The sequence below is a fragment of the Ambystoma mexicanum genome, chromosome 6q, assembly GCF_040938575.1.
Source record: "Ambystoma mexicanum isolate Mex_15411 chromosome 6q, UKY_AmexF1_1, whole genome shotgun sequence".
NCBI classification, from domain to species: Eukaryota; Metazoa; Chordata; class Amphibia; order Caudata; family Ambystomatidae; genus Ambystoma; species Ambystoma mexicanum.
In genome coordinates this window covers 1,219,905,246-1,220,193,603 of record NC_090937.1, presented here as the reverse complement: position 1 = coordinate 1,220,193,603, position 288,358 = coordinate 1,219,905,246, and positions in this window count along the sequence as shown.

Here is a 288,358-nt window from a genome sequence, read left to right as displayed (position 1 = left end):
TTGTCAAGATATGGCTAGGGTTAACAGTCCACATGTTGTTGTCCTGCACTGTGGTACTTTGCATTTGGGCTATGTCAGTGCCCCTACTTTGTTGGAAGATCTGGAAAACGTGGTTCTTTCTTAAGCATGCGTTTACCCATAAAGTCTCATCTGTTTTCTTATGAGGATGAGCTCTCCATCCTGCTTGTCAACTGCAGGGGCGCCTTTGATGGACAGAGTTGCTTCACTGCTACGTGTGAGTGGCAGCTCAGACTGGCTGTGGCTGAACCACTTTGAAGGTAAGTGTTCTTAACAATGATCAATGTCCGTATCCTTTTGCAATCTCTTTTTTCTGTGATTATTGTCTGTAACCCTTGTAATGTCTTTCCTCTCCCCAATAGGTGTGAAGAAGGCCAAGTGGAGTCGCTGTGTTTAAATATAGTGTAATACATCCTGGTAACATAATTTTTTGTGACTTCGTCTGGCCATGCAAGGAGTTCAAGATGCTTATATTTTTTCCCATTGTCTTAATGGTCTTTGTCTACTCCGGCTCTATACATACTTAGAGTCGAGTTCATACAGTATGGCTCGAATCTAGTCACGTAATGTAAACGTCAGATGTAAACATCTGACGTCATCACGCTTATTTTTCCACAAACGTCATTCTTTCATTTAAAAAAAGCATGATACATCCGGAGTACATTCTGCTGTTCCAGTCTCTTCATTACACTCTATCTGACGTGACCATTGAGTGAATGACGGTAAGATATTGGAACCTGTTGTTCCATCCTACTACTTTTCTCCCCGTAATGACGACGAGATGCTAGACCTTGTGTTAACCCATAATAGAGTGTGAACTAGATACATAGGGGATACTGAGGCCACCTATTGAGAAGATATGCACTCCCCTCCGGGAGGTAAGCGGACAGACTTTGTCTTTGTATTACATCTTGAAATTTATATTATCAATACCTGTCACTGAGTTTCTTGTTTATTTTTGTATCTTTCAGTCTAAAGTCAGTATATCAAGTTCCCCCGATGCAGGATGTATATATTATTGCTCCTTATCAGTAGGAACAATTGAAAAATGTGGAAAAGCGAGACATATAGAAACCTATTCCTCTAAGAGAGTTATGTCTTTTTAACTCTCTGGGTACTCCGCTGATCACTTAAATCTTGAAATGAGAGATTTATACAAGTCTGAGATATTTTACAGGTAATTTTCCTCTTTAGAATAGATGATCGAGACTTTCAAGCACCACAGTGGGGCACACATGCCAGGTATAGTTATTTTCAGCATAACTCTTTTTTACTAAGAATCACGCAAATGTACCAATTCAAGACATGCAAACTAAGAGATTATTGTTTATTTCAGAAACTGCAAACATCAGAATTATGGACCGAAGATTGTTATGAATAGCTCTTCAAATTATCACTCCTGATGAAGGAAATTTCATTTTCCAAAACGCGTTGAGTTCTTTTACCCTGAATACATGTTACCAATATGAAATGAATATTGTAACTTTGTAGCTTGAGCTGGATTATTGTTGTTTGCTTTAATTCAATGAATTACATTAAACAAATGAGTTAAAACCTTAACGTATGTGCAATTTAACTAACTTATAATAGTTTCCTTATAATAGAAGCTACTCCATAATTAATTTAATTTACCTACTATTATGACTACTACTGTCTTAAAGTATGGACTGAGAATAAATTTGTATTATTTCACACTTCTAAATATTCCTAGACAAACGTTATTTAACTATTGCTTGTCATTGACAATCTCCCGAGTGTGCAGGGGACGCGAGTGTTCCACAGCCCATGGACACTTTCCTTTCTTTTGTGTTTGGAGCAAGTCCCAAGGGGTGCCACAGGGGTTTACGAGGTTCTCAAATAGAAGTTAATTTGGGGTTTCAAGGTCAAACTTCTGTGTCCTTTTCTCTTGCAGGGATGGCCTGGCAGAGTCAGATGGGAGGTGGCTATCCAAAGACCTGCTAGCGGTTACTGGATGGATGGATCCGTGAGGATGCTGGGCGAGAAGAAGAGCTCCTGCCTAGATATATGCCCGGAAAAGGTGAGGATGCGCCTCGACTCCAATGACAATAGGAATCTGGTAAGATGCAATGTGATGCGCTGCAGAATATGGGATTGCAGGAGTCAGGTAAGATGCGCTTCCTGCAATGGCGTTGCTGGAGTCAGGTAAGCTGCGCTTTGAGCAATAGTATTGCTGGAAGCAGGTAAGGTACGCACTGAAAATGAGGCACCGGATTCAGGTAAGCTGCGCTTCAAGCAATGGTGTGGCTGGAGTCAGGTCAGGCGCGCACTGAGGATGATGTACTGGAATCAGGTGAGATGCGTGCTGAAGATGATGAACTAGAATCAGGTAAGTGCACTACAGGTGGCAGTAAGCGTTGCGCTGCAAGAAGCAGCCTAACATGAAGCGCTTGAATGCGGGTGGGGCAGGCTTAAATAGCCTGGTCCCAGCCACGCCCCTTTGGCTCCGCCTTGTGTCCCACCTTCCAACTCCCAGAGACTGCTGCACATGCACCCTAATGTTTCCCAATGGCCACGCTTGGCCTGGATGCACATGGGGATCCTGCTGGGGAGGGAGTAACACGTGCCCCAGACACAAAGTATGCAGAGCACATTTTCTTATGAGCCTGGTGAACCAGGACAGGGTCCATTTGGACGCTTTAGATGATAAAGATAGTGGTCTTTTCCCTGTGACCATGACAGGAAGGGATTGAAGTCTCATGATAACGTTTTTCTTGCTGGGGAGTTTTTGGGGATGGTTGGCTGGGACATTGAGAAGGGGTGCAGGTACATGTGGGACAGTGATATTTAATTTGTTCTTTTATATGGTCCTCCACAAAGTTTTTAAAAAAAATGAAATTTGACATTGATTTTTCGCTCCATTCGCTGTAGATGATTTTCTAAGTTCTCTGTTTCTGTATTATGTTTAATGTCTGCATGGTCTGTTAAAAAAACAAAACTTGTTAAGTACACATAATTAATAGTTATTAATTGGTTTATATAGGGAAGTGTGGTGTTTACCATTAGTATCACTGTTTTCAATGATTTCATCCTGAGGAAAATGTTCTTCCAGCCATTCCAAAGTACTGGACATTTCTGTGTAAAAAAACATATACATATTAATTTTAATGTACGTAATACAGAAAGTTTATAAATATATGAAATAAATGTAGTGTACTTACTAGTTTCTTGCTAAGCTTTGTTGTTACTGCTGCAGGTGTGCTGTTGATTTTTGCTGTGCAGGTTCTGTGAAGTAATTCTGTTGGAGACATATTTATTTTGTTGTGGTAGATTCCATTATGTTGCATATGCTATGTAATTGGACGGTTGGTATCTTACATATACAGCTTCCACTTCTTATTTATTATTGAATGTAATGTATTTATGTGCTGCCTTTTGAACATGTTCAGTGTTTTTATTGCATGATACTACAATGTAAGATACCCCTTGAGTTTTTGGACAGTGTTGATGTTGACCGAGTCTGTCCGCAGACAAGCGCACAGTCCGCGGACATCAAAATCACTAGCGCGGGTAAGGGGTAAATGTATATAAACTAAGGGAATCCTAGTAAACATTTATCAAATTTATATTATCTATATCTACATTCAGTGAAAAAACGGTGTTAAAGTGGTGTTATGGATAGGTTGAGCTACTAAAAACCTATGAAATTCAGTAAAAAAAACATTGTTAAAGGCACAATATGGTTATGGTTAAGTTGCACTACTAAAAACCAATGGATTTTAATGAAAAAAAAACTTTGTTAAAGAGATGTTATGGTTCCAAGTAAAACCAAAAAAAACCTGAAATTCGCCAGTTATGGTAAGCTAAACAACCATAACTCGTGCCACTACGGTGCACTGCTAAGACTAACACCCAGGACATCAAAGATGACATCACAAATGTCATTGATGACATCACTGATTACATCACATGTCTGGCTCCCTCTTTTTTCCTTTACTGACATATCTAGGCCAGTAACAGTCAGGAACTAAACATTCAAAAAGTACTATATTTGTAGACTTATACTTCAAATATGTTCTTACAGTAATTCACTTGAGGTTCACTCACAGTATATGAAACATATACATAGGGGAAACACAGACTTGGAAAACAGCAATGAATACAGGTACCATTAACATCTAACTGATACATAATACCAAAGGCACTCATGGGACAGTACAGATCCTGGAATCAACAATAACACAACCACACACTACTAACTACTAGCCACCCTTGTACCATGCTCCTCTCCCATATACCTCCCATGTTCCACACATGCCAATATGGGCTAGCCTTACGACACACAAAACACAAAAGCCACACATCCACCACAAGAACAAACTGCCTCAAGTAAAAAACAACCCAGATGCTGTACATTGCCCCTCAGAGCACAATATCCACAATGCACACAATAAAAAGGCACCAATGCCAGTTTCTCCTGGTTCTGCAAGCACCAACAGAAGAGCAAAACCTCTATCCTATCCATCATCATTCACTAGCTTACCCCACCCACTTTCTTACAAAGCCACTTGAGCACTTGGACACCATGCAGATGATAGCGGCACATTGTATAACTCAACATAATTCCACATGACATACCATAACATAAATCAGGTGAACACCATAGGGAACTCCATCATTTGTGCAGGCCTGAAAATGCATTGTGGTGCAGATGCTGAAGCATTTGTATGGCAGAGAGGAAGGAGGTGGCAGAAAGGCAAGTTGCATTCCGTCCTCCTCTCTCATGCAAATGATTGAAGATCAGCCATAATGTAAATGAATGACATAAAAGCTGTATGCAAGGCTTTTACGTGAATCATTTTGGGTATGTGCTCATAGAACATGAGATCCATTGTTTCAAAGCATGTTTCAATCAAAACAAAATAGCTAAAAATGCTGACCGCACATTTGAAGAAATAGTTAGAACCTGCTCAAAATTGAAATGGATTTTCTTTGTTTTTGTGACTTTCCAGATAGCATTGTATTTTAAAAAAGCACATGTCAATACCATATACTTATATTCCAGTATTGAGCTTCGGGCAAGCTACTTGGAAACCAGTATTGATCCCAGCAGATATCTACAACGTCGCTATCAAGCCAACTAAATTGTTAGATAAGCTAGTGGTAGACATTCTAGTTGGTCCACCATTAAATACTGGCTAGAACTTCATGACTTCTAGTGCAGTATCTGGATATTCATTTTCTTACTAGGATTTTTCTGAAAGATGTCTCCAACTCTCCAACATGATTGTTGCAAGTCAGTTCCTTCGGGAAAAAATGCCTCTGAACAGACATGTATTTCAACAGGGGCACTACACATGTATGGCACCATTAACATAGAGCACATGTTCAAATCCTAGGTAGCAGTCAGTGGGTGTTGGGAAGGTCTAATCCTTACTTTAGCCCAAATAAAACAGATGATTGCTCTGCATTCAGCATGACATTTTTCACACCTCCTTCCCTTTGTCTAAGTAATGCCTTGCCCTTTATTTCCACAAGATCAGCTCATCAAATACCCCCTCTAGAATTAAGATTTCCCCTGTATCCGAGACTGCAAATTGTTCTACAATTTCTTGCACTGCTGTAATTGTAGGCCAATATTAGCTGTTTTCAAAACATTTGGATAAAAACTACCCACCCATATTAAAACCCTGCATAGTCCGATGCTTTATCTCCAAAGAAAAATACAAGTAAAACATGTGCTATGCTTCTAAATAAAATACAAAAAGACATATTATAGGTTAAAAAAGAAAACAACTGGATATCCAACATGTAATTACAAACTATCAAAATTGTATATTGCTCTTCTTGGTTGTCTGTCACTACAATGCCATTACTTGGTATACACATGCCTCCCCTTTAAAAAAAAAATGCAATGCATTTTTTTTGGGACAAACTGTTGTGACTGATAAATGTTTGTTTCTGCCAAATGTATGACCTCCTCTAATCTTCAATTGTTTAATGATAATTAGCCACATTCAAAGATTACACATAATATAACAGAGGCTAATTAACTATCATTAAGAAATGACATTTTGAAATGCTTATTGTATTAATGATGAAAATGACCACATTGTTTTACCACCTTCCTCTGACGAAACAAAAAAAATGAATACGATTGGAGACTATTGGGACTTTTGGCCTACTTACGACATTCCCGCTGGGCAGCCCTTCTGCCCGTGCATTCCTTCGGCTGAGGGTCTAGATGCAATGGACAGCTCCTGTTATAGCAGTTCCAGATTGTGTTTACCTGTTTTCGCCGGTGGAGCCTGCAGCACAGCCATCAACCAGCAGGGACTGACAGGGGAAACAGCCAGTATTGCTCACTATTAAACTGTCCCACCTCTCTTATTGCTCCTAATAGCAAATAGTTTGTAATCTGCTGCATATCGCCCACATTTGTATGTTATCCATCTGTTGTATTTAGGACATTGTCTTAGCCATTCCAGGCAGGCAGTTAGGCCTCTATCTAGGATTCCCTCATCTATTAATTTTTTGTTGCATTTGCTGTTGTGTTTTGAAATGTAGTCGTTTTTGCCCCTATCTATAAAACTAGAATCAAGGTGTTTTGCATTCGCTGCTGTGTTTTGAAACTTGGGCCTTTTCCCTCTATCTAGGAAACTGAAATCTAGGTGTTTTGCATTTGCTGCTGTGTTTGAAGTGTGGGCGTTACGCGGTCTATCCACAAATCTAGACACCCTTCCCTCCATCCAGCTCTGTGCTCCCATCTCTAGGTGCTCCTCTGCCACTACTGGGTGCAGCATGAGCTTCACTCTAGAGTTAGATATGTGATCTGAGGTAAACAACTACAGAACTTAGTTCCCCTTAATAGGTCTCCTGCTGCTGTTTTAAAATATAGGCCTTTGTCCCTCTATCTAGGTAACTAGAATCTAGGTGTTTTGCATTTGCTGCTGTGTTTTAAAACCTAGGCCTTTTCCCTCTATCCAGGAAATTCAAATCTTGGTGTTTTGCATTTGCTGCTGTGTTTGAAGTGTGGGTGTCCCTCCCTCTATCCAGAAATCTAGACACCCTCCCCTCCATCCAGTACTGTGCTCCCAGCTCAAGGTGTTCCTCCGCATCTACAGGGTCCAGCCTGAGCTGCACTATAGAGTTACAGCTGTGCTCTGAGAGAAACAACTGCAGAAATTAGTCTCCACTTAGTTGTTCTCCTGCAGCTGGCAAAGTCATGACGGCAAGGGATCAATTCTCTTGGCCTCTACGCCTAGCGTGCCTTCTTCCTGCCAGAGGACTCTCTTCACAGGTCTTGCCTTTCTTTCTCATGTTCTTGATTCCTCTATGCCTGGCTTGCTGCTAGGCTGCTTGGTTAGTTCATTGTATATTAAGCTGTCTCTCCTTTCCTCTCTTTCTCCCCCTCCATCTCTCTGCTCACTCCCTTGATGGTGCTTTCCATCTCCCCTAGCTTCTCTAACTTCTACTCTATCACCTATCATATCTCTCTTCCCAAGCATGGAAGGAAAAAGTTCAAGAAAGATCTCCTGGTCTCCAATCCAGGCCTGCCCATCGCTGACACCTATGCTAACACTTCTTCCAGGGAGACTGTCACCAACATCCTCTTTGCCATTCCTTCTCTGTACCTTTGGATTCCCCATACAATCTCAGTGCTCTCCCCTTTCTCTTCTTCATCCATTTATGGAGAAACCCGATGGGAAGATCTTTAAATATTTCCCATCCTCTTGGGGCATCATTAATGTCTACCAGAATGGCACTGTTATGGTCCAGGGCTCTCAACCCAACCTCCTCCTTCTTGATAGATGTCTTTCATCTCTCATCAGCTTCCTCCCTTCTCCTCCAACTCCTCTTTCTGCCAACCTTCTGACCCTCTCGCCATCACAGATGGTGAGAGCACATTCCTGTACCTCTCTTCAGAAGATATTCAATGGTAGCAACTAGCTCCACTTAGTTACCCTCAACTCTCACTCTGCCGTTAAACACTCCTCTGACATCTATCACCTCCTTGAAGACTTTGACCTTGACGTCCTCGCTATCATCAAGACGTGGTTCATGGCCTGCTATGTCACTACTTTTGACGTACTCCTCCTGGAGGGCAACAAGATCCTCTCTAAGCCCAGGCTTAACTGTTCTAGTGGTGGAGCGGCCCTGATCTTCCCTGAATGGGTCCCTGCCACTATCATACACACTCAGTCATATGCTGCCTTTGAATGCCTCGTTTCCAGGCTTGGTATCTCTCCAATCATCTCTTTGACTCTTGCCACCATCTACAGGATGCCTAGTCCTGTCTCCCTCTTCCTCTCGGTGGTCTGACCTCACCTCCTCTCTTCTGGCCTCCACCTACAGCGTTTTCTTGCTCTGGGACTTCAATATTCATCTTGACTCCCCTGATGTGGGCTCTGCACTCTTCTGCAGCCTCTGAGACTCTCTTTCCCTCACCATTCTTCCCTCTGGCACGATGCACTCAGCTTGACACACCTTGGATGCTCTCATCTCAGAAGACATCCCCATCTCCAACCCTCTCATTACACCTCTCCTCTAGTCTGATCTCCTCTTTCTCACCCATAGCACCAAATTAGGTCTCTAGACAAGTCCTCTCTATGAAAGGCTCTTCCAAACAGGTGCTCACCTGCTCCTCCAGAACTATGAAGAACAATATTGCCTCCGTGCTCCAGCCTTGGCTGATTTCTGAATCACTCCTTTGCCACTTGCTTCTTCCCAACACTCCACAAGCACTCCCTTAAGCACCCTCTCCTCAAAAAAAAACCAAGGCCCCCTCCAGCTGGCTAACTACCGCCCCATCACCATTACACCCTGCCTGGGCTCTCACTCTTGGAGAAGCTGGTCATCTCCCAGCTGATCCACCACACTGATTCTGTTGGCTGTCTCCACAACAACCAGTCTGGCTTCAGAGCAGCCAGAGGCACGAAAACTGTACTCCTGAACACCTGTGTGGACTTGCTCTCAAATCTCGATTCCAATTCTCCTTCTGTTCTCATCCTTGTTGACCTTTCCTCTGCCTTTGATACAGTCAGTCATGCCACCATTATAAACTGCCTCTGTGATACCCTTGACATCACAAACCTGGCACTGGACTGGTTGACCTCCTTTCTATCTGACTGATGTTCCCAGGTTCAACTGGATCTTTCCTCTCCTCCACCACACTCTCCACCTGCTGCATACATCAGGGCTCTATCCTCTTGCCGTGGCTCCACCATCTACCTTGCATTCTAGCCCATTTGATCTCTGACTTCTCTCCTCACTTCTAGTGTGATGGGGATGACAAACAGCTCTCCTTCACGCTTCCCTCAACTTCCTCCTCTTTTTCCTCTCTCATTCCTGACTGTCTGACTGCTTGTGAGGCATGGTGTTCTGCTAACAATATCTGTCTTAATGCCAGTAATACTGAGATACTTCTCAATGGGAACTATGCTCCCTCCTTCCCTTCTACTTCTACTATCTGGCTTCCCTGCATGGATCCCCTTCCCTCACCCTCTTGTGAGGTTAGAAACCTTAGTGTCATCTTCGACTCCTCTCTCTCATTCTCTTCTCACATCACAGACCTTGCCACGAAGGCCCTCTTTGAGCTCTCTCCATAGCTCGGGTCCTCTCTAAGTTTAACTACTGCAACAGCCTCTTTCTCAATCTGCCTTTATCCTCCCTTCAAATAATCCAGAATAGGACAGCAAGACTTACCCATGTCCTCAAGCCCTGGGACCACATCTCTCCAGCCCTAAGATCTCTCCACTGGCTCCTGGTGGCTGACCCACTGTATCATCCATAAGACTTTTTGGGGACCCGCTACACCCAACTCTCTGCCCCTAAATACCCCATTTCTAGACTCCTTTGGTATTATAGCTCTATCTCTCTGCAGATCAGATGCTTTTACAAGCAGATAGTGGGGGTAGATCTCTCTCTTCAGCAGGATCCTCCATCTGGAATGGCCTCCCTGTCCCTCTCAGATCGTCTTAAGATCTTCTTAAATTCCAGATGCTTCTCAATGCCCTCCTTTTCTCTTCTTCATTCCCTCTACCCCTCCCATTCTAATGCCCCCCTCTTTGACTGGCTGCCTGGTCCCTTCTGAGTCCTACGGGTCACCAGGCCCTCTTTGCCCAGTCTACCCTAGCGCTGTGGTCTCCCTGACCCCCCTAACCTACACTTGCCCTTCCAGGCCCCCTTCTCCTGATTAGTCTGGATAGGTGTTCCTCACTACCGAGCCTGGTCCCTTCCTCACACTTTGCATGTGGACCCCTGCATCCCCTTGCATCCCCTTGCCCACCTGGTCACCACTTAGCACTTGCCTAGCCCCAGGGGCCCTCTTCTTCCTCTCCTCCTCCTCCCCGCTGAACTTGTATGCATCGAATATGGTCCTAAACTAGCATTATCCCTTTCCCACTCCCCTCCCACTGCACCTCTTGTTACTGCACTTGCAAGATCTGAATTACACAAGACCTAGTATGACCATTATTGTTATTTTTTTCCCTGCCCCTCCTTTCTGTCTTGTGGCACCTTGAAACTCCATTTGTTGTATAAGCACTTTATTAATACTAAAAAAACAAACAAATAAACAAATAAATAAATAAATAAATAAATAAATAAATAAATAAATACATAGAAGAGAGTGGCACATCTCTGTAATCTGTAACAATGCTCTGTATGTTCCTTGCAACTAAGCCGCCACTTTCTGTAACAGCGCTGCATGTGCACTTTATAAATGTAAAAATAAATAAATACATCCAGTAAATTTAACTGCAAAATCAAATAGTTTGCATGAGGATTATGCTATACATGTTTTAAATTCACGAAAAAGATGGGTCTTAACTTTTAATTGGATCAGATGAGAAAAGCTAAATATCCTTCATTCAGCATATAGGAAAACACCTGGGAGGATCAATGGTAATTTCAGTTTCCAAAATTGCAGTTTTCTCTTAAGAATATTGTTGTACAGATATGTATTCAGTGGCCCCCGCTTCCAGACAAACATTGAATATGATTTTCCACTTACTGTATGCAAGGGAATGTTCAACTCTTTGGTATTCAGAAGCCCACATGCTTAGAACAAGCACACACTTGTAAAATGTTGCTGCCAGTGTGATAGTGGAGAAAGTAAAAGATAAGGATATTGTTTTAGAACCAACATCCTATCCAGCCTTTGTGGAACTAAGGGGTACTGGTACAAACAACATTCAGACGTCAACTTAGTTGAATTTAAGTTGCACAGAATATTGCCCAGTAAGGTGCAGATGCTTGAAGTGCAAGAAATGTTTAATCTAAAAAGCAATGGTAGCATGATCTCCATGTCCAATAAACTCTATGGAAAACAAAGAAAAGTTTGCTAAAAGTTTTTCGAACCTGTAACGCAGTCAATCCAAGAGGAAGTAAGAACCCTTTCCATGTTAGTATTTAAAGTACGTCGGATTTTAACGGAGGCAAAACCAGTCACATTTGCCAGGTGACCATGAACTGTAACCAAGACACCACTCCTCTTGCCTTATTATTATAGTCCAGAGCAGAGGGAATCATTGACAATAATTCATTAAAATCCATTGAGTAATTGACACACATAGAATTAAAGTCACAGGCAATCACCATATTGTTTTGATGGCCAACCCCAGCCATCTGTCTAAAATTTCATTGCTATATCAGTTATGCTTTTCTGGCAGGGTGAACATAATATTTTTAAATAGCATTTCATGATAGTAGGAATTATTCTATAGGACTAAACTAACGGCTAGGAAAACATTATTGAACATTATTGAGTGAGGCCATTAGTAAGGCTTGTAGATTAAGTTTTAAGTCGTTGCTATAGCATTGATTAACTTTATATTCTTGAAGACTATTATTTTAACATTGAAAACTGTCCTAAACGGTAAATGGGCAAGATTTCTCCCCATATTAGTTACATTGGTATTTTCTTGAGTGCAGACAAAGACCAGGTATTCCTCCTCAGTACAAATAACCACTGATAAAAGGGAGATGTCATCAGGAGCCTGATAGCTGGCTTCTATGACTACTACCAGTTGTTGATATCTGGTCACTGTGTAGAATAAATGTGCCTTTTTTTATCTTGGGTAACGGTTTTGTCAATTTTTTTCCCTTTTTTCCCTTTTAACTTCCTTTTTCTTTTTTTTACTTTTATTTATTGGCAGTGGTTACAGCATACACACCTCAATAAGCAACATATTACACAGATCGCATATGCAGATTCCACATTCGTATAGAGTACAAGATATATTACATTGTGAATTTGGTGTTGTTATTTACATTGCTGGAGGGTCCGTGGATACACTCTCAGCCAATGAAGGTGACCATGGGTCATTGTCGGCCGGATTAAGGAGGTACATTTGGAATTCAGACCATATACTTTTCGGGTGAGTGTGTGCAGATAGGGAGGCAATATAGCCACATTGCAAAGGTTGGGGGCGACTGGCGTTCCCAGCACTGGAGAATGTATTTATTTGCCACCATACAGCTTACATTCAGAAAACCAGTTAATTTCTTACCACTGACTGTACCCCATATCCCAAACAGCGCACCGGCGGGTCTGGGCCTATTGTAGCTATCACAATCTCAGAGAGTGTTTTCAGAAGATCCCACCCCAGTATTCATAGGGTTTGCTGCATGTTCAGAACATATGTGTATGGTCAGGCGCCTCGGAGTGGCACCTGGGGCCGGTGTGTATCGTGCGCTGCTCCAACTTGTTGAGTCTGTAGGGGGTGTAGTACAACCTATTCAGAAGTTTATACTGCATGCAGTGAAACGTGAAATTAAGAGATACTTTGCGTGTATGGGAGCACATCTTTCCCCACAAGACATCTGAAATGTCAAGGTCTAATTTGGTCACCCACGCATCTCGTGCCTTTTCGGGGTTGGTCCGGGGATTTCACTAGTAACATTTTGTATAATGATGAGACCCCGGCAGAATTGACGATGTAGTGTAATTCAGGTGCGTCTGGGGGTTCATCTGGGTAGCATGACCACATAGCTCGCACAGAGGTGCGGAGTCTGTAATAATGTAACATTTCCAATGCCGAACCGAAGTGACCGGCTCGCCATGCTTGCGGGATAACACACTTTTAACTTGCCTTCTGGGAAGAGATTGTTCATCACTAGATATCCTATAGCCTGCCAGTGTTGGGACAGCGTTGTATCATGTGTGCGTTTGAGCCCGGGATACCCCCAGATAGGAAGCCATTTATAATAAGGGCTTGAGTCTGCCAGTGGCCATAGTATCCGTCCCCACGCTAGTAGTGTGGCAGCGGGGTGGGGGGGGTACAATGGCAAATCATCCTTGTAGGTTCAGTACATTATAAGTGGCTTAAGGTCGATCTTGCCCGTCGCCAGCCTCTCAATATTAATGTGAGGGGAGCCAGCAGGGTTTGAATACCAGTACAAAACATATTGGGCCTGGGCTGCCATCCAGCAGAGTATTCGCTTGGGGGCAGTGAACCCACCTTTATCATAGGGCAGAGTCATGTGTGTTCACTTTTTGTGAACCGTCCGGCATGCCAGAGGAACTGAGGGCACGTAGTTTGTAATTGATCAAAATATTGTTTTCCTGGCCATATTGGGACGCTAGCAAAAATATACAGGGGCTTTGAAACAAGGATAATTTTCACTAGGGATAGCTTCCCTGCAAGTATTGTCGGGAGGGAGGACCATCTGGCCATTTTGGCCTCTGTGCTTTGCTGCACAGCAGTATAATTATCTTTGAGTAGTGTTTACTCAGATCAGGATACTTGTACCCCAAGGTACCTGATCCCATCCGGTGACCAACGGAGAGGACATTCACATGAGGGTCGTTGGGTTGCCACAGTGAGCGGAAATATCTCAGAATTTCGGTAGTTGATTGGGAACCCAGAAAAAGTGCCTATTTGGATCACGTCCCTCGATATTGGATCTAAATTTGTAGATGGGTTCCTAACATATAACAACACGTTGTCTGCATATAGTGAGATTATCTCAGGGCTATCGAGCAGCCGTTTTCCCTGACAGGCATGTTGTGCTCTAATGTAATCTGCCATTGGCTCAATGATTAGTGCGCAAAAAAGGGGGACAACGGAAAACTCCACCGATTACCCCTACTAAGTGCAAAGGGTGCTGAGGTCTGTGAGTTAACCAGTACATTCACTGTAGGGCAACTTAGAATCTAGGGTGTATAACTAAATATGGTAACATGCAGTGGACGGTGGAAATTAGCATGTGCCACTATCATTTCATGGTCAGAAGAATTGTAGGGACCTCTTAACAAAAACATTTCAGAAAGGGTCTTCCGACCCACTCAGTCATTTTCCCTGATGTCCACCTCAGGGTTGTTCAGTGGTATTTGTGCCTCAATACATTTTACTGCTTCATCCGGGACAGTAAATAAATAGAGTTTACCCCTAAAAGTAAATTTAATGCACACTGGGAATAGGATGGCATATTGGATGTTACGTTCCCTAAGCATATTCTTCACTCCAAAGAATTGACGCCTCTCCTGCTGCACTCCAGTAGAGAAGTACCGGAACATTCTGATAGTCTGGGAGCCCAACCTGAGTTCCTTTTTTTTTCCCGTGCCAGGCGAAGTATGTGATCCCTGTCCCGGTAGCGTAAGATCTTTGCGATTATATCCCTTGGGAAGTCACTGGGCTTGGGGCGAGGGGCCAGCGCATTGTGAGCTTGTTCAACAGTCAAAAATTGAGATGAATCGGGGTTGCCCAGGAGGTCTTTAAGCAGGTTTTCCGTGGCCAGCTCCATCTTTCCATTGAGTGTGTCCTCGGGCATTGCGATTATTCGGATGTTATTTCTGCGTGACCGCGATTTGAGCTTGTCACACTTGTTTTTGACAAATTTCATGTCTCGGGGGCGGGAAGTCACTGTATCTTGAAAGGCATTTGGGCCGTCCTCGTTGACACCGATCCTGGTCTCAGCCTCGGTTATTCTAGTGCCTTTGTGAGCGAGTTGTGTTTTAAGTGATGAAATGTTAGCATTGATGTCGTCCAGCTTTTCATGAAAGCATGTGACATTTTTTGCCATAGACTCCATCATGCTGGTGAGGTCTGGGGCTGGTGCAGATCTAGGTGCAGAAGTCTTATCTTGGCTTGAAGAGGATTGTCCCTGTTCATTGCTAGGTGTAGCTTTTGTGTATTTATCCATGGTGCTGGCTTTTTTTTAGCTCCCTGTGCCCCTCTGGTCATTTTAGGGAAGAGGTTAACCCCATTGGCCCCCAACATAGGATCCAATCCTTATTGCCTTGATTGGGTATGAAGGTCAGTGACATTCAGTTAGCCCAGTGGATGAATCAAGGCCAACACCGTGGGGGCTACCAGGCATGATGGAGGACAGTCATCAACATGTTTAGAGTAATCTTAGTATGTGCCAGAGATCCCTCTAATGTGCCACAGATGTGTTCTGGTCCAATAAATTCTCCAGGGGACCTCAGTTGAGTGGAGGGATAGGTGGTAGTGTTTAGCTCCAAGGTCCAAGGGAAGCAGAAGCTGTTAACGCGGCAGTGCAACCCCACAGCTGGGGTTCACCACACCCTGTATTTGTTAGTGAACAACCCCGCTGAGGTGGTCAGGGCAGTGAGCAAGTACGTCCAAAACCTGCCTGTTTCTGGGTGCCACGGGCTAGGCGGTGAAGTCTAAGGCACCAGCTTACTTGTGTCATACAACAGTACCAGTTTTGTTGCAGGATGAAGGAGATCACTTTCACCAATTGAATAAAGTGTTTGACACCCGCAGATGGGCCACAGCAGCACCGATCACGCCTTTAGTTGCCAAGTCAAACCCAGGAGCACTACAAGGCGATGCTTCCCCCCCGGCACACTTACTTGGCAAAGGTGTATATCACCGTCAGTGTAGTTTCCACTGTGTATCTGTCATGAAATTGTGAGCTACACTCTAAAGCCCACATCAGCGAAATGATACCCACTGCAAGTTCCCTTATGCATGTGGCGAAGACGCGGCGGAGGTGACCATGTGCACAGGCCATGTCACTCAAAGCATGGAGTGGATCAAGGGTCAGCACCCTGTCATGCCCCACCTGGACCCAGGGAGACTGAAGTTGCACAGTTGGGTAGGAGTCACAGACGGGCTGCAGGTGTCCACTGTGTTCGGGTGCTCGGGCCGCACCTTCAGTGGCAAGCATCTGTTGCCTCCAGTCGAGATGGAATGCTCACATTCCCCTCAGTGGTTGCGGGAGCTCTGGGCAGCACCCGCGTGCAGAGTCAGAGGAGTTGGGAGGTTGCGGCTAATTCCACACGCCGTCAGTCATGCATATCGGCTGCCAAGGCTCCGTGGGATTCTGCAGCTCTTCCACCTGTGGCACCGACGGAGATCAGGGCAGATGGTTAGAAGCTGCACCTCCCAGCTCGGCAGGCAGAATGCAGGGACAGCTCTTGCACCGCAACAGTGCCCCGTCCGCCCGGAAGTTTCCCTTATCGGATCGTCATTGATAGCAGTCCCCACTCCAGGCACTCCAACATGAGAGGGGCAACTGCCAAATGTTTCTTATGCCGACGGTCCGATGTCAGCCAGAGCGGGCGGCTGAGCGCAGGCAACAGCCACGCTCCGAGTGCTAGAAAGTTCTCACAAGCAGTCGTGAATCACAGCCTGCAGCCCACAGGCCGAGCGTAAAGAGCGCTCCGATCCTTTGACTTGATTGTTTATTTATACAGCACCTATACACAATGTGTTTCAAAGCACTTCAAAGAAGGAGAAAATACAGTTACATTCTTACAAGTCCTTGAAACAGTTCCGAATGTGAAAAATCACTATCCTAATCAGCCTGGCGACATTTCCAAGTTCAAGGAACAATTAAGGCGACGAGGGGGAGGGAAAAAATTAGACAAAACAAGCAGTAACATTACTATGCCTGATGACGATTGATGTAGTGCATGAGTATACAAGAAGATGGGGAAGGGGGAGGTAGGTGTGGAGGGAGGGAGAAGGAGAGGAACAAAACATGTGACTATCATAATAGGTCAAAGACAAATTTGAAAAGTACTGGGGGAAGTGGGAGGAGAAGACAAGGAGGGAAGGGGGAGACAGAGAAGCTGCTATCAAAGGTCAAGGGACCAATGATAAGAGTAAGTGCTAAAGTACATAATAAGATGGGGTGGGGTAGTACGGGAGGGCAAATTGGTTGCAAAAGACAGGCGGCTATAATTACAATGCCTGACAGCAATTGGGGTGGTGCCAACGTAGGAAACGAAGGAAGTCAGTTCTTAACCCGAAGTGTACAATCCCCTCAGGATTTGGACCAGAGGTGCTCCCCAACGTTGTTGTTACATGGCCTTATTTGTCGATTCAGAGGTTTAGTAATACCGCCATCTTAATCAGATTGTTGTTGGCATATCACAGAGCTGATCGGCTAGGCAGCCATTTCCAAGGCTGCTCAACAGCACCCCCTCTTCTTTTTTCTTGTTTTAAAATTTAGTTCCATTCTTTGATCGTGCAGATGAACACACATCTCCAATCTTTATAATAGCTTGAGACAATGGGGGTCATTACAACCCTGGCGGTAGGGGGTTAACGGGGCCAGTAAAGCTGCGGCCCCATTAACCCCCTACCACTTCATTACGAGGTCCGCTCGCGGGACCCACTAAGGACACCTGGTAAAACCAGGCATCCTTAGCGGATCCAGCCAGCGGTCCAGCATGCTAATAACGGGCCCATCATTAACAGACCTGTTTTTAGCATGCTCTCCATTCCCATTGAGCCCTATAAGGGCTCGAATGGGGATGGGTTCCTGGAATGGGGAAATACTGGGCCCTCCAAGGTTGGAATGGGCCGGTATTTCCCCATTCCAGGAACCTGGACCCTGTACCCGGAATAGGGGTAGCCATGCTGCAAATAGCGGCATGGCTACCTCCAGGGTCGTAATAACCCCCAATGAGTTTAATTCCAAGACCTCAGCTTCCAGTGGCAAGGACTTAAGAAACTTTCTTGACAATCTATTTTTTTGAGATTACTATTCGGTAGGTTCTTGAATTTTCTTGTTCACTTTTGTTTGGACGCTTTTGCCTACTTATTTTTGGCTCAGGGCAATATAGGGGAGTCACACATTATACAAGAGCCTTTAGAGCCAGAACAAGGAACCTAAGGATTAACAAAGCACCCTACCTGGAGAATTAAAGAGTTTGGAAGATACACTCAATCTCTTATGCATGTCACCATGCGATTGACAAGACATGGGAGCAATATGCAGATTGTCTGGAATCCTACAACGCTCCAACTCCTCCAGATTGAATTTGTTTAAAATGGAACAACAACCATAAATCTTTTGAGAAAATAAATTCTCATTATTTAGCTTGTTTGAGTTCAAGGCTAGTTGGGAACAATTAGGCTGCACCATATCGTTGATGTTATCGTACAACCTAACAAGTGAATGCAATACAAGGTGAAAGGCTGATATCAAAGATTGGCCAAATGTATAAAGAGGTTGAAATTCAATGCAACTTGGCTCTTGACTTGAATTGACTGGGTTTTTAACAGATCTTCTTGATTTAGTTCCAATGCAGGCAGTGGCTCTAAAGTGTTAGACATCCTACTGGCATCATTTGTAGCTGAAGTGCAGGAATCATCATAGAGAACATGGCACCCCTTAAAAATGACTTGTCAAATAATACAGAGTCCGGTGAAAAAGTGTGCACTCGATTCAGAGGAGTAGCTTGAATAGCTTGATAGAAATTCAGTAATGTTTCTGATTGTGTTTGAGAATGCAATAATAAAAAACCATTTCTCATCTCACATTCCGTTCACCATTGATTTTCTTGCTATGATGAATTTTATAAATAGGAATGAATATGTTCCTTTGGCTACAGTTGAACACTTTTTCTGGAGATATTAGTAGCACAGGCTTGGAGGACTCTACATTCATATGTTTTTGTTGTTTAAAGATATTCCACAGTTTGGAAACATATGTGACAGTGCTATTCCTACTGAAGTTAGTAATGCAGACTTGCCAAAGTGCTAAGAATCCACATGCATAAGTGTGATAAATACTGCAGACCAGCATATAATAGTAATGTTATATATTATACAAAGTACAAGTTTTGGTTTTCAAGGGCCCATATGTATGGCTGGTTAGGCAAACAGTGTTTTGTCATCTGCCTGTAACAATGGCACTTGCAAAAAATCACAAAATGACACATCATCTCAAAAGATATGTGTCTTATTTTATAGATTACCATAATCCTGTTGTTGCTAAGCTTTGTAATGCAAATATGGATTTCCTATATGCATAAGATAATACAGAAGTGGTTGCTCATGTTGCAGCTTACTTGTCCATAGTAGAAAAGAGTAATCCAAATTAGGTATGGCCTGATGTATCAGCAAGCACACCTTTCAGTCAAAACCTCTAAGATTTGGCATTTACATATTCACTCATAGAGAATGTGGTGCATATGAAGCATCAGATTGTCTTATTAGCTTACCTCTGTATGGACAAAGCATAAATATCATGTGGCTGTGCCTTGGTCTTGCCATTAGTAGGGCATGAGTGCTAAAACATACAACTGTAATTGAAGAGTTAGCAGAAAGAGTGACTCACAGTACATAGATTCTCAAAGAAAATGTGGTTGAGAAGTATTATCCAAATAGGTCTAGTCACTTAGAAAACTGTTCCTTGTATGAAGTAGTACAGCACCACAAATACCACAATGTGGTAGCAAAGTGAAAAGTGGATATTTCAAGGTACATAAAGCCTTTGTAGCTTGGTAAGACAGTCTTGCCAAACTCCAGACAAAATGGAATCAGTTTTCTTCTGCTTTTTGCAGTTGTTCTTATCTTGCCATATGAGGCAGACCTGTTTCAAAGTTGTGAAAACTTTCAAACCGTATTTGAGAAAAAGAAAGCAAACATTGTTTGTTTATTTATTTATTTATTAATAATACGCTCACAGCCGGTAAGGCTTTGCATATATATACATCATCTTACATCACATAATAAAACATTATTAATAATAATGTAAAATATTACCTAGTATAAAACATATCTATTTAAAAACCAATATTCCAAAAGATAGTTATTTTAAAATCGATAAAACCACCACATAAAATGTCATCATAAAAAAATTAAATTTGTATCATTGCCCTCTAACAGTCTTTCCTAGATTTTACAATTATTCATAGGCTAGAAGGTATTTAAGCCGTCAAAATGATAAACGTTCACATTCATATATAATATGTTTGGGAGATTCAATTATGTTAATGCCACATAGTCTGCAACATCTAACCTATTTTTGGATGACTACTTTTGCACCCAATATTTCTAAAACATTGCACACATTAAATTTAAACAGTAAATACTATCGAATGGTTGTACAATCTGGAAAAGCCGACTGATTTGACGTATTACGCACTCTATTACACCAATATTCCAAATACATGCCACTATTTACTTTCGATGCGAAATTAACCATCTTTTGGTCTCTATCGACGTCATATATCAGTTGTTTCAACTTCCATTTGATCTTAATAATAGAGTAAATAGAATATTGTAACCATCATGAGGCATCAGAATTAATCCATTAAAGATATTCTCTAGGTCAATAGGGCATGTTTATTATTCAACTGTACATATTGTTCAATTATCTTAACTATAAAAGTGCTGTTATTTAATCTTGACAATTTCACATACAATATAGCCATCATTTATTGTACTCTACTATTTACACTATTTAAATTACATTCTAACAGTATGTATTCATAGGGGAGATGATTAGGCATTCACAATAATATCTTCAATATTTTAGCTTCCATTTTTTCCAATTCTCTAGAGAGGTAACTCCTCCAGATTTCTGCTCCATATAGCAAGCAGGATATTATCTTTGCGGAATACAAATGCAAGATGGTACTTAAGGAAAAATTGCCTTGGCATCCTATAAAATTACTTAGTGCCAAGGAGGCTATCATGCATTTTCTCTTAGTGTCGTTCCAGTGAGGTTTCCAGATATGTTTATTGTCTATGATAACTCCCACATATTTATATTTAATTACAATTTCAATCTGTTGGTTGTCTATTGACCATTTTGCACTTTTTGTGTTACTGATATGTGTTTTGCTCTGAAACTTCATTATTTTAGTTTTAACTATGTTAATAATGAGATTATTTGTGGAGGCAAATCTTTTGAGTGCATCTAGCTTAGTTTGGAGTCCTTTGGGTGTGTAATCTAGCAGAAGAAGATCCTCGGCATACCCTAGCCACCCTAGCCTGGAGTGCCGATCTTTAGGTTGTTTATAAGGTGTTCAGCTTCATCTCGTAGGAAGTCAGCAAGGTATAAATGAAATAGTGTTGTTGCTAATATGCAGCCCTGCTTCACTCCACGCAGGGTGGGTATAGCTTCTGACAAACTTCCTTAAGCGTCAAGGCGGACTCTTACTGATGTTTCTTTGTATAGAAGTTGAATCATATAAAGTAGACCAGGCGGAATTCCCCAATGTTTTAGTTCATCCCAAAGTTTACTCCACGCTATTGTATCGAAGGCAGCTGTAAAGTCTATCTAGGCTACATATACTGGCAGCCCTCGACCCTTCCAAGAGTACTCTACTGCACTAACTAGGAGTGCTATATTATGAGGTGTCACTGACCCTACAAAGAATCCTGATTGATATAGTGGAAGGATCTGATGAGATGATATCCACTGATTTTGTTCAATTAGTAGGATCTTGGAGAATATTTTTGCAGGAATGTCCAGCATTGCCAACATCCCATAATTAACTCTATCGTTTTGCTCGCTTTTCTTATATATTGGAAGAATTAAGTCTGGAAGCCAACTGTCTACGCTTCGTAAACTTGTGAAGACCCATATCTTCAACTGAAACCCCTCTTTAAATCAGTAAGGTATCTGTTGTTGTTTGTTGAGTCCTGTCTATTACCTTTTGTAACTGTCATTTATGTTCATGTTTCTGCGCCCTGAGACTTGCGAGTTACAGACGCAATACAAATAAAATAAATAAATAAATAAGTAAAATAAATTATACTCCTCCACCAGGAATCAGGGATCTGCCCATTAGTTCCAATCCACTGAAATAAAATATGTAATGCCCAAGACCATTTTTCTGGGGATTGGCGCAGCAGAGCATTGCAGGTGCCACCTGGGCTGGCATCTCTTGAGTCGGGAAGATTCTTTATTAATTTGGTAAGTGTATCTATGGTATAGGTGCCTTGCCAGGCTGTTGCTTTACTCTGGCTATTTATCTCATCGGTCGCCACAGTACTTAATGTTTTCTTAACATGGGCTATCCTATTGCGCATAGAGACACTGTTAATTGGCTACTTTGTCTTTTTTATACTGTTTATAATTGCCCACATAGCTTGACTATTTTTATTTTTTAACTGATAAGCCAAATTAAGTCAAATTTCTTCTCTTTTGTTTTTGAGGTGGTGTCTGAGGCATGATTTATATTGCAATTTAGCTTGTTGAATAATACCAGCTGCTTCTATACTTTTACCATTTATACATTTTTGAATTGTATGTCTAAGTTTTTTTTTTCAGTATAGATTTCTTTGTCAAGTATTTTGGCCTTCCCGTGTTCTAAATTCCATCTTTCGTTATTCAACCTATATTTCCGTTTTATCATTATGGCAGCTTTTTTATTTTCAGCCAGTTGTTCAAACTGAATAGTAATCGTACTTGCCAAATTTATTGGAGTGGTTTCAAAAGCTTCAATACATTTTCCCAGTGTCTGCTCTGCTATGATTTTCCCCTTATCCAATTTAATTGGGTTCCATGTTATTCTGTTTCCTGCTATGCTGACTCCTATATCACCGTTCATTTGACATTCAATATAAGTAATCTCTGTATTCGAAGACAGCAAAAGATAAAGGGACAGATGATTGCTTTCTTCTCTGCACCCTATTTCCATATCTTGTACCAGTGAATAAGCACTTCTATTAACTATCATATAGTCTAGGGTACTTAAACCTTGGTCACTTACACGGGTGGCACTGCTGTCACAATGCCCAGCTGTGTTTCCAGTTAAAACCGTTCATTGGTATTCATTGAACAAGGTGATCCATGCTTTCCTCACTTTATTAGAGTGGCCATTAATGATTGATTCTGAATTTAAATCATCTAATTTCTACTCAAAGGCAAAGATTATTTTTGCATTTAAGTCACCTACTATAATTATAATAACATTATTGCGGGTATCGGCTAGGATTTTCGATATCGTTGATATATTTTCTTTGTTATGGCTGCCATTCGGTGGATTGTATACATTCACAAATACAAGGGAATCTGTGGTTGGTAATTTACATGTTACAGTAACTGCCAAAACCATACTAGTGGACTGCTTTATTATTTTCCCACTCCATGGATGTTTAATAGTTGTCAGTAAGCCACCTTTTGAACGCCCTCTGGGTCCTTGTGTTGCTTTACTTTACATTGTCCATCAATTTTGCATTCATTAGTTCTCCAAGTTTCTTGTAGGGCAACTAAGCAGAACTTGTTAATGTTAGTAAGTAGTCCATCTTTACCTGTCTAGTGCGAATTACCCCGTGTGTTCCAGGATAAAATGATAACTCTGTCATCAGGGTCTCTTTTCAAAGTGGGACTTAAAAGCTGCGGGCAACCACTGTCAATAGCCATCAGAGATCGCCATACCTAATGGTCTTTCTGTTGTATTGGTATTTTGTGTTTTAGCAAATCGATTAAGCTTTTTTTCTTTATTGTATGCTTTCTTTTTCTGTGTGTCTACTTGGGGGACAGGTCTGATTCCGTTCTTTACTTTCAACATAGTAGTTTCTTTACAATGATACCCACATTTCTCAAATAGATTCCTATGACTTAGTATGTATTCATGAATTGTTATTGCTGTGCACCATATACAATTCTACTAGAACTCGCCATCTTATCCACAATTTTAGGATCATCAGTTGTAATCATGCGTAGAGGTTCTATTGATGCACATATTTGTAGCATTTGCTGCCTATTTTAAATTATCAATTTAGAGGAGTCTATTTTTTCAATTTGTAAAGCACGCACTTGGTCTCTCTGTTCTTCAGCATTTTGAGTAGGATGTTATTTAACTCTTCCCATAGGCTTTTCTAAAAATCACACTTTTTTATGGATGTTATCGCCACTATCAGGTATCTTATTACTCTCTACTATTTTTGCTTCTGATTCAAGTCGAGGGCAGTGGGAAGTCTCAAATAGTGTATGCATGTCTGCCAATATTACATCAGCTATCTCAGTATCTTTTATGATTTTCTTTCTCCTTTTTGCTATTTTCTTATGCAGGCCTTGCCATACTTCTCTGGATTTCGAGGTCGTGTTTTGGGTAGAGTTAGTTAAAAACTCTCTAATATCTGCTCCCTTGGCCATTTTTTGTCTTTTTACTTTACTCTGAGAACTAACTTGTGCATGAGGATCATGTACCATGACAATGTGGTCACCTACATAGTTGGGTTCGTTATAGATAGATTTTATTTTGGGATGAGTTATGTTTCCTTTTGTAGTTGTTTCTGGTAAAGATAGTTCAATCTCATTAATGCTCGAAGTTCGCTTTACATCGACAATACAGCCATTGGTTGTACCACATGATTTATAGGTACTGTACATGACTGCTTGACTGCTTTTTTTCCTACTAAATGCTTTTAGTTTGGCTTTTATTTTAGTCTTAACTTTCTCAATTGTTTCTTTGGTTGTGTTTACATACTTCTTTAGTGGTGGATGTTCAGAGATTGTATATTCATTGTTCCTTTCATAAGGCTCACACTGTGTTGTAGGAGCCTTATCATTGTTGTATACAAGCATACTTCCAACTTCTGATTCTGCTAGAGTATTAGTGGTGGTATCTTTGTACCTTTTCTTTCCTTTTTTACTAATCTCACGTAGTAACAGAGTATGAATGGCTAGTTTGTTCTCTATTCAATCACATTTTTCAGTTAGGGTGCCTAGCACATTGAAAAAGCTCTTCTGTGTTCAAACTCACAAAACTAACATTATCAGAAATGTCTAATTCATCCAAGGGAGTACTACTGTCAGGAGATACCTTCACTATTCTATCAGGCAGGTTGTTATATATCATTATCTCAGTTGTCTAATTACAATTTTTCCGGTTATCAGTTCTATTTCAAATCTTTCACGTGGCTTCAACGGCCCCTTCTTCTTTGTTCCAATATTGTCTATCATACGTTTAGCTTGTGACTTCGGTGATAGACTTTTTGTCACTTTTTTACTCAATGGTAGTACAATAATTAGTTCTTCACTAGGGATGTTATCTATCATGTCAGCACTCTTTACCATTGTAACTCACCCACCTTATTAGTCTGGCTTTCATTCTGACTGTTTGTCTCGTTGTCATCACAATTCAATCAAGGACTCGATAGTACTTGAGAGAACAGTTTGCTTCCTATACATGGAAAAGCTGAAGATTTCTAATGAGCTGATTTCAGCCTCATGACAAGTCATCTTTTGTACTCCAGCTCCACTAGCTTGTATGATGGGATGTTCAATTTTATTTTAAAAAGTTGTCATTTTTGCCAGCTTACACTCTGTGAGTAACCCAGGTTGGGTAATTATCTTTCGTTTACATGCACGATTGTTCCTAGCATGAAGATCTATGCTAGGATTCTTCATATCTGGGGTGATTGAGTATAACTTCTTGGGTAAAATACTATTTGATTGGTGGTGTCTATTTGAGCGCAGCTCCATACACTCCACAATCTTCTTGCTGTACAATAGGTCTTAACATGTATCATGTAAGCATGAAGCACATACACTTTTACAATGTTTATTGCTTTTGACCATGGGCTATTTCATTGTAAGGAAGTTAAAATTCTAAAACATTACACATATATTGGAAATGTAATAAAACGCTACCTTAATAAGCTAATATCAGCAAAATGTGTCCCCACTTAACAGGCAGTATCAGCGTACTTCGCTATTACGATTAAACGTTAATTATTTCATTACTGCAGGCGGCGCGGGGCACACAGCAAACAACTAACAGTAAGTACACTTACGTGCACTTTCAGGTAGATGCGCGGGTGCGATGCACCCTGGGTATTTCTAGGTTAACCATGGAAAGGGGGGGCGGAGCATCAGCATCACACGCCACACTGAGAAAAATAACAAAGAAAGAAGCAGGCGTCAAATATTGGGAAATAATATTCAGCCCCAGCTTAGAGTCTCAGCAGAGGGGCTAACATATAAGTCTTAAGCAGAAGATGTCTATAATTACTTTCTGTGCTTGTTGCAGTTTCACTCCATGTTATGGGCAGCAGCTTCCTCTTGCCGACTTGAGAGTAACATGGCATGAGGCAGCTAAAATCCAAAAAGCACGTAGTCAATCCAATCCAGCATAGGACTCTCCCAGCAAAGAGTACACTTACGTGCACATTCAGGTGCGCTGCCCCTGGGTATTTCTAGGTAACAGATGGAAAGGAGGGACGGAGCATCAGTGTCACATGCTGTGTTTCTGTGCTAGTAGCAGTTTCACTCCGTGTTATGGGCAGCAACGTCCACTTGAGGACTCGATAGTAACATGGCCGGAGGCGGATAAAATCCGAAAAAGCACATAGTCATTCCAATCCTGCATAGGTCTCTCCCAGCAAACAGCACACTTATGTGCACTTTCAGGTTTGATTGTTTACAAATGTTTGATCATTACCTACAGATGGTAGAAGAATACATATGTCAAGAGTAACCGGTGGCAGCATTAGTTGCAAAGTATATTCCAAAGGGGAGTCAGGATTCTTCACAATTCTCTAGTAAATCCCCTAATCCAAACTGATATGATATAATAGTTTATTTTTATAGCGCCTATACACAATGTGTTTCAAAGCGGTTCAAGGAAAGGGAGGGTACAAGGGAAAATACAATGACATTGTTACAGGCCATGAACAGTAAGGATGTGAAATTAACAATCGTAGTCGGCCTGACGACATTTCAGATAGTGCAAGAGCTAAGACATAGATAAGGAAGGGAGGGAGTGGCAAGGAAATGGAAACAGACGGGCAACTACCATACTAGGCTTGTTGACATTTCTGGTAGAGCCAGTGAAAACAAATGGTGAGGGAGAGGGGTTCAGAAAGGGAGGGGAGGAACAAAACAAGCAATATTTTTACTAGGCTTGACGATTTTTCATATAGTGCTGGAGAGGGGGGAACAAGGGAATAAGTAAGGGGAGGCGGGAGCAGACAGACAAGGTTGCTATCATTCTAGGTCCAGGGACAATTCTGATAGAGTAAGTGCATAGAAGAAAGTAAGGGGAGGAGGGAAGGAGATAGGAAAAGGGAGAAAGGGAGAGGAGGAGAGAACAGAGAGTAAGCAGTCAAAAGGAGTGGTGAAGCAAAGGGGGTGAGCGAATACAATTAGAGCAGTCAGTTAAAAAACATAATGTTGCAAGCCTGGATACAAGATGAAGATGGGAACAGCATGATTCAAGGCCACCATTAGAAAGGGTGACCAACCGTGAATCAATGAAGTCCATAAAAGTCAAATCCAGCATTAGCCACAAGGCGGTGATGGTGAAACCGGAATGTATTGCGACATACTCCTGCAGGGAGGGGGAAGAGGGAGCAGGGTAGAAGAATCAAGGAAAACAGGCAACACCTGTGTGTGAGAGGGGGGGCACAAAGGAACATCATGGGGGGACCAGAGCGGTGGGGGTGGCCTGTGGGGACAGAGGGAGTAAAAACATGTTGGTATATGCTTAGAAGTGATGGTTCACTTGCCATGGGGAATGTTGAACATGCAAGGAAACAAGCAGTGAATGTACATATTGAGTTTGATCCATTAGTATGTAATTTGAACACAGTGCCCAGACATACCTATGAGGAGAATGAAGACAAACCAATCCATGCACTGATTGAAGCATGACAACTATGAGTGTTGTGTACAAAAGAGTCCTTTGTTGCTGAATATTAGTGGATAGATGGGCACAGGAAAAAACTGTGACTATTGCCATAGGAGATGTAACTCTGCATTGCTTGTTGATGCTATTAGCAACGCATGACACTAATTTTGAATTTAGTAAACCTTCTGCTCAGGTAGCCCAAGAACCTTGATACATACTTCGTAAAGTGAAAGTTTGATTGTGTACAAAGTTGGCATGGTCTCTATTTTAATTTGAGCTCTTGTTCATTTGAGAATGCAAAGCATTCTGAATGCTTATTATTTTGTTCTGTTTGAAGGAAAACATGTCCTTCATTTTGTAAACCTCTCCAGTTAGCAACTGCAAAAGGACCACCAGTCATACCGTTCAAAAGAGAATCAGAAAGCTACAGGATGTATTGGAAATTTTATTCTGTAGAATTGTGTCCACTGTATAGAACTTTTTTATCAATATGCAGCAAACCGCAGATTTGAAATATGCAGAAATGCTTAGAAAAGTTTGCAATGAACAACTTGAAAATTGTGTAAAAACAGCTCAAAAGAATAGACGTACAATAAAAATACATTGCAACATATGTTTGTTTGATGTCTATGTTTGACAAATGTGATGCACTTCATTCAGAGATGAAGAGCTTCGAGAAAGAAACAATGGGGGTCATTACGAATTGGGCAGTAAAGGATACCGGGCACCGTTAAGGAGACCGGTGCTGGTAATCCCTTAACGCCCAATTCCGAGGTCCCTTAGCGGGAACCGTAAAGGACGTGTGGTCTGACCACACGTCCTTTATGGGTTTCCGCTAAGGGACCAGGGCGCTAATAATGGGCCTGCTATTCACGGGCCTGTTATCAGCACCTTCCCCATTCCAATTGAGCCCTATAGGGGCTCAAATGGGAACGGGAATGGTTGGTTGAATGGGGACTTACCAGGTCCTCCAGGGTCGAATGACCCGGTAAGTCCCCATTCACCCAGACCAGACTCGGACCCGGACCCGGTTTGGGAGGCAGCCATGGTGCTGATAGCACCATGGCTACCACCCAACTCGGAATGACCCCCAATTATATAATTAAAATCTGTTGATATCTCAAATGGACCTGCTATGCTCCTAGAATTAAATAAGGATTAGACATGCTTAAATCAGATCTAAAACTGCTAGTCTTCAATCTGTTTTCAGAAACCCAGTGATGAGTTAACTTAAAGAGAAACATGAATGTGGAAAGTGGCTTGGTGAATGGAACAATGCGAAGATTGCTTGTTTCAATCACATAACTACATAAGTCAGTGAAAAAACTTTGTAAAAGGGAAGTTATTGTTAAGTTGCACTAATAAAAACCTATCAAATTCAGTGAAACAACTTGGTTAAAGGGACGTTATGGTTACAAGTAAAATCGAAAAACCCCAGAAATTCCCCAGTTATGGTAAGGTAAAGCAACCATAACTTGTGCGCACCAGTTTGAACTGTTGTGGGGGCTTTTGTTTTCTGTTTTTTCCTACAACTACTTTTCACATACAATCAACTTCATTTTTTCAGGAACTTCCTGTATGACTTTTGAAAGTTTCAAAGTTTTGGAGAAAGATTTGATTTCCAAAATCAGTAAAAGTCATGCCATCACTAAAAACATTGTGTGCACCATCCGGCACAATGTTCTCATTTGGAAAAGATGTCATACCAACACCATTCATAAATGAACATACCCCTTTGTTTACAAGGCACCTTCCTGCTTCTTGTTGGGGTCAAAAAACATTGGTGCATCTCCATACTACCCTAGGATGTATGTGTAACAATATCATCTTTCCAGATGGAAATAGTTCCATTCTGTCACTTTTAATACCACTTCTCCCACTAACACAGTTACACTAAAACTCTCAGAATCCAAAGTGAAAACGAACACTGCATGTATGTTGCCAAAGCATGGCATCTACATGGATTGAAAAATGGCAAAATGTAATGCACTTAAAAATATTAATTCCAGCACCATTTCAAGTACAACTAATAAATACATGTATACATGTACAACAGTACTGTGTGTAATTTCTAAAAAATAAGTGAAAAAAAATTGAAACAATTTGTGCAACATTTTGAAATAACACTCATCGTATGCAATTGTATTAAATTTGACCCAAATGTATACTTGCTAACATTCCCCTTTCTAATCTGTATGTGCTTTTTGGCTCCTAGATTTTTGTCTGCATTCTACATTCTGGGACTTGTAATGCACTTTTTCTAATGCAAAAAGTGCACCCACAACTCCCACATTACAAGCAAAAGATCCCTTTTTTAATAAGCAGTTACACATTGGAATGCATCACAATGGCAAGTATGCATGCACTAACAACATAGGACATTTTGTTATCTTTAGATACTGAGCTGGTAGCCCACTTTTAAAGTAGTGTACTTCAAATTTGATCTATCAAAGACTGATAGTCACACAATGTAAGTGAGGTGCAGACCCATGAGGACGTGTATGCGTACTGGAGTTAAAGAAGCTGAACAAAAAGACATAGCCTCATTAGCCTTTGGTGTGGGTTGCACACCTTAACGACCACTATGTGGTTACATTTGTCATTCATAGACACTTTTGGATACCTGTTGTGCTTTGTTTGTTTTGTCAAATAAAGTGTATGAGGAAACCAAACAGTTTTTATCTTTTTAATTATTTAAAATGTAGTGCAGTTTCTTGGTCAGACCAATGCATTTCGGACCAAACTGGTCCTTCTTCAGGGTCTATGTTTCTCATCTGTTAACAGTCAAACAATTATGTACATAACTAGGTGCACGGTAGAACATAAAAATACATTTATAGCAATAATTTGTAACATCATACCGGTTGGCCACATAACAAACAAACATAGAACACAACATGAAAGAAAACATAAGAAATAACAGAGACATATCAACAAGATAAATGAGTACAGTTAGCGTAACCTCGTGCAATACACAGCATCATGGCATGGTTACTTTCACACATATTTCCTCATTGCTATAATTGCTTCAATATCCTGTTTTGCATTTTGGTGCTTAAACAAAAAACTGCTTCCATTGCCATGAATTATACTGCTTTTTCTTCAATGTGGTTGAGGGAAATTGTGCTCACGTGAGATTAATTTGTAAAACTTCTAATATACGCTATCTGTAACACCCATGCATAGTGATGACTTGATGTGGTGCGGTCTGGTGGACCAGATAAGATAACTCACCTGCAAATCTGAAGCGCAGTTCATGTGTAGTAAAATAACCCGCTAACTCGTAATCTGTATAATACGATTACCAAACTTCAATATCAAAACAGTAAAGGGGCACGTGTGACTGCAAAACATTCTGTGCAGATCATTATTTAGATGCTACTTACCCAATCGTCTAAAACAAATTAGTAAAGGTATCCGCGATCATCAGCTGCTGTTGGCAGGAACAGAGCTTGCGATGTTGCCATCTGTATGGACATTCTGGATCCCATGGTAAGAGCAAAAAAGAGTGCGTGCCGTGGCTCTATGTTATAGAAAAGCGGGCGGCCATCTTAAGCATGTTTCTTGTCGTGCTCTGCAGTGTATTCCAAGTGAAGGAGTCTGTTGAAGTAAGATTCCACTTATCCCATATAACGCAACCCCATACCATCTACAATATATAAATTCACTCAGAAAGAATTATTCGACAAAAAATAGATTAATCATAACAATAAGGAAAAATAGAGATATTCATTCTAATAATGCTCAAATACTAAAGTAACACACAATAATAATATAAAAATAGTGATAGATATATCATTTTGTGATGCTACACACTATTGTATGTAGACCCGTGAATCTATGTACAAAGCAGAACTCCTATTACGGCAAATGTCTAAAGTGGTACCTTTCCCAAATATTGGCAAATTTGTTGTGCCCTACACGGGCTGAACAGTAGTAGGTAACAGCCTGTCATGTACCTCATCAGGCATTGAGTTTCCTGATTATCCTCTGAGTTCTGAACTCTTAATCAACTGTCAAGCTGACATGTTATTGTCATTTTGAGAAACCTAAAGGGGTAGTGAATGTATGCAGAACATGTGACATATCCGACATCCAGTGTATTGGTATTTAAGGGTGCATGTTTAATAACACAGAAGAAGCTGGATTTGTAGAGTTCAAACCAAAAAGTACTTCTGTAGCACCCATCAATGTACCCACGATAGAGATATTTTAAAAAATCTTATTATCCAACCTCAAAAATCTTCACTGTGGCAAACCAAAGTTTAACAACTTGAACAGAGGAGAATTATCACTCATCAGAACTCTATACACAGATGAAACCATTGTAATAAGACCTGCAGATAAAGCCTGAGCATTAGTACTGCAGAATACAGAATATTATAGAAGCAAATGTGCACATCAATTATCAGATGAATCCATCTATGCTAAGTTAGCTAATGACCCCATACATGGCTTTGCCAAAGAACTAGAGAGCATTCTGAACAAATCAGAAGAAATGTAATGGATTTCTAGGAAAACTAATACATTCCTCATACCCTCATTTCTACTTAATACCCGGAATTCATAAGAGAATGATCCATCCACCAGGATGTCCAATTGTGGCAGCCTCAGGGTGCATTTGTCAGACGTTCTTGCTGCAGGCCCGTTAGGCATACTTATCATGAGACCAACAGCCCCATAAGCAACACAGCCAGTGCTCCCACTTCCCCATTCCCGTAGAGTCCTATGAGACTCCACGGCGGTATGAACTTATATTTTCCGGCATCTGACTCTCCAGCCCAACAGGACTTGTAATGTCCTACTGGCACCGGGAAGCTAAGTGCCAGAAAATGATAAAGAATCTGGTGGCAACCCATCTGCAGTACCAGCAGGGTTACCATCATACTTGTAATTAGGCACGATTTTATGAACTCGACTTTCAAAAAACTCCTGCTACATTCATAAATAATGTCTTCCTGTACTAAAATTACTTCACCATTACCATATGTAGCCATTCATTTTCTTCTTTCTCAATAACAGGGAACAACAACCTCCAGAAAGGACACCGCCCAAGAAAACTACTCTTCACATCCTACAAAGTGAGTGCATTACTCTACTAATATTCTTTCTGTTACTCATACAGCATAGTTTAGCCACATGAAGGCCTACAAAATGACTTTCAAATCAACAACATTTATGACTGTTGCTCACTATACCTCAAAATGTACACTATTTCCCTTCTCACCTGAACACCATAATTATACACCCACTATTATCCTAAAAACATATTCACTTATTCATTCATACTGCCACTCTCTTACTCACTAGCCCAAGCCCCTCACACATCTACACACACAGCTACTCTTACAACCTACAACTACCAACCCATTACACAATCAGACAGCCCTCTATTTATGTCCGCCATTATATTCACACACTCATTCACAATACATGCATACATGTTCCACAACTTCCAAACCCACCCTTTCCTTTTCTTTGCAACAGACAGAACAGAACGCCTACTAAAAAGCAACTCTGAAGAAAACATAGAGCAGATAAAAATAAAAGCATGCCAAATACTCATCAACCTCTGGCAGAATGTTTAGCAAATATTCAAACAAAACTGCTAATACAATCAGTTAACAAAACTAAAGCAGCAACCACAAAAAATGTAGGGCCCCTCTTCGAAAAAATAAAACTAAAAAATGTATAAACATTTTCGAACTTCTGTGAAGGTGTATGGATATTCACAGAAGCAGCATAGAACCACATGTCAATGAAGAGGCTTATAAACAAAAACAGAAAAACCCAATTGCCATACTTATTAATGGCTGACAGTATAAGATACTAGAAAATACCATTATGGCACAAGAAACCCTCATCGAAAACACATCCCCAACAAGCTTTCAATCATCTGTTCCATTCACCCAACCAATCCGTCCAGTCTACAAATGGCCATGCAGCTTAATCCAACCAATCTTTACGACAATTCCTCAATCTCTATGTGAAAGTAAAAGACAACATTAGAATAATACCTTTACAAACCATGGAACCCTGTAGATATGCCTTACACAATATAGGACAATGGCCCTCACTATAAGGTTGGCGGAATGGGTTTACCGGCACCGGTAAAGGTGCCGGTGCCGGTATACCCGTTCCGCCCTATTACAAGGTCTCCTCGCGGGACCCGCAATGGGCGCCTGGAAAAACCAGGCGTCCTTACCGGGTCCCGCAACGGAACCAGAGAGCTAACAACGGGCCCGTCATTAACGGGCCCGTTGTTAGCTCCATCCCCATTCCCATTGAGCCCTATGGGGCTCGAATGTGAATGGGGATGGACCAGGTCTGGGTTCCTCGGTCCGCGAAGGTTGCGATGGCCCAGTAATTCCTCATTCGAGAAACCCGGGCCCGGATTGCGGTATGGAGGCAACCATGCCGCTAAAAGAGGAATGGTTACCTCCAACCTTCTAATGAGGCCCAATGAGTAATCCCAGTGGTTCCAATTAGCTTTATATCTTATAACAGAAAATAAATACAAAATAAGTGTCCCCTCAATACTTTGCACATACTGCAATTCAACGCTTGATAATAGCCAAATGCCATCACATGCTGTCACTGATAACTTGGAAATATTCCCACTTCCAAAAGCTCTCCAACAGCTTAATTTGTGTGAGATCATTATAATCAAAACAGTACACCCATTTCAAGCTATAATACGCCTTAAACCCAAAACAGCCAAATTGCCACCTTCTGAATTATTAAAAGGCATTCATGGCAAAGTAGTATATTTTCCATTAGATCTTAATGAAAATGTAGAAAATCTAGCAGTGCAACGGCCAATAGATCAAACTTTGATAATCCAAGTTAATGGTATACCAGCAAAAGACAAAAACATTCAGCAACAACTAGTAGGCTTAAACAAAGTTAGAAAAGCCCTACATTATCTAAAACCAAACAATGGGCCTCATTACGGATCTTGCAGGAAGGTGTGCCACCGGACCCATGAATATTTACTGGTGCCTAACTTCTCTGAGCCACCAGGAGTTTTCAACCGTGGCGGTCGAGAAAGTCAGGCACTGGTAAATTGTAAGTCCCCATTCGTATAAAGTCCCATAGGACTCTATTGGAGTGGGGACACGGAAGCCCCGGCACCATTGCAAACAGTGCTGTTGCTTCCGTGACCTGTCAGCCTACCATGGCCACTTGCCCGGCAGGGTCAGACCTGTTAGGCACGGCAGCTTCGGCAGGCAGACCCTTGTTTCCAGACTGGCAGGGTGAAAATGAGGCCCAATGAGAACTACAAAGATATAAACATTGAAAAGAACTTAAGAGAAACCACCCAAATAATTCAGAATTCATCACCAAATGGCCAATTTGAATGTGTAGATCCTATTACTGCAGCCACTATTTTCGATCAGTATACAATTCACCCACTGCACTCCAAAGACACCATAGATGAGCCTGTAGAATCTCGACGATCTGGGTGTCACGTAAAATAATTATGCAAATGACACTCAAATACTCATACCAATCTGTGGCTCCCACGACATTGACTCTGAATCGCTAAAGACAATCTACCAAACCATCCAGGCCTGTATGGCCCAACATGGCTTATGCCTGAATGATGAAAAAACAGAACTTCTTTTCAATGGTTCTAAACACCATCTTAACAAACTCTCTGACTCTTTCAAAGCCTTCAATATAGACAGCAACGCTATCAAAATTTTGAAGGAAGTAAAAACCGTGGGTTTCGACCTGGTCTCAACCTTCACCTTGACTAGACAAGTCAATGTCACTGTATCATTTCGCAGCCTACACATCCAAGCTCATTAATTCCTGTAGGCCATTTCTTTCACCTGACAGTTGCATCTCCTTAGCCAGAGTTCTCATCTTGTCTACACTTGATTATTGCAATGCTCCCTATGTTGGCATGAACAACTATAATATCAAAAAACTGCAGATGATTCAAAACAATGCCTTGATAGCAGCGTTTAAAATCCCTAAAAAGACACACATCACTTTGATTAGATGGGACACCCACTGGCTTCCCATCCAGGAGTAAATCCTGTTCAAAACACTCACTATGTCCCACACATGTCTACACAAATCAGCACCTAAATACCTGGGAGATAAATTCACTACTAACCAGTCCAACAGGCATACATGCTCAGCCTCTGCACACTTTCTCTCCACCCCCTGCTTTAAGCTTCAGAAAACGGGATGCAGCAGCTTCCCCGTGGTAGCAGCCACACATTGGAATACTCTACCTGCCACACTAAGAAGGTAGATATGATGAAAGTTCCATACAAACAAAAGCATCAGAATATCACTCGTTACGAATATACGCTGAAGACCCCAGATTCAGACAAAATGTAGAATACATATTCCACCTCCTGTTCGTAAATGAACTAGCAATTCTATGTTATGGAGTTGCACACACATTAAAAACAGGTTCCACTTTTTCAAACATGTATGGTACCCAACTTCTTCAAAAGGTGAAAGACAAAGATGAAGTTTTGCAATCAAGTATCACAAATCTCTTTCAAACATGCGTGGTACAAAATAATTCTGGATCCGACGTCATGCTGATGTACGTTGTATGCTAAGGAACCTCTGCCAACCCACATGGTTGTGGAGAATATGCATGGGATGACTTACGACTTCTTACGCATAGCAAACCAAAATAAAGAAGGAATAGACATTAAAACCCCAAGAGAACTCTGTTCTCTTGACCCTGTAATGTATCAAGATACTTTCACCACCGCTTTATTGTCATGCTGCACTACATCTGCAATAAAAGTACCGCTCCCGTCGGAGAAGTGGAATAATTCTTTTGGAGAAAAGAATATCAATCCAGAGGAGCACCACGCATACAATGCTTTTGTAGATACAAGATGCTCCTAAATTTGGTATTGACAGTGATGCCACTGTTTTGCAGTTTATTCACAAATACATCTCCTGCGACATCCCTTCAGAAACCATATACTAAGCTACGTACACAAATGTGATGCTTCTAAAAACATAAGTATGGCAAACACTGCCATTGCAGATATTAAAACAAAGGAAAATACTCCACCAAATGGCGATTTGGTTTCCCTAGACCAGTTTCAGCATAAGGTAAAGTAAACAGCTTGATGTCTTCTGTTAGACACAGTGTGAAAGGCAAATGACTTAATAACACATACAGCATTAAAAGAAACAAATCTTCAAAGTGCATCAATGCTTACAATGCAATCATTGCCGTCTTGTGAAATGCAAACATATAATATATTGCAGACAATTCCATTGCTGTTGCAAAATATGCCACAGCATGTCTCACAAAATCTTGGACAACACAGCTAAAAGACCTCTGGGATGACATATCATCTGACAAAACATGGTCACAAAAATTGTACAGCTTTGGCATACAAATGCTGTCCCATATAGGATGTGGATGCTACAAAGCTGCAGACCATTTAACAGGCACAGCCTTATATGGCAAATCTGAACACATAGGGGTCGATTCATGGAACAAATGTTGCGCCGAAAATCTTGGGCAAACAGGCGCAAGCATGAAAAAGCAGCGCACGTGCACACCTGCAATTCATGGAAGGGCCTGTGCGTGTTTACTGCGGGATGTGCGCCAAATACAAGCGTGGCGCGCACAGGCGCACATGTCACAGCAACATCCCGAACACAGTGCGCGACGCACACAGCGAAAGCGGACAACGTCGGCGCACACACCAAAAAGGGGGCATAACATGCGGAATTGGGCACAACGCGTGAAAAAGAAGGCGTAACTGGGGAAGTATTGCAGGCAAATACATGGAACGCCTACATGCACGAGAACAACACGTATTCATGGAATCGAATATGGGAAACCCATGCACGCTAAAAGATGCGCACAGGCCTCAACACGTGCACCACACAAAGGCAGGTGGAAGTGTTCCCGCACGCATTATAAAATTGCACGCAAACAACAAACACATATATACAGCTACGATGAATGCCCCATTTGTCGCAGCACTGAGCGTGGGACACCGCAGGAGGAGGAGAATAGCTAGGCCCCACATTCTTTTGCCCCGGACTAGCCTTTTGGGATGCCTGACGACCAGGTCTATAGCAGGTATAGGTTTCCAAGATGACCTTACATCCCCCACCCTGTGCTCCCAAGCATTTAGACCCTTGGAGAAGGTGCTCAATGTCCTGCATTTTTTGGCCACTGGGTCATTTCAGCGGACAACTGCCATAGTGTAGGGGTCTCACAGGCCACGCAGTCACACTGCCTACACCAAGTGTTGGCGAATCATGACTGCGCGCCCCTCAGTCCGCAGGCACATATACATGCCCAGAACACCCGCAGAAAGGCAGGCCATGGTCCAGGTCTTTTACAGGGTGGCACACTTTCCCAAAGTGCTTGGTGCCATAGATTGCACCCATGTGGCCCTACATCCACCTAGGGCCACTGAGCACATCTATCGAAACTGCAAGCACAGGCATTCCATCAACGTGCAGGTTGTATGCAATGCCAAGGGAATCATCACCTCTGTCTACCCTGGCTCAACCCATGTCAGTTTCATATACAGAATGTCCGCCCTGAGCCGGGCCCTGGAAGCTGGGAAGCATGGTGACACATGGCTCCTAGGTGAGTACAAATGCCTGTGCACATGCTTGCATGTCACACACAGACAAATACACAAACCCAACTAATCACATCTATTATCACCTCCTCAGGGGACAGTGCCTACCCTCTGAGCAACCACATGATGATGCCAATCCCAAACCCCACCACACCACCCCAGGTAAGATACAACGCTGCCCATATTGCAACCAGGGCCATAGTGGAGCGCACATTTGGAGTGCTCAAATCATGCTTCCGCTCCCTTGACCGCTCTGGCAACCAGCTACTATATGCACTCCCAGTAGTGTGCAGGATCATTGTGGCATCATGTGTCCTGCACAATGTTCCAACACGGCGGGATGTACCGGTGGACATGGTGGTGCCCCAACATCCCCAACCACATGCACAGGCGCTGCCCATGGGAGGGGAAAGGGCACGTGGCGAGGCAGCCCGGACCCTGCTTGTGGCCGCATTTTTCACCTAAACTCTCACCCCTGCGGAGTGCACACAGGCCTAGCACATACCAGGTGACAATCGATGATGACAAAGAGACAGTCAACTGTCACAACCTTACCACCCTGAGAATGTTGCAATGGAAGTGCTACATTGTGTGCATCCCTAGCTACTTAAACATAACCAATCCTGTGTGACCAAAAGGAACACATGCAAGGTGTGCATCACACCACCCCCTGCAAAACAGGCCATGACAATCACTGGTATGTCCACCAAACCCTCCCAACCCACATCATCCTTATCTGCCACACCATGAAGTGGCATGCAACTGCAAAAGCCCAATACATTACCAACAAGATACAAAGTGACATGTGATAAATGGAAAGTGGCCAGAGACAATGACACCTTACATGGCATCAGATGAAATGACTGACCAACAACCTCACACACATACCAAGTCATACACAAATGCTTTCCACCAGTGTGGTAACATGAACAAAAGACTAAATGCAAATTCACATGCACATTGGGCAAGCCAAAATGGCTACTCCCTAACCCGTGTGCTGTGTGTGTCTCCTGCAACACATTGCTCAACACACAGCACAGTGAGCAGCCATTGTGTTGGGGATACACCTTGAGCATCACATCAAAAGGACAAACAAAATAAACAACTATTGACGCATGTACACAATCCCAAATGGCAATTGATCATGCGCTGCAGGGACACAGCGTGCCCGAGAAGGCAATCTGTGTGCACCTTTTGGCATGGAAGGGTGGTTGTACGTGTGGTGGAGCATTGTGTAACTGTGTGTGTCAGTAGGGACATGCACTCAATATATGCATGTGAAATCAAGTGACCCTCAGTGTCCTGTACACATCACATGCAAACATTGCCCATGTGTACACCCCAGCATGTCAAAACACAAAAATCCCCTGACACCTGAAAAGTAAATACAACACAGGAACAGCCATTGACCAGCAGAACACATCATGTACATAGTACCCCACAATGACATTGTCAGAGAGTGCCCAAACACTGTAGCCCAGGCTTACTGTCCAACAACCAAAGGCCCTCCCTCATTTACACATCACCATGACCTTCTGAACAACTGTGTCTGGGGTGTGTAGCCTTCTTCCTTCTAGTCTACCTGGCTACAGGATCCCCCTACCCCTTGGTCTTCAAGTTCCACCTTGCATGTAAATAGGGTCCAGCGCCCTCAGAGGACACCTTGACTGGTAAAAATACCAAATCGCAGAGAACTCCAACGAACCAAACCCTCACACCAGGGAAAAAGCCTCTAGGCACAAAGAAACCCTGGAAGAGTCTCCAGTAGATGACTCGAAGTAGAAAAAAAATGTTCAAGCACATGTACAAGCAGAATGATAGAACAACCAAGGTAGCACAGTTCAACAATGGTTCAACAGGATGGGTCGCTTTTCAGGACACAATATAGACTGAGGATGCAACAACTTATGTGTAGTGTCACAGGTCAGGTCTCCAGGCGCAGGAGTGGAACGAACCAACCACCCCCTCTGTGGTCTGGGTGCCTGCAAGCTAAAACTTACACAGGCCTCCGAGACCCCGGCGGGGAAAGAGGGTCAGGTATCCATTGTTTGGACAGGCATTCGTATTCAGGATAACCGGAAAGAGGGGCAGGAGAAGGGAGTTGGATTGGCAAGGGAAAGTAGGCAAAATACAAAATACAACTATTGACAATAACACATACTCAATCAGAGAAACCATGTTCTACATACACATTGTACTAAATGAGTCAAATGCAAGACAAAGAGAGACTTATCTCTGGGGTGAGTGCTGGCCTCCTGTCTGTGCACTCTCATGTCTGGTAACAGGATCAGTTCAATGCTGCAAAGAGAGCATGAGTTACTAATCTGTGTGTGTTTACAACACAAACACAACACCATTAATGCCCCAAAGTAAGTGACTTCTCCACAAACAAACACTCATGTCTGCTGCTTTGTACGTATACGGTAGTTTGCCCCAGTGATGGTTCATACACTGTCAATGCAGTAAGGCAGGCGCACGTAGGCGCGCAGTAAATGGAAGACCAATGTCTCAAGAATCACACATAAAAGAATGATTCCTGGGTGAGCTGCTAGACGCGGATAGCAAGGTGCGACTTCAGTACAAGTCGTGTTCTGGCAGCCGCGGATTTCAATAGGTAGTGCACATGCAAATGATATGCACTGCACTCGAGTCTGTGCCTTGCTGGGTGCCCCTGTGCGCTATATTAGTTTCTGGCTAGGAACGCTACTGTGCTAATAACTCAGCTTCTATGGAGCAGGGGGGAGTCAAGGATATGTGCGACGGCCCCTGCGTGTCCCCCTGACAACCTGTAAAGCTACTTGGCATTTGTTCTTCAATGCATTTTAGCTGTACCCTGTGCTTCTACAACAATGCCTGGCCAAGCTCCCCAGCACCGGCGCTACTTAGCATGCATGTGCAAGTGGCCTGGTGGAAGGTTGGCTGCGGTGTGGCCCCTTGTGCTGTTCACCTTGCTTGGAGCTCCTGGAAACACGTCTGCTTCTGTCGGACGTCTGAGCACAAGCCCTGTGCTTCTGCTTGCGCATACATGCACACATCTGCACCACCAATCATGGCCAGGTTTCAGTAGTACTTGGCCCTGTGTCTGCTGGGAAAGGTAATCTGAAGGCTCATTTCCTGCACAAAGGTCATAAAAGAAATTAATAAGGCTGGAAATGTCCCTGTGTGTGTGTCTTCATGCTGGTTGTCACTGGACCATGTTTGAGACTTACAACTGAACTCCTCCCAGTGCAGGCTACTGTCTACAGCATGAAGTGCATCAAGCACATATACAGGCAGGAAAAGAACATACATCACAATCCACATCAATTAATGGAGATATCAATCATGAACTCACCCAAATTGATTACAGACTTGCCGTGGATAAAACCCATTTAATCGCCACTAGGGTGTCAACACAAGTAGTACAGCAGCAGACAGGCCACAGATATGACGAAAGTCCAAAGCCCTTGTGTAAATGGTTGTTACACCGAACCATCCTTGCGAGCCCATGGATAAGGGAAGCAGGAGTGGCCTATGTGAGTCAGGACCCCAAGCTGCAAACACATACATGAGACAAGCTTGAAGGGCCCAGCTGGAACAGACAGTGGATGCTTTCAAAAGCCACAAAGCACCACACCGTCACATGAATGCACAATAGACAAGCAATTTAAACTATATTAACTAATTAAACTAACTATAAAAAAACCTATACTATCTAATTAAACTAACTATTAAAAACCATATTAACTAACTAAACCAACAAGAAAAATCAAAAATTGTCACATACCACCCGAGGGGGGGAAGGCAACCAGGAGTGGGGAGGTACAGGGTGCACTTCAATACCCACATGCGATGATGTTGAGACAAAAGAAAAACCTCCATGGTCTCAACGCCTTCACAGCCCGACCTGTGTGGTAGATAACTTGTCATCCTCATCACCCTCTGGCTGAAAAGGTTGACGTAGCACAGTACCCTGACCATGCCTAAGTGCAGCTTGTCCTTCATAGGCAGCAAGTCTGCGGGACAGGTGAGCCTGGTTCTGTGCGGCGATGACACGTGGGTCAGCATGTAGAACATTGCGTGATACTCGTGCTTCCTCTTGCAAGGTAACAAGTGTAACACAGAGTTCTTCCTGCATGGCCTGGCTGGACAACTGGTGCACCTCCCGGCAAGCATGTAGCTCAGCCAAGATGGTACTCTCTAGCTGCTCCAACCTCTCCTATAACCGCTTCCTCTGGGACATCAAGAGCACACCAAGAGTAGTTCTGAGGGATTCATAGTCAACCCTCATGGTCTACATGTGTGCCTCTGCATGAGCAGCAATTGCTTGATGCAAAGATACAATTTAAGCCTGATGGGCCCTGTCTGAAGCCACCATGCCCAGCCTGAGAGAGCGGGCCGTCGACTGTGCCGCCCGCTGCTGGAGTTCCAATGCCTAGCAGGGGGTAGCACAGATTGGGCCACACGTTCCATGCTCTCAGCGATGTTATCAATTTCTGCCCCCTGGTGTTCGGAATTGGCCACCATGGCTTGCTCCCACTTAGTATACCCCAGTGGTGCGTGGCCTTGCTGGGCTTGACACCTGTGGGGCCCAAGGAACCGACGTCCTTGTTGGGTTGGCACCGCCCACGGCTGCAGGACTACATGCCTCCATTGACGTGATGCCCAGGCACATCAGCAACTGGTGAGGAGGGTGACCCTGCATCCCGATCCACCACAGGCGGAGGTCCCACCACCGTCTGGCCCCTCAGTGCAGGTGTCGCGGACATAGGAGCGTGCGCATCAGAATCACTGCCCCTGATGAATGGACCCGATGCACATCCAACTCGACATTGTCTTCAGCGTGATCATCCGGTGCTAGACTCATTGCCAGCCCTAGACATGATGGTCTGGAACACAAGTGGGTTCTCGTGGTCTACCACCCCACGACCCCCACTTGTGCTGGGTTGCTGGTGTGATAGCAACCCTGTGGCTGGCATGACAACACCATCCTCTGGCTCCATTGCGTCATCATCTGAAAAGTGGAGAAAAATAAACATTAGTACACATGTCAAAAGCACACAACACACACACACATAGACATCACATTGACAGCCAACACATGAAGCACACATGTCACACACAAATGAGAACCTGGCCTGCATCCAGTGGCCTTGATATGCAAACACATCCCAAAAGCAGAAATGGATGTGCCTAAATAGCAAAGCCTACACTAGTACAAAATGTAATATATGAACTCCATCAGACACCACCTCTGTCAGGCACATGTCACAGGCAGAAAAGACAGATGGCAACTAAGAGATGCAACACACCATAAGCATTTCTGAAACCAAACACACAATGACACAGTTAACATGCATGTAGACATGCATCACTAAAGCAGCATCAGCAAAATAGCTCTGTCCATCTGCAGCTCGGCCCGTACCGGGTGGCATGGGCCATTTAGATATAGTGAATGTCACAAGCAAAGCAAAGACCTGCAACCAGGCACGAGGGACCACAATGCCCAGTACTCCCAAAGCTGCAGGACATGAGGCCTCAACAACACACCTTAGGGCCTGATAGAGCACATTGGCCCATGAATGTGCCATATTCCATCATTCCTTGTGTAAAATCTCCATGCCTAGGACCTACCAAATTAGCTAAGTGGGCCTGGCCATACACATACTGCACAACAGTGAACCTTCTGGATCATGCCAGTTCGACATAATGTGTGCAATGCAGAAATCTCACCAGCATAAACGTCAATCAACTACATATTAGTCAGTCAAGAAAAAAAGCTGCGGAAGACACATGTGTAAATGAACACTTTCACAAACACATACGTGAGTATGCATGTTGCACTACACAACGTTGAAGCTGCTTGCATATGTACATGTGAAAGTGTTCAAAAACACCCATTTCCCCAAACACCTGTATTGTGAACATGACCAGCATCCAATAGACCAAAGTAAGCAGCTACAACGCTGCTTGCTTTGATGTATGTAGAAGTGCACACATACACACGTGAAGGAAGCTCCACAGTCATTACAACCCGATTGGCAGGCCACATTCAATCAGCGCCCTGTGCCAGTTGGTATAGGCCGCAGATTGACCAATCAACTCATCTAAACAACCACTAGGGAGTTCCAATACTGAGTACATGTGTCACAGGATGCACCTGTGCCTGTTGCATTCATGACAGAAAAGGGATGAAACACTGACCATACATGCCAGGTCACTTTGACATTGTATCAGTGAGTAGGCACATAGGAAGGTGTAACACAGCTCAGAAGTGGGTTGATGCAGTGCAAAACATGTGTACGTTACCCACTATCTACATGAACAAGTACATTATGATGTCTATCAATAAACGTGAAGGCAGTGCAAGGGCAAGTTCAGGCATCACGTGCAATGTGAAAATGAAAGGAGGCATTGCATGGCAGCGAAAGAGTGACCAGAGACCTGTGCATTGGCAGACAGTGTTGACTAGCGTCAAATGCATCCTCTGAGTCAACTGACAACACAGCAGATGATAATGGGACAGTAAGCAGGCCACATGATGAGCCCTCAGTATTATACCCATGTGTGCAGAAGCCACTACACCAGTTGAACAGAGTCAGTGGGCCTGAAACAGGGGGATGCCTGTGCCCCAAACAGGCTGTGACACCCTAAACCTGTGTGTGATGCTGGACTGAGCCAGAGTGGGCATGTAATGGATGATCAAATGCCATGAAATGTAGGTCATCCTGGACAAGTACTACAATGATCATCCAGTCAAGGACACATAGGGCATGCATGGAATGCACATGGAGCATGAATGGGCACTCATGTCCATGTGGAGCATCTGCCATCTGCACAGCCCATGTGAGACACCCTGCATGAAGGACAGAGGATGTACCCCACTGTATGAGTCTGGCAGGTTGGCTGGTGGAAGTTTGCATGTACACAGGAGCCTTAAACAGGCCATAGCGGTACGCCAACATGATGCACATCAGTACCATGGTGAAATTGGGGCTACAGGGGGGGGTGGAGGGCAAGGGAGCATGCCCACATGGAGTACCCACATGCAGGCAGAAGACACATGCACATCAGTCATGCAATGACATAGTCCCAGTGCTGAGAGGAAAGACACCCCAGGCTACATGTAGAAGGGCCAGTGAGCTGGAACATGGACCGGAGGGGCAGCCGGGTGAGTAGCATGTGAGAAGGGTGCAAGTGTGGCGATGAGGACAGTCCCCGTCTGCCCAGCATCATGCACAGCAGGCATGCATCAGTGAAGCATTGCATGACTTGCACATGAGAACCATGTACACAAGACATATAGTGGCAGTCAAGCACAACACATCCCACAAGCAAACCACACATGGGCTCGACAAACACACAACAACACTCACTGGACGGGGCATCAAAGTCCAGCATCTCTCCCACTCCTTCGACCATTCCTGCCGGTATGAACCCCGCAATGACTGACTCGTGCAGAGTGAGGTCTTCCTACTCAGGTGGTGAACCACTGCCAGTCACCAGAGTCATGTTGTAATTAGAGGCATGCTTTGCCTTAGTACTGCGTTTGAGGTCATCCCAATGCTTTTTGCACTCTTGAGCTGTACGCACCTCAATGCCGAATGCACTCACACAATCTGCAAATTGCTTCCAGTGGGTCATACGATGGGCAGCCGTAGTTTGACAATTCGGCCCCCCTAGCAGATCACGGTTGTGGTCCCGCACGTAAACCACATGGAAGTCCAGTTCCTGCACGCAGAAAGGCTTCTTCCTCGACGTGCCGGAGGCCGGAGCTGTGTCTGGGGTCCCAACCTCTACTGCAGGTGCAACCTTCCTCCTCTTGGACAGTGGTCCGGACCCTGGCTGGCAAATGACGCCCCGATCAGTATGGGCTGTGGCACTGGTGGATTGAACTGAAGGAGTGGCAGGTGGAACAAGGACGGAAGCCCTGACTTGCATCACTGGCTGCTGGGTGCCCTGGTATGGACCCTGCACAGCAACACCTGCTGTGCCAGGGTCATTGACCGAGACTGTCCTGGATGGTAGACTCACAACCGGGGTGGTGTCGGCATGCACTTGCCAACACCCAGCTGGTCGGGGCAGCAGATGACATTACTGCCCCAGGGACACGTGCCTTGGCCAGGGCATCCCTGCGTGCACTTACGGTGTGCCTCCTGACCTCCTGGAAATCTTCCAGGGACTCCTCAGGTGCCAACACAGCCTGCGCTGTCAGACCCTGAGCCTGGGTGGTGGTGTCCACAGCTGCACCAGCAGCTACCACTACCCTTGGGCCCGTGGCAGTCGATGAAACGGACTGCCGGGTCACATGGGCGTCAGTGGCAGACGCAAGAACTGCATCTCCCAGCGCCACAGGGGGTGGGGAATGATTGCACCAACACGTGGCACAACATTGTGCCAAAGTGGCGCACCCCTGCCTCTCACCCCTCTACAGCCACCCTGGACACCATGGAGTCCCCCTACTCCCTGGTCACCCCGGCCACATCCCTGACCACGCCCACCACATGGAGTACACCCAGCTGAGGCGCCCCTCACCTTTCGTGGCCTCCCAGCCATGGCACAGATGTAGTAATGCCGGCACAGATGTAGTAGTGCCAATGGGAGGTGTACACAACAATTGTCCTGGGCAATTGGGGTGAAGTGGGTGGGATACAAGATGTTAACAGCACCCCTGCACCTGCAAGGCTGTATGTGACGGCGGTGATATAGTGACGGGTCATGCTACGCTCAGGCACCCCAAAACTGCAGTAAAACCGTGCACGCAACCCCCGGTAGTCCACGTGTGTGGAATTAAGCTCCCGCAGTACGTAGTGGCACCCAGGGACATGAAAAAGATGTACGCGTGGGACACGCAGGCTACTATGACCTTGAAAACGGGTACGCGATACACACGGGCACCCACAGTGGGAAAAATAGCATGTGCGACTCACTGTCAGACTAGCGTGATAATGAAAAACACGCATAGTCAATACCCCTCCCAAAAGAAGAGATACGTCCTTGATCCGCTGTGAAGTTGTGATGGCCCGCGAAACAACACGAAGTAGCAACACACACGTCGGTCTCCACGAAAGGCACATACAGCGAACTGCTGGCCCCGCTCACCTTTAACCCGTGCTGAGGGAAACGCCCATGCGCGTCACTTCTCTTACGCGCTTAGGCCCTTTCCTCGGATTACACGCATTAACACGCATACATGATTTTTTTGCACGGGTTGATGCACCTGTGCTGAGGGAAACACCTGCGCATATCACGTCACATACTCGTTTACACGCTAAGGGCCTTTCCTCAAATTACACACTGACGTGCAGTTTTTTCACGTGCCAAATCACGCCGTATCAAGCTGGCCATGCGACAACACACAGAAGACCATGCTCCTGCCCAGAAGGCCATTTTCTTGCCCCACAGTGCCCCGAGCACACTCCCACCTGCCATCTGCTGCTGCCTGCCTTCTGGCCACGTGCCCTGCTATTTGGGGCCTGCACTTCAGCCATCTGCAGGGGTCCAGTTGCTGTGACCACCCCTGCTGGAACAGAAGACTCCCGACTGGTAATAATAATGCCCCAGGACCCAGTTGCCCACCCACACCTGCCTCGGGGGTGGCCATGTCCGACACAACACCATCTGGCACCAGTGGCAACCCCCCAGCAGAGAGACAGAGGGCTGCCAGCTTCAGTGCCAATGAAGTTGGCATCCTGGTGGAGCAAGTCCTAGGGCATTATGATGCCCTCTTTGGAAGTTCACACGCCGACAATGAAGGACGGAAGAGGATCTGGAAGGACATCGTGGCTGCTACATTGCGCTGGGAGGACTTCAGATCCAGGATCCTCAGCAAGGCCCGGTGCCTCTTGAAGGCAGCAGATGCTGAGGGGTGCCGGGTCCGCCTTACAAACATCCAGATGAGGGTCCTGGAACGCATAGACCGAGCGTTCCACCTCCAGATCCTTCAGAGGCAGACCCGTCCGGAGTCGAGCAGTAAGTGTACATGCATACTGATTGGACGCTGTGCATGTTGAGGTGTGCCAGGAGTGTGCAAGTTGGACATATGCCTTGAAAGGCCCATATATGGAGGTGTATGTACAGGGAAATGAGCCTGCCGCATGTGAGTCCAGTCATGTGTGAGGCACATCAATGATGCATTTGTTCAAATGCATGGTGCCCAAATGCATGTGTGGGTGCACACATGTTTAGATTTCTGTGTATGTACTGTGGAATGGTTGTGGTGTGACAGATGGATGCTGATTCCACCTTCATGTATGTGCACAAAGTACATGTGCGTGTGTGTGTATTTGACATGTGTGCCACTGTGATACACCATGGACATTCGTGTGAATTTGTGCATGTGTGTGGGTGTTGGGGAGTGTGATGCCATGTGTGAAGTTTGAGACTGCCACTCATGTGCAACTGTCATGTGTGTATCAACCATTGTACAGTGCCCTGATGCATGTGTTCTGTCTCTCCATGTCTGCAGCATCAACTGATGAAGAGGGCAGAGACGGTGCTGTGGAGCACAGCGGCAGGGATCCCACCGCCAGCCGGAGAAGCAAGGCCCAGCTCCCCTCCCATGTTGTCATCTCGTCGGGGAGTGAGGAGTCTGGTGCTGCGTCCGTGGCCAAGGGCAGGTCCAAGAGGCAGAGGTCGGAGGTGGACTCCTCGGCAGCAGAAGGGGCAGCTGAGACCCCACAGGGGCCTATGGAGGAAGATGGCAAACGAGTCATCCAGGTTGGTAGAGGGTTTGGTTGAGGAGGAGGCCATGGAAGGGCCACACACAGGGTATGGAGGGGGGATTCCACTGGTGCTAGTGGTGCAGTCCAGGGGCAGGGACAGGAGGCAGCAATGGCGGCTGCGGAGGTGCCTGTGTGTAATCCTATCCCCGATACTGTGACTGCATCATCCCGCACCAGCAGGGATGCCTTCGTCCAGACCCGTTTTCAGCGAGGGGATCCGCTAACAACAACTGGCCTTCCTCTCCCTGCAGACATGGCAATCCGGGACCGTGTTGAGCCTGTTCTGGCTGGGGTGGCATTGCATCAACTTGGCAGGGTTGACGTGCAGGATTCTCGTGTGAACGGTGCATGTTATTTCAGATGCCTCGTTGACTGTGTCGACCTACTAGGACAGGTCACCGGTGCTGGGTTCCTCCATGTGTTGGACCTTCTACCAACCCCCTCCTCAACTGAACCCCCTATGCGCCAGTCATCCTCCGTGCCATCTTCCTGCCCAACTATCACCTGGGCACCCTGTGGAGCTACCTCTGATCCGGCGGCCAGGCTGGTGGAGGACACATCCCTGCCACAGTCAGGAGTCGGAGGTCCAGCAGGGGTGGCCACCCCAACAACTGGACCCCAGCAGGAAGAGGAGGTGCAGACATCAACAGGCAGGGCACATGCACGGCAACAGCAGGCTCAAGGTGGGAGTGATGATGGCTCGGGGCCATCAACATCAGAGGGGCAGGCATCGGCCGGAGGGAAGGAGGACCCTGGATTGGGAGTATCTTCTGTGTGGCAGTGGTTCGGCCGGCAAATAGATACGGAGCAGCAGCTGGCGGAAGAGGTACGGCTCACTATGGTCAGGGCAAAGAACTCCATGCACAGGGCATTGAGGCGGGCTGAGTGCCTTGAGGAAATTTGCAGGGAGTTGGAGGTGGACATGGCTTTATCCCTGCAAGACCTCGGGGCCAGGGAAGATGCGCGCCTAAAGGATGTTGAAGAGGAGTTTGATGATGCGGGGCCTGCTGGCAGGTGCCTGTCACTGGGGGTGGGGTTGGGGGACATGAGTCGGTGCCTGCTGACAGGTGCCCTTCACTGAGGGTGGGTGGAGGGGTGGTGGATATGAATCGGGGCCTGCTGGCAGGTGCGCGTCACTAGGGGTGGGGTGGGGGGACATGTGTCGGGGCCTGCTGGCAGGTGCCCATCACTGGGGGTAGGTGGATGGGCAGGGGACATGAGTCAGGGGCTGCGGGCAGGTGCCCATCAACGCTCGGTGGGTGGGGGACATGAGGCGGGGCTCACAAGTGTTCTCACAAGTGCATGGTGCCATGTGGGCTGCTTGCAGGGCATGGTGAGGGGTGAAGGGTAGTCCCCTGTGGTGTGGGCTGCCAGCAGGGCATGGGGAGGGGGGAACCGCACACCTGGGAGGGCCCACGATGCCATATCGCGTGTGAAACTCCCCGTTTATACCCCAAATACACGTACCCCGCTCTCGCCTGGAATATCGTGTGTGAAACTTCCCACGCACCCCCAAAATACACGTACCCCGCTCGCACTGGTCCTATCGCGTGTGAAACTCCCCGCGTACACAACAAAAACACGTATCCTGTTCACACACGGCCTATCACGTGTGAAACTCCCTGTGTACCCCACAAAAACATGTACCCCGCTCGCACAGGGCCTATCGCGTGTGAAACTCCCTGCGTACACCCCAAATACACGTACCCCACTCACACAGGGCCTATCGCGTGTGAGACTCCCTGCGTTCCCCCCAAATACACGTACCCCACTCGCACAAGGCCTATCTCGTGTGAAAGTCCCCGCACACCCCACAGAATACACGTACCCCGCTCGCACAGGGCCTATCGTGTGTGAAACTCCCCACGTACCCCCCAAATACATGTACCCCTCTCGCACAGGGCCTATCGCGTGTGAAACTCCCTGCGTACCCCCCAAATACACATACGCCACTGTCGCCTGGATTATCGCGTGTGAAATTTCCTGCATACCCCCCAAATACACGTACCCTGCTCTCGCCTGGAGTATCGCATGTGAAACTTCCCACGCACCCCTGAAATACACACAGGCTGACAATCCACCCTCCCCATGCCCCACAGACAGCCCATTCACCCTCCCTATGCCCTGCAGGCAGCCCATCCACCCTGGCCATGCCCACAGGCAGCCCACACCACAGGGAGGTCTTTTTCCACTCAATTTACCTGGCGCGAGCGGGGTACGTGTATTCTGAGCGGTGCGCGGGGAGTTTCACATGACTTAGGCCTGGCGCGAGCGGGGTACGTTTATTCTGAGGGGTGCGCAGGGACTTTTACACATGATGGGCCTGGCGCGAGTGGGGTACGTGTATTCTGGGGTGTGCGGAGGGAGTTTTACATGCGTTTCCATGTTTGGGGGGCTTTATGCTGGTCCACTGTCCTATGAACCATGTACTGGATTTGTGCAATGTTTTTAGTGCACGGGCGGGGTTAGGGGTGTGACTGGCGCTGCTGCAGGGTCTCTGCACCACTCTGCGCCACAGCTGCTTATGGATGTATTAATCCATGAATATGCTGTGCGCCTAAATGGGTTTTGGCACACGCGGCTGGCGCAGACTGCCGCACGTGCACTCTGTGCGCCAGCCACGTGCGCCATTTGCATTGTGTGCATTGTGGTGTGGTGTGGTATTGAATGGCTTTGTGGTGTGGCACATATGTGCGAGAAAGGAAGATAGAAAAGGGTGGTGGTGGATTTGCTATTTTGTTACAAGCTAGTGGCAGCATTTCTGGCATATTAGTGGAACTTTGTAGGGTTAGTAACAGATAGATATTACTAGTATGTGGGGTGAAACACCAATAGAACATGTGTATAGGGCCGTGCCACTGTATCGAGACATGGTGGAAAAATATCATAAGGAGTGGAATGTGGAGACTGGAGAAGGGAGGATGCCCAGGGCAGGGCTCACACAACATGAGCATCATGGAACACATGTCCACATTTTTAGTAGCAAAATATAAGGGGGAGCAGCATCAGAAGAGAAAATAAATTCTAGAACTCTGGCATATGTATGAAGATGCAGACGATAAAGGGAACGTAGTAGAGGCACAAAGACAGACCGATGGGAAGTGCAGACAGGGAGCAGGAGAGGGCGGGGTGCCAGTGGAGTGTGGGGGGAATATATCCCATGACAACATATCCCACAGAAGGGTGAACCAATCCAAGCAATGTACCTGATACAATAGGGACCCCTTCTGCAAGGGTAGGATCCCTGCAGCACCAGTAACACTACAGCTCCCCCACCTCCGTATACCCACCCGCCTGAAGTGCTTTCATCAGCGGGTTACAGGTCAGGGGTATTTAAGGATAGGTTGACAGGATTACTAAAAGAACTGAGAAGGATACAGACTTCTCCAAGACCAGAAAGGGATATAAGGGCATCAAGTAAAGGGTCAGCAAAATGGAAATCAGGGGAAATGCTGCTTAGGATGTATACTAAAGGAATAAGATGTATAGGTGTTGAGAAAGAAAGATGCCCGGGTGAGTCGATTAACCTGGGAGAGGAGAATACAGTATTTCTAGAGATGGAGCAAGAGGACGTTGATATGTTTGCTGAGGGTCAGAGTGAAGGAGAAGGAAGGGGTGAAGAGGCAACTGAGAATACAATCCGAGTAGAAGATCTGTGGGCAGGGGGCAGGTTGAGGAATAGGGCCAGAGAGATGGCGCCAGTAAAGAAAAGAGGAGCCACAAAGAAGAGTGTGGGAAGTAAGGGGAAGATGCAGATGCTTCTCATATATGAGTGGCAAATTGATAAGAATAATGTAATTAAGGCACTCCCACAGCTCGCAGCAGGGGCAAACAAGTGTGTATATGATTTTGAAAAGGAAACAGCAGGGGTGCTCCTGGCAATAGGGGATGTGTGGGTTAAGGCTAGATACTCAGGATTAACCATGGGGATGATGCACATGATGGAGCATCATTTAATGGAGATAGAGCAATGGTATGGGATGCACTATGGAGGGTCTTCCCAGATACCCCTCATTTACAGTCCTTGATGTGGTATACTATGGGTGATGATGAGGACCCAGCTAGATTTATTCATAAAATGCAAGAGATTTGGAGAGCTGAAATGGGAGGGCCATGGGATCAGTTGATACTATGTTTCTATTGTATTGTAAACAGGGGCTTGCTGAAGGAAGTACAGATGGCGATGGATAACATTGTGAGTTTTGAGTGAAGGGGTGGCTGGAAATACAGAGTACAATAGTGAATCATTGTAAAAGGATTAAGGAGCTGGAGAGGGAACACTACAAAGGCGTCAGGGAGAAGAAGCAAAATTGGTGGAGAAAAAATCGGCAAAGGTTGCGGTCTAGAACCCTGTATCGATGCCAATACAGTTGGAAGGAAAAGTACCCAACAAGTTGTGAGTGCCACTATTGTGGCGTTCTGTGCTGAAGGAGGACAAGGACGTTGGGGCGGGGGGCAACACTACCCCAGCCCACAGTATCAACAAGGAGGGCTGTAGCGAGGAAGAGGGGGATTTCAAGGAGCAAGAGGAGGTGGGTTTGGGCCCAGGAGGGCGGGACCTTATCAATGTTGGAATTGTTTAAGGTGGATGCATTTTCAAAGTGAATGCAGGAGCAAGTCTGCAGTGGGGTATAATTATTGACCACAGCAGCAGGGCCAAGGGCCCCAAGGACCCCAAGGACTAGGTTAACCACAAGAGGGTCCAGGGTATCAGAATCAAGAGTATTCACAGGGGCAACACCAAACCTATAATCAGCAGTCCAAGCACCGGACACAAGTGCGGCACCCCCCACAGCAACAGCAAGGCCGTGCTGCCCCAGTAGACAGGGTACCAAGTGGGGCTGTCACTCCCTTTGAGGGAGCAACAGTGGTAGGAGTTATCCCCTTGTCTTTCCCTGGACGGAAAACATACCCTGATTAGGACAGCCCACAGAGAGCACTTGCATGTCCTGTTTTGTCGACGACCATCCACCCTGAAGAGGAACCTTTGGTTGGGGCGGACATAGGATATAAGCAGTTCATATTCATGGTGGACTCTGGTGCGACTAAATCATGTACCATGGAAGGAAACTTTACACTATCAGGAAAATGGCTTGATGCACAGGGATTCTCTGGGGCTTTTTTAAAGGTTCCGTACACTGAGGATTTGGATGTAAAGGTGGGAAGAAAGGTAGTACTGGTAGTACTTGCTCAGCAAGTTAAACATGACTATATCATGGTGTATTCTGTTCAATGCTTGGGATGTGGGCTGTAAGGGTGATGTTGATAATACACACAATGGCATGGGAGGTGGTGCTCTGCAGGATTCCTGTGGACCTGGACTTTATTTATGCTATTACAGTGCTTGTGGAGGAGGTGCCCCAGATTGACAAACTGTGTTGGTGAGTGCCCACTGATTTTATCTTCCATCCAGCAGTGTCATCTGAGGTGGAGGTGGGAACAATATTGTTACTGGAAGTACAGGGCTTGTTGGTTTTGGACAAGAGGGTTGTCCTGTTGGGAATGGACAGGGACATATGTGAATGGCACACAGTGCTCTGTGTAGATCCAACAGACCAGCTAAAAGAAATGACGGATGACAAATTCTTTGAAGATAATGAGATAGAGGGGAAAATAATCTGAGATATCTGTATTCCTTATGACAAAATGATACACTAGTGAAGAGAGTAGTGTCCCTTGATGTTAATATTAACTCCACCTCCATTTTTGACGAGGCATTACAACATGTGCCTTCACAGTTGTGGACTACAAATCCACATGATGTAGGGTTACTGAAAGATGTGAACCCTGTGCGTATAACACTGAAGCCAGGTGCAGTGCTTTCCAGGATAAGACAATATCCATTATCGAGGGAGGCAAAAGAGGGTATTAGAAAGACAATACAGGCCCTACTGGACCAGTGGATCTTTATGCCATCTACGTCCGCATGTAAAACAGTGATATATGCTGTCACAAAATCAACAGATAACAATTGGAGAATGATTCAGGGCTTGTGCCCCCTAAATTATGTGGTTTAGAAAGAATTTCACATCGTTCAGAATCCGGCAACAATTTTATGTAGCATCCCCAAAGAAGAACCATATTTTACTGTAGTAGACTTAAACAAATGCATTCTTTGTGATTCCACTCAATCCTTAGTCCAGGTACCTCACAGCATAGATACATAGCCAGGTGTGGTTTGAACACACTAGGTTACCTCAGGGGTACTGTGAGAGTCAGAGCATATTTAACAGAATACTGCATGGCGATCTGGGGAATATTCAGGTGCCTAGTATGATTATTCAGTAGGTGGATGAACTGCTATTATGTAGTGACAGTTAACAACCCCACCGAAGAGACTCCATTGTACTCCTACAATTGCTGCCCTATAAGGTATACGAGGTTGACATAGCCAAACTGCAATATTGCCAACAGGAAGTGCTCTATTTGGGGCAGTTCATATCAGTCAATGGTAAAAGAATACTACCAGACAGGCCAGCATCAGTACGCGCCATTACCAGACCCACCTCAGTTAAGGAAATGCAGAAGTTCCTGGGCCTGTGTTACTACTGCAGGGCCTGGATTCTAGATTATGGGGCATACACAAGGCCACTTCTAAAGGTCCTTACGGAAGCACAAAAAACAAAGGATCACAAGTTACAGTGGATGGCAGACATGATCAAAAGGATTGATGACTTAAAATAAGTAATTAGTTTGGTACCCATACTGGCCACCCCAGAATATAGGCAGGAATTGTATGTGTTCTCACATTTTCATGTGCAGCTTATGACAGCAGTGTTGACTCAGAAAAGCACTACATGCCATAATCCATTCGTCTACTATAGCGATACTGTGGTACTCCCTCGCTGAAACTTGAGGAGAACATCTCTGGTTCTGGAAGCACCTCAAGCCCTTCCTTTTGGCGTCTGCTTTCTTTCTTCCTCTCCCCTGCTGAACTCTTGACTGGAACTTCACTGGTCACCTGGCTATCCTCTGATCTTGGGTCCAGGGCCCATCCCCCGCCAGCTGCACACCTGCACTGCCTCCCAGGCAGCCACTGCAGTATGGGCTTTTTCTGTATCCCTATAGTCCCCACCAGCTCTTGCCACTTGATGGCTGCACTTACTCCTGCACTTGTCACTAGCTTGTCTATTGTTTTATTTATTTTATTTATTCTTACTGTTGATCCTATGTATTGCACTGTCCACCGAACTTCCCCTCTCCCACTCCCCTGCACTTGCACCAACTCAATGTCACCTGGCCTAGTAAGATTGTTGTCTTCCCTCTGTTCCCCCTCCCTTGCCTAATTGTGACTTGAAACACTTGTGTATAGGTGCGTTATAAATGCCAAATCATATCATATCATATCATATCATGTCATATCATATCATATATCATATCATATCATATCATATCATTTATTTTCGAGTTTCTTTATTGGGGTTTATGTTATAAAACAGTTGCGTCACTGATCCAAACAATCACAGTGGTAGTAATTTGGAATACATCAAAATAGATCTTTTGTGAAGAAACAATTAAACAGAAATAACAAAACAATAACAACATTAACGAGTCTCCATAATGTCAATGATGTAAGCAACAAAAAGGGGGGGGTCTGGCCGCAGGAGAGCACAGGTTGGATACTGTGCCAGTGTTCCGTTTCAGGTATTGTGAGTCAACAGGGGGCTGATTGTTCAGGGGGGTTTATCGTCATTGGGGGGGTTAAGTAAGGCCCAGGTGAGTGTTTTCCAGGCAGCAAGTCCCAAGCTCGTGTCTTCGGGGGAAGTGGTAAGACCATTCTCCCAAGCTGAAGTTTCCGCCCCTATCCAGCGCTCAAGTTCGTTGTGCCATGCCTGGTATTGTGGGCCTCTGGGTCGCTTCCAAGCCATGGCAATGGTCCTTTTGACCAGAATGCATACCAGATCCATTAGTCTGACTGAGTGTTTGAACTTGGCCAGTCTGGGGTACGTTCCGAGGAGGCACTCTGACGGAGTCCATTCATATCTGGTCATGCCTGCCTCGCTGCAGAGGAGTTCAACTCTCGCCCAGAGTCTCCGGACCTGGACACATCCCCAGAACATGTGTAATAGATTGGCTTCATCTCTACCACACCATGGGCAGTTATGCTGGGGTAGGTTATATATTTTGGCTATTCTAAGCGGTGTCAAGTATGATCGATATAGCATGTTGAGTTGAATTAATTTAAATCTAGAGTTTCTGGATACCGCATTGGGGAACGCTAATGCTCTATTCCATTCAGCTTCGGACAGTTCGTGGCCCAAATCACTCTCCCACCTGGTTTTGAGGTCCTTGCTGCGGGGGTTAGGCCTGTCAATTAGGTGGCTATATATGCGGGACACAGGCCTCCACCCGTCTCCCAGGCTGTATAGGTGCGTTATGAAGGTGTCGGATTCGGGCTCCTCAGGCCACGTGTCCCATTTAGTTCTAGCCAAATTGCGGATCCTTGCGTACCAAAGGAATTGACCGGCTGGGACGCCATCATCGAGCTGCAAGGAGGAGAAGTCCCGGAAAGTGCCCTCACTGTATAGGTCCCCCCACGTGTATACTCCCAGCCTTTCCCAGTGTCGAATAGAGGCAAGGTCTACTGAGTTCTGGCATAGGTCAGCTAAGAGCGGTGTGTCTGGATTGTAACTGTGCTGTAGGCGGAGAAGACTTTTAACCCTTTGCCATACCTGACGACCCAGGGTAGCTAAGAAGGGTATCCCCCCCACAAGACGTTGAGGGGCCCAAATGAGTTCATTTAATCGGATTGGGGCCGTCGAGTGCTGTAAGAGCAGTGTTTCAGGGGTAACATCATCGGCTAGCCATTTAGCCACAAAGCTTAGTTGAGCAGCCAGATAGTAACGCTCCAGATCAGGGAGCCGGATGCCTCCCTGCTCGTAAGGGAGGGTCAGGGTGGATAATGCAAATTTGTGCCTACTAGTTCCCCACAGGAAGTCTGTAAGTATCTTCCCTAAGAGACGGAAGAAGGGAGCCCTAATGTAATACGAAATGTTTTGGAAGCCATAGAGAAATCTGGGGAGGACGATCATCTTAATGATGGAAGCCCTGCCCATCATGGATAGGGGGAGGCGAGCCCAAAACCCGATTGACTTGCGCAAGGGGGGAAGTGCCGCTACCGTGTTGTTGGCGTGCATGAGTTCAGGCGTGTGGTAAATATTAATGCCTAGATAGCGGAACGTAGTGGGGCACCATCCTATACCCAGTGAGGGGAGGTCATCAACATGTGTGTCCCTGAGGGCGCCCAGCGGAAACAGACAGGACTTGCGTTTGCTAAAGTGTATGCCTGACACCTTGGCAAAGTTGTCAAGGACCTCCAGCATAGTTGGGACATTCAGCTGCGGATCCCTCACGTAGAGGAGAACATCATCCGCGTACAGGGAAATTATATGGTCCACCCCATCAATCCTGATACCAGCATCAAAGAATTGTTTCCTGAAAAAAATGGCAATGGGTTCAAGCCCTATTATGTATAGCATGGGGGAGAGCGGACAGCCCTGCCGTGTGCCCCTTTGTATATCCCATGCCGTGGATATGAGTCGACCAGTCTTCACCCGTGCTCGCGGCTTGGTGTAGAGAATTATGATCCAGCGAATGAATCGTTCTCCGAAGCCAAACTCCCTGAGTACCGCAATCAGCCATTCCCAGAAAATTGAATCGAATGCCTTGATGGCGTCTAAAGAAAGTAATGTGTGGGCTTGCCCAGTGTGAGAGGGATGTGACAATATGTGTTGTAATCTGCGTAGGTTGGCAGTGGTGTTGCGGCCCGGCACAAAGCCACTCTGGTCGGGGTGCACCACTTCTCCGATCACCCTGGACAGCCGCTTGGCCAATATGGTTGTGAGAATTTTAACATCGTAATTGAGCATAGCGAGAGGGCGATAGGAGTCACAGTCATCCGCAGGCTTACCAGGCTTGAGGAGCGGAACCAATAAAGTCTCTCGCATGCTCTCGGGCAGGGTGCCCGACTCGTAGGCTTCTTGGAATACCTCGTGTAGCAGCGTGGACAGTTCCGGCTCATAGGCTTTGTAAAATTCAGCGGGCAGCCCGTCACTGCCCGGTGCCCTGCAGGTGGCCAGTGACTTAATGGCGTCTTTTATGTCCTCTATATCGATGTCAGCATCTAGAGCCTCCCTGTGTGGCAGGGGGAGAAGGGGCAAGCCAATTTCGTCCAGGGTGTTTGAGATGTCCTCGGGGGGTACCTCTTCAGCGTGGGAGTACAGCTGGGTGTAGAACAGCCTAAGGGTGTCGTTAATTCCCTGTTGGGACCTTTGTAGCGTGCCATCGGCATCTCTTAGGGCAGTGGTCGGGAACTTAGGGTGTTCTTTCTTACACAGCCAGGCGAGTAGTCTGCCAGGTTTGTCGGCATGGGCGTGCGTTCTGTTGGTTCTGGTGATATAATCAAATTTGGCCAATCTGTCCCAGGCTTCCTTGCAGGCGGCCCTAGAGCTGGCCAGCTTGACTTCCTGTGGTTGGAGGTCCAGGGTGTTGGATTCTAGCTGTTCTATTTCAGCTTCTAGTGATTCGAGTTCAGTTCTTAGGCGTTTCCTCATGCCTCCGGCCTTTGCTATGACCTCTCCCCTTACAACCACTTTGAGAGCATCCCAGACCGTGCTTAGGTGGGCTACACTGCCTTTATTCTCATTGATGTAGTTCTCTATGGTTTCTCTAAGGCTTTCCCTGAACTCGGGGTCTTTAAGTGCCTCAGTGGGCATCCTCCATGTGGGTATGGGGGATCTGGGTCCAGTGATGTTCCATTCAATTACAAGGGGAGAGTGGTCAGAGATGGTGCGGCCCAGGTAGTTGGAAGAGTCGATCTGGGGGAAGCTCTCTCTGCCAATGAAGAGGTAGTCGATTCTGGTGTAAAGATTATGCGGTGAGGAGTGGAAGGAATAGCCACGATCCTTGGGGTGCTGTTCCCGCCAGATGTCGACCAGGTCTAGGCGGTTCAGCATGGTGTTCAGGGCGGTGGTGGCAGTTGATGGGCCAGCCAAGGGGGGGGTCGACCTGTCGAGTGCAGGGTCACTGATGCAGTTAAAGTCGCCTCCCCAGATAAGGAATGCATCTCTATAGGGCGCAATCTTTGTGCTTAACTTGGTGAGGTGCGCAGGGATGTTGTTGTTGGGGAGGTATGAGTTGACTATGCAGATCTCTGTTTGTTCAATGTGGCCCAGAATTATGACATACCTTCCATCGGGATCCTGTTCGATTTTGGTGAGCTGGAAGGGGATGTGAGGGCTGATCCAGGTGAACACCCCTCTGGCGAATTTGGAGTATGTGGACCCAAACCCTTGTCCACCCCAGTATGATTGGAGTGCTGCCATGGCTTCCTTGGTTAGATGTGTTTCTTGTAATAGGACCAACCCTATCTTCTTTCTGTGTAGATAGGATTTTATTCTGTTCCGGCGTAAGTAGGTACCTAAGCCCCTCACATTCCAGGTGGCGATTTTAAGGCGTGTGGGCATGATGATGGCAATGTGGCCAGGGCGCTGGCTCCACCCTCCTTGAGCCAGCTCTGTGTGCCGAGTGGTCGCCCCCAGGGTCTATGCTCTGCTTTCTTCCTGTTGGCCTTGATTGTTGCGTTGACGTGTTAATCGGAGACTTATAAACGAATTTAACTTCCACTCGAACAGGTGGATTGAACAAAAAAGTTAACTGTGTGTTGCTCCCAGCAGCTGTTCTGGGAGGACAACGCTCGGGGGCATCCGCTACCCATCGGCCTGTCCAGGTCATGTGGTGCGGTTGTGGTGTTGGCCTTGGGCCAGCCATGCTTGGGGTGGGGTGGGTTGCGCCGATGTCTGTGGGGTGGTCCGCGGAACTCCCGTCCTTGAGAGAACTAATCAATCATTGTTGTATCGGATCTGTTTGGGTTTAGCCGTTGGGTGTCGAAACGTGGTCCTCTCCCTCGGCCAGGTTATTATGTTCCATCCACATAGTGGCTGCCGCCGGGGTCTCCATGTAGACGGCTTTACCTTTGTGTAGAATCTTGAGGCGCGAGGGGTACAGTAGCATGTATTTAAGGTCGAACTTCCGCAGTTGGGCTTTGATAGGTATGAACGAGTTCCTGGCTCGCTGGACTTGCGGGGTATAATCGGGATAGATTACAATCTTGGAGCCATCGCGTCTGATGTCACCTCCATCCCTCGAGAATTTGAGGATTGTTTCCCTGTCACGAAAGTTCAAGACCTTGGCAATCATTGGGCGAGGGTGTGATCCCGGAGGGGGCCGCTTTTGTAGGGCGCGGTGGGCTCTCTCGATGGAGAAGCCCTGTGTGAGTTTGCCAGCTCCGACTTCCTGCATTAGTAGGGACTCGATAAATTCTGTGGGGTCAGCGCCTTCCATCCCCTCCGGAACGCCCAGGACTCTGATGTTATTGCGGCGGGCTCTACCCTCTGCTTCTTCGGATCTCGCTTCAAGATGAGCCACTTGCCTCTCAAGTGTGATGACTTTCTGCTTTAAGTCCTTGGCAGTGTCCGTGGTGTCCCGGAGGTTTATTTCCACTTTGTTTATTCTTTCTGCCATGTTGCGGGCGTCTTGGCGGATTAGCTGCATGTCCACCTTGAGTTCGTCTATCCTGGTCTCCATGCACGTTTGGAGTGCTGCGATAGCTTGGAGCACTTGGGCGTTGCTGGGGTCGGTAGCAGTTGTTGGGGTTTCAGTCTGCGTGGGGATCTCATGTTGGTTGGGCTGTTTGGGTTTAGCCCCTGAGAATGAGTCCATGATTGTGGCACCCCTGTTCTTGTTGCGCGAAGTAGACATTTGTCCCACCTGGTAGTGTGGTAACAGGGATGAGCCCTCCGTCGGCCCCACAGGACGGCGTATTTCAGTGAAGAGCAGCGGTGTTCCTTGGCGACACGATGCAGGGTGTTCCCCCGGCAGTGCGACAGGGCACTCAGCGATTTCCCGACACTCCGGGCCGTGGCCTCGCTGGGCCCCGTCGTCTATGGTACAGGCGAGTTCCGGCTCCCAAGCGCTAGGATAGGGTCTGCAGGCTTACCGGTGCGTTGGTGGGTAAACTGTTCACTCCTCAGTCCTCGGGCCGTCCGTTCGGGGGGAGAGGAGGAGGGCCCCTGTTTAGGTCTCCGCCGCTCCTTCGCACAGAGCTCCTCGCGGTCAGCAGATCGCGTCAGTGGGCTATGCACATCTCGTGTCCCCTCCGCAGTGGTCCCGGGGCGATGGATGTGACTCCGTCCGCTCCCCTTGGCAGTGTGGTGGTCTCCTCATGTGCTCGGTGGCATCCAGCGGCAGGACGAGTCCCGAGGAGCAGGGAAAAGCGAGGGTGTCCGGTCTTTCGGACGATGACTTTGCTGGGGACTTTCCGCCACTTGCGTAGGGACAGGGGAGGCGAAGCCCGATGGAACCTCTTCCCTTCGCCTCGCAGCCCGCTCGGTCCGCCCCTCCGTCAGGCCTCGCTGTCGTCCGCCATCTTGTTTCGCTCGGGGGCGTCAGTTCCGAGGTTGCGTTTTCGGGGACGCTGGTTCCGATTCTTCTCGTTCCAGCGCCGAACGGGGTCAGAATCACTTCCCCCACTTGGGTATAAGTTTTGGCACACAATCGGGCCAGGAATAAGGGTCGAATAAAGGATCTAGGCCAGGATCAGGACGGGAGCTCCACACAGTCACGTCTTTACGCCATCAGCGTTGGCCACGCCCCTTATATCATATCATATCATATCATATTATACAGTGATGCAAGAGCAGTTTGCTGCAAACAAGCTTTAGCAGCTGCTGCCTTTGCAATAGAGAAGAGTTCTCCAATTGTAATGGTGTGTTCAGTCACGTTGTATGTGGGACATTCTTTGTTTGCCATTCTAGAAAGGTCAAAATCTACTCTTACTTTACAAAGGTCCTTGGCATATGAGATCATCATTTCTAAACCCCATATTCAGGTGGTTAGGTGCACAACAGTGAACCCCGCCACCTTTTTAACAGTCATGCCAACTAAAGAGGACTTAATGGTACACCTATGAAGGGGAGGAGGACGACATTCACAAAGCAAAATACTGTATATTGACAGTGGGTGAGGTCTTCTTTGTTGACAGGTTTTCCACAATTGACCAGGGTGTTGGACAAAGACGGACAGGGGCAGTGATGGTATGACTTGTGGGAGGAGAGTATAAGGCGGTGGTCATGAAAAGATTGTCCATACATTATTCTGCCGAGGCGGCGTAACTCACAGCACTCATTGATGACTTAAGTGTGTCTAAAGGGTGCTATGTTACAATATATTCATACTCAGTGTTCATAAAAACAACAGTACACAATGGTCTATCCCACTGGGAGAGGAGGGGGTTTTGGAGGGCAGATGGATCCCCAGTGCAGCATGCAGCACTGCTAGAAATACTGATAGAAGTTTTATTGCAGACATCTGTTGTGGTGATCGTTGAGTGTGCCGTCCACACTCATGGGAGGATGAAATATCAACACGGTATGCAGCCACCGGTGCCGCAGCCAACATAGTGGCATATCCGCCCAATTATTATATTTTTTTTTTATTTAAAAATGTTTCAGTTCAAATTTAAACTTTTCATTTTATCTTATCACAGTTGTTATGTTTTAGTAATTCATTTTAGTCAATTCACGTTTTCAATTCTTTCAATTATCTTCTTCCAAAAATGAAAGATTATATAAATCATTCGTTTCTCAGCCCCTGACAATATCCAGGCCCATCTTTGATCAGCGCTCATCATCTTTTGTGTAGACTCAAAATAAGATCTGCATATAGTTCTTTCTTTACTGAGGGCGGGGCATATCATCATAAGGTGATAAAAACTTTCTGTCTCGTCCTGATTGTTGCATATCCGACAAGACATTTCTTTATTCACTTGCTGTTTAGTTCTTACTAGTCTTTCTCTAGTGGGTAGTAAATTCAACCGGAATTTCATAAAAAACATTCTTATTTCTTTGTCCGGGAATATCACCAGGTACGGTGGGAGGTCGCTGATCGCTCTAATTTCTGCTTTACTTGCTATATTTTCTTTGTATCGAGTTATACATTCATTAGTGCTTATCCAATCTTGGTACATTAGTCGTTTCTTGGCAGGTTGGGGCCTCATTTGTAGCATTTCTTCTGTTATATCTTCATTTCCTAATGCTATTAGTATTTGTTGTTTCCATTTAGACAGGGCCCTAGCGTTTATCGCATTGGGATTTGATATGAAGATTTCTAACGCCGGGATTGTTTGGTCCCAAGTTATTTTCCGATACAGGTCAAATTTTTTCCAAAGTACCACCGATGCCAGTGATTGCACTGCGATTTCTGCTCGGATACGGGTTATCAGGAATGATTTGGGAAACCGCATTATTTTCTGCCAAAACGTTGCTTCCAAAATTGGCCATATCTTTTCCGGTAGTTTAATAAGTGTTTCAATTCCATATGTCAGGATAGGGATAACTTTACTCCTATAGAATGCAATGATCGGTTGGTATGAAAATTTGCCATATTTTTCGTGGAGTATATATCCTTGTCTCGCCAGAGCCATTACTTTTTTTTTATCTGTATCTCCCATTCTTTTTCTTCCATTGTTTGACTAATCAATATGCCCAGATATTTATACGATGTTACAATGTCAATAATGGAGGAGTTAATGTGTATCAATAGTTTCTTTTCGTTTGGTTTCGATTTCATAATAGTCATGATTTTGATTTTTGCTATATTTATTTTCAACTCATTTCTTTCCATATAGTCTACCAGCATTCGGAGACTCTCTTGTAGACCTTTCGGTGTTTTATCCAATAATATGATGTCCTCCGCGTACATAATTATCGGTATCTTTATTGAGTTAATTTTCGGTGGAAATATTCTGTCCGAGATCATTTCACATGGGAGATCTGATGTGAACAAATTGAAAAGTGTGGGTGCCAGTGGACACCCCTGTTTCAAACCATTCCAGGTTTCAATGTACGCGGTCATTTGCCCCTCCTCAGTTAGTCTTACTCGTATTTTTGTTGAAGAATAGAGCAGCTTTATTGGTTGTAATATGTGGGGGGGGCAGTTCCACTTTTCCAGTTTGTTCCATAGCAATTGGTGATTCACACAATCAAACGCAAGGTGTAAGTCTACTAATGCTATCCAGACCTGTTGCTTGGAACACATTGCTTCATGTTTTAAAAGGTTCAGCAGAAATAGGTTGATGTTGGTACCAACTGCGCAAACAAAGCCTGTTTGTCGAGTAGCAATACGTTTGTTTTCTGTGGCCCAAGCCGTTAGTGACCTTAGTAGGATAGTAGCGAAAATTGTGCCCAACGGGTCTAATAATGCAATGGGCCTATAGTTTATTGGGTTCTCTTTATCTCCTTGCTTAAAGATAGGGATCAGAACCGCTAGTTTCCAAGTTGCAGGAATTTGGTGTAGTTGGTTAATCAATTTTATGATTTGTAATAACATGTCCGCCCATATCTCTGGATCAGCTTTGATTAGAGCATTTGTAAGGCCGTCCGGGCCGGGAGCTCTTGACTTATTCAATTTCGTGATTATGTGTAGGATTTCATGTCTGGTAGTGGTAATTTCTCATTTATTCATTTTCTGTTGGATTTCGGATTCAGGGGCGTCCTTCTTCTTATATACAGCGTAAAGATGTTCTATCTAACGTGCTTTAGTCACATTTTGTATTCTTCGATGTTGGGCGCCTTGTGTGGGGTTTAACAGACTCCATAAATCACGCGTATTGCGATTGTTCAGGCATGCTAGCCTTTGCTCTGAATCTTGTTGCAACATTTGTCTTTTGTGGGATTTTAACCAATTCTGATATTTTTGTTTGGCATTATTAATTGTAGAATATGATTCTCTAGTTCTTTGTTTTTTTAGTTCTCTACATAGTTTTCGTAACTTTTTTTCATTGCAAGCATAGGATCGTATGTATGGATGTGAGGCAAATGTTGTTTTTTCCGCTCTTTTTGGGGTTGATAATATGGCTCAAATAGCCATTCATAATTTATTTTCTCTGCATCTTTTTTCCCTGTTTCCCTAAAATTCTGGTGTATTCCCAATACGTCAGTGGTTTTCAATGTCAGTCTTGTAGTTTTTGCATTCAGTTCCATCTCAGGCAGAATAAGTGTCATGATGCCTACCTCCAAGGAGCCAGGTCCGACCCAGCAACCGCAGAGGCAGGCATCATTCCCCCCAGGGAAGTGCCAGCGGGCCCAAGCTGGGGCCCTTTGGACACAGTCCTGGCGCCTTAGGCGCCAGGCTCATGTTGGACCCCTGTCCTGGCGCTTTAGGCGCCAGCCTCATAAAGCTAGACATGTGTTCAAGTGTTTTAATGTGCACTTACCTGATGCAGACCATGCTGCTACATCCAGGCCCTCTTGAGGCCTGAATGGCACTACTTTACCTGTGGGACTACTTTCCACCTGGGTGTGGTCGGGGAAGGATACATACCTGATCGGTGGAAGGAAACATGCATAGAACTTCTTCCAAAGCTATTTAAACCACGCCCGATCAGCAACTCACGCTTCGTGTTGTTCTGCTCCTCGCAGCTGGACGCTCACCGTGTCAGCTCCTGCATCTGGACTTCAGCCACGCCTGTCAGCATCCTGGGTCGCTTGCAAAGGGAGATAAGAGAGAATTGGGGAGAAAGAAGACCCTACCTGCTAAAGCTGCATCACAGGGACATCACACCGACGATCCTGAAAGGGAAGACATCATTTTAAAAGCATTTCGCTTCGATCGCTGCAGCGCTGCATTTCACTCACCTTTCCTGGGCGCCTCCATCTTCAGCAGCGATCATCCGGATCCGCACCCACTTCCCAGAGCCTAGAGAGAAAAGACAAGAAAACAAGGTGAGAGAAGGGAGGGAAATAGGAAAATCTCAGTTTCCTTCTAGGACTTACCTGTTGGGTCATTCCCATATCATTTCGGGTCCTGCCGCTTCCTGGCATTCCGGACCCCGGCCCCAATGGGGAAAAAAGACAAAGACATTGAATGAGCGAATTACCTGAACGCTCATCCAGAACTTACACTTCGGGTCGGCGCCATATCTCCGGCATTCCGAACCCTGGCCCCTAAGGGGAAAAAGACATAAGCATTAGCACTTGCTGCAATAAGACAATGAACATTATTATTAAGCTTGAACTTTTGAACTTGCAACAGAACTCTCACAGCGCCTCACCTGTATAGTCAAGCTTATTTTGAACTCCCATCAAACCTCAATCCAGTGAAGAAACTGGGTTTCAACGTGCCCCTGCAGCAGAAGCAGGATGGAGAACTCATCCTTCCAGACCCTAAGGTGAGACTTCACGGGGAATCGTGGAAGGGTATCGAGGAGGGTTGGAAGGGAGTGGGAGGCTTGAGCATTATTCTGTCAGTAGGTAATAATCCCTTTTCATGCACAGGGGAATATGCCTGCGAGCCAGAAAAGCCAGAGTAGAGGGGCCCTTCCTGTCCATCATCAGAGTCCTGCGCTTCACCATTGAAGAAGCATCAGCACTCGAAGCCAGACCTGCGCCTCCGTGGGAATCAGGTGAGCGTGACAGAACGCGAAGCCTACCCACAATTTCCCACCCGGGCGCTATGGAGACTTCCGAGACAGATCAGCTGGCCCAGCTTTTGGGGGAATTACGGGCAGAAGTGCACTCAGCCCACCAGGAGACTAACGCTCTCAAACGAGAACTGATCCTATCCAAGGAAAGAACTGATGACCTGGCCAAAAGGTTATTGCAAGCCCAGGCAGGGCACACTCCTTTACCTAATTCCGGAGGTACTTCCACATCAATGGGTTTGAATAACCCGGTACAAATCAATCTACCTGGACACATGCCTTTGGCCCCGCCTGAACGTTTTGCGGGGGAACCCAAGAAATATGCCGTCTTTATGAACCAATGTCGTTTACACTTTCTATGCAGACCCGGGGCTTTTCCTAACGACCAGACCAAGGTAGCCTTTATACTATCTTACCTCAGTGGCAGTGCTGCCGATTGGTCTTTTCCATTGGTAAATCAGGATGATCCCATTCTCCAGGATTTTCAGGGCTTCCAGGCCAGCATGGAAAGATTGTTTGCTCGACACTCTCAAGGACAGGCCCTTGATAACGAACTGCTATCCGTACGACAAGGTAATCAGGATCTCCTGCCCTACGTTGCCACCTTTAATAGACTGGTTGTGGAAACTGGATGGCCAGAAAACAAAAGGATCACATTGTTTCATCGAGGCCTGCGCGGAGAGCTTAAGGATGTTCTAGCTCAGATAGTAGATCCACCCCAGGTCTGCGCAGACTACATAGACTTGGTGGTTCAACTTGATCACAGACTTCAAAATAGAAAAGCAGATCGGTTCAAGTACGAAACCCGAGTACCGATCAAAACCTCCACGCTAACTCCAAGAGTACCGACGTATCCGAACCTATGCAAATCGGCGGTGTTAAAGGACCATTAACGCAGAAGGAACGAGAGAGAAGGCAGCAAATGCAACTTTGTCTGTATTGCGGGACTTCCGGTCACTTTCTTCGAAATTGTCCGGTTAAACCACCTGCCGCTTCCTGGCATTCCGGACCCCGGCCCCAATGGGGAAAAAAGACAAAGACATTGAATGAGCGAATGCAAAGACATTACCTGAACGCTCATCCAGAACTTACACTTCGGGTCGGCGCCATATCTCCGCATTCCGAACCCCGGCCCATAAGGGGAAAAAGACATAAGCATTAGCGCTTGCTGCAATAAGACAATGAACATTATTATTAAGCTTGAACTTTTGAACTTGCAACAGAACTCTTACAGCGCCTCACCTGAATAGTCAAGCTTATTTTGAACTCCCATCAAACCTCAATCCAGTGAAGTAACTGGGTTTCAACGCGCCCCTGCAGCAGAAGCAGGATGGAGAACTCATCCTTCCAGACCCTAAGGTGAGACTTCACAGGGAATCGTGGAAGGGTATCGAGGAGGGTTGGAAGGGAGTGGGAGGCTTGAGCATTATTCCGTCAGTAGGTAATACTCCCTTTTCACGCACAGGGATTCCTGCGAGCCAGAAAAGCCAGAGTAGAGGGGCCCTTCCTGTCCATCATCAGCGTCCTGCGCTTCACCATTGAAGAAGCATCAGCACTCGAAGCCAGACCTGCGCCTCTGTGGGAATCAGGTGAGCGTGACAATAAGTAGCTCTTTATCAAGGTTCTGCCTTTGCCATGTCATTGATATCATGCAATGATAACTGTTGTTATTCTCTATGATCTCTGTTTTCGTCACTGCGTTCGCAATATTCTCAGAGGTATATATATAGTCCAGAGCTGCTTCCGATGTACCTTGTGACCACATTGGAATAAGTTGTAGGTCCGCATTCTGATAGTTACCCATCAGGATCAGGTCCTTGTTTTCATTTCTTTCATCCACGCGTTAGCTCTCGAGGACAGAGCGTTCTTTTCTTTATAATTTCCAATTTTATCAAAAATATGTATGTTTAAGTCTCCACATATTATTATGTCAATTGATGGAAACTTTGTGACAAGTTTATCAAGAGCTCTTAAGAGTGCATCTAGATATACCGTTTCGTCAGTCGCTATGGGGTTTCCAGTATATATTAAATATAACCATCCAGCGTGACTGATTGTAAGCGGGTTTGTTTTGTTGTCGTACCACCACATATTGGATCCATGGGTTCAGATTTGTTGCTTCCACCGGAGTCCAAAAGGAGTTCATTTTTATCATCATAATCTGCCCTGACGACGGTCTTCCCTTTTGTTGTATAATGGCTGGATTAGTAAAAATATTATATCCTTTGCACGTGGGAGGATGCGACAACCATGTCTCTTGAAGACAGATTATGTGCGCTTGTTGTAGTTTAGCTTGGGTTTGGTGGAATAAATGGCCATGACCTCTGGTATTCCAAGAGGTCAGTAGGGTCTGTACTCTCTGTTTCTCCACTCGTTGTTATGAGGACACAGATAAGCTACTTTCATTTTCTTTTGATTGAAATGTGTATTCTCTTCTGATATATCTAGAAGTAGAAAGTCTTTGATTTGTTTGAATTTCGTCTTCCCCGCTATCTGACGTGATTGTTGATGATGCATCGTTGATTGTTGTTGAAGCAAGGTACATATCTGCTTTTTCATATTTTTGGCTAAATGGCATCAGATCATTTTTATTGTACTTCGTGGCATCAGACCTTGGTCTTTTGTTCGTCTCCTTCGCCTTGATACATTTGAAGCCAATATATTGTAGTTGGATGTCGGCTTGCAGGATTTCTTGCATAGTTGTTTGAGTCGTAAGCTGTATTTCAACTGTATCAAGTTTCTGATCATCAGTGAATTTGACCAGGTATATGTCTTTCATATTGATGTGCTTCAATTCTGGAATAGCCTGGATAACACGTAGAGTGTTAGTGTGGTTTAATATCACCGCAGGCTTTACTGGTCGTATATGTGTCATTGTAATTACGTATTTCTCTTGTCGTTTTAAGGGATCGACAAATATGGGTGTTTTTAACAATGGGTAAGCAAAACTCTTGTCATCATAAGTCGACTGACAATGGGTGTCTAGTATCGATTCATTTATTTGTTCTCTTATTGGTTTCTGGTAAGCGAGTCGACATTTTTTTTTTTCCCTTTGTTTTTGATTTTTCCATGGTATGGAAACTTTCAAATTCTTCATCCGATATATCAGTACAAGTAAGCTCTAATCGGCGATTAGCCGTCGAGTTGGAATTAGGGTATTGATCTAGAAGGATCATGTCTTTGTTGTTCTGTTCTTGGTTTATAGATGAGATATCTATGGATTTACCATCCGGGTAAGTGGATAGATCTAGTGGTCTTTTTCTTTGGGTATTAACCTGTATATTTTGGTTGCCTAATTTCTGCATGTGGGTTTGCGGTGCCAGTAGCCCTTCGAGAGGGGGCGGGGGTGTGGTCAGATTTCTTAAGAACGCACGGGATCCTGTTTGTTGTTTCTTGTTTTTCCCTTCGTTAGAGGCCTTTCCTTTTATATTTCTTCTGCCATCCGGCTTAAGGAACAGGTCGAAGGGTAAGGGATCTGATCTTTGAGAAGGTAATATCTCAGATTTGGAATGATTTATCTCTCGCCGAGGTGATATCTTGGCATTTGTATTCTCTGATTGTACTTCTTGTTGTATCTGGACATTTTGTTCTATTTTCATCTGTGGGCCACACAGTTCTGTTAATTTTGCCATTATCTTTGTCATCTCATTCATAAGTAACATGATAGCAGAGTTCCCTTGTATTCTTTCCATTCGATCTGCACTGGCAATTTCGGCCAGTCTGTTTTGCCACATATGGCTTGTTTCAGCTTCGGTGTTCAAACGTTGTTGTATTTGGCAGATGAAGTTCTCAATATGAATCTGCTTAGTATGCATCAGCGCGATCAGAGTGGCTTGATCTTTTATTGCATCGACATTTGACTCATGTAATTTCAGGAACGGAATCAGTGACTGTGATGTTGTTGTAATCAAAAGATTTTGTAGTTCCATCATTGTTGTTGGTAGACGGGCCACATTCAGGGTCTCTGTCTGTTGTTCTGCCATTCTATAATCAGTTGTACTGGGGTCTGTGAGAGGTTGCTGTTCTACCTTTAATGGCCGGTATCTGTCCTTTGTTACCTCGTGTGTCTTATCATGACATTCTAATGGATTGTCTTTCCAGGGAAAGAAAGAGTGTGCCTCTGTCTGTTTTTGCACCGGGGTTGATGTATGGCATGTTCTTTTCGTAGTTGAATTTTTGTAATTCAGATCTTGTTCAGCTGATAAGTCATGTAATGTCATTAGTGAATTTAATTCCATCATGTCCATTGACAGGCGCGCTGCTCTGAAAGATTTTTGTTGGTCAATTTCATGTGTATGGGAGGTTTTTCCCATGTTTTTCTCCTGTACTTGAACCCATAGTGCTCTTGCGTGGGTTGCCTTTGCTTTCCTTTGTGTTGAAATTTCATTCGAGGACAGCTGTGTTAGGTGTTTCTCAGTTTTGTCTTGGTTTCTCGTTCCATTGAGGGGTTCGAAGGGGACCTCTACTTCAAATTTCACTTTCTCATCTTGGGGGAGCGTCTGCAGTTCTTTATCCTGCTTTAGCACTGCAGCAGTAGTAAGCCACTCCTCATCGACAACACCAGGGGGCAGTGTCGGCAGAGCTTCCACGCTCAAGGGATCGTTCGATGCAAGAGTCTGAACTTCGCTGCTCGGGGAGAGCAACGCCACGGCACTAGGTCACAGCCAGTCCTCCATGTCCCTGTGGCCTCTCCCCTCTTCTTCCCCCCCGACAGGAAGCCCAGCGGCCAGGGCGGGTTGAGGGAACAGGGGCGCAGCCACCACCCCCCGGCCTCCACCGTGCTCCCTGCCGGACCCCCGCGGGGACCACACCCCACCCCCCGCCCCGGCAGCCAGGGCTGCGGCAGGTCCACCGAGCATCGCAGCCACGCGGGGAGACCCAAGACAGCGGCCAGGTACGGGAGCACTCAGAGGGGGGGTGGCTGTCTCTGCGCAGGGGAGGTGGGGCGGGGAGGGGGAGTGCAAGGTCATTTCCAGTCCGCTGTTGGCTGGGGGTTGTAAGATGCTTGTGTTTTCTGACTCCAAATGCCTACTGTGTGGAGGTGGGTCAAAAACTGCAATAGTAGCATTCAGGTTTCTTACCTTTTTTTCTTGCGCCGTAATGTCAACATTACTCTTAGTACGATGTATTTGTTGGATCGAGTTTTTTTCTTTTGCTGCTGTGGCAAAGGCTTGGGAGATAGATGATTGATTCTTACTGGATGGGATGACCGAGTGCATACTCAGTTCTGTTTTCCCTCTCAATCGTGTTCTGGGTCTGGGTACAGTAGGTGACAGGGGTGACTTCTTCAGTTCGCCACCATTTTTCTTCTGACTCATGATGTTGGGCAGGGAGCAAAGGTAGTACCTCTATCCAGTGAGCTGTCAGCGCTCAGGCACACGTGTATGCGCACTTCTGTCACAGGGCACGTTCAGGAAACAAGAGTGGTCTGGCAGGGTCGCAGGGTCGCCCCAAGAGCCCAAAGACCCTAAGACTCTGCGACCTGACTCTGCGGCCGCTCCGCGGATAATGGGAGCTTTTAACTTCCTCTCCCAAAAGATGTAGAAAGAGGACTGGAACAGCAGTAAAGTTCTTCTAAGTCTGTAATCCTAAGACTCTGCGACCTGACTCAATGAATTACCTGCTGAGTATGTTGTGACTGTCCCACCAGAAAGCCAGCATACCATACCTTACACAGCATTGCCCATCTCCCAGATTTTCGAACTACAAGGAAGGACACCTGAAAAGGAGAAAGAGTTGTGGTCATGGAGAGGTTGTAAGCAATCTCTTACAAATATATTATAAAGGCAGGAGAGCTCTGGGAAGACATTAATGCCCAGAAGCTGATAGCAGTAGCCTTCAAACAGTTATACTACCCATCACACAGTATGAAGCAGCACATAGCTAGAGATATACATCAGGACTGGTACATACCAAATATTCAGGACAGTATCACAGAAATGATTGTACATTGCACCACATGTCAAGGTTTCAGTACAGGGATTATACCACATACGTTATAAGCCATCTTGCTGCATTATACTTTGCTGTTCCGTAAATTACACATGATTACACTGATATGGGTGAATGTTTTAATGGAGATATGTACCTCAATGTAGTGGTATGTCATTTCTCAAGGTGGGTGGAACAGAGCCGTATGTGCATTCGGATGCCAAGTGTTCTGCTAGATTTTTAGTGCAGGAAGTGTTCCCGTGATGGGATGTATGCGAAGTTTAAGGTCAGAAAATAGCACACATTTCTTTAATGCATTCTTTCAGCATGTTACAGCACTACTTTACATTAAGCACCAGATGTGTATGATTTACCACCCACAGGCCAGTGGTGTTGTGGAAAGAATAAATGGGCTCCTTAAAAGTAAGTTATCCAAACTGTGTACCACTATGAAGAAAAACTGGGTGCTCTGTTTCCCCTGGCCCTCTTCAGTTTACACACACAGCCAATCAAAGACCACCATTTGTCACCTCATGAAGTGGTCACTGGCCGGTGTATACATACTCCCATATCCACTGTGAGGAGGGCTTCAGAAGTGCATAGGGCTGCAGCAGTGCTGGGCGATGAGTTCAAGGAGTATTTGACTACACTAACTATGGCCATTAAAGCTGTCTCCTGACAGATTGCAATGTTGTCCTTGATAGTTATGGAGGAGCAGGGGAGCTCCTATTTGGAGGCATTTATAGAGAGGACTTGTCTATAGGAAGTTCTGAGAGCTGGGGAGGCAGAACAGAGGGGAGTAGAGGAGATTGAGGACAGTAGGTCCTGGGTTTGGCTTAAAAGTGGGAGGCCAATGAAGTACCGAGGGTCAGGGAAGGCAGAGGCGACGTGGAGACTGTAGTAGGATTGTGGAGTTCCTTGCAGATTTTAAACAATTCACCTTTGTTGTTAGTGGCCTCAGAGATGCAGGCTTGGATATGGGCCCTCATCTTCGAGGAGATGGAGAGTCTGTATTGCCTTTGGAACATGTGACAGGCTAGTCTGTCAGAAGAAGAGTCTAATGGCTGAATCACAGGAGTCAAGGTAAATATTGAAGTCTCTGAGGCGGAGACGCTTGTAAGAGGAGGCAAGAAGAAAAGAGGCGAGGTCAGATTCCAGTAAGAGGAAGAGGGAGACCAGACTAGCTGTCTTGTAGATGGTGTCAAGAGTCAACAAGAGGGTTGGAGAGGCACCAAGCCTGTAGACGAGGCATTCAAAGAAAGAGTAGGTCTGAGTGGAAATGATAGTAGCAGGAACCCATTCAGGGAAGTAAAAGGCCATGCCACCTCCAGACCAGTTATGCCTGGGCTTAAAGAGGATCTTGTAGCCCTCAGTGAGGAGTGTGTCAAAAGCAGTTACAGAGTTGGCAGTGAACCACATCTCAACATATTCAGAAGGAGACAGATATCAGAGGAGTGTTTAACAGCGGAGCGAGAGTTGAGGCTAGCTAGGTGTATCTGGTTGCCACCTTTGAAGGACTTCCAAAGAGGGGTACAGCGATGTGGTACATCCGTCGGTGGTGGAGAAGGAGCATTAGGGGTGGAAGGCAAAGGAGTGGCTGGAGAAGGGAGAAAGTTGATTAGAGACAAGAAGAAGGAGGTGTGGCTGAGAGCCCTGGGCCATGACACTGCCAATCTGACACACACTAATGATGCACCTAGAAGATGAGAAGCAGGCCAAGAGTACTTCCCATCTGGTTCTACCATTTATGGGTGATGAAGAGAAAGGGGAGAGGACAGAGGCCATGCCAGGAGTGCATAGGTCCTGATAGGAATGACAAAGAGGGTCCGGAAGGTATTCACTTTCCCAATCGACCACTTCACCTTTAGTTTGGGTGCACCTGTGGGGAGTGGAGAGGAATTTCTTCAAAAAGGCACCTGTCGACCATATCAATTAACAGATGTGATTCTTCTGGATATGGGTTGTTTGACTGTGGAAGAATTGTTCATGGTGGAAGTGACTGTAGCCAATTTTACTGCAAATATAATTTTACAGTGGTCAAACTCACCAAATCTATAACCGACACCCCCAATACATCCCTCCAACCCCCACTTACCTTTTCTCCACCTGCTATCTCTCCTGACCTTGCAGCATTAGTTCCATCCCTCTAAAGCAGGTTGAATCTGACGCTGCATGGGCCCCCTTTCTTTTTTCTTTCCCCACTTCCAATCTTCAGGAAGTGGGGTATACCCCCGAAACCGCCCATGGTCAAAAATACCAAACATAGGTAAGGGACCCCATGTTTGGTATTTTTTAACCAACTTGATCGCATCAAATCCTGCGAATGGTACTGGCCGAATGTGTTGAAATGTACCATTCGATCAATAATATTTGATCAAATTGGGTAATACCAATTATTCCACTCTTCACAGGAAACTCTGCGATCTTCCGCATGATGGTGGAACACCGCTACCAAATGTGCAAAAGCACCTTGAGCGTTGCAAGTGCCGAATTGGATTAGCACAATAAATTATCTCGACAGACGAAATAATATGGTAAAATATGACTTTATTTTAATTTCAATAAAGTAGGGAAACCTGGTGAATGAACAGATTGCAGCTCAAACACTCTCAACGCATTTCTGTTACACAAAACGTTTTTATACCTCAACATGTGTCAGCTATGATGACATCCTACGTGGTTAACAGTAAACACGTCCTGGGTGGAAGATTGTTTAAGGAAAACACATACATATAGTTTCTATGAGTGTCAGTATCATCATTGGATGCCGCTTATGTGGTAGGCATGCCATGAACCACCTCTAACTATGTAAATTACAGCTAATAAAGTAATACCACCAGCAGATAGGTCTGTGCAACAATGTATGGTCCACCATTACATAGAGCACATGATTGGTTGGTACTCTCTTACCAACCTTAAACATTCGGCTTGCTAGCAGCACATAAGCAACGTAACCAAGGTACAAGGGAGCAATGTCAGACAACTGCCTGTGTAAGCTAATTAGCCTACCATTTCTCATCAGTTAGGCCCTAAGCCAAGGTTTTTTCTTTGTAGTTGAACTGACTGTTCTCTTTCTCAGAACGTTAAAGGGAGTGAAGGTACTTTGCTATCTTCGTCTGAAGCTTTACGTATATATCTTGTTTTCTAGTCCTAAATCACGTGTGAGGAGACCATGATTCCGTCCATTGTGCCCTTCACTTAAATGTTATTTGATTCAATTATATTGGGTGCTATTACTCTCGTTGGCCTCTGGGCCCTTGGTTGCTCCATTCTGCATGTGCTTTCTGCATCTTTAGGTGAAGAACACTTGACACTCACAATTGTTGACTCATTTACTTAATCTAAGGGAAATATGTCCTGTGTACATAGTTTGTCCTCTTTTACTCCTTATGGCCTACGTGATGAGCTATGGTGGGCTAATTAGCTAAGAAAGGCAGTTGTCTGACGTTGTTCCTTTGCACCTTGGTTTTGTTGCTTATGTGCTGCTAGAAAGCTAAATGTTTAAGGTTGGTAAGTAAGTGCCAACTAATCCTTCGGGTCTATCTAATGGTGGACACAACATTGTTGCATGTACCTATCCGCTACTGGTATTACTTTTTATCTGTAGTTTACATAGTTAGATATATATATATATATATATATATATATATATATATATATATATATATATATATATATATATATATATATATGTATATATATATATATATATATATATATATATATATATATATTGCAGAAATGTAACAGGATTGATTTAAGAAAAGATACCACAAATACCTATACTCAAGGCGATAGAAAGGAACGTATCACACTCCAAGATGGAGTATTAAGTAAGAGATTCATGAGGAAAGGCCAATATGAAGGATGCATATCACAGGCCAAAATTGGGTAAAATGGAGATGAGATACTAGATGAGATTCTTTTACTAGAGAACGTAAGAAAGATTATCAGATAATTTGTTGGGCACATTTGTTTGGGCTTATGAATATGTTAGTGTAAGAACTTGATTTGTTTGAAAAAAGATGTTTTATTAGTTGTGATATTTAGGTTTTAGACTGGAAATATAGAATGACAGTAATAATTTGACTTCTTACCAGACTCTAAAAACAAGCAATTGCTGCCAATCAGAGGATAGAGAGTATCGATAGAAATGTAACGAAGAAGGATAGTGAATATTATTGTGTAGGTTTGGACATGTTTTTGGAGAATATTTCTTGAGGAATGGGTGGCGATTGATGGTGCTTGCCCGAATAAATTGTTTTGGTATATATAATATTGTGAAAGAAGGAAAACATAATGTTGGTGTAATACTGATTGATTTAAGTAGTATCAGAACAAAACATCCGGTAAGTATTGTCAGTTAAAAATTACTTTATGGGGGACCCTTCCCTTCTACACGTGTGCAAAACATTACTGAGGTACACACAGAAGATTAGGAAATATCATGCTGAATGGGCAAAAGGCACTGTCATGGCCACGGGCCCCAGAACACAAAAACCACATCATCTAGTGACGGGGGCAATGGGTCACTTGACTCACTTATATCCCTTTGGGACTCATAAACACAGGGGCCCTGGCTGGAGTCAGTCCTGGCGCCTTTGACGCCAGGCTCATATAGAGATGTGAGCAGGAACACTTTATTTCAGTGCGGGAGTGCTTTTATTTTACTTCAGTGCACACTTTATTTCAGTGCAGGAGTGCTTTTATTTTACTTCTGTGCTGGAGTGCTTTTATTTTACAAGAACGTTGCAGGTGCTGAAAGCCTTTATTCCAGAGAGCATCCCGATTTGCCGACCCATCAGACGTGGCTCCCTAGGCCTGGTCTTCAGGTGCTGACTCATCGGGTGTGGCAGGGCGTGGCAGCAGGCAGGCCAGAGCTACTGGGCATGGCTGGGAACAAGACTATATAAACCCACCGATCCCTCAAGCAAATGCTTTGCGTTACTTTGCACCTCCGTGCAATGTGACGCTCACCGCCGCCTGGACCAGCTACTTACCTCGTGAACCTGCAACAAAAGCAACCTTACCTGGACCCTGGCTCGCATCTCACGGCAACGCTCTATCTTCTTGCAGATATCGAATTGACGCCACAGCACCTGTGCTCTCTGTCCCACAAAGCCGAAGTCCTGAAATTAGAAAAGAAGACAAGACAAGGTTAGAACTCCCGAAAACACCCAACCCAGGGTCACACCACATTTAAAACCAATGTGCACCCTAAGGCACCATTAAAGGCTACTTACCAGCTATCGGACCACCTCAGCTCCGTTCCTCCGTACCACCGGCTCTGCTTTTTCTACCGCAGCTACTGCCAGCACCGCTACACCACCTGCAAGGGGAGAGAGCAGAGAAAAGAGACATTACATACAAAGGACAGAGAACAAACTTTACAAATACGATTACAACAGTCGGAAGACAAGCATGCAAGTGGAAACAAGGGAAACACATACCTACAAGAGAAGTGGACTAGTCCCCGCTGGCCTGGACTTCCACGACAAGGGACCAGTGAAGGAATTTGGTTCCCTTCAACAAGCGCCCCTGCCAGAAGCAGCAGAACGGAGAGCTCATAATCATCATTCAGCAGGTGAGCTTCAAGAGTAGTGCAACCCCGGGCAAGCCACATCCAGCAGAAGTGGTCTGGAGAAGGGGTCAGGGACCACAGGCTGTATACTCATACGACCGCCTTTATTTTCATGCATGAACCGCACTGCTCATCACCGCAGTTCGCCACACAGATGCAGAGGGAGGAACAGACAAGAGGAGTTTCATCCCTAGGAGGGCTGCGACCGTGCCCCAATGCCTCCGCAGAGACCAGGTGAGAGTAACAGAACGCAAAGCCTCCTACAAATCTCTGCCTGGGCATTATGGAAACTTCAGAAATGTACCATTTGGCCCAGTTACTGGTAGAGTTAAAGGCTGAAGTTCATGCCTCAAGACAGGAAACCAATGCCTTAAGGAGGGACCTCATTGTGAATCGAGAACGCACGGACGATTTAGGCAGATGCTCCAAGCACAGGCTAGCCAAGCCCCAATACCGGGGCTGGCCCACCCTAATCCGCCACCACAGTCAATGCCAACGCCCATACAGGTTTTTCTTCCAGGGGCGGTTCCCTTAGTCCCGCCCAAACACTTCACTGGTGATTCAAATAAGTACGCTGTATTTATGAATCAATGCCACCTTAATTTCCTGTACAGACCTCGGGCCTTCCCCAACGATCAATCTAGGGTGGCATTTGTACTTTCATATTTGGGAGGAAGTGCGGCAAACTTGTCTATACCCTTGGTAACTCAAGATGACCCCTTGCTTCGGCAGACTTTGGGGGTTTTCAGTGCGAAATGGAGAAACTATTTGCATGGCATGCCCAAGGTCCGGCTCTGGACAACAAATTATTGTCACTCCGGCAGGGTAACCAAGATTTGTTGACCTACATCGCCTCCTTTAACCGTTTTATAGTCCAAACAAATTAGCCAGAGGGAAAAAGAACTACGCCCTTTCACTGTGGATTATGAGGGGAGCTTAAAGACGTTCTAGCCCAAGTAGTAAATCCCCCGGAGGGGTGTGCTGAATATATTGACCTAACAATTCAACTCGATCATAGATTGCAGAACCGGAGAAAGGATAGAGCCAGAGCTGAAGGGCGGTTGGTCTATGTACTACCCCGTGAGAATCAGACCAAGCCGCATGAACGGTCGGAACCAATGCAGATCGGGGGCTTGCAGAGCCCTCTCAACAAGGGGGAAAGAGTAAAAAGAAGACAGCAACAGCTCTGCTTGTATTGTGGCAATGCAGGACACTTTCTCCTAGAATGTCCGGTGAAACCACCCAGGAGAACAGTCGGATCAACTGACAAGAGTGAAGAAGAAGAACTGGACTCGGGAAACTACAACTACAATGCCCGCAAGCGTAGGGGTCTGCTTGTCGAGCGGAGAAAAGGAACCAATACATACCTCACACCTAGTCATCCCTGTGCTCTTGGTAGACCACAAACACCCATCAAAAATGCATGCTTTAGAAGCATATATTGACAGTGGAGTTGTGGGGAATTACATTGACCAAGATTTGACTATCCGGATAGGTCTTCCTCTCCAACAGAAGCAGAGATCAGAAAATGTTACAGTGGTTGATGGATCTCAGTTACCATCTGGCCCAGTGACGCATTATACTGAAAAAGTTATGCTTCTGTGTCAGGGAGGTCACCAAGAGTACATCACCTTCAATCTCATTGGTGCTCCTCAATTCCAAATTATATTAGGGATGCCTTGGCTTGAAACCCATAATCCCAAGATGGACTGGCGTAAAAGATTCTGACTTTTCCCCCAGACTGTGCTAACACCTATTTCAACAAAGAATGCTTAGTGAAAGATCACACTAAACCAAGTTCAAAGAAAGGAAAAGTCTGAAAAACGAAGTCCTGCAGGCCTTCTGCGTCCTTTGATGGTGCCCCGGCACCTTGGCATATGCTGTCCATGGATTCTAGGATTTTATTACTGATCTTGCCCCGTGCAACGGATACAATACCATCCTGCTCATCATGGATCTGTTCTCTTTCATTCCTCTAAATGGGGTCCCGATGGCTTCTACTCTGGCCACCGTCTTTTTGGAACAAATTGTCCGACTACACGGATTCCATCAATATTGATATCAGACCGCAAAACTCAGTTTATCTCAGCTTTCTGGAGGAGATGTTGCAGAATTGCCAAAATCAACCTTCGATTGTCCACAAGTCATCATCCCCAACCGATGGCCAGACTGAACAGACCAATCAAACTCTAAAGCAGTACTTAAGGTGCATGTTACAACAAACCGAAGATACCTGGAAGGACATACTCTGGTTGGCCGAATATGCATACAACAATTCCATCCACACCGGTACAGGACAAATGCCATTTTATACAGTATATGATCAACATCCACATACTTCTGTCTTTGATTTGCTTGAAGCACTGGAGATGCCAGCGGTAACAACCTTACTTGAAACCATCACTCAAGTCCTTAAGCAGACAGCAGAACATTTGACCAGAGACAAAGAAAATCAGAAACAGTTTGCTTGACCAACACTGAAAGGAAGCTCAAATTTATCAGGTCGGGGACAAGGTTTGGTTAGCTTCCAAAAACATTTCTCTTAAGAGGCCGCAAATCTTCTGTCCCAGGTACCTAGGACCCTATTCCATCAAAGCTATGATCAACCCTACGGCCATGAAATTAGAATTACCAACCCGCATGCGGATCTACCCAGTGCTTCATGTCTCTCTCCTAAAACCATTGAGACCAGGTACGCGGATCGATACTCCACCAGATCCTGAAATAGTTAAAGGAGAACCAGAATATGAAGTTAAAAGGATCACTAAAATGGTCCGGTCCAAGCTATACTACCTTATAGACTGGAAATGTTATGGACCTCAAGATTGGACCTGGGAGCCCAGTGAAAATGTCCACGCTCTACGATTGATCAGGCAGTTCCACCACAATAACCCAACTAATTCAGGGCCAGGTGGGAACCTGCCTTGAGAGGGGCCTTGAGGGGGAGTGCTGTCATGGCCACGGGCCCCAGAACACAAAAACCACACCATCTAGTGACGGGGACAATGGGTCCCTTGATTCACTTATGTCCCTTTGGGACTCATAAACACAAGGGCCCTCGCTGGACTCAGTCCAGGTGCTTTTGGCGCCAGGCTCATATTGAGATGTGAGCAGGAACACTTTATTTCAGTGCAGGAGTGCTTCTATTTTTCTTCAGTGCACACTTTATTTCAGTGCAGGAGTGCTTTACTTTTACTTCTGTGCTGGAATGCTTTATTTTACAAGAACTTTCCAGGTGCTGAAAGCCTTTATTCCAGAGAACATCCCCATGTGCTGACCCATCTGGCGTGGCTCCCTAGGCCTGGTCTTCAGGTGCTGACTCATTGGTTGTGGCATGTCATGGCAGCAGGCAGGCCAGAGCTACTGGTCGTGGTCGGGAACAAGACTATATAAACCCACTGATCCCTCAAGCAAACGCTTTGCATTACTTTGCACCTCTGTGCAAAGTGACGCTCACCGCCACCTGGACCAGCTACTTAACTCGTAATCCTGCAACAAAAGCATCCTTACCTGGACCATGGCTCGCATCTCACAGCAACACTCCATCTTCTTGGTAGATTCCGAATCGACGCCGATTTCTGTCCCATGAAGCCGAAGTCCTGAAACGAGAAAAGAATACAAGACAAGGTTAGAACTCCCAAAAATACCCAAACTAGGGTTGCGCCGCATTTAAAACTCAACGCACAACATGCAGCACCACTAAAGGCTACTTACCAGCTGTCGGACCACCTCAGCCCTGCTCCTCCGTACCGCCAGCTCCGCTTCTTTTACCACAGCTACCACCAGCACTGCTACACCATCTGCAAGGGGAGAGAGCAGAGAAAAGAGACATTACATACACAGGACAGAGAACAAACTTTACAAATGCAATTATAACAGTCAGAAGGCAAGTGGGCAAGTAGAAACAAGGGAAACACTTACCTACAAGAGAAGTGGACTAGTCGAAGCTGTTCTGGACTTCCATGACAAGGGATCAGTGAAGGAACTCAGTTCCCTTCAACAAGCGCCCCTGCCAGATGCAGCAGGACGGAGAGCTCATCATCATCATTCAACAGGTGAGCCTCAATAGTAGTGCAACCATGGGGAAGCAACATCCTGGGAGAAGAGGTCTGGAGAAGGGGTCAGGGATCACAGGCTGCATACTCATACAACTCTCCTTATATTCACGCAGGAACCGCATTGCTCATCATTGCAGTTACCTACACAGACACAGAGGGAGGAACAGGCAAGAGGAGTTTCATCCCTGAGAGGGCTGCAACCATGCCCCAATGCCTCCGCACAGACCAGGTGAGCGTAACAGGCACAGCTGACAAAATGTTCATGTTGTGTCTTCAAGAGGGTTTCGTATCCAGAACAGTATTGCAACACATGAAAACATACTTACATGCTGCATATACAGGGATACATTTTCAAAAAGAAATAGCTATATTAGAGCTATGGTAAATGTATCAGAGCGAGAAAGAAGACCCGCTTGAGAATGAGTGGATGCATGATGAGCATGAAGGGAAGGGCACAACACCCTCAACTCCTCTTTCTCCTCCTGAAGACAATAGTGCAACCACTGAGAAACAGGGATTTTATCCTCTAAACAAGTTAAAAGCAGAAAAGGGATATACTAAACCGATATATGCAACACCTACTTATAGTAGTGAAGATAGTACAGAAGAAAGAAAGATTGAAGAATGTGACCATATGTCCAAACATAGTAAATATGAAGAGAGCAATGACAGAAGGGATAGTTTGATAGAGGTAGAAGAAGAGACCAAGAGGCAAAAAAGAGTAAAAGATAAAGCCAGCAAAGTGACAATTGTACAGAATGAGTCGATGGGAGGACAAATATGACCCAAATTATATGTAAAGGGTATTGATGTTAAGGAAAGAAAAGAAAGAGATAAGCGGGAAAGGAAGGGAAAGGAAAGAGAAAGGGCATACAAAGTTGAGAAGGAAAAATAGAGTAGATGAAAGGAAGAACAAAGAAGGCATGAAGTGCAGGTAAAGGAGAGAGAGAATAGATGGGGAGAAGTAGAAACTGGAGGAAATAGATACACACAAATTGAAAGAAAATCGGTTACATAGAAGAAGGGAAGAGGAAGTGAAAAGGGAGATGAGAAGACGGGAAGAGGAAAAACAGAAAGAAATGAGAAGGAGTAAAGGACAAAGTGATGACGAAATAGAACACATTGTTAATAGATGTCTGATACCAGTCGAAGAATGAGAATGATTAGAGGAAGATAGAAGATAACAACAGCCCCGCAGGAAACTGCAAGAGATACCTAGAGTACCAACATGGGCTGATAAGCATGAGTCAAAAGGCATAGGATTTACACAGTCCCCATTATTATCTCATTCTCACAATACATACAGAGGCCACAAATGGATTACCCAGTTTGACTTCGGGAGCGGGTAAATGGATTTATGAGTTAGAAAGAATAACAGCCGGTAAAAACCATTAGCAGTGGGTGACATAAAAGGCCTACTAGCAGCTATTCTAGGGGAGGCAGCTGGTGATATTTTGAGACGAGCGGGATATGCAAGTTTGACAGCACAAACAATGACACATGATGGAGTGCCATTTAATAATTGTATAGAAGATGTATGGATGGCACTTAGAATACAATATCCTGATACACTAGACATTAGTGCGATTATGCCACAGAAAATTGGGGAGAACGAAGATCCTGTTGCTTATATTCAGGAGATTCAAGAACATTGTCATCTTGAGATGAGGGAACTGTGGTATAAAATCATAGCATTATTTTATCATATTTTGTGTTAGGGATTGCCGAGCCAATGCAAAGGCAGATGACAAAACTGGTAGGGATGGAAGCAAAGCCATGGCCAGAAATACAGCTGTCTATTGTACATCATTGTTGATTGTTACAGGAGAAGAAAAGGATGCTTGAAGAGGCAAAGTTAGTTCAGAAGAAGTTGTCAAAATTTGCTATAGAAGGAGCAGTACTGACGAGTGGCAAAGGAGTTGTCACACAAGAGTTACTGCCTACAAAGACAATCAATGTAGGGTACCCCATAAATCAGGGCGGGTAAAATTTTTGGCCAAATGGTAGAGGGAATGGATTTAGAGGATCAAGGGGGAGGATTTTTTTTCTGGAGGACAGTCGCAGCGGTGCTGGAATCGTGGGAGGACAGGGCATATTGCCTGAATGTGTAGAAGTAGAGGGGACATGCAGCAGAACTGGTAAGCTCCAAGAGGGGGGATGGGTTATTTCCCATCATATAATACAGAACCACCAGAAGGTTATGCTCAATATCACACTCAGTATCAGCAAAAGTGCAGCGACTAAAGCAAATGCATCAGATTCCACTACAACCACAGTCATCACAATGGCAACCACAGCAAGCACCTATACAAACACAACAATTACAGGCACAGAAGTACACTTCGATGAAACAGGCAATGATGCCACAATGGAAGGTGGATACAGGTTCCCCCCACACACCTACACCCAGGATAGGGAGTGTGACAGTATTAGGAGGGAAGTCTTTTATAGGTAAAAGGATGCATGTATACTCACAATAGGAAAGCAGACAGGGTGACCTGATGTGTTTAGTACTATTTAGGACACCAGACCACCAAGAGGAACCTGTGGCCAGGGTAATGATAGGAGGCAAGACATTTTCATTTCTTGTAGAGACAGGAGCGATTCACTCTTGTGTTTGAGATGGAAAGTAATCAATGTCTGGCATCATCATGAAGTCACAGAGATTCTCTGGGGCTATGAGCTTGGTTCAGTTTACTGACAAATCACCATTTTCAATAGGAGAACATGTTGTGACTATGCCATTATTATATTCTCAACAGACAACAGTTAACATATGAGGACGTGACTTGATGACAAAACTTAATATGATGATATATTTTACTGACAAAGGGATAATATGTTCCACTGCAGGGATACATCACATGAATGTAGCATTTACAGGCCAAAAGGCATTACAAGGTGTCTCTTTACATCCAGAAGTATGTTTGCATGGAGTAAATATTTTGTTCACATGGCTTCCTAGATTGGTATGGATGACATAGAGGTACAGGGTATTCCCATAGAACTGGAGGAAGTAATAGTGACAGAGGAAGAGGTGATTATTCATGGGAATGATGATGAAGGAAGAGCATGGAGAACAGTATTAGCTCTTGACAAAGGCTATAGATGAACCGACTTGACAGACAGGAGTTGTTTAGAGATAAGAATTCAGAAGTTTAATTAGTATTTTTCACAAGTCTCACCTATTTGATGAAAGCGGAGAATAAGGTAATACCACAGAGAATGGCACTGCTTAGAAAGAAACCATAATTTTTTTGGACAGATCTGGAAAGGTTGCCATGTTTTTTAAGGACCAACGGTCCATTTGATGTGGGTCTATTGAACAGAGCAGGAGCAGTTAAAATAAAGTTTAAGCCAGGAGCAATCTTACCATGAGAAAAACAGTAACCAATGTCCTGAGAAGCAGAAGAAGGTATATTTGTAACCATTTTCACTTTCAAACTGTAGGGAATATTGGTACCATCAGAATCCCCATGTAACACAGCTGTGTACCCAGTAAAGAAATCATTGGGGGGTGGGGGGTCATTACGTTTTATTCAGGATCTATGCCCCCTAAAATAATATTGCCCTGTGGTTCCAAACCCTGCCACGATATTATGTAATGTCATATTAGTGTGCAGTGTGAGAGAAGAAAATTGCAGCGAGGATTCAGTCCATTTAGTGACAGTATTGGGAGAAAAAGGATACAAAGTGGACAAGGAGAAACTATACTATTGTCAGGATGAGGCCCTGTATATAGGCCAGCTAATCCCTCAAGAAAGGAGAAAAGTGAAACTTGAGAGAGCAGAAGCAATCATGAAAACCCTAAGCCCTAAGACAGTGTGCGACATGCAGCAATTTCTAGGCCTATGCAGTTATTGTTTTTTTTTTATTTTTATTATTTATTTGTTTATGGTTTTACAAAGAAAACCTTTACAAAGTATAAAGGGGAAGAAAGAAGAAGCCGATCAGAGAAAAAGAGGTGGAAAAAGAGGTGGAAAAAGAGGTGGAAAAGGCCCCCCAAGGCAATGGGGTAACAATTAAGACTTCGATTAGACAAGCACACCCGTCGGCATTTTAGTCGCGTTTTGTTAGGATCAAGCAATTTTCCAGGACCCTGACGACAGCCGTAGTGAGCATGACTTCTTGACCAGAAATCAATCTGTCCCAGAAGGAGTCCTGTGTTAGGGTCTCCTCTCTAGAGACGAATCTTCCGAGCAAGTGCAATCTTGCCCTCCAGGTACCCTCGCATTCTAACAACAAATGTCTCAGCGATTGTGAGTTCGGTAGGGCACAAGACCTGCAGAGCTTTTTGGCCTTATCGCCCTGGTTTCTTTTAGCCAAAATTTCTCCAGTGTGAGCCAAATTCAATCTTAATCTAAGAAAATTATTTTGAATGTTCTGATCAGGAAATTTTTGAAGATAACGTGGTAATGTGCCTGCTTTTCTCTCAACTTTCAGAAAAAGGTTCGGTGGTTTCAAGAGTCTGACTCCCTCGATCGTGTGGATCCAGTCACATATTTCAAGTTGTTTTTTGATTTTCAGAGGATTAACGAGGAGTATTTCTGTTGTTGAGTTCAGCCTCAATAAAATATCGCCCACTTTTTTCTCCAGCCCAAGAAGTTGCTTCGATTTACCCTTTTTATGATGTTCATTTACGTCGAAGAAGAGGGTAGAAGGTCTGGCAGTGATAATGTCCCGATAAAGCGACAAGAGCTTCCAGTCCACACGACAACCCAGGGAGATCAGACCCAATTCAAATCTCAGACTGGTGAGGGGGGTGCAAGCGGGTAGATGTAATACCGCTTTCCACAGCCTACCCTCAATTTTGTTCCAATCAAAGTTCCAAAGCAAAGGTTTCGCTTCTAAACCGTAGAGGAGGACTGGTACCGCTTTACCAATATAGAATTTAACAAGTGGGGATAATGAGAATCTACAGAATTTCCCTTTTAAATTCTTCATCTGAGCCATGATTTTACAGATCTTTCCGAGAATGACTGGAAGCAACTTGCTCAAAGATGGAGATGCGAGAATTTCGTAGCCCAGGTAGATGAGCTCTTCAACTCTGGGAATTTCCATGTCATTTAGAGACCACTTCCTAGACTGGAGGTTTTTCCTCGGATGTTTAAATATCAAGATTTTAGATTTTGAGGGATTGATTAATAGGCCATTTAACTTGGCATAGTCGCCTAGTTTGAGGAGAAGCCGTTGCAACCCCAATGCCGAGCCATCTAATAAGACGATATCGTCTGCATAGGCCAGCCAGTGTATGCTTCTCCCATTGATCCTGGGTGAAATCATAGATGCCGAGGCCAAAAAGTTTCCGAGGTCTGCCAGGAAAAGATTGAAAAACAGGGGGGCACCTAGGCACCCTTGCCGGACTCCCTTGAGAACCTATATTTCCTCGGAGAGGTTGCCTACATCGTCCAGCCTTACCCTAATAGTGGTGTTCCTGTGTAGTTCCATGAGCATGGCCAGTAGGGGAGCTGGAATCCCCCAATTATGAAGCTTCTGCCAGAGGAGTGACCTGTCCACCAGGTCGAATGCTTTGGACAGGTCTACCCAGGCCCCAAAGAGTGGAGCGCCCTCCTTCTCGTTAGAGCCTTCACTGAGTAAATTCAGGATAAGGCCGTTTAAACTGGTGGCAAGACCCTTCCTGAAACCCGTTTGATGCCGGGAAAGAATATGGTTGGTGTCGACCCAGTGTGTAATTTCTTTCAGAAGGAGCCGCATGAAAAGCTTACTGTCAATGTCCAGGAGGGCGATAGGACGATAACTTGCAGGGTTAAGCCTGTCCCCCCCTTTGAAGAATGGAATAATTAATGCATTCTTCCATGATGGAGGGAAGATCCCATTCTCTAGGATTTCCTGAAAAAGGTGATACAGAAGCTTTGCCCACAGAGAGGGCTGATTTTTTAGAACCTGGTAAGTGAGTCCGTTAGGCCCTGCAGCCTTTGATGTAGAAGCAGAGAGGATAAGCTCTTTAATATCTTGTTGGTTGAATGACAGTGTCCAACTAGTTCAAGGTCCAATAAAATCTCTGGAACCTGGATGTTCAAAATTCTTGGACAGATAGTCAATTCAAGTTTGCTCTGAAACCAGGTTGCAGAGTGAACTATTACGACCTGTTTCCAACTGATTGAGAGCTGCCCAAAAGCTTCTGCAATTGTTTGTGTTAAGTAGGTGAAGCATCTTTTCCCCGTCTTCTTGTTTTAGTTGATGTTTGTGGTTGCGGGACCAATTTCTATAAGATTGTTTAACTTTCCTGATTTTTTGCAAATTTTCCTGTAGGTCTCCTCTTCCTTTTTTCTTTATGATGCGTATGGATTGACGAAGTAATCTCTTTTGCATGTGTATTTCTTCGTCAAAATGATGAATATGTGTTTGTTTCCCTATGGCTTTTATTTCATTTGGTGGACAAATTGACCACACAAATTTTCCAAATTTTTCTGGGTGGAATTCCTCGATCCACAATGGAGCAGGAACTGCTTCTAGCAGTTGGTTCAATTTTTTCCCTCCAAATTTATATTTGGACACTCAATTTTCCCTTGAATGCAGCTAGTTCCTCCAGGCGAGGTAGATTTGATCCTCTCTGTTGGACTGGAAACCGAAGTTCCAGACAGGCATGGTCACTACCTCCTTCCCAGTTGAGGGTGAGGGTCGGGCAGAGCAATGAAAGGCCTGGTGTCACAAAAATATAATCCAATGTGGATTGCCAGGAACCCTGGCGCCATGTATGGTTTCTTGTTTCCTTGCCCCCATTTTGCTCGAGAATCCTTTCAAAATCCCAGGAGGATAGGAAGTCCCGCCATATTTTGCCCTTTTGTAACGTAGCCAGCTTGCGATGTATGACCTGACTATTTCTTAAGGAAGTGAGGTCTTTGTTCAAGTCTCCTGCAATGAGGATGAGAGCTCTCTCGAATTCGGTCTTCACGACTGTTAATATATTATGTAGGATTTCTGTGAAGTCTTGAAGGTTTATGGTGGCTTGGTTCCAGTAGATGTTAATAACCACTAGAGTTATTATTGAGTTATGTAGGTCAAGCTCCACTTTGCAGGCCTGAATGCCTGCTGCATTATTGCATAACGGGACAATTTGTTTAATTCTTGAATTCTTAAGGACCATTAAAAGACCGCCCGCAGGTCTCCCTTTAGATTTTTGTGAGGCCCCGAGGTTTAGGACTGTAAAGCCCTCTATCTCTATGGGGTTAACAAGCCAAGTCTCCTGGAATAACAAGATATCAAAATTTTGTAACAGCTTGTTTTTTAGTAGTTTTTTTTTTAGAAAGCTAGAACCTCTTGTGTTCCAGGAGATTAGTCCCAGGCCATTTTGCCTAAAGACTATTTTGTTCCTCACCTAACTTCAGGAGAATTTGAGAAATGATCTCAGGAAGTTTTGTGATTAGATTTTCATTTAGTTTGAGACCGGGGGTCGGGATCCTTGAGTGTACTGTCCCTGGACCGGCTGGTCCTCCGAAGCTTGGGCTGACTTCTCTGTTTGTAAATACGCTGGAGTAATTTCTGGCTCTATCTTCCTCTTCCTGCTCAACCACCAAGCGGCCTGATCTGGCCAGGTCGATTTTGTTCCTGATAATTGCCTGATGGGCTCTTCTAGAAGCAAGGCCGACCTCCACAAGAAATCTGTCATTCGCCACTGGAAATTTGACATATTCGATGTCATCTGACGAAAAAAGGAACAGATTGTTGTTTTTTCTAATTTCCGTCAACAGTACTGATCTACAGAGTGATGTGTACCTGTTAGGACTTTCCAGTCTTAGCCAGATCCTGGGAATTGAGAAGTCAACTATTTCTGGCTCTGTAGCCCTCGCAGGTGTGGAGAGAAGAGGGCCCTCTAGTTCATCTTCCACTACTCTGATATGTGAGCGCAGCTCTAGGCTTGATGATTTTCCCAGACCGTTCCGACAGACCGCTTCATTAAGCATGGGCCTAGTTAGGGTATTGTCGAGGATAGGCCGAGACTGGAAGAAGGCGACCGTTGGTGTTTCAACTGCCGGATTCGCAATAGCGTTTAGGCAGGTAGGCGCCGGTCTGGTGTTGCTTGCACAGCTGATGATGTCTTTTTGGGTTTTATTTTTTAGGAAGATAGGTGCTAACTTAGTGTTCATCTGGGCCACTTTTGGGCTATGATGGTTGGAAATTCCGCTCACAGGGCTTATTGGCTCAGTTTGTATGGCCATGTTTGAGGTTTGTGCCTTAATGTTGATTTGAGCCTCCCCTGCTTTTACAGAGACCTCTTTTTTTCTGTTTTTGCCCTGTCCCCTTTTAGTGGGCCTAGAGGAACTTTGGTTTTCACTCTGAGATGGTCCAGCTACTGAGGGTATTTCAGTTTCTAGGTTGGAGGTCTTTTCCTCAGACAATGTGATTTTTTTCAGGAAGGCATTGGTTCCAGATTTTTTTTGGGTTCTGTTTTTCTGATTTTTTGATTTTTTTTGGGTTTTCTCCGACTGTAGGTGAGAGCAAGAGTCTTTTGCAGTAAGCTTTTTTTTTTGCTTGTTCCTTCTTCTTTTTCGAGAATAGCATGGGGTTGCAAGATCAGAGATCGTTTCGTTGTGTGGGGAGACTTGAATATTTGCTACAGTGATGTTTCTCGGGCTCTCCGGGATCTCTTCGATGCCTTCCAAGTCAACATTCGCTAATCTCCGAAATTCTTCTAGAACTGAGTTTGATAGTGGAGTGTCATCGAAGCAGTCTATGGGGTCCTCTTCTATCTGTAGTTGATTCTTAGACATACTTTCTTGAATGACCAATGGGAGGTTTTTTACGAGCTCTTGTGTTGTGAGGTTGTTCTTGGCCTCTTCCTTCAGTAGACAGTAGATTTGAGCGAGGTCCAGACCTTGTTTCACTCCCTCTGTTTGTGAGTCTTTTATGGTTGGAATCAAGATTGTATTCATGATGTTATTGAGAGCCGTTGTTGTTGATTCGTTCTTTGACACTTCATTGGCAAGTTCCAGTAAGACACCTGCTTGTGTTTGGACCTCTGTTTTTAGAAGTTCAAAAACGGACAGTAGGGAGTTCAGTACAAAGCTCAGTGCTGTCAACGTATTCTCACTGGCTGTCGAGGGTATCCCTTGTGAAAGAGAGGTACGTCTTTCTTGTGGGTCCCGTAGTCCGTTTTCTGGTGCTTTGAATGATGACAATTCCGAGGGGCGGGGGCAGTCCGTAGACGAGGATAGAGAGAAGATATTATCGCCCTCCTGGTTTATACAGGAGGACTAGCTGGAAGTAACAATTAAATCAGCTAAATCATTGGTACTCTTGTTTCTTTTTCTTACAAAGTGATCGTTGATTCTGCTTTGAATTTTTTTAGTTGTTAGAGTGTATTCCAGTCCTCTTTTCCAACCTTCCTGAATAAGGGGTGGGGGGACGTGGGATTCAGAAACCGGATGACTATCAACGTGAACAATGGCTTGGGTGACATGAGTGGGAGTCTGGGATGTTCCTGGTAAGGAGGGGGCTGATGCGTCAGGTGCAGCAGTACCCTCTCCCGCGAGATATGAGCCTTCCTGGTCTACCATATCTTCGAGGAGGGGTGTGCTCCGGAGTCTCATTATCAACTTCCTCTCTTCTTTTATAAATCAGTAAGTGGGAAAGATGAAAAACAACCCCAGAAGTAATATCAGGCTAGATGATGCAACTAGATTTGCAATTTTACGAAGTAATATGAGAAACAGTAAAATGTAAATGTACCTTATGCGCACCATCGCGCAACAGCCGCTTAACAGCCCAGGGCATTTACCCCTGTCGGGCTTAACGCTTAAGTCACGTGACTGCCAATAGGCTCCGCCCCCTCCTGGGAGCGAGCGCAAGGCTGCAGGAGACTCCGAGACTCAACACGGGCTGGGCTGAATGCTGGGCTGGATACAATTGACACAACGGTCGCGCCGCTCGGGCGGCTGTGTCCGGCTTTTGCAGCTGGGAAGAGTCACGTGACTGCCAATAGGCTCCGCCCCCTCCTGGGAGCGAGCGCAAGGCTGCAGGAGACTCCGAGACTCAACACGGGCTGGGCTGAATGCTGGGCTGGATACAATTGACACAACGGTTAGTTATTGAAGTGCCTGGGTCTTTGATTATAGTACATATATTAGAACACTTTTAAAAGGACTCAAAGAAGCACAGACAAGTAAAAGTGAGATAATATGGATGTCATGATCTCTGCTTCCAAAAGATCAGGACTTGCCCGACTCCCTTGGAAGCAGACCCATAACCCCGGTTCCGAGTGCCAGCCAGTCCCAATTGGGACCTTTTGGACCCTGTCCTGGCGCCAGTGGCACCAGGCTCATAAAGATGCCCAGTCCCAGCGCTGGAAGCGCCGGGCTCATAATGCTTGGGTGGACTTACCTGCAGCAGACCATGCTGCTTACTTACCTGCCAGTTGAACCCCTGATCCTCTTCTGTTTGGGACTACTTTTCCTGTTGGGTGGGGCAGGAGCCACTCCCTAGGTTCAGAACACTGGAACTCTTCTGGAAAGCAGGAACTCTTTTCTTACCTAGGCGTGGCTGTGGAAGGAGACACCTAAGCACTACAGGAGGCTATTTAAACCACACCCGATGGATGAATCTTGCTTTGCGTTATTCTGCATTCTCTGCAGCAGAACGCTCATCGTGTCTTCTGCTTCTGATCCTGGGCCTAAGGGAACAAAGGCTTACCATCCTGGAATCCAGTCTTCAGCAGCACCTGTAAAGACAAAGAAAGAACAGGTTAGCACTACGGTCTTCAGTGGCAGCGCATCTCTTACCTGGTCCATCGGCTGTCACCAACGCCTCGCGCTGCATTCCGGCATCTGAAGGACAAAGGCTTACCTACTCTTCGCATGCTCCGGAGGTCTTCGCACTGCATTCCGGCATCTGAAAGACAAAAGCTTACCAGCTCTTCGCACGCTCCGGAGGCCTTCGGCGCTGCATCCCGCATCTGAAAGACAAAAGAAAGTGCGTTTAAAGACATTGGGCAACTTTATTACTCACGTGCCATTACTCCTTCCCACGCCGAATCCAGTGGGTATTCCAGCACCCTTCAGCTTCTCTAAAGCTCCGAACTTGTACCTGCAAGATAAAAGGGACAGTTAGTGCGCATCGTGAAGCAGGCTACAAGCGCTTACTTACGTGCTTCCAGGCGCTTCTATTCCTCATGCGGGTTCGATCCTCAACTCTCATCAGCCCGCCATCCGCCATCGCCGGAACCCTGCAAAACAAGAGATATCATTACAAAAGACTTTTAAGACATTTGAAGTGCCCAGAACTTACCGTTCGTGCAGTTAACGACGGACAGCAGTCCTCTGAGGTCAAGAGGCCTGCACCCTTATCCAGTGAAGAAACTGGTTACGGCACCCTGCCCCGAGGCAGATGGAGAGCTCGGCGTTCACTTACCTAAGGTGAGGGCGTTAACCTTTGGGGTTCTACAGGAGAAGAGAAAGGGAAGAGGAGAGAGGCACCCAATAACCCCAGTTCATTAATCCCATATTTTCTATCTGCAGACACATCTTACTCTTCGAGTCAGACATACAGTGCACAGAGGTCCAGCCCAAAGAGCCAACCGTGTGTTATACATCACCTTTGAAGATACGGCATTCACCCAGTCAAGACCGGCGCCTCTGCGGGAATCAGGTGAGCGTTACAATGGACAGACAAAATGACAGAAGGATTTGAAGACTTAAAATGGGCGATTTGTACAGCCCCTGTATTAGGGATTCCGAGATAAAATGAGGAGTTTTATTTATTTTCACATTCAAATGGAGTGGTGATGACAGCAGTCCTCACACCGGAGACAACATTAGGACATGGACATAAAACATTTGATTATTACAGTTGGATTGTAGATCCAGTAATTAAAGGACATTACTCCTGCGAACAAGCATTAACTGCTGCTGTTTTCGCAATTGAAAATGCTGCATGTATTACAATGGGGTGTTCAATTATGTTATTCGTTGAGCATTCCTAATTCGCCATTTTGGAGAAACTTAAAAACATGTTGACTACACAAAGCATCAGGATATGAGGTGATAATTTCAAATCCAGCAGTCAAAATTGTTAGATGTAGAGTAGAATCAAACAACATTTATAGCAGAACCAGTAGAAAAGGAGGGTTATGTACATAATTGCACAATGTATACTGAGTTTTATGATGATATTCCCCATGTTAAAAAATAAACACTCTAAGAGGGGGGATTCTAATTATTGATGGTTCTTCAATAACTGATCAAATGACAGGAGAAAGACAAAAATGATCAGCAGTGTTGAAGTAAAAACAGAATGGTTAATTTGAAGTAGTGACACATGAAAGATTGCCTTCACATTTTTCAGCACAGGCTGCAGAATTAGTGACTCTTATCACTACACTCCAGAGATATGAGGATGAGGAAGTGACAGTGTACTCTTACTCCTCCTATGTGATGTCAATGATACATGTAGGATTGTCACGCTGGAAAAGGGGGGGCTTCCTTTGCGCAGACAGCCCACCAGTGCAACATGCAGCACTATTGGACACACTTATTAAGGTACTAAATCTCCCATCGGGTATTACTGTGGTGAAGTGCGAAGCCCATACTAAAAGGCCAGACATGATTTCATTGTAACAAAGCCACAGCCATTGTTACAAAAAGAGCAGCATATTTTTGCAACATTTCTAATTTTGAAGTAGAAAGTGTTAAGCAAATGTCATAATGCATTATGATGAAAGAAGGCTTTAATGTGCTATCCGTTGTACAGTGAATTGAGATGCAGGGTCGAGCTCCACAAGAATAACAAGATTCATGGAAAAAACAGTGGTGTTCTTTATCTTCTACGGAGGCTATATGGAGACTAGATAGTAATGGAAATCCAGCTACACCTCTAGCATTATTGATAGTTGTGCTGGATAAGCTTCACTATTCTGTGCATATATCCAGAGAGAGATTTGCGGCCATGTTCTCAAATCTATTAGAACACATTGCACTATTTATTTTGAACTCTATTGTCTGTCAGAAATTCACAGCCGGGCACACCATGCAAAAGTGAGAGGAGCAATACCTTGTTCAATGGTCCTTTTCTGCATCTGCATATCAATTATGTGGATATGTTGCAAAAATGCAATGAATACAGATATATCTTAGTGGTAATATGTCCCTTTTCCTGAAGAATTTTCCCCATGTGCTGCCATGTTTCTTGTGTTTGAGGTGTTTCCTAGATGGGGTGTATGTGAAGTCCTACGGTCTGATAATGGACCTCATTTTGAAAATGAGATGTTTGAACAAATAATTCTTCTATTAGGTAGAAAACATACATTTTCCTCTGCTTATCACCCACAGTGGAATGCTATTTGGGTACATTTAAACAGAGAGAGGATAGCAAAGATAAAGATGTCTTTGAAGAAGGGAAGGCTATATTGCCTACACCTAACCTTATTTGCAGTAAGAAACCAGCATGGCTCAGATCACCACCTGACTCCTCATGAGTTCAGTTCAGTTGCTCCTCCTATTTGAATACAAATGGATGCCCATAGTGTAGCAACAACATTAGGGGATGAGATGCATGACTATTTGACAAATATGACTGCTAGTGTTCTTTTTATAACCCAACAGATCACAAATCAGAGGGAAGGGTTGAAGAAGAATGAAGAAAATAACCAAACGATCAATCCTAATGAAGTTTTGAAACCACTTACTTTGTATCCTAAGAGACCAAGTGCTCATCAAAAGATTTGTCTGCACTTGGCATAAGCCCCGTTTTGAAGGACGGTACCAAGTAGAGGAGGTCATCCCCACTGCCTTGATGATTCAAGGAAGACGAGCATGGCTGTACTTGAATCACATAAAGATCTACAAAGGAGAGACCTCTACCCTCTGGCACATATTGACAGTGAAGCAAGAGAAGAATGTCCACATATGCAGACCAGATTGGCTACCAAGAGCCAACACGAGTCATCAAAATAAAAACAATTTGAACAACGTTTGATCATTCCCAAGTTTATCGGGAAACAAACAACTTTTCAGTGTTCACAGAACTATCCCTGTTAGGTGAAAGAGACAATGGTTTGAAGAAAAAAAGCACAAAACACTTTATGTTGCCTCTAACATTGCACACATTTTTGCATGCTGTTTTTATATATATATACATACTTTGATCTTATCCAGCTCTAGTCAGTGGAAACACTAATTTTGTTAGCTTTTTTGGATATCCCAAAGACAGCCCGCATTATTCTCAGGATCATTATTGTAATAATATTACAATTTCTGATATAAAAAAGTATGGTTATTATAAAGAGCAACATGAACTAAAGGTTGATAAAGGAGACTGTGAATCTTTTTTTTTGTTAGATACACCTTGCTAGCAAGGTGTCTCTTAAAGTGCAACATGAAATATGGCGCATTAATTCTTTTGCAATATTTCTTGTAACTGCGTTTGTACAATGTGTTGTCTTTATTTCCTTATTCTTATAGCATTTCCTCAAATTATGTTTTATAATATAGATGGACTGTCCAATAATGAGACATCTGGTTCTATTTCTATCAAATGTATAAGTGACACGTTCCCTGATATTACCAAACACATTTACTGGCTTAAGAGGGATGATGGAGAAGATTATCAGGAAATAAAAGCAAACTTGACAACTCAGGCCATTTAAAAAATAACCTTTGCTACCAGCACATGAGTAAATTGGGGAGAGTAAAGTCAGATTCGAGCTGCTATGTTTGTTCTCTCATCCGTTATGACATGAGCACAGCCATAACATTTATAGCAAGAGAAATGCCTGCACATGATGCAAAGTGCCTGAGCCATTTAACAGCACGCATGAGAAGAGGTCAATTTGAAGGAAAGTGGGCAACCCTATGATAGATGTCAAAGAGAACATTCCGATATGATGAAGATGCCTACATAAAAACACAGACGATTATAAAAGACCCGAATTCAAAGAGCAAACTGAACCAGTACATATTGAATGGTCCAAATGGAGGATAGGTGAATATTGTTGAACAAAAGAGACTGGATTGTACAGACACATGGGAACAACCAGGATTGCTAGGATGCTGAGAAACACCACAGTTATTGGTATATGGACAATTAGAAACCTTGTGGAAGTAGTTAGATAAGGTGCTAAAATAGTAAACATGGTTTATATACAAACATTTTTTTGGAATTTATTAGAAGTTCCATGAGGAACAATAGGCACTGTAGACCAGTCCTAAGTGTTTCATTGGCCTAATTAGAAGCCTGTTTTTGAGGCATCCTTACCCTGGTGGTGCACATGCTATTGTTTCTCCCTTTATCAGGCTGTGTCAAGGCATTGCATGGTACATTCAAGTTGTGTGGACAGGGGTAGCGTGGTGCATACATTACAGTTGTTTTGTCATCAATTAGTACTTTGTATGCAATCACTTATACAACCTTGCCATAGTACACCTTTGCTTAACATTTTGTTTTTGATTTGCTGCTTCTTGTCAGATATCATGTTAGTACAGTTATTACATCAGTTATGTAATGTTACAGGTTGCTGATTTTGTACATATCATTGTACTTGAACAGTGCATTCATGAAATCATTTATACTGGTTTAGTACATATCATTGCACTAAAAAGTGTGCCTTCATGAAATCATTTAACATTTGTTAAATATACAATGTCATCTGTGGATGTAAGGCGTAGAGAAGGCAGAAGGGAAGAAGAGGAGACACACCGGAGTGTTAGAGAAGGATAGGAATTGTCTGTCTATATAGTCTTGCTGATATTAAACAATTGTGCCCAGTGTCGTTGAGTCATGCAGTGTTCTATTGAAATTTGTCATTGTATGACTTTTCATTATTATTGGGGTCGCTTCTGTGAGTACTGTCCATTTTGTTAAACCTGGTGACGATGCTATGGTATGCATCAAGAGTGCGTGCCATTTAAGTGTGCCTAGTGTGCAGTAGAAATGTGTCATGATTATCATAATTTAGGTTGTCTAGGTGCTCTGGGTTTGATTAAGGTACGGAAAATCCTAATGTAGCATCACATGCCTGATATTTACCCACGGGTTGCTGGTTGGTGATCTAAAGGTTCAGGACACCTCTGCGGCTAAGTACCTCTACTAGATATTATCCAAAGAGGTTCTGAGTGAAGATAATCAAAATACATTCAGTGTCTTGTACTTCAGTGGCTTGTACTTAGAAAAGGTTTTTGCTTGTACAGATTTTGTAGGGTTCCACTCGTGGTAGTGGGCAAAGGATTAGAAAGATTGGATCCTATTTACCATGTGTCAGACAAGTTGGTGGTCCTCATCATAGTAGTGTGCTTGCAATCAAGCAGGTAGATTACATTCATCACTCTAAACAGTTTGTCATAGTTTTAGTGTGGTGACCTTTTCAGAGTCTGTTTCCCATTCTAAAATAGGTACAGGTGTCTAGCTAAGTTATTCTTACCTTAATAACTGGAATCAAAGAAACATTTCTCGTGGATGATGGTGCTCCACATTCGTCCTGGATCACTGCCATATTGGAAGCCATTTTTTATAGTTGGTGGACGTCCCACTTGGGAATCGCGATGGCGTCATCCGAATGATTGGCCGTGATGCTTGTCATCAGTGGGCGGAGCTAGTGGGCTAATTTGAAAGCGTTGAGAGCACTTGAATTAAGTTGGAGCCTATTAGTTGCACTGTATATATTAGCCGCAATGCTTGTCATCAGAGGGCGGAGTTAGTAAACTTATTTGAGCACTTGAAATAAACGGATGCCTATATGTTACTATGTACAGAATAGGAAGGTTCCTTTTGGGACGTGGTCTACACACTGGAATACAGGTGATGTGTGGTTCTAAGTAACCCTCAATGCCTGGAGGACTACATCCAGGTGCAAATATAGCAAAGTAATACACCTAAAGGCAAAGGGGTGGCACCTGTACTTGATGGTATAAGTGAAAATAGGTGTCTGCTTGTACTAACCTTCATATAAAAACGTCATTCAGAGTTGGAAGTTACCCATATTCTGCTAATCTGATGTGTCAGTGTCAAATTGAGCAAAGAGGGGTGTTTGCTCGGGAGCCTGATATATGACTATCTCTTATGATTCTTCCCACATAAAGTTTGTAACATATGTAGAACACCATATATATCACATATCTTGTTTTACAGTTTAAGAATTCCTTCACGTTGATCACTCGTCCATGTCTGGTAGTGTGTGATTGGACCTTACAGATGGCACGTTTGCACATGCTACAGCTAGAGCATGTGTATATACCCTGCACTGGGTTGCCTGCAGTAACACTGGTTTGCCTTTCTTGTGTTGTGTTGGTCACATGACTTAATTTCATGCCTATTGTGGAAGCCCTGGTATACAAATACTATGAGAAAGCCACTATGTAGAATTACTTAGACAACAGAAAAATACAACAAAGACTAACTTTCTCTAATTTTAACAATGCTAAGGACTGGGGGGCGTGGCTAAGTGGCCATGGAGTAGAACGCAATCCCTGCAAGCTCCTGCTGATCCTTCAATGATGCTTCGAAATAAAGACGCTTAAGCCCAGCTGCAGAATGTATGATTTTGCACACTGCTGCATGAAGGTGTGAGGCACAACAGAAACTGTATTTCCAGGAGAACAGTAACACGAGGCACGACCCGAGAGCAACAGAAGTTAACAGAAATTGGGCTGAAGAAGTAAACAAGATGGCGGCTGGAGCCCGATAAAGGAACTGACCATGGGACAAGATCCCGTGTTGATAAGTGGATCACTGGTTCGACAAGAATAGACCCCGATCAGCGTGCTGTCACAGATCGGACAACAAAAGGTTACGGCTACGGCAACATCGGAAGCGGACCAGCACTGGACTCACGGTAGCAAGGTACCTAGGCTACGAAGTATTGCGGCTCAGATGTGAGGCTTGGGAGATAAGAATAAGAATAAGACACCATTGATCGAACGCGGTATGCAACAAAGTAACACCACAGACGGGAAATGCAAGGACACTGGAACACCCGGCTGGGAAGCGAGAAGGGGTTACTGTGTAAAAGAACCCTCACAACACGACTATTCCAATAAGTGTGGTAACAGGCCCAGAACGGTCTCGCAAAGAGGCACCCAGCTGTGGCGACCGACGTCTGGATAAGGTACGCAGCGCCTGCAAACGATATATATAACGGATGATTGCAATACCGAGAGCCGCACAAGGCTTAACATTGGCGAACACAAAGAGATAGTGAATGGAACATCCCCATACAAGGCAGACACAAGCACTGGGTAGGCTGAAAACTCACAGTGAATAGATAAAAAACCAACTGCATATAATGGTGACAAAACATATTAAGATGACGCCTAAAGCGAGTTGGAAGGCACGGACGCCGGAGTACTAATGCAGGGCATCAGCTAAGAGCATTGAAGCGAAACCGAGGTGCGCAAAAGGAGTCCTTGAGGCATATAAAGGGCCAATGTAACCAAAGTGAAGACTGCAAGCAACCACAAGCCCCAAGGAATGGAGGTAAGAGACACGGCCCCACACTGCACATACAGTACCTAAGGTACCCAATGAGAAACAATCAGATACTGGTGCTGGATATTGAAAGGGGCCAAAATAAGAATGTTAGACACAGATGGCCCGAGGCAACACAGTCCTGTCAATAGCACTTTCGGACACTGTTGCCATAGGGCAGGCCCTAGAGGGTGAGTGGAGATGAGGGCATGACCGAATGTGACCAACCACCACCCAAAGCGGAAAGGCATGGCAAGGACCACAGCACATGCATGCAACCAGAGTGTGATGCGGTCAAGCCCTAGACCATAGTTAAAGGGAAAAGTGAGCCTAGAAATGTAAAGACCTTCGTGAGACAGAAACGGGGAGTCAAGGCCAAACAATACTGTAATAGGAGCCCAGCATGACAGTTAGAGCAAAGTTGTCCACAAAGATCACAATAATCGGGCGCCACAGCAGAGCTACTAACCCCGGCCCACACACAGATGCAATAGGCGGAGGCACAAGATCCAGCCCAACAGACAAAAGAGCGCAACCAGACATTCACCAGGCCGTGAGTAGACAGGCCACCTTGGGTTTGGAGGGGGAAGCCGTAACATAGCTGAAGCAGAGCACATGGCATCCAAAACAAGCAAACTCAAAGGGAAGCAGCCGCGGATGGACATATTTGCGAAATCTCTCCACGCAGGAGAGAGGCAAAACCTCTAGAGCGCAATAAGCCGGAGGAAATCACCTCTACGAGAAATGACCGACAGATCCTGGAAGTGATTGCGGATTTGAAAGTGACGCGGGAAACCAGGCTGGGATCTGCCATCACAGACATAAAGAGACATCTTCAGAAGGGAAAATAGATGCAGTCAGTGTGGATGTCAACCTCTTGAGGCAGGACGTAAGAGGCTTAGCTGAACGCACAGGCAAACTGGAGGCAGAAGTGAAAACGAACACCAGCAGATGCAACACTAGCGCCAAGGAGATTGGGATGCTCCAACAACAGGTGCATAACATGGAAAACAGGGCAGAAGAAGCAGAAGGGCGGGCACTTAGAAACTATGTCCGTTTTGTCGGTCTGCTGGAAGGAACAGAGATCCCGGACCCGATGAATTACATTAAGAACCTACTGCTGCAAGAGATCGCAGTGAGTTTGCTCACACAGGGGTTCATGGTAGAGAGAGCACACAGAGCCCAGACAAGGAAACCACCACCTGGAGCTGCCCCTAGACCGATCATTGCTAATATTCTAAACTATAAAGATAGAAAGAAAATCCTTGAATATTTCCGCAAGGGAGGAACTATCAGTGGACCGTCAGCCACCATAATGGCATATCCGGACTACACCTTCCAAGTACAGAGACAACAATTAAGCTACGTGGCGATCAAGAGACGGATATGTGAATCCAGCCTGAAATACATGCTAATGTACCCAGTAAGAATGAAAGTGTTGCACAAGGACAAGGCACTTTTCTTTGAGTCTCCAGAGGACGCAACAAATTGGAAGGACAAGAAGAACAGCCCAATGACCTACGTTTCGTTTACCGTAACTATGTTGGGGACAGAGCTCAATTTTATAAGAGTAAATGAGAGGGGTGGATGGAGTAAACTAGACACGCTCTTGTAAAAGGGCCGGATTTATTTTGTACTCAACTTTCTCAACATTTTTTCAGAGTCGTGTGGGTATAAGATCAGTCTGTGGTGTTTTAGCCAGTTGTTATAGGCCTTTATTTCCATTTTCCATCTTCCCCAATATTCTTTGGTGTTTGTTTTTTTTTTATATTCTCCTCAGTTTCCGCACCACTTTTCTTTTCTCGACCACCAGTTTGTCATATACATGTTTAGGTTGATCCACCTTATTTTTTGGTCCTGTCGCTGGTATTCTGTACGCTAGTAGTAGAGGAAGGTAGTTTGGTCTCCCTTCTGCATGATGGAATGCCTTTGTTCCTTCAATCAGCTCATATTTGGTGTTTATCTTCAGTATGTCTACCTCTGTCAGGGGGTGCTGTGTTTGCTGATTATTTGCTTCAACAGTCAAATTGTAGGTCTGTTTGGCTGGGCGCTTTCCTTGCCATGAACAGAGAAGCAGGTTGTGGTCACTATGAATGGTTCTTTGGACTTTGAAGAGATGAATAATCGGTAGGAGACCTTGGCTAACAAAGATGTAATCCAGTGTGGCTTTTGAATTTAAACGTTCCCAAGTAGGGATGGTATTTTGCTGTGAGAATAGGGAAGCAATGTTATATAGATTTCTTGATTTGGTGACTGTCCTCCAAGCCTTACCTCAGTCTACTGTTACTCCTTGTGACATCTGATCCTTATTATCGTCCGGTGTGCATTGCAGTTCGCATTGAAATCACCACACACGATGATGTCGATCTTGTCATATTCTGCGTAGATTTGATCTATTGTTTCTCCCATTTTTATGCAGAAAACTCTTGTTGTTGTGCGTAGGGGATTCCAATATGTATTTATTATCGCCAGCTGGGTGGCGTATTCTGGGTCTGGGTCAGAGGCTTGATGGATCCATGTTATCAGTATGACCAGCATCTCATAGGATTCCTTCAGTTTTATTGGTGCGGTTAATCCTGAATCTATTCTGATCGCTGTCAACAATCCTGAGGATGGCCGACCTAGTAGGCCCTTTGAGGCTGGAGATAATTCCACTGTGAATCCATCTAATGATGGCTTGCCAGCCAACCAGGTCTCTTGTAGACATAATATATCTTATAGGCCCAGATCGACATCTCCTATCGTTGTAAAATGAGAGTGACCTCTCTTGTTCCACGAACCCAAGGTATATGTTTCACTGAAAGCGAATTCCACAGATTATTCAATTCCTTTGGATGAGGATGCTGAGGTCGATGGTTGTTGCTATTTTTTGGTTTTCGGATTAAGGGCTGCTTTGAGCTATGACCACGGACCTTTTGATGTTGTCGACTCTCTTACCTTAGTTGGATTGCCGTCTCTGATTTTGTCGGTTTTATGCATTTGCCTTATTTGCGCGTGCCTAGGTGGGGACTGTGTTTGGTAATCCTCCAATCTGGTACTTGGTGTCTTTGGTCATTGACTGTTGTTATGTCATTTCTGATCTTCCTGTGGCCTATTTCTTTCGTCGTCATAGCTGGTCCTTTGTTGCCGGTCCCGTTGATTTTCGTGTCCTGTATGGTAGTTTGTCGAGTAATTGACATTTTTCTCTCATCCCTTTCCATATTCTATGATTTCGATAGAGCTCCTCCGTTTTTGATATGTAGCGATGGTTGTGAAATCCCACTCCTTTCATTTCTGATGCTTTGTCATCTCTTTTCCTCTGATTTTTAATTTCCGTCAATATGAAGCCAAGATGCTCCATTTATTTAAAGGCCGCTGAGCTCATTTGTTGAATGCCGGGGGACTTCACACGGAGGTAAGCTTTTGCTGTGTTCCCTCTGTGGTATGGTTCGACGAGTGTGATGTTTTCTGTTTTAATTTCTCTCAATGAGTCCATTTTGCTTGTTATTTTTAGGACCGTTTTTCTATTTAGTATCATGCAGCCTTCCATTTTTTTTTATTTTTCTAGTTTAAATATGCATGCATCTTCATCCGCTTTGATACTTTTGCTTTGATGGCTATCAGCTTTTTTCGATGACCATTATCGGTCTGGAGTTAAGCGGCTTCTAATTCTTTTCGTGTCTTTGTTATCATCGTTCTCACTTAAGTTGCAGTTCTTATTTTGGTGATTGGGAGAGTTATTATCTTGAGTCCCGGTGAAGTTGCTATGTTCCTTTAGTACTGGTCCTCTGCTAGTTGCTTGTTGGGGAGAATTAACATCTTTGGCAGAATGTGGATTCAGTGATTTCCTATCTGCCTTTATTGGGAAAGCCACCTGTCCAGCTTCTTTTGAATTACTTTCATGTTGGGAAAGATTCATCAGATCTGAGCTAGTCATAAATTCCTCAGCTGATCTTGGCGATCTTCTGTGGTCTACCGCCTTTTGGTACGGCCGCGAGCCTTCAGAGGTATCGTCTTCTTGATGAGGGGTTTTTGGCCCTGACTTCTTCAATTCTTTATTATTGTTGCTGTGTTTTCGTATCGTTGTGGCTGCCGCCTCTTGGGTTGCTAGCTTTAGAACCACCGGTTTTCTTTTGGTTGGTGTGTGAGTCACTCCATTTACTGGTGGTGGTATAGTACTCAATATCGTTTTTCACCGGTTTTTCCTTTTGCCTTCTGAAATTCTTCCGGATCATTTATTACTTCACAGGTCTGACCCAGACTCTGTTTGTTTTTAGCAATTTTGGTTTGTTTTCTGTTCTCCGCTTGCAGGGATTCTACCAGCTTTTCAAGAGCTTCCATTTTTTGTTCAGCTTTTTTGGTGGTTGATGTTTCTTTCCTCTACGGCTGTTATGTAAACTTCTACATAGGTCATTTTAGTGATCATGTTCGTGAGGACCGAGGTGTTATCTTGTACCCCCTCCTTTATCGACTCGTAGAGTTTACAGAATGGAGCCAAAGCGATGGTAATTGCAGACATAATCGTTAACATGTCTGATTTTTTATTAGGTGAGTCTTTTTGAGTCGTTATGGAGATTTCACTTAAACGTCTGTTCTTAGGTGGAGACTGGATAGTTGCCGATCTCCTAGGCATCTGTGGTGATTCAAACGTCGAATTGTCCACTGAAATGTTTGCTTCTTGTTCGGGCTCCGGAGTGATGACAGTCTCTTACTTCCTTGACCATCTTGATTCCTGGGGTTCTGCTCACCCTTATTGGAAATGGTTAGTGGTTTCTGCCCCATGTTCAGGTGGGCTTTAGTCCAAGCATGGCAGTGTTCTCTCGCTTGCTGTTCCTTAGTAAGATTCACCGGAATTGCAGGTGGAATTTCCTCTCTTGGGGTCTGGTCTGTTTGTTTTTTTGCATGCATGTTGATCGTCCCAGTCATCTTTGTAATGCCTTCCACCTGCAACGGCCAATCAGGTTGTTGCTTTGCGTGCTTTGTGTCTTTAGTCAGGGGACACCGTTGGTCCCTGTCCGCTTGCATAGAGGCCTGAATGGATGGTGAATTATTCCCACTTCGAGCTTGGTCAGCCCTTGTTGTTTTGTTTGGCAGTATAGCTGCGGGTCGTTTCTTTTTAGAGTGATTCTGGGTCGAACCCCAGTTCTGCCATCAGTTTTATGATGTTTATTAACTGGGGGGTGTCTTGGACAGCTTCTAGAATCTCTGCGTCCGATAGCTCCGTGTCTGTATCTAGTTTCTGTTTTTGGTGTTTAGTGAAAAATGCTTTTAGGGATCATGACATCAGAGGATTCGGTAGGAATTTAGAGGGAGCTACACTTCTTTTGTGTAGTTTTGAGTGTTTGTTTGTTGATGTTTTCCCCTTACTTGATTTGAGGTCAATGATCTCTTGTTATTTCCTGTTCATTTTAGTGTTGGCATTGGTTGCTTGATTTCTTAATGGTTGCTTGTTTTTTTATAATTTTTCATATTTTTCACTTTCAATAAAGACTGACTTGCCTCTGCCTCTGCGTCTGCATCTGAGTTTTCCTCCTCAGTGCCTCCTTCCGAGTCGCTTTCTGTGCCTTCATCACTGCCATCCTCGCTGTCTTGGATGGCTATAATAGATTCTGCACGACTGTCTTTGCTAATGTCTTTGCTATTTTCCTTCGAATTGGTTGTTTCTTGTCTTTGTTGAGGCACGCTTTGTTCCGGGTGCACTATGGCAGTTGTAGTTATTTTTTTATGAACACTTTCCAGTATCGCGTTCGATAAATCCGCTGTCATTTGAGGTGTTTTTTCACAGCCTCCACTCACATTTTCAGGTCCAGATTCGGTTATCGGCTCTGGGGCATACGTTTTACTTGAGCCCCTTGACTCCGCCCTCAACTCGGGCTCCGGCACCTTGGACTCCTCGGGCTCCTCGGGCTGCGTGACAGCTCCATCCATATATGCGAGCACCTGATGGGACCCGCCGTCTCTCTCCTCGTCGCTGCAGCACGGCCACGCAGGGTCTGGCAGAGGCCGCCCTACGACCGCCACTGCAAGAACCTCACTCGCCTCATTGGCGGTAGGCGAGATGCTGCTTGCTTTGAGAAGGGGTAAACGGCTGGTCTCCTGACAGTTCTCTCGTGATTCCTCACTCCCGGGATCTTCGTACGCTAACAGCTCCGGTTTCTCTGCAGCAGGTACAGGGTTCATATCTTTGGTTTGGGAGGGTGTCTGATCTGGTAGATTTTTGCTGCTTCTGAGGCAGCAGCAGCATTGATCAGAGTCAGCGTCCGTATCTGTAACTACAACTGCTCCTTCGTTCTGCTCCTTCCTGACCATCTTCCGCTCTGCTTGGGTCAGGGACCGCGCAGTCTTCAAAAAAGGCTCCATTGCTCCTCTGTTAACCTCGCCTACCGCGGACTACTGCAGACTACTCCAACTCGCCTCACAACTCCGCTCACCACTCCGCGGTGTGAGTTGAGCATATGGGTCCTCCCACACACACAGTATACACTGGAGAAAGTCTGGCGACTATTGCAGACTACTCCAACTCGCCTCACAACTCCGCACCAAATAATGACACTACGACATGTTTCAGGAACCTGTATGCCAAGATCATCCACATCCACAGATGGAGCATTTATAATGGGGGGGATTTCAACTGTACATTAGACCCCAGGCTCGACAGATTGGATAAGAAAGTAGCCAAGCTCAACCCGGTGGCATAGGCTCTGGGGGCGCTTGTGAATGATTTTGATATGGTTGATATGTGGAGGAGACTTCACCCACAACACAGAGAGTACTCACATTACTCAGCTCCACATAACCTACATACCAGGTTGGATTACATATTTGTGGATAGTACATTAATCGAACACCTGAGGAGTGCAGAGAGCATGCACCACTGATTATAACTTGGCAAATCTCTTCTTCCAGGTCGAGAATCCCAACGTGGAAGTTCAGAGCCGAAGCGCTGAGGGACACAATATTCAGAGAAGACCTAAGGAAGGTCATAAAGGAATATTTTGAACACAATACAGGGAGTGTAAGGTCAGCCGGCACGCTGTGGGAAGCATTCAAGGTGGTGGTGAGAGGGGAAACAATCTCAAAGTCAAAAGGATTACAAGGTGGTATAGTGCTAAGGCAACATGTCAACTACAAGAGAAATGCAGAGCCCAATGGGAAAGACTAAGTAACTTAAACTACAGGAAATATATAGACACGCAGCATGCAGAAGGTGATAAACCAGGCAGGCTGCTAGCCTGGTTGTGTAAGACTGAGGCCCCCAGACCGGCAATCAGGGCAAAACAGAGGGAGGATGGGTCGATGCAGGACACTCAAGAAGGAGTGAATGAATGCTTCCATAGATATTATCAAGAATTATACTCAAACAAGATTGAGGAACAGGAAATTGACATATTAGAGACACTGGCAGAGATCACTCTACCTAAGCTCGGAGAAACATATAGAGAGAAATTGGAGGCCCCACTCACAGTGGAAGAGCTAGAGCATGTGATCCATACAATACCTACTAATAAGGCTATGGGGCGGATGATCTCCCGAGTGAGTTCTACAAAACATATAGGGCTGACTTACTCCCACTGAGGTTAGCCATGCTGAATGAGGCGTTTGACAAGGGTAGGCTTCCAGAGACCCTCAGGGAAGCAATAATTATCCAGCTCCTCAAGCCAGATAAACTGAGCACGGACTGCGGATCTTATAGACCACCGTCGATGCTCAACCAGGATAGCAAGGTACTCACCACTGTGATGGCAAATAGAGTGAAGACAATGATAATTAAACATATACATCATGACCAGATGGGGCATGTCCCTCGGAAGTGTATATCCGACAATCTCAGGAGGCTTCACCACGTTATACGTTTCCGGCAGCCTGTGTTTTCAGCAGGACCCACTCCACCGTTCATGCTGGTAGCGACCAACGCAGCACAGGTACACAATGGGGGACAGACTGTTTTTATTTGGGTTCTGATCCTCGCATCATCAGTTTGGAGGAATTTGAAATGTTACATCACTATTGTCACTTGCCCTAAGTTCTCTTATTGTTTTATTTTTCAATAGGAGACGGGGGCCCCCGTGCACCCTCCTGCAACAAGGCACTATGGTTCCAGTTTCTTTGTACATTTATCTGTGAGTCACGATCTATACACACATGACCAAGACTGGCCTTATTTCATTTGTGTGTCCGGCACAACTAGGAGCCGTGAGTCGGCTGCCGTTGCATGTTTTTATTTACCTACCCCCACGTTTGATTATTGGTCACTTTCACAGCATATTATGGATTTCTGTGGTGCTTGCCTAACTTATATAAGGCACTTTTGGTGAATTCCTCTCAACGTATGTTGGTAATTCTAATTATCCAACTCTGTTTCATATGTCACGGTTGTATACAGACGTCTCTCTGCCCTGTTGTTTTTTAATGTATGTTGGAAATTCAAATTATTCATTTGTGAGGGATGTAGCCATATCTCTTGGTTACATATAGACCTCTCTTTGCCTTACTGTTTCTTCTTTCCACTTTTTGGACTGTCTTTGTCCAAGAATTTACTTGCCTATGAATGTTTATTACATCTATTGTCATGCTAGAATACCCTGGCTTATTTAGGGTGAATTAGAGTTCACATCCCCAGCATCATATGGGGAGCACTGGCCCTAGTACAGACTGTGTTATCCACTTCAGTCTATTCACAATAGCTAGCAGTCCCTGTGTTAACCTATTTTTTTATAACACACACCCAATTCTTTGATGAGGACCACCAACTTGTCTGACACAAGGTAAAAAGGATCCAGTCTTTCTAATCCTTTGCCCACTACCACAAATGGTATCCTGCATAATCTGTTGGTAGAACACTGGAACACAGAACACTCCAAAGACAAGATAAACAATGTGAAATTCCTCAGCATCAGACACATTAAATTAGACCCAAGACTGGGAGAATGAGAAAAGAGATTACGGCAAGAGGAGGCCAAGATCATTTTTAATTTGCGACCATTAACGAAGGCCTTAACACAGACAATGAAATTAGCTACTTTCAATGAATACATCTGAAGTACCATGTAACTGCCCCCCCCTCCCCCTATCTCTATAACAGGACAGACGAATATGTAACTGGCATAAACCCTGGCAACAAGCACTAAGGCATGAGGAAATCAGGATATATAGTTTAATGCAAATGCCAGGAACTGACCATCACTCCCTAACTTTCCACCACTAATCCACATGAACATTCCTAATGTTACCACCTATGACTGATGTTATACCCATTGACCCATGGACTCAAGCACTCATGACGTCTGCAAATGAGCTTACTAGCTCAACCCTCTGATGACAAGCATCACGGCTAATCTATACAATGTAAGTAATAGGCATCAACTTATTTCAAGCACCCTCAATGCTTGCAAATTAGCCCACTATCTCTGCCCACTGATGACAAGCAGCGTGGCCAATCATGTAGATGACTTCATTGAGTTTACAACGCAAGACGTCCACCAACTATAAAAATTGATTTCCAAGATGACGGTGCTCCAGGACGAATGTGGAGCACTTTCATCCTTGAGACAGAGTTCTTTCATTCAACCCAAAAGGTAAGAACAACTTAGCTAGATGCTCATACCTATTTTAGGAAGGGAAACAGACTCTAAACAGGTCCGCATGCTAAAACTATGAATACACTTTTTAGGGTACTGAATGTAATCTACCTGCTTGGTTGCAAGCACACTTCTATGATGAGGACCACCAACTTGTCTGACACAAGGTAAAAAGGATCCAGTCTTTCTAATCCTTTGCCCACTACCACAAATGGTATCCTGCATAATCTGAACCAGCAAAAACCTTTTTTCCAAGTACAAGCCCCTGAAATGATTTTGATTCTCTTCACTTACAACCACTTTGGCTAATATCTGGTAGAAATACTTTGCTGCAGAGGTGTGCTGAACTTGTAGCCCACCGACCAGGAACCCATGGGTAAAAAGCAGTCATACGATGCTACATTAGGATGTTCCACACATTAATCAAACACAGAGCACCTGACCAACATAAATTACCCTAATCACAACAACTTACTACTTCACACTAGGTACGCTTAAATGGCACACCCTTTTGATGCACACCATAGTATTGTCACCAGGTTTAACAATATGGACAATACTCAGAGATACCAGCATAATAATAATGATCAGTCATACAATGACAAACTCCAACAGAACACTGCATGACTCAACGCCACTGGGCACAATTATTAAATATCAGCAAGACGAAAAAGACGGACCATTGCTATCTTTCACTAACTCTCTGGTTGGTCGCCTCTTCTCCACTTCTGCCTTCTTTCCTCCATATATCCACAGATGACATTGTATCTTAAGAAAATGCTAAATGAGTCCATGAATACACACTTGGAGTGCAATGATATGTTCTAAACCAGTATACATGACTTCATGAATGCACACTTTAAGTGCAACAGTGTGTACAAAATCAGCAACCTGTAATATTACATAACTGATGTATCGACTGTGCTAACACAATATCTGACAATAAGCAGCAAACCAAAAACAAAAACAACATTGCGCCACCTTAGAAGCTTCATCCTCCTTCTACTTATCAATCGTTTACCAGTGCTGGACATAGTGGGTGTGGCACTTTCTGTTCTTGATCAGGATCGCTTTTGTTGTGTATGTCACAACATAGATCAACCTCAGACAGTGAAGCACGTTCTGACCGAATGCCCATGTTTGGGGAAAGTCTACATTTTAAATCTATGTAGATTTGTTTACCAGATTGATAAAATTAAAGACCAATTCTTTTGGAAATAAAGCATTAATACTAATAATAATAATAATAATAATAATAATAATAATAATAATAATAATAATAATAATAATAATAATACTTTAATGCGATACAGATTGAAAATAATTCAAACTTTACACATATTACAAATTACATAGAAAAATAAACTCTTTAAAATAAGGCATAAATATATACATCAATGCATAGTTCCTTTACATACGTCAAAAATACTCCAGAGAGAAAGAAAAGTAAAATACAAAATGATATATAGCCAATTATCCTTGGCCACAGATTAGCACATGCATAGTGGTGGTTATGCAGGAGTTATACACCCCTACAAGAGACACCGTGCCTCCAAACCCATTAACTGTGTAGGAGAAGTAGGACCTCTTCCTAATCAGAGTAACTCAGTTAATAGTTAACCCACCCTATTAGGACGTTTCAAATCAAGGCGCCCATAACTTTTTCAGTCTGTAGCCACACATTATACAGCGCAATGAACAGATCCATGTTGGAAGTATTAGTACAATAAAGCCAGAATGAATACTAATAACAGTGGTCTTCATATAGCGCTATACAGAATATGAAAGGAGATAGAAAAAGCATATTCCATCTATGGTACAGAAACTGGTATCCCACTAATGTAGGCATGGATAAGAGGTACATGGAGATAACACCCTAATGGTATTAGCCATACAGTGTAATCATAATACTGGTTGGTGTCTTGTAACTATAAGATGTAAGAGACTTTAAGGGATCTGAACCATGGACCCTGTCTACCTTCTCTCTTACTCTCAACTTCTGTTACTTCCATCATGCACCATGCCCTTTTTCTCAGTGTGTAAATATTATAGAAATACACATGAACACTATTTGCATTAATAAACATGCGTTAGGTCTAGCGACACGTGTGACTGGTTGCCATTAGTGGGTGGCGTGTGGTTTGTTGGTAGGGTAACGTTAAGACAAAGAAGTATGGAGCAAAATTAAATGAAAGTGAGAGAAAGAGATTTCTATTTAACTCGCTTCTTCTTCCTCTGTGTGCATCACCATGATTATTATTTGAGTTAGTTGTTATTTTTCTTTGTGTCTCTCCGGTGCTTGATGCTATATATTCTTATCTTATTGTAATGCAATGAATGTAAGGAATTATGAATTGATGTTGAATATGATCACAGTATTTTTCTATGTTCATTATTTGTAATATTATTTCTTTTATGTGTAAAGTTTTATGTTAAAACTAAATCACATTAAATAAATAAATAAAAACAAAATGTTAAGCAAAGGTGTACTATTACAAGGTTGTCTAAGCAACTGCATACAAAGTATTAATTGATGACAAAACAACTGTATGCACCAGGCTTCTCCTGTCCACAACAACTTGAATGTACCTCGCAATGCCTTGACAAAGCCTGATAAATGGAGAAACATTAGCACGTGCCACCACCAGGTTAATGTTGGCTCAGAAAACAGGCTTCTAACCATGATGAAACAACACTTAGGACTGGTCTACAGTACCTATTGTTCCTCATGGAACTTCTAATAAATTCCCAAACATGTATTTTTATATAAACCATGTTTACTGTCATATATCCTAGCGCAGCAACCTATCTAACTGGGTCCACAATGTTTCCACTTTCTGACTGATTAAAAGTGAATATCAGTCCTAATTAGGGCACTGCTGCAAGGATACAGCTATATTTTATACATCCCTCCATTTGATACAGGGTGGCGCACACGTCAAATATTCACTTTACCTTCCTAATACTATATGGACAAGTAGCCACCAGTACAGGGTGGGAAGAAATATTGATGGGCTGCAGTGCACACTTATTGATGACAGCACCAGTGAAGGTAGTACAAGTAATGAATGATACATGTCTTAAGGAATGGGCCCAATTATTCAAAGTTATTCACATGGGTCGAAGATGAAGCAGGTGCTGTGTCCATATTGCCAATGAAGAATGCAACACTCTGCTTCAGAAACAGTGGTCAGACCAAAGTTGGAGAAACAAAGGTTGTAGGCACGTAATCGAGGTGCCAGGAATGAAAGGAGGAACTGCCATGCTGATGGATGACAATTAGGCCAGCAAATCCTGAGCTTACATGAAGTTGTCCCTAAACTGGGGAGGAATATGTTCTATGGTGGTAATACATGTTCCTTCACTGATGGTCCCTCAAAGTGACCTCCACATAGACAACTTTCCGAAAATGGATGCACATCAAAGGTAGAAGAGCTTGCTTAACTGATAGAAGAGTGACAATTACTATTCAGCAAAATCAATAGAAGCTTACCACAGCATTCCAGATGAGCATACATTGCTTAGTAGGATGGGAATGATATTTACAGCCATATTCATACCAGGAATTCAAGCTGCAGTAGTTACAAACCACAAGGTGGGAACTGCTACAAACAATTAACACTACAATAAAACAGGATTTAATGTGATTAAAGATGAAATGAGTGGCAACAGACTCATGACCCTCCAAAAGAGGTATTTCTTGGAATCAATTAGAGCAACGGCAGGAGGCGTTTGTGCAAAAATCTGGTGCGCTTGCTGTACATACAAACCTACCCATGATTAAGAAAATGTAACACTGACAGAAGCTATAACTCTGTTATCGACCTTAAATAAGAAAATGGTGGAAGAGGTAGATGAATCCCACCCCTCACCTGTGTCATATTGGAAGAACAACAAGAAAGCTCTGTGCTTGACAACTGGTATCATTCCAATACCATATCCTAGGTATGAGACACATTATACACTCAGACAACCATATCAAATGTACCCACAAAGTGATGCACTAAGAAGATAAGAGACAAGAGATGTAAAAATGTACATATACAGAAACGCAAGATAGATGAGACACATAGAAGCTTGCTAGCATAGGAAATAGAACACTAGTAAAGTAGCCATGCTAAGAAAATGAACATCAGCATATTATAATAATAAGCAAGAAGGCTTGAGTAGGAAAACCAAGGCTGTAATGCTGACAGGAACTGGAATACAAAATCATGCAAGAACAACCAGTATTTGTATTTGTATTTGTATTTGTATTTTTGTATTTGTAACATGCACTGAAAATAATAATAATTTCGCATTTATATAGCGTTACAAACACTCAGGTATCTGAGCGCTGCTTATTATTACCCACGGTGTGTGGTGCTCATTTAACGACCTCGGAAGATTGAAAGGCTGAGTTTGGCCCTGCTGGGTTTCGAACCTGCATTAGCAAGCTCTGCACAGATGTCAAAGCGAGCACTCTACTCGCTGTGCCACTTGACCAGCAGAATGACTGACAGAATGAACTGTTTAATGGCGCTGGTGAGGAGGGTTATCTATCTAAACAGGAAGGTTTTTATAGCTCAGCAAACTGAAGAAGCAAGCTCATAGTCCTCGGTTCAAGTGGCAGAAAATTCCACAGCTTTGGACCAAAGGCAGCAAATCTTCTATCGCCCGTGATTTATAGACTCAGTAAGGGATAGTCAAAAAATGACCATCACTGAAGCATAGCTGCCTCACAGGGTGATACGACATAATTAGCTCCCTCAGATATAAAGGGGCAATACCATTTACACACTTGAAAATGATGCAATCTGTCTTGAACCTAATATGGTCTTCAATGTAGAGCTAATGTAGCTTGTGACAAAATGGGGATACATAAGCGGTTTTCCTCAACTTGAATACCAATCTGACAGCTGCATTCTGTGCTTTCCTAATTCGCTGGAGTTGTTTAGCGGGGATACCCAGCAATTGACTATTACAATAGTCCAGGTGGGCACTAGTTAAAGTGCCCACCACACCCGCCTGATCTTCTGTAGTTATATAAGAAAGCACATTATGCAAGAATCGAAAAACAAAATGCACCGCTTGAATCTTGGCTCCGACCTGGGTTTCAACCCCAAGGTTTTTGCCCAAAAGGAAGGTAATAGGCAAATTATTTGCAGTATTCAACAGATGTTTTGACCCAAGCAGGATAAGTTCAGACTTTGATGCGTTAAACTGTAGATAATTTTTTGACATCCAGCCATTTACTTCTTCCAGGCACTGGCCTAGTCTATTAAATGCTTCTTCGAAGTTGGCAACTCAAATAAAAATCTGTGTATCATCAACGTATGGATGCTTGGCTTAGAATCAAGGATGCCATAGCAAGACCAACTACATGGCTCAAAAGGAGTTGAAGAGGATAAGCTATTTATGCAGGACATATTTCTTTAAGATTAATTTAAGGTGTGAACAAATGCGAGTGCTAAGTGCTGTATAATTAAAGATGTCGAAAGCACATGCAGATTGGCGCAAACCAGTCTCCAGAGGACAAGGAGAGTAATAGCACCCAATATAATTAAATCAAATAACATTTAATAGAAGGGCAACATAGACAAAATCATGGTCTCCTCACGCGTGATTTAGGATCGGAAAACTAGGCCTATATACACTTGTGTATGAGCGCAATATAAATAAAATGTCATTTAATTTCATAATTTCATTTCATACATAAGGCTCCAGATGAAGATAGCAATGCACCTTTACTCTCCTTAAAGTTTTGAGAAAGAGAACAGGCAGCAATGTTAACTACAAAGAAGAAGCCTTTGACGTAGGGCTAACTGATGAGAGAATGTAGGCTAATTAGCTGAGAAAGGCAGTTGTCTGATGTTGTTTCCTTGCACCTAGGTTTCGTTGTTTACCTGCTGCTAACGAGCCAAATGTTCAAGGTTGGTAAGAGAGCGCCAACCAATCATGAGGGTCAATGTTATGGTGGAACATACATTGTTGCACAGACGTATCTGATGGCTGGTATTACTTTATTATCTGTAGTTTTAGTAGTTAGAGGTGTTTTTAAGGTGTGCTTACCACATAAGGGGCATCCGTGATATACTAACATTCATACAAATTATATGTATACATTTCCCTGATTCAGTTCCCTCCTCCCAGTAGGTTTTAGCAACATAGAATCATGTCATAGCTGACTCATGTTGAGGTATAAAACCTTTTGTGTAACTGAAATGCATTGAGAGTGTGTGAGCTACAATCTGTTTGTTCACCAGGTTTCGCTACTGTATTGAACTGATAATAAAATAGTATTTGCCATATTATTTGAGTCTGTCTGGTTATTTGGGCCTGAGATCAATTAGTGTGGTAATCCCATTTGGCACTTGGAAGACTCCTGGTGCTATTGCACAAAGCACTTCTCTAAGCAGAGAGTGGGGGGTAGGTCTCTCTCCTATGCATGAGCCTCCCTCTGGATTAGTCTCCCTGCCCCTCTCAAGTTCCAGAACTTCCTCAAGACCCTCCTTTTCTCTTCCTTCTTCCCTCTCCCCCTCCCCGTTAACACCCCTGTCTGCAACAATGACTGATTGCCTGGTTCCCTCTGAGAGCTACATTGCACCAGGCACACCCACCCTATCCATCTTCTGTATCACATATTGCAGGTGGACCCTCACAACCTGCCCCATGCATTCCCTGGCTTTGCCCTCCTGGTCTCCCCATAGCACTCTTCAGAGAGATCTTTTTGGGTACATAAATTGGATGCCCTGGAACCCAGAGGCATGAATGAAGAGTATTCTTTGAATGTGTTTTTGTAAACAAATGAAAACATCTAAACAACAGCATGTATTGACTATAACATGGTGGCCAGGATATGAATATTTAGAAAATGGCAAATTGTTAAAATGTGGATACTTATATCGTGACACCAATAAGATTTTAATCATGTTAACCAGAAACATGTTGTCATGATTGTGGGATAATGGAAATCTAAATATAATTAAATTTACTTTTACACTGAGGCACTACGATTCCCAGAATTCTGTGTGGTCATGTGATTAGCATCACACGACTAATCAACATAACACATATTAGTAAACTGATTCCTACTTAATAAAATTGCAAAGAAGCACACCTGGTGAACTCACTGAGAAGCATCGGCGAACTTAGGTGAGAATTCTGTGCGGTCATGCGATTAATATCACATGACCATTCAATTCAATATAATATGTATTAGTGAACAGGTTTGAGTCTTATAGAATTGCAAAGAAGCATATCTAGCGAATACACTGAGAAGCGTAGGGGAGATTCATGCACATTGTGACATGGACATACAGTTTGTTTACCAATGCGAACACTCTATTTGGATTCACATAGAGGTACTAGGATTTCCGGAATCCCGTGTGGTCATGTGATTAATATCACATGACTAGTTAAAGAACTACGCGCGAGTGAACTGCTTCTCGCTCATTAGAATTGGGAAAGAAGTACCGACGGCCAATGCACTGAGAAACAGAGGTAAGACTTGTTCACACCACTTAGTTAATTTAGCGCGTAACACCGAGATACTATCAAATTTTGACATACATTATCATTTATTTAGAAAATCGTATACCTAAGGACAACTAACTCCTGAGTTTGGTCCGCATGACGTTACATTTAAAGAAAGAACAAACGCTGGCACAAGTAGAACATTGGCTGTGCCAAATATAGCACACTCCGGATTAGGTAAGTGCATTGAATAGTTGAAGTAGATATACTATAAACACACATTGTTTGTTAATTAGAAAATAATTGAGATATACACACCTAAAATGCAGATATACTTACCTTTATAGGGCACGATTGTTTGAGCGGCCAGGCGTCTGCACACCTGAGACTCTTTGCCATATGATGCAACACCACCGAGGTATTTAAACATTCTACTTGACTATATCAGAACCTCCATTGACCTAGAAATCACTAATATCTTATATCAATATTGTCTACAGAATCTCAGAGAACTGTGCAACAAGATGACGTTTCCTTAATCCCACAATCGAATGATCTTTTGCTCAGAGAACTGTGCAACAAGATGACCTTGCCATAATCCCATAATCGAATGATCTTTTTAAGACACACAAGAAATTGGAAAAAGCTATTGTGTTTGTACAAAGTTTGAAAAAAGTATTCATTTGAATTGATGAATTGCAGAAATTTGTGTTGAGAGAATTTTTGTTGAAAATGCTTTATTTAAAATACTGTTGATTGTGCCTGAAGAAGAGAGGTTCACTCTCGAAACGCGGGGAACTCATGATTAGTGTAAATTGATATTATTGAGTGAATTGAACTCCCATTTTTGATTTTCAGTTTCATTTACAAGATTAAAAATATTCTTGATTGAATATATCCTTGAATTTTTTGAAATAATTGTCAAAATAGATATTGTTCATCCTGAGACATATTTTGATAGAACTACTCAATTTGTTAAAACATTGTTTGGAATTTTTATGTCCAATACCAAATGGTGTGCAGGAGACGGGAGTTTCTATTGACAATAGGAACTTTATTTTCTTCTCCACAGAGCACTCGCCTAGCCCCTTTGTCCCTCTTCTCCCCTTCCTCCAAACCCCCTTTTTCACTTGCACTCTCTCCTCTTTACCTTGTACATCCTTTCCCACCCTAGCACTTCGCATTTCACACACATTGGCAGCCCCCCTCTCCCTTCTTTTTACTGCACTTGCACGATCAGAATGTCACAAGGCCTAGTATGGCCGTATTTGTTATCTTTCTCCATTGCCCCCCCCATCCTTTTATGTCTTGTGCGGCTTTGAAACAGCATTTATTGTGTAGATGGCTTACAAATATCAAGACAAAACAAGAAGTGAGTTTGTCAAATACGTAATATGCAAATGTTCATTTTAGTGTATAATGTTACACAAGTTTATTCGTGAAGTTAGTGCAAGTTGTACATACTTAGTCAGAATTCGACCTCACAGATTAATGGTGTGAAACTCAGTGCCCAATTACAGCGTGGGCATAGTACCTCTGTTGTTGCAAGACACCTATGAAAAATAAATGCTTCGGTACCTTGATTGCCTCTATTTGGGTACAAGTGTGTGATGTTTATTGTATGCCTTCATACATGGAATTGTATTTTTTGCATATCTTTACAGCCTACACTTTAATTATATGCATATATGCCTGTGTGTTTATTTAATGTACATTATGTTATGTTAAGTTGACTGATACGCACATCATTACCATTGGCATGGGTTCTAGGTCTTACATCTAATATGCATGTGCATAACCTTGCCTTTATCAGTGGTAACAATGTATTGAAAATGTGTGCCTACTGAACATTTGCCTATTGGGAAAGTAATGCAAACGCACGTAATATATTTGTTCTTAAATGTAGATGCATTCAAATACATTTCTAGTATCAATGACTCATGGATATTTTGGATGTATAACTATGTCGGTTGAGCGCTAAGGATGTCACCATTACCTGATGTAGAAGTCCATTTGCATGGACATCATGGAGGAAAGTGATAGGACATTCTACTGTATTCACGTGGTTATATCAGAATTAGTGATTTGGGGAGTAGTATTTTCTTCAACATATAATGACAGCATTGATTAATGCTTTGCAGTAGTATTAACATGTTGTTCTAGGTCCAGTATACAAATATACAAATATTTGTTCAAGATCACTGTGCGCCAAGTAAAGTGTATTTGCTAATTGGTAAATTGCTTTTGCGAGTGAATGCATGTTTGCACGTGTGTGTAAACCTGCATGTGGGTATGTGTGTGTGTGTTGCTGGCCTTTGTATGTGGACACATGTATGTAGAGTTGAGTGTGCATATATGTGTTTGTGTTGATGTGTGTTTGTGTATACCTATATGAGTGCCTGTGTGTGTGTCAGTGTGCTTTATGTGTGCACGACTCCTTATGCTAATTATGTCCTGTGGGTGTGTGTGTGTTTGTGTGTGTGCTTGTGTGTACAGCTGTGTAGGGGTGTATGTCTTTGTTGCTGCCCTTTGTGTACCCCTCAATTTGTGTATATCTGTGTGCCTTGCTGGCCTTTGTGGTTGGAAACATATTTGCACGTGTGTGTGTTTGTGTGTGTGTGTGTACACCCGTGTGTACATGTGTTTCTCTCAGATTGTGTCTGTGTGTGTCCTTTTAGTGCGGGTGCATGTGTGTGCAACTCTGTGAGGGTGTATATTTGTTTGTGGCACTGGTCTCTGCATGTTGACGTGTGTGTATATATGCCAGTACGTTTCAGTGTCTGTCCACATGAATGCAGCATACAAGGTGCTGGTACCAAGACGTACGTTTGGAAGAAAAGGACAGTATTTGAGCAGTGTATGCATCAAATATAGAAACATCACAAATCATTAATATCTTCAAATTGGCCAAGTTAATTTTCTAATTCTTTTTTTTAGTCTGTACTCCAATTCCAATTAACATCTAAGTACATAGCAAACATTGATATTCAAAACACAAACATGTATTTCTTTTTTAGTATGAAGTCATCCATGAAACATTTCCATTGAGGCACGGTTTACTTGAAATGTGACTGTGGACTTTTTCATGTAAGGGTTCAATAGTTATTAAGACAATGATTTGTGCCATGAATGATTGAATAATATAGGTACATAATGGATGCAGATTGTTGAGTATATCGAAAAGTGTTTAGATCATGAGGCCTTTCAGAAAACCACATACTTAACATATATATATATATATGTATATATATATATATATATATATATATTTGGAAAACTAGAGGAAACAGGGCGGACCGCACTCGCCGTGAATCTAGGAAGGGTCCTACAATCCCGTGGCAGGAGAGGACCCAGGTAATGAATGCAAGCTCACACGTGAAGGATTAAATAGTAATTTTAATGATTAAAATAGTGGACAAAGCCTGCACGTATATATATTTATTTATATTTAGGTGCATTTAGGAAGCACTTGGTGTCCTCTCGCACACTCCATAAAATCTATACAAAATGTCATATTCCAAAAAAGCATGAAGTAAAATCACATATATGTAACAATAATACATGGTAAAACAACCCACCTAGGATCTATAAAAAGTGTCATAATATATAACAAAATAAAATCACATATATATAAAAGAAAAACATTTTAAACAGTCATCATCAAAACAGGTCAGCTACAAAATGGATATGCAGAGTTAACTTTGAGTCATACATGGATGGTACAGGCCGTAATAACGGGATTCTGCAGAGAAAAGGGTGCTCCAAAACTGATCTGAACGATGGTTGCCAAATCTAATGTATCCCCTAACATAGATGTCATCTAGGGGAGGGCAATCAGTCAACACACGCCGAGCGGTTTCAACTTTTATGTTAAATTGTCAGCAAATGTTTTTGCTAATACCGGGAGGAGATCAAATCGCAGACAGAGGATGAATCGTACACGTGCAGATAGCCGGAGTGTGATTAAATATTTTCTGGCAGAGTTCCCGAACAAACCCTGGTGTGTATATATGGCATATTTGTGTCTCTCTCACCAACCTGCTCAAGGAAGTGCAGTGGTCAAATACGCAAGTTTTAGATCTTGCTCAAAAATACAGGAATGTCACGGATTCCAGAGCAAGGTAGATTAATATCTTGACATTGGCTTATCACCATAGCCTCTAGATCCCAGAACCAAAAACGTTTGGATAGTCGGTCACTATGGGCTTGCGTATTATACAACAGGGAGTCAGTGACATTGCAATTAAATTTAATGTCGACCCAAAATGTACAGGCAGCTAATTTCCACATAGATGTAAGAGACTGTAATCCAGGTTCTAGCCTTAAGGCCTCAACTGGAACTGCACTTCGAATATTTAGTGGATTTTAGCCGTAAGCTTGGCCATCCAATGTACTGCTTTGAGGGGAAAAACCTCAAAGCATATAGCATCATAGGAATAATGGACACCCTGTAAGCCATAACAAGTGCTGTGCATAATTACTTTATCATCGGCATAATTTAAACAAGCAATTGTGATGTTCCCAAATAGAGGAAAATTGGATGCAGTATGCAGGCCCAGATCTAAGTCAGATATATATAATTTGTAGAGAAGAGAGGCCAATGCAAAGCCCTGCTTAAGCGCCTCATTTGTGTGATAATGGCCTGACAAAGCACCCTCCTGTGAGAGTCTTACTCTCACCCTAGTATCCCCATATAATGCTTTCATAAAGTGTAACAAAGACACATCTATGCCCCATGCAGTTCATTTCTAAAATAAACGGGAGCAGATTACACTGCTGAAGGCTGCACTGTAATCGACAAAACATAGATACAGTCTCCCCATATTGGTGCGCATCAGAGATAAGAGTCTGTACAATCCAAATGGAGTAGGAGGTGTTGAAGCACTTACGGAAGTCAGTCTTATGGGGACATCGAAGATGAGCATTATGAGCCCAATTTGACAGCATTTGTAGAAGTAAGCCCACAAACATCTAAGAGCTGACATCCAGCATGGTCAGTAATAGCATGCCGGCTTGTCTTGTGCACCCTGCTTAAAGACCGGCAAGGAGATAGGAATAATCCCCACCTCACATATATGTTGGAAATAGCATTTTAACAATGCAGCCCAAAATGGGGGATCAATCTTTAAGACCGCAATACAGAGGACATCGGGCTCACTGCCCGTGAATGTTTTGCTTTCCTTATCATCCCTTCAATGTCAGCTGATGCAACATGGGACTGCACTTGTATATTAGCCATAGATAGAATTGGTCAGTCCTCCATGACCTCACTGGGGGACCAGAAATATTTCTCAATGAATCTGCCCCAGTCTTCTTCAGCCATCCCAGTGACTTCCCGTGTTTCTTGCTCTGCACGGAATAGTCACAACATATACCAACATTTCTTTGTATAATGTGTTCTAATCCAGATGTGGAACAATTGTCATCTCGAGGATAGGTGGCTAGCTTTGTGACACTTCAGCCATGAACTATATCTGTTTTTATAGTATTCATTGTTCCCTATATTCACGGGAATCTCTAGGCTGTTTATGCTATATGAAGTGTAGTGCTGCCATAACTTCTCTTTTCTTCGCAGCAATAGCCTCATCATAAGGTAGGTCAGGTTTGGGAGGTTTAATACGCTTAGCCAAACGTCCCAATCCCTGAGGACAAAGGACCTCATACAGCTGGCCCAGATCCCAATGGCACATCTCAAGAATAGTTTCACTCTGCGGGCTCCCTTGTTCACGGCTCTTTTAAAGACAACCATGCTTGCCGTTGACCACATTAACCTATTAACCTGTACATTCATCTGGGGGCACAGCCTTATGACAGTCCTGGTTTCCATATGCTTATTGCAGACCATCCTCATTGTCACATGATTACTCATACTCATGCATTTGGTCGTTAATTCTGACAATAGGTGCCTTATAGTTGTGCTTACAAATATAAAATCAATTCTGCTATTGCTAACCCCATTAGACCAGGCACATTTTACTTCTGAGGATCTAACCATCAGAGGAGTAAGGTCAAACATGGCTAAGAGGTGACACCACTCCCCTGCTCATTTCAATGTAGCTTTAAGCGCTTTGGACCTTATGAAGGTGTGTCCTCAGCTAGACAGTGTACATTAAAATCCCCAGTCAATGTGAGTGCCCCATCTTTATGCCTCACCGACCATGCCAGCAGAGTATCTTGCACTATTTTCATGAGGTTGTTAGTCTCTTTTCCCAAAGGAGGTAATCCAATGTAGCTATCAGCGTGCCCCCATTCTTACCCTGAAGAGTAGGAAGAGTCACTGCCAAAACATTGTCATCTTCCCTACCTCCACTGAATAGGCTGGGGGAGTACTCCCACCTGGCAGCCAAACACAGCCCATCCCTTGGTTGGCCAGATAATGTAGGTGGGTATCAGGGTGAGAGGCGAAGAAACATCTTGTACCCATCTAAATGAAAAGCAGATATAAGCCAGGCTTCCTGGAGGCAGAATACATGTACAGAAAGGAGTTATTTTAAGCCTGTATGGTTTAACAGAAAAGAGTGGTGCCCTCGTGTGTTACAGGATAACATGGAAAATTGCTCTTTTTGGTACACATGCATTCAGTCTACATTGCCTGCTATACGTGACGTAATACCTGGGAGTATGCTTTTAGATCTAGGGGCCTCAGCGTTCTTACCCTTCTCTTGTGCTTGTGCCCCGCATAAGTCCTCATACATACCATATATCCTATCCATATTAGAAAGCGAATGTGTAAGTGGGTGAAAAAGAGATTCCTCAAAGCCTAGGTCAAATAAAGCTTTAGCATTCATACAGATTCACTCAGTAATTAAAGAAGACACTGTTGTTATTAAAACCCAGTTTGTAGGGCTACCGAGAGCTGGCAACTCAAGGTTGGAGATATTGTCAGACATGAGCCTCCCAAATCAGGGGGATATTTTGGGAAGGTTCAAGTTCGACTATCTTGACACACTTAGGAAATGGTTGACTCCCGCCACCTCCAAAGGGCAGTCTCTCCTTCGTGGGAAATGTGCTCCATGTCTCCACAGACAAGTGCCAGGATTGATGAATCAGTTTGGCCACCAAAAGGGGTTGCCCTCCTTCCTGGTTCTGAGCCGAGGCCTTAGTATTCAGGGATCTGTTTGTTCTGTTCTCCTACTCTGCTGGCCCCTGTCTGTGGGTTCCCAGGGGCTGTTGTTAGTTTATACTCAAGAGAGCCCTGACCACCTCCCAGCACAGGGACAGAAGATGACTGTGTATAGAGCTGTCCACCGGGCTGCCTATCTTGCACACATCCTCCTGAGGTATGAAAGAGGTCTTATCCTAGGTGGCTGCTATACCTTTACCCTCAGAAATAAGTTTCAGGCAAGGATTTTCAACCAGAGGGCCCGTGGGAGTGAGCAAATTGTCCAATGGGCCATGCAGAACAACTTGTCCTGTTGCTCCATCGAGGAGAGTATTTGTGGCAATGTGTTTTCCCACACTTTTTTTATCACCATGGAGGTCTACCAATTTGTGAGAGAGCAGTATGAGGACCAATTTAGTTGAGGGCCCTGCCCTAGTGTGGGATGTATTGACCCACCTTTGCTCTATCATGCAGCATGCCTGTGCTCTGATGGTGCCAGAAACATCAAAATGGCCGCACAACCCTCATGCGCGCCAAAACCTATGGAAATTGCGCTTTGCAGCTGAAAAAGATGGTATTTTGAAAAGGGGTGAACAGCGCTTCCTCCCGATTCAGTTAAATGACGGGAAGGAGTCTGTCCTCGCCCGAGTTGACTTGCATAGCGAAGAAAGCTTCATCAGTGAAGCACTATTTAAAAAACTCTTAAAAAAACAGACCCTACCCGCCGTAGAATCAGTACAGCAATGGGTAAGGGATCTGGAACCACGCCGCTCCAAACATCCTCTGCTTAGCAGTTGTATGATTAAAATCTCTAGGATTAACAAAAGCATGATCGATTCTTGTTGGGTTGTGTGAGGTGTTCCTTCCGCCTTTTACATGAGCCAGGACCTCCTCAGCCAACTTGATATTAATTTGGACCCTAGTGATTAATGGAATTTCAGAAATCGAGGAGAGGTGACCATCCCAGGACCCACTACAAAATCTGCATCCCCAAAGGCAGTTTGGCAGAAGGGGAAGACAAGTGGGTCCCCATCAACCAGCTGAAGAGTTGCCAATCCAGGCATCACTTGCGGCAAATAGAGGAGCCATCCGGAAACACAGAGGGGGACATTCCAGATCCCGAGAAAAATTCCAACCGTTAAAACCATTTCACCTGTTCAAATCATAGGAATTACAGGCAGGGAATATTGTAATGGATATGTCAAATGTATGCATCTGCCCCACTACATGAATAGCAGTGGGGAAAAGTCCATAAACATGATCTGTTCTCTCTTATAGTACTAAAACCAAAGGATTCTAAAGACCAAGGAGGACCACTCGGGGACCGGGAGGAAAGACCAAGGGGCCCGGAGTATCGTTGCACACTCCCATCCAGAACTGGCGAGGAGACCTGATGATCCAGCACTGCTGGGAGAAGCAGACACATTTTTCCATCTGGACCAAAAAGAAAGAATGAACATGCCAATCGACTGACTTCCCCTTGACGGGCGGTCAAACTTAAGTCGGCCAGGGGGGGGCTCTGTGGGATTTATTGACCCACTTTTGCTCTACCATTCGGCATCCCTGTGCTCTGATGGTGCCAGAAAATCAAAAAAGCCACACAACCCTCATGCGCGCCAAAACCTATGGAAATCGTGCTTTGCAACACAAAAAGACGGCTGCCCAATCTGCCGTGCATGTTGTCAGTGGTGGAACAGAGAGCACACTCCTGAAACATGTCACTGGGCTGCCCAACAAGTAAAAATGGAGCAAAGAGGGAAAAGCAGTGCTTTGCTGAAAGCAATCCAAAATCTTGCTTTTAAATCCTGTTTATTGGTTGCTGAAACTGCAGAATGCCGGTATAAAACACCCTCAAACATCCAATATTTTTGCTGGGTGTTACAATTCACTGAGTTCAAGAAATCATTATGATTTTACAATGTCCTGAAAAGCTGAATTTGTCATCAAAACATCCACAGGCAAAGGTTGTCTGTCTGTGGAATTGTCAAAATATGTGCGCAGTACCCTCGGCCACCTGCATGACAGCTGTCAGAAGCCTGCATTAAAACTGTAAACTTATACAACTGAAATCTAATGTCCGAAATCTACGTGACCTGTTATTCAGAGTAACCTATGTTGTAACGGTTTAATCCCATGGTGTACAATCTGGAATAAGTGTTCTAGCTGCAAGTTTGAAATCACAAGTTTGTTTTAAACCAAGAAAAAAATGCAATGGAAATAACTTTTGGATTTAATCCTGACTCAAAGCCACCAAACCAGTATAATAGCTTCCCCCACAGAGGCCAGGCTTCTCTCTCCACCAGGATATCACACCTATGTGATGATTATAAGGTGGGGGAAGAATTTGGTCTGCCAGGGGAAAAAGACAATGGACTTCCTCCAGTCAAAGGAAGGCTAATTGTGAAGGGTCGTAAAATGGCCTTGGCCCAGGAGGACATGGGAGGAGACCGCTTCTGAGCTGCAGGCAGAAGAAGGAGGCGGAAACAAACAGCCACCTGTGGCTGGACATTCACAAATAACATTTTGTTTAAATACATATAATTTACTGTTTAAAATTGTGAAAATTATAGAAATAACAGCATTGTTAATGTGATTTCTGACTGCACATTTTAAAAGGCGCCAGAACTCTGTGACATGTTCTAGGAAGGAACAGTGGAAAGTGTGATATTACACAAAATGTATTTTTGATAGAAGCATGAAACCTCATACACTTATGCCCATATTCAATGCACACATTTGTGGAAATTTGCTCCGAAATTGGACATTGTGTTCTGGACAAAAAGGGCAAAATTCTGTAAAAAGCAGACACAAGATCTTACAGCAACGGGGTTTGGAGGAGTATCTGCTACACAAAATATATCATCTATATATGTTATTGTTATAGAAGTTGCACACATGGAAATATGTATTGTACCAAAAGTAGATTTTGTGATCAAGAGGCGAGGGGTGGACTCGTAAAACCACATCATCATGATGACACACTGTTTTTCTCCTCCTATCAAGGGAGAGAGGAGAACCTGACCAATCCCTAGCAAGGAGGTGTGCTTAGGATAATCCAACACACACACCCCTTTATCATAAGCATAAATGGAGACAGCTCATACTGAAAAAGGACACACAGATTCACCCACTAACCGATTGCTGGCGGAGCACCCTGAAGCAGAGCCATCCATCTTCCTTGCTCCAGACTCCATAAACTTGGCAAGCAGAAAGGCCCATCATATAGCTGAACCACTTTCAGCTAACCCTTAAAATTCCAGAACCCCAGAAACCTAAGGGGAACATCACATAGACAGCTGGGCTGTGCTGTACTGCTTTCCTGCTGAAAATAATTATCACCAGAATCAAAAGGTCCAACTTAGTTGTGCCGTGCTGTGACCAGAACCATTGCAGCCCCGATCCAGTCTGTGCCATGCTGTGACCAGAACCATTGCAGCCCCGATCCAGTCCGTGCCGTACTGTGAACAGACCCAGTCCAATCCGGTGTGCCCAGCAGTCTGTCCCAAGACCAGAATCCCTGAACAGAATCCCTGACGGTTCTGTTTGAAACCCATATAGTGAGTATCTATAGATAGAACTGTGTCACTAGCCTATGTTCCCTGTTTAGTCCAATCCCCATCTTAAATCCATCCTCTCTTGTATTCAGAACCGGTAGTGTTAGGAGTATTTTTGAATTGCCAGAACTTTTGTAGCGCTAAGTTTCTCTCATTTGTTTTCTGAAATCATAAATCATTAGTGTTGTGACTAAATAAATTGAATCCCTAAAGAAAGTGAGTATCCACTACGTGAAGGGTCCCTGGCCATGACTGTGGATATTCATCTGTGGCATTCTCTTTTTCTATAGTCATAATCTAGTATAAGAAATCCCATTTGTCTTTTAAAAGCGCATTCCCGTTTTTCAATTCTTGCGCCTATCTGAAAAAAACGACCTCCACTAAAACGTCCATAACTTCCTCAGTTGCTATGCTAGGAATAAAATTCCAACTTCTGCTTGTAGCTAACATCCTCAGCTTTCCAAATCCATACGGTTCTCCCATAATCACGATTATCGCACATGGAGAAGTTTGCCACACACTTTCATTTAGGGAATTTCAGACACATGTAAAACAGCTTGTGATTGCTTCTGACCTCAGTTTTAAGATTTCACATTGCTTCTTAGAATTAAATCATTGCTGGTGTTTGTCTGTAACTATCCAAAGCAGCTCCCATAAGAATTTCAACAATGTCAGCAATTTAAACCAGATTTAGGTGGTAATTCATAGAAATCAGCGCACAAGTGGCGCATGCCACGGCCACCTGCGCCAAAACCCATTTCAGGACACAGCGTATTCATGGATTTTAACATCCATAACCAGCCATGGCGCAGAGTGGCGCAGCGACCCTGCAGCAGCACCAGTTACACCCCAACCCCGCCATGAACAACGCACAAATCCAGTACATGGCACAAAGGCCAGTGGACCAACATACAGCCCCCCAACCACGAAAACGCGTGTAAAACTCCCCGCGCCCCCCTCAGAATACACGTACCACTCTCGTGCTAGCAACATCACGTGTAAAACTCCCTGCGCACCCCTCGGAATACACGTACCCCTCTCGCACCAGGGAAATCGCATGTAAAACTCCCCGCGCACCCCTCGGAATACACATACCCCTCTCGTGCTAGCGAAAATGCGTGTAAAACTCCCTGCACAACCCTCAGAATACACGTACCCCTCTCACACTAGCGAAATCGTGTGTAAAATTCCCTGCGCACCCCTCAGAATACACGTACCCCTCTCACGCTAGCAAAATCACGTGTAAAACTTCCCGTGCACCCCTCGGAATACACATACCCCTCTCTCACTAGCGTAATCGTATGTAAAACTCCCCGCGCACCCCTCAGAATACATGTACCCCTCTCGCGCTAGCTAAATCGCGTGTAAAACTCCCCGCGCACCCCTCAGAATACACGTACTCCGCTCACGCCAGGTAAATTGTGTGGAAAAAGTCCCCCCTGTGGTGTGGGCTGCCTGTGGGGCATGGCCAGGGTGGAATGGCTGCTTGTGTGGCATGGGGAGGGTGGATGGGAAGCCTGCGCAAATTACGCGGTTGCGCAGGAAGTTTCACACCTGATAGGCCCTGTGTGAGGGGGTATGTGTATTTGTGGGGTACGCGGGGAGTTTCACATGCGATAGGCCTTGGGCAAGCGTGGTACGTGTATTTGTGGGGTACGCAGGGAGTTTCACATGTGTGGGGTACGCAGGGAGTTTCACACATGGTAGGTCCTGTGCGAGCGGGGTATGTGTATTTCGGGGGTGCGTGGGAAGTTTCACATGCGATAGGCCTTGGGTGAGCATGGTACGTGTATTTCGGGGGTGCGTGGGAAGTTTCACACGCGATAGGCCTTGGGCGAGCGGGGTACGTGTATTTCGGGGGTGCGTGTGAAGTTTTACATGCCATATCAAAACATAGCCAAGTCCCAAAAGCCAACCCTAATTCCCCTTACCCCCAGTCCAAGCATGCATCCATCCACAGAACCCACTCCCAAATTACCCATGCCATTATACTCTAAATGAACCACCATGCCCATGCATGGAATGCACAACGGAGCCACACAGTGGCAACACATGACTGAGGAAATGTTCAATGAGACATGCACATAACCAATGACAGAACACAACACCAATTTAGAAGTTAGAAAACATGTATTAAAAACATAATGAACTGACTTGGAGGAATTGTAAAATGAAAATCAATGTACAATGACAGATTAAGAAAAAAAATTGTAAATCCAATGAAGTAAAAAAAAGATAAATCATGTACAACAACAAAGTGGTTCATTGCCAATGTCCATAATAAAATCATAATCCAAATAAAATAAAACCATTGATCCATGGGAATATAGCAAAAGAAAGTATATACAAGTCTGCAACTATATACAATGGAAGTTCAAATGGTCCATGATCCACAAACAAAAGGAAACCTACAAAAATGTCCTATGAAGAAAAAACTATATACACGAAGTGGAGCAATGTCCATTAACTCCAAAATAAAAGAAAAACAAAGGAAACCTAAGACTAATGAACTATATCCAATGCCGGCCGGCAAGTCCTACGGCTCACTCGGTGATGTTCCGGGCGAGGGCATCATCGAACTCCACATCGATGTTCCGGAGGTGGGCCTCTTCCCTGGCCTGAGGTCTCGCAGGGATGCAGTCATGGCCTGTTCCAACGCCCTGCGAGTTGCCTCAAGGCACTAAGCCCGCCTCAATGCCCTGCACATGGAGTTCTCTGCCCTGACCTTAGTGAGCAGTGCCTCTTCCGGCTGCCGCCGCTCCGCATCTATCCACTGGCCCAACTGCTGCCACACGGAAGACAGTGAAGACACTCCGTGGCAGGGTCCTCCTGCCCTCAGGCCGATGCCTGCCCCTCTGATGTTGATGGCCCCTAGCCATGATGCCTCCCACGCTGAGCCTGCCGCTGACTCCGACGCAACTGCTTCTGCAAGCACAACAGCATCCGGGCTGATGGAATCCACTGGCGCCATCGTGCACGTGCCCTGCCCTCCATCTGCTGGGGTCTAGTTGCTGGGGTGTCCACCCCTGCTGGACCTCTGACTCCCGACTGTGGCAGGGATGGGATCTCCACTGATCTGGCTGCATTGGTCAGGGCAGGTTCACAGGGGGCCATGGTGGCATCTGGGCCGGAAGACGGCATGGAGAACGACTGGCGCATAGTCTGCACAGAGGAGGAGAGGGCCGCCAGAGTGCCCGACACATGTAGGAAACCCCTGACCATGGACCCTCCCAACTGGGCCATGTCGGCACGCAGCTCTTCGTGATGACGTGTGTGGTCCCTCCAGGAAGCACGCATGTCATCACAAATGTCACGCGTGAGCAACGCGACTCCAATCAGGACCGACTCCATACGGTCACGGGTCCCCTCGTCCGCAGGTAGAGGAGTGCCAGATGACGTGGACCTCCCCCCTTCCTGTGGACGGGCCAGGGATGGTGCATCCCTGCTGGTGCATGGTGGTGCAGTCACAGTGTCAGGGACAGTGACATACACAAGCCCCTCCATGGCGACCTGTGCTGCCTCCTGCCTCTGCCCCTGGACTGCACCACTTGCACCAGTGGTACCACCCCCACCAGGCTCTATGTGCGGCTCAGTAGCGGCCTCCTCTGTGCACACCACCAACCTGGATGGCTCCACACCGTCTTCCGCTGTTGCAAGCCCCTGTGGGGGCTCACCCACCCCTTCCACTGTAGCCTTCGTGGCAGACGCGGCACCAGTCCCCTCGCTCCCGGATGATGGTGATTGCTGAGAGGGTGACTGGGCCTCGCGTCGCCGGCCGGTGGAGATATCCCCGCCGCTTTGCTCCACAGCACCGTCTCCGCCCTCTTCTTCACTCGCCGCTGTGTAGAGGGAGACATAGAACACAAGCATCAGGGTACTATACAATAGTCCCCTAGAAAGGAACCAATAGCACATGAGTGGCACTGTCAAACGTCACCTCCATCATGTCTCCCAACAACACATGGGTCAGTGCAGGCAACACATATGCAGGAACCGGCATGGCACATACAACAAAAACTTGCATCCATGTCCACCGCACCGTACATACATCCAATGGTGGGCTGAAACTCACATGCATCATGGGACATACTGATCACATGCACACGCATCACCGGAGGGTCATGCATCTGGCCCCGTATGCCCACAGACACAGTGGATGCAAGGATGAGTAGGCTGTATCAGTGATTCAACGCATCGTCACTAACATGTGTCATGCACCCATGGCGCACACACTACTCTGACACACGGAATTGTACATCATGCATGTCCATGACAGCAGCACACATCTATCACACCACAAACATGTCAAGGTACAGACACAGGCATGCATACATGCGTGCATTCCGCATACTGCTAAGCATGATGCATTGTAGCACATACACCATCCATATGGGTCATGCCTGACTAGACTCACATGCAGCACCGTCATTTCCCTGAACACACACATCCATACATGACTCACGTCTCACATGCAGCCGAGTAGCTAACTACCACCACGCTTCAATATGCACTGTTTCAAACGTGAATGCATGGCCACTTACCGCTCAACTTCAGACGGGCCTGCATCCTGAGAATCTGGTGGTGAAGCACTGGGCGAATGTGCTCCAGGACCCTCATCAGCTGGGTGGTAAGATAGCCCGGTGCCCCACTGCATCTGCTGCCTCCAAGTCCTGGATTTGTAGTCCTTCCGGACGTGTTTGATGACGCGGGGTGCCACCCCCTCCGCGCTGATGGCACCCACTATGTCCTCACAGATCCTCTCCCGTCCTTCCTTCTCGGCGCACGATGGTGTGAAGAGGGCATCATAATGCCCCAGAACCTGCTCCACCAGGATACCAACTTCCTTGTCACTGAAGCTGGTAGCCATCTGCCTCTCTGGCTGGGGGTCGCCAGTGGTCTCTGATGGTGTTTGCTCCGGCATGGCGACCCCCGAGGCAGGTGTGGGTGGGCAACTGGGTCCTGGGGCTGGGCTGTGGAGTGATGGAACACCAGTCAGGAGTCTTCTGTTCCAGCAGGGGATGTCACAGCAACTGGAGCCCTGCAGATGGCAGATGTGCAGGCACCAAATGGCAGGGCACGGTGGCAGCAGTTAGGCGGCAGCATTTGGCTCGTGGGAGGCTGCTCTGGGCTCTCGAGGGCAGTAAATCGTCTTTCTGGGCAGGCGCATGGTCTTCCATGTGTTGTCGCGTGGCCAGCTTGATACGGAGTGATTTGGCACGTGAAAAAACTGCATATCAGCGTGTAATTCGAGGGAATGCCCGTAGCTCGTAAGTGCATATGTGACGTAACATGCGCAAGCGTTTCCCTGCAAAGGGTTGAGGGTCCCACGTGGGTTTCCATCGCTCTATACGTGCTTTTGTGGAAAGCAGTGCGTGTGTTTTCCAGGTGTTGGGGTTCACATGTGATTACTTCACAGCGGGTGGGTGTTGGCTACGTGTTCTTCTTCTACACGCAAGGCAGACGGTGAGTCGCACACGCTATTTTTCCCACTGCGGGTTTCCCTGTTTGTCGCGTACCCCTTTTTTTATGCCCATACTAGCCTGCGTGTTGAACACGTACGTATTTTTGGGGTTCCTGGCTGCCAGAGCATACTGCGTGTATTTTTTAACATGTGCGTGGGCTACAGGGGTCACTTATCTCTTTTTCTTGCTTTTATGGGATGCCTGTGCATTGCGTGACACGTAATTTATCCTAGGGGGCATCAGAATGGGACATTCATTGTAGTTGTATATACGTGTTTGTTGTATACGCACACATTTGTTATGCGCAGGGACTCTATTGCCTGCCTTCGTGTGGCAGACGTGTTTAGGCCTGTGCGCGTATTTTTTGGCACATGGATTTCCCCTGTTCGATTCCATGAATACGTGTTGTTAGCACGCTTGTGGGCATTGCAAGCATTTAACTCCTGTACTTCCCCAGTTACACCCACATTTTCATGCATTGTTGCCCATTCCACGTGTTACGCCCCGTGTTACGCCCACTTTTCTTGTGTGCGCTACATGTTCTGCGCTTTCCCTGTGCACTTCGCGCACAGCGTTTGGTGACGTGTGCGCCCACGTGCGCCACCCACGGATTTGGCGCACATCCTAGAGGTTACACGCGCAGCACATTCCATGAATCGACGAACAGCGGCGTGCGCGGCTTTAGCATGCCTGTGCTGCGTTTTTCCCGCTTGCGCTCCCCTTTTCGGCGCACATTTATTCCATGAATTACCCTGTTAGTGTTTTTGCACATTCCATTCTCAAGATAACTTTAAAACCATTTTGACAGCTTGCCAATCCTTTCCGTTTTTCTCTTGTGTTGCTGGGGGGAAATTGGGATTGATATATTGTTTGAATTTTGCCATTTCTGAAACCTGTTCTCTCCTCCTATCTCTTTACATTGTCTATTGGGGGGGTTCAGGGGTGTTCAGGGTGAAATAGTAACCACATTGCTATCTGTTCTGAACACACACACAAAAGTATTATTTCTGTGCTGAATTCTTTTGCTCACTATCACTCCTTGTGATTAAAGAGATTGCTTAGTGTCACATCACCCCATTGGTGATTATTGTATACCCATTAAACATAGTGTGATAAATTTGTAAATACATAAATAAATATTTTAACTTTGCAAACCAACCTGATTCCTGGTTCAGTGTGACTGGGGTGGGGGGGGGGCTGGAGGGGAGCTTCGAAGAGAGGGGCGTGATATGAGTGGTACATTGTTCAGAATAAAATAACTTTTAGACACAAATAAATAAGGATTTCAGTTGTGCATTACACGCAAGGCATTGACTAAGGTGAAGTGCTGGATTGAAATCACTTACACTACAGAGGGGGGGGGGGCGGGGCACATATTCAATACAGCAGTGTTTTTTCCTCCTGGTTGATTCATCTGGACTATTGAGTATGGACTGTTCAATCATAATGGCCTCCTTCACTTCCTCTCTTGACTGCTGTAACTCTAAGGGAGGGACCTTTAAAGAGAACTGGATTAACGGGTTTCTGTATCTTCTCCACCTGGACAGTAGGAGCCTGCTTAGGGTGGACTAGGCCCTCCCGAGTGTCCTGCTGCCGATTGTCCCCCAGTTGATTAGTAGTCTCACTGGCCAGTTTGTCCAGGTGGCCCTTTGCATACTTGAAGCATAGAACAAACAGGGCACCCAGTTTTCTAACTACCATATCCAGAGAGGATTCCAAGGCCTGACTCATCTTGCATTTGGGATTTTCCACTTGGGCAAAATCCCGATTCTTCCTCTTCACTATCTGAGTAATAGGAATATTCTGGTCCAGACAGTTTTCAAGGTTGGCAGTGGCTGATTGATTAGTACATCTCAGATTTGAGAAACTGGAGTTTTTTGGGGCGAGTACATTTCACGTCAGGTTCAAACAATGGTTTAACAATGACTCATTTTTGTCAATAAAAAAGGAGCTTTGCAAAAGGCTGACAGGATGTTCATCGCATCTGTCTGTATCCAATGTCCTACCACAGCCATTAATTCCCCTGCTTGGCCGTTCAGATTTAATTTTCAAAGTATGCTGTCATTTTTGTTTCGGCTTGGAGAGGACAGACTTGCTTATCCAGCTTGTGTGTTGACTTGTTGATTTAAAGGTGACTGATATCATGGGACTGCGACCTCGTTTAGCTGCTTGCGCCCTTGTCCTCCAGAGAGCAGGCTTAGATGTATTTCGGTATATATAAATGGGTAATCCCTATTTTTTGTTTACGGGGGTCAAAACTGTAAGAAGGGATTCTCTGTGACGGAAAAGTTTATGAAAAAACAGATCGACTACCCCTCTCTTTAAGTCCTGTATGGGTCACAGGTGAAGATAAAGGTTAACCCTTAGATGTATTTCACCATCATTTTTGCAAGGTTCGAGTTTTGAGCAGAATTTGGGGCACAGATGGTGTCTATGCCAAAATAACAGGCATGGGGCACGAGTTTTAGGATCCTGTTACCTTGTGCTGGCAATGTTCTTTACTGCCGCAGAATGGTATCTTGCAACAAAAATGCAGATGATCCGCCCTCCTCTCGCTGTGTTGGCCCAGGTGATCACGCCTTACCATCACCCCTCACCCGGAGACCCAGCTGTGCCTGCCTGTAGCTATGCTCAGTTGACTCTCACTGCGTCCACGATCCATTCGAGATATGCTCATCATCGTTGCATCCAACCTAGACACCGACACTCAGCCTCACTCCGCCTCGGCTCTGCCAGGGAAAAAGGGGAAAGCAGACTCTGGTCTGAGTCCTGGTAAATTTAGAACAACCAGCAAGACATTCAGCCCAAAGGATTCCATTTGATGTGGAAAAAATACGTTTATTTGGTTAATTATAGGTCAGAATATTTTTCAACGTTTGGGACATTTCAAAATAAATCTGGGTGTGGATCAAGTAGGAGGCTCATAATAAAGCGTTAAACCAGAAATTACCGACTCATAATGCAGCATAATATCTATTTTGTGCTCTATTGAAGCACCCTAATAATGTATAATCCTACAGTACAGTGTATGCAGTTGTCAAATTATTAGGCTAGCAAGCAAGCCATGTATTAAGCAGTCCTACCAGGTTGTGTAAGAGACTGGTGACAAGAAATGTTCGATTTGGTGTAAGAAAAATATGAAACTTTCATTTTCTTGAAGTTCTTTATATCAGATACCAGAAAAAGACAAAGATCCCAGAATATCCATATTATAATCCAATTAACCATATGCAGCTGCGCTCTAGATCACCATCCTCATTTGATGTGTTAATTTTCGTACGGACTGACATGTCACGCTGTCGCTTGAAAACATAGGTGTGATTTCATTTGCAGCTAATTAGATTAGCAGGCTTCTTAGAAGGGGTGTCCATAGCACACGAAAGGGAATTCTTGTATGGTGATACATGGCGCTTAATTCGCTCTGACAGGCACTGTGGCTTTGTGATGAATAATGTGATACAAAAAAAAAGCATCATTTCATGAGAGAATGTGCGAGGTCTTCTGGAATTGTGCTTCATTAATCAAGATGGAGAAAAAAAAACTCACTTAGAAAGCGTTCCTACGATGATCTGTAGTGTTTATTCCAATCCACATTTGCTTAACCTAGGCAACAATGCCTCTTTTCCCCCCTCTTATGAGTTTTTGTTTCCTGAACAAGAACAGATGAATTGACTTCAAGGTTAAGTTCTGACAAAATCTAAGCACTACAAGTAGCAAATCATTTCTGGCAGCCAAATGGCTGGTTGAGCAATTCAGGTCATTCTTTTGGGGGTTCCGCTTTTGAAATCTGCACAGTTTATAACGTGATTAGAATGAGTTTAGAACGAGCCACGTTTTTGTTTCCTGAACAAGAACAGATGGATTTTCATCAAGGTTAAGTTCTAGTAAAATCTAAGCACTACAAGTAGAAAAACTTGGCATGTGTGCACATATCCCTCTATAAAGTGCTTTAACGTTATTGCTTTCGTTATGATCTAATCATCGCAAAATGTTTCTCATTTGAACAATGTGTTAGCAAAACCACATCACTTATACGACATCATTATGCAATTAAACCTAACAATGAAGGGTTCACAGGCAGTGTATAACAGTGTCAGTTGTAACGCTGGGCGGAATTGGCATGGTACACTTTTGGTGCAGAAACCAGCCTCGTAGTCCTTCTAAAAGAACAAACATGACTCTCATAGCACGTGTATGCTCCTTTTGCACTCTACCCCGTGACATCCCACGACACCACACAAGTATAAATACTGTTTAAAATGCCCCACTACCCAGTAGGCATATGTTGCGTGCCACATGAACAGTGTGGCAACTTATAGGTCCCTTTATCTGAATCACAGCGGCCTTCTCTTACAGTGTCCTAAATTGTATCACTCAGTGTCCTCGAATATCCCTATGCCAATCGCTAGAAAACCTCAAAATGTTTAGCAAGGGGGAAAAAACATTTGACTGATTTGGCAAATCACTGAACATGTTCACTCAGCACTAATCTATCTGACATGCTTTACAATATTCTAAGTAAGACCTAATTTACATACTGCTAAGAGGGCTGTGACATGCATGCGCTACATTGTGCTTGTGGCCACAAAATGAGTCCTGGAGTGAACGTCGTGTAGTCGGAGTGAGAAGAATGGTTACTGCAAGAGGTCGGTGTTTGTGAGGCTATGTTCTGTTGCACATCTTCCATGGGAATAAAGGATCTAAAAGAAACATGTACCTGTTGTTGGGAACCTCCTTTGTTTCTTTTGCATCAAGCACAAACCACAGCGCCGAGGTTGAACTAACATCTGCCTCCTCTAGTAATCACAAGGAAACCCCCAGGGAACTTAACTCAAGTCTCTGCATCAACCTAACTCCCTTAAATGATTGGATTATCCCTGGCCATCAGACACTACACTTTATCATAGTTACTCTCCACCATTGGCCGAAGGTCTTCTCCATGCTGGATCTAATGTCAGCTTATCAGATCAGCCTACACCGAGATTCCATTAGTAAACGAACCATTATCACTCCTGAAAGAGCATCAATATATGAAGATGCCATTCAGGTTAATCTCAGCCAACTTGGTTTTTCAATGTATGATGTACAAAGATGGGCCCCCTCCGCTTTCCAGCTGACATTCTAGTTTACAGAAAGGGTACAGTTGAACATAACCAAAGAGTACAACAGAAACTGAAAGAATCTGTTATGATATTAAATGCAAACTGAACAAAGAATGAATTGACTGGGGGCATGTCCTTTGTTCAAGGGGGATACAACCTTGCAAAGACTTGATTAACATAATCATGGGTTCCCCCAAAACTGTCACTGGAGTAGAACGTTACTTGTTTCTGGGGAATGGTTGAATACTATTTACATTTCATACCAAATGTAAATGAAACAATAAGTCTGATATATTTGTTTGAGTGAAACACACAGTTTGAATAGCTTCTGAATTCAGAATAGTGAAGTAGTTGCTCGAATAGATCCCCTTTCCTCTAGAGAATGATAACCAGCTGGAGCACCAGCCCTTTGACAGCCACCAGCAATGTATGACTGGGTGTTGGTTTATACCAAGTGGGAGAGAGAAACATAGAATACAGTTTTCCACACAGCTTCTTAAAATCCTAGGATCATCAAACTCCACAATAGAAAATAATTTATGGCAGTCAAATGACTGGTTGAGCAATTCAGGACATTCTTTTGGGGGTTCCACTTTTGAAATCTGCACAGTTTAGAATGAGATTACAATGAGTTAAGAACGAGCCACGTTTTTGTTTCCTGAACAAGAACAGATTGACTGGCATCAAGGTTAAGTTCTAGCAAAATCTAAGCACTACAAGTAGAAAAACTTGGCATTTGTGAACATATCCCTATAAAGTGCTTTAACGTTATGCCCTTCGTTATGATGTAATCATCGCAGAATGTTTTTCATTTAAACAATGTGTTAGCAAAACCACATCACTTTCAAGACATAATTATGCAATTAAACCTAAACATTAAGGGTTCACAGGCAGTGTATAACAGTGTCAGTATTACCGCTGGACGGAATTGGTGTGGAACACTTTTGTTGCAGCAAACCAGCCTCCTAGTCCATCTACACGAGCAAACATGAATCTCATAAGCACGTGTATGCTCCTTTTCCACTTTAAAGCGTAACATCACACAACACCACACAACTAGAACAGGTGTCTTTGGAGCTTTTTCCTGAACAGTTGGTAGGAAGGATATGTATCTTAGGTGCACTGACTAATTGTTTCAGAGTTTGCTATCTCAGGTCGTGGAGGTAGTTACTGTGGTAGGATCTAGAGGTCTGGCAGGCGTGTGTTTTTGAGTCTCTGGATGAGGAATGAAGGGGTCTTGTTAGACAGGCAGTGATGAGCGATAGATAGGGTTTTGAATTTGATTCTTTCCTGAACAGGGAGACAGTGGACAGATCTCCTAGATTTGGATTTGCTTTGGTCATGCTTACTCAGGTCCAGCGTAGCATGGAGAGCATTGTTTTGGAGAATTTGGCACCTGATCAAGTTTTTTTCAGAGATGCCGCAGAGCAGGGCATTACAATAGTCCAGCTTTGAACCAACAAGTGCACAGTCCACAGTGAGGCGATTGTCAGCGTACAGGAATTGTTTGCTAGCACATATGAGTTATGTGGCATAGGCAGCTGATGGCACATACTGAGCGAGGCATGAAGGGAAGGTAGATTCCCAATGTTTTCTCTGAAGAAGTTACGTGGATCTTGTGGCCATCAATGTTGAAAAGGTGGCACACAGGGTCAAGGATTGCAATGCGAGCTGGCATTCCAACTAGAAGCAGTTTTGTTTTCTGTTTTCTCATCGTTCAAGCAGAGATTGTGTTCGGCCATCCAGGTTTAGCTCATTTCATAAACAGTGTTCTGTGCATGGGACACTGTCATGGGGATGAGAATTTGGGTTTCATCTGCATAGTTTGTGAAGGAGATCCCCAGTGCATCAAGGTGGTGAAATTGTGGTTTTGTATAGACATTGTAGACATTGGGGGAAACACAGGAGCCTTGCAGGACTCCACAAGGATTAGGAGTAGGAGGAGCCGCAGCATCACCTGCAAAGACTCTTGACATTCTGTTGTCCAGGAATGATGAGACCCATCTGGTAGCTTCAGTAAAGAAGCATGCTACTGAGGTCAGATGGTGCCATAGGGTCTTATGATCGATGACATAAAACACTGCTCATAGGTCAAGTAGCAAAAGGAGGGAGAGTTTGACTGAGTCATTGGCATCATCGAGTTGGTTCTTTAGGTCAAGGAGGGCTGTTTCTGTTCCTTGTCTAGAGCGGAAGCCAGACTGGTGGGAGATGGGCATGAGGTATGCTTCCAGGAAATCTTGGATGTGGGTGTAGGCGACTCTGTTGAGAATTTTCAGGAGGAAGGGAACAGTCGTGATACGCCAGTAGTTTGTTTACAAGGTTTGTTTACAAGGTTGGTCAATTGAGGAGTTTTTATGCATGTGGAGTAATCCAGGACTCTTTAAGGGAGGAGGGGACAGTGATGAGTGGGAGAAGTGGAACTATGCAGTGTTTAACCAAGGTGGCTGGGCAGATATCAGCTTTGCAGAAGGAGTCTCTTCACGATGGAGGCAAAGTCAGGCTCTAGATAGGTTTAAAGATGAAGAGAGTGTGGGTGGGTGAGCTGTTCTGGGGGTTGTGGTGGGCTGTGGACGTAACTACACCAGGTATTATCTTTTGTGATGATCAAGGGGGGTGCAATAGGAGATTCTAGTTCACAAAGGATGGTGAATAATTCTTGGGAGCTCGAGGAGGCCTTCACTATCCTGTTATTGTATGATGCTGCTTTGTTTGCCAGGATGGCGTGTAGATCAAGGATCAGTCTAGGAAGAGGGCTTTCATGGCTGTGGCGGGGGCTTTTTTCTGCCCGTAACGCTTGGCAATCTGAGGTGAACCAGGTATTTTTATGTTTTTTATTCTGTGATTTGCATGGCTTGCGAGGGGCCTTGGAGTCCCCAGAGTTGGCCAGCAGTGAATTGTTGTGGTCCACCAGAGAATTAATAACATGGTGAATGGATGGCTGGGTGTTAAGCAACAAGAGTAGGCAGTCCCTGGGTAGTTTGTGGGTGCTATGCTCTAATGTGTGGGGTGAGTAGGAGGGAGTGTTGGACTGTTTGTTTGGAATGGGGATGGTGAAGGTTATACAGTGGTGGTCAGTCCACAGGTATGATGAATTAAAGAGTATGGGTATATTGCAATTGTGGTCTAGAAGCCAGTCTAGGGTGCAACCATGTGAGTGGGAAGGGTTATGGATAAGCTGGGTGCCGCCATGGGTGGCGGTCGCCTGGGCTAGGGCTGTGGCGTCGATGTCTCGGGGTCATTGAAGCCCAGATTAAAATCTCTTGGGACAACGAGCTGAGTGGTAGGTTTGAGGTTGATGGAGATGACTTGGATAAGGTCATCTTCGAAGGTGGCAATGGAACCCGGGATTCAGTATAGGAGGTGGAGTGAGATGGAGACGTTAGATGAGGAGTTGAATTTGGCAGAGATGGATTCACAATACAGGATTGGGGTAGTAGCAATCTTTCTGAGTGGGAGTGGGATGGAGCCCTTGGTAGATAAAGGCTACACCACCTCCCTTGCTGGTGGTCCTGTCCTCTCTAAATATGATATATAACTGTGATGAAAAAGGCATGGCCAGTGACTGTGTTAAGACATGTTTCAGTGATGTCCGTGATTTCTATGTTGTTGCCAATTATAAGATCGTAGATGTCGAGTACATGGGCAATGAAAGACCTGGCCTTGATAAGGATGCATAAAGAAGAAGTAGGTTGTTTGGGGAAGCGTGGCTCTGTGTTAGGTATGGTTGTTAGCGCAGTGCAAGGAAGCATAGGCATTTTCAGTGGGCTGAGGGCTTGGGTGCGCTGACACGGAATTGAGTTTCGTGCTAGGTTGCCTGGGGAAAAGGCACCTGTAGGGGTGGCTTGTGTTTGACTGCGGGTTCTGTGGTGGGGAAGATGCTCCAGGCCAAGGTGCGGCACAATGGCCAATGAATCACGGACAGGGTTGCTTACAGGAGCTAGCGCTCGTAGGATTATGCCGGTTTGGAGTTGAGTAGGCATGCGTTTGCCAGTACATAGGTGCTGTTACGAGGGAACTGAGAGTTGGAGAGCAAGGCGGGTTCCCGGAGCTAGGTGTGGGGATGTGTGGTTGTCTTGTCTTATGCCCAATGGTAAGGCTGACATGTGACCAACAGGGCAGTCAATTAAAGCTAGCACAGGGGAGTTTGCAGGACAGGGTGAAGCAGTGGCTGAGAGGAGTTTAGGGTGACTTGTTGGTGTTGGTGGAAGTATGGGGTGGCTATGGAAGGGTGCAGTGGACATTAGGTTGACTTGGCCATTGATGCCATTGTTGCTACATGCAGCCGTTGTGGATTCCCTTGCCTGATCTAGTGCTGGGTGAGGAGACGTAGGGCCAGCTTGATGGAGAGCAAGGCAGGTTAATGTTGCCAGGTCTACTTACTAGGTTACTTGTTAAATTGGTGGTCAGTGCAAGGTGCTTTTGCTCGGTGCGGCAAGGCGGGGGAAAAACGCTGCAGCTGGAGGATGGGGAGGCATACTAGATGTGGGTAATTGCAGCACAGGTAGGAACCAGGTGATCTGCAGCATGTGCCTGGATATAAGGTTTCCTGACAATAGCAAGGGGTAACTGGTAGTGTTTGTGCGATGGCAGCAGAATGTGGGTAAGAACAGGGTGGGCTTTGGCAGGTGCATTACAGTAATTTTGTAACTAATGAAACATTGCATGGTGATGCCAGAGTACAAGAAGGGGACCTGAGCAATGGCTTACCTCTTTGTAGGTGGTGTCGGGCCACTGGCAGCAGTAAGTCTTCGGTGGGGGTAGGCAGTGGAACACTTGTGCTGGCAGATACCTCTTGTGAGCCAATGGCCATGTTGGAATAGGTATTGGTGGCCCTGCAACTCTGACCCACTTGCCGACAAATAATCAACACAGCCAAGGCCTCCTACTATCAGAATACCATAGCAGAAGCCAACACCAAAATCAGAGCCCTCTTCAAAGCCCAACCCTGCCATACCACACTCCATCGAAAAGTCCACTGACATCAACAGCGTATTCATTGTTAAAATCATCAAGATTCGCCAGCACATAGACACCACCCTTGCATCCACAGACCCACCTGACATCCTTCCTCGTGAAATCTCCACATCCCAGACAACATTCAAGATACTCTTGACAGAGTTTGAGACCATGGCCACCCTCAAAGCCACATTGTATACAGACATCATCCTACCAGCATCCATCTTCAAGACCCTCCCTGCAGAAGGTATCCTTCCTTACCTAGAGATCATCAACAGCTCTTTAACTTATGGCACCTTCCCAAGAACCCTAAACACAGGACAAATACTCCCTCTACTAAGGAAACCCACTCTGGATCCCAACAACATAGGTAAATATCATCCCATCACTCATCTTACCTTCCTAGGTAAGATCATTGAGTAAGTAGCAGCCGCACAACTGCAGCAACACATCAGCACCAACAATTTACTCCAAACCTACCAATCCGGATTCAAAACCAGATGCAGCACGGAGACAGCAACCATGCAGGTGGTCGATAAAGTCTAAAACATCCTTGACAATGGCCATCCCTGCCTCCTGGTTCTACTCGACCTCTCGTGGATTTCAAAACTGTATACTACCAGTTGCTTTCAGACACCCTAAACTGGTGCATGGGGATGAGCAACCTTGTCCTACGCTGGTTCAAGTCCTACCTCGCCAACTGCAAGCTGTTCAGATGGAGTCCTCTACATCACAAATGCTTCTAGTTACCTGTGGAGTCCTGAAGGGTTCCATGCTCTCCCCAGTGATCTTAAATCTATCCATGGAGCCGCTGTGAGCCCTCATGGCCACACACAACATCTATATCCACCAATACACTGACAACACATAGATATACCGCAAGATGGACTCCATCAAGGGCATCCATAGGCTCAAAACCTGCCTCTCACTGATACAGTCTTGGCATTGCACACTTGAAGCTCAACCCCTCTAAGACTAAGTTCCTACTCCTCACCAACAAAACGGAACACCAAGACATGCGGACCTGGATATCAACGTTGAACTCTAAGGGCTTCACAACTTAGCTCACCTCCTGCTCCAAGTCCCTCAGGTTGCACATCAACAAAAACCTCTCCATCAAGACACACTTAGCTAAGAAAACTCAAAGAGCTTGGTATCAGTTCTCCCTCCTACACCATGTCAAGCCCTTCCTCCCTCCGGACAGCTTTAGATCCTCCGATCAAGCACATGTCCTATCCCAGCTGTATGGGTCAGTGCACTCCTTGAAGGCATCCTGCCATCCTCTCTTGTGCCCCTTAGAAATGTTTTACATGTGGCTGCCCACCTCATCAATGGTCTACGCAGGCACAACCATATCACCCCAGCCCTCATTGACATTCACTGTCTCCCACTGCACTCTCAAATTACCTTCAAGTCTTGCTGCATCATCTAAAAAGCAATCGCTCTCAAGCTACCTCACAGAGAAACTCAGCCTCTCTGTCGGACAGCGTGCCACCAGAAGTCAGGACATGTGAAGACGTGAAATCTGCAACTGCAAAAAGGAAAGGAACAGAAAATAAGCCTTCTCTGCCTACCTCCCAAGACTATGTAAACCCCTCCCCATCAGCATCAGAACTGCCCCCATGCTCCTACAATTCAGAAAAGAACTCAAGATCCCGCTCTTCAAGGAGTCTCTCCTCCTCAACACCTAGGCCATCACGTTGCCCCTCACACCATCGAAACCCTAGATACCACCCACCCCTCTTATCCCCTTTTCTGTGCCCCTCTGTATCCTACTCCTGCTTTATATCTGTTCTGTTGTTACCTCTGCAAAGTGCTCCTTTATGCATCTGTAATGTTCTTCACCTCAATAAAGCATTCTGCTATGTATTTGTATTGTTGTATAGCTCTGTAACACACTTTGTTGCTTCTCGAAGCCAGGTCCTCGCTAGAAGAAGAAGAAGAAGAAGAAGAAGAAGAAGAAGAAGAAGAAGAAGAAGAAGAAGAAGAAGAAGAAGAAGAAGAAGAAGAAGAAGAAGAAGAAGAAGAAGAAGAAGAAGAAGAAGAAGGAGAAGGAGAAGAAGAAAAGTGGAAAATGTAGTGACAACACCACAACAATACAACAGCATGCTGAAACGTAGGCATCCCGGCTCCAGAAATTACAATTCAAGTAAATGTTATTTAGGAATACTAGTTACAAAATAGTGACTTCACTATGACTATACCATATCCGTCCCATTTTATAAATTGAACATTTAGTGAACTCATCACACATATGGACTGGAATGTACCTGTCCAGGTTCCACAGTTGCCATTTAGCAACTACCTAACAGCTTTTTCTATGAAAAATAGGAATTAGGTGTCGTATATCCACTGATTTGTGGAGCCTGTTTGATTATGAATTATTCCTACGATGCACAATTTACCTAACTGGGTAAATGGAAGTATTTTACCTGTGCAGTAATTTTAGTAAATTGTAACATTTGGAACAGCCATTAATGGATCATTTACTATTACAAACTTGAAAATGCAGATATGGAGTGGAGTTTAAGGCGAATGCCTAGCCTGAAAAGTTATATTCTAGGAAATAAGTGAATTTTAAGGTTCAAACAAATGATACAATTCACCATCACTTGCTGTAATTAAACATCTTGTAGAGTGGGTCTTGATAATCTTGACCTGTTATTTTTTCCAAAACTCCAACAAAAGTGTGAACATAATTTTGGTATGATTCACTCAGGAGGGACTTTTTCAGATGCCCAATACAGTTTTGCCCAGATTTGCAAAGAATCATGCATTTGAGAAAATGACAGATTATGTGATTGGAGATATGCTTGTTACTTCATTTTCGAAGGTAAAATGAATTTCTAAATTTCTTTATTTTCATTTGTATTTCTTTATTTTATTGATTTATTTAGGTAGTTATATACAGTAAGGAACAATTCTCGTTTGATCACAAAAGAATGCACAATAGCTACGAAATCAGATAGAATGGGAAGCAGTGATCTTCGTACAATGGTGTGAGTTTGAGTGACATTCTAACCAGGTTGTGCAGGGGAGTAAATTAACAGTCACCGGGGACAATACATGGGTGGATTTACATAGATTAAGAACAATAAACATTAGATGGCATGAGGCATTATACATGGTATGCTGCCTAGTTATTACAAATGCATGTATTTGCTTACAGCTTCCACATAAGAACAAGGATTGCATTCAACATGAAGGCCCTTATAAAGACTGCAGTGCAACATTGTGAGATGTACATTGTGATGGATTGCCATCTGGTAAGTTTGCAAAAGCATTGCCTTTTAAAATTTGTATTAATAATACAATAATGCGTGTAGTTTATCTGGGAAATGCTGGTCTGCTGAATAGAGACCCCCTTTAGAAAGCTCCACGCCAAAGGCCTAGTTAGACTGTGTGCCCTGGTGCTTCAGTATCCTGATCTGCAAAGCCTGCTCTTCTGTGGCACATAGCAATTTCAAGGGTCAAGGGTGCTGTGACACCGATGTTACTGCAGGCAGAGCGTTCCTTTAAATCTGCACCTGAGATCCAAAATCATTGTGAAGACAATCTGTCTGGTGACAGGGTACTCTCTAAGAACACATCAAATCTGGGTGGTGATGTGTTGACTGCTGGTACACATTAAAGGCACATCAGATTTGTATCACATTCATGTCAAGTCAGTGAGCTCAGAATAGCTATGGAAGGACTTTGAGAATTCATGGCCAGACTGTCACTGCTGGAGCCAGAAGGACAATAGCCAGGAAGATGCCTCTCTTTGTTCTCTTGGGATGCTGGTTAACAACTCTCTCCAGCCCAGCAAATCCTCAGCAAGAGAGGTCCTGGGGACCATGCTTAACCTCCAAAAAAGGGCAAGCGTCATTCCAGGGTGTTGCATGCAAAAAGGCCTATGAAGCTCCTGACTTGGGAAGGGAATGGATTTAGAATAGTGAGACAGAGCATAAGCGGCTTCAGGAGGAGTTTCCTCCACTTCCTGAACAGCAGAGCACTTTCAGTATGATGCAAGGTGTTGAAAGATAAAAAATAAACATGGTGATGACATGGAATGATGAAATGATGGGGGCGGGTACCTTTACAGACCTGAAAAGTAAAACCCTCATTCACACTACTCTTTCAATGGTGTGCCCTGCAGCAGTATTTCATGTATTTGATTTTTTGATTTTTTGACTTTATTCTGTTTTATTGTATGTTCTTTCACAACTCCTGAAGGTGCCCGCTAGCTTCCCCGGACAGGGAGTGATGATCAAAATGACTAAACATGTCTCAGCCACTTGATTAAAAACCACAGCAACAGAACAAGTCTTAAAGCAGATGAATTCCTGTCTTCTGCTGCTTCAAACGACTTGAGCCTGAGTCAACCGTGTTCAAACACCTTCAAACCATTCAGTATTTAGATTGCTTCCTTTGTCACTGTTTTCAAACCATGAACCACTATGTTGCTGCATAGAACAAGTTCACTAAAGCATTGTTCCAGCAGACCATGTCACTTGTCTCACTTGAACACAATGCTCACAGGTTTGGAATGTTATGAAGTGCCAGTCCCTGGACAAGCACTTCCTACCACCAGGCTCTTTTCATCAAACTGACCCGGACCTCAACTCGAACTGCTGAAAATAATGTTTCACCCAGTGACTCGGCCCAGCAGTGCTTATTGCGGCAAAACTGCTTGACCATCAAACATAATCTGTCGTGACCTTCAAACTGCACCATTCTGACACCACATCGAACCACACAGAGTTTCACATCGAACCCCACCCAATGCTGAATTACCCACTGGAGAACCACAACTTGCCATATTCGAACCTGTGCAATCCACACAAACAGTGGTGAGAAAGCAAATTAGTTTAACACTGCAGAACCAAAGAACCACCAAGAAGTGGCTAAGGTACATTTGAGAGGACCAAGATCCTTTAGCCAATTATTGGGACCCCAGTGACTGCTAAGCCAGGGCTTTTGAGATTTTCCATATTAAGACATATCATTTTAAAGTGAAATTGTTGCAATTTCTGGCTTTTCACCCATGCCACACTACCCAGAGTACTCTCCTAACTATTCTGTGAATGTTCTGTGCTCTTTCCACATGGGTGGGATTTTGCTAGGGTTTTTAGAGTCAGTTATTCTAGCACACTATTTTTTTAACCTATTTAAAGAATGTATATATTCCATAGAACCTTGATTTGACATTCTTTTTTTTACTCATGTAATATTGATGTTTGTGTTGTGTTGTATGGCCTGCCCTTGGCCCACGTTACAGAAAAGGCACAGGAGTAACTTGACTTTGCGTGTTTTACCTTTATGATTGGGATTACTGTTGGTTTGTATTAATGTGAGGGCTGAGTGGGTGGTTTAGCTACTGCTCATTATTTTTCTCCTGTAAAGCAGTAATCATGTTGTCACGCTCACATTCTCTTTTCACTAATTATATGTCGATGTAGGTAGCAAAGATGATCTCCAACACATAACCAATGCATTGATTAAGAGCCAAATCTAAGATGACGAAATTAAAGGTTTCTTAGCTTTGGCTGATGTAATCCGGAAAAGGGCACGAGGTTCGTTAGAGAGAAAGCATTGAGGTAAAAACTAAAAGATTTAACCAATGAAGGAAAACATGAGTGAGCACAAGGCATATATACTTCAGATATGGAGGACAGGACCAAAACCTTTGCATATGCATGTGCAAAAAGGAGACGTGTGATATTGGCTGTGTTTGGATTATGTAGAGAGGGAGTTCTGCAAGATGTCTGGCATTTAAGGTGCTTAAAAAATTCGAATCCATCTGGGTGTCATCCTCGTACAAATGAATAAGGAACCCCCATTCTGCAACTACATTGCAGCATGGGTTACATCGGACTAAATGATAACCTGGAGTCAGCTGAATAACCAATACCTCAAGAAGAACATCGTGTGTAAAATGTGGTGGCAGCTCAGTACATGACCAGCATTGATCTGACATAAGGTTATGAGAAGAAGGCCTTTACATCTTCTACAAGGAAACGTCTGTATTCTCCAGACCTGAAGACTTGTCACCATTCGTTGGGTTTAGGGCGCCAGCTGCTTTCTTTGATGAGACTGGTGAAATGATTCATGAGCTTTTCTCAATGTCATATTCCTCATCAGCAACAGTTGGGAGTGGAATTTGAGCCACCACCATGAGATGTTGTAGGCCCTTCATATAGCCATGTTGACCAGGCAGGCATCACAATTCTAGTTTGTACAAGCTTACTAGATCCTCACCAGATGAACAACTGTTTCTTGACTGGTGTCTAACCACCAACCAGACACACATGAAAGCCTTTTTAAGATGTGTTGTTTATTACTGTTATTGTGTCAGCCATTATGATACCATAACTGCCCCTCTGCCTACACTCACCTGAGCAAACCTCCACTGGTTGTTGTTTGGACAGAATTGTCAGCACTCATGTCAATGTTTGTAACATGCCCTATGTTGTTTAACTAATTCTGAAATCACCAGGTAACATCCAGCAGGTCATTGTCCAAACGGAGACACCTGCTCTGTGGTAGGCAATGCTCTGGTACAGATAGATTGGAAAGGCCTACTGTAGCATTCATCAACATCCAGATCGCGGGCAGAGAGTTAACATCGGATACTGTAGAGAGAGTGTTACAGGATTGTCTGTCATTTAAGGTACTTTGAACCCTATCTAAAACGGGCTTCTACTAATATCCAGAAACATCTTAATCACCTCACATTTGTTACTAGGAGGGGGGAGAAGAGAACCAAAGTTGATTTGGTGGTCACTCGGCCTACAAGGTTGGACATCACCATGGAACATGTGGCAGGAACAATGCATGGAACCCCAGGTAGAATTTCTCAAATGTTTTTCTCATTAAAACCTGGATGCCATCCGGCTTTTTATTGGTGCAAACTGTTCTAAACATGAAAGTAAATGTTGTTATCCAGACTGTTCCAACTTGCACTTCTTGTGTTCTTTCTTCGTAATGTGCCTCTCCTGGTTTACTCCTTACTCATCTGTATGCTTACTCAGGGTGTCACCCTGAGTAAGCATACAACGGATATGGTTAGGGTGCCTCGTGAAAAAGTGATTCCCTGTGAGAGTCTCCATACACAGTTAGCTGTTTTAGCTGTCAAAGCAAAACACGCTAACAGGGAACTCCAGTGTCAGTTATGAGCTTGCAATTAGATGAATGAAGTTGAGCACATGAGTGAAAGGAGTAACCATGGCAGGATATGTTTCATTAATCAAAGAACAGGAGGGACAGTAAAACTGAACCTGAAATATGTGCAGTGCCAGTCACTGTTACCATGGGCTCCCTGTGATAAAGTACCAATTTCAACACAGTTCATGGGCAGGGTGGTTGGTTTGGGTCTAGTTGAGAAAAGAAACAAGTCACTCTCATTTACTTAGGGTGCAATTCTTGGACAAAGTTGGATTCAGATGACGTTGATTTTTCCCTGTTGGTCTTGGGTTCATTTTAGGCCTTGCCATTATACTACCACACTTTTCTGGCTCGCAGGTCCGCTTGTTATCACTGGCACACTTATAATTTTAAACAGTTCTGGATTATGCCTCCTGACTAGCCTATCTCTGGTTGAACATCAGGCTCATATTTGTCTCAGCCCTTGTAATGTAATGTAACGTTATTTAATGTAATGTAATATATGTGGCCTTATGTAGTGCCTTTCTGCCACTATTGTGGCCGCGCTGTGCATGGCTCTGTAAGAACAAGGTGTGGTGGGTTAATTTGTGGGACAGTGGAAGAGGCAGAAGTGAATCCTGAGGTCTTTATGTTTGAAGACCAAAATAACCTGGTTCCTGTGTGCCAGTATGCTTTCTATGGGTTTGGCAGAGAAACATCAGAGTATGTTAGCCATATGGAAGAGTCCAGGATCTTAAAGCTACAGTGTGTTGAGTCTGGTTAACTGCTGATATGAGAGAGTGTGACAGGGCTAAATAGGACCTTGCTGTGGTTTGGTTAGCAATGATATCCTAATGGCTTGTCCCGTGGAGGCCATTTATGATGGGGGATATGTGTGTAGCCTAAAGTGGAGGAAGGTGTTATTGGAGAGTCTGATAGTCGGGCACAGTGATTGTGGTCCTTACAAGGCAAAATAACCTGAAAGCATGCATTCTTGCCAATGCCCTCTTGCAGACAAAGCCCCTTTCACTAGCTCACACTGCTATTGTCTCTATATCTCTCTCTTTCTCCCCCTCTAGCTCTCTCTCATGCTCTTTTTCTCTTTTTCTGTGTAACAAATATATACGTTGTATCACATGTACAACAAAAGAAGCATCGTTGAGTTGGTTTGTTGATTATCTGTCTGAGATACACCTTAAATCGCATTCTAACATACTTAGTTGATGTACACAATGGCCTGAAGTGACGTTTGCCTGTTGAGCAGGGCCCATCAGGGGCACCTAGATGGGGTCTTCATCAGGGCAACGGCCAGAATCCCTGATCTTTTCTGAGCAAGGTCTTCCTTGCTGTCTCCTACATGCCCCAAACTCTTATGCCACAGTCCATAGTGAAATCAAATGTCCCCTTGCCCCACATTCCCAACAGCCGCAACTCATCCATTTTGGAGGCAACGCCAGGACTTTAGATCAGAGTGATGCTGCAACCTTGCAGGGGGTTTCCCCAATGAAACGTGGAGCAGAAAAGATAGTAGCTAAAGTGTGGATTCCTCAAACAGGCAGCACCTAAGTCTAAAATATGATGTAGCAGCTGACGAATGTTGAGCAGTAATGTGCTGGGTGTACCAGAAAGGGATTATGGGTGGGTGGGGATAGGATGGATCTTCCAATAACACAATAACACTGCAATCACACATTTGAGGTCTCTCTGCCCTTCTTTAGGAAATGGGCTCTGGCTCGTTCATGCACAAATATAAGAGGAATAGCAAAATGATGGAACTAGGGGAAAAGCAGCAATGCTTTATTCATCAAGATTTTAAGGGCTGTCCCTCCAAGGGCCGGGAGGTATTGTGAGGGATTAGCATATGTAGAAAGTGTCAGCTCTTCACCACACTGGGCCTCCTGGAGTCAGGAAGGAACTGCCTCACCCCCTGATAGATATTTACACTGCAAAATAGAGGAAGAGGGGAGACAGGCTACCTTTCACAAGAACGTATTGACTGAATCTTTCTCTTGCATTTACAATTTTACACAAGTTGGTATGATGGCTGTGGTAGAGTGAGTATTGGGTTTGAGCACTTGTATCTGGTTCCCCACAAGGCATATGTCTTGGCCAATAGTGGCTCTCTTTATTTGGCTTTGCTGTGGTGCGGGGATCTGCTTTAGGGGGACAGTTCTGATGTGTAAGGCTACATCATATAAACTATTGTGCATGCAATTTAGTGGGGATAGTTCTGTTGTCTAAATTTTACTAAACATAAGGTGCAGGGTATGCACTTTAGAGGGATAGCTCTGGTTTCAGTTAATTTGCCATGTACAGTGCAAGAGATATGATGTAGGGGGATAACGTTGCAGTCTAAAGCTAGTGCTTGTAAAGCAGACTACATGCAATTTAGTGAATAGTTCAGTTGTCTACAGGCTGGAAGAAGTGCAGTGACATATTTGTGATTTACTGGGTAGCTCTCCTGTCTACAGCTTCAGCCTGTAATCTACAGGGTATGCAATTTAGGGGTAATCATTCTGTTGTCTATAGTCTGGCAATGTATAGTGCAGGATATGCGCTTAAGAGGGCTATCTCTCTTGTCCACAATCTAACCATGTCAGCGAAAGTGAAAGAAACTATTGGCCAAAATGTGCATACTGGTATCATCCCACCTACCAAATCTTGGAAGGCTGACAAGCTTTTCTCTTTTTAGTCCATCTCCGAAGCTGACCTCATGGTAAGAATACAAAATCTTAGCCCACCAATTGTGAGGGGGATGTCTGTCCTGCTCTATCCATCAAGGCATGCTCCGCTTCTATGATCTCTACCCTTTGTAGATGTGTTAATACTTCCTTTAGAGATTGTTCTGTTCCAACATGTATAAAGCATTCCTGGGTCACGCCTTTACCAGAAAAAAGGCCCCCCACCTGATGATCCCTTGAATTATCTTCCTATCTCTAACTCTCCCTTTCTTCTTAAGATTCTTGACAGGGTTGCTTATATCCAGGTGCTAGCTCACCTGCGAAACACCAACATTCTGAATAAAAGACAATTTGGCTTCAGAGAAAAGCATGCAACGAAGACTGCTTTACTGGATTTAAAATCTAGACTTCTCTGCCACATGGACCAAGCGAACACCAGCATGCTGATGCTGCTGGATCTATCTGCCGCCTTCGACCTGGTAGACCATACGGTTTAGGTCTCCAGGTTAAGGGACATGGCGGGTTTCTCTGAGTCAGCTGCCTGTTGGGTTAAATCCTTCCTTGGAGAGTGTCAGTGGAGAGTGAGCAGTGATTTGGCAGATGCTAATGCCCTGGAACTTACCCAGGGAGTCCCACAGGAAGCTTGTCTTTCCCCTATCTTCTATAACATCTTTACAATTCCTTTTCTAGATTTCTTGGACATCAACGGCATGGAATTTACAGACTATGCCGATGACACCCAATGTATCATCCCTATCACTGGCACCTTCTGTAACGATGAAATAAACCTTAATAGGATCTATGATCTCATTCAAAATTGGATGTGCCTCAATGGCATGGCATTAAATGCTAGTAAAACCAAACGTATGCTTGCAGGTACCAGTCATAAAATTCAGAAGCTTGAAGCTAAGTACACTTAACTTGTAATCAATGATTGTCCCATTAAGATTAAAAAAAAAAGGTCAAGACACTGGGAGTCTATCTGGACTGTAATCTTAATATGAAGGCGCAGGTCAACAGTCTGCTGACTTCGTTGACGTATTCCATTAAATTACTGTCCCATGCCCGTCCCTTCCTATCTCAAACCAGTAGGGAAACACTAGCAAGGGCCTTGATGAGTTGGAGAATAGACTACTGCAGTAGTCCTTTGATTGGTATACCCAATTGTGATCTGAATAGATTGCAAGTACTGCAAAATAATGCATCCAGAGTCGTGTTAGACCTGAGGAGATCAGATCACAACTTCTACTCTTCCTTCAATGTGTTAATCTCAATTTCCAGAATCTTGTTTTGACTACTGTCGATATCTTTTAACTGCCTAGAAAACTCTGGACCTGGCTATCTTAAGGATGAACTGGTGATTAAGACTAATAAATATAGCCTTAGATCTAATAACAGCCATTTACTAACCACTCCCACTTGCAGACTTTCACAAGTCAAAGGTGGAGCATTCTACTCTATAGCTCCCAGCGCTTGGAACAATTTGCCTGACAAGCTCAGAGAAGAAGCGTCTAACAGAATATTCAGAAAGGGCTTAAAAACCCATCTGTTTAACTAATGTGCTTCTCTGACACTGGTTATGTAAATTCATTCTCACTTCTGACTCCTGGCTCTCTCTTGGCCATACTGGGCATCGCTGTTACTGGAACTGTCTGTTGTTTTTGTCAGCGCCCTTAAGCCCCGGGGTCAGTGGCTGTGCTATATAAATTATTATAAATACATGTACACTGCAGGATGTGCAATGTAAGGCTACCTATGCTGTCTGAAGCTGCAACCTGTGAGGTATGGATGTGTATGCAAATTAGGTGGATAGTTCTATAGTAAACCGTAGTTTACCTGTCTAAAGACTCACCATGCACCGTGCAGTATGTGCAATTTTGGGGGTTAGCAATGTTGTATAAATCCTGACTACATAAGATGCAGTGTATGCACAAAATGGGGCAGCTTCTGATGACAAAAGCATCATGACTAAAACATCATGGTATCTGGGCCTCTTTCCAACCTAGACACAACCAGCAAAATATTTCACCCCGTTGTTATCCCTCTGTCTGCTGGACCCCTTGGTAGGCTGATAGTGGGTTGCTTCTGTGAGCTTATATCCACCAGTTCACATTTATGTTCTGACAACTTCAATGCATCCTGTTAAAAACAAATGTTTTAGAATATGTAACCGTCTTTATACTCTCAAGAATATAAGAAAAATGGTGATGTTTTTGAGAAATCCACATGTGTACAACTTCTACTCTTCCTGCAATGTGTTAATCTCAATTTCCAGATTATTGAGATCCCTAACGCTGCCTGACATGTCACATTTCTTGATGGTATTCTCGGAATGTCTTCCTTACACAGTAGGCAGTAGTGAGAGGTCCATGGTCGAGGTTTTGCTATCCTAGTTTGTATCCTGATAAACAACCATAGAAATCATGCTGTAAATAAGAGCACAGGTGTGCTGGTGTGTGATTGATCTTAAAAGAAATTACAGAAAAAACCAAAAAGAACACCCATACCTGGGTTTACTGTTCGTATCCAATTAAGTCTGCATAAATGTTGTACTCCCTTCTGTGTAGTTAATTCCTGCCACAGGCAGCATCTCCTCACGAACGGACACCTGCACCTAGAGATAGTACATAACATATACAGCAATAGTAAACTGTATATATGTAGCATATATATGCATATATTTGTATTTATAACAGTTTTAAAGACCATTTAGGAATAAAAGCGGCAAAGCGTCTGTACTACTGACCTCATACATAATCGGTATGTCCCACAATGTTCAAGGAAACACCCCTTGGACGAGGACTGAACACCGCCTCTCAACCGGTTTGACAAACCGGGTCGAGCTGAAGGGACCAATCGTGATAAGTCTCACGCTGTCTTAAGTGTAAAAAGAAGAAAGAACCGAGAACAGGGTGTCAAGACACTGATATTACTTAATATCTCTGACTTCTGATTTGCAAACGTAATCAGGGTTTAAAAATGCCTGGAGTGTTCTCAAGCATAGTGGCCTTTTCTTTTATTAGCAGATGGCTGCTTCCCAATCCCCACCTAGAGTCTGGCAATGGTGTAGAGTCGCTGTGGGATCTGCCATGTACCACTTCCAGGGATTGAATTACATAGCAGGTAGTGCCATGTTGTTAGGGAGAAATCTCTGTTTAGGCTGAATTTCCTAACCTAGTGAGTCCCCCAGCAGCTTTGCTGGATTTTTGGGGTTTATTTTTTTCTCCTGCCAAGAGTGAGACTCTTTTACCCTACCTCTTGGACATGATTTGAGTGTGTCTCTTTGACTCTAGATGTGTTTAATGGACTATGGGGTCTTTTACTCCATAGGGCTTCATGTGTTTTTGTGATGTGTGTTACACAGCACCCTCAGTGCAGTAACACAGGGGTGTCATAGTGACCCCCCAGTATAGACTCCATACCCTGGGACTGACTACTGTCTCCCAGGGCATGTAAAGTCACCATTGACTTTACTAGTCTCAAATTCTGAACAGAACCAGTACAAACCATCATATTGTGGACGTACTGGCCGGGGCAATTCGATTGCCCCGGGGTCTGTTAGTCGAGGGTGCACGTCTCCGTCCCCCCTGATCGAGTTTTGGCTGGTGGCAGTGGATACTATTTTTTATATTCGACCGCGAATATATCCCTATGGGATTTCCCATTGTTCGAGGCTACCAACTTTAATTATTTAATTCCTACAGCCTCCAACATACCGCTGGTTTATTTATTTAATATTAATTCTCCGGTTGGTATTTTTTGCCAGAACTCGGTTCTAAAATGGCATTTGTGTTCGCTTCTGTGACTCCAACCCAAGTTGAGCTCTTTGTTCCACTTTTTGGCGGGCTTCTCCACAGAAGCCCTCCAAAGTGGTGCCACTATGTCTGGGGTACTTATGAGGGGGGGAGGGGGATTTAGGTACCCTGGACTGAGTTGCCTAGGCAACTCAAGTCACACTCCATCCTGATTGGCCCAAGTGGTGAGCCGGCCGGCTCACCACTTAGCATGTTTGAGTGACAGCTAGGCTGAGTGAATGGGGGTTTTCTGCATAAAAGCAGGGCTTTGGGGACTGGAACTTTAGAAGTCGCCACAGGACCTAAGAATCTGACGAGGGAGAAGCTGAGCCGACCTGCTACGACGACACCACCGGTGGAGCCCTGCTGAACCGTCTCACCACTTTTCGCAACGACAGAGGAGATCTCCAGCCCGGAGAGTCTTCTTCCTTCGACTGGTGAGGATAACCAGTCTGCTTCCTTTTTCGCTTCCTGTAGCATCTCGTGGCCGCCTTGCCTGTGCCAAGCACCCCGGCAACCGGGATACCACGTTTTACCACTACCGCGAATCAAAGGTAGTACCTTTAACCAGAAAACTCTGCGGCTGGTTTCTTCCCTGGCAGTGCAACGACCTTTATCTTTCCTCCACGTCGAGATCTTCTCTTCCTCTGGACGACGCCGTGACTTGCACCCGCTGCCAGGAACAACTGCCCCCGCTGGAGGATCCTTTCCACATAAGGTACCTTGTTCCGCCTGGCTTCCCTTGCAACCGACTGTACGGGGTAGATTTAGCCCCCGGATTTCGACCCTGGGTTAGCCTGGGACATCCTGGCTAAACTTTTCTGAAACCTAGCTAAAACCTTTCTGAACTCCCTGCAAGACTTTTTAAGCCTGTTGTCATTGTGTGATCTTGGGTGCATGTGTGCCATGCTCTCTCAAAGAGTGGGCCCAGCCTATGGACTTTGGCTCACAAGTAACTTTGGACTTTCCTGCCTCGCTTAAGAGTTCCTAAGTATTAGTGTGGTGTATTTTCCTACATTCTGCCTTTTTCCCTCCCTTTTTCGTTAACTTATTGGAGTGCCATCTATAGTTAAGCGCTCACCTCTGTCTGGAAATAAGTGGTGTTAACTAAGACTTGTCTGATAAGGAATAATGAATGTATATATAATAATAGTAACTGTGTTTAGAGTGATTTACAATAATAGTGCTGGAGTGTTTCAATACGTGTGTTTAAATAAATAATTATATACCTTGATACCAAAGCTCTGGACAGGGTTTGCTTGTGCTATTGTATCTGAGTGCCTATTGTGTATACTTCGCATACTGCCTAACTCTTCTTGAGAGAAGTCTGACTGCTCAGCCACAGCTACCAGGTAAATCTGGGTGGTACAGACTGCTACCAAGTGGGTTTACTGCCAACACCTGTAGTCCTAAATATTTTGCAGTGGTCCCCAAGGGAACTGCACAGGTTTCTGCCTAACACATGTCCCTGAGGATCCCTCTCGCCCCACTTCCAACCTCATGAGATGTTATCACTTCAATCACCTGGCGCTGTCATCCTTTCTGAAACATGTTTGGGTATAGGCTATTGTGCTCAGGAGATAATCATATGTAACACTAGGTTTAAATTAAAATCCATTGCTGTGTTAGTTTACATCTCATTAGAGCCGGGTACATTAAAACAATAAGTCAACTAGATACAGACCCAGTTTTGCACATTTATTAAAATGTGGAAAATATTAGAGATTATTTCAGAGAGCTTATTTTTGTTTTAATTAACAACACTGTTACACTTTAAGGGTTTACTTGTTCTTTATTCCAGGATAAACCGTCCTGTGAAAAAATAAACGGACAATGTAGATAGGGGTGGGTGAACTCTCCAAAAGAAACCCGTGGGATTTTCCCGGGCACAAACCCCATGAACTTTCACCAAGACCCTAGCACTCCCCAGCATCTCCAAAAACCTAAGAGCTCCAGAAGCACACATCCAGCCACAATCTCACCCAAGAAGAGATTCACAAATAAATTACTCAAACGCTTATGAGAAAATGAGTCACATGCCAATGCTAGCAATGTGAAAATGTATCACACCCCTGAAATTCACTTGCTTCGAAATCAGCTTGCTTTAGGCCTATTTGGACCTCGGATGTACCCTGCATCTGCACAATGTTCTGAAAGAGTTATTGTTCTTTGATGTTTCATTGTATGTGTGTATTGATAGTTACTTCATAAATTGCTAGGCAATCTAGACACTTTAGTAGGGGAGAGAGCAGGCAAGAACTAACTTCACAGCCTGGAAACATTTAGTTCAGGTAAGGGATAGAGGGAGAGATGATGTAGAAAAGAACACACGTAATCCAAACACAGAAAGGCAGTAGTTCAGCAAAACAGAGCCAACAACAAGAGCAATAGCGTAACCAGGCACAGCTAGGTAGCATAGTAACGAGGTAATTGCAGGAAAGTGCACGTACAGTGGACAGGGATATAGCAATGACCTGGACTACCATCAGCAGTGAACAACATCTCCATTCTTGGTACAAGATGTCTACAGGACAAAGATATCCGTAGATGAGAAGGAAATATATTCAACCACACTATTAGAGTAGACTACACAAAAAACAAAGAATGTTGTTCACTACATTTGAAAAGGCTTGATCACTGTCTGGTTCTGCAACCACACCACATTATTTATCCCAAACCTTTGATGCAGCAAAAAACCATGGCATTCCAATACATTGTTAAAAGACACCATCAACATCACAACATTTTCATAATCTCTCACAAACTAATATACCAAATGTCTGTGCATGTGACCCGATTACAAAGCCCAGAGTGTTTTCTGTCACCCACGAAAGAGGGTTTATCAAAGCCATTTATCTAGATCTGTGGGCTACCTGCTGGTGCAGGGTGGGAATGACACAGAGCCCTATTCACCTTTGGGGTCATGTCCTGATCTAAGGGATGACCGAACACTGTGATAGCACTGTGGGCTTTGGCAGTGATATTTTGGAGACACATGCTGCAGAAGCCCTAAAACGAATACCTATGATCCCTGGTGTCAGTGCTATCTGACCAACAAAGATGCTACAATATCACTTACAGTTACCCGAAGCATTATAATCCCAGACCATAAAGTAGTGGAACTGACACAAGCCACTTGGTGTGGATTACAAATAGCATAGGGCCTTCCACATCCATTACAGTGGAATTGTAGAAAAACAGAAAAAGTCACTGAAACATTGGTAAAGTTTGAATCATTTTGATTTATCTAAATAAGACAACTCCCAAAGGAACAGTGCTACATATACTGTGCGTAGGCCAGTCCCATTGTATCATTGGCACATGCCCGATAGCACATAAGTAAGCAATATAAAGTAATTTTGTATGCATTTTAACTTTCAAAACTAACCAGATCATCAAGGGAACCCCTACTTAAACATTACATGTCCCCTCCTAAATAAGACTGACCAAGCTACATTTGTGGCAACAGGAGCATCATTGAGTGCCAGCCCTCTTGGCTAATGAATTGTCAAAGCTGAAGAGCCCTTTAAACAAAAATAGAGGCTGGAGGGAAGTTTAATGACCCAGTTAGGAAACCCCTCTGCAGATAACTAACCTAATTTAAACAACTATGCCGCTGGGTCACTTCCTATCAGAAAAGTCTGGATCACACCATACATAACTCTATATCGTGCAGAGTCAAGGCAGTCGAGGGCATTAAGAATAGCATGGTGTTCTGGTCTCGACTACCCCTGGGCATGATGGGAAGAGCAGCCCTGCTCAAAATGGTGGTTTTGCCCAGACTTTTGCATTTTTTTGTGAATGTCCCGTTCTTGGTTCCCAGACGCTTTTTTGTGAGACTTCACAGCATGTGTAGGGGCTTCCTATGGGGCAACTCCAGGAATAGGGTTGCCCTGTGGAAATTGCAAAACACAAATGATAAAGGGGGCATAAACCTGCCGGATTTTGAATTGTACTAGTTAGCGGGACAGCTGTTATATGTGGCTGGGTGGTTGTCTGCGGAGGACTCTGCGGAAGCCAGGCTTTTACGAGGTGACTCTGCCCCTTACTTCCTAAACGAGACAGTGTGGCTGCATAAAACAAAAGTGGCGGAGAGGGGGAGATTGTTGATGCTGGGCTGGGAGATCTGGCGCAGAGCATGGACCCAGACTCGCTCTCACAGCAAGTCCCGCTGGTGGCGCTATGTGGGGCAGACTCCCAACTGCTTAAAGGGGTCCGCAGATACTGGGAACCGGTGGGCATAGATACCCTCGGAGATACATGGCATGACGGAGAGGCAGTGGAATTTCAGAGGTTGCAGGAGGAGACAGGGGTGCATGGAGGCCAATATATTACCTACACTAGACTTATCAAACGGGTGAGAGAGAGGTGGCCTGAGACGGTGTTAACGGAAGAACCTGATGCCACTTTGGAGATGACGTCTCGGAGGGTGGGCATGAAATATCAAGGATATATGAGCTCCTGAGGACGAAGGCAGGGAAGGAGCTACCCCAACTGAGTAATGCCTGGGAGGAGGAGGTGGGAGAAGCTATGACAGAGGGACAGTGGGATAGAGCCCAAAGGTACCACAAGAAGGTGTCCTGGAACGCAAGGCTCCAGCAGATCCAGCTGTATGTCACCCATAGAGCCTATTTGACCCCCGGAAGAATAGCCAGGTTGGAGGCTTGGCTGTACAGAAATGCCCCAGGTGCGGGGAGGAGGAGGCAGGGTTGCTGCACATGTTCTGGGCCTGCCCTGAGTTACAGAGATTCTGGGAAGAAGTAAGGATGAGAATGGCTGGCGGGGGAGTGGAGCTGGAGGTGAGGTCTGCTTGGGCATGCATGCTTGGGAGTTTTCCCAGGCCACGTACTTCAAAACATATCAGTAAAATGAAAGATCTGGCCTACGTTCTGGTCAAGCGCAGAATCGCAATGAGTTGGAAAGCGGCCCACAGGCCTAGGGTGGAGATTTGGTGGGCGGACCTCTTGAGATGGGCAGAAGCAGAAACTGTGGTATGGTTTGAAGCTGTTACCAGGGGAGGAGAGGAGGAAGTAGGCCCCCTGTGAGCCTGGAAGCAACTGGTGACCTCAATGGCGAACCCTCACCAAGACAATCACGAAACAGAAGACTCAGATGAGTCGATGAGCACTGACATTCCCATAGATGCTCATGTAGATGGCACAGATGTGACGGCTTGAGTTTAGGGGGAGGGACGACACTAAATATCTCTAATATTTAGTGTTAGGGGGGCTGTCCTGCACTGCTCCCTGGGCTCAGGCGTCCGTTCCTAGGAGCAGATATCTGGTCCCAAGGAGGGCTGCATGACTTGGCACCCACTCCATTGCGGGTGGGGGGGGAGTGGGTCAACACCCCATCCCATTAGAAAATTCCCTGACCCTTTGGGGTGCCCCACCGCCCCCCCTAAAAAGCGTTCCACCATTTTCATTTTTTTCCTTTGGTAACCCAACTCCCCTTAGTGCAGAGGGTCACATTGGTGTGCCAATCTGGCGCCCAAACCTTACTGCCCCATCTATTGGGGGTCCTGCCCCACCTTTTGGGGTGGCCCCCCACCCCAAATGGCTGGGGGACACACCTCATGTAGGCCTCCCTGGGCCTCCTCCTAATGGCTGTGTGAGGTACACCACACCTCCATTTGGTGTGAGGGGGAGAGGGCCACCCCAAAAGGTGGGACAGGACCCCCAATAGATGGGGCAGAAGGGTTTGGGCACCCTGGGGGCAGATATATAACACTAATGTGGCCATCTGCACCAAGCGAAGTTGGGTAAACAAAAAAAAATATACAAAATCACACGCTGCTTTTTAGGGGGGGCTGAGGCACATTTCCGGGGCACATTTCGGACTTTGCAGGGGTCTCTGGGTAATAAATTCTGGGCCGTTTCGCGCAAGTCAGACCTCTGTGCATTGCCACGGGTGTCCTCTTTTGGGAAATGCATGGGGTTCCCTGTTTTCCTTGGAGGCTTGGACACCCGAGGCCCATATCTGTATGTTGTGCCGGTCGGCAGAATGGCTGAGATTCCCCTCTGCAAACAGGCTGGGGGTTGCTTGCGTTTTCGGCTTGCCCATTGCCAGCCAGGTAGGTGCACCCACTTATGTGGGGTACCGTTTTCATCGGGACATCGGTGGGAACGTGTGACGGTAGGCCATGTGTTGTTGGGGGCGTGTTTCGATGGGTGCGCCGAGTGAAATGTCTGGAAAATGCGTTTTTTTCCCCACATTTCGGACTTTGCGGGGGTGTCTGGGTAATAAATTCTGGGGCGATGTGCGCAAATCATACCTCTGCGGATTCCCACAGGTGTCCTCTTTTCAGAAATGCATGGGGTTCCCTGTTTTCCTTGGTCACTTGGACACCCGAGGCCCATATCTGTATGTTGTGCCGGTCGGCAGAATGGCTGAGATTCCCCTCTGCAAACAGACTGGGGGTTGCTTGCGTTTTCGGCTTGCCCCTTGCCAGCCAGGTAGGTGCACCCACGCATGCGAGGTACCATTTTCATCGGGACACCTGTGGGAATGCGTGACGGTAGGCCATGTGTTGTTGGGGGCGTGTTTCGATGGGTGCGTCGAGCGAAATGTGCAGAAAAGGTGTTTTTTTTCCCCACATTTCAGACTTTGCGGGGCTGTCTGGGTAATAAATTCTGGGGCGATGTGTGCAAATCATACCTCTGCGGATTCCCACGGGTGTCCTCTTTTCGGAAATGCATGGGGTTCCCTGTTTTCCTCAGTGGCTTGGACACCCGAGGCCCATATCTGTACGTTGTGCCGGTCGGCAGAATGTCTGAGATTTCACTATGAAAACAGACTTGGGGTTACTTGTGTTTTAGGCTTTCCCCTTGGCGGCTAGGTAGGTGCACCCACACATGTGAGGTACCGTTTTCATCGGGACACCTGTGGGAACGCGTGACGGTAGGCCATGTGGTGTTGGGGGCGTGTTTTGATGGGTGCTTCGAGCGAAATGTGCAGAAAAAGTGTTTTTTTTCCGACATTTCGGACTTTGCGGGGCTGTCTGGGCAAAATATTCTGGGGCGATGTGCGCAAATCATACCTCTGCGGATTCCCACAGGTGTCCTCTTTTCGAAAATGCATGGGTTTCCCCGTTTTCCTTGGTGGCTTGGACACCCGAGGCCCATATCTGTACGTTGTGCCGGTCGGCAGAATGTCTGAGATTTCGCTCTGAAAACAGACTAGGGGTTACTTGTGTTTTAGGCTTTCCCATTGGCGGCCAGGTAGGTGCACCCACACATGCGGGGTACCGTTTTCATCGGGACACCTGTGGGAATGCGTGACGGTAGGGCATGTGTTGTTGGGGGCGTGTTTCGATGGGTGCGTCGAGCGAAATGTGCGGAAAAAGCATTTTTTTCCCCACATTTCGGACTTTGCAGGGCTGTCTGGGTAATAAATTCTGGGGCGATGTGCGCAAATCATACCTCTGCGGATTCCCACAGGTGTCCTCTTTTTGGAAATGCATGGGGTTCCCTGTTTTCCTCGGTGGCTTGGACACCCGAGGCCCAGATCTGTACGTTGTGCCGGTCGGCAGAATGTCTGAGATTTCGCTCTGAAAACAGACTTGGGGTTACTTGTGTTTTAGGCTTTCCCCTTGGCGGCCAGGTAGGTACACCCACACATGTGAGGTACCGTTTTCATCGGGACACCTGTGGGAACGCGTGACGGTTGACCATGTGTTGTTGGGGGCGTGTTTCGATGGGTGCGCCGAGCGAAATGTCTTGAAAATGCGTTTTTTTCCCCACATTTCGGACTTTGCGGGGCTGTCTGGGTAATAGAATGTGGGGCGATGTGCGCAAATCATACCTCTATGGATTCCCACGGGTGTCCTCTTTTCGGAAATGCATGGGGTTGCCTGTTTTCCTTGGTGGCTTGGACACCCGAGGCCCATATCTTTATGTTGTGCCGGTCGGCAGAATGGCTAAGATTCCCCTCTGCAAACAGACTCGGGGTTGCTTGTGTTTTTGGCTTGCCCCTTGCCAGCCAGGTAGGTGCGCCCACGCATGTGAGGTACCGTTTTCATTGGGACACCTGTGGGAACGCGGGACGGTAGGCCATGTTTTTTTGGGGGCGTGTTTCGATGGGTGCGCCGAGCGAAATGTCTGGAAAATGCGTTTTTTTCCCCACATTTTTGACTTTGCGGGGGTTTCTGGGTAATAAATTCTGGGGCAATGTGCGCAAATCATACCTCTGCGGATTCCCACGGGTGTCCTCTTTTCGGAAATGCATGGGGTTCCCTGTTTTCCTTGGTGGCTTGGACACCCGAGGCCCATATCTGTACGTTGTGCCGGTCGGCAGAATGTCTGAGATTTCCCTCTGAAAACAGAATTGGGGTTACTTGTGTTTTAGGCTTTCCACTTGGTGGCCAGGTAGGTGCACCCACACATGTGGGGTACCGTTTTCATCGGGACACTGGTGGGAACGCGGGACGGTACGCCATGTGTTGTTGGGGGCATGTTTTGATGGGTGCGTCGAGCGAAATGTGCGGAAAAAGCGTTTTTTTCCCCACATTTCGGACTTTGCGGGGCTGTCTGGGTAATAAAATCTGGGGCGATGTGCGCAAATCATACCTCTGCGGATTCCCACGGGTGTCCTCTTTTCGGAAATGCATGGGGTTCCCTGTTTTCCTCGGTGGCTTGGATACCCGAGGCCCATGTCTGTACGTTGTGCCGGTCGGCAGAATGTCTGAGATTTCCCTCTGAAAACAGACTTGGGGTTACTTGTGTTTTAGGCTTTCCCCTTGGCGGCCAGGTAGGTGCACCCATACATGTGGGGTAGCGTTTTCATCGGGACACCTGTGGGAATGGGGGACGGTAGGCCATGTGTTGTTGGGGGCATGTTTTGATGGGTGCGTCGAGCGAAATGTGCAGAAAAAGTGTTTTTTTCCCGACATTTCGGACTTTGCGGGGCTGTCTGGGTAAAAAATATGGGGCGGTGTGCGCAAATCATACCTCTGCGGATTCCCACGCGTGTCCACTTTTCGGAAATGCATGGGGTTCCCTGTTTCCCCGGTGGCTTGGTCACCCAAGGGCCATATCTGTACGTTGTGCCGGTCGGCAGAATGTCTGAGATTCCCCTCTGCAAACAGACTGGGGGTTACTTGTGTTTTAGGCTTTCCCCTTGGCGGCCAGGTAGGTGCACCCACACATGTGAGGTACCATTTTCATCGGGACACCTGTGGGAACGCGTGACGGTAGGCCATGTGTTGTTGGGGGCGTGTTTCGATGGATGCGTCGAGCGAAATGTGCGGAAAAAGCATTTTTTTCCCCACATTTCGGACTTTGCAGGGCTGTCTGGGTAATAAATTCTGGGGCGATGTGCGCAAATCATACCTCTGCGGATTCCCACAGGTGTCCTCTTTTTGGAAATGCATGGGGTTCCCTGTTTTCCTCGGTGGCTTGGACACCCGAGGCCCATATCTGTACGTTGTGCCGGTCGGCAGAATGTCTGAGATTTCCCTCTGAAAACAAACTTGGGGTTACTTCTGTTTTAGGCTTTCCCCTTGGTGGCCAGGTAGGTGCACCCACACACGTGAGGTACCGTTTTCATTGGGACACCTGTGGGAACGTGTGACAGTAGGCCATGTTTTGTTGGGGGCGTGTTTCGATGGGTGTGTCGAGCAAAATGTGCGGAAAAAGCATTTTTTTCCCCACATTTCGGACTTTGCGGGACTGTCTGGGTAATAAAATCTGGGGCGATGTGCTCAAATCATACCTCTGCGGATTCCTACGGGTGTCCTCTTTTCGTAAATGCATGGGGTTCCCTGTTTTCCTCGGTGGCTTGGACACCCGAGGCCCATGTCTGTACATTGTGCCGGTCGGCAGAATGTCTGAGATTTCGCCATGGAAACAGACTTGGGGTTACTTGTGTTTTAGGCTTTCCCCTTGGCGGCCAGGTAGGTGCACCCACACATGTGAGGTACCGTTTTCATCAGAACACCTGTGGGAACGCGTGACGGTAGGCCATGTGTTGTTGGGGGCGGGTTTTGATGGGTGCGTCGAGCGAAATGTGCAGGAAAAGTGTTTTTTTCCCGACATTTTCGGACTTTGCAGGGCTGTCTGGGTAATAAATTCTGGGGCGATGTGCGCAAATCATACCTCTGCAGATTCCCACGGGTGTCCTCTTTTCGCAAATGCATGGGGTTCCCCATTTTCCTTGGTGGCTTGGACACCCGAGGCCCATATCTGTACGTTGTGCCGGTCGGCAGAATGTCTGAGATTTCGCTCTGAAAACAGACTTGGGGTTACTTGTGTTTTAGGCTTTCCCCTTGGCGGCCAGGTAGGTGCACCCACACATGTGAGGTACTGTTTTCATCAGAACACCTGTGGGAACGCGTGACGGTAGGCCATGTGTTGTTGGGGGCGTGTTTCGATGGGTGTGTCGAGCGATATGTGCAGAAAAAGCATTTTTTTCCTCACATTTCGGACTTTGCGTGGCTGTCTGGGTAATAACATCTGGGGCGATGTGCGCAAATCATACCTCTGCGGATTCCCACGGGTTTCCTCTTTTCGGAAATGCATGGGGTTCCCTGTTTTCCTCGGTGGCTTGGACACCCGAGGCCCATATCTGTATGTTGTGCCCGTCGGCAGAATGTCTGAGATTTCGCTCTTAAAACAGACTTGGGCTTACTTGTGTTTTAGGCTTTCCCCTTGGCGGCCAGGTAAGTGCACCCACACATGTGGGGTACCGTTTTCATCGGGACACCTGTGGGAACGCGGGACACTAGGCCATGTGTTGTGTTTGTGTGGTTTTCATAACGTTTTGACCCATTTGCTGGTGCCCTTTGTGTCACAACCCTTTCTTTTCCCAAATGTGACCTACATTTAGTCGCTGCTTTATTCACCATACACTTTTGTAACCTGCACAAGTCCCCTACCCTTGAAAAGGTCTGCCTGTGCTCTTTCAAAAAATGTATGGCTGCCGTTCCTCACCACATTGGTTTTCCCAATTTACACATGCTAAGTGCGTCTGGTCAGGCCGTGAGCGTAAAACTCCTGTGTACCATGGCTCAGTGTTTGGCTTGTGGTATTGCTTGTTTTGTAAAAACACTACAAAAATGGTATGCTCTCCTAACTGCAAGAGTCGGGGGAATATAGCGGAGCATTGCTTTTCTCAAAATTCATAGAAGCCATTGCCGTACCAAGCCAACCATGTCCAACACATACCTTTTTTTTCAGTCATTTTCCCGCTTTTCCCCCATTCGATGGCAGTTTCCCCTACCTAGTTTTTGCCTGACCTATGCAAATCACCCCTTCCTAAATTTTGTCTACTTTTCAGAAATATATGCCTTTCTGTCCTCCAATTTGGCTTTCCTGCCCTTTTCTTCCATTCCGTCCATGCATGTCCAATTGGCAAAAATGGCAAAAATCGCCTACCACTCACAAAACGGTTGATAACCACATCAAAATAATTTTTTTCCATTTCCACTCAACCTGTTCCTGAAAGCCACGACATTGGGGAACTCAGCACAGCAAACCATTTGTTCCTAGCTCTTACAAGGAAAAAACCACAGGCTTCTTTGTACATCATTTTATTGGCATTTTTTGAAAAAACCCAACATTTTTGCACTTTTTCCTTATTTTCTCTCATCCCCCTATAGCAACCTCGGATTCCTGGGTGGCATTACGACCGCCTACATGCGGGAAAAAAAGGAGCCAAATTTGGCCAAGATATCTCATGTAACAAAAAAGTTACAAGCCATTGAATGGCCACATACCAAAATCACCAAAAAAGGCCCTGGCACTGGGGAGAAATACCCATGGCACTTAAAGGGTTAAAGGGTCCCATCCATTTTTCTTGTAAGGCCCTCTGCCTTGTTGGAATCATAACTAGAACTAGCTGGTCTTGAGTGAACTCAACCATGTTAGCCTATTGATCATGTCAATGCTTGACCAAAGCTTGTCCAGCTTTCAGGTTATCACTAACTTCTGTTATCATGTGTGACATTCTCCTCCGGAGAGCTATCACATAGTCAGTCACTGTGACTGGCTTGGGGGAAGGAGCACTCTCCAACCCCTCCTTAATCAGGGCCAATGGACCTCTGACTGAATGACTATAAAGAAGTTCAAAGGGAGAATAACCTACTCCCTCCTGAGGAACTTCTCTATAAGCAAAGAGAAGGCATGGCAGTAGATGGTCCCACTTCTTCTTAAGGGGTTCTTCTAAAGCACCTATCATGCTCTTCATGGTTCTGTTGCACCTTTCTACCAACCCATTTGTCTGAGGGTGGTATGCGGTTGAGAACTTGTAAGTAACTCCACAGGTTTTCCACATGGCCTTCATGTAGTGGGACATAAAATTTGACCCCCTGTCAGAGATTACTTCCTTAGGAAACCCAACCCTGGTAAAAATACCAAGGAGGGCCTTAGCCACAGCCTGAGCTGTAACAGTCCTCATAGGAATTGCCTTTGGGTGTCTAGTAGCATAGTCTACTACAACAAGGATAAACCTGTTGCCTGAGGGGTTGGAGGATCAAGGGGACCAACAATGTCAATTCCTACCCTCTCAAATGGGACTCCAACTACTGGGAGAGGCACTAAAGGTGCCACATTCTTGGAACCAACCTTACCTGAAGTTTGGCAGGTGTGGCAGCTCTTTCAAAACTTATCTACCTCAGCCCCCATCTTTGGCCAATAAAAGTAGAGTGAGAGTCTTTCCTTGGTCTTCTTGAAAGTGACCAGCCAAAGGAATCTCATGGGCTAGTTGCAAGAACTGTTGTCTGTTTTCTTGAGACACTACACAACACTTGCAGTCTCCAGGTGCAGACTCAGTTGTTTCACTGTAGATGAGGCCATCTCCCCAGTGCAACCTATACTTCCCAGGCTCTTGCCCATCAGCCTGAGAAGCTGCCTGGTGGCGAAGACCTTCCCGAGTTGGACATTCTCTTTGTCCCTTACTGAAGTCTGCCCAGTTGGGTCCACCTTCTGCCAGTAAAGACTGCAGCTCAGGATGGTCAACAGGATCCAGATCTCCAATAAGTGCTTGGCCTTCTACTAGCTCTTCTTCAGAGTCTAGTTCAACCACACAGGGTTGTACATCTCTCTCAGCCTCAGCTGGAGGTGGAGTTACAGGTGTAACTTTGGACAACCTAGGGGAAGTCGTTGTTGGAAGCACTGGAGTGCTTGCTGCTGGCCTCTTCTTAGAGGTCTTGGGTTGCCCCTTTGCTTCTGTTTGTTTAGAGACTGCAGTAAGTAGCTCCAGTGGAGAAGGAGTGATATCTGTCTTCATCATCTCCAGAGATTAACCTCTCATGGTTTTCTCTCGTGCAGGTCTGGTTAGTTCCTGTAACCTTTTACTACGAGGTCTGGGGGTGTGTGACACTACTCCAAGAGTGTTCAGGTCATTTCCCAACAGAACCCTTCCTGGTACGTCACATTGTACACTGACAGGTATCTTCACAGTCATATCATTTCACTGGATGAGAACTGGTAATTGGGGAAGCATCTGCACAGGCCCTCCAGCCAACTAGATGAGGCGTTTGGGTGCCTTAGCAACATCCTCTGCCTTGAAAAATGATTCATCCACCACAGTTATGCTGGCCCCAGTGTCCCTAATGGCAGGAGTCTCCTGACCATTCACCTGGACACTGTCCTTATAATACTCTTTAGTATTATCTGGGATAGAATTATACACATCTAAATTCTGTTGTTCCCACAACCCCAGGGACACTAAAGAAACACTGGCTGAGACTCCAATGGGATCATCAGCCAGTAGTAGAAAGGTTCCACTGGCCATTTGTACTTCCTCCTCAGGAGCGAAGGCTAAGGAGACCGTGTGGACCCCTGAAGGTTTAGCTTTACATAAGGGATCCCATTTCACATGGTCAGTAGAGCTACAAACATAGCATTTACCAAATGCGTTTTGGAATGGTGGCTTGTTCTGACCTCCTTAAGGTTTGGCACCAGAAGGTGCACTAGCCTGATTTGGTTTCCCTTGTGGCTTACCCTTATTGTTTTGTTTGGGGCCCTCTTTGGGATTGGAATTATTAGAATTCTCTTTGCAGTCCTTTTTAGGCTGTTTCCCCTCATCCTTTTTCTGAGTTGCCCCAGAGTCCTTGTGGGTAGCCCTGTTGGCCACCCACAAATCAGCAGCCGTATCTAGCTTCCTGGAATCTAATTCCTTTTAATCAGCCAAGTGCTGTCTGAGCTCAGGAGAGCAGGCATCATACATTGACTCCAACATCACAAGATTATTCATTCCCTCATAAGTGTTCACCCTGTGACCCTTAATCCATCCCTCTAAGTTCTTCAAACTTTCACTCACCCAGGTAGCCCAAGGGGTGCCATCATGCTTTTTGAGGGTCCTAAACCTCTTAAGGTACTGGGAAGGGGTCTTCCCAAATCTAGCTATTAAAGCTAGCTTCACACATTCATAATCCTTCTTATCCACCTCCCCCAACTCCATTAGCACATCGGATGCAACAGGGGGGAGCCTAGAGAATAACCAAGGAAGTAACTCGTTCCCTGAGATGTTTTATGCTCAAACATAGCCAACCAATCTAACACATCCAAATTAGGCTCATACATACCCACAATCTCTTTAGGCATCCAGGGTCTTTTGGGACTGGAACTCCTAAAGGATCCGGAGAGAGAAGCATTTTCAACAGACAATCTCTTCATCTCTAGCTCATGCTTGAGCTCCATTTCTCTGAGCCTTAGTTCTTGGTTTAGTTCTTGGTGCCTTTGTTCTGCTTGAGCATTAAGTCTCTTAAACTCCATTTCAAGCTTCATGTTCTCTAGTTCAATACATTGAGGACTAAATGTGGGACCTGGCAAAGGTCCAGTAGGTACAGCTGGTAGAGCAGACAGAGGCCCAGGGGGGACAACTATATCAGCCTCACCCTCTTCTTCTGACTCTGCCTCAAGATTATCAATACTTTGATCAATATCAATATCATCATTGTTATCTACATTTTCTGGGAGAGTAGGCTCCTCTGAACCACTACCCAGACTTCGATTTGCTAACAATCTTTCTATTAGCTCCATTTTCTTGCCTTTAGTCATGAGATTCTTATGCTTACAGATAATTCTTAAATAATCAGCAGTTTTTGTAGCAAGGGACTCTTGACTATAACTTTCCATAGTTGACAGGCTAGAAAATAAACTTTTTAGTGCTAAGCTTTGTGGTTAGTTGCACTAAGGTATTTAAAAGCACACTAAAATGTATACTCAATACAAATTCCACCGCTGCCACCAGTGTTAGGCAGGAACCTGTGCAGTTCCCTTAGGGACCACTGCAAAAAGCTTAAGACTACAGGAGTAAGCAGTAAACCCGATTGGTAGCAGTCTGCACCACCCAGATGTACCTGGTAGCTGTGGCTGAGCAGTCAGACTTCTCTCAAGAAGAGTTAGGCAGTATATAGAGTATACACAATAGGGCTAAAAATACAGTAGAACAAGCAAACACTGACCAGAGCTTTGGTATAAAAGTATATAATTATTTATTTAAAAACACACTCATGAAAATACACTGGCACTAATATATCAAGCAAGTTGAAACACAGTCACTATAAGTATATACACCTCCCTAGTTAATTATTCGACAAGTCTAGGTTAAGACACCACTTATTTAGCAAAACAGAAGTGACTGCGTAACCGTAGATGGCACTCCAATCATTTGTTTAAAAAGGGAGAGAAAAGGCAGAGTATGGAAAAAACACAGTACCAACACTTTTAATAAACCACAGCAAGTCCAGAAAGGCAGGGTCTAATGTAGAGCCAAAAGTTCATAGGCCAGGGCCACTCTTGGAGAGAGCAAGGCAGAATGTGCCCAGGATCACACAGTGGAAATGCAGAAAAGTCAAAAAGAGGTTGGATCAGTTCAGAAAGGCAAAGTTAGCAGGCCTGAGGTCAAACCAATTAGAAAGTCAAGGATTTACGGGACACCTTGGACAATCTGTTGCAAGGGAGACCAGGCGGGACACAGTACCTGAAATGGTCAGAAAGCTCCAGCGGTGGCAGTTGTTCCTGGCAGCAGGTGCCAGTCGTGGCTTCGACCAGAGGAAGAGAGGATCTCAACGAGGAAGAAAGCTGGAGGTCGTTGCACTGCCAGGGAAGAAACCAGCCACGGAGTTCCCGATTAAAAGGTACGACCCTTTTATTCGCAGTAGTGGTGAAGCGTGGCAATCCGGCCGCCAGGGTGCTTGCACGGGCGATTCGACCACGAAACGTCCAGGAAGGCGAAAAAGGTGAACTGGTTGGTCCCGCTAGCTCAAAGGGAAGAAGACTCTCCTGGAAGAAGATCTCCTCTGTCGTCGGGGAAGTGGTGAGTTCATACAGCAGGGCTCCACCGGTGGTGTTGTCATTTTAGATGGCTTAGCTTCTCCCCTCTTCGGATTCTTTAGGTCCTGTGGCGACTTCTGAAGTTCCAGTCCCCAAAGCCCTGCTTTTATGCAGAAAAACCCCCATTCAACAGCCTAGCTGTCACTCACACATGCTAAGTGGTGAGCTGGACGGCTCACCACTGGGCCAATCACACAAGAGTGCGACTTGATTTGGATGCCTAATCCCCCTCCCACACATCCTTGAGACCCCAGACTGAGTGGCACCATTTGGAGAGCTTCTGTGCAGAAGCCCACCAAAAAGTGGAACAAAGGGCTCGACCTGGGTTAGAGTTTCAGAGGCGAACACAAACAGCATTTTAAAACCGAGTCCTGCCAAAAAGACCCAACCGGGGAATAAATATTAAATAAATAACCCAGCGGTATCTTTAACATTCCACCAAAAAGTGGTGCGTTTAAAATCAATGGGAAAATCCCATAAGAGCGTGGTATCCACTGCCACCAGCCAGAAATTCGACAAGGGGGGACTGGACAGTGCCCCCTTGGAAAACAGACCCAGGGGCAATTGAATTACCCCTACCAGTACTTCCACAATATGATGGTTTGTACTGGTTCTGTTCACAATTTGAGACTAGTAATGGTGACTTTACATGCCCTGGAGACAGTAGGCAGTCCCAGGGTATGGAGTCTATGTTTGGGGGTCATTATCACACCCCTGTGTTACTGCACGGAGGGTGCTGTGTAACACATATACCAGAAACACATGAATCCCTATGGAGTAAAAGACCCCATAGCCCATAAAACACATTCATAGTCAAAGGACATTCTCAAATCATGCCTAAGAGTGGGAGAAAAAAGAGTTTCACTCTTAGCAGGAGAAAAAAATAAACCCAAAAAATCCAGCAAAGCTGCTGGGGGACTCACTAGGTTTGGGAAATTAGCCTTAACAGAGAATTCTCCCTAACAACAGGTAACAAGACTGGCTCTTACCCTCTCCATCCTAACCCATGCCTCGCCGCTAGGACACTTAGATTACGTGCCCGCACTCACAAGGCCACTATCAACTCCAAGCCCCTTCCAACAAGCACCGGCAATGCACGGCTATGCTCCCGTATTCAGACCCCTATTCACTGCGAGATCAAGACCAAAACTGTCCGCCCCTCTACGAAACCCACTACACAGAATGCTACCTCCCTTATGTCTGCCAACAGTTCACAATCTTCTAAATGCAATGTTATTATGCCAAAAGTGATTTCACCTGTGTCTACCACCACTGAAAATGTGCCCCCCAATGCAAAACCTGCCAAAACAATATTTTACCCTCAAATGCAATGCTATTGTGCCAAATGTGATTTCACCTGTGTCTACCACCATCGGAAATGTGCCCCCCCAATGCAAAACCTGCAATGCATCAATCTTCTACCCTCAAATGCAATGCTATTGGGCCAAATGTGATTTCACCTGTGTCTACCACCACTGAAAATGTGCCCCAATGCAAAACCTGCAAAACAATCTTTTACCCTCAAATGCAATGCTATTGTGCCAAATGTGATTTCGCCTGTGTCTACCACCACTGGAAATGTGCCCCCCCCAATGCAAAACCTGCAATGCATCAATCTTCTACCCTCAAATGCAATGCTATTCGGCCAAATGTGATTTCACCTGTGTCTACCACCACTGAAAATGTGCCCCCCAATGCAAAACCTGCAATGCATCAATCTTCTACCCTCAAATGCAATGCTATTGAGCCAAATGTGATTTCACCTGTGTCTACCACCACTGAAAATGTGCCCCCAGTGCAAAACCTGAAAAACAATCTTTTACCCTCAAATGCAATGCTATTGTGCCAAATGTGATTTCACCTGTGTCTACCACCACTGGAAATGTGTCCCCCCAATGCAAAACCTGCAATGCATCGATCTTCTACCCTCAAATGCAAGGCTATTGGGCCAAATGCGATTTCACCTGTGTCTACCACCACTGAAAATGTGCCCCCAATGCAAAACCTGCAATGCAACAATCTTCTACCCTCAAATTCAATGCTGTTGTGCCAAATGTGATTTCGCCTGTGTCTACCACCACTGAAAATGTGCCCCAATGCAAAACCTGCAATGCAACAATCTTCTACCTCCAATTGTACTGCACATGTGCAAAACACTACTTTGCCCACTATCACGCCCACTCCTCCCATTGCCCCTCATCCATCCACCTCCGAACCTCAACTCAAATGCGCCATGATCGACGCCAAGTCCATTAACGCCCACGCCCTAGACATCCACAACCTCATTACCACCCACGACCTTGATCTACTCATGATCACCAAAATTTGGCTACATCAAGCCTCTGGCCCTGCACTCTCTCTTGCACTGCCCCAATGCTACTCCATCACCAGACAAGATCACCCATCTAAAGGTGGAGGCATAGCACTTATCGCCAAAGACTGCCTCTCCATCAGAAAAATTGAGAAATCCATGAACAAAAGTGACTACCTCCAAGTCAAAATCAACCTCTCTCCCCACTGCACTATTACTATTCACCTTGTCTATTGCCCATCAGGCCCCACAGGGGACTTCCAAGCCTCTCTCACCCACCTCCTCCAGCAGCCAAGTCTCTTAACTCTGCACTCAAGACATGAGGATACGAGAACACTATCTCTAGCCCCACTGAAACCCTGGGCAGAACACTCGACTGGATTGCCCATCATAATTGCCCACTCATCATCACTGGCAACACTCCCAACCCATGGTCTGACCACCACATCATCACATTCAGCAACCCCACACCCAACTCCCCCAACCCCTCACCCCAGCCTCTGCCACCAGCCCTCGCAAGAAGCTCCCGCCAACTCACCAAGGAAAGACTACTGACCTTCTTCCAGGGCCAAGCTTTCAGGCCACCTTTCTCCTCTGACCCTGACACCCTTGCACTAGCCTATGATGTGGCCATCAAAGCAGCCGTCAACTCCATAGCCCCATTGAAACCCCGCAAACCCAAACCCACTACCCACTCTAATACCTGGTTCACCCCTGACCTCCTCATACTTTGCACAGAAAAACGGGCTGCTCTCACACAGTGGTAATCCTCCCATTCTGACAAAGACAAACTGAGCTTCAAAGCTTGCTCCAACAAATACAAAAAGGCAATCACCCAAGCAAAGACCAAATCATTTGCATCTAGGATTTCTAAAGCCAAATCAAATACAAATGACATTTTCACTATCTTCAGGGAGCTAAAGACTCCTACATCTGCACCACAAAATTTCACCAAAGACAAAGTCTGGTGAGATGAAATCCAAACGTATATGCAAACCAAATTGAGCACTCTCCAAGCTAAAATACTAGCCACTAAACATGCACAGCCCAATGCCCACACCCATACCCCCCTTCCCTCAACCACCCCGAACCCTTCTTATTCAAAGCCATTCAGGAACAAGACATCATCAACCTAATGAGGAACATCAAACCCTCCAACTGCAAAGGTGATGCTCACCCACCATCATTAAGGGCTGTACCGAAACCCTAGCACCATTTCTGTCTGCCTTTGTCAATGCCTCCTTTGCCACAGGTAAAGTCCCTTTCTCCCTCAAGGAAGCCTAGGTCCGCCCTCTCTTAAAGAAAAACACCATCGATCCTACCTCCCCTAATTACTACAGACCCATCACCACTGTCCCAATCCTCCTCAAAATACTGGAAAAAGCAGCTGATCTGCAGGTTCCCCCCTAGACACAGGGCTGAAACCGCCCTACTTGATCTAAAAAACCAGATGGACGTTGCTAGAGACCAGGGTAAACCAGCACTTCTACTCCTTGACCTCTCCGCTGCTTTCAATCTCGTAGATCACAACTTCCTTTGCCACCACCTCTCCTCCATTGCCACGTTCTCCCCTGACACCACAGCCTGGATCACCACATTCTTACAAGACATGACTATGCATGTATTCTCTGACCTGGCATCAGCCTCGCCCACCATCATGCTCTGTGGTGTGCCCCAAGGCTCCTGCCTCTCTCCCACGCTCTACAACATCTTTTCACGCCCCCTCTTCCTCATCCTTGACACTTTGGCTATCTCCTACATCCTACACCAACTACGCTGACGATACTCAGATCCTCCTCACTGTTATCGGCAACTATGACACAGACTCCACAACCCTCAACAACATCTACAACACCATCCAAGCTTGGATGGCAGACAATGGACTATGCCTCAACTCTGACAAGACTGAACTCCTCCTGGTAGGATCCCCTGACACATTAAAAAAGCTTGATTCCCAATTCAGACACTTCACCATTGACTCCATCAAAATACCAGTCTCAGACTCAGTCAAAACCCTTGGAGTCTACTTGGACTCTAACCTATCCATGGATAGGCAAATCAGTGCAATTGCCTCCACCGCTGCCTATCATGATAAACTAATCAACGCAGCCAGGCCATTTCTCTCCAAAGAGATCTGCACCAACATAGCCAGAGCCATCGCTGGCTCAAGACTAGACTACTGCAACATTCTTTTTCAGGTGGATCCAGCTTCCCATATCTCGCAACAACACATTGGAAAGCCTTACCCCCATGTTACGAGCTGAGACTTCCCTCACCACCTTCCGCAAAGCTATGACAACTCTGCTCTTTACATAATTTACCAGCTATCAGCTAAGAATGACTAACCCTTGACCCATTTCAAATGTACTAAATGTTTCTATGTGCTGATCTTCAAATGCGTCCCACAAATGTTACCATCTCTGTAATCTCTGTAACTCAACTGAGCTGCCCAGCTGGAGACCGTCCTTAACAGAGCAGGAGCTCTGGTCATGTACATCCATATTACAGGAGCACCATCATCTACCTTCATCTTGCCTGGATGTGAAGGTAAGCCCTGGGCCTATTACCCAATGGCCCTGAAGCTTTCTGCAAAGCACGCCATTTTTTGATGAATCGCATTGCCCTTATTTTCCCCTGCACCCATACTTCGGAAGACACGCAGGCACATCCAATCCAGCCATCACAAGGGGTAGCACCAGCATATGAATATTTTGCTACATCCACCATTGGAAACCATGAGGCTGCTTTACACTTAAAAATGCCCCCCTTGCTGTTTATTACTTCCTCCATCATGTGGTAACCTCCCTGCCTGCCTCTGGAGCGTCGTGATTGGCCCCCTACCTATCCAAGTAGCCAATCCACACTCGCCGGCAGGCGAGCACCGACCCACGAGAGAAGGCTCAGGAGAAAAGGCTCCTGACTGAGCTGACCGAGCGTAACCGGCGCTAGGTGCTGGCACACTGCTCGATGGGAAGCTTAATCCTCCACCAGCAAAACTATGGTAAGCACTGAGGCCATCCTCACCTGTGCTGGACTATCCTGCAAGGCATCTGCTCACCACACCATTGTAAAACTGTCCACATACTCCTTCAAATGCAGATGCCGGCGAAGCACCACCTCCCCGCCTTGTATCACTACAATATTAACATGTGTTGTAGGTATACAGGTAGAAAACAAACGTTTCTAGCCTACTCACTATAGCCAAACTAAAATGTTGCTCCACACACCTAATGTAAACAAGTGACTGTTACCTTCCCACTTGTTCACAAAGTTATGTATTACATTATATTATGCCTATGCCCATTATTGAACTGTGTGCATGGCTGCAGCCCCACCTTAGTACACATGGCACTGTTTAACTCCTCATACACTGTTGCCGTGTATTGCACTGTTTCGCCATGGCCGGTGCCGCTCCCACACGTCACTCTTCTGCATGCTCGTATTACCTCCTATAAGCACACTGTAATACGTTAGATACTGTTCCGACAACTGACAACCCTAGAAGCTACTCTGTACCGTAGTACCTTGGTCGCATCCCTACCACTATAGTCTGCAGCATCCGGCACTCCGCTCCATGTACCTCTTGTACCGCCACACTGCACTGTACTTCTTTGCACTGACCTCTGTCAGTATCAGACTGTCTCCTGGCACATGTTCCCTGCCATAGCATGGCCCACGTTTGCACCTATAGATCACTCGCATACATCCTACTCATATGTACTCCTAATGTATTTAATGCTGCCCACCTGTATTCAAATTTGCCTTCTGCCTGCTGCCTTAACTAGTGAATTTGATGGCTGCCATAGCTATTTGATTTTGCCCACTGCCTGTTGCCTCCTGCCAGAGCCATTTGATTTTGCCCACTGCCTGTTGCCTTAACTATTGAATCTGCCTGATGCCATAGAAATTTGATTTTGCCCAGCGCCTGTTGCCTTAACTATTGAATTTCCCTGCTGCATTAGCCATTTGATGTTGCCCACCGCCTGTTGCCTTAACTATTGAATCTGCCTGATGCCATAGGTATTTGATTTTGATTTTGCCCACCGCCTGTCACCTTAACTATTGAATTTGCCTGCTGCCATAGCCATTTGATTTTGCCCACCGCCTGTTGCCTTAACTATTGAATCTGCCTGATGCCATAGCTATTTGATTTTGCCCACCACCTGTCGCTTTAACTAGTGAACTTGCCTGCTGCCATAAGCAAGGTAAAAGCGAACAAATTCGTAGTCAAGATTCGTCTGACACTAACAAAAACAACCTCAGTAAAATAGCCACCCTCTACAAAAAAGAAATCATCCTCGCCAAACAATCCTCATTCAATCTGCGTATTACACAAGCCAATTCAAGTACTAAAGAATTGTTCACAATCCTTAAAGAGATAGAAATGCCTATCAAAGCCCCAGATACCTGTCACAAGGACAAATTATGTTGCACCAGTATTCAGAATGCCCTATCTAACAAGGTAGCGACCCTCCAAGCCAAGATTAACAACAAAAAAGAAATTCTCCTCCTTGCCCCGTAGCCTAGCAAAACCTCCACGCCTCTGCCCCAGCCTTCGCCACCACCTCCCAATCAACTCACACCCCGCTTCAACTTTAATAAAGTATCCATCTTAGAAGTTGAAAAAGTTATCCTTGCCCTCAAACCCTCTAACTGCCATGGTGACCCGTGCCCAGCCCAAATCATAAAAGACGCTGCACACGACCTCTCCCCTTTCATTTCCAAACTCATAAATGCCTCCTTCTCCACCGACACCATACCTAATAACCTGACACAGTCTTGGGTTCTCCCATTACTAAAACAAACACTTAACCTGTCTATACCCACAAACTATTGCCCTATCACCACAGTCCCATTCCTGCTTAAAATTCTAGATAAGGTGGCTTACCTCCAAATCCAACAGTTTCTGGAATGTAACCAGCTTTTAGGAGTATGTCAGTCAGGCTTCAGACCACAACACAGAACTGAAACTGTGCTAATCGACCTCAAGGCACAAATCAATGCATCGAGAGACGATGGTAAGGCAGCACTACTGTTACTACTTGATCTCTCAGCGGCATTCGACCTAGTAGACCACAATATCTTATGTAACCACCTGAATTCTGCTGCCCATTTCTCACAAGAAGCAATAGGATAGATCCAATCCTTCCTTAACAATAGAACAAAGCGCATGTTCTCCCCCATAGCAGCCGCCAACCCCATACCTATCACCTGCGATGTGCCCCAGGGATCCTGCATGTCTCCTACTCTGTACAACATTTTCACAAAGCCCCTTTTTGATGATCTAGATGGCCTGGGTATCACCTACACAAACTATGCCGATGATACCCAGATCCTCATCCCGTGGACGGGTGACTACAACAAGGATTCAGCCTTTGTGAATAGAGTGTACCTCATCATCCAGGCATGGATGGCCTCTCATGGTCTATGCCTGAATGATGACAAAAAGGAACTCCTCATCCTATGCACCCCTGCAAATCCTAACAAACTAGGCCATAACTACTCCAACTTCATAATGGACGACAATAACATTACAGTAGCCAAGGAGGTCAAAACCCTAGGCTTCCACTTAGACTCTATGCTAACCTTTAAAAAACAAGTCAACTCCATGGCCTCATCAACAGCCTACACTTGCAAGTTAATTGGTGCAGCTAAGACCTTCTCTCCCCTAACAACTGCATTCCTCTGGCAAGAGCCCTTGTTTTATCCAAACTGAACTATTGTAATGCCTTATATTTAGGGAGTAATAAATACATTACCAATAAGATTCAGATTCTACAAAACAATGCCTTGTGAGCAGCCCTAAGTTTTCCTAAGAAAGCCCACATTTCTGACTGTAGATGATCTAATAACTGGCTGTCCACGAACAACAAAATCCTTCTCAAAACAGTGTCCCTGACACACAAATGTCTCCACCAAGCCGCCCCACAATACCTCACAGCCAGATTTACGAGACAACCTTCCAACTGTCCCACGAGAACTGCTAACGCCAACCTTGTAATGGTACCCAGATTTAAACATACGAAGACTGGTGGAATCAGCTTCCCAGTCAAAGCTGCCCAATATTGGAACTCCCTCCCTCCGCCTCTGAGGGCTTACTTACCCTATCTACGCTTTAGGTCCAACCTCATCCACTGGATCAAGGAAAACAACCTCTAACCTTGCATCACAAATATAATGTAACTCCTGTTCCTCTTGTACATACTGTATATATTGTCTACTGTGCTTTTCATACTGTACAACCTGCCAGTTTCATGCCTATTCTGTACAAACTGCCCCTCTTTAATTTACTGTATATAATGTATGATCCTGTACAGAAATGTAACCTAAACTGAACTACCCTCTTGTTGCCTATTGCGCACTGATACCCTTGTGTCTGGCACGCATTACAAATATTAAAACAAACAAACAAACCAACTCTGTAACTAAGGTTTTTTGCAAGTAACAGCACCTCGATGCCTGCGGGCTGCTTGTGCGCTATATAAATGTAATGAATAAATACATAAATAAATACATTTGTCGGTAGAAAGATCCATTGAAATGGAAAATGCTTTTGGTTAGCACCATTTCTATACAACATAAAATGAAAGATGCTGGTGTTGATGTTGCACCTTGTTCCTGTTGTAGTTGCTCTTCCAACATACTCAGGGAAGCACTTTGAGGAATACTCGAGTAGAGGGCTACCACATCCAAGCCTAATAGCAAATTATTTTTGGGATCAAAAAGTGAGCCTTCTAATCCTTTGTTGATCTGTGTCGTATTGTGTATGTACAATGACATTTTTTGTGCTAGTGCCTGAAGAAACACATCAACAAATGTTGACAAGGGTTCCAAAATTGAGTTAACCCCAGAGACTATGGTACAGCCTTGAGGGTTTATCAAGGATTTATGAATTTTAGGAAGTGTATACAATTGGTGGGTCCTCAATTTTCCCAATAGCAAGACATTATTTTCTTTTCGCGTTACCCAACCTCTTTGTCTGATCTTTTCCACTTTGAGTTTTATCGCTAATCACAATCTGTTTTTTGGGTTATTTGTCTGTTTCTCATAACGTATGTCATCCTTATGTCACCCAACAGCTGTCTTTCACACTCTTGCACATATCTAGATCTTTTCTGAATTACAATGGCTCCTCCTTGGTCCGCCTTTCGAATTACATTCGTACCATTGTTTAGTAAGTTCTTCATGGCCTGGTATCCTTTCTTATTCATATTTTGGAAAGTGGCAGTTTGTATATTGCACTGTTCTAGGGTCTCTATGTCTGCTAGCAGTCTCTTGTCAAAGACTCTTGTAAAGATTGTGTCAACACCATCTTTCTTGGCCATGGCACTCCTGGATGAGGAAAAGGACTCTGAAGCACATCAGCAAACTCAAGCAGGATTTTCAAAGACATCAAGTTTTTATTTTCTTCCAGCAGGCAGGACACATCATACAGCAAAGACATCTCTGGAACTATCCTAAAATCTCTGGGCTTTCCCTGTCTTATATACACTCTAGGAAGGTGAGGTGATGGCCTGATCAAAAGCACAACCCCCTTTATGCCTGTAATTTGTTGGCCTATAATAGCAAAATCAATGTGCAACCCCTCTGCCTGCTTGTGATTCATTAGCCCACCTGCCACTCATATCCAGTCTAAACAGGTTTTATCTGTCCTATTCCCCACCAGTAGACTCTGTATGAACTTTTATAAAAATGTTCTCTATTGATGTCATAATGACTTAGCAGAAAAGACACCATATTGGAAATTGCCTGACCATGCCTGACTTATCACACAATGGTGGATTACCCTATTGCTGGTCAAAAGTTGATACTTGTTCTGATTCGAATCTAGTTTTTCAGTAATTTATGATAAGCAAGTATTACTTTACACACTTTCTATCGCACAAGACATTTCTATACATTCTGACCCCATAAAATAGATTGTCCTCGAATGTGCTTTTCTGCAAAGCACTATAATTCTAATTTCTGCAACATTTATAGTCATTGATCAACCGGACAAGTGATCAACATTCAGTTTGAGGGGGAGGGGGTGCATGTCCCTGTACACTCGCCCTCTGTATCGTATTTAGTCATCTACTAAATACATCCAACTACACCGATGTCCACCCTCATCAGTTTTCAATGTACCTACACATCTCTGACCTAATCACCCTTTTCTATAAGACAATGTACTTCTACCTGAGAAGTATCCTAACACATTTCTACAGCGTCAATACTAACACATCACCTCTCCTAGTCTAAACATGTCTGTGTCCCTAAAAAATACTTTTATTTACTTTTATCTGAGCCCCACCTCCATTCCCCAAGTTATTTTAAACTAACTATATGCCTCAGATAATTTTATAGCTGCTATGACATTTTAAGAGACAGTGGGCCTCATTACGACCCTGGCGGTAAGGGGTTTACGCCAGTGTTAGCTGCGCCGACCCCTTACCGCCAATTACGAGGTCCCCTAGCGCCATGGCGCTTTTAACACCTGCTTTTAGCAGGTGTTAAAATCCATGGCGCTAAGGGACCATGGAGTTAATTACGCCACCGTAATTTACGGTGGCGTAATTAACGCCTTCCCCACTCCCATTATGCCCTATGGGGCAAAAATGGGAATGGGGAAAGGTAAATGGGGATTGGGGACTTACCGCCCCGCCAAGGTCGGAATGGGGCGGTAAGTCCGCCAACCACCATGGCGTAAACGTAGTTTACGCCATGGTGGTAAAGTCACGCCCCAGGCGGTAACTTACCGCCTGGGTCGTAATGAGGCCCAGTCACTCCTTGAGGTAACCCATCTGCCGTGCATCATACAGTGTTCACATGTTATATATACTCCACATTTTTCCATCACTCCCACCCCAAGACATTTTTCCTTGCTTCCATTCTCTTCCCCATGCCGAGTTTCAATTTTTGCAAAATTCAGTTTTTTTGTTTTCACTGGTACATCTTCCACCCGACTCATCTTGGTTTGGCATCCACGGACCGCCTGTGTCCTGTTGAATTAGTCTATTTTTGGGTTGCCTTGCAGGAAGTGCTTGGGCCCTTTAATTCAAAGGCCAATCCTGTCACATTTTAGTGCCTCTTTTTTCCACAGAGCACTCGTATTTATAGTTTATAATTCTGTTTAAAAGTCACAAGAGGGGGCATTTAGCTAGGGAACACAAGCATGTGGCAGAACATTTTTGAACAAATGTGATTTACAATTGGGCATGTGGTTGGGTTCCTCAGTGACTTCTCTCTGCTCATGGTTAGATGCTGCCAATTCTCTGAGTCACACAGGACGTCCCTCGTTGTCCACCTGTAATATAAAACTGAATGAGTTTCCTTTTAAAAATAAGTATGTCTCTATTATCAATACATTTTTTCTCAACCCAACCCCTTAAAACTCTTTTTAAGTGTCCTGTCAAAATTATCCTGCCTTCTAAACATACTTCATTTAGACAATACTTTTTGAACAACCCTGCCTCCTAGAAAAACTTAATTTTCTTATTTTCTGAACATCCCTGCCTCCTAGACAAAACTGCATTTAAACATTTTGGTTCTTTGTATACCAAAGCTACTAGTTCTCTCCCTTGTGTGTATTTCTTCATATTTAATTTACTGTATGTGGTCAGCCTGCTGGAACCTGATTTGTTTACAATAAACATATTCAGTTGTGTCTATATTTTTAGGTAATAAATACATTTTCCTGTCTCATTTTCCACCCTTATGTCATCTGGGCTTCCTTTTTTTACACATTGGGCCTCATTATGAGATTGGAGGTAGCCTTGCTGGTAATCGGCAAGGCTACCTCCAAACTTGCATCCGATAATTGCCCTTTCGCGGTTGCCAGGCCCGCTACATCCCCATTCCCATTCAAGCCCCAATAGGGTTCAATGGGAATGAGGAGGATGGTAGCAACGTTATTAATAATGGTACCGTTGCTACCATCAAGTTCTGCTTGCTGGTGCCGGTGCGGCCACCAGGTCAGACCTGGCGGCTGCAAGGGCACCCACAAGAAGAACCCCTAGTATGGCGGTACGGTAGCAACGTTGCCAGTAGCGATACCGGCGCCATTGTTTCCTTACCACCATACTCGTAATGAGGCCTATTATACCTGTCCCTTCAGGGTACTTGATAATTTTTTCCTCTAGATTGACATTCTCAGATGTAGAGCTGCTCAAAAAATGTCAACAATAATTTGAAAAAAGGCAGCTTGTCGTCTTCTCTGTCTCCTAGGTGCATCCAAAGCAGATAAGGACATCATTTCACAGGGATCCCTGTTCTCTGTTGAGAATTGAAATAGAGACAAAAGTCATTTGGGTACTGGCAAGTGGATCAAGTTTCTTCCTGACCGAAACTTCTCTCTTTCTACCAAGAAAAAAATGTTTTCTAGATTATCTTTTTTTCAAGCCATTTAACTCACAGGCTTTCCCTAACTCGTTGGTGCACATATGATTATACTTTGAATTAACCCTGTATAATGCTAGGGCTAATACTTAGGGGCTGATTCATGGAAAAAACGTACGCTGAAAAAAGTGGCGCAAGCTGGCGCAAGCAGGTGAAAGCGTGAAAAAGGAAGCGCACATGCACATGTGTGATTCATGGCAGTCCCTGCGTGTGTTTTTCACGAAATGTGCGCCAAACCCGTGCGTGGCGCACACGGGCGCACACGTCATTGTAACACCCCGAATACTGTGCGTGACGCGCACAGGGAAAGCGCACAATATCCGCGCACACACCAAAAAAGGGGCGGGACGCGGGGCGTAACACGCAGAATGGGGAACAACGTGTGAAAAAGAAGGGGAAGTACTGCAGGGAAATACACAGAATGCCCACACGCACGCGAACAACTCGTATTCATGGATTTGAATACGGGAAACCCACGCACGGCAAATGACGCGCATAGGCGTCAATGCATCCGCCACATGAAGGCAGGCAGAAGCGTCCCCACGCACAGTATAAAAGTGCGCACAAACAACAAACACGTCCATACCGCTACGATGAATGCCCCATTTGTCGCAGTACTGATCGTGGGACACTGCAGGAGGAGGAGAATAGCCAGGGCCCACATTTTTTACCCCCGGACAAGCTTTTTTGGGATTCCTGATGACCAGGTCGACGGCAGGTATAGGTTTCCACCTCGTATCATCCTAGACCTGGTCAGGGAGTGGGAAAATGACCTTACATCCCCACCCTCTGCTCCCAAGCATTGAGCCCCTTGGAGAAGGTGCTCAATGTCCTGCATTTTTTGGCCACTGGGTCATTTCAGCGGACTTCTGCCATAGTGGGGGTGTCTCACAGGCCACGCAGTCCCGCTGCCTACACCAGGTCTTGGCAATCACGACTGCACGCCCCTCAGTCTGCAGGCACATATACGTGCCCAGAACACCTACAGAAAGGCAGGCCGCTGTCCAAGACTTTTACAGGGTGGCACACTTCCCCAAAGTGCTCAGTGCCATAGATTGCACCCATGTGGTCCTACGTCCACCTAGGGCCACTGAGCACATCTACCAAAAACGCAAGCACTGGCATTCCATCAATCTACAGGTGGTATGCGATGCAAAGGGAATCATCACCTCTGTCTATGCAAACTACCCTGGCTCCACCAATGACAGTTTCATATACATAATGTCCGCCCTGAGCTGGGCCCTGGAAGCTGGGCAGCATGATGACACATGACTCCTAGGTGATTACAAATCCCTGTGCACATGCATGCATGTCACACACAGACAAATACACAAACCCCAATAATCACAACCATTATCACCTCTCCAGGGGACAGTGCCTGCCCTCTGAGCAACCACATGATGAGGCCAATCCGGAATCCCACCACACCACCCCAGGAAAGATACAACGCAGCCCATATTACAACCAGGGCCATAGTGGAGCGCACATTCAGAGTGCTTAAGTCACGCTTCCGCTCCCTTGACCGCTCTAGCAGGCAGCTACTCTATGCACCCCCAGTAGTGTGCAGGATCATTGTGGCAGCATGTGTCCTGCACAATGTTGCAACACGGCAGGGCGTACCGGTGGACATGGTGGTTCCCCCACATCCCCAACCACAGGCACAGGCGCTGCCCATGGAGGGGATAAGGCACGTGGCGAGGCAGCCCGGACCCAGCTTGTGGCCACATTTTTCACCTAAACTCCCACCCCTGCGGAGTGCACACATGCCTGGCACATATCAGGTGACATCGATGATGACAAAGAGACGGTCAGCTGTCACAACCTTACCACCCTGAGAATGTTGCCATGGAAATTCCACATTGTGTACATCCCTAGCTACTCAAACCAACCAATCCTGTGTGACCAAAAGGCACACATGCAAGGTGTGAATCACACAGACCTGCAAAACAGGCCATGATTATCACTGGTATGTCACCCAAACCCTCCCAAACAACAACATGACATGGCAAGCAATAGCAAAACACCAACACAGTACCAGACATGTGAAAAATAAAAAATGGCATCAGACAATGATGCCTGACATGGAATCAGATGAAATGACTGACCAACAACCTCCCACCCAAAATAAGTCATTCCCAAATGCATTCCAACAGTTGTAGTTGAAACATAACAATGAATGCCTGTTTACATGCACATTGTGCATTGCAAAATCAACACTGCAGAATCTGTGTGCTGTGTCCATCTCCTGCAACACACTGCTCAGCACACAGCATAGTGACCAGCCATTGTGTGTGACACCCACCGTGAGCATCACATCAAAACGACAAACTACATCAAAAAGCAAATTACGCATGTACAGGATCCACAAATGGTCATAGATCATGTGCTGCAGGGACACAGTGGGCCCCAGAAGGCAAACTGAGTGTACATGTGGACATGGAAGGGTGGTGGGACATGCACTCAATACATGCATGTGCAATCAAGAGACCATCGGTGTCCTCTACACATCACATGTGAACATTAACCATGTGTACACCCCAGCATGTCAAACCACAATTATGCCCTCACACCTGAAAGGTGAACACAACACATGAACAGGCATTGATCAGCAGAATACTTCATGTACATAGGATACCACAATTACAATGTCAGGGTGCCCATCACACTGTAGGGCAAGGCAACTGTCAACAAATCACAAATCTCTCACAAATCACCATGACCCACTGATCAACAGCACCTGGGTTATGTAGCATTCTTCCTTGAAGCCTACCTGGCCACAGGATCACCCTTCCCCTTTGTCTCCATCTTCCACCTTGCGTGTAAAAAGTGTCCAGCACCCTCAGAGTCCACCTTGACATGCAAAAATACCAAATCAAAGAGAACTCAAAGTAGGCAAAAATACAAGACAAGCAAAAAGCCTGCAGGCAGCAAAATACACCAGAAGAGTCTCCAGTAGATGACTTGAAGTAGGAGTACATCACAAAGCACAAGTACTAGCACAATGATGGAACAAACAAGGTAGCACAGTAAAACAATGTCACAACAGGATGTGTACCATGTTTGGTACATGATATACAATGATGCACCAGAAACTGATGTGTACTGTCACAGCTGCTGTGTACAGGCGCAGGAGTGGCATGAACCAACCACCCCCACTGTGGTCTGGGTGCCTGCAAGGTCAAACTTACAAAGGCCTCTGCGATCCTGGTGGGGAACGAGGGTCAGGGATATGTAGTCGGGGCAGGCATTGGTAATCTGGATAACCGGAAAGAAGGGCAGGAGAGGGGAGTAGGATTGACATGGGAAAGTAGGGAATGCACAAAAATGAACTACTCACATTAACACATACACAATCAGATCAAACTAGTTCATCAATCACATAGTACCAAATTACTCAAATGGAACCCAAAGAGAAACTTATCTCTGGGGTGAGTGCTGGTCTCCTGCCTGCGCACTCTCAGGTCCGGTAACAGGAGCAGTTCAATGCTGCAAAGAGAGCCACAGTTACTAATCTGTGCATGCCCACAACACACACACACACCACCATACATGCCCCAAAGTAACAAACTACTCTACAAAGAAACACTCTGGTGTGGTGCTTCGTACCCATACGTAACATTCACCCTGTGATGGTTCATACACAGTCAATGCAGTAAGTCAGGCACCGGTGGGTGCGTGAAAAATGGAAGACCAATGTGTCATGATTCATACAACATGCTGTCGGGGGGAAATTCCGCCGGGGTCGGCCGGGCCGTCCGTAGACCTCCGGGCAGGGAGGCCCCAACTCCTCCCGTATATCCCAAAAGAGATAGAGTATGAGACACACGCAAGAAGCAAGGTGACTCTGCTGTTTATTAGACAAAACGGCAGGGATGGGTCAAGGATCGTAAGCGTCCGTCCTGACACACACACAATCGTGGGGCTCGCAGGCCCTTTTTACCTTAGTATGACGCGCTACTTGCGTCATCTTACAAAGTTTAGCAAAAACCCATTTCCACTCTGGATTGGTTACTCGAGTGGTAGGGTTAGTATAGCATACATATAGAGAACGGTATTAGTGGTTGAGGGTTAGTCAGGTGATATAACTGGGCTGTCCCTTCAATTTGATACATGAAAATTGTTACATGAAGACCTCTGAGGATTGGTCAATGTTAATGGCGTCAATGATAAGAGCCCCATGTTCTGATTGGTCCACTCGCGAGCCTCCCAGTCTGGGACTATCGATGTTCCCAGCTCGCGGTGCACCTGTCATTTGCAACAATGTTTTTACTATGGGTAGGTGTAAACAATGTGAGGATTTATTCATATGTACTCCCACTGCTGCAGATGTCCAATGCGTCTTTTAATTGTATCTGCCTGTGTCTTGAAACGTGGGATTCAAGCGTCTCCTTCCTCCTGGGCTTGGCATCCTGTCAGGTTTGGCTTTGTCACGTGGGGTGAGACCGTGTTTGAGGCCGAATTCAGCACAATTAATATTGTTTTTCCCACTGTGTGCCTGGTTTATCTTGCAGGTGCGACCTTGGCGTTGGCTTGCAGCGTGCGAGATTGCAACATCGTGCCCTTGGCGGTGTGCTTTCGCCGGGCTCATTCTGCAGGATCAGCAACCGGGCTCTCGCTCATTCAATGTTCATGGAAACTTTTGCTTGCGGCCTACTTGGGCCTGGTGCATAGGTGGAACCGTTTGATGCAGAGCTCTTTAGGTTACTGTACCATATTGCTCTATCCTCAGTATCGTGTCTCCGTTATATTCTTTATTATGGTACATGGTTCTTAGAAGAAGCGTGAGCAAGCCTTTTTAGATAAGTTCATTATGCGTCTTGCGTTTCTGCATTTTGAGAGCCTATGTGGAAAATAATAAAGATGCACGTCCGTGGGTATGTCTGTCGCCTATGTCATAGCACTGAGTATGTTCTTCGTGTGGATTGGTGTGGGAGTGTCCGGTGTGCATGTGTGCACAGGTGTGCTGACCGTTGGCTAGGTCGTCATGGCATCTCTAACGACGTGTAGGTTTAGTCGAGTTGATCCATGCCGCAGGTGTCGGCATGGGCAGGGCGGGCTGCTGGGCAGGTAGGTGGGCACATCCGTATGTTCCTGTACCAGGGTATTTGGTCGTCTGGTAGATAGGCAAACTCCTCTCGTGGCGGGTGCCTAGGCCGTGATCCTCTAGGCCAAGCATGAGAGGGGAAGGGCGGGAGCTTGTTCTTCCATTCTCCCACTTCAGTCCCCCCTCTGGTCGACTTGTCGACCACAAAGATATCCTTTTCTTTATCTCCTCTTACTCTCCATATTTTAGTTATTCCTCCCAAATGTCCATAGTGGTTAACATGGTCTTCAAATGACCAATACATATATTCACAGGTTCCTCCAGGAGTGCAGTATACCCATTTCCCTATGTAGCTCCTTGGGTTTCTTGGGTTTTCGAGCTTCACAGATGGTGGGTCCAGGTGGTTGGTGATGATCTGGTTGCGCAACTTCTCTCTCTCTTTTATGATTGTGCCTGTGTGTTGGCCGTCATCTGTTGGCATCAAGAGGTGCATACCAACCATTTCGATCATCTCGTCTGTGGTGCGTGCCTTCCAGGCCTTCCAAAATCTTATTATGATCAGTGTAGCTCCGGCCAAAATAGTACATCCAACTATAATTTTCATTCCATCTGACAGCCAAGATGGCATCCATGACCATAATATTGAAAACCATCTCTCATCCTTTTTCACACCTTTACTTTCATCCGTCATTTTTGAGTGCATCTGGGCCAATTGTAAAACTGCTTCTGTCAGTGTACCATTGTCAGCATCGTTGGCAGGGGTGAATGTGCAGCATGATTGTCCTATCTTAGCGCAAACTCCTCCTTCCATTGCTGTGAGGAGGTCCAGTACATATCTGTTCTGAAGTGCTACCATCCTCACAGCTCGCAGTTCCTCTTTTATTGTGTTGAATCCATTTACCGTAGAATTAATAGTCATCATTAGTTCTGGAGCCATTTTGCGTTTGCGTAAGTCTGTAGTCCTGGATGTATTATTGAGGAGAAGAACATTGCTGCTCTGCTGAATAGTCTGTGTTCTGGCGGAATTGAAGTGAGTGCTGTTTCCGACCTTCCCCATAAGTAGTTTCCTTTCAGAGGTTCTCCTTGTCTTTTCTTTCTATTCAGGACAGTATTATTGCCGTCGGTTTTGCTCTCTGGCTCCTTCTGAGGTTGTACAGATCTCTTCTTCCTTTTGTTCCCTTCATCCATTTTGGGGAAGTTCGCCATATTGACATGTTTCTGGGGTACCACTAGTGATGGTACATTAACGTGCACTATTGTGCACATACCATTCCACAGAGGGGGCAGTGTGTGGTATGCTTTTTCTCCACAGGACCAGTAATGGTCCATTACTACTGCTGTTCCTGCTCCCCCCTCAGGTAGCTCCATCACGCTTTCACAGTTGGTGTTGTATCCTACGTCCACCTCCCCTTTATGTTGGTAGCATACCTTAGGCGCAGTTAGCGGCAGTATTGTTATTGGGTCTTCATCCTTCTCCATCCACGTGAGCATGGGTACGTACTTGACCCAAGTCATCCAACATCTGTGGTTGTGTCCAATATTTTCTCTTGTTACCATGTTGCTACCAACCACTCCTATGTCCCTTTTGTTGTTCATGTACACCTTCCCTGTTATTATCACCAGTGGTCTTTCCCAACATCCGTTCTTACCAGGGACTTCAGTGGCGTACCAATCACATGGTAGGTACTGTAGTGTTACTTTCTTTGTTTCTCCTTTTTCAGGACCACTTGTTATGTATCTGAATCCTTCAGCATGTAAACTGCTCTTGTGGTAACTCAAATAAGTCTTGAGGAAGTTGTTTTCATATGGATATGTATCTCGTGTTTTCCACACCAATTGCACCACTGTCCCTTGAAATCTTCCTTTCGTCTGGAACAGTGCCAGGTATATTATACATCGTGCTATCTTTTCATCTATCTCCGTGGCAACAAATGTTCGAGAAGCGCTCATGGCGTATGGTATTAATGAGCAAACGTAGCAGCTGTCTTCTGTTGTCTGCTTACCTATGTGGGTCATGTGTTGGTACCATATGTTGTTTGAGATGTGTGCTGAATCTTGTATGTAATCATCAATACCTTTATTATCTGAGTATGTGCTGCGTTTAACTCTATTTTCATTGTGTGGGATTTTACTAGTACCACCTGACGTAACACCTGTTGCAGCTGGGGGTGGGGGTGTATTAGGTTTGGGTACAGCAATAATATTGATAGCATAGCTGTACTGCCATACAGAGGCAGCCAAAAATCCGGTGGTCATTAAAATCCCCATCAATTTTATTACAAATGTTAATTTCACCGGCATTTTGCTCTTACCGTGCTGCAGTCCGGCAGCGTATTCTTGCGACGTTACAGTTGCCAGCCTGAAAACTCTTAATATGCTCGTTATTAAGGTTAGTTATTGTTATTAAGCTCTCCCTATCAAGTAGTCATTCAGTGCCCAGGCGAAGAGCTGTTCCCACGCCAATCTAAGCGATCTATCTTTTAGGGCAGGCAAATATGGTTGGAGGTGGGGCATTGAATGTTCTATGGCCAAGAGGAATGCTGTGTAGTAGACACGTACCCTCCTTCTTTTCAGGTACGTTGGCCTTTTTATTTCATATACAAATTGGTGTGACAATTCTTCCAGGTAATTATCGTCTGAGGGTACCATCTACTCCTGGGCAGTGAATTGGTTAGTTATCTACTTTCTTAATAGTACAATAATACGCTGTACCTGCATGTGCGAGAGAAAAGAAAGAGAACATTCAAGTGTTTACATGTGTATATGTGCAAGACAATGTCCTTCAGTTCAGTTATTACTACAATAGGTAGGGGGTCAATGGGCAGATGGTTTGGGCTCAACTGGCGGAAGTCTCTTTACTCTTTAATCGTGTAACCATGGGGTGGGCGATATGGGGATCACCCCTTTCTTTTCTAATAGTTGTCTCAGGGGAATCTGAGGGGTGGCAGGGTATGGGGACACTTGGGCCGTTAGTTGTAGTAGAAGTCTCTTCCTCCGTTGGTGACGCTGTTGTTGTTCTTCCAGTGGCCCTATCGGTGGCGCTGGGGCGGGTCTGGAGTTTGTAGATCTTTACGTCGTGTAGGTGGTTCCAAGCACGTTTGTCCTGTAGCTTTACTGCTCTCGTTGATACCTCCTCTACAACATGGGGGCCAGTGAAGCGTGGGCTGTTCCACTTCCTGTTGAAATTGCGAAGTAGTACGTGGTCACCTTTAGCAACTTTGCACAGTATTTCCTTTTCCAATTCTTTATCCGCGTCTTTTTGTTGATCGCTGTTAGACCCGCCCCGTGTGCGCTCGAGCTGTTGAGACACAAACACTACACTAGTAATCAAAGAAGATACATATTGGTACATTTCATCACCAAGGACGTTTGCATTACTCTCGTGATCGGTAAATGCTCTTGGTGTTGGCGTTAGGGGAAGGTGCATTTGACGTCCGGTAACCACCTCGTGAGGGGTGAGGTGGTGGTCGGAACCTGGTCTATTCCTTAGCTCAAATAGGGCTAGTGGAAGGCAATACAACCAACTCTTCTTTGTTGTTTGCTGTATTTTTGCAATTGCCTCCTTTAATAGGCCATTCAGGCGTTCACATATACCGTTGGCCTGTGGGTGGTATGCACATGCAAATTTATGCTTGATGTTCAGTAAGGATGTGATGTGCTGGAACATTTTGTTTGTGAAATGTGGGCCATTATCTGACCGCAGTACCTCGCACACACCCCACCTGGGGAAGACCTCCCTCACTAGGAATTTAGCTGCTCTAAATGCATCTGGGTGTGAACAGGGCCCTGCTTCAATCCACCTCGAGAATGGGCATACTACTACAATCATATACCTATTTCCTTGACATACGTTGATCATATCAACATAGTCAATATGGAGATGTCGGAAGGGTCCCTCTGGCCGGGGTATAGTACCTCTTATCACCTTCAGAGTGTGAACGGCCGTAAACTGTTGACATGTGAGACAATTGCTGATAAAATTTGACACATGAGAATTTAACTCAGGGCAGAACCAGTCTTCCCTAATTCGTGCTGCAATTACTTCCTTGCCTGTGTGGGCTGGGTGGTGTAGTTGGCTCAGGGCGGTGTTTAATAGTGCCAGTGGTATTACAATCTTTCCAGTGTCACCCTGGCGCCATAGTGCGTCAGTTGGTGACATTGTGCATCCTCTTTTTACCCATAATTCTTTTTCTGCCATTGGTGCAGCCGCTTGTAGCTCCATTATCTGTGTGGCTGGGAGGTGGGTGTACCCTTCTCTTATCAACATCTCCTTAGCCATTCCCCTCCCTCTCCCTCTCTCTGACTCTGGGGGGTTCCATATCTCACCAAAATATGCAGCATACTTCGCATGTGCGTCTGCTGCTGCATTCCCTTTTGAAATGTAGTCTTCACCATTGGTGTGTGCGGTGCATTTGACCAAAGCTAATTCTTGGGGGTCATTTATTGCTTCAATTAGTTCAGCCAATAGGAGGGCATGTTGCACTGGAGTGCCATCAGCTCTCCTAAACCCTCTTCTTCTCCATTTCGACAGCCCTGAGTGGACAGTGGACGTAACATATGCGCTGTCGGAATATATGGTCACTCATTTGTCAAAGCTTTCCTTCAACGCCAAGATCAGTGCAATTAGTTCTGCTGCTTGAGCGGAATAATGCTGTGGTAGTTGTACACATTTCATTGCCACACACACCGGTACCACTATCATTTTTACCACTGCTGCCCCAGTCCTCCTTATACTATCCCTTTGATCGATAGTTGATGACCCATCAATGAACAGGAGCTCACCTCCCTCTAGTGCGTTCTCTTCAATCTTTCTAGTACATGAGTACATTTCAGTGATTTGCGTACAATCGTGTGCATAATCTCCTTCCTCAAGTACTTCTGCTAGGAACCTTGCAGGGTTGACCGTGCTACATCTAACAATTGATAGTTCAGCTCTGGATAGGATGATCTCATAACCTGATGCCCTTTGCGTGGTTAGGGTGGACTTAGGTTTATTCAATATTGCAAATAGTGCATGTTCCACAAACAGTGTAGTCGGGCACCCCATGGTGATTGCTGATGCTTTCTCTACCGCAAAAGCAGCTGTGGCGAGACCTTGTTCGCAAGGGAAATGACCTAACATCACAGGGTCTAAGTGGCCGCTGTAAAATGCTACTGGTTTGTAGCCCATGCTTGTTTTTTGACCCAACACTGCTTTCATTACTGCTGAGTCGCAATGTGAAAATATAAAGAATTGTCTGGGGTTGCCAGTACCGGAGCAGTTGATATCACATCTTTCAGTTCATCAAAAGCCTCTTTCATTTCCATTGTCCACCCCAACTTTTTCTCCCCTTTATTGGCTTCCTTTAATGCCTACAGTAGTTGCACAGACCCAGGAACTGCTGCAGTTCCCTCACTGTTTGTGGTACTGGCGTTTTTGAAATGGCCTGTGCTCTTTGTGGTGCAATCTTTCTTCCATGTTGGGATATGAGCTGACCAATGTAAAGTACCTGTTCTTGACAGTACTGCAACTTTTCCATGTCTACCTTGTAACCTTTTTCAGCCAGTATTGTCAGCATCTTTAATGAGTCCTCTCTGTATGTTCTTTCGTTTGTACTGCAAATTATTATGTCGTCAACATACTGCAACACTGTGCTTTCCACTTCAATGTTACCCAAATCCATCTGTATTACTCTGTTGAATATTGAGGGTGATTCGCAGTACCCTTGTGGCAATCTGGTGTGTTTCCACTTTGTGTTTCTGTAAGTAAAGCTTGTCAAATCTTGTGAGTCTGCGTGCAATGGTATTGAGAAAAAAGCATTTTTAAGGTCGATCACTGTAAATCGTGATGCTCCTGCTGGAATGCCACACAATATTGTGGCCGGGTTTGCGGCTATAGGGTATTCTGCTTCTACTATGTTGTTCAAGGGCCTGAGATCCTGTATGAAGCGCCAAGACCCCCCTCTAGTCTTGCGCACTGGGTATACAGCCGTGTTACATGGTGATTCTGAGGGGACCAATATGCCATTATTTATAAGGGCCGTTATGGTTTCATATATGCCCTCATCTGCCTCTTTTGATAGTGGGTACTGTTTCACTCTGGGGAGTATTGCACCTTTCTTCAATTTTATCCTTACTCCCCCTATACTTTTTATGCACCCCACGTCATAGGGGCTGGAAGTCCATAATGATGTGGGTACTTTTGTCATATCCTCCTCAAAGAAGGGAACTGGGGCGGATGTGGGTGCCTCAAGTGCCATTGCAATTTTCTGCGCCACTTGTTTGTACGCCACTTTTAGCCATATTTCCACACTCATCATGAACACCATTTCACCTTCCTCCTTTTCTTCTGAGAACAGCTCCTCATCTGACACCTGGGTGAGTCTACATCCTTCTGCTACTGCTATCACTGCCCTCCATGCTCTTCCTTCTCTGTCTTGGGCATGTACCGCAATGTAATCAGCTGTTGCTATAATGCTCTCAATGTCCACTGGAACCACCTTTCCTTCTGGTTCATTGACTGGTGTTTCTGGTCTGAACAAATAGGCGGCTGGCCTCCTCCAGATCTTTCCCTCTATCCCTGGCATCCATGCAAATGCCATGTCTGTCCCGTACTGGAATAGTTCACCATCTACTGGCTCAGCCCTAATCGCTGTCTGCCCGCAGTAGGCTTGCATAATCTGTCGTGCTGTGAGCATGTTAATTCCTGGAGTAGAGCAAATTATGCCGTCCTCCGTAAAGGAGATTGTCATATTCAACCTGTTCATGATGTCTCTCCCCAGTATATTTACTGGTGAGGCACTATAATATAAGAGTGGGACTGACATGTCATAATCTCCTATAGATAAGGGAATATTATCAGTAAAGGGAACCAACCCTCTAGCCCCAGAGAATCCTCAGATGTTCATGGCTTCGCCCGACATCTTAAATTTACCTTCCCTTATGCAAGACCGGGTCGCCCCGGTGTCAACAAGGAATGATAATTTTTTGTCACCTATCGTTACCTCTATGCGTGGTTCCTCCGCACTATTAGGTGTTACTGACAGGATGGGACACACCAAGGCCGTCTGTGGGCTGTCCTATTGAGGATACAACGATTGACCATTTCCTGTGTAAGGGTTGTGTCCCAGGACCGTCACCCTACCCAGTTGTGTTTGTTGTGCTTGGGGTTGTTGTGTTATCGCTACCTGTTGTTGTGGCAGTGAATATGTCTGTGGCTGTTGCTGTGTTATTAGTTGTTGCTGTTCATTTCCCTGTTGCAACATCTGCTGTTGCTGTATGCCCTGCTGTTCCTGTGTGGGCCTTGGTTGTCCCTGTTTGCTCCATGATAGTGTTCCTGGTTTTACTCTACACGTGCGTGGCATGTGCCCTATTAATCCACAACTCCAACACACTGGTGGTTCCCTACTCTGCCATGGAAAGCTTCCTGTGTTGTCCTGGTATACTGGTTGTCCGGTGGGGTAGGAATATCTAAGTCCTCCCACCTGCTGTTGTGTGTTATATCCGTATCCTCTCCCTCTCATAATTCCTCCTCTTCCCCTGTTGTAATTATAATACCCAGCTCCTGGCATTGAGTATCCTCCTCCCATGTTGGTCGTGTATGGTTGGAGTGGCGGCACCTGTTGTGGTATAGTCTGTGAAGGTGGTATTTGGGAGGGATCTTGTGCAGCCACTACTTGTGTGGGGCTTTGGGTCATTGTTGTAGGTGTAGTTATTAGTGCCCCTTCCATTGTGTATTTAGTAAGTTTTTTCCTTGCCATGTCCTGCAATGATGCACTATTGTCAGTTGTATTTCTGGCCATGCTTTTGCTTCCATTCCCACTACTTTCTTCAGTTGTTTCTGAACTCCTTCTGGGAGCCCTTGTACTAGTATATGATAAAATATTGCTGGTGTTTTGTCCCATTGTTCTCTAGTTTCCATGCGCCACTTCTCTTGGATTTCCTGGATATAATCAACAGGATCTTCGTTCTCTCGCATCTTGCGTGAGGTAATTGCTCCTATGTCTGATGTGTGTGGGTACTGTACCCTCAATGCCTGCCATAGTGCATGTCTGCAGTTTGCGAATGGTGCCCCATCATGCGATGTGTTTGCTATTGTTACCCCAGGGAATCCCGCTCTCTTCCAAATGTCATCCGCTGCATCCCCTAATATCGATATTAGAAGGCCCTTTACATCTCCCACTGCCAGTTTCTGTCCTGCGATGTGTTTTTCCATTTCATATATCCATTTACCCGCACCTCCACTTAATGATGGGAGCCTGCATTTTATATTTTCTTTGTCTGTATGCTTCCAAGGGACATACTGTGGTCTAACCCCTCCCCTCTCCAGAAGTGGCATTAAGTTGTGTCTCGTTTTATCCCTTGGGTTCCATAAAATCGAGTCCTCACACCCCTCCTCTTCTTCCCTCTCTCCTACATCGTCAATTTCATCCGTATTTCCCCTACTCATAACTCTTTCTTCTCCATCTTTTCCCCTTCTTCCATCATTTCCTGTATTTAATGTGGGCGTGTGTATTCGTCCTTCCTGCCTGCGTCTAGGGAGGTCTCTAAGCCGACCTGTATAGGGTGTCAATTCGTTTGTGAAGGGCGCAAGTTTGATTGTACGTAATGAGCGTGAGGTGGTTGAGCATGTGGGGTGGGATGGGAGAGGGTGTGATGGTGACGGTGTGGCTTCATGTGTCTGTTTTACCGCTATCCCTTGCTCGTCCTCCTCACTTCTCTCCAATTCATCCTTTCTCCTACAGATCCAAGGTGAGTCTGTATTGGTCCGGGTGGTGTATAGTTTATCTTGACTTTCCCTTTCACTGTTTCTTTCTTCCTTCTCCATTCCTTCTTCTTCCTCACTACAAAAGTCATTCACAAACGGCAGCCCCCACTCTGTCTTTTTCCCCTTGATTGTTACCTTTTTTAAGTCTATTAGGTCCGGTTCTCCCTTTTCTCCTTTACCAACCGCTCCCCTTTGCGCTGATGTTGTTGCTACTTCTGCGTCTCTATACACATACCCCCTTACTTCACTCTCCCTCCTCCTATCTTCTCTTTCCCCTTCATTCCTCTCCTCCATCTCTCTACCAATTTCCTCCCTTTTCCTTTTTAATTCCTCCATTACTTCGCTACTCATCTTTTCCAATATCCTTTCATCCTCTTTCTTCCTTTCCCATCTCACCCTCTCCCTTTCTAATATACTCTCTATCACCCTCCCTTCTTCGTATTTCTTAGTCGTTTCTGATAGTAATCTCTTCTTCCACATTGCCATTTCTTTTTCTTTCTCTTCTTCTTCCCTTTTCCTCTCTCGTAGCACTGCTCTTGATACCCTTTCTGCTGCTGCTTTTACCCTTTCAGCGTCTCTCCTTTGCTCCTCAGTTCGTTCCCTTATTTTTTCCAATTCGTTCTTACCTTCTTTCCTTCCCCTCGCTCTCTCTCTTTCCTCCCTCTCGAGCTGTTTGATCAGTTCATTCTGTTCATCCCTTAACTCTGAAAGTCGTTCCTCCAAAATCTCTTCCTTTTGTCGTAAGAGCTCTTCCCCTCTCATTCCACTCTCCCTGGTATTATCCTCGTCTATTTTCCTTACTACCTCCTTCTCTTCTCCTGTTAATGAACCTCGTAATTTTAATAGTATCTGCCCAGCTACCCACTCATCATGTCCCATTTCCACAGTTTGCTCTTCTCCAGTCCTCCCCTTCCCTGCTGGCATCTTCCTATGAGCCACATATGGTGGCGGGCTGTATGCTGGGTTCGAGTACCCCTCAGCCGCCCTTAACTGTCCTCTTTCTATTTCTCCTAATTCTCTTAAAGGGTACAACCCCCCTCCCTCTGTATTCACTACCTTTGCTAGGGGTATATCGTTGCTCTGTTCCTTTTTTATTTCATTTTCTTTTGAGTTATTATTCTTTTCTCCTCCCTCTTGTCCGTTCCCCGTGTTCTTTGGGTCTTCACTCCCCTTTTTCCCATTCTCTCCTTCCTCCTTAATCTCTTTTTCTTCCGGTATTTCCCCCACAGTGAACATTCCATTTGGTCCTGGTCGGGTCCCTTGGAACATCCTCCATAAGTTAAACACCTCCACGTGGTTTGTCAACTTCTTCCCTTTGTATGTATTATGCAGATGGTTTAATAGTGAATGTTGGGTATATGGATCGAAGCTACCATTAGGCGGCCATGGTGTTATCATTTTGTTGTCCGTCCCCTGTGTCCATTCTATGCTATACTTGATCAGTTTCTCCCTATAGGGTGACAGTGTGGTACATATGTGTTGTAGTGGGGTAGTGAGGGTGTTCCCCCACCCTCCCGATCCTGTCCCGTGTGACATAGTAGCGCTCCATTTGTTATCCTTCCCCTATTTGGTAGCTATTATCTTGCTAACACTTACAATGCACAGCCTTATACCTTTACCTGGCCCCGTAAATTTGGGGACTTGCGATAGTCCGCTAAGGAAAATTATTAAAATATAGTATTTACACTTGTATATTCTCTTCTTTCTTTCTTCCTTTACACAACACCCTTACGGCCCCCTGCGGGCGAGGCGCACGTAGCCCTCTGCGGCTGCGTACCCCTTGTGATGTTCTTATACAGTCGCCTATTTTCATTTGCTCCTCCTCCTTCTTCTACACTCGCCGTGGCCGGCGTTCTCCGTGCGCAGCCACGTTCCCCGTTTCGCCTTTCCCCGATCAAATCATTACCTTTTATCTCCGTTTCCACTCCCTTACCACAGTTCTCTTCCCCACCACTCCCAGAAAGAAAATTGCCTTGTGTTCGGGATATCCTATGAAAGTCCTACTGGTGACGTCACCGATCTCTTCGAGCTACTGGTAAGTTCTTCATATATTCTTTAAGTCCAAAATACACTTGTAATCTACCCCCGTTAACCTCACAGCTGTCTTCCTGTCACTCCTGGAACAAGGTAATCAATAATATAATCGGACTGCGCACACTGCGTCGCCTCGCGTGTGATACGCCCCTCGACAGGAGGGCTTAACCAGCCAATTATCTTCCGTATTGGGCAACTAACTAGCTACCGCCTACAGGGAAACGTCATCTACCTATCGAGTTTCTTGCTCGAACAATAGGGATCCTCATCTACTCATTGATCAATACATGCCAAATCGTAGGAAACCACACACACACCCTTACACGTAGTCGCGACCTACCAATCAGTGTCTACGAGCGGCCGCACCTGATGTTTTCGTGCTCCACCCCCCTCTCTCGCGCAACGTAGCCGACTGTTCTCGCACTCGTTCGGCTACCATTCATTTCATTGCCAACACTAAATTGTCAAACCTTCGCCGCGCACCTGTGCAACACCTCCCACCTCCCGTATTTAATTCCTCCCCCCTCCTTCACAATTTCACATTGCTTGTTGTGCGTGGCATGCTCACCAAGTTCTCTTGATGCGGGGCCGCTCGACTGCGTGCACCCCTCCAAGCCGCTCGCCACCTCCCCTCGTCTGGACCACGTCTGGACACTCGCCAACCGCGGGCGGGATACTTCTCAACCGGCTCCCAAAGGCCAATATCCGGATTGCGCTGTCCGGTCTTCTCGCAGTTCCGCGATGGTCCTGTAGTCCTCAGAAGGGGGCAACGGCATAGGGGGCTGCGCCACCGGGCCTCCTCGCAACGGGAGTACCTGGAAAAAATAAAAATAAAAAAGCAGATCTTAAACAGATCTCAGCAGTGCCTCCAACTTGTCGGGGGGAAATTCCGCCGGGGTCGGCCGGGCAGTCCGTAGACCTCCGGGCAGGGAGGCCCCAACTCCTCCCATATATCCCAAAAGAGATAGAGTATGAGACACACGCAAGAAGCAAGGTGACTCTGCTGTTCATTAGACAAAACGGCAGGGATGGGTCAAGGATCGTACGCGTCCGTCCTGACACACACACAATCGTGGGGCTCGCAGGCCCTTTTTACCTTAGTATGACGCGCTACTTGCGTCATCTTACAAAGTTTAGCAAAAACCTATTTCCACTCTGGATTGGTTACTCGAGTGGTAGGGTTAGTATAGCATGCATATAGAGAACGGTATTAGTGCTTGAGGGTTAGTCAGGTGATATACTTGGGCTGTCCCTTCAATTTGATACATGAAAATTGTTACATGAAGACCTCTGAGGATTGGTCAATGTTAATGGCGTCAATGATAAGAGCCCCATGTTCTGATTGGTCCACTCGCGAGCCTCCCAGTCTGGGACTATCGCTGTTCCCAGCTCGCGGTGCACCTGTCATTTGCAACAATGTTTTTACTATGGGTATGTGTAAACAATGTGAGGATTTATTCATATGTTGGCAGGTCGACTACTCCCACTGCTGCAGATGTCCAATGAGTCTTTTAATTGTATCTGCCTGTGTCTTGAAACGTGGGATTCAAGCGTCTCCTTCCTCCTGGGCTTGGCATCCTGTCAGGTTTGGCTTTGTCACGTGGGGTGAGACCGTGTTTGAGGCCGAATTCAGCACCATTAATATTGTTTTTCCCACTGTGTGCCTGGTTTATCTTGCAGTTGCGACCTTGGCGTTGGCTTGCAGCGTGCGAGATTTCAACATCGTGCCCTTGGCGGTGTGCTTTCGCCGGGCTCATTCTGCAGGATCAGCAACCGGGCTCTCGCTCATTCAATGTTCATGGAAACTTTTGCTTGCGGCCTACTTGGGCCTGGTGCATAGGTGGAACCGTTTGATGCAGAGCTCTTTAGGTTACTGTATCATATTGCTCTATCCTCAGTATCGTGTCTCCGTTATATTCTTTATTATGGTACATGGTTCTTAGAAGAAGCGTGAGCAAGCCTTTTTAGATAAGTTCATTATGCATCTTGCGTTTCTGCATTTTGAGAGCCTATGTGGAAAATAATAAAGATGCACGTCCGTGGGTATGTCTGTCGCCTATGTCATAGCACTGAGTATGTTCTTCGTGTGGATTGGTGTGGGAGTGTCCGGTGTGCATGTGTGCACAGGTGTGCTGACCGTTGGCTAGGTCGTGATGGCATCTCTAACGACGTGTAGGTTTAGTCGAGTTGATCCATGCCGCAGGTGTCGGCATGGGCAGGGCGGGCTGCTGGGCAGGTAGGTGGGCACATCCGTATGTTCCTGTACCAGGGTATTTGGTCGTCTGGTAGATAGGCAAACTCCTCTCGTGGCGGGTGCCTAGGCCGTGATCCTCTAGGCCAAGCGCGAGAGGGGAAGGGCGGGAGCTTGTTCTTCCATTCTCCCACTTCAATGCAATGTTCCCTGGGTAAGCAGCCAGATGCATATAGCAAGGTATGAATTCAAAACAAGTTGTGTTCCACCATAACCAAAATAAAGTAAGTAGTGCATGTGTCAAATTCTCCATGGAAATAAAATGCACTGCACAAGAGTCTGTCCCTCACTGTCTGTCCCTGTGAGCTACTTCTTTCCATGTCTTGGACCGCTACATGGCTAATACAACTGCCTCAATGGACCATGGTCGACCGGAGTGTATGTGCCACTTCCCCTGCAGGTGCCCCAGACAACTTTCCCATCAACTAGCCATTAGTCCACCAACGCATCTCAGCTGTATTGTGTGCTTCAACACCAATATTTGTCCAAGCTCACCGTCAGTGCAGCTACTAAGCATGCATGTGCACCTGGCCTGGTGGAAGGTTGGCTGAGGTGTGGCCCGCCTGTGCTGCTCACCTTGCCTGGAGTCCCTTGAAACACGTCAGCTTTTTTTGGATGTGTGAGCGCAATCCCTGTGGCTCCGCTTGCGCACACATGTGCATGTCGGCACCACCAAACGTGTCCACCCTCCAGACGTCCACTGAGCCATGTCTGCTGGCAAAGGTGGTCTGGAGGCTCATCCCCCTGCAGAAAGGCCATGAAACATATGATCAATGCTTTGAAATCACTTGTTTGTGTCTCTTCAGGCATTCATGACTGGACCATGTCAGAGACTTACATCAGAAATCACACCATCAGTGCTACTTTCACCGGCAAAGTGGGGTAGACACTATCTATAGCATGAATTGCAACAAGCGCATGTACAGTAAAGATAAGAAACATACTACACAATGTATAGCAATTAATGTACACATGAATCATGAAACCCCCATCTAGCAAAAGAAGAACAGTGGTCAATAACACTCCTATTATCCCCACTAGGGGTGTTAACACATGTAGGACAGCAGCAGACATGCCACAGATATGACAGTCCAAAGCCCTTGTGTAATAGGCTGCTACACCGAACTGCGAGCTCATGGATAAGGTAAGCAGGAGTGGCATATGTGAGTCAGGACCCCAAGCTGCAAACACTTACACAAGACAAGCCTGAAGGGCCAAGCTGGAACAGACAGTGGATGCTTCAAAAGCCACAAAGCACCACACCGTCACATGAAAGCACAATAGACAAGCAATTTTAAACAATATTAACTAATTACACTAACTATGAAAAACCTACATTACCTAATTAAACTAACTATCAAATAGAAACTTAACTAACTAAAGTAAAAGAAAAATCAAAAATGGTCACATATGATCCAGGGGGGAGGAACCCAGGAGTGGGAGGTACAGGGTGCTGCTCCACACCCACATGCAATGATATTGAGGAAAAACAAAACCTCCATGGGCTCAACGCCTGCACATCCCGACCTATGTGGGAGATACCTCATCGTCCGAGTCTGGCTCTTCCTGGAAAGGAGGGTGTGGCACAGGAGCCTGACCACGCCTAGCCGCAGCTTGCCCCTCATCGGCAGCAAGTCTGCCGGACGGGTGAGCCTGGTTCTGTGCGGCGATGACACGTAGGTCTGCCTGTAGGACCTGATGTGATACGCGTGCTTCTTCTTGCAAGTTAACACATGTAACACGGAGTTCCTCCTGCAAGGCCTGGCTGGACAACTGATGCACCTCCCGGCAAGCATGTAGCTCAGCTGAGATGGTACGCTCAAGCTGCGCAAACCTCTCCCCTGACCGCTCCCTCTGGGACATCAGAAGGACACCCAGAGTGGATCTGAGGGTAGCATACTCCTCCCTCAGGGCCTCCATGTGTGCCTTTGCATGAGCAGCAATTGCTCGATGCAAAGACACCATTTCAGCCTGGCATGCCCTGTCTGAGGCCGCCATGCCCAGCCTGAGCGAGCGGGCCATGGACCGTGCCGCCTGCTGCTGGAGAAGCACCTCGTTGCTGGACTTGACACCTGCAGGACCCAAGGACTGGGTGTCCTCGTTGTGTTGGTACCGCCCGCGGCTGCGCGACTACATGCCCACGTCGACATGATGGACCTGGCACATCAGTGACTAGTGTGGAGGGTGACCCTGCATCCCAATCCACCACAAGCAGAGGTTCCAAGACTATCTGACCCCTCAGTGCAGGTGTCGCGGACAGAGGAGTGCCCACTTCAGAATCTCTCACCCCTGACATATGGACCCGATGCTCATCCAACTCGACATGGACATCAGAGTGGTCATCAGGGCTGGACTCATTGCCAGCCAGAGACAAGATGGACTGTAGCACATGTGGGTTTTCGCTACCACCCAATAAACCCCACTTGTGCCGGGTTGCTGTAGTGATAACAACCCTGTGCCTGGCATGACAACACCATCCTCTGGCTCCATTGCATCATCATCTGAAAAGTTGAGAGAAAAAAGGTCACTACACATGTTAGAGGCTCACAACACACACACACATAGACATCACACAGACACCAGACACATGAAGTAGACATGTCACACACAAAAGATAACCTGCCAGGCATACTGGGTCAACTTGACATTGCTTCTGTGATTAGGCATGTAGAAGGGTGTTATATCGCTCTGAAGTGGGTCGATGCAGTGCAGCACTTTTGTACATTAGTCACTATCCACATGTACAAGTACTTCATGATGTGTATCAGAAAATATGAAGGCAGTGCAAGGTCACCTTCAGCCATTACGTGCAATGTGCATGCAGTGGGTAGCATGGCTACAGGCAAACCACCCCTCCCCCCAAGTGCAAATGCAGGGATGCCTTGCATGGTATCAAAAGGATGACCATAGACCTGTGTATTGACAGACAGTGTTGACTAGCATCACTTGCATCATGTGATTCAAGTTACAACACAGCAGATGATGATGGGACAGTAAGCAGGACACATGATGAAACCTCCGTAGTACACCCACGTGTGAAGAAGACACTACACCAGTTGGACAGAGTCATTGGCCATGAAACAGGCTGAGGCCTGTGAGCCATACAGACTGTCACATCCTAAACATGTGTGTGACGCAGGACTGAACCACAGTGGCCATGGGAAGGCTGATGAAATGCCATGCAATGTAGGTCACCCTGGACACGTATTACAATGATCATCCAGGCAAGGACACATAGGGGCATGCATGGAATCCACATGGAGCATGCATGGGCACTCATGTCTCTGCGGGGCATCTGACCTCTGCACAGTCCAAGTGAGACACCCTGCATCAAGTACAAAGGATGTACCCCACACCATATGTCTGGCAGATTGACTGGTGGAAGTTAGCATGTATAGAGGACGCATGAACAGGCAAGTACTCAACAGCAAAATTGAAGCAGACCAGTGCAAAGGTGGAATTGAGGTACAGGGGGGGTGGAGGGGCAAGGGAGCATGCCTACGTGGAGTACCCGCATGCAGGCAGAGGACACATGCACGTCAGTCATGCTATGACATAGTCCCAGGGCTGAGAGCAAGGTCACCCCAGGCTACATGCAGAAGGTCAAGTGAGCTGAAACATGGAGCGGAGGGGCATTCTGGTGACCAGCATGTGAGTAGGGTGCAATAGTGGTGATGCGGTCCCTGTCTGCTCCACATGTCCACCATCCAGCAGAGCAGACATGTATCAGTGAAGCATTGCATTACTTGCACATCGGAACCATGCACACGTGACATGTAGTGGCAGTCATGCACAACACATCACACAAGTAAAAGACACATGTCCTCAGCAAACACGCAGCAACACTCACTGGACTGGGCATCAAAGTCCGGCATCTCTCCCACTCCTTCGACTGATTTGGGTGGTATGAACTCCGCAACAAGTGACTCGTGCGGAGTGAGGTCTTCCTCCTTAGGTGCAGGCCCACTGCCAGTCACTAGAGTCAAGTTGTAATTTGAGGCCTCAGGGCCTCCATGTGTGCCTTTGCATGAGCAGCAATTGCTCGATGCAAAGACACCATTTCAGCCTGGCATGCCCTGTCTGAGGCCGCCATGCCCAGCCTGAGCGAGCGGGCCATGGACCGTGCCGCCTGCTGCTGGAGAAGCACCTCGTTGCTGGACTTGACACCTGCAGGACCCAAGGACTGGGTGTCCTCGTTGTGTTGGTACCGCCCGCGGCTGCGCGACTACATGCCCACGTCGACATGATGGACCTGGCACATCAGTGACTAGTGTGGAGGGTGACCCTGCATCCCAATCCACCACAAGCAGAGGTTCCAAGACTATCTGACCCCTCAGTGCAGGTGTCGCGGACAGAGGAGTGCCCACTTCAGAATCTCTCACCCCTGACATATGGACCCGATGCTCATCCAACTCGACATGGACATCAGAGTGGTCATCAGGGCTGGACTCATTGCCAGCCAGAGACAAGATGGACTGTAGCACATGTGGGTTTTCGCTACCACCCAATAAACCCCACTTGTGCCGGGTTGCTGTAGTGATAACAACCCTGTGCCTGGCATGACAACACCATCCTCTGGCTCCATTGCATCATCATCTGAAAAGTTGAGAGAAAAAAGGTCACTACACATGTTAGAGGCTCACAACACACACACACATAGACATCACACAGACACCAGACACATGAAGTAGACATGTCACACACAAAAGATAACCTGCCAGGCATACTGGGTCTCTGTATCAGTGAAGCATTGCATTACTTGCACATCGGAACCATGCACACGTGACATGTAGTGGCAGTCATGCACAACACATCACACAAGTAAAAGACACATGTCCTCAGCAAACACGCAGCAACACTCACTGGACTGGGCATCAAAGTCCGGCATCTCTCCCACTCCTTCGACTGATTTGGGTGGTATGAACTCCGCAACAAGTGACTCGTGCGGAGTGAGGTCTTCCTCCTTAGGTGCAGGCCCACTGCCAGTCACTAGAGTCAAGTTGTAATTTGAGGCGCGCTTAGCCTTAGCGCTGCGTTTGAGGTCATTCCAACGCTTTTTGCACTCTTGCGCCGTGCGCACCTCATGGCTGAATGCACTTACATGTTCTGCAACTTGCTTCCAGTGGGTGGGCAGCCGTAGTATGACAATTAGGCCCCAATAGCATGTCACGGCCGTAGTCCATGAGTAAGTCCAGTTCCTGGTTGCAGAAAGGCTTCTTCCTCGACATGCAGGAGGTCGTTGCTGTGTGTGGGGTCCCAGCCTGTGCTGCAGGTGCAACCTTCCATCTCTTGGATTGTGGCGTAGACCCTGGCTGGCAAATTACGCCCTGATCAGTATGGCCAGTGGCACCGGTGGATTGAGCCAAGGGAGTGGCAGGTGGAGGGACGACCAAAGGCCTGACTTGCGTTAGTGGCAGCTGGGTGCCCTCTAATTGACCCTGCTCAGCAACATCTGCTGTGCCAGGGTCATTGACCGCGACTGTCCTGGTTGGCAGACTCACAACCGGGGTGTTGTTGGCTGCATCTGCACCTGCACTTGCCAACACCCGGCTGGTCGGTGCAGCAGATGACATTACTGCCCCAGGGACACGTGTCTCGGTCATTGCAGCCCTGCATGTACCTATGGTTTCCCTCCTGCCCTGTTGGAAATCTTCCAAGGACTCTTCAAGTGCCAACGCAGCCTGCGCTGACAGACCCTGAGCCTGGGTGGTGGTGTCCACAGCTGCAGCTACCACTACCCTTGGGCCCGTGGCAGTCGATGAAACGGACTACCGGGTCACACGGGCACCAGTGCCAGATGCAGAAGCTGCATCTCCCGGAACCACAGGGGGTGGTGGATGACTGCACTGACACATGGCACAACATCGTGCACAAGTGGCGCACCCCTGCCTCTTCCCCCTCTGTGGCCCCCTGGACACCCTGGAGTCCCCCTACTCCCTGGTCACCCTGGCCACATCCCTGACCACACCCGCCACAAGGAGGACGCCCAGCTGAGGTGCCCCTCACCTTTGGTGGCCTCCCAACCATGGCACAGATGGAGTAGTGCCGGCACAGATGGAGCAGTGCCAATGGGAGGTGTACACCACAATTTTCCTGGGAAATTGGGATGCAGGGGGTGGGATGCAAGATGTTAACAGCACCCCTACACCTGGAAGGCTGTATGTGACCCCGGTGATGTAGTGATGGGTCACGCAATGCTCAGGCACCCCAAAAGTGCAGTAAAACCTTGCACGCAACCCCTGCAGCCTACGTGCATGGAATTAACCTCCCGCAGTACGCGGTGGCACCCAGTAACACGAAAAACGCGTACATGTGGGACACGCAGGCTACTATAACCTCGAAAACGGGTGTGATACACAGGGGCACCCGCAGTGGTAAAAATAGCGTGCACGACTCACCGTCAGACTAGTGTGATGATGGAAAACATGCGTAGTCAATACCCCCACCAAAAGGAGATATACGTCCTTGATCCGCTGTGAAGTATTGATGGCACACAAAACAACACGAAGTAGCAACGCACACGTCGGTCTCCATGAAAGGCACGTACAGCGGACTTCTGGCCCCGCTCACCTTTAACCCGTGCTGAAGGAAACGCCCACGCGTGTCACGTCACATACGCGCTTAGGCCCTTTCCTCAAATTGCACGCATTCCCACACGGACGTGTGTTTTTTTTACGTGCTGATCCACTATGCACCCGTGTTGTTGGAAACCCCTGTGCGCGTAACGTCACAGACGCGCTTACGCACTAAGGGCCTTACCTCGAATTTCATGCTGACGTGCAATTTTTTCACGTGCCAAATCACTCTGTATCAAGCTGGCCGCGCAAAAACACACAGAAGACCACGCTCCTGCCCAGAAGGCATTATTCCTGCCCCCCAGAGCCCGAAGCACGCTCCCACCTGTCATCTGCTGCTGCCTGCCTGCCTGCTGCCCACGTGCCCTGCTATTTGGTGCCTGCACAACAGCCAGGGGTGCAGTTGCTGTGGCCACCCCTGTTGGAACTGAAGACTCCCGACTGGGATACCATTGCTCCACAGCCCAGCCCCAGGACCCAGTTTCCCACCCACACCTGGCTCTGGGGTTGCCATGTCTACACCATCTGGCACAACTGGCAACCCCCAGCCAGAGAGGCAGAAGGCCAGCAGCTTCAGTGCCAGTGAATTTGGTGTCCTGGTGGAGCATGTCCTGGGGCAGTATGATGCCCTCTTTGGAAGTTTGTGCGCCAACAATGAAGGACGGAAGAGGATCTGGACGGACATCGTGACTGCCATCAGCGCAGAAGAGGTGGCAGTCCGCGACATTCAACACATCTGGAAGCACTGGGAGGACTTCAGTTCCAGGACCCTCAGCAAGGCCCGGCGCCTCTTGAAGTCAGTGGATGGCAAGGGGTGCCGGGTCTGCCTTACCACCATCCAAATGAGGGTCCTGGAACGTATCCACCCAGTGCTCCACGTCCAGGTCCTTGAGAGGCAGACCCGTCTGGAGTCGAGCGGTAAGTGTACATGCCTACTGATTGTACGCTGTGCATGTTGTGGTGTGCCAGGAGTGTGCAGGTTCAACATATGTCTTTGTAGGGCCATGTATGGATGCGTATGTACAGGGACGTGAACCAGCCACATGTAATTCCTCTCATGTGTGAGACACATCGATGGTGTATGTGTTGGCAAGCATTCTGGGCAAATGCATGTGTGGGTGCGCACATGTGTAAATGATGTGTATGTACTGTGGCATGGTTGTGTGTCACACATGGATGTAGGTTCCTGCTGCATGTATCTGCACTGTGTACATGTGCATGTGTGTGTATGTGACAAGTGTGCAACTGTGATGCAACATGGATGCATGTGACACTGACATGTAGAAGGCTGAATGCGAGAAGAGACATGGATGGCAATCTCATCACTGCGACAGTTGGTGGAAATGTACACATGCATGTAAGTCTGGTGGCGTGTGTGCATGTGTTGTGCACTCCCAGTGTTTCATGTGACGTCAGGCTCACCTTCGGCTGCTCGTGCTGTTGTTTGTGTATGGACAGTGCTGCCTGGTGCAAGATTCCTGTTGATTTGCTCATGTGTGTGAGTTGAAATGACATGTGTGTTGGGGAGTGTGATGCCATGTCTGTAGTTTTACACTGCCACTCATGTGCAACTGTCATGTGTGTATCAGTCCATTGCACAGTGCCCTGATGCCTGTGTTCTATCTCTCCCTGTCTTCAGCGTCAACTGATGAAGAGGGCGGAGAGGGTGCTGTGTAGCAAAGCGGCAGGGATCGCACCACCAGCCGGAGACGCAAGGCTTGGCTCCCCTCCCAGGTTGTCATCTCGTCGGGGAGCGAGGAGTCTTGTGCCGCGTTCCAGGCCGCAGCTGCCGAGGGTATGTCCAAGAGGCGGAGGTCGGAGGTGGACTCCTCAGCAGCAGAAGGGGCAGCTGAGACCCCACAGGGTCCGACGGAGGAAGATGGCATGGAGTCATCTAGGTTGGTGGGGGGTTTGGTGGAGGAGGAGGCTGTAGAAGGGACACACACGGGGTCTGGAGGTGGGGATTCCACTGGTGCTAGTGGTGCAGTGCAGGGACAGGAGGCAGCACAGGCTGCCACAGAGGTGCCTGTGTGTAATCCTGTCCCGGATCCTGTGACTGCATCATCCTGCACCAGCAGGGATGCCTACGTCCAGACCCGTTTTCAGGGAGGGGATGAGCACACAACAACTGGCCTTCCTCTCCCTGCGGACATGGCAATTCGGGACTGGGTTGAGCTTGTCGTGGCTGGGATGGTGTTGCGTAAACGGGGCATGCAAGGTGACCTGCAGTGTTTTTGTGAAGACACTGCAAGTCATCTCGGATGCCTCGTTGACCGCGTTGACCTACTGGGACGGGTCACCAGGGCTGGATTCCTCCGTATGCTGGACCTTATTCCGACCCCCTCCTCACCTGAACCCCCTATGCGCCAGTCGTCCTCCATGCCATCTTCCCACCCATGTATCACCTGGGTACCCTGTGGAGCTGCCTCTGACCCTGCGGCCAGGCTGGTGGAGGACACATACCTGCCACAGTCGGGAGTCGGACGTCCAGCAGGGGTGGCCACCACAACAACTGCACCCAAGCCAGAGGAGGACGTGCAGGCAGCAAGAGCCAAGGCACAGGCACAGCAGCAGCAGCAACAAGGTGGGAGCTATCATGGCTTGGGACCTTCAACATCTGAGGGGCAAGCATCGGCCAGAGGGCAGGAGGACCCAGGATTGGAAGTGTCTTCTGTGTGGCAGCGGTTGGGCGAGGTCATAGACGCAGAGCGGCGGCGGGCGGAAGAGGCACAGCTCTCAATGGTCAGGGCGGAGAACTCCATGCGGAGGGCACTGAGGCGGGTGAGTGCCTCGAGGCAATTCGCAGGGAGTTGGAGGTCAACATTGTCCCTGTGAACCCTCTGGGACATGGAAGAGGACCGCCTCCAGGATATTGAGCAGGAGTTCGATGATGCCCTGGCCCGGGAAATCAGAAAGTGAGCCGTCGGACTAGCCCGCCGCCACTGTATATAGATTTTAGTGTTAGGTTTCATTTCTTTCGTTGGACTCATGGACCCTGGATGAACTCTGTGTACATAGTTGAACAGTGGATCATGTGAGGAGTTTATTTTATTTTATCACCATGGATCAATGGATTTTTTAATTTACGTTTCCTTTGGATTTCATTTGGTGGACTGTGAGATTGGACACATGTTTTGTTTTCATCACTTTGGATTGGTTCTTCATATGTTTTTTTATTATGTTTCAGACATACATTTCATTTCATCGTTTGAAATATGTTTTATGCTTTCATTTCATTTCATTCATTTTGTTCTTAATACATTTTTGTTTCTTACTTCCATGTGTGGTATTCGCTCATTGGGTTACTGCATGTGAAAAAGTAGATTTAGACAATCACTTGCACCCAGGGTGTGTGTGTGAGGGACATGTTTTGATGTACATAGTTGACTTTCAGTTTGTGTCATGGAAAAGCCATTTCAGTGTGGGGTAGATTGGGGACTTGATTGCCTCTCAAGACTGGGGTGGGTTGCTGTGGGATTTTGGTGCACATGAGGCCCATGATTGTGCATCTTTATGACGTGTAGGGGGAGACATGAGTTGGGGCCTGCTGGCAGGTGCCCCTCAATGCTGGGTCAGTGGGGGTGCTAAGGGACATGAGTCGGGGCCTGCTGGCAGGTGCCCCTCAATGCTGGGTGGGTGGGGGTGCTGATGGACATGAGTCATGGCCTGCTGGCAGGTGCCCCTCAATGCTGGGTGGGTGGGGGTGCTGAGGGACATGAGTTGAGGCCTGCTGGCAGGTGCCCCTCAATGCTGGGTGGGTGGGGGTGCTGAGGGACATGAGTCGGTGATCACTAGTGCAAAGTGACATGTGGGCTGGCTGGGGGGCATGCCCATGGTGGATGGGCTGCCTGCGGGACATGACCAGGGGTGCAGGGTAGTCCCCTGTGGTGTGGGCTGCCTGCACCGGCTGGGGAGGGGGTCGAGGGCACACCTGGGAGGACCCACACTGGCAATTCATGTGTGTAATACCCCGCGCACCCCACTGGATACACATACCCCACTCTGCAAGCGAGATCGCGTGTGAAAATTCCCGTGCACCCCTCAGAATACACGCACCCCGCTCAGACAGCAAAATCACGTGTGAAAGTTCCCACGCACCCCTCAGAATACACGTACCCCACTCAGACAGCGAAATCATGTGTGAAAGTTCCCACGCACCCCCGAAATACACGTACACCTCAGAATACACGTACCCTGCTCGCCGAAGGCCTATCGCATGTGAAACTCCCCACGCACCCCTCAACATACACGTACCCCACTTGCCCAAGGCCAATCGGGTGTAAAACTTCCTGCGTACCCCCGAAATACATGTACCCCGCTCGGCCAAGGCATATCGCGTGTGAAATTCCCAGTGCACCCCTAAGAATACATGCACCCCACTCGCCCAAGGCCTATCGCGTGTGAAACTCCCCACGCACCCCTCAGAATACCCGTATGCCACTCGCCCAAGGCCAATCACGTGTAAAACTTCCTGCGCACCCCCGAAATACATGTACCCCGCTCGCCCAAGCCCTACCGCATGTGAAACTCCCTGCACACCCCTCAGAATACACGTACCCCACTCGCCCAAGGCCAATCGCGTGTAATACTTCCCGCGCACCCCCGAAATACACGTACCCCACTCGCCCAAGGCCTATCGCATGTGAAACTCCCTGCGCACCCCCTCAGAATACACGTGCCCCGCTCGCCCAAGGCCTATCGCATGTGAAACTCCCCACGCACCCCTCAGAATACACGTACCCCACTCGCCCAAGGCCAATCGCATGTAAAACTTCCCTACGCACCCCCGAAATACACATACCCTGCTCGCACAGAGCCAATCGCGTGTAAAACTTCCCGTGCACCCCAGAAATACACGTACCCCGCTCGCACAGGGCCAATCGCGTTTAACACTTCCCACGCAGCGGGGTACGTGTATTCGGAGGGGTGCGCAGGGATTTTTACAGATGTTTTCGTGGTTGGGGGGCTGTATGCTGGTCCACTGGCCTGTGCGCCATGTGCCGGATTTGTGCGCTGTTCATGGCGCATGGGGAGGGGTTGGGGCGTAACTGGCACAGCTGCAGGGTCGCTGAGCCACTCTGCGCCACGGCTGGTTATGGATGTTAAAATCCATGAATACTCTATGCACAGAAATGGATTTTGGGACAAGCGGCTCGCGCAGACTGCCGCACGCGCACACAGTGCGCCAGCCACCTGCGCCACTTGTGCGCTGAATTCTATGAATTACCCCCTTAGTCTTTTTCTTCTGCCTTGCTGCATGTGCTTCTTGCTATGCTATAAATGTTTCCTGCTCTGCTGTAAATGCTTCACCTTTCCTTCGTCATTGTCCATTCGATCGCGTTGGACCATGCTCATTTTCTTCTGTGCTTTGTTTTCATCCTGTTGAGACAAAATAAAACATTTTGCTGCACATTATCTCCTCCTTACCCCACTACACTAATCTAGTCGACCCCTGGTTTTCTAGTCTATGGCACCAATTCTTACTACGTGCCATCATATGGTAACATAAAACAATGACTGTTTGCCTTTCTTAAAATATATTTTTATGTTTTTAAACTCTACCATTGTTGGCATCCTGCCAACCATTGAAATGTATGAAAGGTTACCCATCTTTAATTTGACATCTTCTATTTCCTGCATTGTCTGAAGTGTCCATGCTTTCATTTATATGCTACTCTTATTTACACCTGATTGCACCTATCTTGGGAACAAATTGCTACATAATTGAAGACACTGTGGGGGGTAATTCATGGAATCAAGCGCAGAAGTGGTGCACACGGCTGGCGCTCAGAGGGAGCGTGTGCCAGCCGCGTGTGCCAAAACCATTTTGGCAGACCGCATATTCATGGATTTAAACATCCACAACGAGCCATGGGGCAGCATGGCGAAGTGACCCTGCAGCAGCACCAGTTACGCCCCCTACTCCGCCCTGTGCGCCAAAAACATCCCCAACATGGCGCAAAGGCCAGTGGACCAGCATACAGCCCTCAAACACGAAAATGTGCTAAAAACCCCACTCAGCCCTCACGTGACAACCCAATCGCATGTAAAACACCCCACGCTCCCCTTGGAGTATGCGTACCCTGCTCGCGCCAGCTAAATTGCATGTAACACTCCCCGCGCACCCTCGGAAAACATGTACCCCTTCTTGCGTCAGCTAAATCATGTGTAAAACGCCCAGCGCACCCCTCGGAATACGCATACCCCGCTCGCGCCAGCAAAATCGCATGTAAAACTCCCTGCGTACCCCTCGGAATATGCGTAACCCACTTGCACCAGCGAAAATGCATGTAAAACTCCCTGCGCACCCCCTAATATACACGTACCCCACTCGCGCCTGGACAATCACGTGTAAAACTCCCCATGCACCCCTCGGAATACGCATACCCCGCTCATGCCAGCGAAATCGCATGTAAAACTCCCTGTGCACCCCTCCGAATACACGTACTACACTTGCCCAGTGAAATCATGTGTAAAACGCCCAGCGCACCCCTGGGAATACACGTACCCCGCTCGCACAAACGGAATGGCATATAATTCTCACTCCCGTACCCCTAGATTCACAGAGCAGTGTGGTGAGGAGCCACATGAACCCCCTACACCCCTCCCCATGCCCCACAGGCAGCCCATCACCCCTGACCATGCCCCGCAGGCAGCCCATCCACCCTGACCATGCCCAGCAGGGAGCCCATCTACCCTCCCCATGCCCTGCAGGCAGGCCACATGGCGCCATGCACTTGGGAGCCCTGACTCACGCCACCCCCATTGACGGGCACCTGCCAGCAGGCTCTGACTCATGTCCCTCCACCCCACCCCCATTGACGGGCACCTGCCAGCAGAGCCCGACTCATGTCCCCCCCAATTGACAGGCACCTGCCAGCAGGCCCTGACTTATGTCCCCCCACCCCCACACCATTAACGGGCACCTGCCAGCAGGCCCCGACTCATGTCCCCCCACTCTCCCACCCCCCAATTGACAAGGCACCTGCCAGCAGGCCTCGACTCATGCCCCCCCACCTCCACCCCATTGACGGGCACCTGCCAGCAGGCCCGACTCATGTCCTCCCCACCCCCAATTGACAGGCACCTGCCAGCAGGCCCCGACTCATGGACCCCACCCCACCCCATTGATGGGCACCTGCCAACAAGCAGGACTCATGCCCCCCCGCCCAACCCCATTGACAGGCACCTGCCAGCAGGCCTGGACTCATGTCCCCCCCACCCCAACCCAATTGACAGGCACCTGCCAGCAGGCCCGACTCATGTCCCCCCACCCCCACCACATTGACAGGCACCTGCCAGCAGGCCTCGACTCATGTCCCCCCAAACCCCCCACAATTGACAGGCATCTGCCAGCAGGCCCAGATTCATGCCCCCCCAATTAATGGGCACCTGCTAGCAGTTCCCGACTCATGCCCCCCCAAATTGACAGGCTTCTGCCAGCAGGCCCCGACTCATATCCCTCCACCCCCACCCCATTGACGGGCGCCTACTAGCATGCCCAACTCATGTCCACGAAACACCACGTCGTAACTATACAGACCCATGGCCCTAATGCCAACCCAAATCCCACACACCCACCCCAGTACAAACACCCAACTATCCACTGCACCCACTCCCTAGTAAATTACCCATTCCATGATAGTCTGAAAAGAACCAGCATGCCCATCAACAATTGTCCTACAGAGCCACACAGTGGCAACACATGACTTAGCCAATGCTCATGGAGACATGCACAAAATAAATCATAGTACACCACAACAATAATGTTTAATTATGAAATGTATTAAAAAGCAAAACAAATGACAAAATGAAAACCACACATGCAAATGAAGAAATAAATAGCGCAATAAGAAAAAGAAAGTCAAATTCAAGGGGAAAAAAACAAATCCAAAACATGAAAAAATATTAGTAGTCCATACCCAAAGTCCATAGAAAACAAATCACAAGTTGAAAAGCATAAAAAAAGCATTAATCCATGTGAACATCTAAAAAGGAAAGTATGTACATGTCTGTAAAAATTGTACACGACAGTTTGAAGAGTCCATTATCCCAAAACAAAAGGAAACCTACCTAAAACCCTATCTAAAATACAACTATATACAAAAAGTGGAGCAAAGTCCGTGGACTCCAAATCATAATAAAAAGCAAATGAAACCTAAACCTAAATAACTATATAAAAAGGCGGCGGGCTAGTCCGATTGCTCACGTATTGATGTCCTGGCCCAGGGCATCATTGAACTCCATGTCAATGTTCCGGAGGCGGGCCTGTTCCCTGGACTCAAGGTCTCGCAGGGATGCAGCCATGGACTCCTCCAACTCCCTGCGAGATGCCTCGAGGCACCCAGCCCGCCTCAAAGCCCGGTGCATGTAGTTCTCCGCCCTGACCATTGTGAGCCATGCCCTCTACGCCCGCCGCTGCTCTGCATCTATTCGCTGGCCCAACTGTTGCCACACGGAAGACACTCCCAATTCTAAGGTCCTCCTGCCCGCTAGCCGATGCCTGCCCCGATGATGTAGAGGGCCCTGAGGCATCATTCTTCCTACACCGAGCCTGCCGCTGCCTTTCTGCTGCCTGCCGCTGCCACAACGACTGCCTCCGGGTAGATGGCAACACCCGAGACCGTCATGCAGGTGCCCTGCGTTTATGTGCCTGCACATCGTCCATTGCCAGTGGTCCAGTTGCTGGGGTGACCACCTGTGCTGGAGCTATGACTCCCGACTGTGGCAGGGATGAAATCTCCACCAGCCTGCAATGCATTGGTTGGGGCAGGTCCACAGTGGGCCCTGGTGCCATGTGGGCCGGAAGACGGCACGGAGAACAACTGGCGTATAGTGTGCACAGAGGAGGAGAGGGCCGCAAGAGAGCGCAACACATGGAGGAAACCCCCGACCATGAGCCCTCCCAGCTGGTTCACGTTGGCACACATCTGTTCATGATGAAGTGCATGGTCGCTCCAGGAAGCACGCACGTCATCACGAATGTCACATGTGCGCACCGTACACACCACCAACCTGAATGGCTCTGCACCGTCTTCCGCCATCACCAGCCCCTGTGGGGGCTCACCCGCCCCTTCCGCTGCAGCCATAGTGGCGGACGCAGCACCAGTCCCCTTGCTCCCAGATGATAGAATTACCGGTGAGGCTGACTGGGCTTTGCGTCACAAGGCGGTGGAGGCATCCCTGCTGCTTTCCTCCACAGCGCCATCTCCACCCTCTTCTTCACTCGCTGCTGTGTAAAGGGAGACATTGAACACAAGCATCAGGGTACTGTACAATATTCCTCTAAACACAAAGCAATAGCACATGAGTGGCACTGTCAAACGTCACTTCCATCATGTCCCTCCACAACACATGGGTCAGTGCAGGCAACACACATGCAGGAACAGGCATGGCACATGCAACAAACATTTGCATCCATGTCCAAGGCACCGTAGAAACACCGAATGGTGGGCTGAAACTCACATGCATCATGGGACATGCTGATCACATGCACACACATCACCGGAGGGTCATGCATCTGGCCCCATATACCCACAGACACAGTGGATACAAGGATGACTAGGTGTATCAGTGAATCAACACATCATCACAGACATGTGCCATGCATCCATGGAGTTTACCAGTCACTCACACACTACTCAGACACATGTACAAGTACAGACACAGGCATGCATACATGTGTGCATTCCGTATGCTGCTGCGCATGATGCATTGTAACATATACACCATGCATGAGGTTCACGCCTGACTGGACTCACATGCAGCACTATCATGTAGCTACACACACACATCCATACATGACCCATGTCACACATACAACCAAGTAGCTAACTACCACCACACTGCAGCATGTTTGTTTTTCTCCAGCTCTACCAGAAATGTCGTCAGGCCTAGTGCAGTAGTCGCCTGTTTGTTTCCATTTCCTTCCCACTCTCCCCCTCCCTTCCTTATCTATGTCTTAGCTGTTGCACTATCTGAAATAACGTCAGGCCGAGTACGATAGTTAATTTCACATCCTTACTGTTCATAGCCTGTAAGAATGTGATTGTATTTTCCCTTGTTCCCTCCCTTGCCTTGAAGTGCTTTGAAACACATTGTGTATAGGCGCTATATAAATAAACAATCATATCATATCATAACATGCATTGTTTTAAACAGGAATGCATGGGCACTTACCGCTCGACTCCAGACGGGCCTGCATCCTGAAGATCTGGTGGTGAAGCACTGGGTGAATGCGCTCGAGGACCCTCATCTGCTGGGTGGTAAGGTAGCCCTGACGCCCCAATGCATCTGCTGCATCCAAGAGGTGCCGGGCCTTCTTGAGGGTCCTAGTCCTCCCAGCGCTTCTGGACGTGTTTGATGTTGCGGGGTGCCACCCCCCGCTTGATGGCACCCACTGTGTCCATCCAGATCCTCTTCTGTCCTTCCTTGTCGGCGCGCGATGGTGAGAAGAGTGCATCATAATGCCCTAGGACTTGCTCCACCAGGATGCCAACTTTATTGGCAGTGAAGCTGGCAGCCCTCTGCCTCTCTGCAGGGGGGTTGCCACTGGTGCCAGATGGTGTTGTGTCGGACATGGCAACCACTGAGGCAGGTGTGGGTGGGCAACTGGGTCCTGGGGCTGGGCTGTGCAGCGATGCAACACCAGTTTGGAGTCTTTTGTTCCAGAACCGGTGGTCACAGCAACTGGACCCCTGCAGATGGCTGATGTGCAGGCACCAAATGGCAGGGAACGGTTGGCAGCAGCCAGGCAGGCAGCACCAGATGGCTCATAGGAGGCTTCCCTGGGCTCTGGCGGGCAGGAAAATTGCCTTCTGGGCAGGAGCGTGGTCTTCTGTGTGTTGTCACGTGGCCAGCTTGATGCAGAGTGAATTGGCACTTGAAAAAACAGCACGTCAGTGTATAATCCGAGGAAAGGGCCTTAGTGCGTAAGCGCGTAAGTGACGTGATGCGCGCGGGCGTTTCCCTTGTACGGGTGCATAGTGAATCCGCACGTGAAAAAACAGCACGTCCGCGTGTGAATGTGTGTAATTCGAGGAAAGAGACTTAGCGTGTTAGCACGCCAGTGATGTTAGGCGTGCGGGCATTGCCTTCAGCACGGGTTAAAGGTCCAGCGGGGAAGCAGTCCACTGTATGTGCATTTCGTGGAGACCGACACGTCTGTTTACTCTTCTGGATTCACACGCGATCCCTTCACAGCAAGTTCATACCTCTTCTTTTGGCGTGGTGTTGACTACATGTACAAGCGCGTGTGTTTTTATTTTTATTTTCCATGCAAGGCAGGAGGTGAGTCACGCATGTTATTTTTCCCACAGTGGTTTCCCCTGTGCATCGCGTACCATTTTCGAGGTCATAGTAGCCCGCGTATTCCACGCGTATGTGTTTTTTGTGTCCCAGGGTGCACATGACCCCACCATGCACGTGGGCTACTGGGGTCATGTGCACGTTTTTCTTTTTAATATTTTTTGTATTTTTTTTTGGGGGGCCTGAGCATTGCGTGACCCGTCATTTTTCCCCAGGGGTCACAGACAGCCTTGCAGGAACACAGGGTTACCTATTCCATCCAGTACCCTGCCCCCTTCAATCCAATTGCCCAGGACAATTGTTGAGTGCACCTCCCATCGGCTATTTACCATCTGTGCCATGGTTGGGAGGCCACCAAAGGCTAAGGGCAGAAAAGTTGGGCATCCTCCCAGGGCTGGGCGTGGTTGGGCACATGGTTGCAGAGACTAGCGGGAACAGGGAGTGCAGGGTGGCCAGAGTGGCTACAGAGGGGGAAGAGGCAGGGGTGCCCCACTGGGACAGGATGCCCAGCCACGTGCTTGTGCAGACATGCCACCACCACCAGCTGTGTGGAAATTCGTTTTCTTGGTTGTCAAATTTGCAAAAATCATGGCCCACACACCACCCAAAAGATCCAATCTCCTGTTGGGTGTTAAACATCATTCTACTTCAAGAAACCACATAAATATAATGTCAGCAGGAGTATATGTTATCAGAACAAAACCCACTTTTGAAGATGGTTGCTGGGAAGAAATCTGTCAAAAATGTGTGTAATACCGTTACTGGCCTCTGTCAGACGCTGGCGATTTCTAAATCTGACAGGAGAAACTATGTCTCAAAAGCTAAATATGCCAAAGAAGGGATTTCCATCAAATGCAATATAGGGTGCCACACATGATTTTCATGTTGAAAAAAGACTGGAATAGAAGATATGTTTGTTGATTTTAAATTGGTAACTGTAATATTTCACAAGGAACTATGTCACAATTGACCATAAGATAAACTGAATCAGCTAAAACTTCGAAGAGGCTTTCTTCCCCTGAGAACACCCCACCCTGTTCCTTCCCACCAAAAGGAGAGGATATCACATTGGGATGCTAATGAGAAGGGGAGGAGACTTCCTCTGCTGTTCTGGGAAAGAGACAATGGAGTCCTTGAACTGAATGGAAATGCTAATTCGGGTGTGACTGACAACAACTGCCCTGGCAGGAAGACAAGCCATGTGACTCTCTGACTCAGCCAAGCTTTGGAGGCGGGCCAGACTGAAAATGTGGATTTGAAATTTGACTAAATATATGTTTTGGGAAAAGACATATACAATATTGTGCCGAACTGACAACAATATGAAACTTAGAGATTATTAAAATGAAAAATTCACTCACAGTTTAAAACTAATCTGGAATCTGTGCGACATTCAGAGACTGAACCACGAAAAAGTTCATATTCTAGCAATTGTGATTATGCTAGGAACATGAAAAAATACAGGAATATGCCCAGAGGTTATGTGCATGTATGTATAAAAAAGTGTACAGATCCGAAAATGTGTAACCAACCAAAAGCATGAAAAATTGTCATTTAGGAACCAAAACTCGTAGGAACATAAAATTTTGATAGAAACGTACCTTAGTCAATCTGTCATGTAATTATGTGTTATTAACAAGTTGTGCATATTGAAAAGATGTTTTTTGGGAAAAATAGATTTTCTGGGTAAAAGCAAAGGGGAGGTTCTTCCCTAGATTGAAATGGCAGCATCACTCTGGCACATGATGACACATCATGACACATTGTTCCTTTCTCAAATCAGGGGACAGGGAATTGTCTGACCTATCAGATCCTTAGAGAGTTGGGCATAGACAATCAGCCTCCCCACCCACTTTGGAAAATGGATAAATAGGGACTGCTGAGGACAGGCAAGACACACTTCCACTCATCAACTGATCCACTTGCGAAGCACCCTGCAGGAAGATCCAGACTCCAGAACCAGACTCCAGATCCAGACTCTAGAACCAGACTCCAGAACCCTGAAGCAGAGGCCTAATCCAAAAAGCAGAACCCTTTTCAGCAGGCCTTTAGAATCTTTTGTAACCTGATTCTAATCCCAAACTTCCACGGGGCCTAACTAAACCATTCAACAGCCTGGCAGAGCTGTTTTGCTTCTGACCAGGGACCCTTGCTAGAACCCAAGATCCAGATCAGTCCAGCAGAGCTGTAACCCAGAACGCGTCAGATTGAGTCCAAGAGGCCGTGCAGACCAAAGCGCCTTGCTGAGAGCAGAGTCCCTGTGCCCTGATCCTGTCCGGTGGCGAGCGGAGTCCAAGCCAAACCTTTGACCAGATCTTTGATGGGTCCATTCCATTTTAAACCAGAGTTGTGAGTATTTAGCGTACAACTGTCCATAGTCATCTCTTAGTTTAAAGTAATCCATCCAACCCATTCCAACATATCCAGACTGCATTGTAGAATCTCTTTTGTCCATTCTGAATCCTTTCTCATCCATCTAATCCTGTGAGAATTGTCAGTGTAAGCCAACCTGTTTGCAATTCAAAGCACAATTTCATTTGAAATCTTGACCCTTTTGAGAAAAATTGACCTTTACTAAAACCTCTGTAACTTTTGACCCGTATGTCCTAGAAACGAAATTTAAATGTCAATTTGAAGCTAACATCCTCAGCTCGTTATAGTTTTCGCTCATAGTAATCGCGTTTCCCACACGCGGAAAAGTTGACGCAATTTCGCATTTGGCTCAATTTCACTCCATATAAAAAAACAGCTATTTCTTGTTTTCAACTTCTGAATTTCGTTTTCCATCTGCTAACCATTCAACAATCAACAATCATTGCTAGTGTTTCCCTGAACTTATCCAAAGCAACTCTCACTTGTTCTGAATTCAATTTAGCGAATTAAAATCATTTTTAGCATTTTTCCCATTCAATTCAAACCACATCTAAAAGCCATTGACCTGTTTTAAAATTATTACTGTTCTCTCTAAGCTTGCTGGGGGGAATCGGGATTGAAAATGCAAATTGTTGATTGTTATTCCTGATACCTGTGTGCCCTCATTCATCTCTTCATATTGCATATTGAGGGGAGTGAGTAACAATAAGGGGAAAGAGTGATTATATTGGGGGTCATTCCGAGGTTGGAGGTAAGGTCCAAACCATGCCAGTAATGCTTTACCGGCATGGTTTTCCGCTCCACGCTATTCCGACCCCTCAGACCGTAAATTACGGCACCATAAACTACTATGCCGTAATTTACGGTCTTGGGTCGCGCGCGCGACCCACCATGCCGTAATTAACGGCATGGCTTAAACCGGAGCAGATTCCAAGTAAGTAGCACACGTAAATTACAGCATCCCCAAGGCCGTAAAGTACCTTACCGGCATGGAGTACATACAGGCATCTCAGAGAAGGAGTAAAGAACTCTGAGCAGTGGTTCCTAGAGCCACAGGTGCACACAATCAGCACAGGTGGACTCAATGCAGTCTGACACAGCATAAAAGGAGCCCACCCATCCACCACACCCCCTCCCACACCAAGATGACACCAATAGTAGCAGCATTACCGGAGCCGGAGGCCCAGCATGCAAGGCAGCTACCACAACAACAGCAACAACAACAACCACCACAGCCACCACCACAGAGGATACACAGGAGGAGAAGGAGGGTGCAACAGGCCCGGCATGCCCTACCGGTGCAGCCACCATTACCACGGCGGCAGCCCCCAATCACTTGCATCAGAGCCTCCCCCTTCGACCTCACACCAGAGCTGATCCACACCCTGTACCGGCTTGACCGGGACAACATCACCACCATAGTGGACCTGACACATGACGACATAGTGAGCCACATAGAAATCCACCCCGCAATCCCCCCTCGACTCAAGGTAGTGTCTGTACTCAACTTCCTTGCCACAGGCACGTAGCAGCATACAATGGGGCACATGCATGGCATACCACAGGCCATATCTTCACAGATACTCAAACAAGTGCTGGATGCCCTCCTGAAACACACAAGGGACTACATATCCCTACCCCGGACACCCCAGGAGATATTGGATACATGAGTTGCCTACCATGCACTGGCAGGCATGGGTGCCGTCGACTGCACCCACGTGGAATTGAACTGTCCACATGCAATGGAGGTGGCGTATTGCAACTGCAAGCAATACCGCTCCATTGATGCCCAGATGGTATGAAATGCCAGTAAAGACATCACACATTGTGGTGCCCAATACCCCCGAACAAGACATGACCCCCTGGTCCTGCAAAACTCCACTCTACCAAGCTAGATGGAGCTACATGCTGGACAACGTGCCTGACTGCTTGGTGAGACACCTGATTGGGCCATGGCAGCGCATTGGTGCCATGATTGGGGTGGATGAATACCCCAACTTGGTGGGAAAGGGTGGGGGTGCATACCACACCTGTGTGGGAATGTTGACGCCAGTGCACGATGTGCACCCCACAGAACACAGTGCCCCAAGGCAATCGACATGGCACATGACTGCCTAACCTCACAGTGATGCCAGAATGTACAAAACACAACACTACTCGTCCGACAGGTAAGCTGGCCCAATAACACAACACAAGCACCACTCATCGGCAGACCACACACACCGTAAGGGCATCCTGCACCATGCACTGCATATGCACTACCTCGCAGCCTCCTGCATCCCACCACACAAGACAGACGTCCCTGGGAGTGCATAGAAGTGAGCACAACAGGGATACCGTAGCGTGTCCCTGGTTCCGCACACCCATAGTAGTGGTGCAAGTCACCATGGTACTGATCAGTGCAGCAAGACGAGTATGCTACTGACTACAGTCAACACCCCCTGCCACCAAATCACACAGAACCCAACACATCAATGAATTCAGGCCAACACTGCTGCACGCATATACGGTGCACTTGCAACAAGATGTGAGTGCACACCATAAGCCACCTTGAAGAAGCTACCCCCTCCATCATTCCATGGCACAGGACACATAGCCGGGCCAGTAATGGGGTTGATGCAACCAGGGACATATGTGTATGGCCAGGAATCACCAGCTGCCATGCAAGACTGCTAAAGTTCCCCAACATCAATGTACAAACACTTACCTTCATTCCCCTTCCATGCAGGTGATGGTGGCTACCCTTGGAAGCCGTGGCTCATGACCCCTATCCGCAACCCACAGAACAGGCATGAGGAGGACTACATTCGAGCCCATATCCATACACGGGTGGCCATAGAGCAGGCATTTGGCCTGTTGTAGGCACTATTTTGTTGCCACAGCCGTTCGGGTGGAGCACTCATCAACAGCCACGAGAAGGTGGCCAGGATCACCATGGCATGTGTAAAGCTGCACAATGCGTGCATCCGTCGGAACGTGCCACTGCACCCTGACCTGGAACTGCTACCACCAGATGATGATGAGGGGGTGGAGGAAGAAATGGCAGGACAGCATCACGGTGCAGGTGCACAGGAGGGATGTGCCGTGTGGCAATCATTGATTGGACAATATTTCTGACACTCAAGTCAGCTGAGGGTGTCAGGATGACAGGGCATCAGGCAGTGGTTGTGGGGATACATGTATACCATGCACTGTGAGTCATTAGAAGACCCATGCACATTGAACAATGTCCACTCTAATATTTTTATGCACAACCAGTGTATTGTATTTGTAGGTTCCAACGTGAACAACAAAACCTCCACCCTCACCCCCCTCCCCCAAACTCCCATACACACCCTCACCCCACTCCCCCCAACTCCGCAACACTAGTCCTGTGTAGCACATTGAGTCCTCATGTGCCAGCATTGCCTATTCATCCATGCTCCCAGGGCCCGGGGGGGCATGTTCCTGCGCCGCTGAGAACGCAGCGAGCGGCGCACCGGGCTTGCCGGGGTGGGGCGACTGGTAGAGGGGGTGTCCTCCTGCTGAGTCACATGGGCGGGATGTGCTGCCACAAGGGCGTCTGCAATGCGTGCAAGTGCCTCACACACACACGGTTGGTGCCTTCCGTGAACACCTGACGCATTTGCCTGAGCTCCTCCAGTAACTCCAACCTGCCCTGGCGGTTCTCTTCATTGAAGTCAGTAATGAGGGCAGTGAGCTGTCCTGCACATAGTGCATCCTGTGATGGCGTATCATCCCTGCAGGGGATTGGGGCAACATGCCCTGACAGGGCCTCAAATGGGGTACTGGGCACGGGATCTGCGTCTCCCGGTGCATCGCCACGTGCAATTCGGACTGGTGTGTCACCCTCCCCTGAGTCACTGTACGACACCTGGGGGACATTGGAGGGCTTGGGTGTGTGTACAGTGGGGTAGTACTCCTCCTCAGACACACCACAAATTGACAAGGGGCTGTCCACAATTTGCAGAGGGGCCGTGGCTGCCACCTCCCCAGAGATGCTGGAATCCTCTGACCTTGGTGTGGCGATGTTAGCCGGTGCAGATGCAGTGAGGGATGGGGGTTGTGCAACCTCAATGGGCCTTGGAGGAGCTGTGTGGTTCGGTCCTTCCTGGTCGGTACGCGGTGGTCCCTGCCTTTGGCACTCGATGTGGTCGGACGGCTTTTCTCAGGCTCATCGCCCTCATGCTTACTGCCTGTGGGTGTAGAACAAAGGTACAACATGAGTGGTTGTGTGAGACGGTAATGTAATTAATGGCAGCATTCACATTTCAGTCATTTTGGGTTGGTGGCATTTTGGCCGTTACTACATCACTGGATTCTACGCATGTGTTGGATATGTACGCATGTGTTGGAGTCAGTAATCCTGGCCAGGTCATGTGCAGTCTGACTCGCACACTGCCAAGCCTGCTGCACACTGTGCTTATTGGATGTGATACTTACTGCACTGTGGTTGGTGGGCATTCTGTGGTGGCACTTGTCCCTTGGTGGCAGTTGTCTTGCCGTTATCAGGATGGGTGGAGGGCAGTATGACAAGGTGCATTGGATGAGGCATGGAGGTGTATTCTGCATGTATTTGCCATTGGCGGTGTTGACTTTGGACACTCACCTCCATCAGCAGACGACGGAGCCCCTCACTCCATTTCGCCGACGCCCTCGATTGCTTCTGTGCCAATCAATGCAGCGCATGTTTCCTCCCATGGCTCTAGTTTTGCTGGTGAACTTGGTCCACCTCCAGTTTGCAGTGCCTGGCTGCGATTGGCTGAGAGGATGCTCTGCACCCTCAACCGCAAGTCGTCCCACCTCTTGCGGCAGTCCCTGGGGGTGCGAGGGGTGGTGCCTACCGCGCTCACCCTTTGGGCAAGTTCTACCCATATGTTTTTTTTGCGGGCCACTGCCTCTCTGCGCATGTCATTGCTGAACACGACATCTGTGTGCTCCTCCAGGTGGCCCACCAGGACCTGCAGCTCCTCGGGGCTGAAGCGCTGCTTGCAGAGGCGGACCGCCCACTTCTTGGGTGCTTTGGGCATAGCTGGCGGTTTTGTGGGCCTTTTCCGAGGTTCAGGTTCGTCCCAAGGGTGCTACCTGGAGAGGATGGCAATGGATTGTGTTTTTAAAGATGGTGGCCGCGCTCCTTCCCGTTCCTGTGCGATGACGTAATTTCCGTATCCGTTATTTAGCGGTGACCGTAATTTACGGTATCCGTAAATTACGGTCACCGCTAATTACAGTCGGCAAAGCTTCCACGGCGGTGTTGTTAAGTACGTCTGGCTTCATGCCGGTAAGGGGTTTAACGAGCCCTTTAGCGGTATGCCGCTAGGGGATTTACCGGCATGGCGGAAAGCTCTTGCCCACGAGGTCGGAATAGCCTGTAAATAGTGGCATGGTACCAAATCGGACTCCTTCTTTCCGCCATGCCGGTAAGAACTAATACTTACCTCCAACCTCGGAATGACCCGCATTGTCTTTGGTTGAATTCATATCAAGTATCTTTCTGTGTTGCATTCTTTCCTATCATTGCATTTTCTTGAACCACACAAAGTTATTCTCTGCTACATTATTCTTCCTATTCCTACTCCTAATTGATTAAAGAGATTGTTGATATTGTCATATTTCCCATTGCCGATCATTGTTCATATTCATAAGTGTGATATTCAGATATTATCCATATTTATAAAATGTATTCTTCAAATAAATCTTTTAATTTGCAAAAGAAACCTATTTCTTAGTTCAGTGAGACCGGGGGAATTCAAAGAGAGGGGCGTTATATAAGGGTACATCATCCAGAATTAAAAGAACTTTTGACATAAAAATATATAAATAAGGGTTTCCATTGGGCATCCCATACTAAGCATTAACTTAGTTGGAGTGCTGGATTGAAATCACTTACAGGAGAAACATCTCTGCTTCCGGAAGCACTTCAAAACCTTCCTATTTTCTCCTGTATTTGCCCCTCTTGTCCCCAGCTGAACTGTTTCCTCTCTTGGCACTGTGCACCTGGACACCCTCTGCCCTTCGGGCACGGGTACCTGCTCACCCTGCCTCCCTGCTGCACTGCCTCCAGGCCTCCCATTGCAATGGGTCCTGTGCATGTACCCATACAGTCCCCCACTCTTCTTCTGCACTCATCAGATTTGCCCTATCCAAAGGATTTTGCACTTGGCACTTGCTGGCTGCACAACCACATTTCAAATGCATATTCGATAACTGGACTTCATTTTCATTCTTTGGTCTCCTCTGTTTGGCACGTTCCACTTCTCCCCCTTCCAGGGTCTCCAACCCTTTATCCCTTCTCCATGCCCTTGCATGTTCTCAATGTCACTGTGCACAGTATGATTGTTGTTTTCATTTCCTTTTCTCTCTTGTTCCCCTCCCTTTGCTTGGTTGCACTCTGAGCCACTTGTGTATGTGGGCAATCTTGATGAGATGTCATATCATGTCATATACCACCTTTGTCCTTGGTGCAGTGTGTCTCACTCTGACTGTGCTGATGGCAGTGGCTCCCTGTGCACATGTGTGCACATTCATGCTCCATGTGCATTACATGTATGCCCCTAGGTGTCCTTGACCGCCTGCTCATTGTAGCATGTCTCCAGGATTATCCAAGTGTCATGTTATTTGGACAGCCATTTCATGCTCACTGTGGGTCTGTGTGTCATCACTCATGACTTTAGTGTGTCCACATCAGTGTTGTGCACATGGCTCTCCCTGTTACAGGCCCACTGCCTCTTTTCAACTGGTGTTGTGTCTTCTGCATGCATGGGTGTAGTACTGATGGTTCCTCTCATCTGTCCTGCATTATGTCCACTTCTCATCGGATTTAGTGACATTTGACTGATGACATGAAATAGACGCATGCCAACACTGTTTGTCAATACACAGTTCTGTCGTGAACCTTTCATTGCCATGCAGTTCCCCCCTGCTATTGCCCAGAGGGTGGGTGTTTCATGGTATCCGTGTTACATGGTTCGTGCCATTTGCACATGATGACTGCACTTGCCCTTACACTGCCGTCACGTTTGGAGATTGACATCCATACGTATGTGCTGATGTTGGACGTTGAGGGGGTACACATGCACTGCACCACACATACACACTCCTGTGCCAAGTTCAGCCCTTCAACATGCCAACTCAATGCTGCTGTGTGATAGTGACCTGCCATGTATGTACCCATGTCCCTCCTTTCACTGTATTGAAACGCAGTAGCGTAGGTGCCTTCTGTGACACATGTACTCTGCATAGTCAATGGTTGTTGAGTATTGCACATGAACATGCATGGTACATGTGTCATGGTGTGTTTGGTGTGATTGACAGCTGTGGCTACTAGTGTGTTCCCACATGCTTATGCTATGTGTCATCTCTTTGTTGCCATCTCTCATTTCTGCCTTGGGTATGTGCCTGCTAGAGGTTGTGTGTGATGCAGGTGATGTGCAACATGCTAAACATGTGTTGGTTTCACATTTTGCACACATCCTTTTCTGCTTTCGAGATACCCTTTCATTGCAATGCCACTGGATGCAGGTTAGGATTTGAGTTGCATGTGACATGTCTGCTTCATGTGTTGGCTGTCAATGTTGTGATCTGTATGTGTGTGGTATGTGCTACTGACATGCGTGTTCTTGTTTCTTTTGTTTATGTTGCAGGTGATGAAGCACTGGAGGTAGAGGATAAAGATGTCATCCCAGACACAGTGGTTAGTTCACATGTCCATCCAGGTACCAGTGGTGGCTGTGGGGTGGCAGCCCACGAGAACCCACTGGTGCTCCAGGCCATTGTGTTCAGAGCGGACTGTGAGTCAGGCTCTGATGTATCCTCTGACCACTATGTTGATCCAGATCTGCATCATGACGTGTCGTCGCCAGTAAGTGATCCTGAGTTGGATGATCTTCTGTCTGCTACACCTGCAGTAGGGGGACAGGCGGGTTAGAATGTCCACCTGTGGTGGTTATGGGTGCAGGGTCATACTCCACACCAGTTGGCCATGTTCCTGGGGCATCAGGTCAACGGAGGGATGCAGTCATGCAGCCGTGGGAGGCACCAACCCAGCAAGGACCACGGCTCCTTGGGCCCAGCAGCTGTTGTGTCTGGCAACACTTTGGCCGTGCGCTACCAGGGTCAACTAAGTGGGAGCATGCTGTTATTGGCATCGCACAGCAACAGGGGGGAGCAGTTGAGATGATGGCTCAATGTATGGAAAGTGTGGCATGTTCCATCCTCCCTCCTGAAAGGCAAGTGCAGCTCTAGCAGCAGGCTACCTTGTCCACGTGCCACTCACTCAGGCTGGGCCTGGCGGCCTCTGACAGAGCACGCTGGGCTGAAATGGTAGCTCTGTGTCAAGCAATATCAGCTCAGGCAGAGGCACACCATGAGGCCCTGAGGGTCGAACACCAAACCCTCTGATCTATTCTCTGTGCTCTCATGATGGACGACAGTAAGCGGGCAGAAGAAAGTATCGAGTGGCTTGAAAGAACCATCTCAGCTGAACTTCATGCAAGCCGGGAGGTACTCCGTATGTCATGGGAGGCCATGCATGCTGAACTCCATCTCACACGTGGGTCCTTGCAGGAGGAAGCACGTGTGACACGTGAGGTAATGCATGCAGACCTACGTGTTATTGACATGCAGGACCTGGATTACCAGACCCGCATTCTTGCTGCTGCTGAAGGGCAAGGCGCGGATAGGTGTGGTGAGGCAACTGTGCTGTGTCCACCTTCTGATTACCACCCAGAGGGTGACAATGACAACCTATCTCCCACATAGGTCGGGCCGTGCAGTCGCTGAGCCCAGTGAGTTTCTTTTTTTTAATCTCAACATCTACACATGTGGGTGTTGAGGTGCCCCCTGTACCCCCACTCCCTCTTTGTGGGCTCCCTCTCTCCCCCTGGGTCATATGAGGCCATTTTTGATTTTTTTTTCTTTTTTTTGTTTCCTTCAAGTAATTTTTTTTTTGTCTATTGTACATTCATGTGACAGTGTTGTGCTTTGTGGCATTTGAAGGCATCTACTGTGTATTCCAGAAGGGCCCATTCAGGCTTGTCTCGTGTATGTGCTTTGCTTGGGGTCCTGACACATATGCTACTCCTGCTTCCCCTTTCCATGGGCTTGCAAGGATGGCTCGGTGTGACAGCATCTCACACAGGGGCATCAGGCTTCCATCATAACTGTGGCCAGCCTGCAGTCCTACTTGTGTGTACACCCCTAGTTGTATTCCGGATGGCTTCTCCAATTCATGTCTGTACTTCATTTTTGTGAGTATTCTGTTGACTGTGCATTTCATCATGTTGCTTATGAATTTTTTATGAATTGACTGTCTATGTTCATGCACTTGCTGTTTTAGGCGGTACCATGCACCCTTTGGCTGTGTAACACACACCAATGGTGGGAGGCGTCCATGTACTGACAATGTTGCATTAGGACACTTAGCCTACAGTGATTTTGATATGCCACATGAACGCTGTATGCTGAGTTATCCTTGTCACCACGCATTTCAACTACACCCAATTCCTTGCATCCCCTGCTTTGGCCATCTTGCAGCCCTGCCTGGTATTTTGTTGTGCAATTGGAAATATGGCTGCATTGCTTTTGACTTGACTGTCATGTTTGTGGCCTGGACCTGCTCCCCCCCCTCCCATTGGTTGCACTGGTCCCTTGTGACAATCTGGCAAACCAGGAGGTTGGAGCCTGCCACCACTACCAAAGGCCCACTGCTAGGCTATAAAGACCCCTGCATATGGAAATTAAGGCACAATCACCATATACTAGTGATACGACAGACACGAGGTTCGATTTTCCAAATAATATGGTTTATTTCAAAGTTTGCTCAGTTGGCCGACTGGGTCTAACGTCTCGCAACGTGTGTCACCCAGACCTTGTGAGATGCAAGAGAGCGAGCATCGCTCAAGCGGCAACATATATACAAGCATGTAACCTTTCAAGGCAAATCAAACCGCCCATAATGTATCTTGTAGGGCTAGGGTTCGGTGATTGACAAAAATGACAAATATGACACATTTATGACATGTTTCTTATTCAATCCGATTATACTTATTTTAGCAACAGTTGCAGAGACAGTTTTTTGTTATGGAGAACATAAAGCACTTGTTGAGCAACGATATCATGTTCGTTAGAGAGACACATTTCATAGTATGTTATCTACCCGTTTCTATTTGTGAACTAGGGGTCAGCCTGTTCTGAGGCAGAGCCGCAAAGGAGGACTGCTAGAAGAATATAATTCATGCTTTAACTGCCTATTGCTACAACTTTGGTTAGACAGGCCGGCACCTGGGCCGCTGATTAAATGCTGTTTCTGCTTGCCTCCAAGGACTTTGTGATGGAGGAAAACAATGTATTTCTGTACTGTTTGGCCTTCCTGTCTGGGTTGATCTTTCAACATGCAGGCTGTGGCCTCTCACCGTGTATGAGCTTTCTGAATAAAATACATTTTGCAAAGCACTTGACAGAATGGAAAAAGCAAATGGCGGATATTACACACAATGAATGCCCTCTGGTTATACTGACGATTCTGTGTTTGCGATGTTTGTCACATGATGCGATTGGTTTCCGGCCAACATAATATACATACTATACATGATTAGGGTCGTTTCTGGACTAACACCACAATGGAGGCCCTGTCCCACCCCTGTCCACCCCTGTCCACCCCTGTCAACCATCCTTCTGGGTCCCTTGATTGTTCCCCTGTCTCCCCTGCCTGTCTCCACCTCCCCCCTGCCAGTCTCCCCCTGTCTCCCCTGCCCCCTGCCTTTCTCCACCTGCCCCCTGTCAGTCTCCCCCTGTCTCCCTTGCCTTTCCCTACCTGCCCCCTGACAGTCTCCCCCTGTCTTCCTTGCCCCCGCCAGTCTCCACCTGCCCCCTGCCAGTCTCCCCCCATCTTCCTTGCCCCCTGCCAGTCTCCATCTGCCCCCTGCCAGTCTCCCCCTGTATCCATTGCCCCTGGCAGTCTACACCTGCATCCACCTGTCTCCCTCTGTCTCCCCCTTCACCGTCACACCTCCTCATCTTCTGCACCATCTTCTTTCCCTCTGCCCCCTGTGTGTGCTTTCTTTCCCCTTCTCTCCCTTCCTGCCTTTACACCTTGGCTCCCTCCTCCCTTCTCTCCTCCCTCTCCCTCTCCACCGCCCTTTCCCCTCCTCCTTGTCCTCTGTCTGTTTTTTTCCGGCACTACCCTAATTGCCATCAGGCATGGTGATATGTAGCTGCTTGTTCTTTGCAGACACTTCCCCCTCCTACTTCGTCCATCTACTCCACACCTTCACCTCTTTGAGTTTTATTTTGGCACTTAATTTTATCATCAGTCCCTCCACGACTGATTACAGGTCACCTGGTCCCCCTTTCCCTTTTATGTTTCTTCTCCCCTCCCCAGCACTATCTTGATTATTCATCGACCTTCCATAGTTTGTCACTTGTTTTGTTACTCTCCTCACCTCTTCCCTCCTCTTCCCTCACCCCCCCTTCTTATGTGGCTCCTGCACTGCAACTATTGCCGTCAGGCATAGCAATGTTGATGCTAGTTTTGTTTTCCCACATTCCCTCCCTAGACTCTCCCTTATTGTTACAAGCACTTGTACTATGTACTTTGATTTGATTGTTCATTTTCACATTCTGGACTGTTTAAAGGACTTGTAGGAAGGTACTGTTATTCTCCCTTGTTCCCTCCCTGAGGCACTTTGATGCACTTTGTGTGTAGGCCCTATAAGGATTGCTCACTGCCTGCCATTGTCGATGTGGGGTACTCTGTAAATGATATGTTCTGCTGCTCAATGGCTGATCCTATGTTGGGTTTATTTTGAGGTGTCAGGGGATTGGTGTGGTTCAACACACAGGAAAAGGCCTTGAGTGCAATGTTCACATGTGCTGTGTACAGGACACTGAGGCTCACTTCATTTCACATACATGTATTTGATGCATGTCCCTACTGACACAACACTTAGGAAACACCACCCCCCCACACCAACTATGGCGACACCATGCACACACATGCATCCAGATTGCCTTCTCAGACATGCTGTGTCCCTACAATCCATGTTCACTTCCAATTCATTGATCGTGTACATGCATGACAGGGTACTATTTGGCTGATTGTCCTTATTTTTCAAGATGCTCAAGGGGTTTCCCCAAGGCAATGCATACTCACTGTGCTGTCCGGTGAGCAGTGTGTTGCAGGGGACACACAGTGTTTGCAATGCCAATTTGCTATTGTCCAATGTGCATGGCAACAGATATTCTGACTTTTGTTGCTTGCACCACTGGTGGCATGAATTTGTGCCACAGTTTTCAGGATGTGAGGTTTTGGTCAGTCATTTCTTCAGATTCCATGTCAGGTGTAATTGTCTGGTACCTATTTACATTTCTCATGTGGCACTTCATGACTATTGTGTCATGTGTTGTGCATATGGTTTGATGTTTTGCCGTTGCATACCATGGTATGGTGTGACAGACGGGGGTTATGGAGGTTGGGAGGGTTTGGGTGGCATACCAGTACTTTCATGCCCTGTTTTGCGGGGGGGGATATGTACCTTGCATGTGTTCCTTTTGGTCACACGGGATTGGTTGTCTTTAAGTAGCTAGGGATGCACTTCCATGGACACATTCTCAGGGTATTAAGGCTGTGACAGTTAACTGTCCCTTTCTCATCATCAATTGTCACCTGCTATGTGCCAGGCTTGTGTGCACTCCGCAGGGGTTGGAGTTGAGGTGAAAATGTGGCTACAAGCTGGGTATGGGCTGCCTCGCCACATGCCCTTTCCCTTCCCATGTGCAGTGGCCATGCGTGTGGTTGGGGATGTGGGGGCAGCACCATGTCCACTGGTACGCCCCGCCGTGTTGCAATGTTGTGCAGGACACATGCTGCCACAATGCTCCTGCACACTACTAGGGGTGCTTATAGGGGTGCTTATAGTTGCAGTCCGCCAGATCGGTCAAGGGTGCGGAAGCGTGACTTGACTTGAGCAATCCCAATGTGCGCCCCACTATGCCCTGGTTGCAATTTGGGCTGTGTTGTATCTTACCTGGGGTGGTGCGGTGGAGTTCCGTATTGATGTCATCATGTAGGTGCTCAGAGGGTAGGCACTGTCCCCTGGTAAGGTGATAATGGTTGTCATTAGTTGGGCTTGTGTATTTGTCTGTGTGTCATATGGATGCATGTGCACAGGCATTTGGACTCACCTAGGAGCCATGTGTCACCATGCTTCCCAGCTTCCAGGGCCCGGCTCAGGGTGGACATTCTGTATATGAAACTGTCATAGGTGGACCCTGGATAGTTTGCATAGACAGAGGTGATGATTCCCTTGGCATCGCATACAACCTGCACATTGATGGAATGCCAGTGTTTGTGGTTGCGGTAGATGTTTTCAGTGGCCCTAGGTGGACGTAGGGCCACATGGGTGCAATCTATGGCACCAATCACTTTGGAAGTCCAGGACCACGGCTTGCCTTTCTGCGGGTGTTCTGGGCATGCATATGTGGCTGCGGACTGAGGGGCCCCCAGTGATGATTGCTAACACCTGGTTTAGGCAACGTGACTGCGTGGGCAGATGCCCCCCACTATGGCAGTTGTCCGCTGAAATGACCCAGTGGCCAAAAAATGCAGTACATTGAGCACCTACTCCAAGGGGCTCAATGCTTGGGAGCACAGGGTGGGTGATGTGAGTTCATCCTCCCACTCAGTGACCAGCTCTAGGATGATATGAGGTGGAAACCTATACCTGCCATAGACCTCGTCATCAGGGTCCCCAAAAAGGTTGGTCCTGGGCAAAAAAATGCGGGGTCTGGCTATTCTTCTCCTCCTGCGGTGTCCCACGATCACTGCTGCGAGGAATGGGTCATTCATCGTAGCTGTATATGCTTGATTGTTGTTTGTGCGCACTTATATGCTGTGCGGCGGTGCTTCCACCTGCTTTCATGTGGCGGACGTATTTGTGCGTGTGTTTTGAAGTGCGCGGGTTTTCCCTATTCGATTCCATGAATACATGTTGTTCACTAGCGTGTGGGCGTTGCGTGTGTTTCACAGCGGCACTTCCCACGTTACGCCTACATTTTCACGCGTTGTTCCCCATTCCCCATGTTCTGCCCCCTTTTGAGGTGTGTGCACATGAAGTGGTGCACTTTCCCTGTTCCTGTCGTGCACGCATTTGGAGAGGTGCAGTCACATGTAAGGTAAGCGCGGATTTGGCGCACATCCCGGGAAAAATCACACGCAGGGCCTTCCATGAATCGCACATGTTCGATTTGCACGTGTGCGCTAGCTTTTTCATGCTTATTTCTAATAATGATCAACATTGTGTCCACACCCTGTGGTCTGAACCATTACTTACCTCTTTTTTATTTTCACTTCGCTCTATTCACTAACACTTACCTGTGTCATAATATACTGTCTCTTACCCTATTAAGGCCATGCAGACATTTCTCCTATGTTCACGCAAGGTCCATGATTTTTATCTGTAACATAAACCAATATCATTACATACATTTAAAATAATTGTATTATACCTACCCTCATATATTCTTTTGAATTGTCCCTATGCACAGCTTTTTTGTACGGTTAACCTAATTTTGGTCAACCAATACCCCTTTCATTAATTTCATAATGTTTTTTTATTGCACTGTGCAATTATTGCAATTTTGGCCTATTACCTTCATTGATGCCGTTTTTTTTAATTCAAATGTTTGCTTCTTTTTGGATTCCCTGTTGATTTAATATTCCCTATTGATTTAATATTCATTCATTCCTTCATTCACCCTTCATTCTCCCAAGTGTGTCTTCATTCATTTTACCAATTATTAAACTTTTTATATATGTTTATTTATTTCATCCAAATGATGCCAACTTTTTAAACTGAGCTCTTTATTCTTATACTGTTTAAGGTAAATTATTTATTTTCATCTTCTCCTAATTCATTTTCTAGACCCATGCCAAAAAGCCCAAAGTCCACCTACCATTTTTGACACTCTCTCAAATCCTTTTTTATTTATACTGGATGCTACTACATTATTGCGATATATACTAAAATGTTTCCTTTCCTTTCTTTTTAATGTGTGATGTTTCTAAAGTAAAGAAAGCACAGCTTCATACTCCATTAAGCCCTATATAGATATATCGCCATCTTATCCTAAAACCTTTTATGAGAATCAGTACTATCCTCCATGATCCATTTATATTATTCACTCCTTGATCATTTGCCATGTTTCCTTACTCTATGGCTGCTTCCAATTTTTTGGAGGTCATCTGTTCCCCCCCTCTTAGTTCATAAAAATATGTGGTCTGAAACTAATTCATCAAATAGTCTTACCACCTTTCCACTAGGTCACACAGTTATCTATAATACTGCACTCTTGCTACAACAATAAAAAAAAACTCTGGTTTCTACCAGAAACGTCTCATCAGGACTTTTGCATTGTATATGCCACTATGGATGCACTCATATTCAAATGGTGCATTCCCAAAACAAAACACGATTTTCCTTAATCACCTAAACAACATCATCATTCTTAGGCTTACGTTATCTACTCCTTTCCTCAAAACGTTGCCAAGTGCCTGTTACAAATATAACAAAAATGTGTCACAACATACTCCAGAGACGACTAATTCCTTACTAGGCTAAAACCCACATTTATAGTTTTCAATCAACATCCTCAATCTTCTAATATTAATTCATCACCTTTCTCTCTTTGCTGTATGGGCATACAGTCCCAATGTCTACAACTAGAACAAAAACTGTTCTCTCTTTGACATATTAATTCTTGGCACTCTTTGAGGCCTAGTGCCACTGACAATTCTGAACGCATCAAGTTCAGAATTGTTAGTGGAACTAAGCTGTCCTAGTGAATGCATACATTTCTCTGTTTTTGTGAAAGCATTTCTTCTTTTTAAAATGACACCTTTTACTCCTGTGTGTCACTATTTATTCTTTGGTTGCACATTGCTGAGCCTGCATGTGGGCTCACTTGCCCTCTGCAATAAATCTGTTTCGCAACTTTCCTAAGCCGGTGTACCTGCTGCACTCCCAGCGCTAATGTCTGATATAATGTCTGATCCAGGGCAAAAAAAGCTTCCTTGATTTGTGAACTATACAATAGGGGTCCTGCTGCCCCCCTCGCCCATTTATTGCAAGAATCCTTGGCTTCTACATATGCCAGCAAGGTGCCCTGACATGCCGCATGTCCATCCTACAGGAGGTCTCCTAATTTGCGCTTCCTTTCTCTAACAAAACAAGCTGTGAAATCTTAAACTCATATTCATCTCTTCTCCCATAGTCTGTCTGCTCATAACAGGGACAATTGGTCTGCACCGCTTCTTCCTAGCTCCAACCTTAACCTGCTCATATAAGGTGGTGAGTCCCCCCTCTCACCATGGGATTGCTCTTTGAGATTGATTTAGTCGTGTCAATGATCCTGATGCCTAAGATATAGGTAGGCACAAATACGACCATCTTGCTGCTTTGTCTGTCTAAGAACCCCTCTCCCCTGGGGATGATATGTACTAGCACCCTGCTTCTCTTGAAAGGTTTTCACCTTCTTGATTTTACATATTTTTGTCCCCAACCAATGTCACGCTTATCATACTAGTCTTTATTTTAAATCACCCTGTCCATAGACAAGGCTCTATGCCTGTGGCTACTGTGCGATTTCTCACATCTGCATGGGTGCAAGCTGTTGTTTACAAAAAGCCTACTTGGTACTTTATTATTTGCCTGCAAATCACTCACTGAGTGCTGCATTCCTAACTTTCTTTATTGTTAGCCAATTTTAACTTCGGAAGACTTTTCCTCACTGCCACCCAGAAGTGCGATACTGCTCGATTCCTGCTCTGCGATTTCACTAGCACTCCTTTGTGTTCCAAAAATGCTATCAACTCTACTTCAAAGAGTCTTTGCTTATCACCGACCGCAGTAAAATATAATTGCTGACCAGCAAACTGAAAGAATCTCAGTATTTTTAAATATAAATACACACATATCTGCCCTTCCTAGTTTTCCAAAAAAGGACCAGCTGTTCTCTATGTCAGCTATCATTTTAATTGTAAAACAAAAAAACATTATGTTCATTCATAGGTGTGTGCTTGCATGTGTGTGTGTGCATTCTTAAATGCATTGTCTGTCCATGGGGCACAGATTACTTACACTTCCATAAAATCATGTGTACCTTTGCAAATGTGTCTGCATGTATGCGTGGGTGTGTGTGTGTGTTCGTTCTCATGTCAGTGCATTTTCATGGATGCCTGCATATGTAGGTACCGCTTGCTAGCACTTCCTTCAATGCTTTACCACTTCTTTTAAACTGCATTTCATATTTTTCAAAATGTATCATGTTAGCTCAACAATGTCTGTCAAGTAATGTGTTCTCCCATTTATTTCTGTAATTTCCCATAACTTATTTACTGTGCCTGGTCCAACCACTGTACACTAGCACAATGGTATGCATTTTGCCATATTTCACACACATAAACACATTTTGAATCGCAGCTATACTCCTCTCAACTTGTGTAATTTTATACAACTTTTCCCAGCTTTTGTCTCCAAATGTCTTCAAAATCCTCAGACATAACATATAGCACTGGGAACATATTTGCCTCGCTTGACACCTGTCTACTGGACACATTTATTTTGTGCAACTTTATAAATGTACTTTTTTATGCACTTTGTGCTATCATTACTCACCAATATTTCTCTCATTCTCAACTCCCGGTCATAGCACACATAAAAACCCATTTCATTAAAAAGAATCGTATGCATCCTCTCTTTTTATTTATACTGCCAGTTGCCACACATAAAACCAAATAACTCATGGCCATTTCTCAAACATGCACCTATCAAAAAACATTCATTGCCAGCTAGTTTAATATTACCAAAAGCATTGCCCTCACAATGAAACACAATTTATGCCAACAATATTCAAATAACCATGATACTTCGATCATGATTTCACCACCTAATCAGTCAACATTTTATAATTCAAAACAGTTTCTGTAATTCTTAAACACTCTGTCAGCGTGGTTTTCCCCTGCTCCACACATGGCTTTTGACTTCTACTATTCACTTCTCCTCAGTATAAAAAACATAAATTCTTTCAACTTATTAATCATTTAAAGAGTTAACTTGCTCCATTCACAAGCATAAGCTTGCCTTGCATCTGTTTTTCATCATTTACTCTTTGCCAGGTTTTCCACGCATACTGCCTGAAAATGCATTCTACTCAAAAAGACTGCTACTGCGAACATAAATTATCTGTGTCAGTTATAACGAAACATTGTCCTTTAGCAGTGCACGGGGTCTTATCTTGGCAAACTGTCAAGGTACGTACTTCCAAAGATAAATCTCCTTTTCTGCACAAGAGCTACTGTGTGTGTCTCAACTCCTAATCTTTAAGCAAGAAAGAAATGCAGTAGCACAACTACAGCTCTCTCTTCAGTGAGTTAAACAGCCTAAATTAAAGCACCATTTCTCAAATTGTGTCAGTTTTTATCTTTCCTTGGGATTAATTAAGCAACTCTGCTGGTCTACTTTTGGCAAATACAAGAATTAACCCTGTACTTACTGGATTTTAGTTTTTACACAAGTTCAAACATGGTCACTTTTTCAAATGTTCTCTACTTTCTATCACTAAACATTGCATTGGCCATATTTTAAACAATGCACCCCTGTGCAATTTTATACATAGCACATATTTACATCTTTTATTTCTACATTATTGATTAATTTAATTTCTGAGTTGATGCCAATTTTTCAAATTTTATAAAAATGCATTTTTCTGAATCCCAAATCATAAACAAATATACAGTGCACACAAAGAACACAACATACAACACATAAATACAATTTTTTGTCAAACATAACAATACTGGCTGACCACATAAATCCTCCATCGCCGACGCTTATCGAGGCTCTCTTCTTCCACTAATAAATATCCCGATAGGAATGTGAATTGACCTTTTTAAACCTGTCTTTAAACAGAGTTTGTCACCTATGTCATCCGCACATGGGTCTATAGTTGCAATTCCTTCTGACCGTTCCTTAAAACGCAGGAAACTAGGCTTAATCTACTGTGATCCTCTTCTTCTCACAGCCCTTAATTGCTTGACGCTCCTCGTCTCAAGTCAATTTTTTAATAACTGAATGCTCCTGGTCACAAGTTATTTACCCACTTAAACTCAGTAGTCATTGTCTCGAGTTGACCATCCCAATTCCTGTTACTTCTTCTACCCCTACTATATTTACACTACAAACCATTGGTTATTTCAAATATTCTTCTAAAAAGGCCTCCCTCAGAAATAGTTAAAGTTTTTCTAAATAGATATTTGAAAAATAGTTTAAGTTTTTCCTAAAAAATCATTCAAAAATAATCACCGAATTAATCAATAATTTGTTCTAAAAAGTTCCCCAAAATAATTTATTGGGAATCCCTCGCAATTCATAGGTGCCAATGTGCCCACCCATGCTACCAGGTCTTGGCTCACATTAATAAAAGGGAACCCTGCAGGCATATGAGGAATTAACGGCTGCAGACTCTGAATCAGAATGTTCGGACTGAGTTTCTCTTATTAATGCCTGCAGGCCCTTCCTGCATAGCAGGGCCTGCAGGCCGGGTTGCCAATGGGCCCCCTGCCAGGAAGGCAGCTGGGGTCTGCATGAGCCAGCGAGGCTTGCCCTGCCCCTCCAAGACTGGGTGTTCACCCAGCACTCCCTCGAAGCACCAGTCCTCTGAGGTGCTGGTGTCTTGAAGTTCCTCAAGTGGGCTGGTGCGATGTCCAGCCCCCACCCATCAATCCCTGAAGCACTGGGCCTCTGTGGTACTGGTGTCCCATAGTATCACTGGGGGGGCCAGTGCAGTGTCCATGACTAGCCCCCCCCGTAACATTTGGCGACGATTAAGTTGTCATCTCTGAGGAAAAAAGGAGACAATGACTGGCCCCGCGAGGCACTGTCCTCGCCCCTCATGTGTGCCGGTGAGAGGAAGGAGGGAGAGCGAGAAGGGGAGTCCTGACCCCTACCAAAAGCCAGGATTGGCCTTTGCCTCACTGCCACAGCCGTGGTGCAGGCCCAGGCCACCCGGCAGTGAGGTGCTGAGGTGCATACATGGTATTCCACTGCAAGAAAAGAATGTGCACCCCCATAAAAACTAAAAATAAATATAGAGCGGCTGGAGCGGCTGGAGCTGCGAAGAAAAGATGGCTCCCGCTGGGGGAGAGCGGTGTTGCTCTTCCCCCAGGGAAGAAGATAGGAAGCGGCTGTGGCCGCAAGAGAAACAATATCTCCGGCCGGGGAATGGAACTGTGCTGCAGGCTGCCCAATGGGGAAAGAAGAGATGATGAGGCAACCCCCACCGTGACACACTGGCGGGAGCTAGCCGGCAGCACCCCTTTGGCACCTGGTACCCTACGTGCAAAAGAACTTCCCGCCAGAGGGAAGAGTGGCGCTCCCCTGCCCCCAGGCCAGTGGCAGGGTGAAGAGGAAACCCTGTTATCGTGGGTTCTCCCCGGCAATGACCCTCTATGAGGATGGTGCTTGTGCGGCTAGGAGAGGATCCACTCTCCCCCCCCGTTGCATCTGCCACCCCAGATGAAGGAACCCAAGGGGCACCCACAGTGATTTCGGGCCCGGCGGTGAAATAAATGAAGAGCTCCAGTCTGGAGCAAATGCCTAGTGGTGGGTCCCCCCCAGCAGGGAGGAGGCAACACTAGCATGTTGTGATGCCGCCAGAGCCTCAGCGCAAACCCGGTGCCTGCGCCGGTGAGTTAGGAGTGCTCTGGTTGGCAGCACTGTGGCGGTGCTCAGGTCGGAGCACAAAAATAAAGAAGAAGGTGGCATCACTGCCAATACCTGCTGTCAGGCCCACACAAGAGTGAACACCCTCCCAGGCCATGCCACCCAACAAACTCCAAGGAAGACACCTGACCCGGTGGTGAAATTAAGGACATGCTATTACCCAGAGAAAGGAATAAAATGGAAGCACCCAGAAGATCCTGGGCCACGGGCGGTGAAGGCCACTGGGGTCTGAGAGGAGAAAGGGGGAGAAAAACAAGTGCATGCTTCCTGCAGGAGCTGATGAAACCAAAGAAGAAATCCTCCCCCCAAAAGACTATTCTAATTACTGATGCTCCATGCCAGATCTAAGGAGCACTGCAAAATGGACAGCTCCAACATCAGAGCGGGAATGCCCTGCTGGGGAAAGCAGCTCAGTTTGCCTCGGGGTGTGTGTATGCACAATGGTGAGCAGCAATGGAGAGGGGACAACTACGGTCAGCGCCAGCAGTCCAATTACTGACCAACAGCATACCGACATCCAGGAAGACAATAAAGTGTTCCCTGTCAACACAGAGCAGAGGTATTGCGGCAGAACCAACAATGGCCAGATGGACTCCACCACGGCCTCCACTGTGCTACTCTGACCCGCATGCTCCTGCACTTTGTGCACTGGACATCTCACCAGTATCAACAAACAGGAGATGCTGCAGGTGTGGACCGTACCAGAGAAAGCCCCTCAAGTATGGGATAAGATGTGACAGGAAGCAATCATCTCCCGGCACAGTGGCATCGGGAAGTCCCCTGCCATAGAAGCCACCCAGCCTGCCCTGCACGTGGCTTTGACACATTCCCAATAATGTAGTAATGTCCCCTACTATACCGTGTGAGGACCAGGGAGCTAGTGTCCCGGACTGCCTGGCTCTGAGGAGACCCTGGCTCTCTGCCAATAACATCACCCGGTATGCCATCTCGTTGAAGGGCCAGGCCAACATGGGCTTGGGGAAAATATCTACCGGCCTCCTAGGTTCGACCAACATCTGAGGTCTGACCAACGAACACAGGTGACCCTGATACCCACCGCAAGGGAGCAGTACACCGGGCAAGGTAAGGGTTACAGCTCCTCAGGAGTGCTTGTGTGCCCTTGGGTGCCACTGGAGAGCAACCTTTGCATACTAGAGGAACATTGTTGAAAAGGGGGCGAATGATGTCCTGTCACCCCGTCAGTCACCCTGTACAATGTAAGCTGCACAGGAAAGTAGCCTGGATGCCCAGCAAGCGTCACCCTGCTGATCTGCCCCTAACATCAAGAGACTATGCTGATGTGACCCCTGGCACCGCCAGTTGTGGCTTTGCCGGTTTTGGAATGGTAACATCAATGGACCTGGACCCGGAGAATTGACTCCTGCACTGTTTGCCCTCAACATCAAAGGACTATACCGATGTGGCCCCTGGCACCTGCCAGGTGTAGTTTTTCTGGTTTTGAGCTATACCATCAATGGACTGGGACCCGGGGAAGTGACTCCTAAACGGAAGTTGAGGGAAGGTGAACTGGTCTCCTGCAGTCCTGCCATTGCTTTAAGAGGATTCAGTAAACTTGTGTTTTAATGCTGTAAACCTGCATAGTATATACATGCTTAAAGTGGTCTCAGTAAAGTACAGTGATGTGAAGCTGGCTTCCTGCAGTTGGTAGGGGTGCTCTATATGGTACCAGTGGCTATCCGTGAGCGTCATGCAATGGTTGCAATTCCGTACCCCAGGTTAATAAAGGGTGTTGTAACTTGTAGTCTGGCTGCCAACCATCCACCAGAGATATGCCCACTGTGACTGTCACCTGAGGGTGATGGGTCGACATATGTTGTCAGTTATGTTCAGTGCTTTAAGTGGGCCGGGGCCTGCCGGGGCCGGGCCCCGCCAGTCTCCAAAAAGTGGGGCTGAGCCGGGGCCCTGCCGGGGCCCCCGGTCCCACCACGCCATGGCAGGACGCATTATCCCGCCACGGCCGCAGCCGCGACGGGAGATGCGCCTGCCAGTGTAGGACAGAAGTGCCAGCCAGCCACAGCGTCGCTGAGGCTGGCTGGCACTTCTGTCAGTCACTGTAACTTCCCTGATGACCCCCCATCTGAGGGGTTATCAGGGAAGTTACAGTTCCTTTGTTGGCCATCGCCAGGTCACTGACCCTCTTTGAACCTGCAGGCTCCATGATTTAATATGTAGATTAAATCACGGAGCCCGCGAGTTCCCAGAGGGTGAAAGACACCTTGGGCTCTGTGATCTCTGCTCAGAGCAGCGATCACTGAGCCCGCGGTGCCCGTCTCCTTTGGCAAATCTTTATAAAAGATGCCTTGAAATGTGTACGTTTCAAGCCATCTTTTATAAACGTAGAAATATGTCTACGTTTATAACAGACGGCTTGAAACGTACCCAATTCAAGGCATCTTTTATAAAGCTTTGTCGACGGACAAAACCACCTTGGGTTTTGTCCGTCCTCAACGCTTTATAAAAGATGGCTTGTACGTTTCAAGCCATCTTTTATGAACATAGAAATATGTTACAAATGTCTATGTTTATAAAAGGTGGCTTGAAAAGTACACAAACCGTAGTAAGGTAAGCACACAAGTGTGCGCAACTTACTATGGCTTGTACACTTTCAAGCCACCTTTTATAAACATAGAAATATGTAACATTGCAATGTTTATAAAAGAAGGCTTGAAAAATACACAAACCATACTAGTACGCATACAAATATATAAATGCTCTACTACATTTATATATTTGTTTGCGCACCCTACTATGTTTTGTGCACTTTTAGGCCACGCCCACAGCGGATGCCCCAAAAGAGGGCCCCCCCTCAATTTCTTACCCCACTTAAAGCACTGGTTATGTTGTAGTCACATTTGTTAATCATTTATGTTGTAATCACACACGTTTGTTCCTTCTGGAAAAGAAGGGATGTTACAGAGTGGCCCTCCCATATTTGTATTCGTATTTATTGATTTATAAACCGCCTTACACCAAAGCGCGGTACAATGGAACATTTCCCTCCCAAGTGTAATGCCCTTTAAAGGTGCCATGGCACACGTTAATAAAAGTGAGCCCTGCAGGCGCCTGAGGAATTAACAACTGCATACTTCGAAACAGGGCCACAAGTTGACCACTATGTGAGGAGCGCATAGGTGGATGCCTGATGCAAAGAGGCTGGTGAAAATTCTTTAAAGAAATCATAAAAAATGCACGTCATGGTGTTGTAGTGTTTCGCTAAGGCTTTGATATCTGAGTCTGATGCTACGGATTTTCTGGTGAAACAATTCCAATCTGCACAGTTAAAGCTGCAACACATTCTGTGTTCACTGTAGTAAATAAAGTTTGTGTGTTGGCTACAGCACAAAACATGCTGAGTTTCCACCTGTGGAGAATATATCTATCAAGTTCAATAACTGAATTTAAAATGTATTTGAGTGCCATGGTAACTCAGTGTGTTAAGCACTCGATGCATAGATCTGTGTTCGTATGCCAGATCACAGTACCACATTCTTGCACGGTTAACTCAACCTTCCTTCTCTCCGAGATTGATATACTTGTATATATGTCAAAGCGGGGTTGAGCACTTAGAAACTGAATCACCCGTGCCAACCCAATGTTGAAGTGGACATTACTGATGAACTGGCATTAACAGACTGCTGCAGGTGACTGTGAGAGGGTGAGTACCGGTGCCCAGCCAGACTCAAAAAGTAAACACATTTAGGAGAAACATTGTCTCACAGCGCTGCCTGATAGGTGTCTTTTTAATTTATAATCAATAGTTCGGGTGGTTTTTCCCGTAAATAACAGCCTGTTTCGAACGCCTGGGTCTTTTTATAGGCAAGGTTAACCAAAAAGGTGCAATTCTGAAGGGATGGCCATACAACATACAATTACCTCGATAGATTTTAGTTGCTGAGCTTGTATAGGAGCAAGTTCCATATACTGAGTTGATTAGGGTAAAAACGTCTGAGCTCAGAAGTAACAATGTTATAATGGGCCTGTTGAGCCGTGATGTAATTAGAAACCATTAGTGTGGGACAGGGTCCGGTGCCGTTTCCAGCAGGATTAAAAAGCAATTTTGCACACGAGCCTGCTTGTATATATACACTCTTTGGTGAGAGTAACGCCTACTGAGCTACAGAACAACTCACCCGTCCAAGATAGCGATAGTTTGAATAACAAATATAGTGTCACTACAATGCTGGTTAGTGCTCAGCTCCTCTAAATGAGGGTAGTACAAACGTGGCAGCCACTCACAATGAAGAGTTTAAAGTGTTAGTATTTGGAATCCACTAATTATCATCTTAAAGACAAAATGGAAAATTTCCTCAGGGAGATATGCTGGACTACCAGTGGCGGGGGTTTCGGTTATCTTGTGAAGCTTACCAAGATGTTCGTAATGTTCAAGCCATTCCCAGAGGTCAACCTTTTTTGATAGAGCAGTTTTTACAAGATAACTGAAACCCCTGCCACTGGTGATCCAGCACATCTCCCTCAGGAAATGTTCCATTTTGTTTTTAAGGTGATAATTAGTGGATGTACACTGCGCAAGATGTAACGTTGTTTATTACAGCTGGGCAAGCACACATCAAACTGCACAATTGGAACAGAACTGATTGATAAGAGCTGACAACTCAGCCCACTGTGGTCAGATATTTTATGCAGTTATGGGTTATTTGAACAGTGAGAAACAGTTGAAATTATTGTTTCGAGATAGTTGATATTCTACAAAGCTGATTGGCGGGTCTACGTCAGTCCCCTATAGCTACACATATGTTGATTAAAGCTGATTGGAGCAAACAATGTTGGCCCCTCTGTTTGACACCTCCCCTGTGGCGCCACATTCCTAAACACTCAACCCCACAAGTTACTCATTGCATTTGTATTATAGTCATGCTGACCTCCGGGAACTTTATTTATCTGGTATTGGTCAGCACACAAAGAAAAACATGAGACATCCTGAGCTGGTGGGAAGGGGAACATCCACATGGCATCCGCCCAACGAGGTGCTTCATGGACCTCAGCGAGAACACATTATACATGCTGTCTTTCAGGGACACCAAAACTCACCTTCTGATTGGCTTCTTCCCGGATCATCCCCTCTTCCCACATGCTTCTTCCCAGGCCGACCTGCCAATGGGCAATTTGAAACGGTGGCTTTGTCTCCCTAAACATGTTATTATAAACTTTAATTTTCTCTGCTATCAACGAGCGCTCAAGAGGCTGGCTTACCGACCTTGTATGTATCTGATGGTCTCCTTTCCCAGTGCCTGCTGCCTCCCAGGAACAGCTGCTCTCATCATTCTATCAGCACCTTTTTGTTTCCAAGTGCTCATGCAATCAATGCGAACCCTCCATGCAGGGCCTGTTAGCATTAAACACCCTGTGATTTACCTACCTCCAATTTTCCCTCATAATGGCAGCGTAGTGGATCCCCTTACATTATGTTCCCATATTTATTGCGTGTTTCTCCCCCATGCTCTCGATGTCCCATCATGTCCCCCCTTGAGCGCCCAACCCCAGTCTTATCCCCAGACTTCTTGAGCTGCATGTGTGCCTTATAAACTGTTATTACAGCCATCAATCATATCCTGTGCCCCTTAGTGGGCCCCGTCCCACCCCCATCATTCCAACAACTGGTAGGTATGGCCCGCTTGACAGCACTGAATCAGCACTTTTACTACATTCCCCATTCGATCGATTTATCGATGAACACTTTCTTTCCAACCATTTCTCTGCTTGCAGTTTTGGGCATCCAGAACTTTGTTGCTTTGCCCATGTCCCCTCTCTCTTCTTCATACCCCTCCAAGGTGGAACCTATTACCACGCAATCCTGCCCATCGAAGGAACATGTTACCCAAAATGCACCATAATCCTCTCCATTTGGTGGTTTCATTGCCTGTTCATGCTCATCGCCGTCATTCATTCTGGGACGTTTGCCCCCCTTTTCCCTTTTCGCTATCCTTTCCTCGACCTTCATTTCCCCCTTGAGTAGCAGACATTACATAACAAATTATTTTCCTGCTGCCACCATTGTTTTTTATAATCAACTGTCATGCACAGAAAGACGATGAGCATCAGGACAAGCAGAGGGACAGTCACCTTAAATGTCATAGCCGGCCACTCGAGCACCCAGTCAAACAGTGCGTTTAACCAATTATCAGATGGAGTATTATGCGTTTCTTTGGTCATCTTCTCATCAAGTGTGCAGAAACTCCTTGACAGCCTCAAATATTTTCCCGTTTGCAACATCATTTGCTGGTATTGCTGTGCAGCAGCTGCTGCCAGTCTTGTGACAGACACCGCCTTCCATGGCTGACAACATGTCCAGGATTAATCTGTTTTGAAGTGCTACCAGCGCAGGGCATGGAGTTCTACAATTACTGCATTCAATCCTTTTTCTGTTGCATTAGCTGGTTGTACTACTTTATAACTGGTTATCTGCAGCCACTTAGCATTAGCAGTTCCTTGCACCCCTGGCAGTAATAGTGAGACAAACAAATATCAATGCTTTACTGAATAATATAAGGTGATGTGGTATGGCCTCCAAGCTTTTTGAGGATTCTTCCAGCAAATAATTTCTGCTCCTTTTCCTTCTGTTCCTGGCATTCTCATGTCCTCCTTGTGTCCTTTGCTCTCTCTCACCACTATCCTTTGATGCAATGCCATGTGGTCATTGAATGGTAGCAAATCTGCTCGAGGAACGACCAATGCAGGGATGTGGAGTGTGACCTGGGAGCACACTCCTCCCCAATTTGGAGGCAGCTGGGCATTTGCTTTTGATTTGCAGGCCCACCAGTAGTCGATCACTGCCACTGTCCCACACCGCAGTGCCAAGGTGCTCATTGTCCTCTCGCAGCCAGTATTCACCGCCAATTCTCAAAGAAAATTGGGTAAGAGGCTTTATGTGTACTGATTGATGTCCCTCATCTATCCAAGTCAAAGCATGGATGTGGCCATAACACACTGTCTGACAACTGTCATTTTCTTTGTTTGCCACTTATTCCTCAAATCCCAATATCCTCTCTATGCAGCGCCGTACCTTTTTCCCTTCCCATTTTCCATCTATAAACACAGAACCCTGTATTCTCAACACGGGTCTGGTGTGGCACCATGTTACATCATTCCCTGTTTAATTTGTAACAGTATATTCTCCTTTGGGTCGTGAACAATTGCTCCTCCCTTCTTGCCCCCTATGTTGCATAATCTAATAGTATGTGCTTGGTTGCTTCATTTTAAAACATTCTCTCCAGTTGTATATATGTGTGTTTACACTTCTTCCCCTTCATCTATCCAATGAACTGCTACCACCCTCCCTTAAAACAGTCCACAGGTCTTACATAAAGACATGTGCATTATGCATACCTCTTTCCCTGCTGCTATCTCTCAGGGCAGGAATAGCTTGGGTTCCCCTATAACGTGTGGAATTAGAGACCACACATAGCAAGTGCCATTAGCACTCTCTCGCCGCACAAGTTTCAACTCCTCATTCCACATGTTCCCAGATGCTGTGTCCTGCCCCCCAATCATCTCATGAAATGTATCTACATTAAATACACTTCTTTTTGTGTGCATACTTTTTCCATTTTCTTTAGGCATATCACCATGCTCTTTGTGCAATAAAAACCATAAGGCAAAGAGAGACAGCAGAAAAATGCAAAACAATCCTAGCCCTATTCATAGCACATCTTTTTTATATTTTCTTTGATTCCTCCCACCCACTGTGCACCCATTGTACTCTTCTTCTACGTTCCTTTGAGAAAGTCTTATAGCAGAAAAACCTGTTAATTACTCCCCATCAAGATGCTCTCCTCTCTTCCTCTCCGAAGGAGGTGATGATCTTGTCTCTGAGAATGTCCGAAATGTGGATCCCTGCTTTTCTGTCATTGAAAACAATATTTTGTGGGGACCGGTGAACCTTGGCTCCCGCCATTTCCGCACAAACCTGTGCGCGAACACCTTGTCAGGTTGGAAGAGGGGCCTTAATGGTGGAAAATGGTCCTCCTTTTGTGTGCTTGTGAGTGTTGTTTCATTGGCCGGTTGGTTGTTGGTCGATGTACCTGACGAGACATGTAGTTCAATGCTTTAATAAGTTTGGTCAAGTATGCATTATGTTCTTCCCCCAAAACGTGTGCTGTTGTGTTAGCATCCAAAATTGTACCTAAAGGAGAGGTGGGGGCATGCATTCTCCTGCCAGTAACAATTATATGTGCAGTCAAATGATGATCCGTGCCAGGTGAGTTACATAGTGCAAAAAGCACTAAAGGAGGGCAATACAGCCAATTTTTGCTTAACATTTATGTTGGCATTGCTAACCGACGAGCCCCGTCTCGAGCCCAGTTCCAGAATTTCGCCGCCAGATCAGGAGAGGCACTGCTGGAGCAGTGCCTCATTCCAGGAAGCACCGGAGTGCCCTAGGTAAGCCCAGGCATCTTTGCTGGGTTCCGTGTGCACCTTTTATTTTACAAAAAAAAAACGCGTTATTTAATGTGAGCATTCCCCTTAATTTCGAAGAAGCCGCTCTAATGCTTCCACGCACTGAATGCTGAATCAGTGCACCATCTCTGCCTGCCATCTGCATTTCCTCCATTAAAGCCCACGAGGAGGAACATAATCAAAGATGGACGCCCTTGTTTTTGCCTGACTGCCCTCACTCAACCAGGCACCTGCCTGCAACTGGATTGGCTGGCCTAGAGTCTTAACCAATCCCTGATCACCGGCAGGCAAAGCCGGCCCACATTCACCAAGGCCCATTGCTACAAGGCCAGCACCTGTTGGTGCCTGTGTCTGCCGTCTGCCAGACTCCCTGTCTGTAACATACCAGTTAACCTATAAACCTGCAACCATGACTTTGCCTAGCAGCATCACAACTGCATCTAGATTACTGAGTTTGCCTTTTGGCCATACTAACTATTGCTTTTATAACTAGATAAATTGACTTTAGACTGCCTCTCAGCAACTGCATCTAAACTGCCTTAAACCTGTCTGTCCACTGCCTCCTTACTGTATATCTATCACCTGTAGCCCTGTTTGCTAAAAGTTGAATTTAGGTGACCCATTGCCTGTGCATCCTGCTAGCTACCTATGCATTTGCCCTGATTGCTAAAAGTCGAATTTAGGTGACCCATTGCCTGTGCATCCTGCTAGCGACCTATGCTTTTGCCCTGATTGCTAAAAGTCGAATTTAGGTGACCCATTGCCTGTGCATCCTGCTAGCTACCTATGCTTTTGCCCTGATTGCTAAAAGTCGAATTTAGGTGACCCATTGCCTGTGCATCCTGCTAGTGACCTATGCTTTTGCCCTGATTGCTAAAAGTCGAATTTAGGTGACCCATTGCCTGTGCATCCTGCTAGCGACCTATGCTTTTGCCCTGATTGCTAAAAGTCAAATTTAGGTGGCCCATTGCCTGTACTTCCTGCTCGCGACCAATGCATGATGTTGTGACTGCATTAGTGCATTGCCTACCCGTGCTGAATTGTTGAATTCAACCCATGTGCCTAAATGGTTTATTGAACTCTATCTCTGCCCACTCAGCCCCTACCAACATAATGCTGGCTCTCCTTACCACTATCATGTTCCCTTTTTGTATAGTTCCTAATGCTACACCATGCACAAGAGGACAATTCATCAAGGTTGGCGAAGGATTAGCTAGACTAGGTTGTCAACGTCACTTCCCAATCCCCTGCCCCACCCCCTTCCTCCCCACACACCCCCCCTTCCCCATACCATCTTTTCACTCCCACATTACACCTACCACCATCAAGAACGCAGCAACCTCAGACATCCCGTGCCTCAGTCCCAACCTGCCCACATACAAACACACCAAACCTATTAGCATTAACGATAGGACCACACCCATCCTGTGTATTGAAAGACTCAATAGACTCATGTCTAGAACTAAAATGTCCCTATTAGCTACCTCATTCACCACCACACCCAACACACTGACCAAACTAAACACCACGCCCATTAATTTCCAACACAAAAGCCTCCACAACGCACCTCCCAAACACCAAATCAAGAACAAAACCACTGATTTTTCCCCCATCTTAGGTAACACACCTCTACCCTCAAAAGTGCACTCATCAATGCCCGTTCACTAGGTGCCCATGCAATAGATATCCATGAACTTATCGAGGAGCAACATCTTGATATGCTGGTAGTCACTGAAACCTGGCTTCACCCAGCGGCAGGACCACTTCTAGCCCTTGCCATTCCCCCCGGATTCAACATCTTTAGAACAGATAGGACAAACACCCTAGGAGGTCGAGTTGCCATAATAGCCAAAACCACCTTGTAAATACGAGACTGCCCAATAGAACAGATACAAGGTTATGAACTCCTACTAGTAAAGTATACTCCCAACCCCAAAACCACTATGAACTTCCTAGTGGTGTACAGATCACCCAATAAAAATACACACACCGATTTGGACATCCCGCTACTCCTAACTCCCCTCATCAAGCCTAAAACTAAATGCATAGTCCTCAGTGACTTTAACCTAGGATACAATGACCCCCTGGACTCTGAATCATCTACCTTCTATACAGCTATGTCAGAAATGAATTTCGTACAACTGATAGACAAACCCACCCATTCAAAAGGAAGAACCCTGGACTGGCTTCTCACTGTTTACTCTCAAGTCACCATTGACTCCATCCTCCCAGTCAAATGGTCAGATCACCATTTAATTAACTTCACTATAGATAATGCTAGTACAGATCACATCACGCCCAAAAAACCAAAAACCTTCGAAACTAGAAATATCAAAAAGCTCTCATCCGACAAACTCACTGCAGCCTTGAGTGCTGCTCTTGCCCACACGGTTCTAGGCACCAACATTCCTTCCTATCTAGCAGAACAATACCAACAATGCCTCACCCAAACTATTGACCTATTTGCTCCCATCACCACTAAAACCCGCAGACCTGACAAACGATCCTGTTTTTGGTTTAATGAGGAACTTGTAGCCTTAAGACGCACAAAAAGATCACTTGAACACGTCCATAAGAAAAACAATACCCCAGAATCAGCATTAGCCTTTGCTGAAGCCAACAAAACATATAAATCAGCAATAATCACCCAAAAAGCCAATGTGTTTAACCTCTGTATTTCTAATGCGTCCTCAGACAGCAAAGAACTGTTTACCATCCTTAGAGAGCTTGAAAACCCCTGTCAAACCTCAGCAACTACCAACTCTAGTAAAGACTGGTGCACCACTATACAAAACGCCCTCTCATCTAAAATCCTCCTACTGCAAAATAAAATCGATAGTAAAAAAACACTCCTAGCTGACAAAACTCCACCCACCATATCAATGACCACATCAAATACCACTACTGGCCCCCCATTTCAATTCACACCAGTTTCTAACAAAGACGTATTTGACACCATAACGAAACTCAAAGCCTCCAACTGTAAAGAAGACCAATTCCTTTCCCACCTAGTGAAACTCTGCGCCCCCACCCTTACACCCATCATCACCGAATTCATCAATGCCTCTTTCCTCACAAACACAGTCCCCGCCAGTATCAGAAAAGCTTGGGTAACACCAATTCTAAAAAAAACATCCCTGGATCCGTAAATACCCACCAACTACCGACCTATTACAATGGTCCCATTTCTCCTAAAAATAATTGATAAAATAGCCTACTGCCAAATTCAGAACCATTTGGAACACCATCAACTATTAGGAGACCGTCAGTCAGGATTCTGCCCCAACCATAGCACAGAGACAGCCCTCCTTGATCTGAAGATCCAAATGGATGCCACTAGAGAAGCAGGTAAACTCTGTCTACTGATGCTCCTGGACCTTTAAGCGGCCTTTGATCTGGTTGACCACGATAAACTCTGTAACACTCTAGCAAACAACTTCAACCTAGCTCAGAACGCCACTAACTGGATCAAATCATTCTTGGCAGATATGACCTCAATAGTATCCATCGGCAAAGAATCAGCAGACCCGGTGCCTGTCCCTGCAGGTGTGCCGGAAGGCTCCTGCCTATCTCCCACTCTGTAAAATGCCTATACCAAGCTACTATTCGCAGCTTTGGATGCCATGGGTGTCAACTTCGCCGATGACACCCAAATCCTCATTCCACTCTCAGGCAATCACGGACAAGACTCACTCCTGGTTAACCAAATCTACTCACTCATTCAAAACTGGATGGCTAATAATAACCTTTGTCTCAATGACGACAAGACCGAGCTCCTCATACTAGGCTCCTACAGCAAAATCAATACCCTTGAGCCTGTTTTCAAATCATTCACCATCGATGGCACCATAATCCCTGTTCTTAAACAAGTCAAGACCCTTGGTGTCTACTTAGATGCAACACTATCCATGTCTAAACAAGTAAACACATTAGCTTCGTCCACCTCCTACACCTCCAATCTCATCTCCCTTAGCCGTAAATTCCTCTCAGCCAATAACTGCGTTACACTAGCAAAAGCACTCATACTGTCTAAGCTAGACTATTGTAATATCCTCTTCCTTGGCACCTCCAAAGCCAACATAGCCAAACTTCAACTCATGCAGAACAAAGCCCTCAGAGCAGCCCTAGGCATCAAAAAATCTGAACATATCTCTAACACCACTGGCTCCCCATCCAAGCTAGAATTCTATTTAAAACCCTGAGCATCACTCACAAATGCAGGGCCAACAAAGCACCCAAATACCTCAACAACACAGTCATGAAGAAGCCCCAGACCAGACTCCTCAGGTCCAATAAAAACGCATACCTTGAAACCCCCAGATACAAAAGAGAGAAAGCAGGGGGTAGTAGCTTCAAAACACTGGCCCCAGACTTTGGAACACTCTACCCACCCACATTATGAATGAGACATCCTTCCCAAAATTCAAAAGCTTTTTGACGACTTGGCTTTTCAGCAAGTACTAACTGAACCAGAGCACTAATCCGCTCCAATTATCTGCACATATCTGACTATTTTGTATATTGTTGCATAATATCTGACTATTTTGTATATTGTTGTATATATTATTGACTGTTATTCCTGTGTACTTTTGTGTTCGCTTTAAGATTGCATTCTCCCATTGTCTGTAACTACGCTGTGATACCCCCGGGTCTGGGCGTATAACAAATGTAATAATATAAAAATAAAAATAAAAAAAACCTTCTTTAAGCAGTTTGTTTAGTCTTTCCACCACACAGTTCACTTGCAGCCGGTGCACTGTGCAAAGGAGGTACTTTATTCCCAGAAAGGATGTAACCTCTTTAATTAATTGTCAAAGTGTTGCCCGGTATCTGAACTCAGTTCACCACATACTCCCAATACAGAGAAAAGCTTCTGCACCAAAAATATTGCCGCTGACTTTGCGGCATTATGAGCATAGGGTCTTCCCACAAGCCAATGTGAAAAGACAGACAACAACAAGCACGTGCCTATAGGAGGCACATCTATCTTGCATATCGACAAAGTCAATATGCAAGAGCGGAAGGGCCCTTCCGGTTGTGGTAATGTTCCCTGTACTGTTTCAATGTATTACCCGCCAAAAAATGTTGACACATCACACAATTGTCTGTAAACACTGCTAATAAATCATGGAGTTTGGGGACAAACAACCCCTCATTTATTTCTTCTGCTACATGTTCATTGGATACAGGGGTTGGAAAATATAACTGCTGCAATGCTATTGCGAGAAATTTTCTGGGCATCACTGGTTTCTTTGTCCTCATACCAAATCGGTTGGAGAGAGAGAGCACCCCCTCTGTACCAATATATCCTTCTCCTCCAGGTCTATTATCTGCACAATGCACATTGTGTTGACATGTTCTGTGTTCTCTGACCCTTTATTCCCTTTTTCCCCAGCCAACATCATTGGTACCTTCCCCTTCGCACCTGTATACAACCTAGTAGTGCCTTCTGGCAGGTAGGCCACCTCTTTTGCTGCTCTGTTGGCCATGCTGTTCCCCAGAGAGATGAAGCCTTGACCACCTGTGTGGGTGGCACACATTAGTACTGCCACCTCTCCGGGCAGTTTTAATGCTTCGATTAGTTAATTTAATAATTCAACATGTTGCACTGGGGACCTGTTGCTCCTTTTTAACCACCTCCGCTCCCAGCGAGTCAAACCTGAATGTATGATGGCCATGACGTAAGCAGAGTCAGAGAAAATGTTGCCCACATGTCCTTCTGTCATGTTTAGTGCACTTACCGTGGCCACTAATTCCGCTGCCTGCGCTGAGAAGTGTGATGTGAATCTCATCTGGGTGGCAATCCGAAATTCTCTGTCCTTATGGTTTACCAGAGGGGCACCTGTGTGTCTCTGTCCTGTGTACAGGTCTGTTGTTAGGCAGATACCTGTGCAGTTCCCTCTGGGACCACTGCAAAAGATTTAAGACTACAGGTGTTTGGCAGTAAACCCACTTGGTAGCAGTCTGTATCACACAGATTCACTTGGTAGCTGTGGCTGAGCAGTAAGGCTTCCCTCAAGAAGAGTTAGGCCATATACAGAGTATTCACAATAGGTCAAAAGAACACAGTAGAACAAGTAAACACTGACCAGAGCTTGGTGTCAAAGCGATATAATTATTTATTTAAAACCACATCTAGAAAAACACACAGGCACAAATGTTAAGCAGTTAAAAACACGGTCACTAAAAGATATACACTCCCTTAGAAGAATATTAGACAAGTCTTAAGTAAAGCCCCACTTATTTTCAGACAGCGGTGAGCGCTTAACGCAGATGGCACTCTAATAATTCGTTTTAAAAGGGAGAGAAGCAGAATATAATTTGAAACAGATCCCAACACTTCCATAAGAACACAGCAATAGAGGAAGGCAAGTAAAACCATGAAGTTAGAGTTCAGAAGGCCGGATCCACTTTAAGAGGATCAGAACGAAAATGTGTCCAAGGTCACACGGTTGAAGTGCACAAAAGTCTTGCAAAGGTTTAGAAAGAGTTGGACCAAAAGAAAGGGACCAGTTACAGGGTCAAGGCGGACAGCCCAGTCCAGAAGGTTAAGGGATTATTATTACCTTGTAGCAATCTTTAGAAAGGGAGGCCTGGCGGACACGGTACCTTAAAGTGGTGAGAATACTACAGCGGGGGCAGTTGTTCCTGGCAGCGGATGCAAGTCGGTGCTTCGTCCGGGGGAAGAGAGGATCTCGTCGGGGAGGAAGATAGGAGTCCGTTGCACTGCCAGGGAAGAAACCAGCCGCGGAGTTCTCAGGTAAAAGGAGCGGTCCTTTTATTCGCGGTCCAGTGGTAAGTGGCTATCCGGTTGCCGGGGTGCTTGGCACGGGCAATTCGACCACAAGCCGTCCTGGGATGCGAGGTAAAGAAGGTAAACTAGTTGTGCCCACCAGTCAGGGGAAGAAGCCTCTCCAGCCGGGAGATCTTCTCTGTCGTCGGCAAGTCGTGAGTCGGTTTCGCAGGGCTCCACCGGTGGTGTCGTCATGGTAGGTCGGCTCAGCTTCTCCCTCATCGGATTCTCAGGTCCTGTGGCAACTTCTGAAGTTCCAGTCCCCAAAGCCCTGCTTTTATGCAGCACACCCCCATTCACTCAGCCTAGCTGTCAATCAAACATGCTAAGTGGTGAGCCGGCATGGCTCACCACTTGGGCCAATCACACAAGAATGCGACTTGAGTTACCAAGGTAACTCAGTCCAGGGTGCCTAAATCCCCTCCCACACTCCCTGTGGTACCCAGACAGAGTGGCACCACTTTTGGAGGCTTCTGTGGAGAAGCCCGCCAAAAAGTGGAACAAAGATCTCGACTTGGGTTGGAGTCACAGAAGAGAACACAAACGCCATTTTAGAATCGAGTCCTGGCAAAAATTACCAACCGGCGAATTAATATTAATTAAATAAACCGGCGGTATGTTCGAGGCTATGAGAATTCAATAATTAAAGTTGGTAGCCTCGAACAATGGGAAAATCCCATAGGGATATATTTGCGGTCGAATATAAAAAGTAGTATCCACTGCCACCAGCCAAAACTCGATCAGGGGGGACGGAGATGTGCCCCCTCGACTAACAGACCACGGGGCAATCGAATTGCCCCGACCAGTACGTCCACAATATGATGGTTTGTACCGGTTTCTGTTAATAATTTGGGACTAGTAAAGCCAATGGTTACTTTACATGCCCTGGGAGACAGTAGTCAGACCCAGAGTATGGTAGATGGTGGGGTGTCACTATGACACCCCTGTGTCACTGCATGGAGGGTGCTGTGTAACACGCATAGTAAAAACACATGAGTCCCTATGGAGTAAAGGAACTCATAGCCCAGAAAACACATTAACAGTCAAAGGAACACCATAAATCATGTCCAAGAGTGGGAGAAAAAGAGTCTCACTCTTGGCAGGAGAAAAAAAAACAAACTCCAGAAATCCAGCAAAGCTGCTGGGGGACTCACTAGGTTAGGAAATTCAGCCTAAAGAGAGAATTCTCCCTAACACTCGCCCCCCCAGACTAAGAGACAGGAGGATTTTATCCACTCCTGGATGAATCTCATACCTCTAGTCGATGACATACATCCTAGAGAGACCATCAGCATTTTGGTGGTGACACCCTGACCTGTGCTCAATGGTGAAATCAAACCCTTGCAGGCAGATTGACCATCATTTGCATTAACCATCTCAAGGGTTGGTGGTCAGTCTGAATGACAAAAGTAGAACCATACAAGTATGGCCTAAACTTCTTCAGAGCCCACACAATAGCAAAACACTCTTGTTCAATGGTTGCCCACCTTGTTTCAGGATCCTTCAGTTTTCTACTGATGAAGCAAATGGGGTGCTCCCTACCTTTCCCATCCAGTTGACTGAGTACTGCACCTATTCCTACATTTGAAGCATTTGAAGCATCTGTTTGCACAATGAAAGTTTGGTGATAGTCAGGAGCTCTGAGTACTGGGGCTTGGCAAAGAGCCTTTTTCAGGGTTTCAAAGGCCTGATTGCATTCCTCATTCCACCTAACCTTTTTTGGGAATTTTGGAGAGGAGATGACATTCAGTGGAGAAGCTATGGACCCCTAGTTCTCAATGAAATTCCTGTAATACCCAGTGAGGCCTAAGAAGGCTCTCACCTGAGTCTGAGTAGCAGGTGTTGTCCAATTTTGCACAGCGTCAATCTTACTCAGCAAAGGCCTTACTTCTCCACCTCCTATCTCATGTCCAAGGTAGACCACTTTACTCTGTCCAATCTGGCATGTACTCACCTTTATAGTCAGATTGGCCTTTCCAAGAGCCTGAAAAACATATCTTAGGTGGTCCACATGTTCTTCCCCGGAATTGCTGAACACTGCTATGTCATCCAAGTATGCCATGCAGAAGTCCTCCATCCCATTCAGAACCTGGTTTACCATCCTTTGAAATGTAGCAGGTGCATGTTTCAATCCAAAAGGCATTACCTTAAACTGTTATAAGCCAACTGGGGTAGAAAATGCAGTTTTCTCCTTGGCATGGTCTGTCAGGGCAATTTGCCAATAGCCTAATGTCAAGTCATATGTGCTGAGGAACTTGGCTGCACCAAGTCTATCCACCAACTCATCTGTCCTTGGCAAAGGGTGGGCATCAGACTTAGTGACTGCATTAAGAGCTCTGTAATCCACACAGAATCTAAGTTCTTTAGATCCTGCCTTTGGTACTAACACAACTGGGCTAGACCATGGACTAGTAGAGGGCTCTATTACCCCGAGATCAAGCATCTTGTTGACCTCACCTTTGATGTGGGTTCTTACATTTTCTGACATTCAATATCCTTTGCTTTTGACTGGCAGGCAGCTACCAGTGAGTATGTCATGCTGTCCCCAAGGGGTCAAGCCTGGTGAAAGTGAGAACAGGGAGGCAAACTGATTCAACATGGATTTGCACTCTTCCTGTTGCTCAGGTATCAGATTTGAAGAGAGATTTACTCCTACAATCTTTTCGTCTAAAGGTAAGCCTCTGAGGAGATCAGGAAGAGCTTCACACTCTTCTTCTTCCTCTGATGATGCTAGAAGCAAAGCTCCTTCATCAGGTCTGGAGACATACGCTTTTAGTCTGTTGGTGTGGAAGACTGTTGGAGCCTCCATGGGATTGCCCAAGTCCACCAGATAGTTGAGCTCTCCAAGTTTACCCACAACTTTGAATCCATCCATTTGTCTTGCAAGGCCCTCTGCCTTGTTGGAATCATAACGAGAACTAGCTGGTCCTGAGTAAACTCAACCACGTTAGCCTTTTGGTCATGTCAGTGCTTGTCCAGCTTTCAAGTTATCACTTGCTTCTGTCATCATTTGTGACATTCTCCTTCAGAGACCTATCACATAGTCAGTCACTCTGACTGGCTTGGGGGAAGGAGCACTCTCCAACCCCTCCTTGATCAGGGCCAATGGACCTCTGACCGGATGACCATAAAGAAGTTCAAAGGGAGAATAACCTACTCCCTCCTGAGGGACTTCTCTATAAGCAAATAGAAGGCATGGCAGTAGAAGGTCCCACTTTCTTTTAAGGGGGTCCTCTAAAGCACCTATCATGCTCTTCATGGTTCTGTTGAACCTTTCAACCAGTCCATTTGTCTGAGGGTGGTATGCAGTTGAGAACTTGTAAGTAACTCTGCAGGTTTTCCACATGGCTTTCATGTAGTGGGACATAGAATTCGACCCCCTGTCAGAGATTACTTCCTTAGGAAACCCAGCCCTGGTAAAAATACCAAGGAGGGCCTTAGCCACAGCCGGAGCTGTAACAGTCCTCATAGGAATTGCCTCAGGGTATCTAGTAGCATTGTCTACTACAACAAGTATAAACCTGTTGCCTGAGGAGGTTGGAGGATCAAGGAGACCAACAATGTCAATTCCTACTCTCTCAAATGGGACTCCCACTACAGGGAGAGGCACTAAAGGTGCCACATTCTTGGAGCCAACCTTACCAGAAGCCTGGCAGGTATGACAGCTCCTGCAGTGCTTATCTACTTCAGCCCCCATCTTTGGCCAATAAAAGTAGAGTGAGAGCCTTTCCTTAGTCTTCTTGAAACTCAAGTGACCAGCAAAGGAATCTCATGGGCTAACTGCAAGAACTGTGGTCTGTTCTCTTTGGGTATTACAAGTCGTTTGTTGTCCCCAGGTGCAGACTCCATTGGTTCACTGTAGAAGAGGCCATCTTCCCAGTGTAACCTATATTTCCCAGGCTCTTACCTCCAGCCTGAGCATCTGCCTGGTGGCGAAGACCTTCCAGAGTTGGACATTCTCTCTGTCCCTTACTGAAGTCTGCCCTGTTGGGTCCACCTTCTGCCAGTAAAGACTGCAGCTCAGGATGGTCAACAGGATCCAGATCTCCAATGAGTTCCTGGCCTTCCACTAGCTCTTCTTCAGAGTCCAGTTCAACCACACAGGGTTGGACCTCCCTCTCAGCCTCAGCTGGAGGGGGAGTTACAGGTGTAACTTTGGACAACCTAGGGGAAGTCCTTGTTGGCTACACTGGAGTGCTGGCTGTGAGGTTCTTTTTAGAAGTTTTAGGTTTCCCTTTCTCTTCTAGTTTCTTAGAGACAGCAGCTGACATCTCCAGTGGAGCAGGAGTGATCTCTTTCTTCATCATCTCCTTGGTAGCACCTCTCATGGTTCTCTCCCTTGCAGGTCTGGTGAGCTCCTGTAACCTTTTACTAGGAGGTCTGGGGGTATGTGACACTACTCCAAGAGTTTTTAAGTCATTAGCCAGCAGAACCCTTCCTGGCACCTCACTTTGTATGCTGACAGGTATCTTCACAGTCATTTCATTACACTGGATGAGAATTGGGGAAGCATCTGCACAGGCCCTCCAGCTAACTTGGTGAGGCGTTTGCGTGCCTTAGCAACATCCTCAGCCTGAAAAAAACGATTTGTCCACTACAGTTATGCTGGCCCCAGTGTCCCTAATGGCAGGAGTCTCCTGACCATTCACCTGGACACTGTCCTTATAATACTCTTTAGTATTATCTGGGATATAATTATAGACATCTAAGTTCTGTTGTTCCCACAAACCCAGAGACACTAAAGAAACACTGGCTGAGACTCCAATGGGTTCATCAGCCAGTAATAGAAAGTTTCCACTTGTCATGTGTACTTCCTCCTCTGGAGCGAAGGCTAAGGAGACAAGCTGGACCCCTGAAGGTTTACCCTTACATCTGGGATCTCCTTTCACATGGTCAGTAGAGCCACAAACAAAGCATTTACCAAATGCTTTCTGGAATGGTGGCTTGTTCTGACCTCCTTCTGGTTTGGCACCAGAAGGTACACTAGACTGATTTGGTTTCCCTTGTGGCTTACCCTTTTGGTTTTGTTTGGGGCCCTCTTTGGAATTGGAATTATTATAATTCTCTTTGGAGTCCTTTTTTGGCTGTTTTCCCTCATCCTTTTTCTGAGTAGCTCCAGAATCCTTGTGAGTGGCCCTGTTGGCAGCCCACAAGTCAGCAGCCTTAGCTAACTTCCTGGAATCTAATTCCTTTGAATCAGCCAAGTGCTGTCTGAGCTCAGGAGAGCAGGCATCATAAATTGACTCCAACATTACAAGATCCTTCATTCCTTCATAAGTGTTAACTCTGTAACCCTTAATCCATCCCTCTAAGTTTTTCAAACTGTCACTCACCCAGGTAGCCCAAGGGGTACCATCATGCTTTTTGAGGGTTCTAAACCTCTAAAGGTACTGGGGAGGGGTCTTCCCAAATCTAGCTATCAAAGCTAGTTTCACACATTCATAATCCTTCTTATCCACCTCCCCCAACTCCATTACCACATCCGTTGCAACAGGGGGAAGCCTAGAGAACAACCAGGGAAGTAACTCATTCCCTGTGATGTCCTGGAGCCCATGATTATACTCAAACATTTTGAACCAATCCAACACATCCAACTTAGGTTCATACATACCCACTAATTCCTTAGGCATCCAGGGTGTTTTGGGACTGGAACTCCTAGAGGAACCAGAGGAGAGAGAAGCATTTTCCACAGACAACTTCTTCATTTCTAGTTCATGATTAAGCTCTATTTCTCTGAGTCTTAACTCAGCTTGCTTCTGCTCAGCCTGGGCATTCATACTTCTGAACTCTAGCTCTTGGTTTCTTTCAGATTGAGCAATAAAATGTTTGTACTCTAATTCAAGCTTCATTTTTTCAAGTTCAAAATAAGCAGGGTTACATGTAGGACCTGGTATAGGCCCAGTAGTTGGTACAGTAGGTAAGGCAGACAGAGGCTCAGAGTGGCTAACTTCATTAGGTTCACTTTCCTCTTCTGACTCATTACCAAGACTTTGATTCAGATCAATACCATCACTGTTTTCTACATTTGCTGGGGGGTAGATTCCTCTGTACCACCCAGACTTTGGTTTTCTAACAATCTTTCTATAAGTTCCATTTTCTTGCCCTTTTCAGAGAGATTCTTATGCCTACACAATACTTTTAAGCAATCAGCAGTTTTGGCAGACAATGATTCTAGGGTATAACTCTCCATAGCAGACATAGTTAGAAAATCAGCTTTTTAGTGCTAAGCTCTGTGGTTAGTTGTCCTAAAGTGTTCAAAAAGCACACTAAAGTGTATACTCAATACAAATCCCACCGCTGTAGACCAGTGTTAGGCAGAAACCTGTGCAGTTCCCTCTGGGACCACTGCAAAAGATTTAAGACTACAGGTGTTTGGCAGTAAATCCACTTGGTAGCAGTCTGTACCACACAGATTCACTTGGTAGCTGTGGCTGAGCAGTCAGACTTCCCTCATGAAGAGTTAGGCAGTATACAGAGTATTCACAATAGGTCAAAAGAACACAGTAGAACAAGTAAACACTGACCAGAGCTTGGTGTCAAAGAGATATAATTATTTATTTAAAACCACATCTAGAAAAACACAAAGGAACTAATGTTAAGAGGTTAAAAACACAGTCACTAAAAGATATACATTCCCTTAGAAGAATATTAGACAAGTCTTAAGTAAAGCCCCACTTATTTTCAGACAGCGGTGAGCGCTTAACGCAGATGGCACTCTAATAATACGTTTTAAAAGGGAGAGAAAAGAAGAGTATAATTTGAAACAGATCCCAACACTTCCATAAGAACACAGCAAGAGAGGAAGGCAAGTAAAACCGTGAAGTTAGAGTTCAGAAGGCCGGATCCACTTTAAGAGGATCAGAACTAAATGTGTCCAAAGTCACACGGTTGAAGTGCAAAAAAGTCTTGCAAAGGTTCAGAAAGGGTTGGACCAAAAGAAAGGGACCAGTTAGAGGGTCAAGGCCAGCCCAGTCCAGAAGGTTAAGGGATTATTATTACCGTGTAGCAATCTTTAGAAAGGGAGGCCTGGCGGACACAGTATCTTAAAGTGATGAGAATACTCCAGCGGGGGCAGTTGTTCCTGGCAGCGTATGCAAGTCAGTTCTTCGTCCGGGGGAAGAGAGGATCTCATTGGGGAGGAAGATAGGAGTCTGTTGCACTGCCAGGGAAGAAACCAGCCACAGAGTTCTCAGGTAAAAGGAGGGGTCCTTTTATTCACGGTCCAGTGGTAAGTGGCTATCCGGTTGCCGGGGTGCTTGGCACGGGCAATTCGACCACAAGCCGTCCTGGGATGTGAGGAAAAGAAGGTAAACTGGTTGTGCCCACCAGTCAGGGGAAGAAGCCTCTCCAGCCAGGAGATCTTCTCTGTCGTCGGGTAGTGGTGAGTCGGTTCCGCAGGGCTCCACCGGTGGTGTCGTCGTGGTAGGTCAGCTCAGCTTCTCCCTCGTCGGATTCTCAGGTCCTGTGGCGACTTCTGAAGTTCCAGTCCCCAAAGCCCTGCTTTTATGCAGCACACCCCCATTCACTCAGCCTAGCTGTCAATCAAACATGCTAAGTGGTGAGCCGGCTGGCTCACCACTTGGGCCAATCACACAAGAATGCGACTTGAGTTACCAAGGTAACTCAGTCCAGGGTGCCTAAACCCCCTCCCACATCCCCTGTGGTACCCAGAGAGAGTGGCACCACTTTTGGAGGCTTCTGTGGAGAAGCCCGCCAAAAAGTGGAACAAAGGGCTCAACTTGGGTTGGAGTCACAGAAGAGAACACAAACGCCATTTTAGAATCGAGCCCTGGCAAAAATTACCAATCGGCGAATTAATATTAATTAGATAAACCGGCGGTATGTTTGAGGCTATGAGAATTAAATAATTAAAGTTGGTAGCCTCGAACAATGGGAAAATCCCATAGGGATATATTTGCAGTCGAATATAAAAAGTAGTATCCACGGCCACCAGCCAAAACTCGATCAGGGGGGATGGAGACGTGCCCCGTCAACTAACAGACCCCGGGGCAATCGAATTGCCCCGACCAGTACGTCCACAATATGATGGTTTGTACCGGTTTCTGTTAATAATTTGGGACTAGTAAAGCCAATGGTGACTTTACATGCCCTGGGAGACAGTAGTCAGTCCCAGGGTATGGAGTCTATCGTGGGGTGTCACTATGACACCCCTGTGTCACTGCACCGAGGGTGCTGTGTAACACACATAGTAAAAACGCATGAGACCCTATGGAGTAAAGGACCCCATAGCCCAGAAAACACATGAACAGTCAAAGGAACACCATAAATCATGTCCAAGAGTGGGAGAAAAAGAGTCTCACTCTTGGCAGGAGAAAAAAAAACAAGCTCCAGAAATCCAGCAAAGCTGCTGGGGGACTCACTAGGTTAGGAAATTCAGCCTAAAGAGAGAATTCTCCCGAACATCTGTGCACAACGACTCATCAATGAAAACCATATTTCCACCCTCTTCTCCCTCTTCCTTCACCTGAAAGTTCCCTTCCATCCTGTCCATACATGCCGCACAATCATGCATATACACTCCTGGCACAGCTGGTTCTGCTATGAAGGTGGCTGATTTTACCACACGACATCTAACAATCTCTATTGCTGGGTTTGTTAGGATCATTTTATAACCGAAAGCCCTCTGTGTGGTGCAAGTGGATTTGGATTTCTCTAATATGGCAAAAAGAGAATGTTCTATAGAACTTCTGGGCACCCCATGGTGATCATCGGTGCGTTTCAATGGAAAGCGATGCAGCCATGAGTGCCTGCTCACAGGGAAAATGTCCCTGGATCTCTGGGTCTAAGAGACTACTGTAATAGGCTAGACTCTTGTGTTCCTGCGATGTCTTCTGAGTGAGCAAATCTGTCATCATTTAACCGTCTGAATGGGAGAACAGTTAACATTTTTCCTTGTGGTGGTGTGTTGTCAACACTGGCACATGGGCAATGCCTCTTTGAGGTCAGCAAAATTTTCCTTCATTTCTGAAGTTCATTTTATGGGACTTTTCTCTTTCTGCACTTCTGTCAGTGCCTGGAGGAGGGGCTTGCTGAACAAGGAGTAGTCGAAGACCCATGCCCTGCACTAATTGCACAATCCCAGGAATTGTTGCTTCTCTTTTACTGTGCAGGGAGTTGGGTGTTCTATGTATTGCCTCTAATCTTTCTGGTGTTATCTTCTGCCCTTCTGTTGTTATGATGTGTCCCAAGTACACTAACACTTCTTGGCAGTACTGTAACTTGTCCTTGTCCACCTTGTATCCTTTGTCAGCTAGCAATGTCAAGAGAAGTATGGTGTCTGCCTTGTACTGCTCCTCACTCTCACTGCATAACAACAATAAGTCATCTATATACTGTATCACTGTGCTTGGTATTGCTCAAGTCAATTTGTATCCCTCTGTGTTGGGGGATTCCCAGTACCCTTATGGTAACCTTGTGTGTTCATATTGGACCCCCCAGTGCATGAATACAGTCTGAAATCTGGGTGTAGTGGGATGGCAAAGATGGCATTTTTTAGGTCAATTATCGTGAAGTGATTTTCCCCCAGTGGAATGCAGCACAGTTTTGTGGCTGGATTTGGTATGAGCAGAAAATCTGCCACCACAACATTGTTTAGGGTATGTAGGTACTCTATAAATCTCCAGGACACCCCTTTGGATTTCTTCATACAGTATGTGGCCGTGTTGCATGAGGATGTGGATTTCTATATTATGCCATAGTGCAAGGAGGGTTTTGTATATTCCTTCATCTGCTTCGTGGGACTGTGGATATTGTTTTTCTCTTGGTAACAATGATCCATCTATCCATTTTATTCTTACAGCCCCTTCTCCTTTTAGCACTCCCACACCATGGTGTCTGGTTGTCCACAGTTTCCCAGAGACTTTTTTCAGATCTTCCTGTGTGTATCTGGCCTCCTTTTTCACCAGTTGTGTCAGTTCAATTGATTGATTGATTGCTTGATTGTTTATTAGTATAGCGCCTATACACAGTGTGTTTCAAAGCGCTTCAAGGAGGGAGGGTACATGGGAGAAAACAGTTACATTCTTACATGTCATTGAAAGAAATCAGAATGTTAAAAATAACTATCATGTCATAAGCGATAGTAAAGGTGAATGGATCAATAAGGGAGAGGGGAGGAAGGAAAAAAGGAGACAATACTAGCAGTAACATTACTATGCCTGATGACAATTGTTGCAGTGCAAGAGTGACAAGAGGAGGAAGAAGGAGGGGTGGTGTGGGGAAGGGGAGAGAAGGGAAGGGGAGAGGAACAAACAATTGACTATCTTAATGGGTCAACACCTGATCAAGGTAGTGCTGGGAGGGGGCGGTCGGAGACAACAAGAAGAGAAGAGGGGGGACAGACAAGCTGTTATCAAAGGTCAAAAGACAATGATAAGAGTAAGTGCTAAAATGAAGAAAGGTGTAGGGGGTGGGGGGAGGAAGAGTTGCAGCACTAGCCTCTCTACTTTTCTTGTAAAACCATATTTCACATAATACCGCCTGTTAATGAACATTGGCCTAAGCACATTCACATCACACTGAAAACTGCGTTTGAATGAACCTGAATGAGGATGACTATGCCGCCATTTTAGAATCATCCACCATTTTGTTTATCTCCTGTGTCTGTCTGATGTTAAACTGTTTCTTTGGCTACAGCAGGGAAAGATGAACTTTGCACTATGTCAACATGTTGTGGCTGCTGAAGCAGAATGTGTGTCCTGCAGTAAGAAACCTTGGAGCTGAACTGAACTGCAATTTAGAAGTTGTCTGCACCAATAGCTTCATCCTTGTTCAAACAGTGGAATAGAAAACTGAATAGCTGAAACTGTGTGCCTTGGCATTTAAGGGGTTAATGAAAGAGAACACATTAGAAGGCATTGAATGGCGAAATACCGAAATCACCAAAAAAGGCCTTGGCACTGGGGGGTAAATGTATTTAGGTAAGTAGGATCGTAAGTAGGATCGTATTAATTGATATTTGGCACAGACAAAATAGACATGTTTCCGAATTTCAGGGGTCAGTTTATGGCATTTTTTAAATTGCATGCCTAGAGTATTTACAATCTATATTGTTGAAGAAAAAGGCTAGACCTGCAGCATTTGATGCAATTAAATGGGAGAAAGGAAGCTATGCAGCAACTTAAAAGTAAAGAAAAGCATGCACTTAGGCACATGACAAATACTGAAAAAGCATTATTGCATGATCAGCAGAAACAGTCTGAATCTATCATAAGTAGGGATAGGGCTTTCTCACTTACTGTGCAGAAGATATATCCGTCTCAGGATTTTCATACATCAGATGAACTAATTAACACATTGCTGTGCCTCCTCCCGTTGTAGTTCCTCCTCTGCCTGTTGTTGTTCCTCCTCCTGCACCTACACCCTTACCGACACTATCCGTCCCCTTAATTCTGTCTGCACCTCCCGCGGCATTGCCTTTGATACCTATTGATTCCTTACCAAGTGGTTCTGCTCCACCTGTGGTAGTTGAAGGGGTGGGAGTTGATCCAAGAATAGTGACTAGTGCTACAGTATCTAAAGCTAGAAAAAGAGAATTGCATAAATGGGCTAAAAAATATATAGAGGAGGGCAATGAATTGGCTATTTTAGCGATTATAGTCCAAGAAAATATTCCCGAACAGACTATTTTGATAGAAGGGATGGGAACACAATTAGCTGATATATGGAGTGATTTGATGGACATGAATGTCCCACAAGGGTTGAGGGATTTGAATGCCCTTGCCCGCTCAAGGGACACTGCGGAGAAAGTCCATGAGCATGTTGAGAAGGTATTTGAGTTTAATAGGGAGCTGGATCGGTTACAGAAAGATGAATTGGATGATAATGGACGGGAAGCCTCATATGTGCAGAAACAATTTCTTCCTCCATTAAAACCAATAAGTGAAGAAATGTGCATTTGCACAACAGATGCACTTAGATGGATTTCGGATCTTTCAATTTCTCCCATTGAAGTGCATGACACGTTCAGTCAGTATGCTCCGGCAATGTAAAGGAAAGAGTTACAGGTGAGGGTAGAGTATCTACAAGATGAGTTTATGAAGAGAAAGGTTTCTTGTCCCGCAGATTTGATGGTCATTTATAGGAGACCATTTTCACCCGAAACTGCTTTAACTACTTTGTCACTTGATTTAGCTTTGCTGCTTAATAAGCGTTCAGATTTGCCTATTTTACAATTGCTGATGAGGGAGGTTCCCCCGACATTTGTTCCGAAAGTAGAAATTCCAGCTAATGCCGTAGCAGGAATGACTGCTACTACTATTGAAGCACATTGTGTTTCTCAATTTGGTCATGTCCCATTTTCTAGACAGGAAGTGAATACCATAAGACAAACAATTCCAGATATTAGCAAGAATCCAACAGGATTTCATAAAGAAATTGAATCTGTTTTGCATTCATCAGTTTTCAGGCTGGGTGATATATATTTGCTGTTTCCCGTGATCCTACCTGCTGATTTATGGAAGCTGATAATCAGACAGGGATGGGTGATACATGGGTTAATTTAGTACGAATAGATGGGGAAAGAAATGCTGGTGAGAAACCGCCACAAGTGATACTGATGTTGCCAGACAGAATAGTCGCTAAATTGAAAACTCTGGTTCCTGAGAAAAGAATCATATGGGACAAACCTACGGCTTGCATACAATTGAAGTCAGAGGGTGCAACTGAATATTTGAATAGATTTGAACAAGTATTTTCAGATTTTAGTGGTCAAGATGAGTACAGAGTCAGGAAAAAGGGGTATCAGGTATTAATATTGCCACATATATGGTCACCGTAAATGTTATCACCGGGAAAATGTTGTGGCGATATTATTTGGATGACCATATATGTGGCGAAAGGGGCAAAAAAAAAATGTTTTAAAAAAAAATGTGGGGGTTGCGGGGGCGTCCCCCGCATGTTCCATGCAATAATGTCGCCACAAAAAACAACCATTTTTCGGCGATATTTTTGCATGGCGATATTTTTGTGGCGACATTATTATATGGAACCAAAAAAAGGCTATTTGTAGACAAGTTTGTGCACGGATTGTTGTCTGAAATCCAATCACAGATAATGACTTCTGAAAGCACTTGGCAAGAGAAATCACAATCTGAAGTATTACATATGGCTCAGTACTATGAACAAGGTAATACAGAGAAGGAGAGAGTGGAAAAGAAGAAGGAGTCTTGAGTATTGTTGCAGCAGATTGCTAGAGGAGTCAGGAGAGGGAATGCACAGTTTAGAGGTCAACTTACATCACAGAGTAATGCACAACTGGGTCCTGTACACATGAACCAATGTGCATATTGTAGACAGGAAGGCCATTGGCAAGCGCAATGCCCAATCCTTTAGCAGAGATCGAATAGCACATACAGTGCCATGGGTAGATGATCCAGAAGCCTTCCTAGGATAGGGGGTCCTGGTAGAAGTCAGTTTGCACAGAATCAAAAGACACCTTCACAAGACATTCAGCAACACAGTGTTAATAATAGTGGGAACATTTTTGATAATCCTTCGACTGTAGAGCATTGAAAGAACAACTTGATACGCTTGAGTTACAGTCTACTTGCACGTTGTTGCATTACGTAGACAATCGACTTCTAGCTGCAGATTCTGAAGTTGCTTGCAAGAAGGGCATTGTGTTGCTGCTTATCCATTTAGCAGAACATGGGCATAAGGCTTCATTAAAAAAAGTTTCAGTATTGTCAACAGGAAGTCACCTATTTAAGCTATCTCCTGTCAAAGGAGGGAAGAAGGCTTGGCCTTGGTCTTTTTCTCTTTATATACTTTTCATAACTCTAACTACTCTGTCTACTCTTGGGTTTGGAACCTTTGTATTTTGTCAAAACATATGAGAACATGTGCTCTATGATCTTACTTTCTAACATTGCCTCCGTTGGCCATGCATGGAAGCACTGACCCACAGTTTCCTGAATCCATTGAAAATTATATCTTACTATTTTATCGCAACATTAGGGCAACCTTTCACACATGTAATCGAAGGGGCTCTCCCGGAAGGCCATTATTGAACTCTGACTTTTTCTCCCTTAAATGCCCTTACGGCTCCTCCCCCTCCTTCTTCCCCTACTCACTCTCTTTCACTCCCTCTCCTTGTTTTTCACTGTTCACACCCTTACCTGAGTCACCTCTCAGCCACAAATCCTTACCTTTCCTTCTCCTTCCACCCTATTCAAAATCTCTGGCCTTCTCTATTGGCCTACCCAAGCATACCTACCATGTACAGCAGCCCTCTCCACAAGACCTTCGACTCACTCTGTGTTAGTATATCACCGGCCCTCTCCAAAGGACCACATTTACCTAGGTTAATGTGGTCGAACGCCAGTCCACACCCTTATTCCCTGTTCGCGTCCACCTCTTCTATGTCAAGCGCAATATTTTACACCTGCTACCGTGGGTGCCGAACCTTCCAACACAGTTCAAACCAATTGTTTTTGTTTAAACAAACATACTGTAATCACCGAAACCAGTCACCATAGTCGTCCAAACATATACTATTCTACAGCATGCTTCTTTCCTGGTTTCAACAACACAATTTGAACAACACCCTTTTTCCTCCAATGACCCAACTATACAATCACCTGCACTACACACAACCCCTTCTAATGGGGTCAGACCACTTGGCTACGCACCTTACTGGTCTAACTCAGACATGCCCAAAACACATGTCACTCCTTATAGGGTGGACTGTGCTAGCATCTACAACTACTATGACCGATCGTCCTCCCTCCTTGAGGATGCGTCCTAAACACTATAAAAAAAGAAGCTCCCTCCCGTTGTGGACATGCAACCATGACACACCACATTCATGCAGGGTACACTCAAGTGTCCTAGAGATCCTCAAACTCTCTCAGCCTTCCTTGCTGGCTCGCCCCTCCTTTGTGAACTCAGCATCTACAAAACCTCCTCATGGTGCATGGTGCACATAGAACTGGTCTGCGGTTGCCAGACAAGCGCCCCCCCGGAGGCTGGCCGGAAAATCCTCAGTTGGCGAGGCAACTGAGGATCATGCTGGGGTCTCCAAAATGCATCAGGGGTCCTCCACGAGCACGTAGTCAGTAAGGTTTCAGAAGTAATCTAAAAAAAGAGCATGCTCCAGGAAAGAAGTAGCACTGTTCATTATAGGTGGGCGAGCACAGATCAAACAGAACAGTGGAACAGAACTGATTGATAAGAGCTGACAACACTGCCAACTGTGGTCAGATATTTTATACAGTTAAGGGTTATTTGCATAGTGAGCAATAATTGCAATTATTGGCTCAAGATATTAGACATTCTACTATGCTGATTGAAGGGACTACATCAGTCCCCTATAGCTAGATATGTGTTGATCAAAAATGATTGGCAAAAAATCTTGGCCTCTCGGTTAGTTACCTCCGCTACAGTGCCACATTCATTCCCACTCTGCCCCACAAGTTACTCTTTGCATTTGTATTACATAGTTGTGCTGACGTCTGGACTTTATCTGCGATTGGCCAGCACCCATAGAAAAACACGAGACATCCTGAGCTGGTGGGAAGGGAGATAGTCACACGGCATGTGCCCAATGAGGTGCTTCGTGGACATCAGCAAGAACACAATATACTTGTTGCCTTTCAGGGACACCAAAACTCCCTTCCTGATTGGCTTCTTCCTGGATCATCCCCTCTTCCCACATCTTTCTGCTCGGACCCACCTGCCAAGGACCAATTTGAAACCACTGGTCATGCTGTGGCTGTGTCTCCCCGAACATGTTATCATGAGTTTTAATTTTCCCGGTCCTTGTATGTATCTGCTGGTTTCCATTCCCATGTGACTGCTGCCTCCTGGGAACAGCCTCCTTGCTACATTCTATCAGCACCTCTTTGCCTCCGAGGGCTTGTGCAACTCCATGTAAACCCGCCATGTAGGGCCTATCAGCGGTAAACCTCTGTGATTTACCTACCTGTAATTCTCACCTTATAATATCAGCTCAGTGGTTCCCCTTGCATTATTTTTCCACATTTATTGTGTGTTCCTATCCCATGCTCCCGCGGTCTCCCCATGTCGCCTCGTGATAACCCCTCCCAAATCTTGTCCCCAGACTTCTCGAACTGCATGTGTGCCTTAGACACCTTTATTACAGCTGTCAAGTAAATACTTTCCCCCCTAGGGGTGGCCTGACCCTCCCCCATCTTTCCTGCAACTGGTAGTTGTCTTGACAGTGCAGAATTAGTAACTTTACTGCAAAAGCAAAACTGATGTGCACAAGACGCATCTACAATGTCACAGACCAATGATGTGGCAAGCAGTGGCTAAAATATATTTATAACCTTCCACCCTTCAATTTTTTTCTATTCACCACTTGAAAACCATATATGTTACGCGGCACTACTCCAAAAGGTTTAAACGTTTTAAAGCTGATAAATGTTGCCTTTTAAAATCTCTTTAATTGATCAGAATAATTGCCAATAATGCTGACAAACATCATGTTTTCCAGCACACGTTCATCACAGACACAGATAATTAATATCATAGACAGCATGTGCTCTTCTTGTGATGCTGTAATTCAACTGTGTCAAGTGAGCAACTCAGAATAACAGCACAGCGGTAGACAATGGCATCCTCTCACGTCTTTCCGCTCTTCCGAAATGGGAATGTATGTCTTAATTGGCACGAGTCCCAACCTCTGATACAGAGACTTTCTAAGCATCACTAACTAGCGCAATTGGCACTCGTGGAGTATCGAATGTATTCCCCACGTAGGACAAATATCTCATAACAGCTCACACCAGAGATGCCAGTGAGTGATGAAGGTCTCTGCTCTCAAGTGAAATCAATTCCACTCTGCCGTGCAAATGCATATCATATATTCTGTTTACTCCCAAGGGACGGCAAGACGCAGTTCCTTTTCCGTTCTGTTAAAATGGCAGAGAGTGAACATACATGCCTCCTTTTGATTTCTGAAGTTATCTAAATATTCCGTTTTGATAATTACACGTTTAGCAATATTGCTATTTTTAAAAGGCAACATGGAATTAGGTTGGACAAGTGAGCCTTTTGCGCTTTATGTTGAAAGATATGTCTTTTGATGGATCGTTTTATCAGATTGATGAGCCATTTATGGGATACACCCCATGCTCCTTTGATTCAGAAGCCCACTTCTGGATTCCTATTTTTATTATTATTTTTGCCAAGGCCAACCTCTTTTCGTGCAGTTTGTTAACGTCTAAACATGAAACTTCGGGCCTGATTCACAGACCTTTTTTTCAATGGAATTGTAACATTATAAAAAGCTTGAATCGGGCGTGGAGTGTTTGATAAGCACAGAATAAACCGAATTATGAATAATTTCTTTTCACTTTGCGGGCGTAAATATTCCCCAATAATTCATGTGAATGACAAAGAATATGTGTTTTGAAGTTCATTTATTTTGTGAAAAAGCATACAATTTACAATCGGTTTTGTAGGGTAACACATAAAAAGTCCAATAGATTACATGCCAACAGTCCATATGACCTTGTTCTAATGTATTCTGACGGTGCATGTGCCCACGCTATATTCTACATTTCTGCCAGTGTAAGAATGCATGTTCATGTCGTCTTTGCCATCACAGTAAGAACACACTCTATTTGGCGAAGCTGAATAATGCCAGTATTGCAATGTAATAATGCACCCATTTTTCTTGAGCTAAATTATGCCAGTGTTGCCAAAATAGAAATGGAGTTATTTTGCACATACCCAATGTTGCCAGTATGGCCACACTAACAAGACACTCATGTACCAACTAATGTTGTTTTGTGTCATGCTTTGTTTTATTGTGTTGTGTTGTATTGTATTATATTGGATTGCATTGAAGAACACACAATGCATATCATGTAGAAACGTACATGTTGAATCAAAAGTGAACAGAGAGTTCTTAATCAGGTGCCTTGCATTAGGGGAGCAATTGTAAAAAACAAATGTTGAATCTGGGGGTTACATGTAATAAAGACCAGGGCCATGGCAGACTATGCTGATGGTGATCCAAAGGTACTGAGTTTTTGAAGGTTAGAATACCCAGTAAAGTAATACGCAGGTAGGTCTGGGAGGGTGAGTGATATGGTGATAGGTGGAAGGTGCTCCTTCTGTGTTAATGAGGGTGAATGTTCACAAAGATTTGAAGGGGTGGATAATGGCAACCTTTTTAACACTGGGTGAAAGCGATTTCAAGTGAAGTGGGCAAGGAGCGAAAAGGAGCAGAACCGAGAGGAAGTACAGAGAGATTTGGTAGTGATCTGCATTGGAGTCTGTGTGGCTGGGGAGTAGCGAGAGGAAGTGTTAGGTAGATGGGAAGTAAAAGGCCATGCAAGAATTTAAAGAGAAGCAGCAGATGTATAACGAGGGAATATTATTTCATGGATAGCCAACTGGCATGAAGGCACCAGATGGAGACATGAGGAGAGTAGGGAGCATTATCGACAGTTCAAGCAGCAAAGACTACTACTTTGTGAAGTAGGGAGAAGAAGTAGTGTCAGAAGCCAAGCAGGAGGCTGCAATAGAAGTCAAAGCTACTGAGTACTAACACCATGAAACATGCTTTAGCAGAGGTTTAAGTAAGGCAGAGGTCTGGATTTGCTGATAATAAGCAGGTTGGCGATGATCACACCCAGGGTGAAAGTAATTAAGTGTTGAAGGGTAAGATTGCTGTTGAAAATACCCCAAGTCTGTGTGCCTCTCTGGAGGGGTAGAGTAAATAATATGCCATAATTATATGTATCTGAAGGAATGGGATCAGTTTAGAGGCAGGAAAGTAATTGATGTTAGTATAGCAGGAGTTCATCACAAGGCATGACTAGTTTTAATAAATAGGTCAGGAGTAAAAGTAGGGAAGGATACGATTATGTGCATGTCATTCACAAAGAGGTGATAGGATGACTTAAAGGAGGAGATCCATTGATTGATGGAGAAGTTGTCAGTAGTAGGGGAGTTATAAATTATAGGGGACTAAGAACAGCATCTGCAGGGACCTCGCCAGTAAGGGGAGTTGGGAAAGAGGTGTCTGTGTTCCATGACATTTGGATTTGTTTTATTTTATTGTATTGGTGTCCTATATACAGGCGACCTATCGCATAAGTGCTTCAAGTGCCAAAGTCATCTCGTTTCAGCTACAGTGTAAAAGCATGTACAGACTATTGACATTTAAGAAGAATTAGCCACAGAAGTTTAGCATATGGTCCTCTCAGACATGGAAGATTTCAGAGCACAAGATGGACATTCATGAGTCAGGGGACTTGGTAGCCATGTTCCCATTTCGTCATGTGCTCTTCCCTGTTATATCCTGTAGTTGTCGCTGAGTATGTCTAATGTTGTCTAGCCATGATGCCACTGAGAGAATGTTTGCAGAATGCTTGGAATGTTTATGTGTTCATTTGAAGGCGTGCGTTCCAAACTAAGCAGTTAGAAATGTTTAGCCTGGATGGTGGGAGCCGGTGGGCTTCTCAAAATCTCCTGCTTAACGTATTACTATAAGCTCCTATCTTTCACTGTAACCTGAAAAGTTGTAGCTGATAACTTAAATAAACAAATCTACACCATCCCCTGCTGCCTCAAGAAGTGTACTTTCTAATAGTGGCAAGCAGCTGCCTTTCAATTTGGACCCAGGAGGACTTCACGATTTCAGATACCTGCCTTCTTGAAGGACTGATGAGCAGCTGTGGGGTGCAGCATTGAAGGAGCTAAGGATGAAAGGTGGAGCCTACTGTCCCCCAAGATCTGGTTGCACCACCCAGTGCAAAGGTGAGCCTTGCTGTACTACCCTTCCCATTCTCAAGGGTGCTTCTTTTCCTGCTGCAGTCTGAATGCACCAAGCGTTAATGCCCCAGTGCATGAATGGTCCACCTTTTGCCCCAAGTTGAATCGTGGCCTGCTGCCATCCAAGGCAAACTTGGCTTTATTCCTGCTGCTGCTGTACATCAAATGTGAATGGTCAAAACGTTTCTCTGTTCTTTTCCTTCCTTGCAGTTACAGAAACGGTGTCCAGTGTTGGTGGCACTCGGGTTGCCAAAGGACTGCCAACAGTTTTGTACCAATGAGGACCTCACCTCAACAATATCACTTTGTATAAGAGCCTAGTTGCCGTTAAGAGGATACTAACATCAGAAAGCGTCTCTTTGCCAGAGTACCGCCTGCTTGCCGAGGGGCAGTTAACAAAGTATTATAAACGCTGTGTGATTGAGTCTGCCATTTTCTAATAAATTGTTGTGCAGCTTCAACCAGGACGGTGAAGCTGCTCTGATCAGGAGACTGCATTACTCGTTCTTCGCTATGCCCGGCGGTGCCCCCTCTCTCCTTTAAACACCGGCTGCTGCCACGGTTGCTTGCAGCAGCTCCATTCGTCTCTACAGCCCTGTGTAGACTGACGTCGTTGATGCTGATGGTGAGGAGGTTGGGATACTTGTTTCTATTATCGTTCATGACTGGAGAGATAGATCACATCTCACTGTCGTAGATGCTGCATCGACGTTATTAGCAACCAAGTAACTTCCTGCTTCGTTTCACCCCACAAAAGTTTGACACATGCTCGGCAACATAAGGTACTGTGGAGCAGAGATGTCCACTGTGGCTGTGTTGGAACCTATAAACACACAACATGTGACTACAACTACCCCCTGAGTTCCGCTTACATCATTAATAAGGCATTTGTGTGTTGGCAATAAAAGGCTGTGGATTTTATTGCCCGATACATATATCGTCAAAAAAACGTATATGTAATTGTATGTATACAATACCATAAATGAATAAACAATAGTCTCATTATTGTATATACTTTTGGGCACATGGTCCAGCGGGTGACCTCCTGGGCTGTGCCACCTCTTCTTTCCACGTCCGTGTTTAGATAACGTACGTTGTCATGTTATTCTCTCTTGCCCCATCTATTCTTCTTGTTTGGGGTGGGTGGGTTTTGGGTGATGAAGATCTGTTTCCTGCGCTTGCAGGACAACTTTATTTGTGCTCCATTCTGAGGCCTGAGGAACGAATGAAGTGGCTCCAGCTGCCCCCTCTTTTATCCCCATCGTGTGCCCTGAGGCCATGCATTTGGTCGTGAGTTTTGGTGCCCACGCCGGCTGGTTGCCGCCGATGAAAACCAGACTTGGGTGTGTTTTCTCTTTCTTCTTTTGTCGTTTCCTTCCTTCCTGATTTTCCCTGTTGTTTGACAATGGCTGGCCAAAACCTTGTGGCACCTTGCTGTGACCCTAACTTCCTGTCCTGGGGGTTGCTATCGTACCTATGCTTCTGCCTTATGCTAATTGGGAGGGGGAAGCCAGGTCAGGAGCGGGTAGTGTGGTGGGAAAATATTGCTGAGCTATGCAAAAGGGATGCAAGTTCCACACACCCCAGCCCCCTTCCCCTCTCTATTTTGGGTTACAGATCTTATTATGCCCGTGTGTGCCCCTCTGTCCCTGCTTAGATGCCCATGTCTTCAGCTCCATATTTTCCTTATTCCGCGGCACTGGTCGTAAGCTGTGGAGCAGAGATGTCCACTGCGGCTGTTTTGATAAACACACAACATGTGCCTACCACCATCACCTTGGTTGCCCTTACATCAGGACTGAGGCATTGGTGTGTTATTGGCAATAAAAGGCTGTGGATTTTATTGAACAATACATATATCATAAAAATGCCGTATATGTAATTTTATATATAAAATTCCATCAATGAATAAACAATAGTCTCATTATTGTATATACTTTTGAGCAGATGGGCCAGGGTGTGACCTCCTGGGCCATGCCACCACACCTGTTTTGGGTCCCTGGCTAAATAGGTTCACCCAAAAAGTCTTGTTTTTTATCTGCCATTGAGATTGCTGTGTGTCTAATGAAATAGATGCCTCTGCTTGTGCGGATTGTTTCCACCGCCTGGTTTAGCTTCTTCCTGGCTATGTCTATGGCCTTGTAAGATACAGCTCCCAGCCACTTTATTGTGGATCTCGTCCCACGTCATGCCCTTGGTGCCCCACCAGTATGTGATGGTGTTTCTGAATGATGGCTTTAACTTAGTTTCCTCTGACCTCCTCCCTGTTGTGAAAATAAATGAATGTCCCAGAATACATGTCGAGTTCAGGGGCTGTTCTTGATCTGTTTAAAGAAATGTTTTATATTAGCTCTGGCCTTATGTATCTTTTTTTAACAGTCAGACACCCAACCTCCAATCTGTTTGACTTTCCAGACTCCCAAGCTCCTTGTCCATGCTGAGTTTGCTGCTCCTATTCCTACGGAGTGAGTCCAGCATTCTGGGCTGTCCCACCCTGATTTTGCTATGATTCGTTTGAGTACCACTTGGAACTGGAAGCAGCTGAGTGCCTTACAAGTCTTGTGTATTTGGAACTGCCCATTGAGTAGTGGACATGCAGCCAGATACTGTTTTGTAATACATACTGGACAAGTTATCACATCCTCTATGCAATATAAGTGTATTGTTCTCTTTTTTACCGTTTTTTATTTTATTATTTCTAAGGCCATGAAAGTGTCCCTTACTTTTGTCTCCAACATGCCCAGACCATCATTTTCTTTCTTGCTAGAGGCTACCAATACACTTACTCTTAAAGCTCCAAAACATGCTAATGAGAAAGCCGATTTGAAGCGTTGTAATTCATAATTACTTGAGCACGCTTTGAAGCACTCCACCTGTTTATAAGTGTTGTATAAATAAACAATTACTATTACACGTCTTCTCCACATTTTTGGGCAACATCGTACATTTCTCAAAGTTAAGAGGCCATCTCTTCTCTTTGTAAGGCCCTTCTATTTTCCCCCAGCCTTTGAGCGCATAACTGGTTAGTGCAGTATGTGGGGTCCAGCCGCCTGTAGTTCGGTAAAGTAGGCAAGTGCTGATGGTTTTTCTGTGTATAGGTCCATTCTATTAATGTGTTGGCCTCTTTAGTGGTTATCGGATTTATGTGTGCTACTTTTGCAACTTCTAGTACCGTTGACAAACACTTAATGCCTTGTGCTGTTCACAAGTGTCCTACTAGCGATTTCCATCAGAACCCCTGTTGCGGGTTCCTGTCTTTTGTTAAGGGAAGCTGCCCCAGTGCCTGGCCTGGTACCCGTTCTTGAGGTGCATGTTATTTCTGATGCAATGCTCCTACCCCTGCTGTCAGGCATTGACCCAGTGTTTGTGTTTATTTTTCTGCCAAGGTTGTCCACCGTTCTTCTGGGATTTTTGTCATCCTTGGGTTGGCGTTTGGTCTGAACTGACAAAATGTTTCCCTCTGAAAGCCAGACAAAGCATCAACTACATTATTGTTTGTGCCTGCGATGTGTTTTGCTTTCAATTCAATATTGTTTTCCAATAGTATGTTTATGTTTATGTTTATTAGGCTTATTTAGCGCTTTAATCCAAAGCACTTTACAGTATAACAACAAGGTACAATAATGAAAGAAGCATATTTACAGTCATGAAACAAACCATTGAGACAATATTTAGAAAAATGTACTTAGGTGGAGGGGGGGGGGAGAAGGGAAAGGGAGAGGAAGTAGGTAAGGATGGTTACAATAACTGATTTGAAATCAAGTGGGTGCGAGAAGAAGGGGAAGGGAAGGAACAGGGGAGCTGGAGAGGAGAGAAGGTAGGGAAGGAAGTCGGGGGGAGTGGAGAAGAAGGGCTTTCAAGGAGGTGCAGAAGGATGAATAGGTGGGGATGGAGCATATAGAAAGATAGAAAGAGGTAAGGAGTTCCAATTTAGGGGGGCCAAGAGCTGAAATGAACGGAAGTGTGAGGAGGCACATGGGGTGGGGTTACAGTGAGTAAGAAGAGGTCAGCCGAGCGGAAAGAGTGGTAGGGAGTGTAAAATGAGAGGAGAGAAGAGAGATGGGGGTTCAAGTACATGGAGGGATTTGAAAACCACACAGAGGAATTGAAATTTTAGTTGTGAGAGGAAGAGAAGCCAGCCGAGTTGAGAGAGTGAGGTAGAAATAGAATCGCGAGGACCGAGGATACAGAAAGTATGAATAGAGGAGTGGTAGATGGATTTTAGGGGGGCCAGATGAAAGGCAGGGAGTCCAAAGAGGAGAGAAGAACAGTAGAAGAGGTGGGAGAAGATAAGGGAGAAGAAGCGTGGAAGGTGAGGGAGGAGCAGATTTTACGGATGTTGAAGAGGTGGTGCCAACAGGCACGAGAGGTGAGAGAGATGTGGTTGGAGAAGGAGAGGGAAGAGTCAATGTAGAGACCAAGATTGCGAGCATGGGTGGAGATGGGGAGATTGGAAGGGGGAAAGTTGATGAAAGGAGGGGGGATAGGGGAAAGTGTGTTAGGAGGAAAGAAAAGGACTTCCGTCTTGTCAGTGTTGAGGGAAAGAAAATGTGATGACATCCAGTTTTTGATGGCCGTAAGGCAGGAAGATAGAGTATGATGGAGGTCAGAAGTGAAAGAAGAGAAGGAGAGAAAGAGTAGGGTGTCATCAGCGTAGAAATGGTGAGAAATGCCAAAAGAAGAGATAACAGGGGCGGGGACACCATAGTCCAAGGGGAAGTTGGAGGAGATGTGGCCGCCCCAGAAGACAGCAAAGGAGGGATTGGAGAGGTAAGTGGAGAGCCAGGTGAGGACAGAGCCTTTGAAGCCAAATGAGGACAGAGTGCTAAGAAGTAAGTGGTGCAAATTAACAAGGGGGTCCAGTGTGAGGTTGACAGCTAAAGGGTGCAAGCTACCATCTACAGCATCAAGCACGTATACAGGCAAGAAATGAACATACATCCCAATCAACATCAATAAATGGACAGTTCAAAAATGTACTCACCAAAATTGATTGCGGACATGACGTGGAGAAAACATCCATAATCCCCACTCTGGGTGTTAACACAAGTAGTACAGCAGCAGACAGGCCACAGATATGACGAAAGTCCAATGCCCTTGTGTAAATGGTTGTAACACCGAACCATCCTTGCAAGCCCATGGATAGGGGAAGCAGGAATGGCATATGTGAGTCAGGACCCCAAGCTGCAAACACATACACGAGACAAGCTTGAATGGGCCCAGCTGCAACAGACAGTGGATGCTTTTAAAAGCCACGCCACAAAGCACCACACTGTCACATTAATCGACAATAGACAAACAATTTTAAACTATATTAACTAATTAAACTAACTATAAAAATAAAAAAATGTCCACATACTACACGGGGGCGAGGCAGCCAGGAGAGGGGAGGTACAGGGTGCAACTCAACACCCTCACGCGATGATGTTGAGATTAAAAAAAAACCTCCATGGGCTCATCGCCTGGATGGCCCGACCTCTGTGGGAGATAAGTCGTTGTCCTGCTCATCCTCTGACTCACATTGCACAGTACCCTGACAATGCCTATGCGCAGCTTGCCCCTCGTCGGCAGCAAGTCTGCGGGACTGGTAAGCCTGGTCCTGTGTGGTGATGACGTGGTAACACGGTAGCACGTGTAACACAGAGTTCTTCCTGCATGGCATGGCATGACATCTGGAGCACCTTCTGGCAAGCACGTAGCTCAGCTGAGATGCTATTCTTAAGCTGCTCCAACCTCTCCTCTGTCCGCTGCCTCTGGGTCATGTTGAGCACACCCCGAGTAGATCTGAGGGATCGATGGTCATCCCTCAGGGCCTCCCTGTGTGCCTCTGCGTGAGCAGCAAGTGCTTGATACAGAGACACCATTTCAGCCCGGCGTGCCCTGTCTGAGGCCGGCATGCCCAGCTATGACCAGCCTGAGCGAGCGGGCTCTGGACTGTGCTGCCCACTGCTGGAGATCCACCTGCCTAGCAGGGGGGAACACGGAATGGGCCACACGTTCCATGCTCTGAGCGATCTTATCAATTGCTACCCCCTGTTGTTCAGAATTGGCAACCATGGCTTGCTTCCACTCAGTATACCCTGGTGGCGCACGGCCACTGCGTTGCTGGGCTTGAAACCCACGGGGCCCAAGGATCCACGGTTCTCATTGGGTTGGCACTGCACGCGGCTGCAGAATTACATCCCTCCATTGACGCGATGCCCCAGGCACGTCAGCAACTGGTGTGGAGTGTGACCGTGCATCCCGATCCAGCATAGGCAGAGGTTCTAACACCGTCTGGCCCCTCAGTGCACTTGTCGCGAATAATGGATAGTCCACATCAGAATCTCTCACCGTCGCCGAATGGACATGATGCGCATCCAACTCAACATTGTTGTCAGAGTGATCATCCGAGCTAGACCCAATGCCAGCCCTGGCCACGATGGTCTGCAGCACAAGCAGGTTCTCGTGGCCTACCACCCCATGACCCCCACTTGTGCCAGGTTGCTGATGTGATAGCAACCCTGTGTCAGGACTGACATCACCATCCTCTGTCTCCATTGCGTCATCATCTGTAATGTGGAAAAAACAAACATGAGTACATATGTCAGAAGCACATAACCCACACACACATAGACATCACATCGACAGCCAATGCATGAAGCAGACATGTCACACACAAATTAAATTCTGGCATGCATCCAGTGGCATTGATATGCAAACACATCCCAAAAGCAGAAATGGATGTGTGTAAATAGCAAAGCCTACACATGTACAGAATGTAGTATATCACCTCCATCACACAACAGCTCTGTCAGGCACCTGTCACAGGCAGAAATGACAGATACCATAAGCATGTCTGAACTGCAAAATGGCCACAGTTGCAAGTGAATCCAAACACACCATGACACACGTAATATGCATGTACACATGCATCACTAAACCATCATCACCAATATAGCTTCATCCATCTGCAGCTCAT